At 51.4% G+C, this 286,053-nt stretch overlaps 5 long non-coding RNA genes across 11 annotated transcripts in view; 2 read left to right on the forward strand and 3 right to left on the reverse strand.

Annotated features, from left to right (window-relative positions):
• Positions 1-28,153: 28,153 nt before the first annotated feature.
• LOC134477421 (uncharacterized) lies at positions 28,154-108,015 on the forward strand. Its single transcript, XR_010049488.1, has 7 exons — positions 28,154-28,707; positions 41,394-41,555; positions 43,410-45,911; positions 67,293-67,510; positions 88,914-97,294; positions 106,815-106,927; positions 107,222-108,015. It is a non-coding gene; the product is annotated as an uncharacterized LOC134477421 (long non-coding RNA).
• On the reverse strand, positions 54,249-56,740 carry LOC134477422 (uncharacterized). Its single transcript, XR_010049489.1, has 2 exons — positions 56,557-56,740; positions 54,249-54,486 (listed from the first exon to the last, which is right to left on the reverse strand). It is a non-coding gene; the product is annotated as an uncharacterized LOC134477422 (long non-coding RNA).
• A 13,400-nt stretch (positions 108,016-121,415) lies between the features above and the next one.
• LOC134477423 (uncharacterized) lies at positions 121,416-162,783 on the forward strand. 3 transcript variants are annotated; one of them, XR_010049491.1, is made up of 2 exons: positions 121,416-121,771; positions 160,723-162,783. It is a non-coding gene; the product is annotated as an uncharacterized LOC134477423 (long non-coding RNA). The 3 variants fall into 3 exon arrangements; XR_010049490.1 differs by lacking the exon at positions 121,416-121,771 and adding an exon at positions 152,740-159,340; XR_010049492.1 differs by lacking the exon at positions 121,416-121,771 and adding an exon at positions 152,740-158,071.
• Positions 162,784-166,291: 3,508 nt separating this feature from the next.
• LOC134477424 (uncharacterized) lies at positions 166,292-172,878 on the reverse strand. Its single transcript, XR_010049493.1, has 2 exons — positions 172,665-172,878; positions 166,292-168,716 (listed from the first exon to the last, which is right to left on the reverse strand). It is a non-coding gene; the product is annotated as an uncharacterized LOC134477424 (long non-coding RNA).
• A 104,072-nt stretch (positions 172,879-276,950) lies between these two features.
• Positions 276,951-286,053, reverse strand: part of LOC134477425 (uncharacterized) — a 9,959-nt gene continuing 856 nt past the window's right edge. Inside the window, exons 1-7 of one of the 5 annotated variants that reach the window (XR_010049497.1) lie at positions 285,897-286,023; positions 285,515-285,714; positions 285,306-285,396; positions 282,156-282,281; positions 279,672-279,750; positions 277,766-278,391; positions 276,951-277,608 (exon numbers count right to left, since the gene is read on the reverse strand). This is a non-coding gene — a long non-coding RNA (uncharacterized LOC134477425). The other 4 variants (XR_010049495.1, XR_010049496.1, XR_010049498.1 and 1 more) reach the window with 4 other exon arrangements.

The following is a 286,053-nucleotide window of genomic DNA, read 5'->3' on the forward strand; positions in this document are numbered from 1 at the left end:
TGAGAGGCGGGCCAGCTTCCTGGTACCGAGGAGCAGGTGCAGGTCGATGTCTCTTTCTGGTACACCTCCTGGGGACACTGGTGCTGGTGCAGAAATCTTTGCCCCAAGCCTGAGTCTGAAACTTGACACCATCCAGGCGCAGAGCAGGGGCCAGGCATGAGCAGCCTGGTGTGAGCGAGAGGCAGGGTCGCGCTCTCCCTCCTGCAGCTGCCAGCTCGGCCCCTGGTGCAGGCCCAGTGCCCAGAGGCTTCTCTAGGCCCATCTGGCTTCTCTTCTCCCAGTGCCCTGGCTCTCAAGGGACTTGGGGCTGTGGTGTTGTCATCTGCTCTGTCTCTTTTGTTTTCCCTGTCAGAATCCAGCACACCCTGGTGTCTCTCATGTTAATATTTAAGAATATTTTTATTAGTTCATTTGCTACCTTCATTTCATTCCTGTACCCTCCACTCCACCAGGGCACAGAGGAAAACCTGAAGAAGTCACTTAGCTGTGAGCTCATGATCAGATGGGTTAGCCGAGCCGGCCTCAGTGATACCAAGCCCTGGGATTTCAGTCTCTAAGAGGCAAAGTGTCCTGAGGTCTCGAGTCCACACCACTGCGGGAGGGAGGAGCTGGCCGGGGGAGCCCACTGCAGGTGGCTGCACCTGTGATGTGCCCTTAGGACCAGCAGGGCCTGTGGTGCACCTCTGTAATCCCAGCACTACGGGAGGCTGAGGCAGGAGGATGGCAGGGTGGAACCCGGTGTGTGCAACTTTCTGACCTAGCAAGGCCTTGTCTCAAAATAAAAAAAGTGCTGGGATGTAGCTCAGGGTGAAGGTTCTGGGTTCAATCCTCACCCTGAGAAAAACAAAGGCTGCAGAAAGAGGGGAAGAAATGCAGGACCAGCTCACACCCCAGCAGCCAGCACGCAAGCTGGTGAGCAGAAGGGGCATTTTGCTCTGTGTCCTCGGCATGAGCCAAACCCCCAACAGAAGCAGAACCCTGAAATTACCTTTACATCGTAGTCTTGCTTATTTTTATATTTTTGCTGCATACACATGTAACTCCAGATGATATATTCTTTAGCTTTGCCTGTTTTTTGAACCATGTGCAGTGGTATCACGTAGACTTCTTCCATTTGATTTTTTTTTAACTCGGCCACGTTTCTGAGAGTCATACCTGACAGAGGAGGTGATGGCTTGCTTTATAGTTCATCTTCACAGCTGTGTAATATTCCACATAGAGACTACCTCATGTCATGGGTTTTTTCCCTGTTGATGACTATTCATAATAGTTGGGGCGGGAAGGAGACGCTATTTACAAAGGTGACAAAGGTCTCTGCTGCTGCTAATTTTATGTGTCAACTTCACTCAGCCTTGCTGACTAGGTTTGTGGAAAAATGGTGTATTTCAGGGAGGGTGTTTTTGCCTGGAATCACCCAGGTGGGTGAACTTTGTGGGACACCCTGTGTGGCCTGGCTGGCCTCCCGTGGTCAGCTGAAGGCTGGTCTTGACCACAGGGAATTTCCACCTCTGCTCTGGGACTTCAGCAGCGATCCTCACAGTGGCAGGCACCAGCCCGGCAGCCCTCCAAGATCAATGAGCCAATGTGTTAATATCAACACACCCATCTCTCCCACACCCTGGATCCACATCTGGAGACACTGACCCACGTGGTACTTTCTTTCTCCGGCGCAGAGCGGTGCTGGCCCCTCTGCTGTCCAGGGTTAAGACGCCTGCCGGGTAGAGCTTGCTCTATGATGCGTCTCCAGAGGACGTTTATGTGAGGAACAGCAGTTGCTGCTGTACTGACACCTTTCTGGTGGTTCACAAGCCCGAAATCAGCACTGACAAAATGTTTAGTGGGACCACGTTTCCTCCTCGGAGTTCTGAACCCAGGTCTTCTCCTGTGGACTTTCTGGTCTGAGCGCTGTTTATTCTGAGTATTTTTTTTCCTGCTAAGTTGTAAGTTGTCATTTTATGAATTTTTCTTCAGGGTCTCTTTTGATGCCAAAACTCTGAATTTTGTTCACTGGAATTTTGATACTGGCATTCTTACGTTAGCGGAGTTGAATCCATCTTCATGATTTGTATCTTGCTGGAGAAAGTCTTCCTGCTTTGGGTCATCGAGATGATCTTTCAACATTTCTGGAAAGAATTTCAATCTTCACCTTCACAATTTAACTCTTAATCAATGAAGTTAATTTAATTTTTGTTGTAGAGAGATTTTTTTTGCTGTACTCTGTGAGGCAGGGATACCTGTGTGTTTCCCATTTTATCCTTGTGGCTTATTCTTGGTGCAGGTTCTTCTGCATGCATTTTTGAGTTAGTATAGATCAAAAGAAATTAAATGCCCTGTGTAATGTTGATTGGGATTACATATAATCAATTAATCACATAAAGCTTACTTGACTTTTAAAAAATATCTTTCATTCCATAAATACGGTTACTTCTTTCACATATTTAGGGTTTGTTTAAATCAGTTAATTTTTTTACACTAAGCTTTGTTATTTCTCTCAGACGCATTAGGCTTTTCTTGCTGTTGCATATGGTGTGCGTATGTGTGCATGTGTGTGTACACTGTTACATTGTGTATGAATGTGTATTGTACATGTATACATTTTTTCTTTTAAAAAACTCATCACAGAATTGAGAAAACAAGCAAAAGTGGGTGAAACAGTAAAACAGATTGAAGACGTCAGTCGCTGCGCTGGGGAACCGTGAATACGGACTGGCCTCACGCACCTGTAAGCCCGGCCTTCCCTCCCCACCGCGGGTTAGGGAAGCAGGACCCGGGTGTGCCGGCTTCTGTCTGCAGAGTCCCCACGTCTGTAAGTTACTTTCCAGCCCTCGTGCTGGTGAGCAGACGTGGCAGTGGGCTTGGGAGGTCACGATCTCTCTCACTGGTGGCGCTGATTCCTCTGTGGGTGCCAGGGGTGCCCCACGCGGACAGTGGTGCTGCCAGCTCACACCCAGCTGGTCCCTTCCTTCCCCCCTGTGCCTTTACTTACCTCTCCGGGCGGGTCACACGGTGACCTCAGAGCGGTGTACCGGGAGGCCACGTCCTCGTCTTTGTCCTGGCTGTCACGGGCACGGTTCTGGTTCTGATTCTCACAGGCGAGGCGCTGGCTGCAGGGCTGAGGGCCCCTCTGCCAGGCTGCGCACCGCTGCTGGGCCGTCGTCCTTGTCGCTCTGGTTGTCCCACTTTGAACGAGCGCGGGCTCCACTCGCAGGCTCTGCTGTCTGCGTGGAAGGGCCGTGGCTCCGCGGGCGCCTTAGAGCTCAGCCTTAGCGTTTTCTACTGCAGACCCGCCGCTGCGGCAGGGACCGAGTCTGATCTCAGGAGCCTCACGGGGGGCTCCTGACAGCTCCGGGGTCCCCGCTGCTCTGTCCAACACCGGGGACCAACGCTTACTCCGGACACACAGGATCCGTCCTCCCCTTTGTGGACAGTGGGGAGGAGCGTCATGTGGCTCTTCCAGCTGTCCCGGGCCTGAGTCTGGCCGATTTGGCGGCCAGCCCCATCACTGGTCTCCTACCTCATTTCTTCTTCTTTTTCTTTTGTCTTGCTTTGTTCTGCTTTGTGTTTTTTCAGACAGGGTCTCACTACGTATTTCAGGCCTTCAGTTCACTATCTAGCCCAGGTCAGACCTGAACCTGTGGTGACCCTCCTGCCTCAGCCTCCCCGGGTGCTGAGATTTCAGACTGAGATCCCCCACTCGCCTCTCACTCCTGGCCCTGGGTTTCTTTCTCTGTGGGAAGGGGTGCTTTGGCTTTTGTTCCAGGGACCCCCAGGTTTAGAAGATGAATTTCTTCTTTCAGTCTAGCAGACTGCGGAATGGCACCGACGAAGTTTCTGATGTTGTTACTCTTGAGGTCCTTCGGTAGATCAGCCTGGTTACGAGGAATAAGGAATTTAAAAGTACAGAGCCCGCGCCAGTTTGCTGTTCCACATTCTGGAAGCTTCACGCTGTGTTCAGGAGCAAGGCGGTGTGCAGTTTTTCCTTTTAAAACTCTCTTTGTCCACTTGTAATGTCATTGGTATGTCAGCCTCATAAAATAGCTGTGGGGTGTTCTCTGTTTTTCCTTCCTGAGAAGGGATTCTTGAATTTGAATATCTGAATGGCTTGTTCCTTGAAAGTTTATAAAATGTACCTATAAAACCCTCTGGGCCCAGTGTTTATTTTCAGAAAGATTTATATTGCTGGCGAAGTTTAGAAGATTAGACAGGGTTTCTGTTTCTCCATGAGTTAGTCCTGGTTGCCTACTTTCTGCTAGGAATTTACATATTTTAATCAATATTCCCAGATTTATTAACATTAGATACCCACTTTGCAGCTCTGGAGTGGTTTTATCCTCTTTCATTTCTACTATTGCTTAATTGGATCAATTTTATATTGTCTTTTAAACAATATTGGCAGGCCCGGTTTCCTTGTGTCTTTAGCTTTCCCTGAAAGACACTGTCAGCTGTGCTGGCCCTGTTTGGTTCCTGTTAAATGCCGTGCTGACATTATTCTATTTGCTTTACAGTCTTCTTGACAGGTTGCTAATCTCATTGATTCTAATAATTTCTTCTTTCTTAAGGCAAGTGGTGGAGGACACACACACACAGTTCCTTCAAAATATTCTAACCCTGCACTACGTAGGTTCCGACACGTTTCGCCATTGTGATTGGGCAGTATGTGCTTTCAAACCCATTTTAGATTCTATTTTTCCCCATGAGTAATTTGTAAGTCTATTTTTTTAACTCCCAGAGTTTTTCAAATATTTAGCTTGCTACCGGTGTCTAGCTTAATCGCGGTGTGACTGGGGAACAGCTGGTATGTGGCCCTCGTTCTCCAGCATTTATTGGGACTTAGCCCCTGACACGCTGCAGGGTGGTTCTAAGGCACAGTCCAAGTGTGCTCGAGGCATATTTCCCCCAAGTGTTGGAAAGAGGTTTCTACTATGTGCTTACAGCAAAAAAGCTTGATGGATTGTTCAGATCTGTAGTTTTTAACTTTTTTAACTTATTTAAAAGGATCATTAGTAGGATGAGGGTTTTGCCAGCTTCCCTGACAGCTTTATGACTTGTGTTCCTTGACTGCATTTTATGAAATGTTTACAAGTTTAGCATTGTATCAAAAGTGGCCCAATAAACTCCGCACAGCGGTTCCCTTCCTATCCTTGTTCCTAGCAGCGTCCTTGCAGGCTGCAAGCTCGGGATTTCTGCAGCAAATCTGTCTTCTCGCCTGGCCTGGTGCTCGGGGAGCAGCTGTCAGATGAATGGGGTGGGGGTGAATCCACTTCCGCCCCGTTCACTGGCAAAGGATCACTGCCCCAAGAAACCTTAAAAAAGAAAAAGATCATGGCTGAGCTGCAGCCTGCCTCTGCCTCTGGGTTCAGTCTGAGTCCTGCCTCACCCTCAACCCTGGTCTTGCTTCGCATCCTCGTCTCCCAAAGGTCCTTGCGCCAGGATCCCGGTTGCTACGGGACTGCGGCAATGACCGTTCTGCTGGACGGACAGTGTTTCATCCTGCTGGCCCTGTCCCTTCCCAAGATGCCGCTTCGAGCAAACCCGAAGTTCGAGGTTCTTCCCTTCCGAGTCACCATCAGCTGGGGGCAGGGCGAGTCCCCTGCCCCGTTTCTGCCTGCAGAGGCTGAGATTACCTTGGCAGTTACCCAAAGGACTTTATTTAGCTTGAAAATCTTTAATGGCAATTTTGTTACTAAGAAGAGCGATGACAGGCAAGGCCCCTCCTCCCCTGGGTGCAGTCATAGGCTAGGGGGAGGGGAGGCTTCAAATCCATCAGCAAAACCTGCACCAGGCGTACAACTACACGGGATGCTTCAAGGGACAGCAGGTCTGTGGGGAAGGGGGCCCTGTTTAGGGAGCTGCAATCCAAGGAACCCCCAAACCAGCCTTGACTGGCCTCTCAGAGTGCCCTGGGCCGCAAGAGCCCCAGTAGGTGGGACAGTAAATTTTTATGTAGTGTAACTTGTGACATACAACTTTAGTCCTTATATCTTCGCTCTTCACAACTGGCCCAGGAATTACCTTTCTGAATTTAATTTTAATGACTTTATGCACACATAAATATATTTATGTAGTACTACTCATGGGTGAAGTGTGATGTTCTGATGTGTGTTTATCTGGCACATGATTAAATCAAGCTAATTAACACATTCATCACCTCTGTGCCTGGTATGAAAACATTTAAATCAATGCCTTAAGCAACTGTGAAATAGCCACTAGGCTGCTAATTACTTCAGCCACCCATGCACGCAGGGGACGGTAGACCTAATTCCTCCTGCGTAACTGACAGTCTGCCCTCTTTGATCAACATGGTTCTTTCCATCAGCTTCAGATTCTATATGCAAGGGACGTGACGTGGTATCCGCCTTTCTGACCCTGGCTTATTTCATTTAGTGTAATAAATGTCCCGTAGTTTTATCCATCTTATTGCAAATGACAGAATGTCTTCCTTTTCAAAGGCTGAATAGTACTCCATTGTGTGATTACCCTGCATGTTCTTTAGTCACTCATCGGCTGGCAAGTGCTCAGGTTAATTCTGCAGCTTGGATGTTGTGACTGAAGCTGTGTTGAACATGTGAGTACAGACATCTCTCCGGCACACGGACTTCTTTTCTTCGGACGTATACCCAGAAGTGGGGTTACCGCATCACATAGTAATTCTATTTTTAAGTTTTTGAGGAATTTACGAGTTAATGTTGATTATTCCCATTTTTCAGATTAGCAACCTGAGGTTCTGAGAGGGATTCTTTATGTCTTGACTCCAACCTGGCCAGGACTAATGAAAACGGTGAATATGTCCTAAGTGTCCACCATTCTAATAGTTTCAACGCATATGGCTCCTGCAGACAGTCCTGTGAGCATCGCTGTCATCGACCTGCTCTGTGGATGATGAAAGGGTGAGTGGGGACAGTGTGACAACTGTACCAAGCCAGCAGGTGACAGGTGGGACCCCAAGGTCACGCTCTGTGGAACGTAGAGCTTGGGCCTCAACATTCACAACAAGACTTCGCACGGCAGCCTTGGGTTTGGAACTCAAGATTATTCTGAATCCCAAATATCCTTCTGATGTCTGGCTCTGCGCCCCAGCAGCAGTGCCCCCCGGAAGCATGAGAAACCCAGAACTCGGCTCCACCCCGGTCTGCAGAGATGGATTCTTCTCTGGTTGAAGGTGGGATGCGCTGTCTTTCCGGCTTGGCCTGCCTCGCGGATGCCTGCAGCCTCAGTTTCTCTGACTGTAAGAGGGGCCCAGGCTCTGCTGGGACCGCCTCTCGGGGTTGCCCAGGAGATCAAAGGCAGGAATGTGGGAAGGCGCTGTGAGTCATGCAGTGCTTCACAAGGGTCAAAGCCAAGGGTGAAGCGGAGCATGAAAGCTTAGAGACAATTCGACAAACAGATAATGCCTTTTATCCCCGGCTTGGCTGAGCACTTATGCCAAAGATCCAGACAGAAGAAACGCCTTTTACAAGCAGTTCCTGGAAATTTCGAGCTTTATCAAGGAATTTGGTTTCTCCAGTTCACTGCCTAGTGAAACAGCAGTGCCTTAACAAGGGCCAGATGTTGACACAGCCGTTCACCTTCCCCCGGTGCAGGGATGCGTTTCATACTAAATTTCACTCAAGGAATTTTAGACTTTAAAGATAATAATCAGAAACACTGCTCACTTCCCTTTGGGATTCTTGCTGATGTGGGAGATCAAAGATGTCCCCGCACCCCAGCGACTGCAGACAAAGTCAGGTTTCCCAGGGAGATCATGGCCCCAACAATGACCATTTTAGCACTTTTATCCGAAGATCAGGCGGGCGGCTCAAAGTGGCTTTTCTTCTTATGTGGTGTTTTGACCATTTTTCCCAACTGGCCTCTGTCTCCTGCTAACATGCCCGGCTAACCTCAGCTTCTGTTTGCCATGCCATTAAACGATGCCTTGGCTGCTTCATTCCTGGCATACCTCAAAACATGCTTTCCCGGTATCTCGGCAAAGTAGAAATGTTTAAATTCCAAACACCGAGCAGCAGCGGCTCCCGGGGGCCTCAGGGTAGCATGGAGCACCGCAGGGTGGGAATCCAGCCGGAGGAAGGGCGCCCTCCGTGGTGGCCCGCTCTTTCCGGAGGCGGCGGGTTTGCCTTTTGGAGGGGCTGGGGAATAACAGGACTCCTGACTAGGGGACGGAGACCCCAGCGCTGCAGACCCGGGAGGGAGGCCCTGGCCCTGCAGACCACACGGAGCAGCAGGCTGTTTTCATTACGCCCGCTGGAATGCGCGGCTCTGCTGCAGGTCACCGTCACTGGGGATTGCACAGACCTAGAGCAGGAATGGCAGAAATTTGACTTTCAGAGCCTTCCACTCTCCATTCCTCTGCTGGGTGCCTTGTCCTCCTCTCTAAAGAGAGGGAAATAGTCTCAAGCCTGGTTTAAAGGGACAGTGAATACAGCTTTCCCCCGGAGTTTGTGGCGGGCAGCACTGTCTGTGGGTGGCCGTTTGCCTGTGGCATAGATGGCCGTTGGCATCCTGGCTTGGTCGCTTGCTGGCAGTGACACCGGATGCCCACTCACTCCAAGGACTCTTATTCCACCCTGGAAGTTCTGTTTTCTGCAGTAAAATGTAAGCATACCTCAAAAGAACCCCAGGAGCCCCTGACACGCGACAGACAGTCTGTGGATGTCTCGAGAAAGATGCTCCTTTTGCATGGGAGGCCACCACTGTCAAACGTCATTCTGAGCTGTATCTAGGGTCTGTGAAAAGGACAGTGATTTGCTGTATTAAAGGAGCAGGCGAGGTAACGGGGTAACTCATGCCTGGAGCAGGAGCTGCTTTGGCAAACCCACGGGTGCTCAGGGTCCAGCGTGGGCACGGGGATGCAGAGGGCTTTGGGGAGGTGCACCTAGTGTCTGTGACCGAGGGCAGTCACAGAACATGAGATGCAGCCACGAGAGCAAGCCCACGGGCCCTGCCCACCTGTGAGCTTCCCTGGCAGATGAAGGGCGCGGGGCCTCCTGGGAGAGGCGTGCGGGTGGGGCCAGGCCTGGGTGGCATCCTGCCCCTCCAACAGGAGTCAGAGAAATGCCTTATGCCTTCTACCATGCGAGGAAGGCATCGAAGCTGGAGTCTGATCCAGAGTGGGCACCTTGGCCTTGGCCTTCTCAGTTACGGAAGTAAATTTCTATTGTTTATGAGCCGCCTGGCAGATGACGTTTCGCCATAGCAGTGCAAACAGACCAAGGCCCCTCCCACGGAAGACCCAAGCTGGACAACAAGGAAGTCACCCCAAAGAGAAGGCGCCGCGTGGTCTCCCACACAGGGCTTGGCGCCATCAGCAAGGCCTCTCTGGAAGCGGCAGCTCATCTTCTGAAGTGTTTAATGGATTCGAGGGCTCTGGGGGTGCAGGAGCTGTGTGCCATGTCCTGGCATGCTGCGTGAGGCCGGCAGGATCCCAGGAAGCAGAGCCACATGGGTGGCGGGGCCTGGTGCGGAGCTCCCCGGAGACCAGGTCCTGAGAGTCTGTCCTCCCGTGCCCCCTGCCCCCGCGCTGTACACCTTTCTGGCTGGAAGGCCGCTCTGCCCAGCTCGGCTCACACTTGTCTTTCATGAATCGGTCAAAAGCCCTTTGGGGAATCTTGCTGGGCCGCCTCCATGGCCTCAGCCTTCCCCTGCAGGGGAGCCCCAACTGCAGCAGCGCCTGACCCTCTGCCCCTGCAGTCACCCCGTTAGCACCAGCCCGAGGGCTTCACCAGGACTCTCTCTGCCGGTGCTGTACCAGGATCCTCTGTGCCATGACCTTGCTGCCCGGCCTCCTGAGCCCCAGTGTGGTGAGGTCCGCTCCACGTGCAGTCCACCCTCGATCCCTGCCACGGTCTTACTCTTTCGCCCTTTACAGCCAAGTCTTCAGTCTGCTCGACAAGAACCTGCTGGGCTAATTTCCCTGCCGCTGGCCCTCATCTTGGTCACTTCCCATCTGCTGCTGCTCCCCCCCTGCCGTTGGCTGTGAATCCCGCCCTGTCCCTCCAGCCCCTGGAGCTGAGTGCACTCTGTCTCTTGTGTTCCAAGAGTCTTGAACAAAATTCCCCCAGGGGCAGTAAGTTTTCTGTTTCTAGGGGAAGTCCCTCTTAGGCTAAGATTCGAAGCCTCACCATGGTCTGTACCTGTCTGAGGGCTGCTGTCTGTCCAGATGCCGCGCACCACCTTGCGTGTGCTCCCCAGCCCCGAGCTGCCACACAGGCCCCCATTGTTCTTTGAGGTCCCCCCCCCATCCTCACCCGTCATCTTCCCTCTGCCAGGAACAGGGACACCCCTTGATTATGATGGGTCACATCCTGGTAGACCCACGGTAAGGTGACTATGTTGGAGTGGGGATCACTCAGTGCACACCGAGTTAATTAACAAAGGCCACAGAGCTCGCAGTGCTCCCTTCTCAGATGCGCTGACATCCGAGCAAGGGTCAGTTGCTCACTTGAGGCCACGCAGATCAGATTTTCGGATCGTCCCTCTGCTCCTCTGGCATCTTGGGAAGCTGCGGCTGTCACTAGTGTGAGGGCTGGTGGCTTTGTCCCTCTCATGCCCCCGGCAGAAACTAGAACAGAGCAACAGAGGTGCTTCCTGGCAGTGTGAAAAGCCTGCTTGACCGGAAGATGCTTCACTTAGGAAAACACAAGGACTCTTTCCTCTAGATCGACCCCCAAAATATAACCCCAGTTCCACATTCTATAGATTGAGTTTATTACTAAAAGCCCACTGCTAGCCAGCCATATACAAAGAACCCAGCAGGACGCACGAGGGGCCCCTTCTCTGAAGTTCGAGTCCCACATCCCACACGCAGAGTGCATGTGGCGTTAGCAGGTCTGGAGGTGACTCTGCCTCTCTTTAAGTCTCCCTCACCTTCCCCTCGGTGCAGACCCCCATCTGTCACCTGTCCAGGTAGACGTCCTCCTTGTGGTGACCACATAGTGAAGACGCCCTCCTCTGTTTGGTGCCTCTCTTCTCTTCCCCCGACTTTAGATTTTTGAGATCCAGCATTGGCGAAGCATTTGTTACTGAGGCTCCCTGGCTTAGTTCTTTACCCCACTCCTGTTTTTATGTGCTTTTAAAGGCGTATCTGAGCTTTAATACCGCAAACAGAGTTGGAGAACAGGGCCACCAAGAGTGATGGCATCGGCGGTGGCAGAGGTGTAATGTACGCAGGGATGGGTGTGGGCTGGTGACCCTGGTGGTGGCGATTTCGGTGATGAGTGGTTGAGTGGCAGGGGTGGCACATCTTCATCACTGATTTGTTACAGTGATGCTGCACATTCTATGGCGTTGCTTTCACACTGAATCGTTTAAAAATAATACAGTCCAAATTGTTTGCTGTTACCAGCTATGTGTTAGCCACAGTCTCGTGTGTGTCCACCAATTACTTACACATTTTTTGGAAAGTTGCCACTTAGGAGCCCTATGCTGGGCCATCGGCCTTCCAAGTTTAACATCCTGTCTCAACCTCTTCCTTCTAACGTCTCTAAGCCTCCGTTTCTTCATGTCTAATCCGGACTCAGATGAATCGTGATTGCATAGAACAAACCAAGCAATGCATGCAAAAGGCCACAGCAGTGATAAAAATCAAGCAACATTAAGCACCCGTGAAGAAGTCACAGTGCTGGTAAGCGCACTGCGTAGCTGTAATTCTGAAAACAATCCCGCAGTTGTTCTGTCTTAATTGGCTTAATTTAGTCTTAATCTGGAAAGGGGCTTCCAAGCATGAAACACCCTTAAAACACACAACAACGCAAGAACGCGGCTTGTGGACAATAGGGGAGGCAGAGAGGAGGCTGAGGCTGCCGCTCGGGCTCCTCACCTCTCGGGGGCCAGTGTGGGGCACCTGACTTTCCACCTTGGAAAGGGACCCAACCTTCCTTCAGGGGAAAGCCCGGCCAGAAGTCCTGCAGGTTACCTGAAGACACCCAGCCTCTCTGCCTTTGATGTCAGTGCTGGTCCCACCGCCTTGTGCTCTTGTTCCTCAGCTCTGGCAATGCATCAGATTTTACAGACAGGCAAAATGGCCTGATTTTAATTCGGTTTTTAGCCACAGACTCTCCCCGCCAGCTCCCACAGTACTGCAAGCGCTCGGAGGCTGCGGGAGCTTCGGGTTTAATCTCAAAGCCTGTGCCATCCTCCAAGGAGAAACGATGGAGACGCAGGAGCCTCCCCGCTGCTGCTGTGGGCCTGGGCTGCCGGGGAGGAGGCTCTGAGCTCAGCGTCCTGCACGCCTGGGCTGGAGGTCACAGCCTGGGGATGGGAGCTTCAGCCAGTAGAGAAATGGGGAACCGACGTGCACGCTCCTGGGGACAGGGAAGCCTGTGCCGGTGGGGATCTCCGTGGAAAGAGACATGCTGAACCAGGGAGCTGAGGTTCTCTTACTGATGGGCTCTGCCCGTGGGAAGCTCTGCCGGGCCAGCACTGCGCCTGCGCAAAATGGCGCTGAGCTCTGCAGCCATGCGCATCCCTCCAAAGCTGACTTCCGCGTTGTTCTTCCTGACTGAACTTTCTTCTTCTGCGCATGCGCCAGTACCCCCAATCTGCTGTTAGAACGTCATTCTGCCCGCCCCCTCACACTCCACCCCCTGTTAAACCGAATAAAAGCTCACGACTTCTTTTGTCTCCTTCAGAGGGGTCCTTGGGCTCTTCTGCAGACCTTCTATGCCCGCAATAAAGGACTTTTCTCCTTTTCTTTCTCTACTGCACCAAGGAAAAGCCCACCACTTATTGTGTTATTCTCTGCTTCATCATAAGAATCTTTTTTGTCTCTGAGTAACTACTTCGAGGATACTGATGGTGTACTAATCATGCTATTCCCTTGTTATTTTCCCATGAAATTTTATTTTTCCATTAAAAAATAGAATTTTTTCTCTGAGAAGTGACAGGATCTGCAGGGCTATTTGTCTCCCACAGGCTGAGCTGTGGAGCATGCTTTCATTTTAGCAATGATTCCTGTGCTCCTCTTCCTTAGTGCCCAGCTCCCTAAGTTCAGGACGCACTGGTTGAGAGGTGCTTGAGTAATAACGCAGAGAACGTGCTGCAGCTGCTGTGTGCCAGGCACCATCCCGGGTGCCTCCAGCATTGCCTCCTTGGTACCATGATGCTTGGGTGCGTGGGTGCTGGCGAGGCAGAGGGAGGCTGGGGACACTCGCAGTGTCACATGGCACCTGCTTAGCTTGACTAAGATTTGCAGCCCAGCCCAAGTGGTACCCAACTCACAGCTGAGACCCGGTTTGTGCAGCTTCCTCCAACACTCATGCTGCAGCTCAGGAGCCAGAGCCTCGGGTCTGGAGGTCGCTCCGCCCTGCAGAGCTGCAGACTGAGGGAAGAATGCTTCCTTTTTCGTCATGGCCCTTTCCCCTTGGAGGACAACGCTGGCTTTGAGATGAGGGCTCCACTTTCTCCTAGGAGTCTAATGCTCAGCCTGGGCTTTGGGGCCTTGGACTAGGGTTCACATCGTACCTCCACTCCGGGTTTTCTGCAGGTTGTTTTGTTTCTCAGATTCAGCTTCCAGGACTGAGGGCCAAAGAGAGTAGAGCCTTCCACAGAGAAGACCCACAAGGTCTCAGCAGGATGGTGAGCACACCATCCGATGTCCCCCTGAAATCTGGGTCTAGGCCTTGTTTATTGCTATCCCATTTGGGTTGAGACCAAACTGACTTTGGAGAGTGAGAAATGAAGTTCATAGATTTCCCTGCAAAGTGAGCGGCCTAAACTGCAGCTGGGAGACAGAGTGGTCTCGGGCCACCTAAATCCGCATCCCAGGGTTCAGGGAAAGCTTCAGCGGGGACGGATCAGAGCAAAGCAGTGGGATGAGTAGCGAGACTTTAGTAAGCTTGACTCTGAGGCATGGCAGGGACATGGGAGAGAACAGTGGGAAAGGAGAGAGAGGGGGAGGGCAAGGAACAATAGCAGAAAAGAATTAGAAAAGGCAAGAGATAGATTCCTTTCAGTTAAGGGACAGAAACCAACTCAAAGCACTTAAGTAATAAACAAAAGCAAATCAAGCAACTACAAATTAAAACCACCTTGAAGAGCCATTTCTCAGCCATTAGACTGGCAAAAATTTTAATCAGCACCATGTGCTGAAGTGAACGTGGAAATAATCCGGAATCCAAATATCCATTAGTGTCAGCCGGACTCTGCACCGCGGGCCACGTGTGCAATGGAATACTGTGTGGAGCCGGGCTAGCAGTGAACTGTGAACCCTCTGGGCTGCAGAGGGAATCTCTAAATACATTTCACAAAAATGATACAAGGTGGCCATGCTGGGACTGGGAGGAGCCAACCAACAAGCCTACCATCCAGCCTTGCTGGTAAGCTGCCCAAGCCACGAGGGCCAGGAAGGAAAAAGATCACCAGCTGCCCCCTCCCCTCCGCAAGCAACTGGCTGGTTCAAGACAGGCCGAGTTGATAGCAGCTGAGCTACAGGAGCAGCTGAATGCTTGTATTTTTGGTGGACTTTGCAGGCCTGGGGCGGGCGGTCTGAGCATCTATAGGGAGGATGACAGTATGCAATACAGCAACTGGGGCGGGGGATTTCCTTCTGTCTTGTTTTGGAGATCCAAAATTGTTCTCCCTGATCTGTTCTGTTCCAGTTGTTTTGCTTTGGTGTGATCTTGCTGTCTGATGGAATGGACAGCTATTGTGAAGACACTAAGAGTCACTATGGCAGCCATTGCTGCTTTGAAGTCCTGCTATCCTGCTTTGAAGTTCTGTACCCATTTCAATGCTTTGTTTTGACTGGCTTTATTCTGTTTTGTTTTGTTGGGCTTTTAATCTTTAAAATGAAATTTAAAAGTTAGAAAATGATACAAGAAAATATGATTCTGTTCATACAAAGTTCAAAAACAACCTAAATTAAGCAATATATTATTTAGGCATAAAAACAAAATAAAAATCTCTAGAAAATCAAGTAACTCATAAGTGAAAAACATCAAAATTGTAGTTCCTTTTGGGAGAGGATTGTGACTGATGAGGGTAGGCACCTGTGTGATTCCACATACTTATCACATCCTGTTGCTTAACTGGGATGGCCAGTCACACAGTGTTCACAATTATTCTTAATACCTGACCTCATATGCCTTTGTACAAATTCCTTCCAACATAAAAAGTCCTTAACTTTGAAAAGCAACAGAAAGAACAGTAGCTACTCAGTGGTCACGTGTGGCTCCCTATAAACCCACAGGTTCAGTGTCCCCAGCACATAGTGACTGGCATAGGTGGCCAAGCTCGAGTCCCTGGCCAGGATCAGGGTGTCCTCTTCAACCTTCAAGCTGATGGATTAAGAAAGGGTGACTGGTTTCCCAAGGAAAATCTAGATTTACTAAACCAGGGTAAAATTGACACTGGGCAGAGAAAACCAACAGATGCTCATTTACATAGGAAGGAATGGAAGGAGGGAAAGAATAGAGAGAGAAAGGGTCAGAGATGGAGGAGAGAGAGGGAGAGAGGGAGGGAGAGAGAGAGAGAGAGAGAGAGAGAGAGAGAGAGAGAGAGAGAGAGGAGAGGGAGAGGCGCGCTCACCTGGAACAGAATCCAGCACTAGGGGCGTGGTGCTCCACTTGGACCCTCACCTGGACCTGCCACACAGAGAGCTAAGGGCAGCGAAGGCCTCATGGAGCGCCCCCTGCCTCCCGGTGCCCACCGGCTCACCTGCCCCCATCTCCACTCCATTGAGACCTGGACCTCTCAGGACATCACAGGAAGTCACCGGCCAAGCTTTGGTTCAGGAGCCTAGCGGCTCCCGTCTGCTGTGTCTTCAGCATGTGGCTGTCTGAGGATGTGTCTGTCACCTTTCACACCAGAGACGGAAGCTAGAGCGTGACACGGAAAGGAAAGCAAGGAACAGCCCGGACCCATCTACCAGGTGGCGGTCCAGAGCGCGTGCGGGTCCAGCCCGGAAGATCTGCATCACACGAGACAGCAGTTGTTATCCAGGAGGGACACATCCACGGCACACGCCTCCCCATTTCTGTCTAGGATCTGAAGCAGGATCGAGGGAAGGCACAGTGAAAGTGTTGGAGACATCGGCCCCGATTGGGGTTGTGAGCAGGCTGCTTTGGTGGGGAAATGAAGGTGAAACGCCAGGGTTAGCTTGGCCCCCCTTCTTCCCAGCGCCCTCTCCCCACTCTGCTGGGCCGGGTTTTCCTTTTCGCTGGTGGGGGAGAATCTAGTGACAGCTCGGCCTCACGCATCGGTAGCTAGCCCTTTCCTGCAAGGGGAGAACTGACAGTGGAACCCTATCGGTGGGAGGCCGATCAGCGTTCTGGCTGCCAGGATGTTTATTTTGGTTACTGTTTAGTGTCCTGAATACCGACCTGGATCCCTTGACTCACAACTAAATGGGGTCAGAACCCGAAGGCGTGATGCTCATGTTGGAAACACAAAGCTCATGTGCAGGGCCGGGCCAGTGCTGCCCGCGTGTCCAGGGGAAGGGATTGGTATGTTCTGTTCTAGAATGTGTTGGGCTTTTTCCATTGAGGGTCACTGCAGCGCACAGCCCACTGGTGCTGCTACCACCCAGCGATGGTCTGGATGTCCAGATGTCCCAGAGAACAGTCCGTGTGGTCGGTCACCTACTGGGTGGACGCCAAGGTGAGAGAAGAGAAACCAAGAAGCTTATCACCCCAGACTCGTGAGCCCCAACCCTATGTATGTGACAACTTTAAGGTAAGGTTCTCTTTTTTCAATATTTATTAGTCCGTTTGCAGTACGGAATGATCACATTCATCTTGGGAAGCTGGTGTATGGACCCACCGTCCCCTGTCTCTGTGCTCTCCCTCTCTTGGTTCTCATCCCATTTGTAGAAGATAGTGAGCTCGCCTCCTCCTGTTAGTTGTCTCTTATTTTTCTCTGTGTTTGTATTTCAGGTTTCTCATGTGAGAGAAGCCATGTGATGCTGAAGTTGGTGCATCTGATTATATGATGTCTCAAGGATCGGAGGGCACTTGCTTTCCTAGAAATGATGCCAGTGTGTCTTGCACTGTGGCTCCGCAGTGCTCCGTGGTGAGTAAACACCACGTTTTCTTTGTCCATTCATCTGTTGAGGACACAGGCTGCTTCAGAGACTTAGCTGGCGTGAGCTGAGCTGCCGTGTGTACGTGTGTGCGTGGGCCGCTCTGATGTAGTCATTGGCGCTCTTGGGGAGATGCAAAGAAGGGGAACATGGGGTCAAATGGAATTTCTAATTGTAGTTTTTCAGGGAGATTTCCATACTGATTTCTATAATGCTGTACTAGTTTACATTCCAGCAAACAATGGCTCCTCCTTAAGGAAGTCTTCTTTGTGTCCCTGATATTTTTTATTATTTGCTTATTTTGGTATCAGTGATCAAACTCAAGACCTGGAATTTGTCAGGCAGAAGTTTATGCTGCTGAGCTAAATCCCCAGCCCATCCCTGGAATATGTTTAAAAGTAACCGTGTCATTGAGATGCAATTTCCGTCCCATAAAGTTTGCACCTTCCAGTGTACATTTCAGGGGTTTTTAGTGTACGTGTAGAGTTGTGCATGGATCCCCTCTAAGCACAGATGACGTTCGTTAACCTGAATAAACACCCTGCGATCACTCGCACCTGCTCCCCCTCCTCATTCTCCTCTTGCAGGTGAGGTAATCACGTTCTTTCACGTCTCTGTAGATTTGCAGACTGTAAGCATTTCATAGCGATAGAATCATACAACACATGGTCTTTCATGGCTTATTTCACAGAGCATGTTTCCAAGGTTTATCCACGTTGCGTCATGCTACAGTTTGGGTCGCACATGTCCTTGGTGTGTTAAAGGCTTGGTCCTCACCGGGGCACTGTGGTGAGGTGGAAGATGGTTTCAGAGGTGGGGCTCCCAGTCTTCCCACCTGTGCTGGGTAAGGCCTGCCCCACCACAGCTTTTAGCCTGGATGAAATAGAAAGGGATGGATGAACGGAGAAGGAAGTCTCTTTTTCTTTGCAGGAGCTCTGTTCTTTGACCTTGCTTTTGGATACTGTTTCCAGTTTCTGCAGGTTTCGAGCACAAACTCTTCAGCCTCCCAAAGCAGCCCCTTCTTGTGTAGATAGGATAGAAGCTCCGCCCTTCCACTCACTGCGGGGCCACTCCCCTCCACCCTCTTGGAGCCCTACCAGTCCAGGTCCCATCCCCCTCTGCTTACCATCTGGAGGTAGAGAAAATCCCCAAATCCCAAACCAGGACGCACGAACACCAGACCCCCCTGCATGAACTGTAGGAACTTTCTCTACCTCAAGCTCACTGAAGGTTCATGCATATGGGCTGCATCTCATGCATCCAAGTACAACAGAGTGAGTTACGGGAAAGGAGATGGACTAGACACGACTGACCTAAGTCAGCACCTGTCAATCGGATGGTCAGTCACGCTCTGGAAGACCCCATGGAGGCGCCCACAGCGGGGCAATATTTGAAATCCCTGATCACCGAGCCCTCAGCACCTGTGCTGTTCACATGGCAGGTGAAGACCACTGACTGGGCATACTACGGTCTTAATACCCTTTGGTGCCTTTCCCTTATCATCCCACACCACACCTGATTCTTTTTACATCATGCACAGGAAGCTAAGAACCTGTCCCGGACCCCACAACCTGCTGTGACACTTTGGGTTTCCAACATGGACTCTCCAGGCCTTTGGCCCTTGAGTTTCAACTGGATCCTCCAGCACACGCAGAGCCTTTACGCGTTTTTCTGTCCCTGATTCTGAAAGTGGCCATTTTAAATCCACTTAGTAAATCTTATAAAAAGCTATTATATTATTAAATGTGTTCTTCTAGAGAACCCTAGCTGATCACCAGCCCTGGGGACTTCCCCTTGGCGGGGACGTTGGGAACCCGCTCTAGTGTTCCCTCTCTCACTCACACCTGGCCCTTCATGTACGATTTTGTTGTTCAGTTACCACGTATTTTTGAATGTCCCACATTTACTTCTAATATTGATTTCTCATTTCTTCCCATTGTAAATGCTTTCCAAAGCGCTGTCATAACTAAGCATTGTCTTCTTGAATTCAGAAACATGTTCGTCTTAGCATCCTTGTGACTATTACCAGGTCCCGTGTATTAGCTGCTTTCATAAAGTTTGATGAGGATGTTAAGTTTAGGGAATAAAATATTCAACCAAACATATTAGTAATTTTACATAGGAGCATGATTCAGGGAAGAATGGAGGGGTTTCTTTTACTGATAAGACATGAATTTCATCTCCTTTTTATGAGAATACATGTTTGTCACTAATGCTTGATTGTCTTGGGGACACTGAGGCACTGTGCCCCACTGCAGTGTATCACTGGTATGCATCAAGAACCGTCTGGGAGATAAGAACCAGGTGCCAGCTCCCCAGGGCACCTGACTCAACCTCCCAGGTGCAGAGAGGAAGATCTAGGGCAGAGCAGTTTCCAGACTATGTCTATGTTGCAAAAGAATAAGACACAGTGGGATTGAGAGACAGGACCTGCTGTGATTTCAGGACTCGTTGTGATGTCTCTCCTAACACAAGGATTCCAGGGGCCATCAGGGTACACTGGTGTCACAGGTCATGTGATTTCTTTCCTCTGGTGGAAGGATAAATGGGTGGAAAGTCAGAAAAGGTCATTCCATATGAATCCTCCTGGGAGTGGGGAGGCTGGGGAGTTGGGGCTGGCCTTGAGATCACCATGCACCCCCAGGTGACCTTGAACTCATAGCCATCTTCCTGCCTTAGCCTCCCGAGTGTTGGGATCACAGACCTGTGCCACTGTGCCCAGCAACAGGACTCTTTTTAGGAAATCCCCAAACTCACATTGGCTTGAGTAAAGAATTTATTAATCCGTGTATGGAAAACCTCAGGCGTTAGTAGATTCCACAAGTGGTGAATTCCTCTTCTTCTGCTTTCCAACATGGCGATTCCACTCTGAGCTCTCCGTGGTAGCTTTTGGCATTCCAGGCTCATATACTTCTCAGATTCTCTGCAGAAGAGAGTGTGCTTCGGGTGCTTGGGGTGCAGAGCCAACTTGATTGGCTTGGGGGCTGCCCAAGAGATCATGAAGGCACACTTCCGGGTGTGTTTGGGATCATGGAGGCATGGCCTCGAGTACTCTGCATGGCCCGTGGCCTTCCTCCCCGGTGCTGTCCCCTATTCTGCTTCCTGGCCCCCATGAATTAAGCAGTTTTGCTCCGCCGGGCCCTTGCACCATGATATTTCTGCACTGGATGAAGCTGACCATGGATTGAACCCTCTGAAACTTGGAGCCAGATTAAACTCTCCTTTTTAAAGTTGTGGGTAACAGGTATTGCGTCCACGCCCTGAGAAGCTGACTAATGCAGTCTCTTCATCAGGAATCCCAGCACCAGGGCTACGGCGTTTTGGTGAATCTGCCTGGGTCAGAGGTCTACCCAGTAGCCGTGCCCAGAGCCATCCCTACAATGCCCTGAGAGCCACGCGTGGCTGTGGCAGGGCATCACCTCCACCCAAATGCATGTGAATCAAGCGGGAGCTGGGTGGCTGGGGGAGGGAAGCTAGGGTCCGCTGAAGGGGAGAGCTGGAACGGGCGTCCAGTGCCAAGAGAGACGCTCACCTCTTCCCCCTCCACGGAAAAATAAGAGCATCAAGCCCCAGAAAGCTTATCCAGGCACGTCTTCAGTGTTCCGCTGCCCAACACCATCGCTGCAGGTAGGATGACTAGAGCGCCAGGAACGCGGCCAGTTTAAGGCCAGATGCAAAACATACCTCGGGTTTAAAGACCAGGTAAGAAAAGGCAGGCATCGGATTATCGCACTAACACTTTCTTTAGTGATTCAACGTTAAATACCATCGTGAATATACCCGGGTCTATAGAGCAATCATGAAAATGAACCCCTCTGTTTCTTTCTGATTTTTGCAACGTAATTGCCTGAAAATGTGAAGCTTTGCTGAGGTGTGATGTTTCTGTGGATGGCGCTGCTGTAGGTGGTTTAGACTCATCTTTCGATCACCATTTTGGCTGGCAATTCCCTTGCGACCAGAGGGGCCATGTTTGTCACTGCTTCAGTAGCAGGCTTGTGCTGCTGTATGCTCAGGAACACTGTCCAGGGAGTGGGTGCCTTTATGCTCAACACTTTCTCACTTGCAATAGGATGAAGGCAAACATCCTTAACACCCTGAGTCTAAAGTAGCAGCCCGCGCCAGGCTGGCCCACACCTCCAGCCTGCGCTGTGCTCAGGTGGGCCTTTGTACTTTTTCTCCCCAGGTCAGCTGTTGAGGTTCGGGGTGCAGGAGGTAGAGGGGAGAGACAGGGAGAGTCCGTGCAGGAGAGACTCGCTGCATACAAAGCTGCTCATTTCTTGACATTGAAAACCACCGCTAGAGAACCTCATTCCCCAAGTGCTCCTGGCCTTTAGGCAGTGGCAGGAGCATCTCCCCGGCAGACTAGTTATCCGTCTGCACAGAACTTGGACTCCCCTGCATTTTTTCCCTGGAATTCAGGGTCTATAAATTTCCTTTGGCATAAGCGGATTCCCGTAAACTCTGGTCTTGTTCAGCACGAAGAACAGAGCCTGGGAGACAGACTGCGCCTGGCAGATGCCGAGTGCACATCCAGAGAACAAGGCAGGGCCGCTGTGAGGACTGGGGTGTCTAACAATGGGTGGACGCCGTTCTTCACACGCCATGCTGGACCCCAGAGAGAGAAATCCTGCAGGGTGACCACCCCTGAAAAGGCGCTGTCCGCTTCCTTCTCCAGGCAGCCATCCTGTGGGGGGAGGCAGCTGGGTTACAGGTTTGCGGTCACATTGTCTGGTGTGCCTGTATTTGTTCTGTGAGGTCTGAGTGTTCCCACAGTGTCCCAGGAAGCAAGGTGCACACTCATGCTTCCTGATGTCTTTTCAGGAAAGTGACTGAGAAGAGTAGAGTGTAGTTATCTGCCTCCCTGGGGCGGCAAGTACACATACGACCTGACCTGGCAGCTAATGAGCCTTATGATACGTACTTAACAGTAGTAGTCTGGAACTGCTGACTTCAGGTATGGCTGTATCCAGGTGCTTCCATGAGTTTATCGGAGAGTTGCTGCTTCCCTCGCTGTCTCTGTCTTTGGCACTGAATTTGTCCTCACGGTGGAGAGGCTTTGCCTGAGGTGACTGTGGTAGCTCTATGTTATATCCTCACAGGTGACTGACTCTACAATCAGCAGCATCACTGGATTGCTCTTCTGGGACTTGCTTTGTTTTATACCAGTGAATCATTTTATTGTTTAATGAACAACAAACAATTCAGTCAACATTCATTGCTTGCTTTCCATGTTTCAGCGGTGTCCTGGGGATGTAGCCCTGGAGTACACAAATAAAATGCCGAGTTTCCAGAAGCGGCACACGCAGACACACCCCACAGAAAAAATGGATAAGCAATAGGAAAAGATACCACGTAATGCTGAGCAGAAAACGAAACCAGGAAACTGTGATTGAAAGGAACTGGATTCCTGATTCTGCCTGGGCAGCAAAGAGAGGTCCCCAGTCACAGTGCTTGGATCTTAAGTGTCCTCCAACCGTCACATGCGAAGGGCTTGGCTGACAGCTTGTGACTCTAGGAGCTGAGACATGGCAGGACGGAGGGCGCTGTATGAGGGTTGTGTGGTGCCCGAGAGGGGGCTGGGGGTCTGCCCCTTCCTCACTGGGGGAGGGGTTCTGCTGAGCTCCCCCATGATATTTCTTCTTCACCCCAAGCCCGAAACAATGGGGCCAAGAGACCACAGACTGGGCCGAAATAAACCTTCCCTTCTCATCAGTGCATTGTCTCCGGTGCTGTGTCACAGCGACGGGAAGCTGGTGACACAGCGGGACTGAGCTGGCGGCTGCTGCGTCTCCTCAGGGACAGGTGCACATTCCCATCCGGAGGCGGGGAGAGGGCTGGGTTCCCGTGATGCCGGGTGCCGCTCCAGAGCCTGAGGAGCGGGTGCCGGGCAGGGACTGTTACGTAGAGGCCAGGAATGGAACATCACTGTGGGTGCCAGGGATCTTTTCAGCCAATATAATTTGATGAGGAGCCTGTGAATATTGAAATAAGTGAGCACGAGCAGTGTTTTCCTTGGAAGTTCTCTGTTATTACATCAAGACGGTGACATCAGGCCCTGTAACAAGACGCTTAGATGAATCTCAAAGCCACAAACTACAGTGAGGAATGAGAATCATCTCATTTTCTCTGAGGAAACCGGACACCTCGGGCTGCACCGGGCGTGAGGTCATCCCCTGCGAAAACGACTCCAGCTCCTGCCAACCTCCGCAGCCCTCAGCCCGGGGCCCCGTGCCCGTTCTTTCCCCCAAGACCTGCCCGTCTGAACTCTGACCCTTCTACAGCCACGAAGTACAGCCAAGTACTCAGTCCTCAAAGCATGAAAACTAAACAAGTAAAGTTCAGCTGAGAGCTGACGCAACCCTTGTAGAAAAGCGACATCTGTCTACCTCCGAGAGCCACGGCACCCCTAGGCGCAGCTTTAGGAGGCCGGAGCGCAGCTCAGCGAGTATGCAGCACCTCTGTGTACATCAGAGACGGGCAGGCCCCGGCATCCAGGTGCTCGGGCCCTACTTTCCGATACTGTCTCAGTTAGGATTCTCCCATGCGGGGTGTGCGGGCATGCATGCATTCGTGTGTGTGTGTGTGTGTGTGTGTGTGTGTGTGTGTGTGTGCCGTAAAGTGAGACGGTTCTCCACTTGATCGTGGAAGCAAAGCCCCACTGTTGAAAGGCGGAGAACCAGGAAGCCTGGTGCACAGTTCAGCCAGAGTCTAAGGCCCCGAACTGGGGTGACAGTTGGAAGGGAGGGGACACCAGGCCTGTCCTCTAGTGTGGAGGCCAAGAGCTCTGATGTCCAAAGGCAGAAGACTGATAGCCCAGCTGAAGGAGGACGGAGAGGGAGGAAGGGAGAGAGACAGAGAGACAGGACAGAGATAGAGATAGAGAAAGAGATGGAGAGAAAGACGGGAGAGGACAGGAAGAGACAGAGACAGAGAGATGGAGAGGACAGAGAAGAAAGAGACAGGGACAGACAGAGAGACAGAGGCAGAGACAGAGATAGAGAAAGACAGGGAGAGAGAGAGGCAGAAAGATGGAGAGGACAGAGAAGAAAGAGACAGGGACAGAGAGACAGAGAGACAGAGGCAGAGACACAGACACTCTTTTGCTGTCCGCCTGCCTTCAGGTTCTCTGTGGCCCCTCCATGGACCGGACTGTGCCCACCCACTGTGGTGAAGTCAGGTCAGCCTTATCCACTCTGCCAGTTCATCTGCTAATCTCATCCAAAACCACCTCACAGATGCCCTGGGAGTGAAGTTTAACTGCATACTTGAGTTTCCTCTGGCCTAGTCAGGTTGACACATAATCACACATTTCTGAGAGGATCATTAGTAGGGTCTTACAGTTTTCTTAACACAGCAACAGCACCAGCAGCACCAAACGCCTGGGAGCGGGCGCGTGCAGCCCAGAGGCGAGGCCGTGTCTGGGTGGATTCTCAACCCGACGTGCTCCGAGTGCCCAGGCTGCGCCCGCTGTGTCATGTTCTGTCCTCACCCGCAGCTGCTGTAGTCCTGGCTCCCGCTGGCCTAAGTGTGTGCTCTGGTGTGTTTCCGCCTCCACCCTTGTGTTGATGCTGTGACACCACCGGATTCCCTCTCTGATTCTCTCCAAATCCCATCCATCACTTGAAGGCCAAATAGAAAGTCAGCTTTGCCCCAGAAACCCTCCCGGGGCAGCTGTCGGACCTCCGTGACGGTTGCTTTCCCTCGGTGACAGGCACTTAGGTGGTGGAGAGGAAACATGAGGGGAAGGGTCCATCACCCGCCGTCATGCTTTGGGGGACAGGGTGGCTCTGACCAACACTCCTTGAGGGAGCAGGTGAGTGGACGGCTTGGCTGTGGTTTGTTCTCAGGAGCCAAGTGAGACCGGACAGTTGTTCAGCCTGAGCACAGAGAGTGGTGAGCGTGCTTTGCCTGGGGACAAGGAGGCGGAGAGGAGGAGCGCTGCAGGAAGGAATGGGTGGGGGGAGGAGGAGCCCGTGGGATCCGGCAACTCCCCTGAAGGCCTTAGACTTCTGGTGCACACTGTGGCCTTTGTGCGCGGCTGAGGTCACCCCTGTGGGCACGCACCCTGCACCTCGAGAAAAGCCTGACACCCTCACAAGAACGGGCAGGTTTCGGACAGCCCCGAACGCAGTGTCGGGTTTTGCAGAGAGCTTGGTGCAGCGGAAGGCAGGAAGCAGGAAGCTGGTCTCAGCAGCTGCACTGGGGCTGTGCAAACCTTTGGAAAGGATTTGTGGGGAGTTCTGGCCCATCGTAGTTGGACTCGGGGCTCACAGAGGGGCTCCCGAGTTATAGTCTCCACACGAGAAGCCTGCGGTAGCTTGTGCCTTCCCCCGTCCTCAGTCTCCACCCCTCCCTGCGGTGTCCCTTCTTCCTCTCCTCCTTCCCCCGACTGCCGTGTCTTCTCTCTCTCAGGATAATTTGGCCTCTGTCTTCATTCTAAGTAGAGAGAATGTCAGCACACAAACATTTGGTGATAGACCCAACAATCAAACCATCATTCCTTACAGGGCAGTGGGAGACAGGGCGGAGAAGAGGCGGGCACAGACCCTGTGGGTCAGCACACTTGAATACTCACATCACACACAGCTGCTCACACACACTGTGTATACTTAGGTCTCGTCACGTGCTAAGGTTTAAGTTCTATGAGTGTAGCCACTGTGTCTTTGTCAGGAGCACCTTTCATACCTCACCACCGGCCGGCCGGCCTGGACGCAGCCCTGACTCAGTAGATCCGGGTGGGTCTCTGGAGAGGGCCGGGAGGGCAGAACCAGCATTGCAGACTCTGTTACCTGCCAAGCAGAGCAGAAGGCACTCAAGTGAGGCATGCACGGAGTATCGGCCGCCTGCTCTGCACCGAGTACTCCCTGGAAGGCCTCTTCCTGAATTCTCAGTGCTGGGCCACCTTACTCAGTCCCAGGAGCTGTGCAAGAAGGTGGCCACGCTCCCTGCCATCTTGGGACGGGACGCAGCCATCACCAGCACCACGGCACAAACCAGACCCCGCCGTTGTCAGAACCTCAACTCTGCACAGGTCGCCTCAGGTAGAGGGGCAGACACACCCGCTCTGGGCTGTCTACTCCATGACCAACGGGCTTTTTCTTTTGCTTCACTATGAAACAGACCCATTTTAAATATCTGAAGGTGAAAAGCGAGGACCAGGAGCGAAGAAGCCTGGGCTCAGAGTGACGCTCAAGGAGAGGACATGTCTGGGGCAGCACGCGATGGGCGTTTGGGGCTGGCCCAGGCCTGACCGAGTGGGCGCTCTGAGAGTCACAGGACATTTGCAGCCTCAGGTCCTGCTCACCACCCAGGGGTCTGTCTGTGACACCCACACTCAGTGCTCAGGCCTCTCCACACGTGCTGCTCCAGGAACCCCTGTGTTCTGAGATCACTCATGACGTGGGCCCCTTCAGCTTGAGAGCCCAGTGATCCTCAGGAGTGTCGGGGTAAGAAGCCTGGGACTCGCAGCCGGCCTGGGCTGCTCCCTGGAGGGCTCCTGTGGCCTGGGGGTACTTAGATCCTTGGGGTGCTGGGGTGACACTCAAGGCAAGTGTGCTGGAGGACTCCACCTGAGAGGAAAGGGCCCTGAGGCAGACTCAGCTTCTCCACAGGTCACCTCTAACCAGAGCCTGCCCGGGCCCTCTGCCTGCTCCAGGGCAGCTCGGGATGGGCTGCAGGGGAGTGCGCATCGCCTCACCACACTAGGGTAGGAAACCTTCATTCTCCACACTGTGCTCACCAGCTGTGGCCCGGCTCCTGCGGGAGAGCAGGAGAAATCCCTGGCCCCTGAGCTGTTCCTAGAAGCACGCATGCTGTCCCCGAAGGGCTTGCAGTGAGCAGGCTGTCACCTGCCCCCATCAGGGTACAGTCCCAGTGGGCCCAGGAAGATCAATCTTGCTTATGAAAAATAACTTTGGGCTTTAATTTCCAAACACCCACAGTGACAAGGTAAAGGTGGCCCTTGAGGACAGTGGCCAGGGCAGAGAGGAGAACGGGGCAAAGGACAGGGAAGAGGGATGGAGGAGCAGTCTTCATCCATCCATACCTCCCTCCCCCCTCCATCCATTCATGCAGCCTGTGGGTGCCAGGGGCCCCGCTGTGCATGTCCCCAGCTTCTCACTGCGGCCAGGTGCCGGGCAGGCGGGGTGTGCATCGGTCTCTAGCTGAGTGTGGACGCCATGCATTCTCTTTATGGGGACTTCCTGCCACGTTCCCAGGAACGCCACAAAGCCAAGGTCACTGTCCCTCCTTCCCAGGACGCAGCGTCAGACCAGAGGCCCACAGCTGTCATGTGGTCCAGCCGGGATCTGAACACAGACTGACGACCGCCCCCCGCCTTCCGCCCTGTGCTGGGTACCAAGCCTGAGCCAGACATCGAGGCCAAAGCCAAGCCAAGCCAAGCCAAGGGACAGAGTCCCAGTGCTGGAGCCTCCGCTGCCCTGTCTGTGGGAGGACAAGGAGTGGCCATGCGGGACTGGTAAACACCGGGATTCGGGACGAGGCAGGCCCAGCTTTCACGTGGAGGGTGGAGGAGCTCTCCAGACGCAGGACAGGGGTGACACCCCATGGTCATGCAGCGTTCACGGAGGCGCTGAACACAAAGGCTGGAGAGCTGGAACTGGGCGCCAGAGGAACTGGAAACTGGCATCCATTGTTCACCTGGTCCTTCTCTCATTCAGCACGCATTCATCAGGCGCCTGCTGTGTGCCAGGAGTCCACATCCAAAGGGCTTTAAGCAAGATTTTAAGCAGGCACCCACAGAGAAAAGGAACCCGTGTGGAAATCATTCTGGGGCCCAGGTGACAGATGGCCCCAAATGACAGGGTGGTGAGCCTGGAGTGTGGGGCTTAGGTGAGAGGATGGGAGACCTCTGCAGTGGACTCAGAGTGGGTGCTGAGACACAGCCCCGTCCCTGTGAGACACGCTGTCTCTGGGGCATCCCCGCGGATGCGAGTTAGACTTTGGGTTACCCGCATGTGCCCTTTCCCACCAGGAGAACACAAGTTCATTAAGAATGGGTTCCGGGGCTGGAGGTTTAGCTCAGTGGCATAAGCACCTGCTTTGCAAGCAGGCGGTCGTGAGTTCAGTCCCCGGTACTGATAAAAAGGAAAAGACCACACACACACACAAAAGAATGGGTTCCAAACCCCAGTTATTAGATATTTAATCCAATATTAACCAAACAAATAAATACATGGAGAGAGAGAGGGAGAGGGAGAGACAGAGCGGCGTGGTGGGGAAGAAAGAGATGAGCTGTTTCTGTGAGCACTGAGTTGAAAACTTTGAAGAACCATCTGACGAGAACCACTAGAAAGGAAAAGCTATGGAACTGGGGAGGAAAGTCGTAAAATTCCCCACAGTTCTCCTTTAGGTGGCTTTACAAGGCCCTGGAGGTCTCTCCACTTCAAAGGCGCTGCGCTGGAAAGGAGCTGGTGCGTCTCGGGTGTGGCTCGCGTCAGGAAGATGACGGGGCTATGGTTAGCAGAGCTGCTAAGGAAGCTCTGGCTCCACATCAAAGACGGGGTGAACGGCACTTCTGTGTTTTCGGTTAAAATTAAACAGGTTTAAAGGGCAGGTGTGCCATTTTTTAGCTTTCAGAAAAGTCGTTATGAAGCCCAACACATGCAGGGCAAAGTGCACAGGAGCCGCACAGAGAGAGATTTTGCAAGAGAACCCGCAGCACAGCCAGCACCCAGGTCAGCACCCCACAATCTGTCCTCCTGCCTCGCTCCAGGCGCCCCCCTACCCCTCCCTGACTCAGATTTTTATCAGCCTGGTTTGCTTCTGCTCATTATATAAATTAGACCAAACTGAATGTGTTGGGCTTTTCCTTTGGGTTTGACTGGCTTTTTTTGTCTGTCGTGTTTGCAAACTGTACCTAAGTTGTTAGCATAACAGTAATGTGCTGGACCCCACTTTGTGGTATTTTACAGGCTGTGGGGTACACCAGTAAGGTCTTAGTAAATGGCAGCCAGGAGACGAGAGAGACCTCTAGCTAAATAAAGACGGCCTCAGGCAGCTGGGTGCTGTGTTCAGGGGTGCTCCAGAGACACTGAGCTCTCCGCTCTGCCCGTGCCTTCCGCTGTTAAAGGGTAGACAGGTTGTTTCTGGGGTCCGACTGTCTCAGTCACTTTCCTTGTCATGTGCACAAAATATTTGGCACCTGAAACTTAGAGGAGGAGAGGTTTATTTTGGCTCATGGTTAGAAGTCTCCGTCTTTGTGTGGTGAGCTGGTTCCAGGCAGAAGCAAGGCGGGCTGGTGCAGGGGCCTGGGCGCAGGACACGGCTCACTTCGTGGTGGACAGGAAGCAGGGTGGACAGGAGACAGAAGGGAGGAGCCAGAGAAGGAGATCCCCAGCCAGGCCACCCTCTAGTGACCCACCTCTTCCGACCAAACCCTGCCCCCCAGCAGCACTTCAGCTGCAACACATCCGTAATCCAGGCACCTTCCAAAGCCTGTGAGTGCGTGGGGCTCTGGGGGACACCCACTTCCCGTTTCCTTTTGCTTCATGACCGTGATGGGTTGAGGCAGATGGTGAGCAGCCTCTAGCGCCTCCTCCAGTCCGAGTCCGTCTGCTACTTTTGTCATGGCTGGAAGCGAGTTAAAGGCTTTTGGAGACAATGTCCCAGAGCTGAAGCGCCCTCCTCACCACGTCTGGTGGAGGACCTGGGACATCCTGTGACCTCACCGAGGCCTCGACCCTCCTGGCTGGCAAGGGGATTGTTGACTGCTCCTCCTTTTCTCTTTTCTGTAGTTTTGAGGTGAAGCCCTGAGTCTCCCGGTTCTTCAGTGGGGAGGGAGCTGGGGGAAGAGTTCTCTCTCACCTGCTGCAGGTTGGCGAGCTGCCTCTATTCTGCGGAATATTCTGCAAGGAATAATTTCTTTGTTTAACAGCAGTGTGAACTCCCATTAATTTCTTACTTTGGATTACACTTCATGACTATTTTATTGTTCAAAAATTTTCAGCTTTGACCACTGCGAGCTCTTTCAAGGTCGCTTCTATTCCCTGACTGTGCCATCATCATTTTTGATGATGATTATTTCCTGATACTGTAAGATACTCCGGGCTTGATGCTTTACAGCGATGCCTCAGTTCGTGAACACATTCTCTCCATGATTCTGGTTGCAAACCCAAAATGGATGAGCACCGAATCAAATGTCCTGGTAAGGATGACGCTGGACCTAGCCACGGACTCTGGTGCTGTTCTTGTTTCCCAGTGCACTGCCCACCTCTGTAGCTGTAGGCACCTTCCCCTGTTTGTCTCTCCCACATCCTCATTTTGTTCTTTAAACCTCTCCCCTTTCCTGAGTAGTCATGGAGAGTGAAGTCAAAGCACCTGCCCTTCCTCGGCCAGTCAGACCCACTTTCTCAGGAAGTCTGAAATTTGAACCTAGTGTTGGGAGGAATATAACCCAGCAGCTGTGGTATGTCCATTCAGGGGGCAGAGTCTGCTGCAGCTATTAAATCCCCAGAACTGTCCTGGTCTCTGCCCTGTCCTGAGAATGTATTGCCAGCTTTCTCTTTGATTTTGTGAATTATTTTTATTCCTTTCACGGGCTAACCAGCCAGAGGTGGCTTCTGCAATTTGTCAACAAAGAAATCTCACTGGTTCGCTTGCCTTCACATGCCCTGCTGGTCTACCCAGATCGTCAGTGCTGGGGGTCCTGACATGGCCCCCATGCTCTCATTCTTCAGGTGTATTTGGAGATCCCCCACCTGCTTCATTTAGATCACTCCCCCATCCCCCGAATTTTGCTTTTGTGCAGGAGTTAGCACACATTTTCTGTAAAGTGCCCAAAGTATATTGTTTTAGTCTGTCTGTGCTGCTATAATGAACTACCCAAAGCTGGGTAATTTATAAAGAATAAGAGATTCAGTTTTTATAGCTTTGAGATCCAGGAGCTCACATCTGGTGAATGTCATCTTCTGCATCATCTCATGGTAGAAGGCAGAAGGGTAAGAGAGAGTTTGTACATGTGTGTGTGTGCCTACAGGTACAAGACAGAGAGAGGGAGAGAGACACAGAGAAAGAGAGAGAGAGAGAGAGAGAGAGAGAGAGAGAGAGAGAGAGAGAGAGAGACACAGAGAGAGACAGAGAGAGAAACTGGCTTTTGTAACAAACCCACAAACCCACCGTCACCATGACCAGTACATCCTTGCAATGCTGGCATACCATCCTGTTTCTGATACATCTTGGAATAAATTTTATCCTGGTAGCTGTGTTTTACTTGGCAACTAGCTGGGTTTAATCTCATGCACACTATAATTTGTAAAAATAAATATCGAAGTCCAGGATAATGGGAAAATCGTGGCACATGCTGATGTCGCACTTTGGCTGGGTCTCCTTCTCTTGGCTTCTGAGGAGCTCAGAGCCACCAGAGCAGGACCCCTGTGCTGGCACGGAGGACTCCGGGTGTGTGCGTCCCGTGGAGCCCTATTCTGTTTCCTTTGCTGCTTCAGTCTTGATTTCTGTACGCTTAGCACACGCAGTCTTGCTGTATCATGTATATCCATGTCTTCAGCTTCTTTGCCTAAGGGCAGGAAAAGGTTTTAAACAAAGCCCTGTTTAAATGAGAACAAACGCTGAACCGGGGAAGGACTTCCAGGCGTCCTCTAAGGATTTTGAACCGGAGGAGAGCGTTGCAAGGTCCACCCCCGGGGAACATTGCTGGTGTCTTCTTGTTAGTCGCGCCAGGGTTTGGAGGCCAGGGTCACTATTAGCTCATGGACTGCACCGACCTGCACCTGGGTGAGGCTGGGCTGGACAGGATCATGGCTCAGTGCTCCTGGACCTGTGAGGTCACAAACTCCATCCTACAAGGGTGCCATTGTGCCTGGCACCTCCCTGGTGATTTCATCGCCGGACCATCTCCCTTCAAGGTTTCCTGAACCCGGGAAGGCAGCTGTAGATGGTTCTCCAGTGAGATCATCTGACCCAAACCACAGCCGTCGGCCTCGCCCTCACACCCAGGTCCCATCTGAGTGTCCCTGGGGCTGGCAGGCTGCCTTAGTCAGCTGTGGTGATGCTGGTAGCTTGTGCAGGTGGCCCTCCAAGACACCTGGCCCCTTCCGTGGAACTGGGTTAGGAGGCCACTGTCTGAGGCCAGGCCCTGGCTCTTCAGATCCTCACTGGGGCGATGTGAGCTGCAGGTGTGAACGTGGCTGCAATGGTCCTCCAGTGTCCCGCATAGACTGACTGGACCACAGAGGAGCTGATTTAGGACACGTATGTCAGCACCTGACCCCTGGAAAGGACAGTTCATTTACCCCACAAATAGACCCTGATTGGCATCCATTAACAGCCAGGGCATGGCACCAGAACCAGGGTGCCTGGTTCAAATCTTGCCTCTTGTACCAACCCGCTGTGCAATCTGCAGACTTCACCTGGCTTCCCCGAGCCTTGTGTAAAAATGGGGAGGACCGGTGCTGAATCTCTGTTGCATTCCTTTCCTTTCTTGACTTGCTCTTCCTGTGGGGAAACCAGCCAGTGTGTCCTGAAGACATGGAGTGAGGCCTCCTGCTCACAGCCGAAGGGGCACTGCCAAGCTCACTCGGGGCTCCAGTGACCACAGCCCTTGTCTGCCTCTGTGCAGTGGTGCTTCCCAAGGGACCCCAAGCTGGAGTCTCACAGTGAAATTCGTCCTGCCTCTTGATCCTCAGAAACAGCTCCAGATGGTAAATGTCTGTTGTTTGAAGCTGCCAGGCATTGGGGTGATTTGGGGTGACTTGTTATGCAGCATTCAGTAATGCACACAGAGTGTGTGTGTGTGGGTACATGCATGTGCAAGGAACGAGGGTTCTGCATCATGGAGAGAATCTAGTGGAGTTTAGACACGAATCAGCCAAAGTGTGTGGAGAGTGCTGAGGAGAGCAGAGTGGCGTGGAGAGGTGGGGTGGCTCCAGGGGACCGGGGACAGGGGTCGGGGAGGCTCCCCACCAGCACTGCATTGAAGCTGCATCTCAAAATCTGCACAGAGCCAGTCAACAGGCAAGAGGCGGCAGGAAGGCACCTTGGGGGGAGCAGCCCATGGGGACGTCTCAAGGTGACGGTGGGCAGCAGGGCCAGGGACTGGACAGGGGCAAATGATGCTGGCTTCAGCCTCCCCCATGAAGGAGTTTGGATTCTGACAGGTTTGAGGTAGGAAGAGATTGCATTTTACAAATATCCACAGAGCGGTGCCTGAACTACGGGTTTCCGTCAGTTTTGCCTGGGATGGTCTCCTGTCAGCTGCCTGCTGGAATTGTCTGACTCGTTCTGACACAGAGGAACACCCAGAGCTCAGGGCTCGCCTCGCTTTTGTGATCATGATTTAAGCTGCGATGATTTCCTCACATTACTGTTCTGAAATCTCCCAGGATGGGATCACACAGGCTCAGCCCTCTGTGTCTGCAGGTTCTGTGTTGGATTCAACCACCGAGCCGTCAAAAAACAATTTTTTAAAATTGCATCAGCGTTGAACATGTAAGGAATGTTCTTGTCATAAGCCATACAGGGCAACAGCTGGTGCGTGGTATCTCTAGTGTGTTAGGTGTCCAAGTGACGCAGACGTGACTTAAAGGCCAGGTGAGGGTTGTGCCAGTTATAGGCAAATACCATTATTTATAAGAGACTTGAGCACCTGCGGATTTTGGTATCTGAAAGCATTCCTGAGAATTCCCTTGTGGACCCTGAAAGATGATGGGCTGAATTCAGGAAATTGAATCAGTTTCCTCCCGATGGGCATTGGGCTCATGCTTTATGCTTTTGCTGGGCTATGTAGGTGGTAGCGAGGGGGTCGTGACCAGGGTCTCCCACAGCCTGGCCTGGAAGGTGCTGTAGGGACAGAAGCATGCAGTGGAGAGGGCAGATTGAGTCCCGATGGCCCAGTGCATCGGTGACATCATCGCAGGCATTTCTGAGACAGTCTCAGTGTGGAACATTCCTTCTTGCTGGGGCTCCACAGCCTGAGGTTTTGTTTGGAAAATGTTCTCAGCCCCCCAAGCACACTTCAGCAGCCAGACCCGCCATTCACAGCCGGCAGCTGCTCTGCGCCTCTGCTCACAGCACCCCTCTGCCGGGAACCGTCACCCCCTCCCTCCTGATCAGTCTCATCCCCACCCCCCTTATCATGTCCTCAGCGCTTGCTGGGCCATGCCCTCTCAGCAGGTTCCCGTAGTCTCTCTCCATCCCAGCCTGGGATGAGATCCTCTTCACCTCTGTCCTGTACCCTGCCGGCCCTTACCCTGGAACTTAGCACACTGTGTCCCCGTGATCATCTCATGGCTGTCCTGCACTCAGCCATGGGCTCCTCAGGAAAGATGATCATGAGGAACACACACACACACACACACACACACACACACACACACATGCACACATGCACGCACACACATGCACACATACGTGCACACACATACATGCACACACATGTGCACATACACATGCACACACATATGTGCACACACACATGCATACACATACGTGCACACACATATGCGCACACACACGCGCATACACAGCAACAACTCTGTTACTTTGTATGACTGGAATACTTTGGCACTGGCAGGGTAAGTGGATCAATGAATCAATGAGCTCCAGTGGGAACCAGTGAGTAGATCATCCAGAGGCTGAGATATTTCTGGACCTGGTAGTTTGGTTGGGGAAGGAAATGGACATAGAGAGTCAAAGAGGGAGACCTGGGGATCCATGCTGGACAGGCAGGAAGCGAAGCCATGGGGGCTGAGAACAGCAGCAGAGGAATCCAGGATCCGAGAGCTCTGGGTCTGAGGGACAGCGCAGTGAGTGGGACGCCAGGGCTGGATGGACAGAGAGAGGTCCTCGAACTCACCCTGCCTTGAGCACAGTGCCGGGCTTGTTCGTGGGCAGATGCCTGCGATCTTTCTCCCTCATTCCAAATCAGCATGTCTGAGTCTGAGTCGGGATCTGGGATCCGCACATGTTGCTGACACCCAGGAAGTTCTCATTCCAGAGATCTCTGCACCAGCTCTCTGCAATATGAGGCTTTGGGGAATGAATGAGCGGTCTGATTTTGAGATTTCGGAGGTAGGATCATCCCTCCTCAAGTCAGAGCCTGGGTGTGGCCACAAGAATGCGTGAACTGCAGGAAGGTGGAGGGGAGGGCCCGGGTGGGGAAGGTCAGCGGTGCACCTGTGATGGTCCCTGCAGAAGTCTTCCAGGAAGGAAGGGAGCAGCCAGAGGGGTGAAAAGTGATCCCCACGGCAGGCTGGAACTTTACAAATGAATGGCCTCAGTCCTTGAGTGTGAGTGCCTGGCTACCTGGCTGGAGCTGGAAATCTTTCTCTTATCAGTGACCCCAGAACAGCCAGCTTGGCACGGGAGGGGCAAGGGAAGCGACTGTAAAGTGCCACTGAGGCTGCCAGGGTGATTAGGGCACAGACCATAAAAATCCTCTCTGGAAGGCCACATGGGGCTGAGGTTACAGAAGAGGCTCCAGGTGTGTCTACAGGGCCACCGCCCCAGCAGTGGCATCAGCAGAAATCACCCTTGGTAAAGGATCAAGCATCTCAGCGGCCTGGCATCACTGGAGATCGGGGATACAAATTAATTTATACCATCCAAGGCAGAGATAGACACGGGTGAGAAACCAAGACTCGGACACCAACTACAGTCCACAGCTGGACTGGAGGATACGGCTTAGAGCTGAGGCTGAAATCAACATCTGTTCTCCAGGCTGGTTCCTGTCCCCAGGAGGGAGCCAGTCTACAGAGCCAGTCCTGCCCCATCAGCCGTGCCCTGGAGGACACCACCCTGGTGTCACAGGTCCAGGGGACAGTGGGGGATTGGGGCTTGGTCAGTGCAGCCCAGCACTGAAAGGCTCTGTCCATTTATCAGGGAGAAAAGAGAAGGGCAAAGAGGATACTTTCAAGTGACCCCGACACTCGAGGAGATTCCCAGCTCATGGGCCAAGCCACACGGGAGAAGACAGAAGCTCACCTGCAGCTCATGGGGATAGAGAAACGCCACAGGCACATGTGACCAGGGCCAAGGCATGGACCTCTCTGGGGTCCCTTTTGGCTAGAAGACTCTCTGAGCACCTGGCCAAAGTCTTCTTGAGTAGCTCAGCCCTCTGGAGGCCTCCCTGGGCTCCTGGGCTCCTGGGTGGGGTCAGGTGGCTTCATGCTGAGGCTCTCAGCAGGATCTGCTTCCCTTCCCCCCCTCAGGCTCCTCCCCTGATGACCCCCTCACCCTGCAATCCATCTTGGCGGCTGCTTCCTGGAGAGCCGAGACAACACCATGAGTAAAGAGAGGAGCCAGGGTGGTTCGGGACACTTGTCTTCCTCTGAGACCTGCTGTCTGGTTCCAGGAGTGTCCATCCTGACAAAATCCAGGAAAGATTACCAAGTGCTTGGTGGTGGACAGCAAGGATGGCAGAGAGCCAGGGCTTCCTTGGGGGCGACGCTGGACAGGGCTGCGCTGGTCATCTCCAGAGGCCTCTGCTTTGCACATGTGCTGGATGGAGCACCTGGACCACAACCCTGCAGCTCTGAGCGAGACTGAGATGAAATTCAGGTCCCTCTGGGCGCGGGGCAGCCGCCCTTCCCTCTGCCTCTGAGGTGGGTGGGGGTGGGCTGCTCAGGATGGCAGCTGTGGAGCTGCATTCTGGGGAGTCCCCAGTAAGCGGACGGAACCCCAGGAGTGTAGTAGAGTCAATCAATGGAATAGACCTGGGGTGTAAGGCCGTCCCCCACACGGAGCGTGCTGCGCCTGCGGCATACGGCACACACCAGCAGCGGCCAGGGAGCTCCTGCCTGCGGTGGTCCCCCAGCTTGCCCTCAGGCTTCGGAGGATGGAAAGCGGCCTCTCCTCTGTCAGGCAGTGCTGCCGGGAGGAGGCTGGGGTGGGCGAGCCGCCCCCTCAGCCCTCTCCTTGCTGCCCGAGGACTCTCAGCACCTCGCACACGCAGCCTCACCCTCCTTCCCGTGCTGCGGTTCCACACGCCTGTGTCTCTGCTGCGTTCCCTCCAGCCTTCGCTTGTCTGCCTTTTGATTTTTTGGATTTTTTAATGTGAATCAACATGGTCCTTGGTTTTCCTGGTTTGCCTGATCTTTTTTCCCTCCTTCTGTCTTTCTCTCCTGCCCTTCTTTTCTAGTGTCCTGAAGCTTGGGTGGCTTCCTCTGTCCGCCCTTCTTCTGGTATCTTTCTCTTTGTTTAGATCTCTATTTTCTCCCCACCCCACCCAAAGGTAAAATCCCTCCACCGAGGAGAGTACAAGTTTCCCGTTTGTGTTGGATTTTATAATCTGCAACCAGCCTCACACACAACAACAAGAATTTTGTTACAACTAGGGTTACGCAAAGGGTTACAACAAGAATTTTAGGTTGAGCTAAAGACCAGAGTCGAGCAAATGCTGGCCACTTGTGTGGTTAATAAGCAAAGCCTCACAATGCCAGAAAAGGGTAGGAAAGCACACACCAGCACTGATCTGAACCCAGATGTGTGTGTCTGTGGATGTGATTTCTGTCAGTGCTTTGTATAATCACTATGCATACTGCTATCAAAATGGTCTCTGAAAAGCTAGAAGAAAAGCTAAGGAAGGAAGGGGAGGTAAAGAAAGCCACACAATAGAAGAGGACAGTGTTAAGCACCAGGCGTCCCAGCACTAGGGAGGCTGAGGCGGGAGGATTGCCATGACTGCACAGCCAGCCTGAACTACACAGTGAAACCCTGTCTCAAACAGAAAAGAAAAGACAGAAACAGATGACCTTAGACCAGTGTTTAGTTCTGAAAAGGTTGTGTCCAGTGAGTCAGAAGCAGGTCCTAGGGTGACAGACCTCCCAAGGAGAAAAAGAACACCACAGAGATGGATTTCTGATGTTCTTATGAAAGGGGAGTCTCTTTCCAAACAAGAGCCACCTTCCATCCATCCTCCCTGCAAGCTAAAGATAGCAATTTGAATGGTGAGTACAGTGTAGAATTAATGTCTCTGGCAAACGAGGCACATTTTGTGACTTTTGGATGAATACACTAGGAAAATTATTGATGTTCCTGATAAATTATCTGCATTATACAATCATTTTTATGATAAAAAGGTTACTTAAGGGTTGCTTTGGAAGCTGGGGATGCATTGTGTGTGTTTCCATTATGAGAAAAATAGTCTTGTGACCAACTTGAGTTACAACCAGCCCCATGAATGATTTGAGTTTATAATTCAAGGGTCCACTGTAACTATAGATCTTACTCCTATGGTTAATGGTATCAAATGGTACTACAGTCTGCAGTGTGCATGATGATTGTTAATTGTACCACTTGAGCCAGGGGGTGACACCTGCTGTGATCAGCTGTATTTCCTTATATGACAACACTGTGAGTGACTGGGGTCGTAATCACTACCACAGTCCAGGAGCAATGGACGGCCTGGGCCAAGCAGGCAGCAGCTTCTTATCCCTGGAGGCAGATTCAAAGATCAAAAGCCTCTGAAGAATAGTCATTTCCCAGGGGGACATCAGTGCGAGTGTTAAAGTTAGTTTTGTAAGCAATTTGCAAGCATAAACGCAAAAAACAAATTTTAAAAAGTAGAGAATGACAAGACACAGAAACAAGACACAACTCCAGACCTCTGTCTGCCCTGGGCAAGTCCAGAAGAAAACCAGGTGGAAAAAAAAATCAAAAGCCACTCACCTAAATTTTCTGGACTGTTAACAGAAATAGCAAAACAGATAAATGAGGCAATAGAAAAAAATCAGATCAGAAATAATTTCTCAGGTTAAGAAAAAGAGATTATGATCACAATGAAGGACTTGGTTAGGGAATCTAGAGTGAACATAGACCAAAAAAAAGCATAGAGGAGCTTAGGAAAGTGATGGAAATCATTAATGTCCAACATAGGACAAAAACGAAATCCAGAAATAGATTCAAACAGATATAAAGGAGATTAAAAATTCCATTGAAAATACACACAGCAGAATGAGCCAATGTGAGGACAGGACTTCAGATATAGAAGACAGGATGGCAGTTAACAATCATGATAAAGATTTCCTAAAAATAAAGGATCATAAAAAAGCAATCAAACAACTGCTAGATGATGCAAAGAAAGATAATAATACAAGTTTGATCAGAGTCACTAAGAAGCAAGAGATAACTCAAGTGACATAAAAAACCTGTATGCAGAAATCATGGCAGAAAGCCTCACAGGCAGGAAAAAAGAATTTGACATACAGATAAGTTATTCACATAGATCTCCAATAAGCCATGACCAAAAGGAAAATCTACACCAAGGCAAACAATAGTCAAGATTCCAGAAATTTAACACAAGAATAGAATATTAAAAGTGATTAGAGGAAAGAAACAAATCACCTGTACAGGAAAACCCATTAGAATCACAGCAGACTTCTCAACGCAGATCTTCAAGTCAAACAGAGCTTGACGTAAAGTCCTAAAATAAAATAACCACTAACCCTGCAAAAGTATCTTTCAAAAACTGGCGGGGAAGTAGGATACTTCCGTGGTCAAGAGCACCTGAGACCACCCTCTTAGGGGACACCAACTGACGTGCAAGTGTAGACACTGTGCTGCTTCTCTGTTGTAAAGACGGAAAAGTATAAATAAGGACCGATGTGTGGGCTGGACACGGGGAAACGGGAAGCAAATTTCAAACGGGAAGGGGGCAAGGGAGGAGGGACAAGAAAGAATGGGAAAAAAGAATGGAAGGAACAATGGAAACCAAGCTTTGGTAAGTCAGGAGGGGAGGAGGGGAAGCAGGGAGGGGGATGGGTTAAAAGAAGCAGTGAGAACCCCCACGGAGGGGTGCAAAGTCCCCGCGATGAATGCATCATTATGTACAAAATGTGCCAAAAAGTGAAGAAACAAGATCGCCTCAAGGCTTGGCGGTGGATGTGGACGCAGAGAGCCCTGAAATGTCTCCTGTCACGCCGGAAGCGGGAATTCAGAGGGCCGGGAGGGACAGCCACAGACACCCTCCGGAGGCCAGGCCGGGCTGGGCTGAGGCTGTGCTCCGTGGTGCCACCCCTGTGACGTCTCACATGTCAGGTTACCTTTACGATGGCCCTACCATGCTGGCACTGCCTCAGGCTCCACCACAGAGGAGGAGCTGCGGCTCCACGGGAACGTGCCTGACAGCACAGCTGGCGATGACTGGGCTGGCTTCGAACTCTGGTCTCTGGGATTTCAAAGCTGTCATGGTGTGATCTGCACAGAACCTGGGTCCAGGGTCCAGGCCAGCGCTAAGCCTTTAGTTCACCAACAGAACCTGACCCAAAGCCCCTGCTTGTTAGCAGAGGCCACCTGGGTGTCAGCCAGGGACGCCTTCCTTTGCGCTGGGGTTCTGGTCTGTTCTCCAGGGAGCCGGCGGTGAGGCAGCTGTGTCTGCCTCTTCTGAAGTCGCTGCACCTCAGGCTGGGAAGGTTTTTCCGCTTCCTTAGAACGTACCTGCTGCCTGGGAGGACAGCTCACTGCAAACCCACTCGCTCTCTGATGTTAGCAGTAGAGCTTGGGGTTGTGCTGTGGCCCCCGACTGAGACAGAACCGGGCTGGAATCCTGGCTCTGGCTGTCCTCAGCTGGGTGACAGTGCTGCCCTTGTCCACATCACCCTGGGCAGGAAACAGCTGTTGGTCTCCCCTGGCCGGTGGTCTGCTGTGGCCATGAACTCCGAGCAGTGTCTCTCCATAGCTCCTGGGGAGGCATCTGCTGTTGGTGATATCACTAGCATCCTGCTGGGTCAAGCTAGAGGGAGGACTTCTGGCGGCCACACAGCCAGACAACCTCGGGGAGGAGGCTGGGAGGTGCCTGGGCTCTGACTCCCCAGGAAAGCTTAGGTTAATGAGGGCAAGATTAGGACCGGTCATGTTTCCTGTGTGCACCCTCTTGCTGCCGTGACATCTGAATGGCACTTCCTGTAAGGACAGTGATCGTACTGGGGAACATATGTGGCGTAAGTGGTAAGTTCCAGGCAGCATTCTGAGAACTTAGCAGCCTGACCCCAGCGGGTCTACACGGCTGCAGCCTGAAGCAGCTGTGATCATGAGCTCCATCTCAAAGATGAGTGTCAGTGGGGTGTGCATGTTGGGGACATCTTGTTGGAGACCTGGCAGAGATTCAGGACATTTGTGGGCAGCTAAGACCTTTCCAGGAGGAAAAGTGTGTTTTCACCATGGCCTAGCAAGCAACAGTCTGTGACAGATTTTCACTGCTGAGTAAGTGGTATTGATTAGGATGGCGAACGCTTCTTTGAGAGGTTTCTTTGAGAAGCCTCAAAGAAATACCTTAGCCCGTGGGCTCTTCATGGTGTCTCTGTGACCCTCTTTCTCTGTGACTGCAGTAAGAAGCTGCCATAGACGAAACAGGGGTAAGCATGCTGGGTCCCGAGAAAACCATCTATAATCCTCTCTCTTCTTTCTTTAGGTGTCGATGTTGGGGGAGGAACCCAACATTTCACACTTGCTGGGCCAGCAGTCTACCACTGAGCTACATCTGTGGCAATGAAACCATTTCTGAAGCAGGCAGCAGGACAGAGCTGGCTGTGGGCTGTCGCCTGCTCACCCCCTTGGGCTGACGCTGATGCAGGTGAGCTACTGTTTAGCAGAAGCACACACTGAGCTAGGTACTGTCGCGAAGTACTTACTGTGTTGTCTCATGAGACACAGGTGAGTGTAGAGAGTGTGTCCAGTTCTGGAAGACTAAGGACACTGATGTTCATCCAGGTGACAGAATGAATTAGTTCTAGAAGTTTAGGACTCAATGTCTGCTCCAACACATCACCTAGAGACGCAGGCTGCTCAGTCCCCACCAGAAATCTTGAACCAGAAACGAAATTCCTACTGCATTTTGGTGATTCCCACGCATATTAAAATCGAGACATGAGGGAGAAGCTCCAACCTCTCCTGTGCCAAAGCAGACCCTGCTCCGAGCCCAGAATCAACCCACTTCATGCTAGGCCTGCCGTCCATCGCCTGTGGGTGTCCACTGGCTCAAGGATCCATTTGGCTTCTTTCCCGTGCCTCAGACAGCCCTGGAGCCTCCATGCAGCTGCCCTGGCAATCAGCTCTGCACACAAAGGCCAGAGAGGAGCCACTCAGCTAAGAAGCTCCCTGCTGCCTGTCGGGGGGGGGGGGAGATGCAGGCTGAAGGGGACACAGTCAAAGAGGACTGATTTACTGAGCCAGAGCACCCCGGTCCCCAATCTCAGCCTGGCTGCTTCACACAGTGAGCATTTCCAAACAGGAGTCAGCCTATGCAGAGGAGCCCTCCTCTGCCTCTCTGCAGGGAGCCCGGGACAGTTTGCCTGAGGTAGCTCAGTCGTGGAAGCCTATAAGAAAACCACACACAGGACTCCTTCCATGCAGGGGGCTGGGAAAGGAGGATCTAGGGTTCAGCAAAAAGCCTGTGGGTGCTCACGGAAACTGTGAACCTGGGCTCCAGGGGTGCGTGGATTAAGGAGTGGGCAGAGAGCCCCATTTTCCTCTTTTTATATCATGAAAGTGCATGTTTCTGTTAGAAACCCCAGGAGCATCGGGTGTCTGGAATGTTGACAGAGATGCCAATGGGGTTCCAGGGAAGAAAAAGTCTGTGGGTTTGAAATAAAAATCCTCTCTTTGAACTGTTTCACCAAAGCCACGAGACAAATCTCCGCTCCGAACACGCACAGAATTACTTCTCACTGTTGGAATTTTAGGGGGCACCTAATAAGCAGCACCCCTCTCTCTCCTTTTCACCAGAGTTCTGACCTGACTGAGGGGTAAAAGAAGGGGTGGCCAGCATCTTCAGGGATGCAGGGAGGGCTGGGATGGAGCGCCGTCTGCGGGCTGCTGGGACCTGAAAAGACTGGATGTTTCCCAGCACAGGGCGGCTCTAGACGGGGTCTGGGGGCTGCGCTGGGAGGAGGAGCAGGGAGCAGCCAGCCTCAGACCAGGAGAAGAGAGCAGGCAGGGCTGGGCGGTATCCGAGGGACCTCTCCCCAACTCTCCTGCAGGAGACACTGGCTGGCTTTCTCCTCTGGGCAGCAGGGAGCTGGAGGGGACGAGAGAAACCAGGCAGCCCCCCCCCCCCGCAACAAGGGCAAGAGGCCGGACAGTGCTGTAGCAGGATGACCCTAGTGAGGTGGACAAGCGATACTGCACTGAGGTTTGTGCTGGGCACTGGAGCACGCGCCTTTGCATCGAGCTATGTCTCTCACCCCTACTTTATTCTTTTATTCTGAGACACAGTCTCCTCATGTTGCTAAATTGTTCAGGCTGGGCTTGAACTTGTGATCCTCCTGCTTCAGCCTCCCAGAAGGCTGGGATGTCCAGTGTGTGTCAGCAAGCCCACCTCTTAGTTCCAATTTGCTAGGTATCATTCTGCTCTGGTGCTGGGCAGAATACCCGATTTCAGTTTAACTTTGCAAATCACTGAGATAATTTTATCTTTATCTTTCTGCAGTTGATGAAAAATCAAGACATGTGAGGCTATATAACTTCTCCAAAGACACGCAGCCCTCCTGGGTGCGCACGGCTCTGACTGCCCTGCTTGTGGGGTGAGGAGGTGGACTGAGGATAACGGGCCTGGAAGGCCACCCAGCACGGGACGATCTGCACAGTGTTGCCAGCTTGGGCCGCCAGCACCCTTTTCCAGCTTGGGACTGGCCCTGTGGCCCCTCTGGCATGTCCTGTCCAGGCTAAGGGGCTCCCTGCAGGTGACGATGGCGCTGGTGAGAGGCGGGGTCAGAGTCCCGGGCCCTCCTGGCACCACCCAAGTTGGTCTTCTAGATGCAGGGGCTTGGAGTCCTCGGTCCACCTTCCTGACTTCCGGTGGCCAAGCACACCTGGCCAGGAAGGCGAGCCCTACCCGCCCTGGCTGAGAGCTGATGTGCAGATGTAATATTTTCCTGGTACCAGGGATTGAACCCGGCCCTGTCACCAGCCCTTTTACATTTTGAAACAGGGTCTTGCTAACATGCTTGGCTCGGCTTGCAGTTTTGTTGCTCCTGCCTCTGCCTCCCAGAGCGCTGGGATTACAGGCATGGACCACCATGCCCTTGTAGCCTGCAGGCTGCCCTGGGGTTGACTGGTCTCCATCTTTCCCTGGACAGCCCTGCCGCTTGTATGCAGGGTTTCTTTCCTTACCTTAAGGCTTCCAGAGCCTCTCTCGGCTTTTCAACTTTCTTTTCAGAGATCGGAACTTCCTTCTCGCTTTGTGTGGTCCCTGGGACCTGGCAGAGGCGGTGTGGAAACGGGCGCCTACTTTCCGGTCTGTCTGTTTTGTTCTGGATGGGCCATTTGCCACCCATTTGTGGAGTTTAGCTGAAAGGTTAAGAATTTCCCATTAAAACACTTGTTATCTCTGCTATCTCTTTCTGAGGCGGGGCCTCACTGTGCAGTTCAGGCTGGCCTTGACCTGTCTCTGTATCCCAGGCTGGCCTTGAATGCTCTGCAGTCCTCCTGCCTCAGCTTCGAGTGCAAAGTTGCAAGTTTCACTACCTTGCCAGTCCCTTTGGATGAGAATTCGGTGGGGAGTCTTTCTCGAAGTGGCTCAGGACTCCAGTGTCCCCTGCACACAGAGACTGTCCCCGGGAGAGCTCCCAGGGAAACGTCTGCCTCGGCTCTCCCCACCGCCTCCAGCTGTCTCTCAGAGATGGTGGTAACGGAGGACCCTCTGGTCACATGTGCAGCTCACAGAGCAGCACAGGCACAGCACTGTGAAGTGTCTGTGGGGACCCTGACCCAGCCCTCCTGCAGATCCAGGCCCTTCATATGCAGACTCCATGTTTACACTCGCTTCTCACACTGACCAGAGAATACATAGACACACTGTGGCTAGAGAAAGAAAATGGGGACCAGAGAGAGCACCTGACCTCCTGAGGACCCCATGGCCAGAAAACAGCGGAACTGGCCCCAGAGGTCCTGGTCGCTGGTCCGGCAGCCGCCTGGTCTTCCCAACCACACAGCCGTGAGCTCCTGTAACTCAAGTCAGGCTAAGCTTTTCCAGCTGAAGTCAAGGAGAGGGAACTGGGCAGAGCTTCTCTGCGGACTCCCGAAGGACACTGGCTGAGCTGGTGTTGGGACCTTCTCCTCGTTCTGAACCCATCTTTATAAAACATTCTGCTCGTGTGCAGAGGACAAGGAGTCCCCGGATGACTCCCAGAGCCACTTCAGGGTCTGCAAAACTGGAGCCATCTGAGAGCACTCCTCCCCGGCGCTGGTCTTGTGTGCTCTTGGAGGGGTTCTCATCAGGCTTCCGCCCCACCCAGAAGTCGGGAACCACGGGGCACACGGGTCCCTACCTCACACCCTGCAGAATGTGCATCATGAGGCTCAGGTTCAATTACTTTCCACATCCACGTGGCTCATCTTGGAGAGACATGGAACACAAACCTGTGGTTTCTTACTCCCAGTGTCAAATCCCACTGCTGGTAGACACGGCCACGGAGTGGGGCTGAACAGCAGTGCAGGGGTGTCTGGGGCTCTGGGCCAGCCGGCGTATAGCACACAGAGAGAAGCCGTCGGTCGGAACCTGGTATGTGGGACTGGCTCTGAGGAGGACAGTCTGGGGTTTCCACGGGTTCCCACGGTGGCCTCACCATGGCAGCAGGAAAGCAAGGCCCCAAGATGAACCCCTCAGGATGAACTCTACCGTGCCGGGCCACCCCATCACCAGCCCACCGGACGTCATACATCAGACTGGCTGGGGCCACTGGCTGGGGCTCGGGGCTGTGACATCATGGCCATGCAATTTGACTTTACAGTCTGAAAGGACCAACTTGGGAGTTTTATCATGTTTCTGCCGGCTGGGCATGAAGTCAGCTGGCCGGTGTGAGCCGGGGAGTGTTTCACTTGTAATTAGCTGGGTGCTTTTTTTAAAAAACATTTTAATTTTTTGATATTTTGCCTACACCGCAGTGAACCTTGAGCCAGCCTGCACTCACTACCCCCAGCGGAAGCCGAGGTGAGTCACCATCATAAATCTGGTGGGTCTCGGGGAGGCACAGAGTGTCGGGGAAGCATAAATCACCAAGGCTGTCTTGCAGGCAGACTCGGGTTAATCGCTGCACCTCTGCAGGCTGCAGGTGCCTCCTTCCTCAACGAGCCCAGTGCTGGTTTTAGAGGAGAGAGGCCTCTCCACTGGGCAGGGGCCTCGGAGGAGCCTGGGACTTCGGGGTGAAACTCCTGGTGCCAGCTGGAACCTGCGCGGATCTGCTCTGGAGCCCTTGGGTGTGAGAAGTGTCGTGTTTTCTTTATTTTTCTAAAGCAAATCAGTCTGGCTTTGTCCTCCACCTGCCAGCTTGGCGGGAAACCCAGCCTTAGTTGTGTCTATTGGGGAAAGATGGGGGGGGTACCTCTCTCTCTCTCTCTCTCTCTCTCTCTCTCAATCTTTCCCTGCGAATGAGGTAATTCCACAAGAGCTGGAGGCAAGCGCCTCTGGTCCCTGATGGGAAATCCTTGCTCAGGGTCTGCAAGCACCACCAGGAATCTTCCCCAAAGGGCCTCAGCAGTGGCTCCCACAGCCAGGGGCCTCAGGCCCTTTCTGGGTGCACCTTGCCTTGGCCAGGCCCTCCCTGAAGCCCGCCTCCCTCTCAGGGGTCTCCAAGCCACAGTTCCCAGCCCAGGGAATCCCTGTCACAGAGCTTCCGTCTCTCCGTCCGTGGAGCAGGTCCTCTCTCATGTGTCTCTTTAAGCCTTCTGGAAAACAGAAAGGGAGGGAGGAGCCAACCAAACAAAAACAGAAGTCACATTGTGTTTTTCCTTTGCTATTTGTTCAGAAAAGGAGAGAAATAGCTTCTTTTAGTGCTCCTTAGGCCTCTTCCAGCAAGAGCAAGATGGACTTGCTTCTCCACGAGTTTATCACCCACTGGCCGTGTGGTGTGAGCACTACCCACCCAGCTGGCCTGCCCTGAGGGTACCGCGGGCTGGGACGGCACCACCAACCCAGAGGTGGAAGGGGACGGTGCTCACGCCTGAGGACAGGGCTGCGGCTGGGCTCGGTGTTTTTAGCAGTGGTGGGCATCCAGATGTGTTTGGTTCATCCAGTAGTTTTAAGAGGCAATTGTTCAGGACGGGTAGAGAGTGCCAGGCTACCCCTACCAATTTAGCCTGTTGGGGTTAGTCCTTGGGGGTGTGTCCTTGTGTTGGGGGGGTGTCCCTGTGTCTTTGGAGGTGTGTCCTTATTAGCAGGGCTGCTCTTCTGCACTGAGGGCTCTCATGAGCAACTTGTCCTTCCTGAACCTGGTTCCTGAGGCTCTTGCTGGCTTCCTATCTGGCTGTGTGATCTCTCTGTCCCCTCTGTGTCCCACCATGACACCATCTGCCATGAGGCCTTCATCAGAGGCCAAGGCAGTGAGATCTGCTGATCTTACACTTTCAGGTCCCAAACTGTGAGCTAAATAAACCTCTTTCCTTTATAAAGTAGCTGCCTCAGGAATTTCATTATAGTAGGAAAAAACAGACAGATACAACAGACATTTGTTGTATTTACTGGAGGGCTTGTCAAACACAGCGCCCTGTGCTCCACCCCAGAGTCTTGGATTCTGGAAACCTGGTAATCAGCATTTTGTATAAGGTCCCTAATGAGGCTGCTGCTGGGCACCTAGAGAACCACAGCTGACTCTGGGGACAGGAGAAAGGTCAACCATGAGCATTTTGAAAAATAAAATAAAATACCTCCCTCTTAAATAGAGTTCACCCCTCAATTTTATGTCTACCCCGAACCTGTTCAGGAGGGCTTATTTGGAAACAGAGTGTTTGCAGATGGAATCGAATGAACCTGAGATCTTACTGGGTGTTATGGATTAAAAACTGGGGGTCAACTTAACACCAGCTGGATTACATCAGCATGGTGGTGGGCGTAGATGGTCCGCCTGAGGAAAGTTGCCAGCATAAATAGAGACCTGGAGAAGGAGAAGGAAGGCGTTAATGCATTATTGCGTTGAGGCATTGTGGGTTCTCCTACGAGTTGCTGTATGAGCTGTTGGTTCTCTTGGAGAAGGTCTGGTCCTCATATTGAGCATTGTTTGCTTCCTGGCTCCAGAGGGGAAGACGTGTGCCACTTGGTCTCTAGGATGAGCTCATCACACTAGCTTCCTGGCATGTACTTGGCTTTGCTTGTTGTTGGAGGAGCTCGGGGCCTCTATGTCATTGAGGACAGCTGAGGTGATTTTCAGGACAGCCCTGGTCTTTGATGTGAGTGTGACTTCTCGGCTCCAGCATAGAACCCTCAACCTACCAGCACAGCTCCTTCACCCTGCTGGCATAGACTTTCTGGCTTCCACTGCTGACCTTTGGGCCTTCCCAACATGGATCCATAAGAGACTGGCATGAGTCCTTCTCCTGGGCTCTAGACCTCCAGTAGGACTCGTGGGAGGCATTGTCATGAGCTCTGGGTCTTCATCTGGACTCATGCACAACATTACTGTGGGATTTAGGCCCTTTACTAAATATTCTATGTCGTTGGTGTTGTGGATAGATTTCCTGCATTTTCTTGTGTTAATTCTTGGTGACCATCATAAAACAATATTATAAACTCTATGTCCTGATTCTAATTGTTTTCTGCACAACCCCTGACTACATACTGGGGTCCTAGGTGAGTCCTAAGTTCATTCAACTGGTGTCTTTATCAGAGAAGGCAATTCTGGAACACAGACAGACACAGACAGACACAGGGGAGGGGACAGAGGTTGGAGAGGGGCATCCCCTGAATGAGAAGACCTGTGATTGCCAGGGACCCCCCAGAAGACAGGGGAGAAGCACGGAATGGGCTCTGCCAAGAGGCCCAGGGGGAACCAGTCCTGCCAACACCCTGACTTCGAGCTTCCGGCTCCCACAACTGCTCTGGAATAAGTTTCTGTTGTAAGTTGTCTTAGTTTGTGAAAATTTTGTCAACAGCCGCAATCTAAGAGGCTAATAAAGCCCTAAACCCATAAAAACTTAAACCGGAGATTTTAGCCTTTCTCTCCAGCACACTAAACAACCTTGGTGAGACCCAGAAGCCTCCTGGAGGAAGCGGAGGCTGTTCCATCCGGCCAGGGGGTCCAGGCCCATCCAAACCATTCTGCCATGGGGCCAGTTTCTGGTTCCAAGATTCTACTCTTGTCATTTGAATGTGGGTCCTGGAATTCTTAATTTTAATAAGGTTGCCACCTAATTAATGGATAACCAAAGACTTCATTTAATAAAACTGGTTGGAGGAGGTAAGGAATATACAATTGTAAAGTAGGTAAATCACATCTAAACCAAGGGTTCCAAGTTTGATTTTTTGTAACACGGATCCTTAGCAACTTGCTGAAGACCATGCACCAAGCTTAGCATAAAATGTAGCCCCTCGGAGTTGGTGCCATGCGTGGGCTGACTGGGGAGAGCCGGACACAAGCCCTTTCAGGTGTGCAGCAGGGAGACAAGAAGAGCCAGCATCCCCCTCCTCCCATGTAAGCAACCAGCTGATCTGGACAAACACAGGCTGCAATGGTAGCTAATGAGGTAAAATATGACTTACTGCTTGCAGTGTTTAGGGTTTCACTGGCTTTGCAGGTCTAGAGCTGGTGGCTTGATCGCCTGTTCAGAGGATAACAGTACGCAGTGTGGCATCTGTGGGGGTCTCCGTCTGAAGGCAGTGGCCATTGTTGATTCCCTGTTATCTTGTTTTGGGGTCCTGTGTCATTTTCATTGTTTTATTTGGTTGGGTTTTATTCTGTTTTATCTTGTTTGATTTTGTTGTATCTGATGGCATGTACAGCTATTTTGAAGATAAAAAAATATATCATGGTAGCCATTTTGGATTTACTATTATCTTGTTTTGAAGTCCTGTATTGTATTCATTGGTTCTATTCTGTTTTTGTTTGTTTGATTTTATTATGTCTGCTGGTGTGGACAGCTATTTTGAAGACAACAAGAGGCATGATGGTAACCATTGTTGATTTTCTAGTACCTTGTTTTGAAGACCCATGTCACTTACACTGTCTTGTTTTGATTGGTTATATTCTGCTTTATTTTGTTTGTGTTATTTTCAGGAGAATGCAAGGTGTTATAAAGAAAGCCAGTTACACAGAAATGCGGCAGTAAGGGTCTTTAGAAGCCCCGCGTTTCTGTGGAGTACTCTAAGTGGTTCTCACTAGCTGCATGTGACAGCAGTGGGCCGGGGTCTGATGTAATTATTGTGCCTTCCAAGTGGTGCTGCACCTTCTTAGGTGCTGCAACAACTGCAAAGTGATAAAAAGGTGTGTGTGCTTTCTGTCTAGGCACGGACACAGGACAGCTTGTATCCTGGGGTGTGCGGGCAGCATTCATGCTTGAAAACATTTAAGTTAGAACTGGCAGTTCACAGTCCCCCTGACTCTCTGCAAAATCTCTGAAAGCCCATTGTCCTTAAATTTTGAATGCCTGGAAGAAGCCCCACCTTTTCTCCTTCTGAGAAGAGAGGGTGGCCCCTGCCCCCCTGAAAGTCCATACCAAGGGAGAATGTTCCCTTGGACCTCAGCCCCATCCCCTCTGGAGGTTGCATGGGTTTTCGAGCCTGAAAACCTGTAGTTCAAGCACCGCTACTAACTGCAGGGCTCCGATCCGAGCCTCACCCACCACATTTATCGTGCAAGCTCTGTGGGGCTCTGGGGAGGATTAGAGAGGTGCAGAGAGCGCTAGGCACACCCCAGGTGCCTCTAAAGAGTCAGGGTCATTCATTCCAAGCTGTAAATTACCGCTAAAACTGTTTTACAGCATCTCTCCAGGTAGGGGCATCCGCCTCTTAAGCTGTAGGATTCCTGACCCCGGCCGGAGAAGCAGGATTGGGTGAGGGGGCTGAGAACCTCAAGTCCGGCCTGCGCAGAGCCAGGCAGGTTCATTCACTCAGCCACTTTGCAAAGGGACTGCTGAGCACGGCACCTGCACCCAGGAGCAGAGGGAGGCCAGCAGGGCCCCGGGAGTTCCCACAGCTGACACTTTGGCCTGGTGGTGACATGGCGATGGCTGGACCAGGCAGGAGGCTGACAGGACACTGGCCGAGGCTTGGTCATCCCTTGGTCATCCCAGGGTGAGCTCACAGGTGAACCCCATCATGTGGTCCCTCCGCTGTCCTAATGAAGCACTTCCATTCCGGGCCACTGGGGGAGCCGTCTGCAAAGCCACAGGACCAGCCCTCCAGTGTCCCCAGCTTCCTGTCTCTCTGAGGTCACAGCTGGCCTTGCAGGACCCTGGGGACACCTTCCCTTTGACCAAGGAACGGTGGGTTTGGAGTTTTCCCGCTGTGCACCAAGGTCTGGGAGAACAGCCTGGCTGGCTGTGACTGTCTGCACAGGAAGAGAACTGGGAGTGTCACCCCAAACCCAAGGCTCCCCAAAGTGGCTACCACTTCATCCCCACCCTGACCACGGCATCAGGGAGGGAAGCTAGGCACCGATGATCAAGGGTCCTGCTAATGTTGTGACCCTAGACAAGGGCACATCATCTCCGGGTGCCTCAGTTTCCTCGGAGGGGGACAGAGGAAGAGCAAAAATGGAAATGTGGAAATGGAGGCTTCACAGGCTTCGCCCTTCAGGCCCACAAACGCCTCCCCTACCCCCACGCGTGGGCTTCAGGCTGCAGCCCCTCACACAGGGGCTTTTTCTGCACCAAGCCAGCAGCACATCCGGGTCCCTCTGAGAGCCCTAAATAGCCCACGAGGGTGAGGTTAGCAGAGTCCACCTATGTGTGGGGCACGACTCTTGTTTTTATTCTGGTTTTAGTGTTGACGAGGGGAAGAGAGGGGGAGCTTTGCGGACACACATTGGGTCACCTTCAGGAGGCAGCAGGCACCGCAGTGTCCATGGGACCCCCAACACCCCGCTGCGAGGGGATGCCTGGGCCCCCGCCTGTCCCCTCCCAGCCCTCCCCTACCTGTGGGAAGGCTGTCCCTTGTTCCCCCCCCCCTTTGGTCTGGGCAATGTGTCCCCTTGTCTTCTGCCCCAGGTAGCAACACTTCCCCTTGTCTCTATTTTCTGGGTCAGTTCTGGTCTTCATGCTTCTCACCTACTCCAAAGAACCTCAGGACATTTTCCTCCAGAGGCCTTTCCCTCCTCGAGTGGGCCTTTGCTGTTCTTGGTGTTGTTATTCAGCAAGTCAACGGAGATAATGCAGGGCTGTCTTGGAAATGTGAGATGTGATGCCAATTCACCCCTGGGCGCCTTTTTCTGGCTGCTTTGCCAAGCCTGGGTTCCTCAGGTCCTCTGTTTATTTTGGGGCGTGGGCTCACTGTGTAGTTAGGAGGGGCTCCAGCTCCTGGGGGTCCTCCTGGTGCCTTGGCCCCCCGGGTGCTGGGGTTACAGCACCGTCACACCTGGCTTAGTTTTGAGTTTTTCATTCATTCTTTCTTTCTTACTTTCTTTTTCATTTCTCTTTTGGACTTTCCTCACATTACTGCTAAGTGTAGTGAATTCAAGCCTTGAGAAACGTGATTGTGCTAGAGGTATGGTATACAAAGCTTCTGCTCTCTCTTCTCTCTCTCTTTCTCTCTTTCTCCCTTCCTCCCTCCCTCCCTCTCTCTGGGACTTCGCACTGAGCTATACCCCAAACTTATTCTACTTTTTATTTTTCATTCTGAGACAAGGTCGTGCTAAACTGCCCAGGTTGAACTCAAAGGCGATTCTCCTGCCTCAGCCTCCCAGAGTTCTGGGTTTACAGGTATGTCCCACCATACCCAGCTGGGGTAGAATATCTGTATTCTGAAGCCTGGCTTATACAATTTAAATCCCATGCAACCTTCATGGTCCGGGCTCAGCCGGCACCCTCCCTCTGGAAGTCTTTTTGGCCTTTGTCTGAGGTGCTTGTCCTCATAGGTGCTTCTGTGGCTGTGTCATCTGCCTCCTGGCCTTTCTCCCTGGCTTCTGGAGTAGCCTCTGTCCTCAGCAGGAGCCTCATGGTCTTTTGCTTCAGCTGGCAGCTGCTCCCTTCTGTGTGGATTCTGGAGATCTGGGCTCCCTTCTGCCTGGATAAGTTTGTGTGACATAGAAGGGAAAGACCCTTGGGCACTGTGACGGATTGTGTCTTTAACCATAGAGATACCCATGCGTCACAAAGCCAAGGTGGGATGGGATGTCCTCTCTGCAGGAACAGCATGAGCAATATGCCAGGGCCAAGAGGAGGAGGGAGCACGGAGACCCCGAACCCAGGGGGCAAAGAAGAGGGGACGTCATAGTCACACAGATGGACCTCACAGGGGCAGCAGACCATGGCTTGGAAAGCATCTCCTTGGCCCGCCAGTGCCAAAGGCCAAGGAGGCACGGTAGAGCTTTGGGGGGCCCTGCAATCTTCAGGTGCACCCCAGGTTCCTCTTCCTGGAGGCCCTGCACAGTTGTATAAAATAGACCTGGAGCCTCTCAGGCCCTTGTCTCCAGATGGTCCCCAGCAGCCTTGTGGGTGGCTGGCAATGACTTCCTCCCTGCAGCGCCTCCTTGGGAACCGACAATTGACTCTGGGCAGAACAGAGCCAGGAGGGTGAGCTGCTGTCACCACGTGTGTCTCTATGGGCACACGAATGCGGGCCTGTATACCCCGAGATGCTGTGCTGCCCTCGTCCCTGACGTCAGCACACAGGCATTTCTGCGACACTCAGGGGATGGTGTGAGTCTGAGTGAGCCCTTCTTCCTGCGGCCAGACACTTGGCAGGCTCCCACAAGGCTGACCTAGCGAAGCTCTGCCCAACAGAGGGACAAGGAGATGCCTATGAAGCCTCATTAGAGAGGCCTTTCTTTGTGTTGTGAGTGACCTCTGCCTGCTTTGGAGGGGAGCTCACATGCTAAGAGGTCAGAGGGCATGGGAGTGGTGTGGGAGTGCCAGCTGAGGGGGGAGGAGCGGAGTGAGGGGACAGGGGTGCTGCTGTCGAGGCCGTTTGCAGAGGTACCAAGACATCTCGGACTAAGCCAGAGCAGATGGGAACCTTAGTCGCCATTACGGACAGGTTTTCCCAGACGCGTGGCCGCACTGATGCTGTCTTTTCTGCCCGAAAGGGCTCTTGGGGGGTACATGGCCAGTGTCCCCTCTTTCTCTTCTGATTTTGAACTGAGAAAAAGTGTCAGGCCGGTGGCACTGAATTATCATCTCTGTGACTGGAGCAAAATACTCAAAGCTGAAGCCCAGTAGGGCTGTGGCTTCCCAGACCCCTCGCTGGACTTTAGAACAACACCTCAGAGCAGACTGGGCCCTGGGGAGCCATGCATGTACCCACACAGAGAGGAAGAGAGGCAAAGTCCCCTCCTCAGGCTTTGACAAGCCAGCACCAGGCCTCAGGGAGATGGAGCCAACCGGCTCTGGTTTGCCAGCCAGGGAGAATCCAAACTGTATTTTATTCACTTTGTTCATAGATGGGACAAAATACACGACGCACACAGTTTAAAGAGGAGAGGTTCATCTTAGCTCACAGTCCATAGAGGTTTCAGCCCATGGTCAGGAGGTTCCAAGGCGGGGTGCCCTGGCAGAGGGGCCTGGTGGAGGAGAAGCCGCTCACGGTGATACAGGGGCCTGAGACTCCCGATCTACTAGATGTCCGTGTGAGTTCGTGGTCTCTAAAATGGAAGAAGGAATTTTAGGAGCAACGGAGCTTAAGAATATATTTATCGAGAAAAAGAAAGGTTCTGTCTGAGAGAGACAGAGCAGGTTGCCAGGGACTCTGTCTCTCTAAGGACTTTTATAGAGTAAAATCATGGGGTTAGACGGGTTCAAGATGGGGAACAGAACTATGGTTAGCCAGTAAGATTAACCATTCAGGTAAAATTGATTAAATGGGGGACAAATGGGGAAGGAAATCAGGTAAAAAGCAGGCATTCTTAGGGAGCAGTGACTTCCCTGGGGGGTCGGGATGGTGACTCCTGGCTTCCTCAGGGTGGCAGGGAGCTATCAGTCCTTAGGATACAGGTGCATTTGTTTGGTCTTTTGTCTTGAGGCCTGGCCCACACAGGAGACCTCTGACTCCCCCACAGTTGCAAGGTATCTGGTCTTCTGCACTGGATCCTTCAAGGACCTAGCCCTGTCTGATGGCCTATAATATTTCTAGCTAACTCGCCTGACTGCAACAATGGCATGGTGGACAGGAAGTGTGGGGGGAGAGATGAGCCCTTCCAGGTCACGCCCACAGCGGCCTGCCTGCGTCAGTCAGACCCATGTCTTAAGAGTAAGTGATCTGTCAACCGCTAAGCCCACATTTAGGATTGCATGTGGCTCTCAGTGACCTCTAGATCTCTACCACAACACTTCCTCCCCAGGGCACAGGGACAGGAGGCCCGAGAGGCCAGGTACATGCAGGGACCTCCCCTTACCGCAGGAGCAGCCAGCGAGGGGACAGCTGTCTCTCCTGGGTGATCTCTGTGCCCGTGCAGGTGGGATGCAGGACTCCCGTCACGGGAGTCAGCCCTTCAGGAAGCCGCTCTACCCATACAAACTTGGCACCTTTAGGTGCCCTCGTGGGGCTGTGGAGGGCAGGGTGACTGCACCCTTAGAAGCCAGCAGGCTGTACAGTAGTTACGGTGTCTCCCAGGGCACCTGTGCGGGAGCAGAGTGGCCCCATCTGCCGTGTCCAGCCTTGCATCATGGGCAGTGGTGTTAGCTGTCACTGCCCCGGGAGGAGACAGTGCAGCGGAGGGGCGGAGTAAGGACAGGGGGAGGGGGCCGGACCCCACTGCCCTCCACCTGGGGTCAAGGAGCAGCTCCTGGAGCGGGGCCACAGAAGAGGGCGAAGCCTCTTAGGGCTCTCGGGTCCCTCCTCCCCCGCTTCTTCCTCTTTGTCTGCTTCACAGGCACCTCCGCCCCGCCCCTCTTTGTGGCCTTTCCTGGATTAATGACCCCACCAGGACTTCCTGAGGAAAAGAACCAGGCCAGAAATCACCCTCCCTCTCCCACAGCCCAGCCCATCCCTGCACACCCCAGGCCAGAAATCACCCTCCATCTCCCACAGCCCAGCCCATCCCTGCACACCCTATCTCATGGGCAGCCACCCCCGCGTGTCACTCAGACCACTGAGCGGCTTCCTGCTCCTTCTGGGTCTGCCGGGGACCTCGTGGTCACCGCTTCCTGACAGAGTCTCGGCCTGGGGAGGGAAATGGCACCGTGGCTTCCTAGGAAGAGTGGGAGCCTGCAGACCTGAGTGCAGCTCCTGCCTTGCCACTCAGTGCCTGTGTGGTCTGCGACAGTCAATGGCCTCTTGGAGTCTTGGCTCCCTCATCCGCAGAATAAACATCTCCAAGGTGCTGGTGGCGATGTGTGGAGCTGCTGGGGACGGTAGTGACTCCACGAGTGCCCAGCCCCTGAGGCCCAGAGAGGCAGCATGGGGGAGCTCTGGGAGAGCCCATTGCAGCCCCGACGCAGAATTCATGCTGCTTTTTACTCTGACAGGCAACTAGACAAACCCAAGACGCTGAACTTACAGCAACCCTGAAGGGCTGGCCCTGCGCAAGCAGGCCCTGCTTAAAGTCTTCATTCTGCTTTCGAGTCCACTTGGCTGGCTTTCTCCCTGAGGGTGAGCACAGTACCTGATGGCTACTCATTCAGGACATCTTGAAAATCCCCTCTCAGGGCTCCCTTCCAGGCCCCTGCTCCCAAACCTGCCGGTTGCTAGTAAATGGTTTGTGTATTCAGGTTACCTGGACGTGGCAGCAGAATTTACAATGGGGACAGGCTGCAGGACGCAGGACACAGGCGTATGGACAGTCTATGACCGCAGAAATCTTAGTTATGGGTCCACTCAGCAAGCAACTCAAAGTGCCTTTGTCCTTCCAGACTCTGGAGCCTGGGTGGAGACCGGTGCAGACATAAGTCCTGCTCAGAGGTCTGATGCACCAGGGGGCGTGTCCTAGAGTGTCACAGGATCCTCCCTGGGGCTGTCATTTGGATTACTAGATGCAAGCAACAGATGGCAACAAGAAAGCACATGTGGGGGAAGATAACGAGCAGCTTTCAAATCTGATGGAAGACAGGAGAACCAAGTTTAGGAAACGCACGCATCCCAGGGAGCCAGGCCACAGCCAAAGGCCTCAGCAGGGAGTGTTTGCTAGCCTGGGTCCACCACGTCACTGCGACTGCCACTTCCTGCCCTCAGGCTGCTGGCTGAGCCTTGCTGCCACTGATGCAGGGCCCCGCTTTCCTGGAAGCCACAGCCCAGGTTGGGTACCCCGACGAGTCTTCCTAGGATGTGTCCGTAGGTTCTAGGGAGAAGACACTGGGGTTATCTTTGATTTTATAGATCCTATCACACGGAGTTCCTCCTAGATGCTCTGCTTACCTGTAAAGCTGGGATATGACCAAGAAGTACGGACTAGGACCTAACCGTTCTGATCCTGTGAAGTGGAATTAAGACAGAACCTCCACACTTCTCTCCGGGTTGCTGAGGGGACTACGTATAGTAATGTGGGAACATAGAAAATTGTACAACGGTGTACGTGGGGCAGCAGAATTTACAATGGGGACAGGCTGCAGGACGATGGGGAGTATCAAAAGGCGCAGGTACGTGAATATTTTCCCTTAATAGCCGAGAAACCACAGCAAAAATAAAATAGCACTTAAGGTAGAAGCTACTAATTTTCTGGAGTTTTCCATTGTGAGGAGAGCAGCTAAGGCACAGGAAGTGCAGTCAATGCCATGCTACAGGGTTCACCTGAGGACAGGGCTGGTCAGCAGCAGAGACAAGACCGACACTCAGGACCACCTGACTCTGAACTCTGCCTTCTTGGCAGGAAGCTTGGTTCTGATCCCCAGTGTCTGTGTGTTGACGAGAAGCCCAGGAAGGAGGATTCTGACCACGAAGGAGCTGGAAGGGGCCCAAAAGGAGAAAAACGGAGATGCATTCTTTGGCTTTTCTGGAATACGGTGTTACCACCTGAGCCTGTGAAGACGTCAGTGCCGGAAGACCCAAACGACCAGCTGGCCTTCCCTGCAAGACTGTGGACTACAGCACTGCATGGTTATCACTGTGCAGCTTTGGAAACTGAGGCTCGAAGAAGTTAAATAATTTACCTGGAGACATCCCAATAATTATGCAGGAGCTGTCACCTTGGATTCTTAGTTACAAACAGAACCCAGCACTGGTTCACTTAAATGACGTGGTGACATCCTAAGCCATATTGAGGGAGTTTGATGAGCCAGCATGGAGAGACCCCCTCTTTATCACTGAATTTGTTCAGAAGAGTGTGCTGTGGAGTATCATTGAACATGCAGTGCAGGAGTTTCCCCTGCTGGATTGTCTCCCAGGCACCGTGCTAGCAATTGAAGCTGCTAAACTCTTCCTGTGCCTGAAACCTAGCTGCAAGAGAGTACAGGAAAGTGAGCACGTGCAAATGGAAGAAACATCATCTACTTGTCAAGATGGGGAGTTCTCTAAACAAAGTGAAGTAGTCCAAGACATTGTGGGTATAAAGACTTGCTTGTCATTGGTGTAACTCCCAGCCAGTGCCAAGGAGAGTGCTCAGCATATAGAGTTGGTGTGCAGCACCTCAGGATACTGACCAAACAATTTGGTCTGATTTTAAGGTCTGTGTTCTTAACTCCTACACTCTTCCTGTGGATGGATCTTGCTGAAATCAAGCACAAACTATCTAATTGCATAGCACTGAAGTTGCCTGAATGTAAACCTGTCTTCCCGTGTGCATACTATGTATTTGTTCACAATGTGCTGCTGTGGTTTCTGACTGAGAGCTCTGAGAGGCAAAGATCCTGTCTATCTTGTTTGCTACTCTCTTGCTCATTTTTAATACAGACCCATAAAGCAAACAGTTGTTAAACAACCAAGCAGATTGATACAGATGACCCTGAAGGGGAAAGCTGTCCCAGAGTGGGGGCGGGAGATCTCTGCTTGTCCGTCTTTTGGATGGTGACCTGGCAGGCTTTGCAAGAGGGATCCTGAGTTTAGGTTTCGATTTTCTGAGTTCGTGCATCTGTGAGACATGAAAGTGGGGTGTTGAGTGGCTGCTGAATATATGAGTCTGGAACTTTGGAGCAATGTCTGGAATTGAGATATAAATTTGGGAGTTGTCAGCATTTAACTGGTAACTGAAGTTACAGGCAGAGACAGGTAATGTATGATATCTCCCACATATAGAACTATATGGGAATTTTTAAATATTTGAATATAAAAATATTTACTGATGTGGCCATGCATGTGGTAGAATTAATTATTGGCAACATTTGTGCACGGAAAATATGTGTCAGTCTAAACAGTGGGTTGCTGATTTGTGTTCAACACACATCAGGATGGCAGAGATCAGATCCTGGAGGTCAGCATGGCTTGATTCCCAAGGGAGCTGCATGCAGGTACAGTGCCGTCTTAGGATCAGTGGGACGCCTCTGTGTCAGTGACCTCCTGCGTGTCACTGGGTGTAGAGTGCTAGGTGTCCCCGATGGGCATTAGCCATGGCGCAGCTTCCCTTCCTGGCCAGGCTGAGGCGTTCAGGGGGAGGAGCACGGGGTTGGGGGTGGGAATGTTAGGCAGGGACAGGGCAGGCGTGGGCAGGGGACGCTGCAGGGGAGCTCTGTGGGACGGAGACTTACTGCTGCCCCAGGAGCCAGAGAATGGGCCAGCAAATGCCCCATATCCTTTCTCCTGCCAGGAGAGGCATTTTCAAGGCCAAGGCAGGCAGCCTTCCCAAGGCTCCCCCAGGAGTGGCCAGGGTCCCCTGTCCTCACGCTCCACAGAACAATGACTTCCAACCACTCGTTCAACACTGATCAAGACAAAGAATTACAGACTCAGATAGAGTGAAACCCTCGCTCTTCAGCTCACCCACGGAGCAGCTTAACCCAGTTCCTTAGTCTCCCCGAGCCTCAGTTTCCCCCTCTCATTGGAAACACAATGACAGTATTAGATACAGTGTGTTCACTCAGTGAACACCCCAAAAGTTCTCATTGGTGAAAAATTTGAGTCCAGCCCTGCTACCTTGTCAGAAAGATCACCATGGACAGGTTTTAGATGTGGAGGGCATAGGGGTTGCTTCACCACTGTCCTGGTGTCACAGGGCAGGTCAAAGGGGCCCCCAGAGATCCAGGCAAGTGGCTACTACCTGGTGTCGACTCAGCACATTGAAGTTGGGGTAGCGGTGAGCTGGCCCGGGGGTAGGTCTGAGTGAGGCTTTCCATGAACTGTGGTAAAGATCGGTGTTAGAAGCGAGAGTTTAGGAAAGGTTAGCCACCATCATCAGTAAAATGACTCATTCCATCCTTAACATAAGACAGTCACAAAAAGGTACCCAGACACATGGCACGGCACGCAGGTGTGCTCTTCTCCTGGATTGTCTCTGGGTTTAATAAACTGCTATACAGTGCTATCTGTGTGCTGGGTGCTCTACAATCAGTCACACCTAGGTCCTCAGAGAAGCAGAGCCAACAGAAGACACGTGAAGGTGACAGTACCAGCCAAGGTCTGCAGCCGGCAAGTGGAAGTCGAGGCTGTGGTCAGAGGCCTGAGCCCCAGGAGAGTCCGTGGGCCATGTTCTAGCCTGGCCTGAATCCGCCCCCCCCCCAGGGCAGGGGAGGACTTGTAAGATAAGCGAGAGGGGGCGGGCTTAGCTCACTGCAAGCGCCTGCCTGGCAAGCATTAAAGGAGCAAACCGGCTCCTACTTGATTTTTCTGTTCCATTCAGGCCTTGAACAGAGAGGATGAGACCAGCTCCTGTGGGAAATGACAAGCTGCCGCTCCTATTGGACAGTAATCCACCCCGAAACTATCACAGACACACCCGGCAGAGTGCTCAACCAGATATTCAGGCTCTGCATTGATTGATTTTAAATCAATGCATTCGATTAACCACCACCACATTTTACCTCCGTTCCCTTATCTGACCACACCTCTGTTATTCAAGAAAAGAAATTTAGGCCAGAGAGGTCACACAGTCAGTAGCGGGTGGAGCTTGGTTTCAGCCTCATGGGGTCTTGTTAACAGTGAACTAGAAAAAAGTTGACTCCCACAGCTCTGCTACTGGGTGGCTTCCGGCCTGGGGACAGAACAAAGCTCCCGGCCCACCCGATTCAGGTATCCCCCTGCACCCCAGGGTGGCGAGGCCAGGCTCCCCTGCTTGCAACTCTGCAGACATCTGAACTCCTGGGCTTGCACGTTCAAAGTCTCCAGGAAAATTGCTTGTAATTTCCTGGGGCCATCGTTTCACTTCGAATCAACACTGAGGAATGAAAGAACACGCTACTTGAAAAACTAGCAAATCACCTGACGGCCGAGCTGCCAAGAGCCAGGCAGTCAGAGCCAGAGCTTACAATACCAATCAGGCTGGGCGCACCCTGGAGGACACCTGGGAGGAGTCCAGGGCCAGGGGCGGTGCAGGGAGAGAGCTGGACAACAATGGCTTGGCGGTGCCCGCGACCTTCCCGTCCTCTCTAAATCAATGTCTTCCCCATCCGGCAGGTTCCCGCTGCTCCCCACCCACCCGCTTCCCTCCTTACCTCTGGGACTTGTGGCAGTGCCCCTCCCGCCCAGTGCCCCCCTCCACCCCCAGGGTCGGGTTCTCAGCTCCCGACTGGTTCATCAACTGCACTGGCTCAGCAAGGGCTACTGGGCACAGAGCCCTCGGTGGACAGTCGGCACCACTCCTGGGGGCTCAGAATTTGCTGCAAGGATGGAACTATGCCATCTGTGCCTTCCTAACCTGGCGACTGAGGGCTTGCGCAGCTCAGTAGTACAAATGAAGAACCGAAGTGTGGAATTTTATGTCATTTCAGTTAAAAGAGCCACACGTGGTTGGTGGCTGCGTGTGGGTTGCAGCAGGCGGGAGGTGAAGGACTCCTGATATGAACGGTGACACAGGGGCTGTCACTGAACTCTGAGGTCTAGGGAGGGACAGGGCCAGGCTGTCAGGCTCCTGGGAGCCAAGGCATTTAGGGGAGCAGTCGCAAGGCATCTCTAGTTCAGGTGTCCTTCCCTGTGAGCTCCGTGGGGAGTCTGGAGCTAAGCAGGGAAGAGGTGGCTTAGGGTCGGGCGAGGCTGCTGGGCTCTCGCTAGCGTGCCTCTCATCAGTGGAGCCGGGAATTACATTCTAGCTCTGTCCTTCACGGGCCGTTCCTTAATTTTTTAATAGGAATTAAAAAAAATAAGTCATTTATTTTTTTCATCTGATTATATTCTTGCTCCTTATTAAAATGATGAAAATTATACAGAAAAACCCACAGAAGTCACCTTGATGCAGGAGTTCAGGACTTTGGTGAATATTCAAATTTTTCTATAGAGAGAACTACTAACTTCTGTAAGTGGGGCCATATTGCACCTGACACACACTGGAACTGCTGGCTCAGTGAGGAATTTGCTGGGACTATCTCACTGTGTTGATGCAGAACTTCGTGGACACTTACATGACTCCACTGGGCTATCGGGGTGGGTACCTGAGTTTATCCCTCTTCGTGGCAGAGTAGTACTCCGTCTTGCACACAGACCACACATTCTTTATTCTTTCTCCTGCTGGTGGACATGGAGGCTGCTTCCAAGATCCAGAGGCCTCCAGCACAGGCCCTCTGCACATGCGTCTACTTTTCCAGGCCCTCCCTGTCACCTTGCTCAGTCCTGTGCCACCTGCAGGTCTTAGCTCACTGCACTGTGCCCTCTGTGCAGATCCCGTTGCTCTGTGCGCACCACTGGCTGCGATGACTGGGCCAGAGCCCCCTCCTCCCACCACACTGCGGCTCCTCTCTGTGAGGAGCTGATTGTGCTGTCGCCTCCACTGGATCCCTGCTGCCAGGTGGTACCCAGCAGGGTTGGATGGCACCTGTTGGATCACACACAATTGGGTGGTTCCGGGTGCTGTGCCAGGGTGGCACTCCGTGACTCTAAGATCCTGTCCACTGATCTCTCACAAACTTCCTGGTGGCGCACGGCCTCCTCTGGGTTTCCCTCCAGCCACTGGCTACGCATCCCTGGCCCCTTTTTCCACTCCAGCCCCGGTGAGGCCCCTGTTTGCAGGTTGACGGGACCCAGGGCCAGTGGCCTGCCTGAGTGTGGATCTCATCTCTAGGGGCTAGGTCACTGGCCCCGGGTGACAGCCCCTTTCCCTTGCCAACCCCTGGGATGCAGGGGCAGGGCCAGCTCCCACTGCTCCCCAGCACCTCCTGCTGTTCCTGCCTGTGTGTATTCTTGGCCTGCAGTGGTCAGCAAGCTTCAGACCACCCAGCTGCAGACATGCTTCCATTAGCCTGTCCACCTTGCTGCTGAAGGGGGCCAGATGCCTAGAAGGACCCACAGGCCAAGAAAGAAGCCAGTCTCTCTGGATTTTCTCTGCGGCCTTGACTTTCTGCTTGAGCACAGAAAGAAGCAGGAGACCAGGATGATGACAGTGTCATGTGACCTGGGGATAAAGCAGGAAGCAGTGGCCAAAGAGCCACTGGATTCTCAGGGAAGGGAAGCAACCTTGGGTGTTAAGAAACCAGACTCATCCTCTCTGGGGCAAGATGGCGATCCAAGATGGCGGCAGTGGGAGGTCCATGGAGGGCGAACTGCCCTCTGATTCCCCCAGGATGACATCTTAGAGCTACCAGCAGGGCAAACTGATACCTTAAAGCTGCCAGTTTTCCCACTGGGGAGAAACAGAATTCGCCCTGAGAGTCAAGCTGGTCTTTGGTTCAGTGAAAAGCAGCATGTGCAGAGGCTGGCTAGAATCCTGCTCTACACAGAGTCGCTGGAGACAGCAGCTCAGCAGAACAGCTCAGCTACGCTGCATAACGTGAAAAAGAGCCGCCCCTCTGGAGGGCGTTATACCTCTGAGGGGTCTGGGGACTCGGGACCTTGCTGTTGGAGGGCTGGCCTGTGCAGGCTGGGCAAGGCTGGCGTGGGCATGACAGACAGACCCGGGGCAACAACATGGTTTACGGAAGCTCTTCTGTAGCCTGTGTGAAGCAGCAATGGTTTTTTAATTGTCAGCAAGAAAATCAAGATGGCCCACAGAGGAACAGTATTCTGGAAAAACACTTAGGGAGAGCCCATAAGATTGGAGGAACGAATGTGCAGTCAAGGAGCAGACAGGCAGGAGTAGGCACAGCCCCGAAATGCAGAGTCAGGGTCCTCTGGCCCCACAGGCTCTGGGTGACCCAGGGCCTCAGCCTCCAGCCTGCTGAGCTCCAGGCTCCCAGAGGCAGAAGCTGATGGCCAGGCAGGGCAGGGACTCTACTCCTACAGGCAGTGGAGACGGGAGGCACCTGCTGGATTGCCTGGCGCAGCCAACCTGACTCAGTTTCCCTGCAGCAAATTGCCCTGCAAGTTTTGTTGAGCTACTTTCCTTCTGTTCATCATGAAAATAAGCAGCAAACAAGGTTGTTTGGAACGGTAAGGGCTCCAGAACCTTAAAACAGCCCGAACTCTTGGCCGTGTTTGCTCCTGCAGCACAAAACTAAATTCAAAACTTATTCCTAAGCTGATTCACTTTTACAGGCAGTGATGGGCGCACACGCCTTATTTCTTCTGCTAAATTTAGGGCACTCGTTTGAGCGCTGTCATCTCGTCTCCATCAATCCAGCGGTTCTCTTTACACCCTGGACGAGAAAAGCAGTTCGCAGTCCTGAGCATATTTTATCTCAAACCCACAAAGACAGCTGTTTTTACATCAGTCTGGGCTCTTCTTGGACGTAAATGGCAGAACTGAAGATTGGATCAGGCCCAGTCGGAGTTACGGACTCACAGAACTAGGAAGCACAGCCTCCTCCGGGAACTTGGCAACGCTGTCGGAATCCTTTCCTGCTCAGCTCCTGGCTCTGACTTCCTTTGGACATCAGCTTTATTGTGTAGACACTGTCTTTGCACTAATGTGTAGATTGCTGCTAAGAGGCCCGTATCCATGCACATCCTCCCACTCTTCCAGCACGGAATCCCAGAAGACAAAACAGACTTTGCTTTTCAGCACAGACACTCATGTGTGCGCACACACACACAGAGATACGCACCTACGTGTAAATCCTGGGAAGATGCTGGGTTGAATTTTATTCCCATCCCCGAACAGTCAGTTAGTGTCTATACTTGGAGAACAGATCTGGGAAAAATCTTAGAAATCATCTTGTCTGCCCCTCAGTTTTAAAAATAAGGAAACAGATCCAGTGAAGTATAGAGACTCTTCATCCATCCATCCATCCATTCATCCATTCCTTCCTGTGCTCTGCAGACACGTACGTGGCCAAGACCATCGCAGTGCTGACCTCCAGACATTTTGTTCAGTGGGCCAGGGCTGCAGAGGCCACAACACAGCACAGTAAATGCTACTGACAGAATGACAAGGGGGGTGTTTGAGAGCAATTGGAGGGGACTCTGGCCTGGCTTGAGGCCTTCTGGGAGGAGAGATATGGAAGCTTGGAACCAAAGGTTGAGAGTGGCGGCTCAGGCCTCGAAGCTGCTGAAACGAACAAACTCCACATATCAGCGCCCTGCTCTGAGTTTACGTCTCATCCACGTGTCTGCTGCTGTGACTGCTCAGGGGGTGGCCTTTGTCACCGTGACTCGGGGACCTGATGCCATTTATCCTGTGGGTCCAGTGTCTCCTGCAGCGTCGGACGGAGGCAGGGGAGAAGGTATGTGCTTCTCACCTGCAGCTCCGGGGGACTCGTGCTCACCGACTCAGGTCACACCTGGTTGTGTGACCCGCCTGGGTGCCGGGGTCTTGGCGATGGACCTGCTGACCTGGTAGCCATGGGCCAGTGAGAAACTGGCTCTTTGGGATGTGAGCTTGAAGCCTGATGCCCCCCACTCAGTGAGCGCCACGCAGTGAGCACGAAAAGGCTGCATTTTTCAGTTAAAGTCCCCGGGCAGAGGAGACTGCGGAGGGCTCCAGTGTGGGCAGCGTTGCCACGTTTATGCCAGACTGTTGATAAAAGTCTGGACCTTCCAGTCTGCTTTGAATTTCAGGTGCACAGTGAGTAACACTTAAAATGCCCCAAATATTCTACGGGGTGCATGTAGAACAAAAATTATTCATTTTCTGAAATTTATGTATCACCCAGCGTCCTGTACTTTACATCCCTCCTTGTTTTAAAGAAAGCAGCAAACGGCTCAGGAGGACCAGAGCGGAGGCTGGGGTGGGTGGGCAGGGTCACCGGGCTGCAGAGTCAGCAGAGACAGACAGAGTGGGGATCTTTCAACCCACACTGGGGACTTTGCCATGAGAGGGTTTTGAGGGGGCGAGGGTAAGAGGAGGCTCAGATCTGCATTTTAGGAAACTTGAGTGGTGGTGAAGAATGTGGATTTCGGTGGAGTGGAGAAGGGGAGGTGACCACAAGCACAGCGGCAGTGACCACCCAGGACGAAGTCCTGTGCAGGGCAGTTTCGGATTAAGGAGGTAACACCAGGCTGGGCAGACCTGGGCTGCCCTGTGGTAGGGGGCTGTCCTTAGCCCTGTCCAGGCTCTGTCCACTCTCACTTTCTCTTTACTGTGTCCTCTTCTCTTCTGCTTCAGGTCGGGCCCTGTCTGACCCTGGCCTCGAGCAGCCGCCAGCATGGTTACTATCTCAGGCTCTCGGCCCCAGCCGCCACTGCAAGCCCATCCCACTCACCTGAGCAGAGGTCAGGATCTCCACGGCTTCCCCGTACACGGCACAAACTGGGGACTGTTTGTGTTCCTTCCCGACACAGGGGCTGTCAAAAGTACAAGCGCACTGGCAGTTTACACCAAGCACTGTAAAAGGGACATCAGGGCCTCATTAGCTGCAGACCAGTTTCCCATTTTTCTCCTCTGATCAAAACTGTTTAAAAACGTGGGGTACTATCTCCTCCCAGCCTGGCATAAATTTCAGCGCTGTCAAGTGCCCTTGCTGAATTCCAATTCTTCTCCGGCCCAGGGCGCCCCGTGCGTGCCCTCCGGCTGTGGAGAGGAAGCGTCCTTTCCACCTTGGTTTCCTCCCAAAGGAGCAAAACTCTCTCACCCTGCAGCACCCGCTCAGGTGGCCAAAGTCTGGTCCTCACCACAAGGTCCTCATAGCTCGAGATTCATCAGAAACCCTGTCATCGAAAGCTTTGCTGGCCTTTCTGGTAGCCTGGGGACACCCAGGGCGGGACAGGCCCGCTGGTCATCTGTGTGCTTTGAAACTCAGCATCTCAATCCACAACGGCCACCCTCCATCCCTGCATCTCGCACTGTGTGCCAGACTCCCAGACCAGAGAGCGCCCCCTGCACCTCATCTGCTGCTCCAGTGTCCCTGTCCCTGGCCAGGGCCTGCCTCATTATCATAATGACTCCATTCTTGTCCCCTGCAGATGGGTCCACTGTGCCTGCTTCTGGAAGACAGCAGGCTGCATCCGCGAACGCAGAGCATCCTGGGAGTAACACTGGCCTGGGCGTGTTCATGGGGTCGGAATCAGGAAGTATTTTTTTCTCGTGCATCGCAAGTTCTTGTTTTTAACCATTGTTTCTGTGTGCAGAGGGTAAGGAAACAGTGTTGAAGCTGGAGAGCCCGTGCTGAGGTCTGAGATCCCGTGCTGAGGGGAGCTCCAGCAAAAGGCTCATCCTCTCCTGACCTCGGTTTCCAGAGCTCCGCTGTGGAATCCTCTCTGTCTGCACTGTGGCATCTGCCTCCTTCTTGCATCCTCCAGACCACTTCCTGGGCGGGGCAGCTGGATAAGCATTTGGAAACTCAAAGGTAACCACATCCGAATCCTCTGCAGTGTGCATCCGTGCTCCTCGAGGCACTCGGGGTGAATTCCCAGCTCTGTTCAGAGTCCAGAAGGCCCCACACAGTTCACCCTGTGTCAGGACAGGCACCTTTGTGGTGCTGGGAGAGTTAGGTCAGGACGTTCCCGTGCAGTTCTGTTGCTTGGCTTTCTGTTACTGTAACAAGACACCTGGGGATAACAGACTGACAAGGAGAAAGGTTGCTTTTGGCTCACAGTCACGGCATGTCCGATTTTAAGAGGGAACGTTTCCCTCGTTCTGTGCAAGTGAAGGCTGAAGATCACAGAACACTGTATGTAGCAAGAGCCAATTTTTTTCTGCTGTTGCTGATACAGGGAATGGAACTTGGGGCCTGGCATTTTCCCAGCAGGTGCTGAGCCACTGAGCTGTATCCCCGGCCCAGGAGCCAAATTTTCAGATATGCATGTGTGCATATTCAAGCCCCTGTGTCCCTCTGTGAGCTCAACTAACTTTAGACTGAAAAGGTTTGAAACAAAATTGCTCACTACACATGCCAGCTTCTTTTTCTTGTTGGTCCTCAAGCGATATAGTACAACCCTGGGCGTCCATGACTACACCGTCTGCATTACATGTGCTGATGTTACACACGGTGAACCAGCCTGTGAAGTATACAGGGAGGATGGGCACGGGTCGCACGCAGGTTCTGTTATTTTATGTGAGGCACTTGTGCATCCACAGATTTTTATATCTAAGGAGGTCCCAGAACCAGTGCGGTGATGACTGTGTTTATACACAGGGCCAATAGGGTGTTTGGACAGAAACAGTGCAAGGAAGCCTCACGGCGCTGAGCTGGATGGAGCACAGGAGCCGTGTCCTCCATCGCTGTATTCAGTCCGTTGTTTCTGAGTGGGCTTCCAGCGGGGACAGAGATGCAGCATAGCCTGCCTGCCTATAAGGAGGCGATTCTGGTGGGAAAGGCTCAGAAAGCTAAAACCAGAAATTCCATTCAACCCAGTGTCTTCCTGAAAGTTTCATCATATTACAGAGATCCGTGCAGAATGACTCATTACAGCTAAATCTGGAACTGTCCCGTGTGTCCATCAACAGATGATAAAGACAATGTGGTGTTTACACACTGGAGTATTACTGTGACACAAAAAAGAATAAACTTCAGTGATTTGTCGGCAAATGGATGTACCTTAAGATCATAATGTTAAGTGGCATAAATAAGACAATGTCTATCACATAACCTCTAAGAGAAACCCAGAGCACAGAGAATTTATAAAAAATACAATGGGAAACAGAAATAGATGTTTCATGAACGGAAAGGGAACCAAGTGATGGAAGGGAGCAGAGAGAGGAGAGAGTGGGAGGAAAAGAGTTAAGACGTGTTCCTACGTGTACCCACCCCTAAGACGAGGGTAGACGTTAGCTAACAGAAACTTTTATAAAGCACACACACAATTAGAGGTTGGGGGAAGACCTGCCGCCCCTGGGGGGTCCCACGAGGAAGCTTCTGGAGATGACAGCGGAAGAGAGTCATGCACAGAGCCAAGGCAGAGTCCCGATGAGGTTCCCAGAGAGAACGGGCTCAGCCCAGAACCTGTGGCGCAGAAGAGGCTTAGGGAAGCCAGGGGAGGACGGAGGAGGCGGAGACACCAGTGAGAGCTGGGCTTTCCGGGGCGAGCACGATGTTGGATGCTATCGCTGCCCACAGGTTGTGGGCTGTTTGGCTCAGCGTCACGACGCAGGAGAACCAAGGACCGAAAGCTCTAAGGTCACTGGTGAGGAGAAGCGCCCACCTGCTCCTGCACCAGGAAGTGGAGGCACAGCAGCAGAGGTGCCCAGTGGTTCACAGAGCTTGGCCTGGGGGCCGGGGCCAATACCCGCTGGGTGTGAGATCTGCTCTTCCCGAGTCCCCAGCAACACGGCCCCAGCCCAGCCCGGAGCGGTGCACCTTTAATCCAGACAAGATCCAAGCACGTTCTCCGGAAGCTGACAACCTACCCGAGGTTATAATGAGCTCATTTCTAGCTCCAGACTTCAACCTCAGAGACTCGGGGGTCAACTCCTGCACCCCACCCTTAATGCACCTGGGTGTTGGTGAAGGCATTTTGCAGGACAGTGTCCTTGGCTGGCGGGGAGTTTGAAGTGCAGTGTAAAGCAGTGAACAGGATTAGCTAAAGAGCACAGCCAAAGGTAGATCACAGGAAGCAGGGAGGTGGAGGTTCTGCAGATGGTCAGGGACCCGAGGGACGGAGCCGGAGGAAACGTGAAAGGGCTTCGGGTGTCTCGTGTCCGCGCCCTGAATCCCCTCGTGAAAATGATCATTAGCCTGGCACGTGTGGGCTAAGAGCGATGAAAATCTTTTGAAAGTTAAGCCTCGGGAAGGCGGGGCCTCAGGACCGGGGCTGCCCATCAGGCTCGGGCGCTGCCTGTAGTGTGTCACTTCCTCCCTTTTCTCTCCCTGGGAGAAAGGATGCCCATGCTTCCCACCTTTCCCCAGAGCACCTGATCAAGGGCCTGTGGGTCCTGGGCTCTCTGATCTTCCCCTGGGTAGCTGAGATGTAATCCGCATCGCAGAGGGATCGACACCTCCCTGGGGTTGGGCAGCCCTCACCGGCTCTGCACACAGCAGACTTCTGCAGAGGCCGCTGGGCAGTCGTCCGCGGCAAGGCCTTCCGGGACATTAGCGGCATGGTGCACCGTGCCCAGGTGCCCAGGAGAGGAAGCCCTCCTGTTTCTGTGCTCGCTCTTGTCCGCAGCTGGGCTTGCCTTCCGGATTGGGTTTTGTGGAAAGGCCTGGAGCTGGGTGGCAGTCACTGTAGAGTTCCCCTGCGGCCACCCGGTGGTCAGCATGTTAGTTGTTAGCTGTTGTTTTGTGTTAATGGAAAGGTCTAAACTTAGCTGCTTACTAATTACAAATTGTTACCTAATTAGGGCATTGTCATATCAAAGTCAGATCCATTGTGGATGGATAGAAAGCATTGGCTTTGCTTTAAAAATATCATATTACTCTTTGCTGAGTATACAATTTACACATGCTTATTATACATAAAAATATTTAAAGCACCAACCTAACATTGATTAGCATGTTGGTATCTTTCATTTTAATAGATATTTATGGATTTTAAAAAACATTCAAGCATATTAGCGCCACAACTTTATACATTGCTGTCTCCTCTCTTGATCATACTTCGTATATTATAGATGCCAAACAGGTATTTCTTGATGGCTTACATGAATGCTTTCCAACAGTGTAATTTATAAAGGCCCAGGAAGACTTGAGGTCTACGTTACACCGTGATTTAACCAATACCTATTGTTGGATATTTAGCATATTTCTATTACAAGTTACCTTGCTACCAGCACTCTTGCATACACATCTCTGGATACATTCAGTTATATCTTGAGTGTACAATTAATACCTTTTAAAGTGGAGTTGTTATGATGAAGAATTTCCACCTTTATATGAGAGCTTGGTTCCTTTTCTTGTTTTCCGACCTTTTAAAAGTCTACCTGGATATGAAAATCCTAATTATGCTTTCTTTAATATAATTGTGAATAAAATTGGCATAGGAGGCAGACACAGTTAAAGGCAGGCTCTGTCCATCCTTAGTAATCACGGGCATACTGGTTAGCGGTTACTAGTGTGTGTGCGTGCATGTGTGTGCATGTGTGCAGCATGCACAAGTGTGTGTCGCGCTTGTACAGATGCTGGTGGCTATGCAGGTGTTGTGCTGATTTCCTCGGGGAGACAGAGAGAAGCTCGCTGTCCTTGGTTCTGCAGCTGCTCCTTTTCAGTCTCCAAGCGCCCTGCTGCCCTGACCGTGCTGGCTGAGCTCTAGTGCATACCCCGGCTGCTGACATCTGTCTGTGTTCCCTTACTGTTTGTCCCTTTCTGGTCACTGGAACAAAATACCTGACACCCATGATTTAAAAGAGAGGACATTTATTCTGGCTCATGGTTTCAGAGGATTCCGTCCATGCAGATTTGGCTAGCGCCAAGGCAGAAATGGCCTTGTGGGAGGGAGGGGAGTTGTTCACCCCATGGAAGGAGAGAGAGACAGAGACAGAGACAGAGACAGAGACAGAGACAGAGACAGAGAGACAGAAAGACACAGAAAGCAAAAGGAAACAGAGGAAGGGAGAGGATCTGGGGCAAAGACGCCTTTTCAGGCCACACTTCCTACCAGGCCCCACCTCCAAACAGCACATTCAGCCCTGCACTTAGCAGTGAGTGAATGGGTCAGCGAGTACAGCCTCACACCCTCCAGTCTTCCTCCTGAGCCCCACCTCTGTGCACATGAGACTTAGGGGGTGCTCAGGATCTGAACCTTAGCACCCACCATGGCATCTGTATTCCCAGGGAGGCTGCGGGTGGGCAGCAGGCCCTGAGGATGACAACCCCCCTGGGCTTGACCCCACAGCCGCCGCCTCAGACCTCGGGGCTGCCCTGCTGGGCCTCTTCCTGGCCCGCTTCTTGTCCTGTTCCTTCGAGGGAATCCAGTCTCCTGGAAGTCACCAGGAGATGAACACCTTAGGTAATCTGTGCAATAAAACAGACTGTTCTGCATTCTGTGCTTATTGAAATTCACTTTTCTTCCTTTCTCCCTCCCTTCCTTGATCTCTTTCTCTTTATTCTTTTTTAAAATTTTTCTTTTCATCCTGAAGCATTTTCCAATCAAGAAAACAAAGGCTTAGATAAATGACAGGAAAGACAATATTTTTGTTGTTGTTCCAGGGATCGAGCTCACAACATTGTGTTTGCCAGAAAGGCATTTGTGCCACTGAGAAAGACAGATTCAGTAGGTCAGCCAACCAACCAACCACCCACCCAGGGGTCAAGTGACTGTGTAAAGCACCCCGACACCTGTTTTCTGGGCAGCGTAGAGGACCTGCATGTAGCCTGGGCCCCTGTCATGATGTTTGGTGGCCTACAGCAAGCAAAAGAGGGGCAGCAGCTGGAATAAGGAGACACACACGGGGCTGGAGGAGAGAGCTGGACCCTAAGCAGCCGCAGCAGCAGCAGGAGGAAGCAGGCTCCCTCATGAAGAGCCAGAGACACCCGCAGGTTATTTATTTGATCTGTAATCAGAAGAGGCCCCTCCAGCTCGGTGACTTGGAGCCTAGGGAGAGCTCTGGCTTTCTTGTAAGAAGACACGAAGAAACCCCCTCTCTTCTGACCTGGAGGCTCACTGGGAGGGGCTTTATCAAAATGTTATTTTTTTCCAAAGGGCACTCATCACTTTCAGCCAGGCCCGCTCCTGGTGTTGCAGTGAAGCCGGCCTCCAGCAGGTTAGACCAGCAGGTCTGGGGAAAAGGCTCCTCCTGACTCCTACCCAGCAGCAGTCAGTGGTTAATTAGCCTCAGCAGTCACTGGTGGTAAGAAGCACCAACGCGTTTCCCTGCTGTTTCTGCTGCTCAGGGATGGCTCAGGCATGAGTCCCATCCAAGCTTTGTCCTGTGCCTGTCATCCTCAGCCTGCAGGAGCGGCCACCCTCGTTCTGTCCTCCGGAAGTCAGCGGGCAGGTGCCGACTTACAGCCTGAGCGGTGAGGACCAGGACTGACCGGGCCTGGACTGCTTCCGCAGCCCAAGCACATTCCTTGGTGCAGCTCGGGGTTCAGTTTTCTCAGACTTAGCACAGCTCCATAAGCCCCCAAAGAAGGGTGGCCGTTACCTCTCTGCTGGCCTCTGTCTCGGTAGCCCACTGCCCTCCGGCCTTCGCTTTCCTCCTCTTCCCCAGCCGTGACTCGCTCTTTGCTGGTCTCCCCCGTGGTAAATTTTTCTTTCCTCTTTGCTCGCTCAATTCCAACACACACTGCAAGCCTGAATTTAGGTAAAGCTGTCTTTGCAAAGTCCCGCCGGCCTCCTCTGGTGAGGCACATGCCTCTGACGAGTCCACCCTCAGTGCTTTGCACACTGATCCGGACCAGAGCCCCGCAAGCCCAGGGCAGTGCTGTCTTTCTTGCCACACAGATGTAGCATCTCAGTTTGGTGCTTGGCACAGCAGAGTGAAGATGACTTACAGAAGGAGAAAAAACTTCCATCAGTTACCTCTCAGACAGAGGTAACTGTCTAGAATACATAAAGCACTCAGAAAAAATCAGAACCCCCCAAATAAAAAAATGGACAACAGAAATGACCATAAAAGGATGCATGATGTGTACAATAGGGTTCTACCTTGCAGTGAAACGGAGAAGTGAATTATACATACATGGAAATGCAAATACAACATCAAGGTGTCATCTTACCCCAGAAAGAATGGCTGTCACCAAGAAATCAGTGATGGCACATGTTAATGAGGCTTTGGAAAAGAACCCTTCCACATTGTTGGTGGGAATGTAAACCACTACAGCACTGGAGGCAGCCGTACAGAGGGGCGGGGGAAACCACGGGAGGTGAACATTGTGGGTGTGTTTTATGTTTTCTCCTGCAGTTGAGATGTCACGTGCTGCATCTGGAATCGTGGAAGGTGATATCTCATGCACATCTCCATTCTCCACCTTCCAGCATTTTCTCTGCTGGGTGCGTGTAGGAATCTCACAATATCTTGGACATTGACCTTGGAAGAAGAATCCCTTTGGGGTCCTCAATACTGATTATTAGCACTCTTAGTAGGAAGAGTGTGATTGCTACTTCTTAGGTGAGAGTGCAGCACAGAGCCTCACAATCTGCTGAAAAGGTCATAAGCGAGTTTGTGTGTTAAAAATATAACAAAAATGAGTAAGTTTTGCAGAAAAAGATAGAAATTTTGAGTCCAACAGCCGGCAGACATCGTAAGTCATCCTGTCTCAGTGCTTCTGGGCAGGGTCGGGTCTGAAAGCTGAAGGGAAGCTCGACCACCCCGGTCCTGTAAGCCTCAGCACACCAGAGTTCAGCCTTGAGTGACTAAAATCAGTGTCAGTTTTCTGTTCAGATACCACAGGCAGTAACTTGTGAAAAGTGCAGGTTTATTTGGCCGAGAGCTTTGTTAGCTTTGGTCTATGTTTGTTGGTTCTGCTGCTTTGGTCTTGTGGCACAGTAGTCATCACAGTGCAAGGGTGTGGTGGGGCAAAACCGTGCCCCTCCCAGGGAGGCCATGGAGGGAAGGAGCCTTGGTCCCCTCTCCTCGTCTGCCCCATCTCAGGGACCTAAAAGAGGCCTCCCACAAGGTCCTGTCTCTTCAAGGTTCCATCATCTCCCAGTAGCGCCTTTTTAGGACATTTAAGATTCTGCCCATAGCGATTACTCGTCAGGGAAGAGCTGCGGTAGCTGCAGAGATGTCACGGCAGCCAGAATGAACACCTGCAGGGCCAGGTTTTTGAGGCCACACAGCAGCACAACCAACAGCCACAGTGGCCAGAAACCGATGAGTCCCAGGTGTTCTCTGCCCATGTGGTGGGAAGGAGGTGATGCCCCCTGGAATCCAAATGTCCCTGGTGTTGGGCAGCGTAAATAAATGCTGAGGCCCCCAGGGAAGGTAACGGGTTTTCTGCTGGTTGGTTTGGGAGGGATTGCCCATGAATTGTCAGAAATGGGTTTTACAGGTTGGGGAACAGCATGCACAGAGGTGAGGAGGTGGGGGGTTGTGTGGGGTTGATGGGGACAAGCGTAGCTCAGCTTCATTCACAGGAAGCTCCGTGTTATGGTTTGGGTCTGGATGTCCCCTCAAAGCCTCATGCAGTCATGGAGGCAGGCTTCTAGAATTTGTGACTGATTCATGGTCCAGTGCTGGGATTATGAGTGTGTTACACTCACCCCAGGTAGGTGTGACCTACATACATTATAAGGGGCAGAAAGTCTCCTGTCTTGCTCCTCCCTTTCTGCTCTTCTGTTTTTCTTGCTGCTTTTGCTGTCTTCTGTCCACCAGGCACTGCTGCTCTCTGCCATGGTCCACTCTGACTTGGAGCCGGCTGATTAAGGACTGAAACCTCCACAAACTGTGAGCTAAATAAACCTTCCCTTCTTTACTTTTGGGTGTTGGATATTTTGTCTCAGCAATGAGGAAAGTAACCAAGACTCTGAGCTTCTTTCATTATAAGAAAGAAATCATGTGAAATCGTTGAGAAATCGGGCCTTGGAACTAAATATGTTTGAGGTCTTTTTTTCATTTGGTTAGGTGTAGGCAATTTTTAAAAACTACTCCCCCAATAGTTTTCAAAAACTGGAAACATAAAGTCATTCCTAGGTTCTACACCCTTAGAGTTTACAGCAGTTGTTTCCGTATTCTTTATCTGTCCATCCTCCATCAATTCATTTATATGCATTTCACAATAAGCTGCAGAAACCAGAACAATCTGCCCAAATCTTCTGGGTGGATTTTGTTTAAGCTCTTTTCCACTGGGGCAGTGTCCGTGTGAGGACAGCGCCATCTTCAGTGTGCTGTCCCCTGACGTGGAGGAATGCCGCGGACCCAGCACACCCCTCACTCTCACCAGCCCTGCTCTGCCCCGCACCTCGGGGGCAGCACTGCCTTCCCAGCTGGGGTTGCTTCTTCCTCCCTGGGATTTATTTAATGGGTTTGGAGTGATGGGTCGTCTTTTGTGTGTGACGTTTCTTTCACTCAATGCATTGTTTTTGAGATTTGTCCATGGTATTGTGTACCCCATCTCACTGGTGAGGTGTATTTTATGTGTTTGTGTAGACCACAGTTTGAATTTCCACACTTCTATGGATGGCTACCTCAGGTGCTTCCAGTTTTTAATTATTATGACTAGAGCTGCTATAAAAATTCTTCTAGGAGTGTTTTAGAGCTGTTTCTTATTTCTTTCAGGAAATGCCTTAGTCACTTTCTTGTCACTGAGACCATTATCTGAGCCCCCAGCTTAGAAGCTCATATAACAAATGGTTTTTAGAGGGCTAAGTCCATGGTCTGCTGCTTCAAAGCAGGAACGGCAAGGATCTGGTGCAGGAAAGATGTTCAAGCCATGGCGAGCACAAAGCAGAATGAGAAGGGAGGAGTGGGGACAAGATATCCCCGTCCAGGTCCCAGGCCCTGCGAGTCACCTCCAAGCAGGCCCCATTTCCTAGCAGCAAGTCAGCTACGCCTCCCACGATCCAGTCACCTCTAAACACACGGAGCTGAGGGACTTCCTGAGTCTAAACCATAACAGGTTCGTCAGGTGGGTGGTTGGAAGACAGTGTTGTCTCTCACATTTTCGTTCCCACGATGAGAAGATTCGCCGACACTCTACACAGTTTTCCCCAAATGCTGGCATTATGGTGTCTTGGAAAAGTTAGTGTCTGTGTCAAGCAAGGAGGCAGCTTGGTTCAGTGTGAGGTCCAGTGCAGATGATAGGATTCTTGAGTGCAAAGGGTCATGATGAAGTGACCGAACCCCATGCCAAGAACCAGGACACACACTGTGAGGTCGACACAAGGGGTTTTAATCAACGGAAGCAGAAGTGGCACTTTACCCAGCAGACCAGGGCAGGGCACCTAGGGCAGGGCTGAGCAGGGTTTTTATCAACAGTTAAAAGAGAGGGACAGGTATTGTTTTGGTCATGGACTGTGGGTGGCTCTCGTGCTTTCTGTGTAGCGTGTCTTTCTCTGGAGGAGGTTGCAGCAGGGCTCTCTGTGACAGTGGGTGTTTCCTTGTTCTTGTGGTTAGGCTCTTGCAGCATAGCAATGGACCTTTGGTCCCTATATTCGGGCTTTGACAATAGGGCCGGGGGCTGGCCACTGCTGGCCAGACCTATCAGATAGCAAACTTACTGCCTACTATAAAAGATGTAGGTTCCCTCTCCCTACAACCACAGCTCGTGCAGGTGTCACCTGGTCTCTGCCAGTCACCCTGTGGGAACTGGAGCCCTGAGAACCAGCATCGGTGGTGTCTCTGGCCACTGCTGTAGCTGTGAATAATGCACACTTGTTGGTCTCTGACTCAAGAGTCTTGCGGCCTCCCCCGGCAATTAAGAAACAGCAGTAGGCTAATTTATCAGACTGAAGCGCAGTAAAGCCTCAGACGTGGCACAGGCTTTACAGGTGCAACCAACTGGAAGGCCTTTCCGTTTATAAAGCTGTGTACCATTTTCCCTACTTGTCTCTTTTTCCAAGTTCGAGTTGGACATGGATTTCAGAATAAACTCATCAATTTATACAAAACAAACAAACCCTTAGGGTGTGATAATGCAACTGTGTAAATTCTATGGATCAATACGGGGAAAGTTGGTAACACTCTCAGGTTTCTGAAATCCATTGAATCCCAACCCAGTATGATTGGCTAATCTAGTGTCTTTATAAGCAGAAGAAATCAGGATATAGACAGACACAGAGGAAGGACTGAGTGGGGACACAGAGGACACGGTTGCCTACAGACCAAGAAGGGAAGGAAAGTACCAGGAGAAAGAACCAGGCAATACCTTGATCATGGACACAATATGAGTCTACGAAATAACGGGAACATGGAATTCTGTTCATTAACCACACAGTCCACGGGACTTATGGCAGCCCTAGAAGACTAACATGCCGTTCTTCTTAAAAAATGTATAAACTTTAAAACCAGAAGCCTTTCTCTGAGCCCCATCACAGCTGCCTGACTCAAATGTTTGCATGTTTTGTCACTCGTTTCCAATTATGTTTTCATTTCTCTTGCTGCACGATTTTTCTTCAGTGCCTGGCTTATTTGGAGCAAAGTCTCTAATTCTCAAGTGTTTGGAGCTTTTCTTTATATCTGTATTTTAATCTGCATTTTGTCCATCATTTACATGTATTTACATGTATTAAGGTTTCGTACGTGATCTATTTTGGTGGCCATAAAGACTGCACAAGGAAATCATCTGCATTCTACAGTTGTATTCATAAATAACGATTAGGTTCAGCTGGTTCTTAGTGCTGATCATATCCTCTACGTCTTTTCTTGTATTTTGCCAAGTTCCATCAATTTCTGAGAAGGATGTGTTGAAATCTTGAGTTCTGATTGTGAAATATTCCCTTTATTTATGTCCCTTCCCTCTTGGTGTACTTTGCAAGCTCTGTTAAGAGATGTACACACACTTGTGATTTTCCTGTCATCCTGACAAATGCACCAATTCCCAGTATGAAGTGTTCTTCCACTCTGTAATGAACTCTGTCCAGCCTTCTTGTACTCACTATTTGCATAACGAATAATTTCCCGCCCATTTTCTTTCAGTCCACTTGTGACTTTATATTTAAAAATTTATCTCTTGCAAGTAGCATATGGTTGGGTCTTGTATTTCAAACTTGTTCTGGTAGTCTCTGCCTTTTAACTGGAGTCTCTAACCTGCTAACGTTTAATATTTGATATAGCTGAATTTGGTACTATATTATTACTGTTTGTACATTTTGATATTTTATCTCAGTTCTTCCTTTCCTGAGCCACATTTTTTAGAACTATGTCATACTTCTTTGCCTTTCAGCAATCTCCTTGTATTATTTCTTAGTGATTTCTGTAGGAATTACAACAACAAAACCCTCCCATCCTTCATGTTACAGTCCTCAAGGATTACACCTAGGTATGCCCTGAGCCCTACTGCAGAATACTTTAGTTTTTGCTTTAAGCAACTATATGTCCCAAATAAATTAAGAAGATGAATGGTTCCCCCTAGTGTTATCTTTTTTGGCCCCCTTCATTCCTTCCTGAAGACGGAAGTGGCCCTCGAGGGTCGCGTCCCTGCAGTCTCAAGCAGGACAAGGTTCAGCTACCTGGTGGAGGGTAGCGTGAGTCTTGTAGAAATTAATCCTTTGCCTTCTTTTATTTGAAAATGTCTTTTTTTAAATTCCTGAGTTATAATTTTGGTAAATATAGAAATCCAGTAGACAAGATTGTTTAGTACTTAAACTATTTTATGACGCTGCTTTTGGTCTTTGAGAAACAGTTACTATTCATTGGGATTCTAGTTCCTTTTACGAAGGTGCCCTTTCCCCCCCTCTAACTGCTCTTAAGAATTTACTTTTGAGTTCATCAGTTGACTACGGTGTTTCTACACACGCTTCTCTGTATTTATGCTATTTCACTGAGAGTCTCAGAACTGTAATTCATCTTTCACATATTTGAGAAAATTTCATCCCCTATTTCTTTAAAAATTTCTTCTTCCCATTCTGTTGCTCAGACATCAACCATCATTGTGTTAGGCCTCTTCATGCTGTCTGATAGATCAGCCTCTCTCTCTCTCTCTCTCTCTCTCTCTCTCTCTCTCTCTCTGTCTCTCTTTCTCTCTCTCTCCCTCCCTCCCTCTCTCCTTGTTTTTAGAAAAATACTTTTCTTCTTGATTTTTCAGGCTGGGATAATTTCCGTTGGTTCAGTATTTGCTGCACTGAAAATCATTCCCAGGGAAGTTTTATTTCAGATACAGTTAGAATTTCTAGCCTTCGTATTTGATTATATTTTATGATTTTTGCTTCTTTACTAAGCCTTGCTATCTTTCTGTTCATCATGCCAAAAATTTCCTCGCAGTCTTAAGTGTAATTAAAAAGTTGCTTTCACATTTTTTTCACTATCCCTGGTATCTGGATCACCTCAGGGAATTCCTTGCTGATTCTCTTTTCGAATCTCTGTTTCTGCGCATGCTGATCGAGTAAGCGCAGGCTGCGGGGCAGGCTGCGTGGGACCCGCGTGCTGCGGAGATTCTGGTTTGGAGATTTTCCTCTGGGAAGTGGACTTCGATGCTCTCCTTGCAGGCGCTGAGCGTGGCTGGGCTCTGGCTGCAGACTTTGTCTCCCCCAACTGTAACTCAGGTCTGAGTTGGATTCTTTCACTGTGGTGCTGATTGGAGTTTGCCTCATGATTCTGAGCTCAGCCAGCGATTTGGACAGAATTATGCACAGAATTTAGGGCACGGTCTTTCAGGATTTTATCATGGCGTTTGTGCTTTATGTTCTGTACTTCGGTTGTTTAAGCCAGTAAGATGGATTTCCTATTTGAATGTCAGCCTTCCTTTATGTCAACCTCTCTCCCCCAGCATATTTTTGCATTTACTTACTCTCTAGTGCCACAAAATATTTGTGTTTAAATTTCCCACAGAGATTGGACATGGTCACACACACACACACACACACACACACACACACACACACACACCTATAATCCCAGTACTTAGGAGCTGAGGCAGGAGGACTGCCATGAGTTTAAGTCCAAACTGGGCTATGAACTACATGGTGACATCCTATGTCACAAAAAAAAAAAAAAAAAAAAAAAAAAAAATTGCTTTTCTAGAGGTTTTAGTCTTCTGCGAGAGACTTTGTCTTGTAAGAGTTTTTGGCCATGGAGTAAGCTGGACTGGAGCCTGATTCTTAGATCTGAAACTTGCCAATATTTTAAACCAATTCCTAATTTCTGAGCATCTAAGTCTAGAGAATGAGGATAATGGTTATGATGTACATCACGTGAAGTTAGTCTGGGCTGATTGGTTGAGAAGAGACAGTGTAAAGTACTTTGCCAAAAACCTTAACATGGTAAATCCTCCGTAAGCAGTGGCTGTTCTTAACAGCAATTAGTACAGGCACATAAGACAATGCAAGAGAGGGGCGCGGGTTTAGTGCAGGCAGAGAAATGTGAATTTCCCTGGAAATGGATGATAACTGCAGCAGGGCGGGTTCTCTCCTGCTGTGTCTTAGACCCACACAATCAGCTCCGAAGTGAGGGGGCTTGCTCAGTCTTGTCGTCATCTCCCCCCAGTGAACCTTTGGCAGAGATGGGGTCTTCTGGGGGTCACCCTTGCACAGCTTCTTTGGACACACAGCATTGATGCCCCCAGGCTTCCTGATCTTTCTGGGCCCATGCTGAGTAATTAGGAGACTCAGTGAGAGTTACAGACCGCAGAACACCCCAGGGCAAAGTCCCGAGTTTCCATCTTTACCCCGCGGGCGCAGGCTGGGCATCCCCTTGGGTGTGAAGCGGGAAGTCAGGGCAGGCTGGCAGCATCCGGTAGGGCACCCAACTGTCACTGTGGTGTCTTCCCCGAGTCCCTCACGCCTGTCCCCTCCTCCGTGTCTGCATCCCCATTTCTCTTGGCTTTCAGGAGCCTCTGCTGTCTCTCCCCGTGAGTCCCCTCCCCTTCATGGCCTGCAGATCACAACGGTGACACCCCCAAGAGGACACGGCCTCACCCGCAGGCCACCCAGCACCACAGGACACAGGTGTCCAGGCTCCCGGACGTGGTACCCGAGGGCCGTCCTGGTCCGGTCACCTCCTTGTCCATCGTCGGTCTGTCCACCAAGGTTCCTTCTCACAGGTGTCTCCTTGCATCACCATCACTTAAAATAATGATGCTGCCTGCCATTTTTCAACATTCTGCTGTGACATTATAGGATTAACTCGATAATAGCTTTTCAGAAAAAAAATAAGTGCTATCCCACTAACTACAGGAACCTTTTATTTATAAGGCGCATTGCCGTCCAGAATTTTGTTTCAAATGTTTGATTCAGGGTCTTGCTACTTATCTCAAGCTGACCCTGAACTCACTATGCAGCCCATGCTGGCCTGAACTCATGGTGATTCTCCGCCTCGGCCTCTTGAGTGCCGGGATTACAAGCATGCCCCACCACATCCAGCTTCTCCAGTAATAATAAAACTTGATAAAGTTGTAGGTCCAGCAGTTAAAGATGTGTCCGGAAATGATTAAAAAGCATCAAGAAAAGGGGCTCAGTACTGATTTTCTTCGGGAATTCATAGGCCTCCCTTGCAGAATTCCCAACCATGTGGCCCTGGTCTACCTGACTTTCTGGATTGCTCTTTTATGCCAAAATCAAATTTTACAGGACTGAAGAATGCATTTTGCCCAAGCTTGCTGGGCCTGCACAGAGCAAGCGGCTTTCCCCTAGGTGGACTCCCTTCTGGCGGTGTACGTGAAGGGAAAGCCACAGGTTTAAGCAGGACTGTAACAGAGCCCCCTAATATTTGCTGTCTGTTGCTTTTTTTAAAAAACTTTTTTTAATTTTAAAGATAATGAAACCCAACAAAACAAAACAGAATAAAGCCAGTCAAACCCAAGCATTGAAGTGGGTACAGAACTTCAAAGCAGGATAGCAGGAAGGCAGCAATGGCTGCCACAGTGACTCTTAGTGTCTTCACAATAGCTGTGCATTCCATCAGACAGCAAGATCACACCAAAGCAAAACAACTGGAACAGAACCGATCAGGGAGAACAATACTGGATCTCCAAAGCAAGTCAGAAGGAAAGCCCCCCAGCTGCGGTATTGCATACCGTCCTCCTCCATATAGATGCTCAGACCGCCCGCCCCTGGCCTGCAAAGTCAACCCGAAATACTACAAGCATTCAGCTGCTGTTTGTACCTCGGCTGCATCAACTCAGCCTGTCCTCCGAACACCCAATGGATGGCTTGCGGGTGTGGGGGACTTGGGGATTCTCAGCTCGCACAGGGTGGGCTATCTGACTCTTCCTGCGCCCCACCTTGGTTGCACAGCTAACCGGAAAGCTCGCTCGGCTCTTTGGCCTCCTGTCTGTTGCTTCTGCTGCTGAGCGTGCCTGGTGTTTGCATCTGGGAAAGGGGGACGGGGTGCATGGGGTGCTCACCTCTTAACATCCCAGAAGGTCAGCTGCATTTCCTACCTCGAGGTGAATCAGTCCCCTCTCTGCCTCCCAGGCTGGGGTGTCACTCGGACATTCTCCTCACCGCTCTGGCCTCTAAATATTTGACCCAGACTTTGAGTTCAGAGTCAGTTGTCACCGATCTTGATTTGATAAAGGGAAAGAAACTAAAATGGACCCAAAGAAGTGAAGCTAATTGACGTCTCCCAGTGGCTTTCTCTTTAGAGGCAAAATAAAAAGAGTCCAGGATGGGGGAGCGGTGGCTGGGGCTGGCTCTGTCTCAAGAGCTGTCACTGTGCATGCCCCCGAGACCCTTGTCCAGGCCTCTGCCCTGCCAAGCGCTCCATGCTTGGGCCAGTGCCGGGGGACCTGAGTGAGCGGGCTTTGCTGCCAGCCTCTGTCTGCATGTTAGGAGCCCCTGTGTCTGGCTCAGTGGATTCCAGGCCCTTCGCTTGGTTCACTTGGAACTAAGCCTCCTGGGGCTGTTTTCCAGCAGTAATGGCTGCAAGGTCCTTTCCAAAGGGGAAGGGATTCGGGATAGAATTTAATAAAGTTCAGTAGAAGGCTAATTCTTCGTAACACCCTGGATGCTTTTTCCCACGGTCCAGACTCTGGGATGCTGGTGGAGCTGGGGCTGCACGGCCGCCCCCTTCCTCGCTGGGGGCCGGGGACAGCGGGCTCTGCTCACCCTTGTGTAAACACGGAATACCTTCGTGACAGTTTAATGGCTTTGGGGAAAATAATTGCCTCTTTTTCTGTAAAAGTGGCGTTTCCTAGCGTGTCTCGCTATGGTGAACGGCAACAGGGGATTTGCTGGAGATAAGGTCCTTAAAAGTGAGACTAAAATAAACACAGAGATAATCGTGTTCCATTTCTGGGCTTATACCGTCTACCTAGGAGCAGCAGCTCCACAGATGAACAGGACTCCTGGGGGCAGGATGGGAGGGCGGGGAGCCGGCCAGGGGCGAAAGACCAAGTAAGCGGCTGGTGGCCACACACCGCACAGCCAGCCCCCTCCCCGGAAGCCTCCCTGCCTCAGCCTTGCTCAGACACAGGCTAGTCCAAATCCCTGGCTTATACCTCAGTTTGTATAGAATTAATGATAGATTTGATGCCAACATCCTAAGCTATTTTGCAAAAATACTGAGGTAAGGCTCTCAGCTAATTATCCAAATTGATGTCACAGTGTCAAATTCCAAGTTTCACTTCTGATATTAAGGAGAAAATCCCTTCAAAATGGAACCCTTATGGATGAGATCTGGAAAAAGTGACAAAAAATTATTGGGGAATCATGGAAAGTGAGCAAAGCCAGGCGAATACTTTCGGAAACAGAAATTTGGAGGAAATGACCAATCAGGTGTAAGATATCAATTTTTCCTTCTTTGCCACAATGCAAGGAAGACAACATTCCAACAAAAACCTTGAAATTGTTTTGGCCAGATGATCAAGAAAGTTCTAGGGGAAGAAAGAGGTGGGCCGGTGGAGAAAGAGCCAGAAACTGAGAACCTCAGTCCTGTGTGGCATCTCTGCCCTGGCCTCAGCCTGAACCTTGTGTGAACAGAGCAAATTCAACAGTCTGCACTCGCATGTGACAGAGTTTTTAGCCAGAAAAGTACCATGCTGGACACCATGCTGAAGCTTTCACTATCTTTAAGTTTAATTTCCATAACAAGTCCATACAGCCATCTGTTTCCTGAAGGAGAAAGCTTTGGAGCCTTGTTACTCAGCCCCCGGCCCAGGACCCCAGCGTTACCCACAGCCTACCGAGGGACGCTGTGTCATGACGTTTCACCGCATCCTGGCTCCCTTTGCAAGTCTGGTGCAGGTTAGCGTGGACTCCAGGAAAAGTGGGCGCACACTCCTACACGTAAAATCGCACCGCAGTTGATTGTTCTTATCCCGGACATTTTTTCCTCCACGTCTCTGTGATCCATGGAGACCCAGGGAAGCCTCCTTGCCTTCTGATTTTGTCCTCTAACGTGATCCTATAAAGGCCAAGCTCTAGCCTTAATCACGGCTTGAGTTGTCAATAACTATGCTAATTGTCTAAACTGAGCGGGTCTGGTATCTGTATGGTGGGTCTGATTAAAAGTTAAAAAAATAGCTGATCGACAGTTTGGAGTTACTTATACGACTGTAAACTGGATCGGGCCAAGCTATTGTGGTCAGAACTCTAATCCAGAAAGCAAGGCTCGGAGGAGCCCTGTGCCATGCGCTCTTCTGGCGAATTCCTGCACGTGGGCTCCCAGCCACACACACACCCGCCTGAGCTCCAGGACACAGAGCAGAGACAGCTATGATTGTGCTGAACACCCGAGGAAGAAATGCAAGCTGTTCTCTCCGCAGCGCATGAGGCCAGGACAGCAAGACTGAAACAAGAATTCTGCGAACAGGAGGCAGTTTATTAGTCTGGGAACAAAGTCAGCGTCACTCAAGTTTCCTGCAGATATGTCTCGAGCCTGCTCCTTGAGGTCTTGGGCTCTGGTGCTTGCTGGCTCTGGAGTGGGCGAGAGCCTCATTTCACTGAGTTTTACAGCGGGGAGAGAGTGGCTCGCCACGTGGTACTTTTGTACTGGGTGTATTTAAGGGGTGTCATGGCCTCCTGGCTTTCAAAAAACAAGCTCTGTCCTCCGCTTGTCCTGTCTCCATCCAAAAATGCGTGCTTGGATGGCTGAGGAGACTCAGGCACCTGACAATGATCCATTCAGACTGCCAAGCATCTTTGGTTTGGAAAGAAAAGAGACCGGACATATGAACAGTGGGCACTGGACCTGCAGCACAGGGCGATGGCACGGCAGGCCATCAGAGAGGCTGGCTCTGCTTCCTTCCCCTCGGCTGGCTCCCCTCTCCCTCCGGCCCCCTACCCTACCCCAACCCTGTTTTCTGCCCCGCTATTTTCATCCTGAGCCAGGCTCCAACTGATGGGAAATTGCCCGCCTCCTGTTTTTATTTCCATCTGTACTTTTAGCTCAGTGCCAGGCCGCAAGGGGCAGGCAGATCAGATGCGCCCACGAGGGCTGCTGGTTTCCTAGCACACGAGGTGAAGAAGACTCCTTCCTGCCCCCTGGAGAGGATGGTGATAAAGGCTGTGTGTCTTCAATGATGGAGATTCTGGTTTCATAAATTCTCCCAGGACAGAAGTGTGACAGCCCAGGTAACAGTCAGGAAAAGAATGGTCTCTGGCAGGTTTTGAACATCAGGTCAGGGTCTTACTGCAGCCTCCCCCAAGACCTGGATGAACCTTCAGCTGCCCCGGCACTGGGGGTTGCCTGGCCGTGGCCCACGCCCCTGCTTTTCAGATGATTTTGTAGGTTGGGAATTTGGAGGCAAAGACGACAGAATAAAAGCTCCAGCCGAGCTTCTCTGGCCCGTTTACGACGCCTGGCCCTCCTCCATTTGCAGAACTGCTGCCTCACATAAGCTGCACTGCGGAGCCGTCGTTGAAAGGACAGGTGTCAAACACAGGCAGACTTGGGCTCTGGATCCGTCCCTGGTCTTGCACTTACTCAAGGTCACGTTTGGTTGGAAGCAACGGGAAAGTTGAGCAGCAGTGGTATCAGTGAGGAGCTATTTTCCTGCAGAGCCAGGTGGCCAGGGCGGGCTCCGACTGCAGGCCCGGCTGTGCTCAGCTCCTTCCGGCTTCTGCCTTGCATCCTTGGGGGGCTGCCATGGGGTAAGAACTGCTAACCCCAAAGAGCCCAGTGGGATGCAGTCCAGTCACTGCTTGGGGTATCTCAGCGTTCCAAAAGGAGGTGCCCAAGCATGTTCCAGAGCAGGGCATAGTCTCTGGTCCTCTCCTGGGTGTTGTCCCCAGTGAGCACACACAGCAACATCCAGGGCATCTCCGTGCTGTCCGCTTCCCTGTGTAAGAGCCACTCGGCTCTGAGCAGAACTCAGGTGTGCACGCTTCTTCACAGGCCTGAGCCAGAGCGGTGGCAGACGGGGACAGGAGGAGGGTGGTGGTGGGAAGAGGGAAGGGGCAGTGCGTGAAGACGACTGTGTGTGGGGACAGCTGGGCAGAGTCTGGGTTCCCAGTCGCAGGTGCCAGCAGACAGAGAAAACCAAGAGGAGAAAGTGACAGGTCAGTTTGGGACGTGAGAGGCGCTGGAATCAAGCTGGAGCCCTGCAGGTGGAGACGCCGGGCTGGAGCTTGGGAGTGGGCTCAAAAATGCAGGACAGTTGGAGGACTTTGAGGAGAGGAGACGGGGTTGCTCTCAGCGTGGCTTTGCCTGAGGCCGTGTGCTAGTGTCCCGCCCTTTCTGTGACAGGGAACCCTGAGCTGAACAGAAGGAAACCGGCGATGACTTGGTAAATGCTGTCCTGTAGTCTGGTGCGGAAGTTTGAAGGTCTGAGTTCCACAGATCTGCTGGGAAAGCGGGGAATGGTGGCTGCTTCTGAGTTCACAGGAACCAATTATTTCTTGGGTTATGGAAGTTTTCAAAGCTTTTTTCACAACTGGATCTTGACCTCCCCCAGGACCCCATGAGGAATGTGGGGAAACCAGGAGGAGTGTGCGGTGCGGGGTGGCCGTGGGCCTCTGGCCAAACCTGATGGCCTCTTGGCTCTGGTCCACTGCTCACTGGCTTCCCATGGACTGACAAATGGTTCCAGGTCAGTTCACATGGGAAACAGGGCAGCCACGATTCCTGAACTATGCTAGAGGCTCCATCACAAGGTATGTGTGGGGAACACAGGAATCTGCACCCAGATGAGTCTGTTGTGGGCGGTTCCCTCTTCATTCTTCGAACCCCTGAACTAAGAGGAGAGGGTGGGGAGATGTCTAGTCCCCCTCCTGTTCCCTGTCCTGTCCCGATGAGGAGGTGTTCTCACGTGATTGCCCAGTGTCTAGAGCACCGGCTAGGCCATGTTTACTGTGGATGTGGCCACCGTGCTCCTCTCCTGGCTGCTGCTCTGATGGGACAGTGCTAGGTGAAGCCAAGATCCCCCGTGTGGCCGCCTTCGCCCTTGTCATTTGCTTTGTCTGTGTGTATTAGTAAGTGACCAGGACAACCCCAGTCCCCAGATCACATGGTCCTGCAGAACAGGATGAGACTCAGGATGTTCAGCAGGGAGGCAGGGTCCTTGTAGATGACGTAGAGTAGGTTTTAGTCTATCTGTGTCTTGCCAGAGTTCCATATTGGCCGTACTGGACACCAGTCCTGATACAAATGAAGTTGTATTTTCTATGTGGATGGAGCCTTTAAGATTAATAGCCCCTGATCTATTTCACGGACCATCACGCTCTCAAGACATATCCATTTTGTACAAAGGGTGCATGTTATTCCTCTTTGTGGCAGAGCAGTGCTCCACTGTGTGCAAATCCCACGCTTTCTTTGCCCATTCATCTGCTGACAGGTGTATAGGTGGCTTTCAAGATGCAGCTATTGTGAACTGTGCCACTGTCAACATGGGTGTGCACGGATCGCTGTGATATGATACTTTTGACTCTTTCGGGAAGACACCCAGAGGGAGACTCGCTGGGTCAAATGGAATTTCTGCTTGTTATTTTTTCTGAAATCTCTACACGGATTCACATGGTGGTGGCACTAGCTTACGTTGCCATCAACAATAAACCAGACCCACAAGCTGAGATGTCACCTGGCTTCTCTTACATCAGAAACCCAAATATAAACAAAGAGAGATGACAGGAAGTGGGGAGAGGGATCTTGCTCAAGTGGGAAGGCGACCAAGGGATGGAGGATGGGGATGAAAACAGAATTAAGATGTTGTGACGTCCACGCACCAGCTCCACAAAGGGACGGAACCGTTACGCACTGCACACACAGACTAGCAGGAATCAGATCGCCAGTCTCTACGGAGGGCTTGTTCTAAGCCCAACAGCAGTCTGTGTTAATTAACTTACTTATCTCTGTAACAATCCTGTGCCTGAATACCATGATTATTACTTTCTTTCCAGATGGAAAAAAAGTTGCCTGAAGTTTACTCAAGATGAGTGACGGGGAAGGATTTGAAACTGGGTCTTCTGACCGCAGCCTGCTCTCCTGGAACCTACTACACTTTATCCCTAGGCTCGCTCCAGGGAGAAGCTGGCCGGAGGCAGAAAGAATGCTGGTGCCCTTGTCACGGGCGCCGTTAGCATCCTCAAAGCCCTACCCGGAACCTGAGAGGCCGGTTCTCGGGAAAACAGACATCAGGACGAAAACTGTGCCTTGGCTCATTAGAACCAAAACTCTGACTTGAGTTGCAGTAACTGGATGAGACTTTCACTTGCCGGCTGCCTCTCCTGGAGGTGGGCTTGACTTACGGACCCTCCCGGCTACCTCGGCCACGTCTGTAACCTCAGCGGTTCGGGATCAACAGATGAGGAGTTTCTAACCAACCCCATGTTCTCTGAGCCGGTTGCAGGCGTGGAGCTGCTAGCCCCTGTCTCAGAACAAACTGTTAATCAGAAGGAAATGTCACACCATAAATCGACATGAATTGGGTATGACCGTCCCTGAATGGTTTTACCCTGCCAAGAGCATTCCTGGCTTTCTAACACTGGTTGACACTGGCCCTGGCCCAGCGGTTTCCAGTTTTTCTTTATGGAGGCGAATGGACTAAACTCAGCACTTTCTCGGAGCCTCACAGAGGCACACTGACATCATTTGGACGCTACAGGAACCGCATATTAGGCGGAATTCCACTCTGGGTTCCACTTCCGCTGCCCCCCCGAAATCAGAATCCCGAGAGTATGCTTAAGTGTGGGGAGCTCGGCCCGGAGCTGTGATTCTCTGCAGTTTTAATGACGCGTCCCTCATCCATTTGCCCCAGGAGGAGAGGGGGTCTGCCTGGGGGCCTTTGCTTATTGGCTCCCTTCGATGCCTGGCTCTTCTAGTACCTAACTCAAGAATTTCAAGAAGATAGTGAAGAACTGCCTTTCGACATTTTGAATGTGGAACATAGCACACGTAGTCCAAACCCTGTGGCTTAATATTCCACCACCAGCTGCAACAAAAACCCAACAACAACAAAAACAAAACGCTCAAACCACACTGCTCGAGAAGGAAAAAGCACTGGAGTCGGGGTCTTGCTGAAGGATACGACGAATGTGGCAAAAACAAATAAATAAAACCAGGAATCCGCCTTCCTTAGCCAGGGTGCTTTCCGTGCACCCAGCAGGAGAGGGAGATGACCACGGAATTTTTCTGCTGTATTGGCCAGTGGGAAGGCTCTGGTTTTTAGAGCCCAGGAGAACTGAGTCCAAGTGCGCTACTTCTTTGTGTGTGCCTAGTTTCTTAGTTTAGCTGGGTCTTAGTTTCCCAATTTGTAAAATAGAGAAGACTAATATACACCTTCTGAGGGCGTTGTGACACCACAGGAGGACTCAGGAGGTATTTGTGAACCTTGAGGCTCTTTTCCATGCGACTCCTGAGTCACGATGATAGAAACTCAAACTTGCTTGAGCGTAAAATTTGCCAGGTGGCCTGCATGGTTTGGGATAGATTTGGGTTCAAGGAGGCTCGTTCCGTAGGCATCGCGAGAAATGGTAAAGTTCTTCTGAATCAGCGGCCTTCTCAGGCCGGCTTCTTTGTGGTGTGGCACACGGCTGTCAGCAGCTCCAGGTTTCTGTCCACAATGTTCCAGAAAGAACAGTGCGGTCGGGGAGGAGGCCCAGCCAGCAGTGCTCCAAAAGCAAGGAAGAGAGTCCCTTGGGCAGAGCTTTCGGCTCTCAGGCGACCTGGGACCCCTCTGAGTGAGCCAGTGAACACCAGGGACCCACGCCCCTCCCCACAAACCAGTGTGCGTACAAAACTCACGGCTCTTAGGTCTGCAGGTGCACAAGCTGAATGCCTAATGAACAGAATGCTCACTCTGTACCGACTCTGGTGCAATCACTCCTTGGGAATTATCTCCTTTAATCCTTCCAGCAACCGGAAGAGGTACCTACTGTTACATTCCTTCATTATAAATACAAGAAAACTAAAACCAAAATGTTATGTAACCAGGAAAAGTTTTCACAAAGGTGTGCAAATAAGTCGGATTGAACCAAGCTGTCTCTGGAGGGAGAGGAAATGAATCAACCCACCACACCCCGAGGCCTCTGAAGACCCCCTTCCCTGGCATACTGTTCCCCCCTGCTTCCTGAATCCAAAGCCAAACAGACCAAGGCTGTCCCCCAGCCTGACCACGAAAGCCAAAGCCCCCCAAGTGCACACCCTCCCTGCTCGGAAGGATTCAGTTCCAGAGGTGTTACTAAAAGATGTCCAGACGCTTTGAAGTAATGAGCTGTCTCGTTCCAGTGGAAACTTCCTCTCCGCAGTCTTCCTAACCCCGAAGAATGTGCAGAAATCCCTCCTCCGCCTCAGGGTATCAGATGTAGTCACAGCCCCAGCCCTCACCCTCTCCCCCCTCCAGTTACACTACCAGTCCTCAGTAAGCCCAGGCGCAAACAACATAGGAACAGAGCCCCAGAACAGAGGCCTCCTGCTGACAGAGACAGGCAGCAGGCCACAACTAATCATGCACATTTATTGGAGAGCTGGTAAGCAAATCAATGTCATCAATGATTTATTCTCTAATTTGCTTTGAGTATGCACCTCATAAATCAATAATAGAAAATGGCATTAAGAGTTGGTGTTAACTGTCAGTAAAAGGCAGAATACTGCCTCTGTCCATTAAAGAATGTGTGTGGTGAGTATGGCCCTGTGTTATATTAGGTGTGGTACATTTTAAAATTGCTTTTTTCACGTAAGAAGCAGTGTTAGGGGTTTGAAGAGGACGAAGAGCTGTAAATCCACAGCTTCGGATGCCGGTGTTCCTGCAACGCTCAGTAATCTGACACAGAAGCCCCGTTCAGGAGGATTCGGGGAGTGGACAGATCGTTCTTTGGTTCCAGGCCAGGTTAAATGAACCCAGAACCGGTGTCATTGCTGACATCACATCAGAAAGACACAGAACACAATAACATTTGGCATTGTACTTTTTTGGGTACCAGGTAAAATGTACTCTGTCTTTTCCTGGGGGGTACCTGTAGGTTACGGAAATTAAGCAATCATCAGATCATTTCATAGATAAGAAGGTAACAAAAATTATTATTAAAAACCACACTCTTCACTTGGATGAAGACGAGAAGCCATCACAGTATAGGATGAATTTCCATTTGAGTCTCGCCTGGAAACACCGGTCATATTCAAACGCGTGGTACAAGGGGGAAATGTATGTTTACAGGAGGAAGCTGGCTCCTCGTCTTAGGAAATCGGTGGCCACAAGCCACAAAGGGTCCAGCGGGGAGAAGTTGATGTGCAAGGCTGGGGTGAGTGCAGACTTGGAGTCCAGTACATGTAGGGTGCAGTCCGGCTCCACTAACTCCCTGGTCAGTGAGCGGGGCTGACCACTGTCACATCCCAGCGTCTCTGCTTCCCTGCTGCTGCATCCATCCCCTCAGTAACAAAACAAAACAAAACAAAACAAGCCTCACTAACACCCACTCCATGAACTGCATGAAGGACTACTGAAGATATCTATCTTGAATCTGTCCAGGGACTCCTTTTATGAAACTTGCCCCCTGCATTTTATCTGTCAGGTTATTAAATTTCTCATGTTGGGACATCATGATTCTGCTGTTTAGCAACTTATCAGTTTATGGTCAGTCACTTGACCCACGCTGAGCCAATCCGAGCACTCCTCTGAAATTTAGGAACTCAGTATGATGTGTAAATCATGGGGATTGGTGGCTGTGGGTTTCTAATCACATGGCTTAGAAAAGCAGAAAAAACAGTCTGCAGAGAATGCGACTGATAAACAGACACACAGAAAGGAGTAGATGGGAGGACAGAGACTAACCCAGCACTGCAAGCTGCCAGCCTGTCCTCCTCAGCAGCTCTCCCTCAGCTGGGCTTCACGAATAATCTAACAGCACCGTCACGTGCTTTGCATGCTGGCTCGAACGGGACAGGCACCCCTTCAGTCACGTTTTCCTTCACGTAAGGATAAAGTAACACATGCAAACACTCAGTATGTAGGAGAGGCTCCATTACGTCAGGTCCTATCCCCTCCCCTCTTCTGTTGACTCCCTAGCAGGTCCTGACGAGTATTCCACAGCTCTGCTCCCTCACAGGCACGGTATTAGATCTTCCCCCTGCAGGGACAGGGTACCCCGTGCACTCAGCTTGGAGGAGCGGTTTGCTGTGGCTCATGGCTTGAAGGGTTCAGTCCACGGTCACTGGCTCCAAGGTTGAAATGTCTTGGTGGAGAACGTACTGGAAGAAGGCTGCTCACCTCGGGAAGCAGAGACGGGAAATGCTTGAGAGAGGGAGGCCTGGGGACAGGATCCACGCCAGTGACCTGCTGTCTCCAGCTGGCCGCACCTCCTAATTAGCCTGTTCACCCGTGAGCTCATCGATGGAACCGACTGGTCCTCTGATGAGCTTAGTGTCACCTCTGTAGGCTCCACCTCTGGACATTGCTGTGCCAGAGATGGAGCCCTCCACACATGTTCTGGGGAGACTTGGGGAGACCTCGTAACAGGTACCTGCAAGCACACTGTGCCCTGCTGAGGATGGCAGAGAGGGACGGTGGTACAGGAGAGGGCGCCCAGTCACTCCTCTGGGGTAAGTACTCTGCCTCCACTGGCCCCTGTTCACTTGCGCTGTCTGCCTGCATGCCCTGTAGACCTTGATCTTGCTTTCTGTGTAGAAACTGTCCCACTTTTCTCCCAGGGCCGGAGGTGAATGGCACCCTCCCCAGGAAATGGTTTATGTTTCCCTCAAGTCGATGTGGCATTTGCTGTGGTCTCATTGATGCCACTTGCCTAGGCTTCCCTCCCACCTGCCTGCTCCATGGTGAGCCTGGAGCTCGGCCCTCTCCTTGCAGGGTAGTGAACAAGAGCTCTGGAGAAGGACAGTCTGGCTCCCTCAGGCTCCAGCACGGGTGAACTGGGGCGAATGATTTAATTCCTCTCCACCTCTGTTTCCTCGCCTGCAGAATGGAGATACAGGTATCTTCAATTTGGATCAGGTGCCTGTTAATACTGCTGTAGTCTCTTCCAATTCTTTCCTTTGGGGCACATATCATAAGTTCCACTAATGGGGTGATCAATCACTTGCATATTTCTTCTCTGTTACCAGAGGAGCTCTAATGAGGCAGAGACCGCATCTACATCATGTATTGGCTCATTTCAAGTATCTAGGACTCGGTTAAATGAGTGAGTGGATGAGCCAGCGGGCGTGTTTATGCTGTGCGTGTCTTATCTTCCTGGATGGCTGTTCCTCTTGCCCATCTTCCCGCCCCACAGTGCCCAGCAGGGAGTAAGTGTTGAACACGAAGCAGACTGGAGATAAAAGGGCAATCTTGTGGTGAGCAGGCACCTGTGGGGAGCAGTGAGAATCTCCCCAGAACCCAGCCGTCTTCCTGCAGTGTTGGCCTCCGCGTCCTCTCTGTAAGAGCAGAGTAACCAGCCATAACCTGCCGCGCTCCATCACCAGACCTCGGACTGCCAGTTCCCAAACCGGGCAAACCTTGTCCAGTTCCCATGACCTCATCGAACAGAATCACGGGCCAGGTGGGCCCCACCCTGCCTTCAGCTCCCTGGTGCAGGCACCAGACAGACAGCCGCAGGCTCGATGGCGGGAGGGACTCGAAGACCGTCCTTGCTTGTCGGATGGAGTTGCAGCCCTGGCCACTTACCAAAGAAAGGTGTGTCCACATAAACCCAAGTCACGGTTTCAAGTCAGCCTGCCCCAGGCACGCTGGACCTGGGAGCCTGGATTTGAGATCTACCAGAATCAAGTGTCTGCACATAAGCTGGTGTTTATTATTGTCTTCAATAATTGGGTAAATTGTTTAAAACAACTGAGACCTGAAAGAAGTATGTGAGATCGTACATGTAGAAATATGTAAACATTTGGCTCATATAAACATTTTTATCGAATTGTGAATTCACCACCTACTCTCTCTAAAACATGGAGCTAGCTGTGACCAGGGATACATCCACAAACATAATATGAAACGGGCCAATGCCTGGTGATCTTACCGATAAATAAGGGAATGATATCGTAATAACTTGCATTGATTAAAGTCTTTTTGAATGCAGGTAACAAAAAACACCAGCTCACACTGGTTTCAGTAGTGGAGTAGCAAGCCCAGCTCTAGTTATGAAGGATTTAGAGTTGGCTGATTTTAATAATGCCGAGCACCCGGAGCCTTCCCATTTTCCCACTTGGCATTTTCAGTATTAGCTCGTTTCTCAGTTTAAGAAGCTGCTGGGTTCCTCTGTGCCAGTCCCCCATGTGACACTGCTCAAGACATTGTCCAGGGACAGCAAGAGGCTGTCTTATGCTGTCTCCTTCGCAGAATACAGGGTGCGTTTCCTCAGTCCCAGCCATTCTCCCCTCCGTTTTAGTTTTCCAGATGGGTCCCAGTCCTACCCCTACATCAAACACCAGCAAAATGGGTTGGAGACCAGAAGGATGAGGGTTTATTCCCAGGGAACTGGTGGGGTTAGTGGCCCCGAGTAAGGTGACCAACAATCCCTACTAGGATATTTAATACCAGTCAGTGATATCTATCAGAACATCTTGTGTGCACTTGGCATTGAACGGGACCCAGGTCCTTCTCTTCCATGGCATCACTTGAATCTAAACTCTGTGAACTCAGGGATCTGTGCGCTCTGTTCTGGGCTGTGCCTCAAACACACAGAGAGTGCCCGACACACAGTAGGACTCAGCGATATCTGTTGAATGAATAAAATTCTGGCTATGTGGTTGCACTTTGTTTTTCCCTTGCGGTAACAGGAATTTATGGAGATTATCTGGCCATCTAGTTATGAAGTGTTACAGAGGGAGCTGAACTTGTATCTGCCAGACTCTGAATCCAGTGCTTACATGAATCACTTTGACCTGCTGTCTTCCTTATTAGTGAATTACAGATAAGGTGTTCTGGAATTTCTGAAGACCTTGTATTAATTCTTTAAAGTTAGGAGACTTCCTAGGGAAGATGTGTATGATTCCTGTATGAGTCCTAAACATGTATGTTCTTACAGATAACAGCAAATCTGCTTCTGCTTTGGGTCTGTTACAGTCTATGCCTGCACTGGCTCTCTCTGTCCCCCACACACCCTCCCTCCTACCCTGACAGTCTGTGGATTAAGCTCAGATCACAGCCTCAGCAAAACCACTGCCCACTTCTGTGACCCCAATCAGGAAGTGCATCTCTCACAAACTGTTTTCTCATCTGTGAAATGGGAATCATCACTCTTGTCCTGACCACCACAGCATGGGGGTTTCGAGTCCCTTGAGATAACATTGCAGAGGACTTTGGAGGAAGTAAACATAGGTAAAATCTGGATCCCGAAAGGCTTTAATGGGCGACATGAACAGCAAACATGCCAAAGCTTCGGTGGTGCAGGAGCCCAGCCTGAAGGATCCGGGGGCATCGAGATGCTGCAGAGTCCTTGGCTTTCTCTGCAAGCATTGGCCAGACTCTCTGGCCAGACTTCAGGGACCACCACAGACCCGGCCCAGAACAAGCAAGAAAGGCACCGAACTCCGCTGCCCAGCTTCCCGTCTTCCTGAAGTGTTTTCACTGGAAGCTTCTTTCTTCTTCCTGTCTGGGAAAATCTGTTCTCAAGAAATTAGCTCTTAAGAAAAATCAAAAAAGAAACTCCCTTCCACCATCCTGCCTTGGAATTTCACCAGGCTGCACTTCCAATCTTGACCAGAAATGAGCCCTGACTCACAGCTCTGCTCGGGGTGAGGGGAGCTTGAGCGCCCCGTTTGTCTCCCCAGGAGCCGACATCCTGATGGTTATCAGCACACAGCGAGCTGCAGGGAGCCTTCCCTCGGAAAAAACATGGGGGAAATTCACGCCGGGGAATTCCGCTCTCGCCTCGCTGGACTTGATCGGTCTGAGAGCTTCCGTACCCTGTTCTCTACCACCTCGCCCGTGCCCAGTAGGGCACAGATCCTGCCACTCATCTCCTCACCCGAGTCACATTTTCCTTCAGGACTCACCCCGACCTCAAGTCCACTCACGCCGCCCCGGGACAGCACTGCAGCCCCTGCGGTCAGAGGCAGTGAGGGCGGCCGCATTCCGTACTGACGGCCCGGTCTGCTCTCCGCGTGGGCACACATTCCCGCCTCAGCAGCAGGGCGCAGCTGCTGCCATCTTTGTTTTAGGGACATGGAAAAACTACACCAGCGTGAGTCATTAAGCAGTGGGCCCAAGGGAACTTACAAAGGACTGGGTGGGACTGAAAGCCAGGCAGGCTGGCTCAGAGATGTGGTTTGGACCAGAACTCCACAGTCTCCTACCCTGCTCAGAGGAGGTTCTGAAGGTTCAGAAGCATAGCAGGCAGTGGTGAGTACTTAATAAACATTGTGTTAGTACTGCAAAGTACTTGTTAAGGGCTTGTATAGTTGTCTCCCCAACCCCAAAATCCTCACTTGGACATAGGTGGGGCTTCTCAGAGGTAGCTGAATCTGGTGTGTGTGATGCTGGGATTAAGGGTGTGGAATTACTAAATCAGCCCACTGACTGGTGCAGCATAGTTCTGGGTGTGGATAACGGGAAGCCCCCCCCCCAGATGTGGGCTGCACCACCTGAAAGGCTTGAAGGCATACAAGGAAGAGCAGGCTGCTGCTTGCTGCTTCTGCCCTTCCCTGCCTCGCCATGGTCGGTTTCTCCTCTTCCATGCCCCTCAGTTTCAGGACCAGTCACCTATGGACTGAAACCTCTACAAACTGTGAGCTGAAACCTTTCCTCATGTAGCTTTGAGTGTCAGGTATTTTGTTTCAGCAAGGAGAAAAGTTACTAAGACAGTCCCTTACAGGGTCTGATACCTAGCAGACCCTCAAGTTCGTGTCCGTCTCTGCCTTCATCCATCTGCCCCAGTGACTGCTAAGTCATTATTTTCAGGTGGTCCAGAACGTGCTGCCTGTGGGTTTCTTCTGAGGCAATAATGCTCTTCTGAATTACAGTGCTCGGGCTGGGGATTTAGCTCAGCGGCATAAGCACCTGCCCCAGAAGCAGGCGGTCATGAGTTCGACCTCCAGTACCGGAAAGAAAGAAAAAAAAAAAGAAGCACAATAATGAATTACAGTGCTCAATGAATTTCGTCAAAAATAGATCCTTATGAGTAACATGAGACACTGAGATGGGACCTGCCACTTTCTAGATGCTGCATTGCAGAGATGCATTAATTCATGACCCTCAGCCTTGGGCCCAGAGCCATTGGTAACACAAAGTCTCAGCTGCAAAGTCTCAGTCTCTCAGGGACTCCCCAGAGAGGAGTGCGCCTGCCTCCCGACCCCTCCCGACCCCTGTCCTTTCTCGCTTCCACCAAGGAAGGAGGAGAGGCTGACCCCTCGTGAGGCTGGGAGAAGAGCAGGCACTTCTCACACCTCTGATCTGCCCTGGGGAAAATGTGTTCTGGTCCTCCGCAGCCCAGAGAAATACACAACCCGGAGGTGGACATCAGCAGAGGGAGAAGTTACACAGGCCTGGGGCGGGGAGGGTGGGGAACTCTGTGCTTTCTGCTTCACTTGACTGTGAACCTAAAGCAGGTCTAAAAGTAATTTTAAAAGTCAAGTGTAAGACCGTGTAAACCTTTTTCTTCTGGCAAGGAAAGCAGTGAGATTTGGGATGGTGTTTGCACTGTTATCCAGGGTCCCCGATGATGTGACTGAGCTGAGCTGTGTGGAAGCTCTGGTGAACGCACAGTTCGAGAGAGAAAGTGACAGGTCAGTGCGACATTCCCTAAGGAGGCCGCCCTTGTGCCATACGTACTTACCCAAGAGGAATTAAAGCATGTGTCTGTGCAGAGACTTGCAGATAAAAGTTCATCACTATGTTATCTGTGACATCCCCAAAGTGGAAATAACCCAAAATGCCCATCAACGCGTGAGAGAATAAGCAAATATAGCCGTGCAGTGGAAACCACCAAGCGTAAAACGGACCAGCAACCGGTGCCCGAGCCGGCTGGACAGATGGCGCTGAGCGACAGAGGGCAGGTGTGGAGGGCGTCCTGCAGGGTCCCGGCACATAAAGTCCTGGCGGATGTGAACTGAGGTGCAGTAAACGGGCAGCGATTGCCGGCGAGGAGACGGGGTGAGCCACGTTACACACAGAAGCACAGCGAAGCCCACGGGGAGATGGGCGGGTTCCAGTCCATTTTGTTGTTTGTAGTGATCATTTCCAGTTATATGTAATATACAATACATAAGCTCACAGCTTACTAACTTGTATACATATGCGTGGTTTATTGTGTCAGTTGGAAGGGCACCAAGCGGGCAGCCTGGAATCCGACTTTCACACGTGCTGAGCGTACACAGTGGCCCTGGCATCACCTGGAGGAAGCCGTCCCTCTCCACTACTTTCCTGACCACGGCTTTTCCTGGCTGCAAACTTCGTTCCAAGGCTTCCTTGTCACCTGGCCACCGTGTCCTTCTCAGGCTGAGCGGTTGCACACCAGGACCATGCAAAACAAAAATGGAATTCTGACTTAGGCCGCGAGAGCCGCCATGAGAAAACACCACAAGCTGGGTGGTCTATCACCCGCAGCGATGTAGCGCTGGAGGCTGGGAATTCAGAGATCAAGGCGTGTCTTAGCCTGAGGCTGGGAACTCAGAGATCAAGCGGTATCTTAGCCTGTGCTGCTGTCCCGGAGTTTGTGAAGAGCAGAAACGTATCGGCCCACGGTTGGTTCCTGAGCTCTGGAAGTTCAATGCCAGGGTGACGGCAGCTGCCAAGGCATCTTGTCATGTCGTCCCATGCCTGGATGTGGAGGGCCAGAGACTGACGGTCGCAGCTTGCCCTTGTAGAGCAGCACGATCCCACCGGCGAGGGCTCCCCCTCACTACTGTTAAAATGACAACTAGATTTCACGGTTTGGAGAGAACAAGATGCCAGCAGATCCCCTGTCTGGTGAGGACGCACCTCCTGGCCCCGGGGGAGCTGTCTTTCCCGTCTAGCCCGCATGTGGGCAGGACTGAGGAGTCACCCACACCTCTGTGATACAAGAACCAACCTCATCCTTGAGGACAACATCTCATGACCTAATTACTGCCTAATGCCCTCACTTTGGGGGTGAAATTTGGGAAGACACAAACGTCAAGCCATAGTTGAATCCTTTGTTAGAAAATAGCAATGAGTGTAGCAAAGCATTAGACCAAGCCTGGGGTCTTGTGCACGTGGTCACATGCAGCCCCCCAGGTCACATGCCCACGATGCCAGCAGCCCTGTTTATAGTTACAGTTGTGCCAGGAAGTACCAACAGAGTCCAAAGGGGACCTCCCGGGTCCTCCATGGTCCTTCCCAATGCCAATCCTTTTAGTACCCCTTTCTTGGAGCCTAGACCATAGGAGCCCGAGTTTCCCAGCTAAGAAGTGCAGGTTGTCATTCAGGGGGTGCTTGCTCTGTCTGCTAGTGAAAGCCCACCTGTCTGGGGCCAGAATCTGTGCCCCCAAAATGAATGAGACACTCAAAGTTCCCCAGCACGTTACTGGGAGGAGTGTTGATGTGACCATGCCTGTGACCCTCCCCTGGTTGCCGGATGCTCTTCCTGTGGTGGCTTCGGTGCCATACGAAGTTCATTGCCTCACTATCCACACTGCCTCTGAGGGCGTCAGGAAAGCAGATGCTCCCCAGGTTTGCTTCAGTAGGCCATTCCAGGCCTCTGTCCTCCAGCAGCATCTCCACAGTGTGGTAGGTGATCACAGCACACCACCACATCTCCTCTGCCGTAAAGGAGGTGCCCAGGGCTTGAGGGATCTCAGGCTGAGACCAAAGCTTGGGCATAACTGTAGATGGAGGTGGTAGGTAAGGGCTTGCTAATACAAAGGCAAGTACCAAGAACATAGGTCTTCTTCTATGAGAGGAAAGCAGAGCTCTGACCACAGTAGAGGAGGCTGATCTACCCACCTGCCTCCAGGAACAGTCTGCACTGGGCTCATGCTGGTCTCCGTGCCAACAGCGTGGATCCTCAGGGAGGGCGGTCACTGCCTCAGCCTTGAGAGTTGGGAGTCTATGCGTGGGACCCACCCACGGCCTCAACTGCTCTGAGCCCCTCCATCTGTATGCGCGGGTTGTCAGAACCAAGGCGACCAGGGCAGAAGTCGCCTGACTCTGGGGTCAGTCGTCCCATCTGCTTGGTCACTTGGAGTCTCTTCTGTGGCAGATGCTTCCTGGTGGCATTCTCCTGTGACACAGAGACCTCACCCTTCACCCCAGCACCTTTCTGCATCCATATTCCTGGAGGCCAACCCTCCTCCTCCCTAGGGTTCCAATCATTTTCCTCCCAGCCTGCCTGGCAGTTTTAAATTCTTTGTAAGCCCATCTATTTCACACCCTCTGGCTGTTTCTCTTCCCACACCACGTGGGTGAGCGGAGTCACACCCAGAGCTCTGCCAATGGGAAAGTTTCTCCCCAGCCCACCGTCTTCCCAGGCCAGGTGAGGGCTCGAGGCTGCCCGGCTCCACCTTGCATGCTCCAGTCAGCATCTGGAGGCACCGTGGCCCATTGCTGGTGGAGAAAGGAGCTTCCTCAGTGCACTGAGGTGCTGGTCCTGGGGCCAGTGGTGGAGAGGGCTCCCGCAGCCCATGGAGAGGGAGTCCCAAGGTCTTCCAGGGTGGAATCTGCAGTGAAAACCTTGGTCAGCGCTGAATGTTCCCCTGAAAGAACTCTTCCTGCAGGAATGAACTCTCCTATTCGTGTTGAGAACAATCCTGAGCTGATCTAAGCAGGGCCCGCGCCGTTCACATTGCTGGGTAAACCCCACCCCCATCCTGCCTTTTTGGGCTGCAAACCACACTTTTTTATGGTTTTCTCTCCTACATTGTCTTCGTGCTGTTCCACGGACAGGTGATGAGAACAGTAGAGAAAACATCCTTCAGCAAGCACAACAATCAAAGAGGGAGCTGGGCATTCAGGCAGGTGACGACAGCCCATGGGATCAGGGTACGCACAGGGCCAAGAGATGTGTCCAGTCCTGCTTGGACAGAACGCAAAAGGCGTTAGCGTTGATGCTCAGCTCTGCACGCAGGTGCGTGTTTCTTAAGGCAGCCTCCACCCCACCTCTAATTAGAGAGGCAGAAAGAAGCCAGGGAGCGGTTTTAAACTAAGCTTATTTCTGAGTGATTTTAATCCTATGGAAAAGCTGCAGAAGTGGCCTGGAGGGGTCTCACATAGCCATCACCTAGCGTCTCTACTACATTACGTGTCCATGATACATTCACCGAGACGAAGGGAGCCAAGCCAGCTCAAGCAGGAAGCCCACAGAGGCCTTGAGACACCCCGAGGAGAGATGTCACCTACTCTCCAGACTCTCAAATCCCAAGCTGTCCCAGCCTGCTGCTGTTCAATGCCACCCACTGTCAGCCTTCTATCAAACAAGAGATTTCGAGGCTCCATGAGGGATAAGGGAATGGCAGCTGTATTTTCCAGCTACTGGGAAATTTTGGGGATTTTCAATCTGCAACAGTAGAACAATCAAATGCAACGGCAGAACCTGCGGTCTTGGTACGGTGCGGGAGCGCGTCGCCGTGTAACTCTCTCCCAGCCCTCGCACCGCTTTGCGTCTCACTCACGTGCTCCTTGAGCACCTGCTGCCTGCTGCAAGGCTTGGAGGAACAGGCGAGTACAACAGTTTCCGACCTGAGGAGCTCGCAGTCACGAAAAGGAGCAGACGGGGCGGTTTATTGGCAGCAGGGTGCATTTGGGGTGAGGGCGAGTCTGGCATGGAACGGCAAGTAAAAGCAAAAGAGCCTGAAGAAGAAGACCGAGGTCAGGTTTCCAAAATGCATTAGAGGGCCGCCAGTGCAATCCCCTCTCTTCTGGTGTAGACCTGATCGACCTTCCAGAAAGTTCCCAAGAAGACGGTACTTGCTTAACCAGTAGTCACTGGAAGGTTCCCTTGGGAATCTAGACACCCGTCTGTGGCTCAACCTGCCGGAAGGAAACTTTGGGAATGACCGGGGGTTAGCGTTCAAAAATGCTCCTCAAGTCTGTCAAAGTCTTGGCCGAGGGATTTATGAGGTTTCTATTTCTGTGGTTTGTCTTTGCTGTGCACCAGGTTGGTGGAGGAGGGAGCCGAGCGGTGTGCAGAATGAAAACGCGCATTTCCAAAGTAAACAGAGTTTAGGTGAAGGCAATCAAACAAACTCTGTGAAGGCAAGAACTCAGGCCCAGATGGAAAAATGGTGAACGCAAGGCTGAGAGGAGACTCACGTTACAGAGAGGCCGAGAGGGCCGGGAGGCTGTGCGGCTCTGGCTGTGCCTCGGACACACTCCTGCCTCGGCTGACCTGCTGCCTTTCTGTTTAACTGAGTTCTGTCTTTGGCCAGCAGAATAGTCCTGAGCAGATCTTCAGGCCTCCTCATTTGGTATCAGCTTCCAAAAAGCTGGTACTCACAAAGGTTCAGTAGCCCCCACGTAACCGGGGAACGGCGGAACCCTCAGAGGCAGGCAGCTATGCCAACCTCAGAGCCAGCGTTCTTTCCAGAAACCATGGGACCACTTCACACCTACTGCCCGGTCTCCTCACGTCTCCACCAGCCTGATTCTCCCTTTCCGCGCCCCCTCTTCCAGGGCAAGGTGGCCGACACCCTGGGAAGATGCCATGTGCGGACACCCCGATCTCCACACCTCGGGCAGCCTCATCTCTGTAGCAGATGCTGTCAGCCCTTCTCCACTTTTCTGTCTTCCTCTGACTGGACAGAGGCATTACTTTCCAGTGCCATTCAAGGCCAAGCTAGGAAGGTAATGCTGCGGTCTCACAGTAGGAAGCTGGGATTCAGAGAAGCAATCTTTGAGCCAAGGTGTTGCAACCAGCAGTGGCCAAGGTAGAATTTGAGGGGAAGTCTCTCCGGCTCCAAAACCCATGATCTCGGCAAGGGCCTGTCAGCTCGCCTGGCTCAGACTCCTTGGGAGGTTGGTAAAGCACCCTTCAGACTGAGCCTGGGGGTCCTGCGGCTGTGCCTTTGGGGTCTCTGCCTGATCCTCGGCCCCGTCCTCTCACTGGCTCTTTCCCTGAGCTCCGCTCTCTGACCACCATGAGGTGAGCAGCTTTCTTCCTCCATGCCCTTCGCCCTCAGAGACAGCTGACCGCGACCAAAACCTCAGCAACTCTGAGCCAAAACAAACTCTTCCTCTTTAAGTCATGTCTGTCAGGTGTTTTGCACCAGCAGTGTGATGCCAGCTCACACATTCCTGGAATCTCCACTGCATTACTGATGACACAACAGTGTAATAAGCCATGGGCCAGGCACTGTGCTGGCACTGACATTTATTGAACAATTTGATCTTCACGATAATGTGTTTTACTTTGAAGCTGGCAAATGCAAGTCTTCAGAGCAGGTGGCCTTTTACCTTTGCCTCCCCTTGCCCCCAGTTTGTCCCTTTTTGCGTCCTCTTGGGCTTGGGTGTCTGGGTAAGAAGTGGGGCTCTGTTCTGGGCATCTGGGTCCTCAGATAAAGATTTGCAATTTGCCTTTTTGCGCCTTTCCTGGCTCAGCGCTTCAGTCCACACCCTCCCGTCTCTCCCAGCTCCTGGCTGGGCGCCTGTTCCATCCCAGTCTCATTTCCTTGCTCCCGTCCCGTCTCCTCCTGGCCAAGACCTATCCGTCTCTTCGACAGCTGAATGCCTGCTGCCAAGAGAAATAACACCCACATGTGCAGGGTGTTCCTGAGGGGACAGGGTGGGAAGGGGCAGGGCAGGGCTTCCTGGTGGGCAGCAGGAGGGGAGCAGAGCCTCCCTGGGCACAGATGGGGCCCAGCGACCTGAAAACTAACCAGAGAAGCCAAGAGGTAGAGGAAGAAAAGAGGGCAGGGAGAGGAGAGAGATGTGAGGGCAGGCAGAATCAGCAACTGCATTTATATGGCATTCTGACTTTCAGGACTGCCCCCGGGAGTCACAAGGCTGCCCATCGTACCGAAAAGCAAGCAGAGGTTTAGTCACATGTGGGCAGATTAAAGCTTATGGGGCAGCACCCACAATGCAGCGAGGCACCCACAGCTGCCATCCCTGCCCGTTGAGGCTCTCCTCCAAAGCTGGGGCAGGAAGGAGAAATCGCCGCTCCTCCGCAGCCGAGCAAGCAGGCTCCGTTGATGCGCACATTTTGGAGTTACTGAGAAGTACTCCTTCCCAGCTGCCTCGGGGGATGGAGAGGGGTACGTGGACCAGCATAGCCTGTGTACGGCTGTCCCAAGGGCTGGGCAGCCTTTCCTGCGATCGCACAACTGTGAGAGACACACGCTGCTACACTGCCTCCTCTGGACACATAGAGAAACTGAGTCTGAGAGGGGCCGAGGTCCCAGGGCTAAGTGCAGAGTGTGGTTGGACCAAGGCAGTATGGTCCTGGAGCCTGAGATCGTGCTGGCTCTGCTCTGCGGCAGGCGGTGAAGAAAGGGGGCTTTGTTCCTGGTCATGAGTGACAGCCTCCAAAAACTGTGTGCTTGCCGCTAAGTCGGGTCCTCCAGGCTTAGCAGGAGGGGTAATGTATGTGTGTTAGACCCAGCATAGCAAAAAGGGGTCCATCGTGCGACACACACTGTGCTGAGCTGAGCAGGTGGGTCCCTGTCCCAAAGAGATAGGGCACAGCCAGATGACCGCAAGATGCCACACCAGAATTCTAACACACATGTCAAAGGAGACCCCTGAGAATCAACCTGGTCCCGAGCGCTTGGGCAGTGTGCCAGCTCCCGGGGTCCTCTGTGCATACAGGGAAGGAGGAAGCGGAAATAGTTGGAAGGCCAGGAGTGAAGCCTGGTGCAAATCTGTTTTACCTCCTGGTGGCTCAGGACCCCAGCTCCTGGCTTGGCCCTCTCGAGCCTGTATCTTGTAACGTAGCTGTGATGCAGTGCTGATGCATTTGGGGTTGATTTTAGGATTGCATGAGATTGGGGCTACACCCTACAGTGGGGTGCATGGTTAAATGCGGCATAAATATTAACACCAGGGAGAAGAGCTTAAATGCCTGCCCCAAATTAAGTATCAGAGTTAGTGTAAGTCCAGCTCTGATACTTAATCTTTGAGTGACCTCAGCAAGTTAGTCAAGGTCTCTGGACCTGGGCTCGTGTTTGTACAGTGGAGATGGCAACTTTCCCACATCGCACTGCTGGGAAGACTTGCTGGGTGCGTTCCAGGGGCTCCTGCAGACCCCCGAGTGGCTTTTCCCACCTGGCTCGCCTGCTCTCTGTTGATCTCTGAAGTTTCCATGCAGGCCAGAGCCTCCACGCTCAGCCATCACTGAGGAAGCAGTAGTCCTGGAGAAGCGCTTGGAGCCAGGGTGAAGAGGGCGTGGTCGCTCTGTAGGACATTTCGAAGGGTGGAGCCTGTAGATTTCCACCTAAGATCCCTTCGTTGGGGCTTCAGATTCAGACAGATCCTGCTTCAGAGTCTGGCTAGGCTAGTTTGTCTTCCTGATTTGCCATTTCCTTATCCGTGAAACCAACAGAATGATCTTTCCCTGCGTGACCACAGGAAAGAGCCCAGGACTTGGCTGATCGTGCAGATGAAGTGACTGATAATCCCGACTCTTGCAACAGTGCATGAAAAATCTCCCTCCCTTTTGAGAAGAAACGTTTTATCCCATGTCATTTTTATGGCACAGACACTGAATAACTGATTTCTTTTAGCAAAAACAGAGAAGAGAGGCAGGAAAAATGGATCAGGAACTACATGGGTCCCTGTTGGCCTTAGCTTCCTCTAAGCCACCCTGTCCACCCATCCTCCCTTTGCCCACCTCCTGAGACCCCATTTACACCTCCCCGCTGGGTCCTCATTTTGTGTGAACTCGCCTAGTCACGTAGTTCCTGTACAGTAGGATTAAGATTAAACTGTAACTTAATAACAACTGTATAAATACAGCAACTGATATTTACAGAGAAAGAAGAGGAAGTCCAAGCAGGAGAGCGAACTGTGGGGTGTGTTTGCCGGCTTCCCTCAGCTTTCAGAGCTGGTTTGCACAAAGCCAGCTCCTGAAGGGGTTCCACTTGGGTGAGTCAACGCAGACATTCTCGGGGCTGGGGCTGGGGCTGGGGCTGGGGCTGGGGCTGGGGCTGGCCCTCCCGGACCTCACATTCCAGGCGCAGTCCTGGGGCAGCAGTGATTTTGCCTGACTGAGCTCATGTTGCAGACATCCAATGGAATTCCGTGCCTCCTTTCTCTTCCACCCTGAAACCTTACACTCCGCTTCCCTGAGAGGAACACGATATTTCATGGTGTAATTCCCGAGCCACCCCGCTCACTCTTTTTTTTTTTTTTTTTTTTTTTTCTCCTTTTGTCTCTTAGCCCGTGCTAAGGAACTGATGCATTTCTGGTCAAGGCGGCTACGAAGACAGCTGACCTGGACCTGGCCTGGCTCCTCTGTCGTCTGTTACCCGTTTTTATCTCCTCATCTGGTCACTCCTAATCTCCTAATTAACCGGAATTCCCCACGCGTGACTGCTCTGGGCCCCAGCGGATCCACCTCTGCGAGCTCACACTGGGTTACTATTCAGCGTCTTCTGCATGTGCTTCACTGGAGAAGAAGATCTGATTTTTGGTGAAGTCCGTATTATCAGTTTTTTCTTTAGAGGGCGCGCTTTCCAATCTAAGAGCTATTTCCCCAGCCCTAAGTGGGAGGTTTTCTCTATATTTTCTTCTAAATGGTATTTTTTATGTTTTGCATTTAAACATACAATCTATTTTGAGTTAATATTTATACAAGGTCTTAAGCTTACGTCAAGTTCCATTTTTTAATAGATAAAAGACTTTATGGATACAGAGCTTCTCTAGCGCCATTTGCTGGAAAGTCGTCCCTTCCTCCGTGGAATGCAATCTGCTGAAAATCAGTAGTGGGATAAGCAGCAGGGTAGCTGTGCCTGCATGCTGGGCTCAGCGTTTCAGCAGAGTGTGGTGTCCTCCGGGCCCTGGACACGCCCTCGCTCCACGCACGGCCTCGTCCTGCTGTCTTCTGACTAACGCTGGCATCCTATGTCGCTTCCTCCCCCCTGTGTTCCCAACCCATCCATATTATTGATAGAATTTTTGGCGCGGCTACAAAGATAAGAAATATGAAATAAAAGTGGCCTTTATTTTAAGAATGCGGATAGACACTCCATGACCTCCGGGGCCGGCTTTCTCTCTGCCGGACGCGTGGTGTGGGGGACATACAGGTAGCTTAGGTTTGGGGTGGAGCCTACGGGGCATTGCCGATGCACAGGTGGCCCGTTGGGATTCATTTCTCACCACAGGTAAGCTGCCCGGGGGCGGGGAAGGTGACCTCAGATGGAGCCCTTGGTTCCGCCTCCCAGCCTCCCACCGCTGCAGCCTCCCATCCAGGGCAAAATCCTTCCAATTCTTATGTCGGAAATGAGATCCTGGAGGCAGTGCTGTTAATCTGTTTCTACCTTGTATATTTAGACCGTTTGCCTTAATGTGTGATGAATATGTTGAGGCCACTGTCATTTCTCCTGTTTTCTGTTCCTCCAGGTTTCCTCCCTTTCTTTAGTTACTTTAATACCTTATTATGTTTCCTGAGTATAGCTTTTGAGTGGGTGCTCTAGTACTGTGTTTGCACACACATGTGTGTGCTATATACAGTGCACGCACACACACACACACACACACACACACACACACACAGAAGGGGCAGATTTTGGAGCTGGAGGCTGAGGACAAGACCTTCACATTGCTGAGCTACATGCTAGTTTTTATTTTTTATGTTGAGACAGGGTCGCTCTAACTCGGTAAGTTGCTCATGCTGGGCCCAAACTTAGCAACCCCCCTGCCTCAGCCTTCTAGAATTCTGGGATTACTGAGAGAGAGGACTTTCTACCTCCCTTAGGGTCCTCCATGTATAATATATTGTCTTGCATATTTCCTGTGTATTCAGAACCACATCGAACCAATCTAATTTTTGCTTGAAGTGACAAACACAATTAAGAAAAGTTGAGAGACACTGAATTTACCCCGCTTTCCTCTTCCTGATTTTTATTCTTAGCTTGCTTCTCCTCTGATTTCCTTTCTGTTTGGAGGACTGTACCCACTCCTTTTGGGTAATTTTGTTGGTGATAATTTTTAATGATTTACTTTTTTTTTTCTCAGAAAATATCTCGATTTCGGTTGGAGATTTTCTGAGTATGTAGGATTCTAGTTCTCGTGTATTTTCTGTCACCACGTGAACAATATGGTGCCATTTCTTTTCAGCCTCTACCATAAGGGCATTGTCACTCTTTTTCCACATATAAGATATAAGATATAGGGGCTGGGGATTTAGCTCAGCGGCATAAGCGCCTGCCTTACAAGCAGGCAGTTGTGAGTTCCATCCCTGGTACCGATAAAAAAAGAAAAAGACAAAAAAAAAAGATATAAGATATAATGCATAATTCATAATCTGCATATGTCTTTCCTGAGGGCTAGGAAATTTCCAGCCACTGTTTCTTAAATGCTGTTTCAGCCAGAGCTGCTTTCTGGTCTCCTTCTGCTTCTCTTCTGACATGATTTTGCTTCATTAGCCCTGTCATTTTTCCCAACCTCCTTATCCCTTGGCTGTTCAGAACGGGTCATTTGGGGTTTTTAGCTTCCCAGTGGCAGTGGAAGTGACCTCCTTCTGTGGCCCCCACCGACACAGCTGGGGACAGGGGCTTGGTATCAGCTGGCTCCCTGCACGGCACCATGCGGCACCTGGGTCGCCTTGCGGTGGAGGCCCACTTGTCACGTGACAGCTAGTGCACCCCATGAACCACCTCCATTCCTTAAGGCAAGAACGCTAGAGAGAGCTGGGCTTTCTGAGCCCACAGGTGCTGAGGAGGAGCATCTGCCTCCAGGTGCGGTCCCCGCAATGGCCACCTGACCTTAGATCCGCCTCTGTGCAGAGGATCTGCTCTGCGACTGGATCACGCCCGATCTCTGAGCTGGTCTCTTCCTGTACATCTGGGACCTGCTCCGGACATCAGTGCTTGCAGGGGCTGCTCGGTGACAGCATATGCATCTGGCGACTCCATCTGGACCTTGGCTGTTGCAATCCAAATATCGTAATTCCCTTTTTTGTCCTCCTCATGGTCTGCTGGAACGTTAGTGAGTCCCGGCAAGTTAATTCCAACCTACCACCTCCAGAGCAACCCACCCACAGTGAGGACAAAGACACGGAGACATATTCGCAGTTACGGGCAGCCAAAGGGTCCGGAGGCCGGTCCAGGTGAGGATACATGGAACAGGGCCCTGCTCTACGGCCACACCCAGAATTTATTATCTCATGAAGAAGGGAGTGGCTTGAGGCTGAGTGACAGTGAGGATGGCAGGAATTACGTGAGCACTGTGAGCTGAGCCGGCCAGGCAGAGAGCAGACACCGCAGCAGTCTGCAGGCAGAAAGCTATGTAAAAAGACCAGTCTGCGTTCTTGATTGTGGTAGCATCTGAATGTTTAGGAGGCGGCTGCTTCAGTTTCTGATATGTAAACTTTTGTGCCCTGGGAAGTCATAGCCTCTTACCTTGTGGCTGAAACCCAGTTGACATTCCTGGAGCTATGTGGCTCTGCCATCCCACTGTGCTCAGCTGTTTATAGGGCACATGATGGAACGAAACAGCAAGCTGTCAGCTGGCCTCCAGGATCACGTATCAGTACCTCGGCCAGCCTTATTTGCATTTTTTGGAGCCAAATGAAGTGGGGACAAGCAGCATAGCTCACTCTGTACAGATCAGTACATGGAGACGGAGCTTGGCTTAACCCATGCGGAAGCAATCGCTCTGCATTTAAGAGGAGCCCCCAGGACATCTCTTACACTTGGCTGCGCACCTAACCTGCTGCCATGGTTACCAGGAGCCTCCGGCACTTCCAGCTCCCCGGAGGGTCCTCGTGGCACAATGAAGCGTAACGTTAAAAGGCTGGAGCACAGCGGGATGTGCTTGGTACTGCAGAAGCCAGTGGGAACCTTTATGTGCCAATCAGAACCCTGTTCGGGCACCACTAACTCTCACCCAGCAGCCTGTTTCCATTCTATGTCACACTGTGGAGCAACACAGCTCCCTGTGGAGAGATGGTCTACCCAGGGACACCTTCTCCTATGTAGCTCCCTGTGGAGAGATGGTCTACCCAGGGACACCTTCTCCTATGTAGCTCCCTGTGGAGGGATGGTCTACCCGGGGACACCTTCTGCTATGCAGAGCTGATGACCAGCTGGAAGAAGGAGAGATGTGTGCAGTTTTTCACAGGATTCCTTAAAAGGAAAAGCACTGTCTTTGTCTTCTTCCTTGTCCTCTTCTGAGCAGTGGAATTTGGATGTAATGACTGGTGTTACAGCAGTCCTTTAGAGTAATGGCCATGAGAGCCATACTCTAAGAATCTCAGAGTGAGCCCAAGAAGCCTGGGTGCCCAACAGATGCAGTGCTAGACCTGGATGGGTGACCCAGGACCTTTGCTTGAGGACACAGAGCCCGCTGTGTGTACAGCTTGCTGACTCTGAGTGTCTCTCTCTTGCAGTCAAGTTCAGTCCGAAGCAATGCACACACACACACAGCAGTGAAAGGTGGGCCGTGGGTCAGCCGCCTGGGTTGGGGTGAATGTCCCTGTCACCCTGCAGCCCTGGCCAGCATGTGCTGAACATCGGTGTTCGCTGGGGCTGCACCTGCCGGGATTTTTCTATCAGAGTCTTCTTAAGCCTCATCGGTGACATGACTGCATAAGAAGCAACCTGTAGAATTATTTTAATAAATGCAGCTTTTTTGGCCCCTCTTCAAACTACCGGCAAAGTGTCTGTGGAATTGAATCATGGCTCTGCATTTTTATAAGGTTCTCACCAGAGGCTCGAGGACTCCAACTTGCGAGGACCGATTTAAATTTTGATTCCCAGTCCCAATGTCGTGCAGGGTTTGCTGCTCGTCTAGAGGTGAAGCAGCGTTCTCACCTCACCTAGAGGTGAGGCACACTGAGCTGATCTACAAGCACCGCAGATGTACACAGTCAAGCTGCGCAGCCAGCTACCTCCTCCTCAGAGAAAGCAACCAGGAATTCTGCACACGGTCTTATTAAACGTTTCCTCATCTTTAACAAGAACACCGCAGAAAAACAACTCCATGTCACTTGGGAGAATTTGATAATGGAATGCGTCACACGTCATTAAATAATCCAAGTATTTTTCTCTGTGCTGCTGACAGGAGCTATCACAACAATACTGTAGAAATTTTAAAGCCCACATTCACTTACAGCCATAGTCTAGTTACAGTAATTCTAGGTGCTGTCAAAAATATAAATAACCACCCAAATCTCTGCAGAAACTCGAGGTGCATTCACTAATACACAAATTCAGGGCAGGCATTTCTGATCAGCAGAGGTGCTTCTCTGTGCTGTGACTCGGGAACCCAGGTCCTTCCTGTCCCCTGGCCCTGCTGTGTTCTGCCCACAGCTACCAAGGTGTGCTAGGTGCCACCTTCATCGCAGCCAGCGAGCCGAGAACTAGAGCACAGAGAGCCGGAAGAGCCCACGCCATCTCCCTTCACGGGGCTGCCTGGGGAATGTGCTCCTTTGTGATCCCAGGTGGAGGAAGGACTGACAGTTTTTTGGAAAAGAAGGAAGAAAATCTTAAACACAAATATGGCCGTGTGAAGGGAATGGGGCGCCGGTTGAAGAGCCTCCTAAGAGTAAAATTTGGGGTGATGCCCGTGAAAAGGATAATTGAAACTCTCATGGAGAGCTGGAGACGGGTCTGAGATGACCGCGGCCATAGGTGCTGTCTAAATCAGAAAAGGATCAAACACAAAGAAATAACCAAAGCCACGAACAGTGACCTCCTTACCCACTCCACAGACCCGTATCTGTTTGAAGGCATCAGGACGCCATCTCGGCAAGGGTGTGGGCATCGGGATCAGGCAGGGGGGAAAGGAAAGCGCAGGACACTGAGCCCTTAGATCCAGGGCTGATTTTCTGTTCAAGGACTTCGCTAACTCAGGCTGCGGGGCCACAGCAGGTGCAGCACTGAGCCTCGGGAGCCTGGTCAGCTCACAGAGCCGGAGAGACAAGACCAGGAGTCCAGAGCCGGCTGACACAGGCTCACAGATAGAAACATGACGTTTTCGGTTTAGGTTCTCTGAAAAGCTGCGCTTAGGAGCAGAGCCCAGCGGGAACAGATCGGCTCCTCTGAGCCTTCAATGCAGCTTTGATTCAGCTCAGTGTGAAGTCTGAGGCTGGCGATGCGCTGCAGTCCTAGCTCCTGGGAAAGGAGAAGGAGTCTTCCCCCAGGAGGAGTTCACCGTCCACACCTCAGGTCATGGCTAAAAGCTCTCACGCACAACGCCAGCGTTGGTTGAATGGTTGTTAGGTACAAAGAAACAAATGAACACATTGGAAAATGAAAGAGTATACAACAGGATCCTACGGGAAAATTGAGAAGAGACCCTGTTATCCAACCCGACTTGAAAATAACAGCAATTAATAAGCTCAAGAAAACAAGGAACGAGGGGGACAATTTCAGGACACAAGTGAAAGTTAGGTAAAGAGTGGTAATTTTATATCAAAACTGCCAGAAGGTAAAACTAAGAATGTACACGTTGGGTTTAGGAGTAGATTAGACTCTGCTGAAGAGATAATTAGTGAACTGAAATACATCAGGAGAAAATAACCAGAGTAAATAGTAGAGTAATTAAGGGTCAAAAGGTAGACCGATGCTTAAGAGACAAATAGGCACAGTAAAGAGGCTGATCATGTTTATAACAGATCCTCAGAAGGGAAGAAAAATTATTAAAAAATTAATCAAAAGAAATTGTGCTTTTTTTTTCTGCCAGAAGAAACAGACAAATGCCATGAAATATTGCACAAATTCAAGATGGACAAATACAGAGCATACCACATCCAAGGAAGTATGTTAAACCATTGGAAATAAAGACAAAGATAAAACCTTAACATGAGAAAGAAAAAAAATCCAACAGTTTACTTTTGAAGGAGGGTCAGTAAATCTGGACTGTTGATTTGTTTTGATTCAGGGTCTTCTGCATAGTAGTGCAGGTTGGTCTTAAACTCTCTACACACATAGGTTCTAATTTGCAATCCTCCTGTCTCAGCCTCCTCAGTGCTGGGATTAAAGGTGTGCATTTCACACCTCATTTTTTACTGTGAACGATGGTGATGAAATGTCTTCAGAAAAAGAGCAAAAGTTCTGTATTACGTGTACCCTTACACCACTTTGGTTTGTTTTGTGTTTTTCTCTTTTTCCTCTTAAATTAAAAAAAAAAAAAAAAAAAAGAGCAAACAAACAAAAGTTGGGCTTGGGGCACGTGCCTGTAATCCTAGATTCTTAGGAGCCTGGGGCAGAAGAATTGCGTATTTGAGGTCAGTCTAGATAATTCAGAGATGCTACCTCAAAATTAAAACAAAATACCGGCAGTGACATAACTCAGTGATACATGCTTGCCCAGCATGGACGAGGCCCCGCTGTGGGTTCAATCCCCAGTGTGGCAACGACAGTGACTGAAAATCTATGGCGTGCCTTGAGTATCTCTGCACCAGAAGAAATGGTGAAATGTGTTTAAGCTGGAAGGGAAATGAAGCGGGAAGACCCTGCGTGGCTGGAGAGCTTTGGGGATGGCAACTACGTGGGAAGGCGAGTAAATTACTGCTAGAAAGAAGGTTTTCTGGAATAAAACACAATGAGAAAAGCATTCATACGAAACTGATGTTACTAGGCTCGCGAAATGTCTAGGAAGCAATAAAAGCTCCAGTGTGCCCTTGACTTTGACAGATTACACGCCTGTTAGAGTCCCTCGGTGACTGCTGAGGGCGTGGTGACGGAACGGGTCGGTACACGCATACAGTGCTACACCTGAACTGCTAAGACGGTCCGGACGCTTGTAAGAATGCCGGAAGCTCAGATGTAAAATACGGAAAGGCGCACTATGGGAAGACATCAAATGCTAACCTACAGCGGACTCCGGGGCAAAAAGTGTTACTCGAGATACAGGGAGATATTTTGTAATAGTAAAATATTCATCCCACTCTAGCTTCCGGTACATTTAATGCAGAGCATAAATTGACAGAACAAGCAGGCAAAGTGAAAAGTCAGCAGTGGACCCAGCACTGACCATGGTTAGCACACTTCTCACATATGGAGCTTCGTACCTCAAAACCAAAGAACACACTTTTGGTGTCTTTCAGTGACTTTAATATTTACCATTTTATGAGCGATAAAACATGATCCAACAAATTTGAAAGAATTTGAATCAGGCAGAGGATGCTTTCTGATTTTATGTAGTAGAATTAGGCTAGAAGTTTAAGTAGATACCCAGAAGAAGCCTGTTTATATTTCCAAATACTCCGTGGTGCCAATAAAAAGTCACACTGGGGAGCAGAGAAGTCCGTGCTGCTGTCTCCTCCTCAGCAGACGTGACAGGGTGGAAACCCCACGTGAAAGCCCTCCCACGGACGTGGGGAGGGTCGCGAGACCTCGTGGGGCCACACTGGGGACCAGGGTCTTGGGGCACCGGGTGGAGGAGCTCTCCAGACTCCTCCTCTTCCTTCTCCTCCTCTCTGCCCTGGATGCTGCCGAGCAGAGAACTGAGGAAAGTTAGAGCCTTTGGTCCATAAATTATAGCAGAGAGAAAGGCCAGAAAACAACCTTCAATATCACTCATAAAGGTGAGCAAAAGAACAGCAAATAAGATCCAAAGAAAGTGATAGGAAGGAAGTAAAGATAAGGACAGAATGTCATGAAGTGGAAAATAAACTTTCAAAAGAAAGTAACTAGCAAAACCAAGATGTGTTCCCTTCAGAAGACTAATACAGGCTGGGATGTAGCTCAGCAGCACACAAAGTGCCTGGCAAGTGCAAGGTCCTGAGTCCATCCCCAGCACTGAAAAAAAAGACTAACGAAGATAACCTCAAGAAAAGACATGCAAACTAAAAGGAAAGGAAAGGGAACTAAAAGGAAAAGACGTGCAAAGCCCAAGCAGGCAGCATCAGCAAGGAAATCGACCTTAAAGAAACCGTAACGGGTTACCGTGAACTTTTCTTAGTGAGTAAGTGCAGTAAGCACAGGCAAAATGGAATATGATTCAGGACATCAATGGAAAAGAAATCAGATAATCATATTGACAGATCTGGGGAAATATTAGTAGAATTCAATATTAAGTCAAGCTATAAAAGTTCATAGCAAACTGGAAAGGGAAATTTCTTATTTAAAAAAATAATTGAAATATTGAAAATGGTGAAATATGAAAGATATTTTTCCTGGATCTGGAGTCTGAAGAATGCTAGAGATCACTACACACCACCACCGCGTCACGGCCATTCAGCCCTGTAAGGGGAACTTCACAATTGGTGCAATCAGAACTGAGAAATAAAATGGTTAAGAGTTGAAAAAGGAATCAATTTCTGTTATTCCCATTGGATTTTGTAGCTAGAAAATCCAAAATGATCTGCAACTTCTAGAATTAATAGTGAATTAGGCAAAACTACAAGACAGTAACAAGAAAAATCCAACCCGATTGAAATGCAGAGGTGTCAGCAGGCTTCTCCCGCACGCAGCCACCTGCTCAGAGGTCTTCATCACAGTCCGGTGGCTTTGATTGGAAGTTGTCAAGTCCCTTTCCACGTGTACACAGAATGACACAGAACTCAACCTCTCCCCTTGACGGCAAAGACGGTCTTGAAAGGGAAGAACAACTCGGTTCTCGTACACGACTGACTCCGAGAGTTACTGAGCTGTAGAAATGCAGAACATCGCGGTCTTCTTGGTATCAGCAGACAAAACGAGCAAACGGACCGAGGTGAAGTCCAGAACCAAAGCCGGCCCACATGAACCCGCAGGAAGGTGCTGGAGCGAGGGGAAGTGTTCCAGTCAACGGGGAAAATGGCCTTGACTCCTGCGACTCAGCATACTGGAAACAAAATAAACCAAGCAAACAGAAAGCATTTCCAGGTGGCTGTGAATCTTCATATAAAAGAAAAGACATAGTTCATAAAGATAATATACTTTGTTATGGGGTAACGAAAAGATCACTGGAAAAAAGATATAAAACCACTCAGCATTAATGGACTTGACCAAAAAGTGGGATATGTTGATTAAAATGGGGCATTTGTGACCATTCCAGGCAACCATTTACATTGTGAAAATACAGACTGCAGAGGGAGAGATGTGTGACACACATGCAACCAACCGGATTTATGTCCGGCCCTACGAAACAGTTTCTTAAAAGATAAACCAGCTGGATAATGGCCAAAAGAATTCAGCCACTCACGTCTAAGCGAGCAACAGCACGTGGTAAGTCACAAGCTAGACACCCCAAGGGAAGGGTACCCTGAAACCACGGTCTGATGCTAACACAGACGACAACGATGATTCCAAACGACGGCGAGGAGAAGCGGCCAGGGAACCTTTCTATCATGCTGGTGGCAGCGTGTTTTAGTCACATCCAGCCACTGGGGCGCAGTGCCTGATACCCTCAGTCTAAAGGAGAAAAAGTTGACTTCGGCTTGCGGATTCAGAGATTTTAGTCCCCGGTCAGCCAAAGGCAAAAACACCATTGCCAAAGGGCCGGGAAGCAAAGTGCTCACCTTGTGTGAGTCCAGAAGCAGGGAGCGAGGAGGCAGGAGGGAGCCACAGCCTGCAGAGACGAGCCCCCACGGGTCAGCCCGGGGGTCAGTACAGCCACCTTCCGATGCCCACCTCGGAACACAGAAGACTTCTGTGGGGGACAACCTCGCCCCAACCCTAGCGGGCTGTCAACAGGGACAGCCACGTGGGGAAGATGAATACCTGCACGCCCCAGGCCCCGGCGACTTCTCCTCCTGGTGTGCCCAGGTGAATGCTCGCGGGTGTAGCCCAACACACCTGCGGAGCCGACGCCAGGGAGGAATTCTGCCCAACGCCTCCAACCTGCGCCAGTCATGCTTCGAAGCCTGACTCCCAGTTTACCCGAATGGAAGGAAAAGAGAGATCACCAAGATGAATGCAGAGTGTCAGGTTCCACACACGAGGTCAAACACCTTCGCCAGGCACAAGCAAGGAGGGGAAGAGGTGAGCCGAGGGACGTTAGGGCAGAGAGAACACGTGGCCAGCGGGTCCCCACTGAGAGAAACCAGCAGTGCTGGGCATTTAAAAGTGAGTGCCACAGAGCCTGTCACTCCCTGTGAAGCAGTGAGGCAGCGCTAAGCATCGATCTCTGAATGCAGAAGCAGCTCTGCATTTACGTGGGATAAAGCAGATACGGCAAGGCGATGACCACTTGGGCCAGTGGCGGGCCCGTGGCCTGTGGCAGCCGTGGGCTTTTGTGTCCTGAACACTCTCAGAGGTTCGCCACCACCGGTTTAGACTGTGGACACTTTGCTGTTTATTGTGTTGTGGTTTCAATGTGTGTGACCATTAGAATTAAACAACAAGTTCCTGGAATCCATCCTCGAGGGAATTTTGCACCCGGCCTTCTTCAGAAGATGCCAAGGAGCTGGACTCCACTTTGTGAACATGAGAATTAGAAATTCAAGGACGGGCGATGTAGTGGGTTATGTTAGTGAGAATTCTGCAACTGCAACCAGACAACCCGAAGTCAAAGAAGATGTTTTGATGCTTTGACTCTGCCTCAAAGGTCTGGTGCAGGAATGTACATTTACAAGCTCCAGGCCAAAAGCAAAGCTCTGTGTGTGTGTGTGTGTGTGTGTGTGTGTGTGTGTGTGTATCACCTGTTTAGGATTCCTGGTCTCAGTAACATTTTTCCAATTCACCAACCAGTGACCAGTGCCTAATAGAGCTGGAAAGGGGTGTCCTCCGTGTCCCGCGCGCTGGGGAGGAGAAGCATCCAGCTAACAACAGGGTCACTGAGTGAGCGCCGAGAGCTCCTCACAGTGCCTAGCAGTGCTGCCGGGCTCCCAAGAGGCAAGGGCATATGTGGGGACCATCTTGGCCTCCAAGGGACCCTACCCCTGCGACGTGGTGGTGAGGAGCTGCTCTCTGAAGCAGACAGTGTGGGGGTAAAGCCTGGAGGCTCACATCATCACCTGACCAGTGCATCTCAAGTTACTCCTGGGCATGGGCGAGGTCCGTCGCACACAGATCCCTCATCCAGCGGTGCGGACAGTGTCTCTATCACCAGTGAACTCCCGGCTCGTGGTGTCACAGCTAAGAATGTCTGGCAAAAGGAACAGGTTAAGCACATAGGGAAGGCTCCACTTTTTCAGAGGGGGTAGCGGAGTAAGTTCTCCAAATGTGCGTACACAACCTGATTCCTATAAACAGGCTGGAACGATCTTCCTCAAAGGACGCCAGGACCATCGGCTTCGATGTCACCTCTGAAACTGTCCAGGGCGCAGGTCCTGAGCCGGGCTGCGTGCACATCACACCCGGAGCTCCGGGAACGGGCTGAAAAGCTGCATCTTAACAGTGTGAAAGTCCCTGACCACCGAGGCAACGTGTGCTGTTCACTGCTGTGCTTTTCAAACCTAGTGAAATACCCGGCACATGGAGGGGCTCAGTGAAAACTGGGCCGTGGGGTGGACAGAAGGACAGATCAACGTGCCGCTCCATGGCTTTTACAAGTAGCCAGAGTCTGATTTCGTCCTTTCTTTACACACTCTGGGTTGCTCTCTCCTCCCCACTCTCTCCTCCTCTTTCCTTCCATCTGGGTCACTGTGATCTAACGCTCTACAGGGACTTCCTGAGGCCAGCAGAAGCTGGGTTCTGAGTCCTCTCCCTGCTGGAAAACTCTCAGCCTACAAACTCGATTTATATCAAGCAGCGGTGCTCAGTCCTGGCTGTACTTCAGCGTGACCTGAAGCTTGGCCTCCACCCTGCACAAATTAAATCCGAATCGCTGGAATTTAGATCTGGTATTGGTATTTTTCAAATGTTCCCCAAGTGGTCCTGTTGCGTGGTGAAGTTGGGGACCGCTGGCAAGCAGTAATACGGACACCTCTAAAACCCCAGTGCTGGGTGCAAAAGGTGAAGAGCGATTTATGGCACGACACCGTTTGAGGATATTAAAATTTAATACAGGCACAGAGCTCTGTGCTTCTCAGGGACACTAAGACTTCTAAGGACACGGGAAGAGTCAGAATGGGAAGTAAACCTAAAAATAGGAAATACCACGAGCCGGCCTTGCTCAGAAGGCCAGCCGCCAGCGAGGAGTGCGGCTTCCAAACGCTCAGTCCTCCCGTGGTTAGTCTGCCTGGCCGAGGCGCACACACACTCGGCGTAACCGATGTACTTAGCTTCACCCCGCTAATCCAGTTATGAGACACGGGTTATTGTTTCGAGTTCTGTACAGTTTAAGACCATTAACCAGGATTGTACAACTAGAGTGGCAGCGTGGGCGTGAGTACTGTGTGCTGGGGCCGAGGCAAGGCCTTCGTTTCTCCATCTGTGGCTCCCTTGGGTGCTCTGGAGCCCCTGCTGGAGAGAAAGCTGAGTGCTTCCTTTCCTCCCAGACTGGCAAGTGGAAACCTGTGCAACGTGGCAACCCTTGCTCCCAACAGCTGTTTCTGCAACCAGTTCGGGACAGCTGGCATGAACTGTAACAACAACACACCTGCGCAGGCAGGCGCGAGCCCAAGTCCGCAAGAGCCCCAGAGGCCAGATCAAGGTTTTCCGGGGAGAAGCAGAGGCCTGGAGCAGACCCGCTGGAAAGGCAACTGTCTTCTGAGCCTGCTTGGCGCCCTCTCGTGGTGAGCCGAGTCTCTGCTGCGCTTCTCCACTCCCACTGGGACATCCAGTTTGCAGGCCCAGCTCCTCTACCTTAAAAGCCCTCTGGGGCCTCACCAATGTGTGCCGCCGCCCAGGGGTGCGCACGGCTCAGGCTGGCTCTTGGTACCTGCTGGGTATGCAGCCGCTCTGGAGCAAAGGGACCTCCTCCTCCTTTCTCGAATTTTTCCTGGGCTAACAGGCTACAGTGTCTGCAGTCACCTGATGGGTTCTGGATTCCAGGCTTTGGTTAAAATATACATCTCTAGCTGGGCAGGGTGGCACAGTCCTGTAGTCCCAGAAGTTGGGAGGCTGAGGCAGGAAAATCATTTGCAAGTTTGAGACCTACTGGGCTAGGAAGTGCGCTGAAGGCCAGTTGAACTGCATAGTGAGACTCTGTCTCAAAATACAAAACAAAGAAAAAAAGAACAACAACAAAAAACCCTACCATATATATATATATATATATATATATATATATAATATATTAGATAAATATACTCCATATATACCATATATATATATATATAAGCTTGAGGCGCGACCCGAATAGGCGAGTTGCCCACACTCTACTGCGTGGAAACCCAGCGGGAAAACTGACTGAAAAAGGCAAATTCTTGGGTCTTCATAGCGCAAAGATACCAAGCTGCAATTCCAGCCAGCGCCACAGCCCTCTGGTCTACTGGGCAGGGGAAGCTGCCCCTCCTCCCCTTCCCCTCCCCTTCCCCCTCCTCCCCTTCCCCTTCCCCTCCCCTTCCTCCTCCTCCTCGGCTCTGTCTTTGTCCATTGAGAACTGGGGCCTGGCGCCCGGGCACTGCAGGTGAGAGCACATTGCGGGGAAGGCCTGCTGGTGTCCCAGGGCCTCACACAATGTCCCTCTCAACCTCGTGGGCTTGCTCCAGGGCAAGGGCGAAAAGGGAAAAGCCACGTTGTGCATGGCGTGGTTGACCCTGTGTGAAGGTTCTCCCGCCCTGCCAGGTCCCGAGTGACATTCCGCCAGGGCGTCGCCTGAGGGCGCTCTGGGGCCCAACAGGCGCGCACTCCGCAGGAACCCGGGCGCGGGGCCGCTGCTGCTCCGCAGATTTTACTTTCCGGTTTAATCGAGCTTCTTAGGCTCCCGGAGTGTGCAGCCGCGGGTGCAGGCCAGCTCGTGCCAGGTGCGCGTGTGTGAGCTTGCGTGCACGTGCCTGAGTGCGGCCACAAGGTGAGTGCCGCTTCCCCAGGGGGCTGGGGAGCAGGCAGAGGGGAGCTGATGCAGGCCCAAAGGAGAGAGAATTAAAATAATGCGCCTGTCCAGTCTGTTTCCTTCTGTTTCAAGACGGTCAGCACGACCAGCACAACCCCAACACTCCTTCCCGAAAGCAGCCCTTCTCCCTGGGCGCTGCAGGACAGGGAGGCCCCTGGAGGAAGGTGCCCGGCTGGGGCCCAGCAGCAGCGGACACCTCACCGTGTGGCCACTCTCGGGGCAGCCTTGCAGGGTGGGGTGCGCCGGCTCTGACTGCCCGGAGATCTTGCCCGGCCCTCGGCCCTTGGGAACTGGGGACAGTCAGGCTCCACTAGCTGGCTCCCAGCAGCACAGCGGGTTCAGGCCCAGGACGAGCAGCTCCTGGTGTGGAGTCACCAGACTAACAGGGATGCAAGGCAGCCCCTGTGGCGTCTCTCCAAGTTAAGGGACCCACAGACCCACTGAGATGTGGAAGGAGCCCACTCTGAACTTGTTACAGGAGAGTTCAGGAAAGCGCGGGGTAATGCTTTTGTGTCCTACTTTCCCGGGTCCCCGCCCCCCGCCATAGGCCCCCCAGTCTCCATCTTTAATGAAAGCTTTTAATGTCCCTAACCCTCCCTGGGGTCCGTGACAAGAAACAGACCTCTGCCCCTTTGTCACCCTGCAAGGCCTCCGCAGGCTGAAGGGCCCTGGTAGAATATCTAGTCGAGGCCCCCTGGACTCTTGCGGACCCTCCCAAAAGAATGACAGCAGGTGAGTGGGGAGGGGACCCCTGCACAAGCGCGGTGGGGTCTCCACGAAGGTATTCAGCTGTCCTGCAAGCGAAGAGGCCATGGCTGCTGGGCCACTAAGGTCCGAGGGAACCTGCCCAGGAGGCCCAGGGCCGTGCTCCCAGAGGCTCACCTGCGTGTGCAGCTTGGCTCTTTCAATGTGCACCGCCCTGGGACTTCTGTGGAATTTTGCTTGTTCTCCATAAACCTTAGCAGCGGTGCATGGCTACCGTGGATTGGCCCGCACCTGCACACGGACTCCTCCCCTCGGCCTGTGGACCTCCCCTCTGTCCCTACAAAAGCCCCTAACTGGTTACCCTTCTTGGTCCCATTTTAGGCTCCAGAGAACAAAGGTCCCCAGCAAGCCCCGACTCCGTCAGCTCTCATACACAGTCTGTGCAAGCTCTTTCTTGTGCAATGGATGCTCCTTCCACACTTCCTTTAAAAACTTTTTAAAACGTGGCTGAGGCGAACAAACAGTAAGGACAGAATCTGCAGGACAAGGCCACTTTGGGTTGTTGTCTTTTCTTAGCCAGAGGTGATGGGTTTCTTCACTAGTTGTGGAAATGTGAGTTGGAAGCCAGCGGCTGGCTGGCTCCCTGCCGAGCTGGGAAATGTACACACCAGGAGGATGAGGGGCTGCACAAGGGGCGATTCACGTCTCCTGCTTCCCGAGGTGTCCTTGACAGCATAAGTAATGATGTACCAGACCGCGGCGTGGCACCGGCAGAGGAGGACACGGAATGAGGGTGTGAGGGCGCAGCAGGCGGAGGAACCTTCAGCTTGGGGCTCCCCGCCCGGCTGAGTTGGTCTCCGTGTGAGACCTTCATCCTCGGGATATGGGAGAGAGTTTGTGTTGGTTACATTTAATATTTGTTCATTTCCCCCAAAAAGGCATAAGAGAAGAGGAGAGGGATTTAATTTTCTGATATCCAGGTTCTCTTCCGGTTTGTCGCTGTGGGAGTTGGTGGACTTTAGAGCCCCTGGGAAATGTGGTTTGGGTGTTGGTTTTCAGGTCCTGCCCCACAGAGTGTGCAATGCCGCACGGGGTGCTGGGTGCAGAGGGGTGTATTTGAGCAGGCACCCCACAGCGATCCGTAAGCTTCCGGTCTTGGGGAGCTGCATCTCAAGGCAAAGAGAGGTCATATATATTCCGTTTAGGACTTTCAGGTTTTATTTTAACTCTTACACACTGCAATTAGTGCAGCTGCCGGCGGGTGGTAAACTGTCCAGCGCTGGATCCAGGGTCCAGGTGCAGTGTAAAGTCCTGGCCCGCGGCCTCAGCCTTTGAGAGGCAGAGCAGAGACCCCGGCAGACCTCTGCAGGGACGAGGACCTCCGTGCTCGCGCGTGCCCCCGGCCTGATCTCTTTCCCATCATTTCAGCTCCTGTGACAAGCTTGCTTACCCGACTCCTGGCTGACAGGACGTGGGGGAGAGTAAGGGGTGCACCCAACAGCTGTCCCTCCCTGTCCCCACCCGGGGCCCGGGACCCTTGCTCCATCTCCGTGCCAGTCTGAAGACTGTTCCGAGCCTGAGGTTCGGTCCGGTGTCCCTCTGAAGGCCAGGCTAGCTTTTCTCACCCCTGCTCAGAACTGAGCCTCGCACTGACCCAGCCGACTCCCTCCACTAAATGCCTCGCGCCCCTGTGTCCTGTGCTACCGTAGAGAGTCTGGCTGGAGCCAGCATCCTAATTCCCCCTCCTGGCTCCCTCCCGCATTCCTGGGGTCTGCACGTGGTCTCTGTGCTCCGTGGAATGGTCAGAGTTTTCAATTCGAACACGTCCTCCTTCGGATCGTATCTCTCGGTTCCTACACATCCAGTCCATCTCAGACCCTCTTGCGTGCTTTCGGCTCCCCCAGACTCCTGCAAACCCACCGCCCGTCTCCATGCCACCATGCTCCTCAGCTCCTCTGGCTACTTTCAGATTCCACCTGCTCTCATCGGGACTTCTGCTCTGATTCCATCCCATTCGGTTTCCATCCTGTAGCCGGCAGGATCTCAAATGCAAGATGACCTTGTCTCCCCGGGCTTAGGGGCTGTGTGGTTCCCTGCCTGCCGTGGTAGACGGCTCGCAGCTTGAATGACAGGCAGCATCTCTGCAGATCCCGCCTCCTTCATCTGCGTCCTCCAAGTAACTGCTTCGCTCACCTCCGATTCTGCCTGGGTTTCTCTGGCCAGGTCCGTTACATAATTTTGTGGCTCTTCCTCCAGGACCCTTCATGCAGTTAATTCGGTGCAGTTTGAATTTTACAGATGTCTTTGTGTTTTCCTGATTAATATCCATTTCTGTGGTTGTCGGCAGTGCTTGAGGGCAGGGGCCATTCTGATTGCCCCCAGCCTCGGGTCCCAGGTATTCGGCCCAATTCTTACAAGTTCCTTGCATGGTACACGCTTGTTGAATGATAGATGTCTGACAACATTAAGTGCGAGTGGAGAGTGGTATATGCGTAGGATGCTCACCTTTAACATTCGGAATCTCTCCGTCTAGTAGGAAAAAGACAAAAGTCGTTCATTTTGAAAGGGTAGCAGAGGGACAGTGACAGAATTTGGATCCAGAGGAGAAAGCAGTTAAACCTGTTCAGTGTCACAGAAGACACAGCACGTAACTGTGGCTTGACATAGAAGTATGCATTTCTGAATGGAGCAACACTCCAAAGAACAGAAAGCCTGTGCGAGGGGAAAGCTCAGGAGACTGGGCGGGGTGGCGGTTGCTAAAGTGGTGCTGGGTTGGGGTGGTGGTCATGGAGGAGGACTTGGTGGACAGCGCATTGGGTTGCAAGAAGCAGAGTCGGTAGGAGAATCACTGGGATAAATCTGAGGGTGCTGGAAACTTAAGGGAGGTCACTCAGACCGCATGAGGGGTGACGGGAGGGAAAGAAGGCACAGAGAGCAGTGCAGGGGTTCAGCTGGGAGAAAGGTGGGACCTTGTACAGAGAAGGGGGAGGGGAGCTGGGGGAGGGCAGAGAGGAAGAATCGACAGGACGGGGTGACCAGTTGGATAAAGTCCTGGGAACAGGGGGAGACGTGAGGTTAAGTTAAATAGATCTGTCAGGTGGAGGAATTGCTGACCAGGAATAGACTGGGTGGGAGAGAGGAGGCAAAAAGCACAGCTGTGACCATGCTGAGTCTTAGATGTTCGTGGGACAGCGAGGTGACATGCTACCCAATTTCAAGGTCAAACACCAGAAGGTTCCCGTGATTACCTGTCAGTTGGTGTGTCCTCTGACACTGGTGGTGATCCAAAAGAAGACATCACTCCTGCTGGTCTTTAAACATGAAGCGGCATTTGTCTCATGCCTGGAGCCAGTAGATTGTCACCATAGCAATGCATCACATAAACCATGGCTTAATTGACAAGAGTCATGGCTGCTGTCTAAATTATTGAGAAGTCCCTCTTCTTGCATTCAAATGGAGCTTGGGTTGGATGTTATCTGTCAGCAGATGCGAGCTGGCTAGGGAAAGCACAGACCGGAACTCAGTGAAGGTTTAATCTGATCATAACAGGGCGTGGTTGACACCCACAGGGAATCACTGCTCTCAGAGACTCAGACCCTGCAGAGGACTGAGACCTACAAAGATCACTGCACTTAGCGAGACACCCTGGACCAGAAGGGCTCCTCCTACCCTGTGTCCTGGGGCTGTCCTTGGGAGGGCGAGCATGTCGCCTGGACTCCTGTCCATTCATGTCATGGTTGAAGCAACTCACCTCTGAAGCTCTTGGTCAGGTGCTAAGGCATCAACCTTAGTTCTTGCTTTTAGTTAAAGACACGAGCTCATGCGCCAGGGAGATTTGTGAATCAAAGGTTGGCTTGGCTGCTTTTTTACTGTGTGATTTCAGTGGTACTTCCGTTCACAAACTCGATTCTTTCCACAATTCTGGTTGCAAAACAAGTTGGACAAGAACCGAATCAAAGTCAGTGGTCAGGTTCAATGTTGACCTTATGGGGAAATTTTTAAAAAAATTTTTTGATACTGGGGATCGAACTCAAGACTGTGCACTTGCAAGGCAGGCACTTATGCTGCTGAACTAAATCCCTGGCTCCTTATGGGGAAATTTGATTTGATTCTCATCCAGGTCGGTTTGTGATCAGAATAGTGAAGAGAACTGAGTTCATCACCCAAGGTACCCCTATAATTTTATTCTTTGTACATCAGTTTCATTTAAAGCAGAGTGTCACGGTTTATGTCGGTGGCCCCCAGGCCTCATGCATTTACATTATGCATCTGTGACTGGTTCACTGTATAGTGTTTGGATTGATGGTGTCAGTGCTACACCCACATAGGGGTGGAGCCAGGATGTGATGTAATGGCAGGAAGAAGGCGTATCTTGCTCTTTTGCCTGTTTCTACCCTGCTGTTTGCAGCCATCATGAACTTTGGCCCCGCCATGCCAGCCTGCCTTGGAGCCAACTGAGTAAGGACTGAAACCTCCAAAAACTGTAAGAAATAAACCTTTCCTTTCCTAACTTTTGGCAATCAGTAAAAAGTAACTAAGACAGAATTTGGTACCAAGAAGTGGAGTTATTTGCTGTGACTATACCTGACCATGTTTTTCGAGATGCTTTGGAAATTGGCTTGTGGGCAGTTTGGAAAGTTTCGAACACATTGCCTGGATGCACAGAGCTGGAGCAGCTTTGGCTGTTCTGTAGAGGAGATTCTGGTCAGAGTTCAGGAGACTAGAAGGCTGATAGAAAGCCTCATGGTAAAGACCAGGCTTGGGAGGTTTTTGCTGGGAAGAAGGACTGCATTGGTTGTTGGACTCCTCATGATGTGTGTTATGGCTTAGCAGAGTTTGTCTGCATTTTGCTCATGCCCAGAGACTTTGCCTGGGCTGAGACTAAGGGCAATGGACTGATTAATCTGGAAAAGGAAATTTCAAGGCAGTGGAATGTTGAGGCTGTGGCATAGCTATTGTTGGGGGCTTTTAGCCAGCTTTATGTTGCAAATCAAGAGCAAAGAGCCTAGCAGGATAATTTACAATGCTGTGAGTTTGACCAGAAGGAAAATTCCAGAAAAGCTGTGGATTGTAAAGACAGGGTAGAGACTTTGATTGCTGAGAAGAAACAGAGAAATAAGAAAGATGCCCCCAGGGCATCCCAGGAAGCATCAGGTCTCCATCCTTTGCAGCCTCAAAACTGCAAAAGTGAAAGAATTTGCTCAGAGAAGGAAGCTGCAGAGCACCATGCTCCAGAATGGCAACTGAGGCCACATGAGGTTCCAGAATGGCAACAACATAGAGAAGCTTTTCTTCACAATCAGGTTCACAGAGCCCTGTGATCCAGGCAATCGACCCTTATGGCCAAGAGAGATAAAAGCCTGGCTACTGCTCCAGCTGGCAGCAAACCTTGGTGGCATCCACATGGTGCTGATTTTAGGTGCAAGGAAAATGCACGAATTCTGAGGGTAAGACAGCTTCCACCTCGAATGCAAAGGGCCTGGGAGGCCAAGCAGTGTGCCCCTGAGAGGGCAATTTGTGAAGATGTAAAGGTGAAGCCAAAGGTGCAGTGGAGACCCCAGAAGTTTGGAAAAGCCAGGAATGTGGGTGACCCAAGGAAAGCTGCAAAAAGTGAGCAGAGAAGATTTAAGAGAAAAGCTGTGGGCATTGAAATCCCTGGAAGTGCTGTGGGGGGTGGAATCACTCAAGCCTTTTGGAGCTTGCAACCAGACTGCTTCAGATGCTGAGCATGAAACTCTAGGACTTAATGTTCACTCTGCTGGATGTTGGACTTGCTTGGTTTCCAATGCTTTGTATTCCCCTGTTTGTAACTTTTGGAATGGTAATGTTTATCTTGTGCCTTTGCATTTCAGAAATGTTTAACCTTGTTTCATTTGTACGGGGGCTTACAGTTAAGAGTTTGCCATAGATCTTGGAGGAGACTTGGGACTTGGACTTTGCAGCAGTGCTGAAACTATTAGGACTTTGGCAACTCTTGCAGATGGACTAACTGCCTTTTGCATAAAAGATGTACATGAGGTACATGAGTCCTGGGGGCCAGGGGTAGAAAGTCATGGTTTATGTTGGTGGCCTCGTGCATTTACATTATGCATCTGTGATTGGTTCATTGTCTAGAGTTTGGATTGAGGGTGTCTGCTCCACCCACACAGGGGTGCAGCCAGGATGTGATGTAATGGCAGGAAGAAGGTGTGTCTTGCTTTCTTGCTGATAGCAGCCGCCATGAACTGCAGCCCAGCCATGCCAGCCTGTCTTGGAGCAAACTGAGTGTGGACTGAAACCTCCAAAAACTGTAAGAAATAAACTTTTCCTTTCCCAACTTTTGGCATCAGGTACTTTGTCTCAGCGACCAGTAAAAAGTAACTAAGACGCAGAGACAATAGTGATGGCTATTTTACTTTGTTGTCTATGATTCGGTGGGATGAATGCTGGCATTTAGTAAATATTGGATCTTGAACTTTCAGCTTTGCAAACTGGGATATTTTCTTCCATTATCTGTGTTTTAAAAAAAAGAAACATGGGGAGCAGGTGCTACCCAGTCCTTCAGGCTCCCTTTTGCCCTCTTCCCATGCAGGTGTTTGTGTTAACCTCCTGTCCCACAGAGTTTTAAATCTGCACATCTCAAAGCAGCCCCTTTTAAGACTGTACTTCAGATCCTGGTGTAAGGCTGCGGGGGAGGATTGCTTCTTTGGGTCTTTACAAATGAAAGCAATGAATTCACACGAGGGCAGAACAAACATTTGTATGATTAGAGAAAGCTAAGAAAATCTTGGTGAGTTTTGAAAAGCTTCTGTGGAAGAATAATTCCACTGGATGGGCGCTGTGGGCCGGGGTCCCATCAGAGCAGTACAGGGTCAGCTTCAGACAGGAGTGGCCCTGTGAGCCCTCCAGACGAAGCCCCGTGGATGCCTGGCCTGGAAGGAGATGCTGTGCTGGTGGAAGTCGAGTCTTTATTCCAGCTCAGAGCAGGTCTGGAGTGAGCTGCGGTGGGCTGAATCTCGGCGCCATAAGCCAGGCAGAGGTCGGCGTCATGGGAGTCTTCTAAGGCCACTTGCTGTGGCCGTGGTTGGTCTTGGCAACCATCAGTCCTGGGGGTGAGCACAGTAGACATTCTAGGGTGTTCATCCTGATCCTTTCCCTCTGTCGTTCACATAGAACCCTAGCTGGTTTATTTTAGGAAGCAGAGCACACAGCAAAAATAAATTCATGAATGAGGCAAATTGCGTTCAATAACAAAGCCGGCGCCGAGCTGTTTTTAAACATTAATGTGGGAACTCATTACAGGTCACACAACAGACTTCAGCCGCAAGAGCGTGTGCGGCTTATTCTCGGAAACCATCCCAGCTGTTCAAGTCTATTCTGGCCCCTCCCAGAAATTCCAACCACAGGACATGTGCCCCAGATACTGCCCGGCGTGTATGGGCCCTTGTTAATCCGTGGAGAACAGGCTTGATCACATTCAGGGACAAAGCCAGCACCAAGCTGTTTTTAAATTAAACTCTCCTTACAGAAAGGGAGATTACCTGCTGCCCATGGATCTGAATTAAAAATGTCAACCTCCATCCTCTTTTGCTTGCTTGTTGCTTTTGTTTTCTTAAGCGAGCAAACTGAGACGTGGAAGGAGCGTCCTCCACCCGTCTTCCTCATACCTCCCTTCCACTTTAATGCACCAATAATCAATAGTCTACTAATGGCTGAGCCCCTGAGTTGAAGAATTTATTTTCCCATCTGGAGCTACAGCTGTGCTATCAATAACGTGGATGGTTGAACTTACTGACACAGCCCCAATAATTGTGCCACTAGTTTCCTTGCGAACCCCTTGGCTCAGGAAAGTCTTTGCTCATGCCCAGACTTAGGTGCAGCCACTTCCCATGCATACGCCCAATGCAGACATCACTAATCAATCCCACCCCTCTTTCTGAGTCCAAGCGAAATGATCCTCAAGGGAAGCGCCACTTCCATTCCTGCTCTCTGACCCCCTTTCTCCCATCGAGTTATACTTGTCTGTAGCCATTTCCCTCCGTATTGTTAAAATACCACCGTGGGACTCGTGGATTCTCATTGTTGCTGTGAACCGGGACAGTCCGTGTGCCTGTCTTTCTAGAGCTGGCCATATGTTCTTACTGCGGTAAAAGTATTAAAACTAAAACTTGAAATAGAGCGTTACACCTCCTAGACAGGCATCCCTGTTTCATTAGCCTTTCGAAGTCCAGAATTAAAGAATCTCTCTGTTCCTTGTCTTTCCTTGGACCAGATAGACCATACTAGGCCAGAAGAGTTACAGACATCAGGTGAGCAGATCCCGTCTCTCTGCAAATGTATGTATTCATTTGGTTGAGGCTTCTTTTGGCATTATATTGCTACAGACACACCATGAGAACGTCAGAAAACTTTCCTAAATTGGGGAAAGGACTTGGAGGGAAGCTGGATGGGGGACTTCATGCATCGTAAAAATAAAAAGAACCCTAAGTTCACTTTGCAGCATAAGCAGTTATTTCTGTTTCAGTCATGCAAGAGGAGATAGAGAGCCGGCTATCAAGAAAAAAAAAAAAAAAAAAAAGAAGAAGAAGAAGAAGAAGAAGAAGAAGAAGAAAAAGAAATAGACCCTAGAAGTTTAGTCTTGCAAAAAAGCACTTTTATGCATGAATGATACCTAGAGTGACAATATAACTTATTGCCTAAATTAAGACTTCTTTGAGAGTGAAAGGGGAATGATTCGTTGCATGGGGACAACAGGTGCCAGCTGGGACAGCTGATCGCCACCGCCACACCCCTCCCACTGCAGAAACCTCGGAGCATGTGTGGCTCCAAAGACAGAAAGTGAGTGGGACACATGTGACAGGAGAGCGGGGGCTGCGAACACGGCCTGTCTGAGGTTTGAGGGTCACCATGCATAAAGACAAAGGTCAGCTAGAGACACGGAATGTGTACTTTTTAAAGAAAATGATTTGCTGTTTACAATTTATTTGCATTTCAAAGTAGGCGTGAGTTGAGGGACGAAGTCACTTGTGAATTAGTTTTTCCATTTTATGAAAAGATCGTAACTCATAAGGAAGAAGAAACCCCTTCGTATCATTTTGAAGGCAGCAACGCAGCTCCAACAGTCCAGAGTTTCTGCCTGGCCCCAGAGGAGAAGTTCCACTGCCAGGTTAAGGGCACTGCAGAGTGGGGTACAAGTGTTGCTCGTCTGTCTTTTCGTCTGCTGAGATTTCCTAGAGGAAGAATCTAACGCTTCATGACATTGCATCTCACGAACATCCTGAGTGTTTCAAATGGCCTGCATGACAGACGGACACACATGGATCAGAGCTCACAAGCCTGGGGTTCTCCATCAGACTGAGACTGTGGTTTAAGTCACCTGTGTCTGGCTTTTCCCGAGGTGCCCGGAGTAAAGGAGACAAACAAAACAGCAAAGCGTGGGATGTGTTAGTTTTCCAAGTGTTTACTAAGTGGCTTCTCTGTGCCAGAGGCTGCACGTGTGTTAGGGCAGAGAGGCGCCCACCCCCGGGCCTGGGGATGCTGTGTCCTGCTGGAGGATGTTGAACAGCACACACAGTGATCATGGGGAAGAGAGAAGCTGGGACCATCAGGACGCCAACCCGGCTGCAGGGCAGCGAGAGGTCGGAGAGAGAACCAGGAGGTGGAGGGAACAGGTCCTGGCACCCGGGTGAGGACTTTGGCACCAGCAGGAGGAGAAGCCAGGGAATTTGTGTGCTGCCTGCTCGGGGCTGCCCACTGCACGTGCTTCTGTGAAACTTTAGATCACTCTGTCCTCTAGCATCATTTTCGGCTGATCCGGAGTTATGATTGGAAGAGAAACCTGTGGGACTTTGTCCCTCAGGGCTTTAGCCCCAAGAGGGAGCTAATACCAGGCATCAGCCAGGGCCAGGTTCTGGTTGCTCCCTGGCCCCTGCGTGGCTGGGTTTTGTTTTCAGGGAGGTGCTGAGGAGTTCTCTGTCCTGTTCATCCTTGTGCGGCCTGTAGACAAAGCAAGGCTGCTGTTACTCAGTGACCCAGAAGACAGACGAGGGCTCCTCGGGCCACCCCTGCACAGGGCCGGTCTGAGGCCACAGCCCCCTGCTTTCTCCTGCTTTCTGTACTCGGGAGCTGAGGATGGAGGTCACCCTTCCCACCTGGACAGTTTTGGAGACCAACGTGGCCAGCAGCATGGAGGAGGAATGGTAGAGCTCAAAGGGACATCTCTAAATCCACTCTCTAAAATACAGTGTTCCTTTTCCTTTTGAAAGAGAGGTAGATCTTCCACAGATTGGAAGAGGGCCAGGAGATGGGAGGAGACGCCCCAGGATGAATGTGATCATTGTGTACTGCAAAACACACACTAAGAAAACACAAATGATGAAGCAAAATTCTCTTTCAATAAAAATGTACCCACATGTACATTTAAACCAAGGATTTTAATCAGCTCTCCCAAAATAAAAAGACACAGAAAGGGAATATTACAAGTATTTTTGCATCCAATTTTGGAGCTGTAAAAGGCCCTTCCTGCAGACATAGTCTATCAAGCTGGACTTCACCCGCCACATCGCGGGCACTTGTGAAAAGATAATTCGATTGTTAATGAACACCTCTTGGATCCCTTTCTAGGATCTTAAGCTCAACTGTGTTGCTTCTCCTCTAGTGAAACTCCGCTAACTCAGAGTGTGCCATTCCACGCATCAGTGAGTAAGTTTGCAACTCCTATTTCTGCTCACAACAAATGTCCTTGACGTGTGAGCTGAATGGCTAAACACAAAAGGTCCCTGTGCCCTGAGATTCCACAGATGCCTGCCGAATGACCAGGATGCCTGGAGACTGAAAACACTCAGCAGAAAGAGTTTCTGCTCCCTGACACTTCTGCGCACGTGGTCCAGCCACAACTAGAAGAGGGGAAAGTGGCCTCACGTCCAGCGTCTACCTGGCTGCAATCTTTTCTGCTCCACCTCAGTGCTGTTTGCAGTGACACCAACGTGGGCACGAGGGAGGGGTGGAGATTCCTTCAGCTAATGATGAAATATCAAACCGCAAAATGATTTCATTTTTCTTCTTTTTTACAAAATGATTTCAGATGGCCCATTGCTCCATTGTGGAGCAGCCAACATCTTACATTAATTTTCAGTTGCAGGAAATATAGCTCTCACACAAAGAAATACATTCCTAACAAGGCACAGGAATTAATTTCCAGAATGTCCTTGATGCGAGGGAAGGCAAAGAGTTTCAAGTTGTTTCAGAGTTTTGGAGCGACTTTTACAGATGTGTAAAAATTACTCAACTTCTGGGCTTTTGAAAGCATTTATGTTCTTAAAAGAGGAAACCTTCCTTCACAGTAACAAGAGCTTTAATGATGCTTTCGTGTCTGCGACTGTCTGTTTAATGTCTGTCTCGTCAAGTAGATCATTCATGTTATATGGGCAGATATTTTGTCCATGTTTGGTCACCACCATACCCTCAGTACTTAGTCCAGTATGTCTTTCTGACATGTAGCAGGTGTTTAATAAATCGTGTAGCTTGCATGAGTGAATGAAATCCCAAGACTATACACAATTCTTTATATGCTGGCAATACTATGCTGTTGGCAAAAGATCAAAAGGAAGGAGATTTATCACATTCCATAAATGCTATTGTCTGTAGAATAATCTAAGTGGAAATATTTCCACATGTAGTAGTAACGATGGTAATTAGCAGCAGCAGAATTAGTGTTAGGAGTCGTAACAGACAGTGGCTGTGGCTTCCATTACTACACGCAGGTTTGGGGATTTGCTTTTTGCATGAATCGTATTTGATTTCACAGCTTCCCTGCAGAGTATTTATTATTATGCACACTTCACAGATGAGAAAATGGGAGAGTACACACAAAAATGAGTTTCCCAAGCGCACATAACCAGGAAGCGCAGAGCCGGCTCTCCGCTTCGGCCATCTGCAGCCCGGCTCTCCTCTCCTGCCCCTCCCACAGCACAGTGAGGGTAGACACTGTGACCTCCAAACATTCACCCCCACTCGCTTCCCTTTCACTTTCCCCTCCCTGGAGACTGGGACATTAGGAACTTGAATTCCCAGCATCCTTTGCATCAAGACTAACCATGTGACACCGTCTGGGGCTCGGTGTCCTTGCTGGTGGCTCTCCACTGAAATCCTCCAGATTCTTGGTCTTTAGGAGAAAGTTCATCTAAACTTCGGCATGACTCACCCTGATGATTTGTCTCTCCATGTCGTTCACCCCAACTCAGTCATGTTTTCATTTGTGCCTTCTATGTTCGGTGAGGCTCTCCGGGGCTGTGCTTCCCAGGGTCCCGACACGGGCAGTGACGGTGGCTTGGTAGTTTTCAGAGGGAAGATGGTGATCGGAGTGTACCCATGTGTGTTCACAGACTTGAAAGGGTAAAGTAATTGTGGTTGTCAGAGCGATGCCGTGATGTTCTCAAAGACCATTTTGGCTACTGTCCTGGCCAATCAGGGAGAGCGTTTTGGGCTCCTTTGTGGGTCACTGGTGACCTTTGCTGAGGTTTCACTGTCCATCTCTGTATGAGTCCATTTCTGTAATTCTCGTAGACAGATGAGGGGCTCACAAACGAGAGCGCTCATGATGACATTAGGTGGGACCTACATCTCCAAAGGATGCTATACTCATAAGCAAGGTCCGGAAATACGAATACAGATATCCTGGGACCCTGGACGTGTGCGCATGAGCTCACTTTTGCTGGCTTCCTCCCAGCAGGACGAGGGGGCTTTGGGCCTGCAGACAGGACAAAGCGTGTGCAGGAATAATCCGAATGAATTTCTGGGGTCATTATGGCCCCGGTAAATTATGTCTAGATGATTCTGACTCTGAGAAGGGTGAAGAGTGCCTAAGAGCCAGAGCTTATTACTTGCCAACATGAAAGCAGTCTTTTTATAGGTTTTGGAAGTGTAGGAACAAAAACCCAACGTTTTCACTTAGTGTTTAAACAACACCCAATGAAATAACTGAACACCTAAATCTCTCCAAGGCAATGCTGCGTGCTGGAAACCCGGTGGGGTGGCTACGTCACGGGAGACACCAAGGTCCTGCAGGGTCACACACACTGGGACTCCCAGAGGCAAAGCATGCCCACCTCCCGTGGTAGCTAAGATGATTCGTTTCTGTGCTCAAATGAATAAAAAAAAGTATCACCCGCTGAGTGAAATCTGGATGAGGCCCTGCGACCCTGCTCTGTCCAATGACACTCTGGGGCTCTTTAGCAGTGGCAGAGCATAAGGAGTTGCTCTGACTCTGTGTCTGTCTGGATCTATTGATGTGCAGAGCACGAGGGGGCTTTGGGCCTGCAGGCGGGACACACATGGGGGGCTCCTTCCATCTAGCTCCTTGTGGGAGGCTCCTGCCACTGCAGAGGACGTTCATAGTGATCTCCTGGTGCATGTGCAGGCTCGGAGGAGCCTAGAATCAACATGAGGCATTGCCGTGCACTCAGCAGAGATCACAGCCGAGCAGCCCTCATGCTGCCCACCCAGAGAGCTGGCGGCAGCAGCAGCTCTGAAGAACACGGTGGGCATTGTCTGCAGGGGAGGCGAGGTCTGTGTTGTCCCCCTCAGCCGGGTCACAGAGCGGCCCTGACCCTTTGCCTCCTGCTCTTGATTCAGGGTCAAAATGGTGAAAATCAGCCAAGTAACCATATCTGAGGGGGGTGGTCTTTTCAAGCCCTCCGTTATTAGCTGCCCAGTGAGTAATGCAGGCATTCTGCTGTTTGGCACCAGCATCTGCTGGCTCTTGAGGAGGAATGTGCTCTGGCAGTTCTTTTTTCAAATGAAGGATGAGAAATAAATGCTTTCCATAAGTCTAAAGTACCCTTTGGAAACATTTGCTTTAAGTGGCTTCCTCAAGTGGATCATCTCAACAGTACACGCTTCAGTTTCAGAATGCCGTGGCTTTTACCGTGGAGGGAGGATTAGGTAAGGTACTGGGATTACTTAAGAAAACCAAAGCAGAACAAACACTTCCATTGCTAGGAGTTTGACTCATCCAGTCCTTGATGATTTTCTTGACTTGTTGAAGGAACTCGTTTATGATATATTGCTGGCCGAACTTCCAAACCACACGCAAATGCTCCAGCACACCACGAAGAAATAATTTTGAGAAGCAAAGGCAACAAAACGGGTCCATGAAGAATTCGCTGACCAACATCTTCCAAGTGGAAAGTGCCCAGCTTTAGCGTTTGGATAGCATATGTCCATTAAACAGACATCCAGAGCTATTGAATGTCTGGTGCCCTCCCCAACCACATTTCTCTGTGTTCAGACATGTAAACAAACATGAAGAAACACACATATTCTCTCATTCTTTTTATTAACAGAAAGCGATGCTAAGTCATTTTTATCTGAAACTAATTTGCTATTACTTAAAAATGCAGCATGGGTAACTCTCCAATTCAATAGACTCAACTTTATTTAGAGCCCTCTAATTCTGTAAATAAAATGATAGAAAGTAAACTAGCTGAGTGTGGAGCATGCCTCACATGAAGAACAACTGTAAATGGATGTTTTTGTTCACACAACACAGCTCTGTTTGGGAGTTTCATGTAGTAAAATGTGAGCTATGCCATTTTAAGTTACTCAAGTATACTGATGGACAATGAGCTCAAATACCTAAAAAGTGGACTTAGATAAGTTTTGGTCTATAAATTTACCTGTAAAACTGTCACCACAATCAAAATACTGTGGACCCTCAAGTTAGAACCAGCCTAACATACGAGCAACTTGTGTTATGAACAGAACTTACAACCGAAGTCTTGAGCTGTGACCTGCATGCTGACTGCATGTGCATCCAGATGGTCTCAAGCACAGATTTAACCCTCAGAGAGTTCTGGAAGGAGCCTGACAGCATCCCTTCCTGTATGGGTTGATAGAGAAACCCTGGGCCAGTGTCTCTCTGAGGACACTGAGAGCTGCCTGTGTCCAGCAGAGAGACTTGGAGGCTGCGTGAGGAGCCCGAGCCTTCAGCTGACCGCCTGAGCTGCCACCGGCCCTCAGGACACACTGAGTTGGCGAACTGTAATGAATTTGTGTCCCCCAGTAAGTCTCTCATGCTCCTGACAACTCTGTCCCTTCAGCACCTGGGTCCTCTACCTCTGGGAAACTACTGAGTTGCTGTCTGGGTAGACTGCTTTACATTTTCTAGATTTTGATGTATTTAGAATCATAGGATATTCTCTGTTGGTCTGGAGTTTCTCGGTGTCATTATCTTGCGTTGTGAATATCTTCTCATTGTTGAGAAGTGTTTTTTTTTATGCATACATCACATATTTTATCAGTCATCTGCTGATGGGCACTTGAGTTGGGCTTTAGAGTAATTGCAAATAAAATTGCTATGAACCAGTCCCCAAAGTAGCCGCACAATTTCACATCTGCAGTGGCAGCTTACGAGAGCTCCGTCATATTGTCATTAAAACTGGGGGGATCAGTTCTGAATTTTAACGGTTCTCACTGGCACCTGTTTATGTGTTCTTTCTTCTCACAGCTATCCCCCACCATGTCTTCAGAAGACTATTTCTTTCTCCACTGAATTGTCTTTGTGTCTTTTTCAAAAGCCATTTCTCATGTCCTCTGGTCCCGTTTCTGAACTCTGTTCTGTGCTGTTGACCTTCACATTCATCCGTTCGCATCAGCACCACACTGTCTCGATAGCATTAGCTTTATAAAAATCTAGAAGTCAGGTCGTGTTAGTCTTGAACATTTAGTGGACTTTTCCCAAAGTCCTTCTATGGTCTAGGTTCTTTGCATTTTCCACTAGTAAATTTTTACCCAAGATAATCCTGAGGTTTTCTTTGTGAGATTTTTTTATTCAGGTTTGATTTCTTTCATAATTGTCAGGCCGTTCTTGTGTCAGCTTTTGTAACTCATGCTTTTGAAATAGTCTTTCCATGTAGTTATCATTTCCAATGGTTTTAATTCCATTACAAAACAGTTTCCATTTGATACATTTTTGTCTCATGTTAAGGGTCTTTTTGGTGATGAACTTTTTCACCCTTTATATGACTGAAAGTTTTTATTTTCCCTTCACATTGAAAGACATTTTTACCTAGTATAAAATGTTGCCTTTTGTTTTCAGTTGTTCAAACGTGTCATTCCAATGTCTATTTGTTTGAATTGTCCCTGTTCCTGAGATTGTAATGTTTCTTTTCTCTGGATGCTTAAAAATTTTCTCTTTATCACTGATCTCAAGCAATTTTTATTTTTATTCATAATTTCATGTATTCAGAGTTTTTAAAGCTTCTTAGATCTGCAAATGTACAGTTTTCAAGAGACTGGAAAAACCTTGGCTATCATTTGCCATGCCGTCTACCTCCCTGTAATACACAATCTCTAGTCTTGAAGTTGTCCATAGTTTGGTCGCACATCTGTTTAGAAAGGCTTCTAAAGTCTTAGTGCTTCATATTAATGGCTTCTATTGCATGTCATCAGGTTCACTGGGCTTTCTTTCTGACTTGGGCCACGTGTTGCTAATTAAAATCTACGTATTCCTGTCTTGGTCACTGTGGATTTTACCTCTAGGAGCTCAGTTTGGATCTTTTTAGAGCTTCCCATCATCACTTTATGATGTTCAGTTGTTCCCCAGCACATAATACAGATAGAGATACATTATAATTAAAATAACTTTCAGTGTCTTTGTATCTCTGTCCACTTGGAGTTTGTTGCAATGTTTTTGATTTTTCTCTTTCTTTTGAACTTATTTTCCTGCTTTTTATATCATCACTGATAGTTTTAAACTGGTGCCAGGCATTGTAAAGCTTAGCTTTTTGCGTACTATATATTTTGTTTTTCCCATAAGTATTTTTTAATTTTATGAAAAAGTAAAACAAAATTTCATGACAAAATAATAGGAGAATCACAATGGTTTATGCAATGCATATTGTTATCTTCAAAGTAGTTTTTCTTTCATTGCACTTAAGCTCCTTGGAAACCATTTGATCTTCCTGGATTCTGCTTTTAAGATTTGTTTCCTGTGGGCAGAACAACATTTAATCTAGGAAAAAGAGCTTCACAGTCCTGAGGCGAGCCCCTCTGAGAACCGCAGTGAATAACCTATGCGCTGTGAGTCGTCTAGTCTTGTAGAATATTCCCAGGCTTCAGTGAATACAGGTTTCAGACCCTCAAATATATTCTGCATCCAACCTTGAGTCCTTTCCTTGCACGTGCATGTGGATAACTAATTTGTTCAAACTTTAAGGGACAAAAGCCTGTAGTTTTTCCTCTGTGCAGCTTTCTCTGCTCCAGGTCTCACCCTGTGAGCTCAAGCGTCTCTAGCCTTCCAGAACTGCAGCTATGTCTCTTCAACTCATGTAGCATTCCAGGCTCTTCCTGGGCTCCTCTCCCTACGTCGGTATCTAGAAACATTCAAGGAAGTAAGTAAATGTGTAGCTGAGTTGTTTTGTTTTCTCAGTAAGCACTGTTCTTCATCGCTTGATTTCAGCATTTTAAAATTATTTCATGCAATTTATCTTAGTTATGTCAGATGAGAAGGTAAAACCAGTCTCTCTCATTCCATGTTGTTTGGAAATCGAAGTGCATAACCTAATACAAACCTTTGCCTGGGTCCTGAGTTCCCATTACCTGGTCAGGGGTTGCCAGTATTTTGGGAAGCTCAACCTTTGAACAAAAGCTTAGAGAATAAATATAAATTTTCCAGAAATATGAGACCTTCAGCAGATAAAACTAGGAAGTGAGCACTGTAGATATAGTTCAGTGGCACAGGGCCTGCCTGGCAAGCACGAGGTCTGGAGTTCAATTCCTAGTACCAAAAGCAAAACAAAACAAAACAAAACAAAGCAGAACAAAAAAACTAGTCAGCGAGTGGGGAAGCCAAGTCAGCCTAGGCAGAAAGACAAATCACGTGAAGGAGCTCCCAAGGATTCCGACAAGGAACGTCTCCAGGAGTCCCTGTGTTGGAAGAGACGCCAGAGGCACCGAGTCCCTTGCTGGGACTTACCTCACTTTGCTCCACAGAAGCAGAATGCACGCTCTAAATTCGTTAAGCAACTGAGCACTTTTTTAATGCTCTAAAATGAAAATCCACTTCATCCTGCATTCGAAGGAAATGTAGGGTTTCTTGAAGGTTTCATAGGAATCACAGAGAGGGCATTTCTGATGCTCAGCATGTGTGCCGCGTTTCCTGATTTCTTTCTGCTTCCTGGTCATTCGTCTTTCAGGAGGACACTGCGTCTCCTCCCTTTGCTCTCCAGTCCACTCCTTGACCCAGAGCCCTTGTCCTCTGGTGCTCGCACGTCCCCTGGGGCCCTTCCATCTCCTCTTTATTTTTAGGCAACACAATTTAGCTACTCTTTCCTGGCATCCATTCTGAAGATTGCATAACTCTGCTGAATATTTAATCCTGCTTTCAATATGTCATGACATGGAGGATAAAAACAAAAGCTTCTCCAGTTGCCAGAATCCAGCTTCCCTAGGAAAAGAAAAAAGTTGTTTTTTCCTTTGCTGTAAATGCGGTTGATAGCGTGTGAACAGCAGCATGCTTGAGACTTGAGGAAGAGTTAAAAGGAACAACACTGTGATTGCTTTTTAGATTTATTGTTTGTGGATTGAGGTAGAATCTGGTCCCAGCATTGTTTATTTTCAAGCTGGGCTGCAACTGTATCTGTAGTTCAGTGACCATCACCTGCATACCTGCATGAAGGGAGAAACAGAATCTGAACAGAACCTGAACTGCAGGGAAACCAGTGCAGGGGAAACGATGCACGGCCAGCTCAGGAAGAGAGAGAGGTGCATTCGGTGGCGAATGCGAAATACTCAAGTTAAATCCATCTTGAGGTTCCCACTAAGAATTGGTCACAGCTGGATTTTGCTTGTTCGCTCCCAGCTGCAGGTGAGGCTCTCATCTGTTCCCAACATCTTATTCAGAGACCAGGAGCCACATAAAGTGCCAGCAGGTTCCAGGAAGGGCGCAGGAGGCCAGGTCCAGTCACACGGGCTCATTTGAATCTTATTCCACCATATTCCATTGGCCAGAACAAGTCACGTGGCAAAGCTCAATATCAAAGCTGCAGGAGGTGGATTCGCCTTTAATGGCAGACGTTGGCCTGGTTACATAGCTGGTGCCTCCTTCTTTACCTGAGAGGAGAGAGCCAGGAGGAATCACCCAGGGGCCATGAATAGGCACCTGGAAAGCTGGAGCTGGACTTCAGCGGTGAGGAGGTCACATTCGATTGTGGAAGCTGTCGGTGCGTTTGACAGCAGGCAGAAGGGACTGGGTGCCGGATGGCACGGCTAACACTGGGAACTCACACTGTGCCTTCTGGAGTGGGCACAGGGTGAGGAGGGTGAGAGGAGCACTTAGGAGCTGGGCATCAAAAATGCGAAGGACAGTGTTGTCAGAAGTCCTGTTTCAAACAACCAAAACCCTTACAAAACATTTAATGGCTCTCACCATAGGAATTTCACGGTTTCTACCTGTCATCCTTGGCCTTCTGCTTCCTTTCCTAGGGACGTGGGAGAGCCCAGTTCTCCGCTGAGGGCTCTGCCTCCGTTTTCTACCACTTGATTCCTGTTAGAACCAAAATAAGGACAATCAGGGTCAGCACAGAGTCCACTCCATCTCCCTTTTGAGCCTTGAACGCACACATACAGGCTATTCCCTGTTCCACAAGCCCTTGTAGGTACAAGCACACATCTGGATTTAGTGCCTACTTGCCAGGAAGGATCTAAGACTCCTACAGAATGCATCGCAGGGTCAGTCTAATGGGCCAGTGCGAGCGAGCACATTTTCTGTGACTCATTACTGCAGGAGCACTTGGCGGACCTGACCACAGCTGCACAGAGACTTCCATAACAAACCGTTAATGTCCCTGCACAAATTGCCTTTTTTAGGTTTGGGGTTTCATTGCAATTGGGAACATTGGATGAATTTCCTTGAGGCTTGGCTTGACGCATGCCCCATCCCGAATCTGGAACACAGCTTCAGATAGAAATAGAACTTGGAAGACGCTCTGGGTTCAGTGACCAGCAGCAGCACTGTTTGTGTGCCGTCACCTCCGCAGAGAGTTTCTCATGGATAGAGCTACTTTGGACCTGTATTGGGAAGACAAGGCGATGGCTCGGTTAACATCGCTTAGCATCTAGTTCTGGCACCTTCTTTCTCCAGAAAAGTCTGGGCTTCTGTCGTGGAGTGTCAGCTCTCAATTTATGACCTCTGATTTCCCCTGCGCCACACTTAGGTAGTTTTAATCTGCTGGTTGGACCCAAGGTGCTATGTACAGTATTTGGGGGTCATGGTGGATGAACCCCAGCTTCCCTTGTGTCACCTCCCGCCCGTCCTCCCCTCAGCTTTGACTCCAGTCTTACCGTCCCTCCCGGCTGGCCTGGTCACGCTGTCCCTTTCACCTCCCCTTCTTTAGGCTCTTACTGTACTTTTTGTGATCAGGTCCCACAGCTCAGAAAGGAATCACTGCTTCTGGCCCGGTGGATGCTGACTGGGCCAAGTGTCTTTCCTAACAGCCTAACTTTTAGGAACCAACAGTTAGAATTCACCATTCTGCACTGAGATGGCTCCTTCTTCCCGTGACATCGGCTTCTGGAGGGTACAAAGCTCTACCTTCCGCACCGCCACCTCACTCCTGGTGGTCCGGGCACTTGCACCCGGGGTACCTCATACATGTTTATTGAACAAATGCCTGCTTGAACAGGCACCTGTCTGTAGGGAGAGGACACTGCTATGGAAGGTTGGCTTGCAGAACATTAACCGCATTTCAGATTTTGCCTGAGGAGGTCAGACCAACGGTGATGGAGAGGCAACGATCAAGCTGGTCTTTGAAGACTTTGACGAGACAGATAGGAACTGAGGGTGGAGGGAACAGAGGAAACAGAGAGAGAGAAAGCCCGATTCATGGGCTCCTCTGGACGTGTGAAAATAAATTTCAGTGTCAGCCTGGGCAGGTGCAACGAGAGGCTGAACCGTGACAAAGATGTGGGAGCAAAGGATTTGCAGCTAGCCGCTGGAAGGCTTGGCGTGTATGCAGGAGCTGTGGTTGTGAACATCAGTGTCTCCTGGAGACATGCAAGAAATGCAGATGCTTGGGGTCCACCCTGGTCCCCCTCATTGGATTCCAATGCATTCCCGGCTCTGGGCGCTCTTTCTGGGGTAAGACTTCACTTTCCTAACTGAAGCCATCTTTTGCTGCATGTGTGTTTAGTATAGAGCGTCTTCCCCAGATCTCCTGAGAGATGCTGTACTGCGAGGTTAATCTGCCCAGAGAGATAACATGGAGTTGGTTTTGCTGGCTTCTGGATCACGCATCAGTTATCTTCAGAGAGGTCTAACCTAAAACATCAGCCCAGGGTGCAACTGGTGCCTTAGCGCCTCCCAGCCTCTCTTCTGCTCCCTGCTAACCCTTCCTGGCAGAGGTTGTCTGGGGAGCTGCCCTGCCGGGGCCTTCCTGGGCTCTCGGGAATACTTGATATTTTCCACTTTGGGGGTAAAAGCAGAGACATCGATTCTTCCCAAATGCGTTCTCTACTATTCAGCAGTGCTTATGCCAGTGCTCACAGGTTCCTCTGGAGGAAGCGGTCGTCTGGTGCAGAAGGCAGAGGCTGCCCATTCCTCCTCCCCTGCTCCGGAGAAGCAAAAGATTCAGTCTGGGGACAGGTCCACTTTCTTGCAGGGCGTACCTGGTTTATTTTTGCTATAGAAATTGGATTTGTTAAGTAACCCAAATGCGTTTTCCTCTCTCATGATGTTATTTCCTTCTTTCCACCTCTATCTTATCAAAAAAGTCTCTTTACTACTCAGTTATGTGCTCTCCTAAGACTGAAACTCTACCCTTGAATCGCACCTCATTCATACAGTGATTTAACGCATCTCTGATCTAACCGCTGCTACGTCACGCTTTACAGCAGCATCTGGAACATGGCCAGTGCCCAGTTACTATTTTATTCTAGTTCTGTTTTAGGGTTTATAGGGGTTCACTTCTTAGCAGCCCCAGTGCCCTAGGAAACCATGACTGATACCTTGGAAGGCAGGTACCGCTCCCACTCTGCAGATCTATCTTCCTTCTGAATCCAGATCTACCAAAGCCCTAGGGCCTTTTCAGGACCCCGTCACAGTCACAGTGTGAGACCACCTGGCTGCATTTCCCAGGGGCACTGGGTCACGTGGTCTGCGGTGTGAGTGGCACTGGGGGCCGGGGTGCAGCGTGAAGACCCCTCCCAGCTCTAATGTCTCCTCCGTCCTTCCTGGGTGTGCACTGTCCTGCCCATGGGACAGTGCCTTGTGTCGCACCCAACCTAAAACAGTATCCGGCTCACAACAGGGAGAGGATAAACAGCTGCTAATGCACGACTGAGCTGCTCAGTCGTAAGAGCCATCTGTCTGTGGTCTTTGACACTTTGTCTTTGTTCCTTGCCGGGCAGCTTTCTGGTGGGGATGATGTTGGTAAATTTAGCTGTAATTACGACCCAGCTTCCAGGGACTCTGGAATTTGACTGTTCGTTTTTTTTGGTCTGGAATGTGAGGGCTGAAAGCCTGTCATTATGAGACCGGAGGCCTCTGCCTCTTCTCCACCCAGGTGGATCAGCGTCCACAGAAAGATGTGGAAAGTGTGCACACCCATGTTTTAATGGCCCCGGCGTTTTGCTTCAGGGTGTGGTACTTGCTGTGTAGCCACAAACCACGGCTTCGGGGAAGTGCTGTTCTGCAGGAACTTGGGCAGGACGGGGAATCAGCTGTCGTGGAAGACATAATACCCAGAGCCCACAGCCCGCTTCCAAGTGAGGCTCCACTGCCCGCCAGACCCTGCTGGCTGGAATTGCACAGAAGGAGGGGTTTCTGTGTCCCGCAGGGTGGGAGAGCAGAGGCACTGTGTCACTGCTTAGGTGACCAGCCTGCGTCCCATTTGCAACAGGACGTCTGCTGCATGTGACTTCATGTTCTGTACATGCAGAGGCCTCGGGGCCATTTGTCTTTCTGCGTGATCTGGAGAGCACAGGGAGGCGTCTCGCCACGTCAGACAGACCTCTCATGACCAGATATTCATGCCAGTGGTGCCCTGTGAAAATGGCCAAGTCATCTTTCAGTGCAAGACTTAGGATTGTGTCAACGACCCACACCTACATCTGGACTGTCTTAGTTACTTTCTTTATCTCTGGAGCATGATACTTAAGGCCAGCAATTTAAGGGAGAAAACGTTTACTTTGCACTCACACTTTGTAGAGGTTTTAGTCCATAGTCGGCTGGCTCTAAGGCAGGCTGATGAAGCAGAGGGGCCTGGCGGAAGAGAGATGCTCACAGCTAGGCGGACAGGAAGCAGAGAGAGAAGGGAGGAGCTGACCGGGTCACTCCGGGTAGCCCACCTCTTCCAGGCAGCCCTCACCTCCTACCAGCAAGTCAGCTCTGAGCCCTGTAACCTGGTCACCTTCCAAAAGCCCTGTCATCGAGCACATGAGGCTCTCAAGGGCCATATAGGCATAAACAAAACGGGACTTTCAATGGCAAGGATGATAGGTCAGTGTGTTTGAAGCGAGGGGACCATGGTTTTAGGGTACCATGGGAATATATCTTTTACTATGAATATATCTTTTACATTTTAAAAAATTTAAACATCAGCTGCATATTTTGGCCATCCGTTGTGTCTGTCTCTATACTTTCCTCTCTTTTGCAGGCCTTAAATACTCACATAAAACCACACTGATGTGACTGTTATGTGCTGACCACCGTGGTTGCTATGAGCCCTTCTGCTGGCCTGGCAAGTGATCTTTCTCAGCTTCTCTATCAGAGAAATTCAAATTCCTCTGGGCTCCAGGGTTTACTAATGACAGTTTCTCTGAGTTAAATCTTCAAGTAAGCTTTTAAGGTCAAGACTTGGTCAGTACAGATAAAGCACACAAATACCTTCAATGTGTTACATATGTTTTTAAATGGGGGGAAGTGTTGGGGGAGGCTGGGGAATGGGGTTGCGTCAAGCTAAGTGCTTGATCACAGGGTACTGATTAAGCTAATTATGAAATTACCACCGTGTGGAAAGGTGATGTAGTCTGAAAAAAAACAAAAGTTTGCCAGAGAATATTTAATGATCCTGAACGCTCAGTATGCTTCTTAAGGAGGAACAAAACGCAAGTTATATCACCCAGTGTATTCCCTCATGCGGTAAGCATTTTATCGAGCACTGTTCTAGGTTGTTAGGAGTCAGTGCTGAGCAAACAAATTCAGCCCCTTCGTGGCTGAAATCCTGGGGAGCCCACAGCGTGCTCTTGCAGGAGGGGGAAACAGCACCGAGAAGAGAACGGCAAGGAGCTGCAGCTCTTCTGGCTGGGGTGGTCTGGAGGGCCTCCCGGAGCTGGTAACCTTCCGTTAACGTGAGCACGCTGGCTGCCGGATGGAGGGGTGGCGCAGGGACCCCGCCTAAGGAGAAAACTTGCGGTGTGGAGGCCTGGCGGGAAGCATCCTGCAGAGCTTGGAGACTTCTAAGGCTCCTGTGGTGGAGTGGAGGGAAGCAGAGGTCGGTGTGGGATGGACAACTGGACTTCAGCCCTGTGGCAGCAAACTGCACATGCAGAGAAAGGGCGACACGGAAAAGGAGGTGAAGCAGGATGATGACACTGCGGGTCACCTTTATTCCCTGCCGCTGGGTAACACCCTCAGTGTTCTCGGCCATGTGTGTATCACTTGAGGAAGGCAGCGGGCACAAAGCGGAGCTTCAGTCCTGTCCCCAGCTCCCCGGCCCTCCAGAGCTGAGTCTGGACAGCCACTGGCTGTGCCTCCTGGGGAACACAGAGGACACTCCAAAGGCAGAGGAGGTGTCTTCTCAGATGCTCTGGATACCGCCCCCCAGCCCCTGATTCACAGTGAGCTGGAGATGTTAATGTCCCCGCTCCCTGTCTGTGCATGAGTCTCCTGAGGCCTAACTGGCAACAGAGATGGGAACAGATGTCTCACCTAGTAAAAAGCCTTTGTGTCCACGGGCTAGCCCATTCTGGGCTTAGCTGGGCTTCAGCAGCTGAGTGTGAGCCCCACGAGCGGTTGTCATTAATCAGACCTGTTCCTTGATTACTGTTTGCCGTGTCACCCTGTCTCCTGGAGAAGCCTGGACCCACAGAGCACGCTCACGGGGTGTCCCCTGGACCTTGGCCTTGACTCCCATCTCTCATAAACACACGCGCACTGGAATCCAGGGCCTCCACTCGTTTCCACTGGCCGCTGGTGGCTCTGCATTGGGCCCTCCCTTCCCCAGGTTCAAGTCCCTGGAGAGACGCTGGTGTTTTTGATCTCTCTTTAACAACCGGGCTGTGTGGTGTGAAGGCAACTGGCCCGGGGTTCCATCGCTGGGTAGAAATGCAAACACAGACTTCCTGTGTGGGAAGGGCAGGGAGGAAGAGGCTCTGGGATGGAGAGGCCATTTCCAGCTCCTGAAAGGCCCCCTCCAGGGGAGGTCATGGAGATGGTTATCGGCCTGCGAAGGTGCGGTGTTCTGTCTTCCAGGGTTCTGGATGAACTCATTAGGCGATGAACAGAATCCGCTGTCGTGAGAACTCTCTCCTTAGGGGCAGCAGGCCATCGGGGAGGAGGTGCGTTCCCTTAAGCTGCCAGGCTGCAGGGCAGCGTTCAGAACCCACGCAGGCCATTTCCCTGGGCTTGGTATTTTGATCCCAGTTCTAAAGTCACTAATGAAGAAAGGAAACAAGGTCCGCTGTCACGCGGGCCTGATGAGGTCAGGCAGATGTGCAAACTTACTTTCCGTCAGGACACTTTTGGTGCCTTCTGGGCAGAATGTAATCAGTGGGAGTGAATTACTTTGAGTCACAAGAGAATTGCCGGGGGTAGAAGACCGCAGATCTTTATGGGGAATCTTTTTTCCCCATATCTTTTTTCTAATGTTTGGGGTTTAGTTTTTAAAAATTTTTAATAAAGGGAAAAGGTGGGTTTCTTTCAGGCTCTCGCTGGCCTCCCCAGTCACAGGGTGGAGTCCTGAGCCAGGTCTTGGTGCTCTGGATCAGGGGACAGGGCGAGGGTGCTGAGGTGGAATGGGAAAGCTGTCCAGCGGCTCCCTGCTTCCCGCCCCTATCTGTTTCTATTATTGGGCGATTCTGGCCCATTTCCTGTTATTATTACACTTATTGTTGTCAGAGGAAGCCAATTCGTTTTAATATTAGCCTGAACAAAACATAATTAGGAAGAGAATCTGCTGCCCGAAAGGAAACTGAAGTGTTGCTTCATGTTCCAAGCACAGGTCTCAGATAAACAAAACAAAAAACAAGACAGAAAAGACCAAAACAACGCCCCCGCTGTGCACACCGGTACACATATATACGCACGCATGTGCACACACATGCACACACACAGAGGAATCCTCTCTCCACACATCCTGCAGAGCCTATAAAAAAAGTCAGTGACTCCAAGGAAAAATAGCCTGAAAAATGAGACGATTGATCAGGCTTTTCACTACTTCTGCTTTTCTTTTGGAAGAGGAGAGAAAAGCGGATGGACGGGAACAGCTTGGAGCCCCAGTGTCCCCACTGTGTCCCCGCTGTGCTGTGGCCTTCCGTCTGGGGACCCTTCCTCCTGCACACAGCCTCAGAGGCCCGGGGTCCGTCTCGAGCCAAGGCTCCTTCTCCTTCCCTGCCTCCTCAGCTCCCGCCCTCTCACGGGGTGACGCCCACCCACTCTGAGCGGTGCTGGGGCAGAAGGAGGAGGAGGCAACAGGCCCGAGAGGCGCAGCACCGAGGCTGTGCCAGGCCCTGGCACAGGGCTTTACTCAGCACCCCGATGTCATGGAGGCAGGGGTGCAATCACTTTGTTCTTCAGGGGAGGAAACTGAGGCACAGAGAGGCTGTAAATCCTGCCCAGGTTACAGTTAGAGGGTCGTGGCGATGGGATCTGGACACGGGCTGAGGCGCTGACGCCCGGGCCAGCGTTTTAACTGCAGTCCTAATGTGCCTCATTTCGCTTCCGTAAGCCTCGCGGTTCTTATTCACGAACCAGAGATTCTCTCTGCTCCTGCTCCTGTCTCCCCTGCACTTCACCCTCACACAGCATCCAGAGAGATTGCACGAGCTGGGCTCAGGCTCGGCTGGCGGGAGCAGGGATATATATAAATAATGTCCGGAGTAGCATTAATGGGCTGTGTGGCTCTGCCCCGAAGCCCTTGGGCTCTGGAGATTTTTTAGTCACTGGTGTCTCATTCAGAGGAGTGGTTCTTGCCCTCATGGGCCCTCATGGGCCAAAAAAGGCAGCAGAAGCATTATTCATCACATCGGAATTCCAGGCTGAGGATGAAGGAGAAAATGAAAAGGATCCAAAGCTGCAGAGTGCCTGTCTCCTAGGGGTGACTTGAGAAAATGCCCGCTACTGGTTCCTGCTCGTTGTCCATTGACTGGACTAGCTGGACGTAGCCCTGGGGCTTTTATATGCAGCACATCCCCGCAGGAGAGGCTGGAGGCCGTGCATCCAGTCCAAGTGTGGCTTTGTGTGATGGCAGGAGGAGCAAATGGACCCTGGGACAGAGCACGGAGTCTTCTGCAGCAGCCCCTTCGAAACTTGGATCTGTTGGTGCTGAAAGCCACGGTGGTTGGCACACTGGTGCCGGGGCTCCAGGCCGAGTGGAGCCTCCCCAGGGCGCTGGTGCCCCTCACCTGGCTCCGTCCTTCTCCCGCTCTGTTCCCACCCCCACCCCCAGCTTATTGCCTTTTCCTCCCATTGGAACAGAAGCCCTGTGAGATCAGGGAGCCTTCTGTTTCCCGTGAACAGTTCACAGTGTGGCGCTCCACACGGTGCCAGGCACGCCCTGGGCATCCGATCAGCAAAAGTCAAATAAACAAAGCACAGCTTGAATAAATTCCCACTTTGTCCATCTTCCTAAAACTTGGGAGAGAATGAATCACCGTGTGCAAACAGCAACAACTGTGCTGACGGGCTTTGATGCCCGCCGTGTGCAGAGCGGCTCTGCCGGCCTGGGGGGCAGCCAGTGCTGCTGGCTGTGATGGCTCAAGGCTGCGCTCGGTGGGGGGATTTCCAGTCATTGCACCCCAAGCGCCAGAGCTACCTATCCTCAGCCCATCCCTTCCTGCCTCTGGTGTCCTGTGGACCCCTCACTGTTCGCACAGCTCCCTAGAACGTCTCCCTGTGGTTCATGGCAGCGTGGGGAGTGTGGCATTGGGTCCGAGGCTCTATCAGGTTGCTTTCCGGCCTTCGTCTCCTCCCTTTGTGCCATCACGGTGGAGGATCCAAGTTCAACCAGGAGACCAGATGACCAGAAAGAAAGGAATTTGGATCTGGGTTTAGGAGGAGACAAACTGGGGGGGGCATCGTTTTTTGTGTAAAATCAGAACGTTCAGCAGCGGGTCTGTTGCCGGATGCCAGGGTGCCCAGCAGCACTCGGTGAGGTGGGGCTTCCTTTGTGTTAGTGTCCAGGGACTTTCTGCCCAAGCTTCAGAACTCCACGGGAGTGCTGCGCTGACTTTAATTACATTCAGATTTTCACTTCCAGAGACAGCGAGCACTGATTCATGTTAAATAGACAGTAAGAAAAGTGATCAGGAGATAAAGAAGTTGATTTGGGCTTTTGCCTTTAGCAGGCAATTTTAGGAAGAGAGCAAACGAAATCCACGGTGGGAGGAGACAGGACAGAAGGACCCGGGGAGCCATGGGGGAAGCCACTTTAAAGAAGCACGTTACTTCCTGGCACAGGCATGGCAGCTGTGCCACGGGGGACCGGGAGGTGGCATCAGACCAAAGGGCACCGGGTATGCACGGAAGTAGAAGCCAGGAAATCAGGAGGGACAGGGAGCAGGCATCCAGCAAGGAAGGCGGCCACGCAGGACGAGTGTCTTTGAGGTGGGGATGAATGGAAGACACTCTAGGAACATACCACCAAGCAGGAAGAGCTGAGCGCTATGTCCTCCGACTCCCGAGACTGGCAGCCCCTGATCTGAATATGTCTCTTGCTGTGCTGCAGGAAACAGCTGCACTCCGGCTGGGAGGGGGCCCCAGTGATGTGAACATCGGACAGCTTAACAGAAGGAGCCCCAGGACCGGCTGACCTCGCTCAGCCGAGCCTTTCCAGTTTCATTCTGATTGTCTGGGCCATGGCTTGGGGACGAGGTCAACAGTATGACTGTGAAGCACAAAGATGCTAGCTATGTCCCCTTCCTGTCCCTGCTCACATTTGAGCATTCTAAGTAGGTGGCATCGGGTGGCCGGAGAAGAGGACTGTGGCTGGGAAGTGGAAAGCCAAATTGTGATGCCCAGCCCTCCCTGGGCCCGGCCAGCCCAGTCCTCCCGGCTGCCTTGGGGCATCAGTCTTGGACTGGGCTGGGTGTGGAGAGAGAGACCGCAGGAAGAAGCAGACATGAGGGAGTCTTCTGATGTAAAACGGGAGACAGGACAGAGGCAGAGAAGTGAACCTGTGCACACGTGCTCCCAGGCACACCCTAACTGGGTGTGCAAACCCATAGGCACGGCTTGGGGTGCTGTTGGAAGCTTCTGGAAGCAAATCCCTGGGGATTTAGAGACCAGGTACACTGATCCCCCAGACAGGAGGGGGGATGCGCGGATGCGGGCGGAAGGATGCATTTGCTGCGGAGAGGAATTTGGGGTTGCATTTTGAGCAGCCGTGGTCAGCAGAGAAGCTGCAGAGCCTGAGGAGACTTCCCTGGGGTGGTGTTTTCGCCTGGATGATGAGACCGTTTCAGACCCTTGTATCTGGGATCTAGAGATGCAGCTCCCTGGAAACACTTGTCCTTATTGTCATTGGCTTTCTTGTCCATAACTTGCTCAGTCTGTTAAGTTGTGAATGGTTAGCACTCCTGTAAATGCCACCTGAGTCTTGGAATCCCCCCAAATCCGGTGACACTGCATAGGCGGAAAAGCCAGTAGTTCTTTGCCTTTGACCCAGAGCTGTCGCTGCCTGCACTGTTTGGGCTCAAAAGTTCCATTTTCTGATCTGACACGAGGAGAAAAGCTAGTATGAGAAATTCGTGTTTAAAAACAGTAAGAACATGTGAGCCCCAGGACCTAGAGTTACAGGAATTCCGAAAAGTGAAATAATTCTGCAAACAAAAAGAAGACAATCTACTCTCTGATCCTGCGCATGACTCTTTTTTCAATAAAAAATTATCATTATTTTATTTTATTTTTTTGCAGTACTGGGGATTGAACGCACAACCTTGCACTTGCCAGGCAGGCACTTATGCCACTGAGCTAAATCTCCGGCCCCCAAAAAAATTATTTTATAAGGCCAAAAAAACCCCCCAAAATTATAGTTTGACAAAGTACTGAATACTGAGTTCAAGACCGAAATTGGGAGAGATTCGCGCTGGCTGGATGTTAACTACAAGTCGAGCAGAGAACTGAGTCCACCCATGTGTGGCTCAGTTTCCTCTGGGCTTGCGTTGCCCAGACTGGAGTCATGGCAGAGTCACCGGAAAGAAAGCACACTCCAAGGGTCCCTGAGCTCTTGCGTTTTCCTCATGGCTACAATCGAGGCCTGTGTGTGCCATGGTGGAAACTTCAGAGGAAAGATCGGAAACTGAATCTTGGGAGTCAAAGAGAAAGAAGCCTGCGCTGTGCCCTTGTTTCAGGAGCTCCCGCGAGGCATCCTCCTCTTGCTGTTGACTCCGTCTGGCACCTGGGTGTTCCATGGCTGTGTTGTCCTGAACGATGAAAAATTGTCAAGATTGCAAGAAATTCCAAGTCGCACCAAACTAGGGGAAACTGGAGCCTTTGCCCCCCGTCACCAGCACATTCTCATCGATTCCTTAGCAGATGTCGCCAGTGCTCACCCGTGCCCCTGTCCCTTGTTCGTGGGTGCCCCCAGGAGACTTCTAACAGTGTCCAGCAATCTGTACCTGTGGGATAGCTCCTAGCAAGCTGAGCACGTGGGGCTCCCTGCTCTGAGGGAAGTTCCTTATAAAAGCCTTGCTCTCCCTCATGGGCGAGGTTCCCCAAGCAACATTTCCAGTCCATGTTCCAGCAGTCTCATGGGACTGAGCTCCAGGGCCCCGGTGCTGACTGGCCTGCTTGGTCACCTCCCCTTCTCCACACCCATCCCCGCCCCCTGTATTTCCTGCACCTCCCAAGCGAACCACCTTCGCCACCTCCTCACCTTGGTGTCTGCTTCTGGGGAGCCCCAACCCCTACTGTGCACAAGGCACTGTGCCAGGAATTCATTGTCTGAAGACCCATTGCATTCCCAGGCCTCAGACACCGGCGACAGGCTGGCGGGCAGACGTTTGTTGGGAGTTTGGGCGTCTAGTCTTAACAACTTACCTCATAGAATTAGTGTGAGGTTTAGGCTTGTAAAACTCTTAAAATAGTGCCTGGCATATAGTAGCAGCGAAGTAATTATTAGCTATTATATTTATTATTCTGATGAGCTAAGGCCTTGAGTGTTTAGTAGCTCTTGTTAAAATATCAATTCCAAGCAAAGGGCGCATGCTTGGCTCTGACGGAGGAAGACAGTCTTTGTGGCCTGACCTTGAGGGAGTGAGACAAAGCAAGGTGAGCCTTACGGGTGGCAGAGGAGGGAAGGGATGATTGGCAGGAGGATGGGAGCCCCAGAACAGCCCAGTGGGGCCTCCCCAGAGACCAGGACTCCCTGTCCTGGGGCTCCAGGCTGCCTGGGTGGAGGGGGCCATACTAAAGCAGGTGCACCCAAACTTCTGAGTCCAAAGCCTACCCGAGTACAGTGGGAGTGCGGAGGATCAAACTCACTCGTTTACCCAATTTTATCACTTTAATGCATTTATTTAGCACATTTTAATTCAAATCAGAGTTGCAAAGGTCATGGAGGAGTCCTAGTAGGAGCCCGTGTGTCTGTAAGCAGTGGTGGGAGATCAGTCATTGAAAGTGCTTGGGAAGAACATGTGTGTGTATCAGACACTGGCGATGGCTCCTTCTGCCCTGGGAGCCAGGAGAGAGAGGAAGGAGGGACAGCCAGGCCGTGTTTTAACAGACAGCGGACTTTACAGACCACGCTGTCTTCACTTTACCCTGTTTGTTCAGTCTGGTTCAGACCTGGATGTCCCTGAAGGCCCCAGCTGCTCACGGGCAGGGATTTCGGAAGGTTATTGAATCGTATGGTTGATATAGCTGCTAGGGGATAAGGTCTGATGGGGAGAGAAGAGACCCTGGGGCGTAGCCTTGGAGGGTTTGTCTGCCTGTCTGCTGCTGCTTTCTCTCTCTGCTTTCTGATGGGAATGACCGACCTCCCTCCACACCCTCCCATCATGCATGGAGCGGGCTATGACTGAAACTTCTAAAAACCGTGAGCCAACAGAAACCTCCCTCCTTTAGGCTGTATATGTGGGCATGATGTCCCATTGACAAAGGTAGACTGCTGTGCCAGGGGAGGGGAGACATTGCTACAGCTACCTGATCATGTGATTTCAGAAGACTTTAGAGGTGGTTCCTGGGAGGAATTTGATAGGTTTGGAAATGCTGACTGGAGAATCTTAGAATTCAAGCTTGATGGGAGATTCAGGTCAGACCTCAAAAGACCAGAATGCAGATTTTTGAAAATAGATGATAAAGATCAGGCTCAGGATGCTTCAGTAGGAAACAGACTCTGCTGGCCATTGGATTCCAGGCCATGTGTTTTCTGTTCAGGCAGAAAAATTTGTCTACATTTGTTCAAGTTTCCGAGTCTTTGTGGGAGACTGAGACTGAGCACAGTGGGCTGGTGAAGGAATGTTCAGGGGAGCCCAGTGTTTAAGTTTGGCATGGGTACATTTGGAAGTTTTTAGTCAGATCTTTGGTAAGAAGCAGTATCAACAAACAGAGGTAAATAATTGAATGTTTTTCCTGGTGGCTGGGAAGGAAGCATTTGCAAAGATGGGGGTCTGTAAATTCGGGACCTGTAAAGTATAAGTTAAAGAGAGCTTGGTTGCTAAAATGATTCACATTAGGCAAAAGTACTTAACATCAGGATAGTAGGAAGGATATCTTGAGGACCTCATCTTCCTCAAGCTCAAGAGTCCAAAAGCAAAAGACTTTGCTTTAAGAAGAGGGCCTAAGGGAACCCAGCTCATCCAGTGCCAGCTGAAGAAGGGTTTCTATGAGCTCAGGCATCCAAGCACTCATAAAGTTCTGTATCTGTGGGTCTGGTTACTACTCAAGCTGACAACAGACGTTGCTGTCATCCACGTGGCGCTGGCTTAATAGACATGCAAAATGTAAGAATTGTGGGGTCAAGGAGGCTTCCACCAGGATTTTAAAAGGCCTTTCAGGCTAAGGCACCAAGCTCCGAGAAGGAGGTAAGGCTCTGAGAGTGAAGCCCAAAGTGCAGAGGAGGCCCCAGGAGATTAGAAAAGCCCAGAGCATGGAGTGTTCGCTGAGAGACACTACAGGGCATGAGCAAGGCCTCCCTGTGAGAGGCCATGAGGGCTGTATCTGGCAATATCATAGGTGCAGGGCTGCCCAAGCCCTTTGGGTCATATCTCACCCCAGCTTGCCCCGGTGCTGGATATGGAGCTACAGGGTTCAGTGTTTGTCCTGCTGGGATCAGTCTTGCTTTGGTCCCATTCCTTCTGTATCCCCTGTGCCTCCCTTTTTGCAATGAAAATGTTTGCCTTGTGCCCCTGTATGTCAGGATTGTTTAACTTGCTTAATTTTTATAGGCACTCACAGCTGAAAATTTGCCTTGAGACTCAATAGAGACTTTGGGCTTGGACTTTTCATCACTGCTGGAACTGTTAAGATCTGGTGATTCTCAGAGATGGATAAAGTGCATTTTGCATAAAGAGGTATGCACATCAGGGAAGAATCTCACGGTTTAGGCTAAGCATGCCCCCAGGGCCTCTTGCACTCATGGGCAGGGTCTTTGGAAGGTGCTTGGATTGTGCAAATGACATAGCCAACCTGCTGTTAGGATGTGGGGCCTGGTGGGATTAGGCAGCTTACTATGGGTGAACCCTCAAAGGGTTCATCTCCCTTCCCAGCTTTGCCCTTCTCTTCTGTTTCCTGGTTGCCATGATGAGAGCAGTTTTCTTCCGCCCAGGCCCTTTTCCATGCCACTGTTGCCTGGCGCTGTCTGTCTATGGAGTGACATCTGCAAATTGTGAACGTCTCCTGTGAGTTGTGGGTGCTGGGTTTCCTGTCCCAGTGACGAGGAAAGTGGCCAAGGCACCCCCGAGTGCTGGGATGAGGTTGAGCCATTTCATCTCTTTGGACTTCATTTGGGTTCTTTACCTGGAGCTTGAGCTCGTGTCCCTAAACTCACAAGGCTGCAGAGGGGTGGCTGGGGATGCGTCCCGCAGCAGCTCCTCACATGGCAATTTCTTTCCTTCCCACTGAAAGTCTAGCCTGAAATGAGCAAGAGATAACTAAGCAAACAGCGCCTCAGCATAAGGACCACGGGGTTTATTAACACACAGTTCCCATGACGTACCAGCCACCCTGGCAGAGGGACCCCAGCACAGGCCACGCGAGAACATCACCCGGAGGCACGGAGGGTGCTGGGGTGAGCACTGGAGCCGGTGGCCTGGTCCGAACCTCGGCTTCATTCCTTCTTCAGCACGTGACCTTGGGCAAGTTCCTGAAGGAGCCTCTGCCACGTGGCACCAAAGATTAAGTGATAATCTTACCAGTTCTCACTTCCTAGGGCGGTTTTAAGGATGATGTGAGCTCATAGAGGTGCTTGGCATACTGTGAATGGCTTCAGGCGTGGTGATTCTCTCACCCCGGGCAGGGGAGTTATCTGACTTGCTTCCTAACTTCTGCATCTGAATAGCTATCACTGAGAAGTCTGGGGTGGGTCCCAGATGGTCAACAGCTTAGTCTCGGGGAGTCTTGTGTTCTGACTCACGGGAGACACCTGGACTCTGCTCCGTGTTTGGAAGGTTGCTTACTCCGTACACCTGCTGTCACCTGGCTGGGAGGATGGAAAGTCACCCTGCACATCTGACTGCCGAGCCCGAGTGTGTCCTTGCCAATGACAGAATGAGTTTAAGGATGGGTGCTCTGACTTCCACGTCCCTTGCTGGGGCGCAATTCTGGGCTGTTAGCACAGTGACCCCAGCGGGCCGTCTCACTTCCCCGTGCCGTAACTAGCTGAACAACGCACTCCTCCCCACTTCCCTTTCCCCCTTCTCCGTCTCATGCTCCTATTTCCCTGCCAGCACGCTGCAGGATTGCCTGAGATCCTTCATTCTGGGTCTCTGTCTGGGGGACCCTCAGACGCTCGTGGACGCGTGCCTCTCTGCAAGTCCAACAGAAGCCAAATGAAGTGCAAGGTCACACGCTACCTGTGTGCAGTCGCAGCCGTCTAGACAGCCACGCAGGTCCAAGCACATTTTTGCTTGCCTGAATTATTTGGGTTGGCTTCCCCAGGCAGTGCTGGACTCCCTCCAAGATTCTTCCAGCCCCCGCTTTCCTTTCGTCTTGGAGACTTAACCTCCGAAGCTGGCAGCCTCACATGGGAACAGCACGGGGTTCTGCGAAGGCCGAACATGGACTGTGGCTGTGAATGAACTCAGGGTGGAGAAGCAGCTTTCTCTCTTTCTCTCGCCAAAACAGCGAGGCCGTCCATCACCTCTGAGCCCAGCGGTGAGGCACTCACTCTTATTTTCGTGGAATCAAGGCCATTGTCACAGGTGAGCTGTGGACACAGGGTGCGTGTCTGTACCTCACAGAAGGGCTCCAAGTTATTCCCGTGCTCAGCAGAGCTGCTGTGATTTTTGTGTGCATGTGATGCCCCATCATTGGGAGGAGTCTGTCGGGCAAGCAGATGGAGGTCAATAACACGGATCTCAAGATCAGAGGTGGGAGGTTGATTCCACAACAGGAGCCCCTCCCGCCTCTCTGGTCCCGTCAACAAGAGAGGAAGGGATAGGAGCCTGCAGCTCAGCACTGCAAAAAAAAAAATGAGAGAGGCTGGATTTCAGGAGAGGAAGAAGCCGATGGCATAGGAAATAAAGGAGAGCGAGGACCCAGGGCTTGACTCACACCAAGGACTGAGCTGAACAAGCGCAGGATCACACCACATGTCTCCCTCTCTCTCTATCTCCCTCTCTCCCTCTCTGCCTCTCTTCTCTCTGGCAGATGAGATTTGGCCCAAGCTAATCTGACTCCCAACTTTGATCTTGCCCATTTAGAAAGCCAGGCTCAGAACAACCACGAACTGTAACCTTTCTGATCGCCCTGTGCTGTGTCCAGCAGTGAGCATCTGTTGTGACCCTGCCACGCTCAGAGGCGCATGATGGATCGCCGAGCAGGCGGCCTCCTGCCTGCGTGCACTGCGACTGTTTTGCCTGCCTGTGTTTTGACTCGCCACATTCAGTGTTTCAGCACGTGTCTTCTGCAGAGTTTCTGCTTCCCGTTGACCTCCCTCGTCCCTGCGTCCTCCGGCTGGTGACACAGTCGCAGCCTCCCAGCTGGCCTCTCTGCCTGTGGGTCACTGGAATAAGCTTTGAAACGTGACTTCCACGATGGCATCTCTGAGGCAAAAGTTGGTGCCAAGTGTTTCTGCCATCACTAAGAAGCAGAGAGAGAGGACAGGGAGGAGAGAAGGAGACCCCAAATCTGAGCCCTGTCCTGCCACAGTCCACTGGGGGATGCTGGGCAAGTCACCTCTCTCTTTGAGCCTCAGGTTCTGATTTGTAAAATGGAAGAATGCGATGGGGGCTGAGGGCCCCGGAAGTGGCTCCCCACAGGACCATTACCCAGTCATTAATGCTGTCATGGTTCCAAGCGCTGGGGAGAGAGCCTCGGATAAAAACAAGTGTGGCTGTCACTGAGCTCACTTTCCAACATGGGGACCTGACGCTAAACCCACACGTCGGGCAGGCAGGTGCCAAGCACAAAGGGTAGATGGGGAAGAAGAGTGGCACTCTATTAACTGTGCGACCAGAGAGGGACTCCAGGTGAGCTGCAAAAGTGGGTCCCAGGGAAGGGAGGGAGAGCCCTGGGGACATGTGGGGTAGAGCCCTGCTGGCCGAGGGGCAGCCTGAGCATGGACCTTGGCCTGAGAGCCAGCTTGGCATGTAGGCTGGCAAGGCTGGAGGGGACTCAGCTAGAAAGAGACGACGGTGGGTGGTGACAGCCTGGTGGCACTGAGGGACAGACGCCCCACAAGCTCCTCAGGCCTTCCTGCTGCCTGTGTCTGTGAGGTCAGCAAGCGTGGAAGGCCCACGCTGTGCAGGCTGAGCTGGCCGTGGACCGGAGGCCTCAGATGGGGCAGGAAGGCAGAACAGAGAAGCTCCCTCTCTCTGGCTCTTCCTTCCACACCGTGGTGCTTTTCTCCTGTGGCTGCCCTTAGATGTCAGGCCCAGGTTCTTTGGCCTTTGCCTCCAAGATTCACACCTCTGGTCCTCCCAGGGCTCCCGGGCCCTTGGCTTTGGATAGGAGGCTTCCAGCCCTGAGCCAGGGCACCAACTTCTCTTTCTCCAGAGTGCAGGCAGCCTCTGTGATTGTGTGACCCAGAGCTCTGACAGATGAACCTCCATCCATCATCCATCCATCCATCCCATTGGTTCTGTTTTATGGAGAATCTTGAGTAACACACGAATCAGGGAGATCCATTAGGAAACTTCAGCGAAGTCTGATCAGACCTGGTGTCAGCTGGGATCAGGGTGGAGCTACGACGGGAAAGGACCAGATGTGAGGTAACACAGACAGGGTTTCCTCACAGATTCAGAGTGGGGAGAGGAACACTCAAGGCAAAGGCCGAAAAACATTCGCTGTCACCTACAGAGGCTTGGAATCACGGGGAGGAGAAGGGTCACGGGTTCGGGAGGGTCCAGCAGCCTGTGGAGGCACAGTGCACAGCTCTGAACTTAGTGCAGAGTGAAGGGAGGAGGACTGGGCTGGAGACACCGCCGGTGACCCCCAGAACTCCTGTGGGGACAGCGGACAGGACAGGGCCTGGCGCACCAGCCTTCATGAGAGGAGAGAAGGGAAGACTCCAGAAAGGAAGGGCAACCTGCAAGAGGGGAGGAGGGCCGAGAAACAGGCTTCCCGGCATGGGAAGGGGTGGGGGCCTATAAGAAGGAAGCGATTAGCAGGGTTTAGCAGGGGAAATGACCACTGGGACTGGCACTGTGGGGACACCTGGTCACCTTTGTCAGAGGCTCCAGTGGAGTGGGTTGTGGAGGAGGTGAAGGGCTTGGGAGCCTTTGGTGCCCTCCAACCACAATTTAGACACACACACGTGCACACACACATGCTCTCATGAGTGGCGCCCAGAGCTATAGAGAAAAGATACTATAAAGTCGTCTTCCTCGTTTTTTGTTTCTGTACTTTATAGGAATCTGTGGCTTTTCCTCTAATCAGTCAAAACAATTCATCTTGCTTCACGAAGTACTGAAAATGTTACAGCAGCCACTGAAAGTGAGACAACTCAAAGTTTAGCTTTAAGAGGTCAAAATCCACACCACAAACACTAATACAGAAAGCAGAAGACTTGGATCTGGAAAGCCCAGATTTACCAAAAGCAAACCGAGCTTTGATCACGAGGGAACGGAGAGCAGAATGGAGACTCTGTGTGAGAATCCGAGCTGCAGGGCAAAGAGGAGCCCAGGACTGATGGTCACCACACTCGGAGGACAGGGTGAGGGCAGCGTCCCCTGCAGCTGCCTCTTCTATGAGCATCGGGCACCAGCATCAGGCGGGGAAGCCCATGTCTGAGGAGGTTCCAGCACTGTCCTCTGTCCCTCCACTTCCGCGGGGCTCTCCAGCTAGAAAGACGGCACTCACGCACCAACACTGTGCGGAGTCCCAGTGTCTCTGCCCTACGGGGGCGTGTGTACTGCTTTTAACAACCAAGGAGCCTTTCAAGGGTCTCCTGAAATAGATCACCAATGAGGACGGGATGTCCTCGATACTCCGGAAGGAAATGTCTGTAGGTCTCGGGCAGATCTGAGACTCATCCATCCCCATTACAAAGATGTCCTCTGAATAAACCTTTCTGCCCCTAAAGTGCTTGGGAAGACTTCTGGCTTCACACGCAAAGCAGCAAAGACTAGAAATTTTCACTCTAATCTTTCAAGTAATAAAATATTGAGCAAACGGAAGAGGAAAGACTTTTCTTAGACGCATCAGAGAGCTGAAATATGGAGAGCTCCTTGGGGATCCCAAAGACAGCCACATGAAGAGCAGTGGATTAGAGGGATGGGAGTCAAGCATCTGTGGCCCTAGGGATGGACGTCCAGTTCAGTCTGCCCTGTCCATCTTCCCACAGAGGCCTGGGTACCTTCCATCCTGTTACCTATTCCAACATACCCAACTTTCTACAAAAAGTTACAAAGCATGCTAAAAAGGCAAGAAAAAAGCTCATTACATTAAAAGTCACATTAAGCATCTTAGGTACAAAAACCCAAAATTTTGGAAGTTACCAACAAGGTGATTGAAGTCACTTCTGCGGTGCTGAATCTTGAAATCGTGTGACCTTGGAAACCTGCAGGAAGCTGCCCTTCACTGCTGTGTTCTTTCACCCAGAGACACACGACCCGAGTCCAATTTGAGGGAAACGTCCTCTGTGACCATCCCGGGGGAAAGGCTACACCTGACCAAGATTCTTCAAAACTACCAAGGTCCCCCAAAACAAGAAAATCTGAGATACTGGGTGAGAGCATTAGGGTTGCTGCGTTGGGTCAGCCTGAGAAGTCTAGACGCTGAGCTGGCTCAGCAGTCCTATCTGGGGTGTAGAGGACGGCCCTCACCACCGCCGGACGCTGTTCATTGTGTCCACTGGAGACGTTTAGACGGTCAGTAGGCAGAGGGACATGGTCCTCACTTGGTAAACATGCTGGCCTGTGCCAGAGGGGGGCACACAGACGGTGTGGACGGTACCCGCAGACCGTAACAGGGAGGGAAAGGCTCGTTCCCCACCTTGGGCTCCTGCTGCTTTGCTGTCTTCCGCCTCCCTGAACAGTTTCCCTGTACCACCCCGCCCTGCCTTGCGCCAGCTGATTAGGGACTGAAACCTCCCCAACCTGTGAGCTAAATGAACTTTTCCTGCCTTAAGTTTGGGTGCTGGATGTCCCAGCGACAAGAGAAAAGTAGCCAAGACGAAGAGGGACAGGGAGATGTGACTATTAGATTAATGTGGTGCTGTCAATTAATGGGATCCTGGGACAGAAAAAAGACATTAGGTGAAAACTGGAAATCTGAAAAAAACAATGAGCTTTAGTTAGTAATTATTTATGAACACTGGTTCATTGTTAACAAGAATACCAGGCAAATGTCTAAATGTTAATAATATGGGAAACTGGGTGTAGGGTTTATGAGAACTCTTGGTACTATATTTACAATTTTCCTGTAAATCCAAAGCTGTTCTAAAAATAAGGTAAAAAAATATTTGACAACGTCTGGGCCACTGATCACTGGAGTATTTTTAGCTTTAATAAAACTCGTGTTTTGTTTTGACTGTTCCATCTAGGAAACCCAGAGGCCCAACTTCTCCACGATCCACTCCAAGAACCCCGGAGTGAAACAGGACCACAGGGCATGCACCCTGGTGCCACCCACGGAATTCCAAAGGCGGGCACTGTCACTTATTAGCTGCGTGACCATCAGCAGGTTCCTGCATGGCTCCAGGTCCCAGTTTTTCACCTGTACAATGTATAGATTAAAAATAAGAATATCTGGCTTATAATTAACTGATCAGAATTACATGGATCAGTCCCTGTGCAGTGCTTGTAACGGAGTGTGGGGGGCCGTGAGAACCACACAGGGAAACAAGTCGAAGACAGTCACCTGAAATCGGTCAGCCAGGGGCAGCAGCAGGGAGGTGGACAGCGTATGGCAGTTTGTCAGCTGTTTTTCCAAACAAAACAAAACATAAATCCCCACAGTTTTGCTGAACATTTAATACCAACTGAGCAAATTTTATTTGTCTGGGTTTGTGCCAATGACTTCATGTGTATTTAATACATGTAGTCACAGCGTCTTTTTATTTTTATTTATTTATTTTTGTGCTGCTGGGTGTCAAACCTAGGGCTGTGCGCATACAGGCAAAGGCTCTACTGCTGACCCACATCCCCAGCCCTAGGTCACAGTTTCTGATGCTTCCCCTTCTTTTATTTTAACAAGCATGAAAGTCTGTGCAGCCCATACTGAATCTCCCTGGACCACCCCTGAACCCAGGCTGCTTCAAAATGCCCCTGTTTCCCTGATGTGAGCGGGTCTTACCTCTGAATTAAAGGACAATGGTCTTCAGCCTGGTTCTGCTGTGAACCAGCCTGAGCACCACGTGGAAAGCTGTTTCCACATTCCGCTGGCCTTCTCTGGTCTCCCTGAGCTGCTTTTGCTGATCACTTCCTAGGAATGAAGTGTCACCTCCAGGGATGTGGTCCTGATCCTACTCTGATGATGTGGCTCGAAGGAAGTGTAAAGTGGAGAGCCAGGAAAGACTGGCTCCCCACCACTGCATCCCTCCCTCTGGGACAAGGCTGCACCCCCTTCCTAGCCGTAAACCTCAGCTGAGGGTCCTCCGTCCTCACATCCCACTCTGCTAGTCTCGGTGTCTGGAAAGCAATTCAGATGTGTGCACTGTTTAAAGCTGCCCAGAGGGAAAATAAAAAGTCACCATCAAGTGTGGAGACTAGACTACAGGGTGTCTCATATCCTGGTTTCAAACGCAGATGTCCAAGATTCAGAAAATATGGCAACAAAAGCATCACTGTTGGAGTAAGTGACAGTGACCATGGTGACTGTCCCACCAACACTCCTGTTGGCACCTGATCCCCAGTGTCACCTGTGAGTGGTGTTTGGAAATGGGGCCACTGAGGAATGATTAGGAAGATGACGTCATGCAGGTAAAGCCCTCCCGATGGGGCTTATAAGACGCTGGGCATGGTGACCATGCCTGGAATCCGAGTGCTCTGGGAGGCTGAGGCAGGAAGATCAAATGTTAAAGCCCAGTCTGGGCAACTAGGTGACTGCATAAAAAAATGAAATAAATGAAGAAGGGACTGAAGAAGTCACTCGGTGTGAACACCACAGTTTCCAGTCCCACTGGAAGCTTTAATAACTGAGCTCCGTTCTTGCAACTTGGTCATATGCGGCATACAGATGATAATATTCAGGACCAACTTCATGGCTTTGCATTTATTTTTGGATACCGGGAATCGAACTCAGGACCTTACAATGGCTGGGCAGGTGCTGTGCAGCTGAGCTAAATCCCCAGCCCTGTGACTTTACTGTTGCAGGCATAACTCTTACCTGCAGTCCTGTAATCTGTAAGAGAACATAAAACTGCAGAACTGTACTGTGAGGACAGTCAGCAACAAGTACAGTGCTATGTAAACAAGGTGTGCTGTGCATGAAAGACACCGAGGCTCTACACTGGAGCACAGGAGCGCTCAGAAAGCAAGGAAAAGCCCCGTAATGCATCCAAGCTGTGGGTGTAAGTCCAGTCATTAAACAGGCTGGTCGTTAAGCAAGGTGAAAATATACTGTCCAAAAGCAGAAGAAAAAGGAGGAAGAGGGAGAGGAGAAGGAGAAGGAGGAGGAGAAAGAGGAGGAGAAGGCTTCCCGCAAGCCAGGAGAGGCCAGGTGAGCTCTGGTGGGGGAGGCACCACCTCCCGGAGACCCGGTGGGCAGGAGAACGGAGCTGGGTGAGGCCTGGCTGATGGCCTGACTGCATTTTGATGTGAATGAGAGATGGAGGAGGAAACGGTGATGCAAACAGTGTGCCCGAATGATCCAACCTTAGAACTGGGTCAGAAATCGGCACCAGGTTCCTGTCGGGTGGAATCTATCGGACGAACGCCAGTGCTGTGACTCCATGCTAGAAATGCTGTGTAATGCAGAATATTCTAGGAGATGTTTTGCAATACAGTAATAATGAAATACCAGTAAAACATTCTGTATGCATCCATAATGACACTCAAAAACACATTGTCATGACACCTCGCCATCTTCATGGCAGAACCTTAATCATTCTAACCGCCAGAATCTAAAGGATTTACAGAGACATGACAGAAAAGTGACCCTGAGATTTTTATAATAATGTCATTCAAGAGATTTGGTTTCCTTCAAAATTGCCTACATTGTGACGGCAAAAAAAGACTTGCCAAGAAACAAATCCAACAATTTGATGCTGTTCACTCATTTGTTGAAAACTTTGTTCCAAACCATCAAGAAATTTGCACACCGTCTGACTCCATGACAACTGACCAACGGCTCACATCCTTTCACAGGTGACAGAGCCTTCGGCGATGGGTGCCAGGTAAACCTTCCAAACAAGCTATAAAATAAATGCCCTGGTAGATGCGGAGACAGCTTACACCTTGAATTTAGAAATTTATGCCAGAACTCAGCCACCAGGTCTTTATGCGTGCAGTAATAAACCATATGACATTGTGAACAGACACTGACCAACTTCAAAAACTAATCCCAATGTCACCTTGTTACCCACGAGTTACCCACTGTGTTACACTTGCTAAAAGAACACCGCTCACCAGCACAGGAACTGTTCCTAAGAACAAAGCCAAGATTCCTGAAACAGCGTCGCAGGAGCACAGTACAATCTTGGCATTTCAGAAAGACATAACATTGGCCTCTCGAGTGGTGAAGAAAAACAAAAATCACTGTTGGTACTGTGATTGACTGTGAGGCTGGGTGTGGTGGTGTAATCTCAACATGCGGGAGGCTGAGGCAGGAGGATCCTGTGAGTTTAAAGTCAGTCTGTGCTACATAGTTCAAGGCTCATGTGTATCAAGACCCTGTCTCAAAACAAACAAAACTGATAACGAGTCTTCAACAAAAATGAAGCCAGCATGGTCACATTTTACAGCAAAACAAAAGATAAAACAGATGTTGTTGACAAGTTATGCACTGACCTTGACGTCACCTAAAGACAAAGCATTGACCTGGCTTTGGTTGTGTTTTATTCATCCCAAGCGTGTCAGGCATAAATTGTTTCACAGTTTACAAAGAAAATAACAAGCAGAAAACATCACGGAGAAATTTTCTTACTTGGTGGCTGGAATTGGGGAAGGAGGAGGAACGGTATGCCTCTCCCCAAAGAGCTCTGTAAAGAGCTCCAGAGCTGGAGCCGAGCGTGGGCAGCCGGGGGCAGCACCACCAGGACCCCTCAGAGAACGGGAAGGCCTCAGGAGGTCGGGAGTGTCCCCAAGGAGGACAGGGAAACAAGGCACGTGCGGGCAGCGCAAGGAGACCTGTGCAGGACGGCGTCCTTGGCACTGTGGAGGCTGCCTCAGGGGTGACGGTCGAGGCACGACTGTTTCTGTGCCAGAGCGCACTGGCATCTTCGCTGTGGTTCACACAGATTTGCTTCCGCTGTTATTTTTCAGGTCTTGTGAGCAGGAAAGCAGGTGGTGTTGGAGATGTTGCTGTGTGTTCTTAGCACTCATTACATATAAAAATGGGGCATCTTGTGCCGCTGACATTTTGCTTTTCTCTCAAGTACACATTGTTTAATACCATAAAACTCATAAAAGGTAAAATTAATAATTCATCAGTAGAAATACTCCTAAAAAATAAATGTGGGTGTGATCCGCCCTTCATAACGTGCTTTTCCAAACCTGCAGTGGTGCCCGCAGGGCTGCGAGCCGGGTGCGCCTGTGCACACACAGGGCATTGGGGGAGCGCTCCCAGCCCCGCAGTACCTGTGGGTGACAGATGTTATTGGAAGTTGCACCCAGTACACACTCGGAGTATGGATGTTGGCTTTTATAGGCTCTGAGTTCTCCGGCCCGCTGGAGTTGCCCTGTCCTGAGAAATGTAAGTGACACCTCCAGGAACACCATTCCACACAGTATGAGATCCCCAGTGCTTCCTCCAGCCCCTGAGATGCCCAGGGGCTCCCTGGGTATTTAGGATTCTCTGGACTGAGGGCCTTGACTGCATGCTTGACTGCTTGCTGAGTCTTCCCCGAGCTGCACCCTGCTCTCTTACAACTCTGTGGGTACCAAGGTGACCGTTTCCAAGTGTGCCAGAGCCCCGCCTCCACCAGGAGATCCCGGGGAGTAGGCGACTTCTGGGGGTGAGGGCCTTGGGCTTGCGGGGTGGGGCTCCACCACCGGAAGTGGTGGGAAGGTGAGTGGCTACTGCTAAAATCGCCCTGGCCCACACAGCCCTGCTGGTCCACTGAGGACCCCATGGCACCCAGAGAAGAGCACACCTTCCTGGGGATCTTTATCATCAGCTGCTGAGAAGCTGTGAAAGTGACTGTGAACAAGGCGCTGCCTCTCTCCCTGGAGTCACACAGCGTGTGACAGGTGGTGGCTGCCCATCTACCAGGGAGCATCTCTCTGGTCACCTCTTCTCCTCGGGCTCAGCCTTGCTAGATCTGAATGTCAGAGTCTCTGTCACCCCTGTCGCTTTCTTCCACTGACCTCTCTGTGTCCTCTGTCCCCATCCTTTCATTCCCTTCCTTTCGTGATTCCTTGGAGAGCTTTATAGTCTCACTGTCTTACACAGAACTCTGCATTTCCCGGTTCTCTCTCCTGCACAACCCACCCGCACCGGTACAAATTTACCCTTCCTCAACGGAAGTGGCCCATCCTGGTAGTTTCCCTTGATTTCCTGAAGGTTTTTCCTTCGTGGGACCTGTGGAGCTCATGGTCCTGAGAAATCGCTCCAGGATCCAGGGCGCTTTAGTTCCTTGGGTCCTCCTGGCTGCTGAGCCCATTCACAGGATGCAGTGGCTCAGAATGAGGAGTCTCCGTTTTTCCACAAGGCGTGAGCTTCTGTGCCTGGAAATAGAGCACTATAACCTCGCATGTCTCCCCACGGGATGGTGCTAAACACATCTGTGCTTTAAAAACCAGCACACAAACAAGACAAGTAAAACACATGACTCAATCCCACAGCAAGCCTTCAGCCTGGACCCGGTCATCCAGGGAGCATCAATCCCACAGCAAGCCTTCAGCCTGGACCCGGTCATCCAGGGAGCATCAATCCCACAGCAAGCCTTCAGCCTGGACCCCGGTCATCCAGGGAGCATCAATCCCACAGCAAGCCTTCAGCCTGGACCCGGTCATCCAGGGAGCATCAATCCCACAGCAAGCCTTCAGCCTGGACCCGGTCATCCAGGGAGCATCAATCCCACAGCAAGCCTTCAGCCTGGACCCCGGTCATCCAGGGAGCATCAATCCCACAGCAAGCCTTCAGCCTGGACCGGGTCATCGACGGAGCAACAGGTCGGGCTTTGAAAGCAACCTCAGGGAAACACGGCCGAAGTCCTCTCCATGAGCTAAGTATGCTGAATCCGGGGAGGGAGTGAAATCTTTTCCCAGGTTTCCCAGGAGAGAAAACCAGAAGACTGAGAGCCTGTGAGAAATAACAGATACTTTATCAAGCGTTTGATGGGGAATAGAGGCGTGATGGGGGTAGAAGGGTTTTAAAAACTAATAAAAATATTAAGGCATTTGGATTGGTTTTTGAACCATAGCAGTCTAGGGCTACAATGGACCAGGAAAAGCTCCTAAAACTCCCCCACTTCAGAAACAGTATTTGCAGTCACAGGCAGGATATCGTTCATTGTGCCTGGTGCAAAGTTAAACCTGGGGGCTCCCTGTCCAAATACTACTGAGAATTTAAGACGGAAAGAGCAGACCACGGAACACATATGGGACATTTGCAAGCACGGGGCTTGATGGGGCTGCTGGGTCCTACACTAAGGAAGCCTCCCTGGCCAGCCCTCCGATCTACACTCCACGTGTGATGTACGCAGCCTCTGCACGGGAAATCAAACTTGAGTTTCACAATAGCCCCGGGAGTGGCATGAGTGTGGTCTTTATTTTAAAACATTCCCACACAGGGATGAGTTATCAGCCGTGACACTGATGGAATCAAGTGCCCTCTGCGTCATTGCTGTTTCATATCATGGCACTTGGTCATCTATTACAGCAGGCGCGACCGGGCTAATTTGCTCATGGATTTTTCATTTAGTGACTCCTGCAGGCCGAGCACTTTGGTGAGCATTTAGATAGACATGGACTGTGAGTTCATGAATCAGCACACTGAGAATCAGGAAAGCGAAGGCAGACTTTGGAGCCGGCTGTGCTGTAGGGCTCATCACTGACTGACCGCTCGATGGGCCTGCTAGTCCTGGAGACTGGACGCATGGCAATTTTTTTGAGACGGGATCTTGCTAAGTTGCTAAGTCTCACGGACTCCATCCTGACCCCCTCCTGCTGCAGCCCCCAGAACGCCGGGGCTGCAGGTGTGTGGCGGCACACCTGCTTGTGATGCTTTTAAAAACTACCATCGCCTTTGATATGAGCTACAAATTAAACCTCAAATTGTCTGTCAAGTTACCGAAAGGCAAACTGACAAGCAAGTCACTAGATCACGGCACTTCCTTTCCTGTCCTCTCCTCATCGCCTCTGCTGCAGCGCCCTCCCCATGGCAGGGGCCTGGCCACTCACTGGACTCCCCGAGTTCTCCCCGCCTGGCCTGCTGTGCAGATGGCCCAGGCCATGGACCGAATACAAGACTACAGAGTAGCCTATCCCAGGCAGGGCAGGGAAAGTTCCTTCCTGACTCTGCCTTTTCCAGCGACTTCAGAAGCCTCGTGCGGGGCACCCGAATCGCAAGGTGGATGGAGCACAGGGACTCCCCGAGTCTCTAAGAGGGGAGTCTCCCTGGAGAGAAACGGGACTTCAGGGGGACTTGAACAAAATGGGCTTCCTCGTAAAAGCCGCTGATCTGGTGCTGGCCACCGAAGCTGATCCTAGCACTGCCCCAATAAGCCTGCTCCACGCACGCATCCCCGCTCATGCGTGCCTGGTCCGCTTTCGTCTTCTGACCCTCGGGAATGGTAATGTGATTCAGACTTACGAAGCCTTCAAAATTCTTCCTGCTTCTCCGGAAAGCTTCTGATTGCTGGCTGAATTCTGTTTTCACCACCATTTGATTTTATTTTAAAGACAGACAGGTCTGAACTTAAATCCTGAAGAATTAACAACAGTCAGGAGCTCTGATTGTCACTAGATCTTTCTCAGATAAAAGAATTCAAGGGGAAAAGTGGGTAAACACTACAGTGATAAGTAGGGGTTGTCTATCTCACTAACCAGGCACCTGCTTGGGAGGAAATTGTAACAGCGAAAATGTTTTAGCAACTTGTTTTCTTTAGTCGTTGATGAACACGAAAAGCTGAGACTCCCAAGCGTAACCATAAATCTAACATCTGAACAGCAAAGTAAATTTTACTTTAAAAAAAAAAATAATAACAAAATATGATCATTTCCTAGTCCTGATGTTGACAGCATACGGGAAGGATGGATTTTCCCCAGGCAGGGATCCTCCTCGAAGGCCACGCACGGGGCCAAAGAGGTCCTCCCGGCGGCTGGCCTCTTCACGTCCCTTCATCTGTGTGTCAGTAGGGGCACAGTTTGTGTGGCAAAATACCACCAATTGAGAGGTTCAAACCACCGAGATTTATTTTCTCACAGTTTGGGAAGCTATAAGTTTACGGTTAGGTCAACATGGAGAGAGCGCCCTTCTTGTACGTGGCCACCAACCATGCTTATTACACAGCCTCTTCTCTGTGCAGAGAGACAGACAGACAGACAGAGACAGAGACAAGAAGAAGGAGGAGAAGGATCTCACTGCTGGAAACTACAGTCACCACAGTGGTGGGGCTGCAAGGTGGTGAGCTGGTATTTACATCAGTGACTTCCGGGGGGCTCCCAAGGGGGGTCGCCTTGTTCCCATCACAATGATGGGGCAGCAAGATGGTGACTGAAGGGTGCTCTGTCTTCCCCAGCAGTGACACGCATCACTCCAACAAGATTTCATTGGCCAGGCAAACCAGGTCAGGGAAGTGTAACCCTCTCCTGTGCCCAGAAGGAGGAGCACTGGAAATATTCGTGTGCATGTGTGTGTGCATGTGTGTGCATATGTGTGTGTGATACCCAGAGCCATATGAAGGTCCTCAGAAAAACCAGTCATTCCCCGAGGAGATGGGGCCTTTGAAAAAGGAAACTTCATTAGTCAGCTTCCTGTCCCTGGGACGTCTCCCCAGCACCCATACCTCAGAGGCAGAGGATTTGATTTGGGTCCTGGCTTCAGGGGATTCAGTCCATGGTCAGCTGGCCTCCAAACATGAGCAGCACAGCAGAAGATTACAGCAGAGCAGAGGTGCTGAGCTCATGGCATCTTATCGGCAGAGCAGAAAACATCAGAGAGGGTCAGCGCCAGGGGCCAGATACAGACCCCAGGGTTGTACCTCCATGACCCACCCAGGTACACCAAAAGCATGCTCCACAATCGGTCACCAGGCCACTCCCAAGCCACACCAGTCGACACAGCCCAGTTTAACCATCACAGAAGCTACCACCATGCTTCCCTACCTCCACTAGCAAAGGTCTGTTCAGTGCCTACGAATGTGTGGGGAGCAGGGACTGTCCTAACCTCCACACTCCAGTGCCAGCAGAATCTCTCAGTCAGTGTGATGAGAAAAATAGCACAGAGGTCCAGTCTGAAGCAGGTAAAAGTATGGTAGAAAACTCTTTCTTGTTGGCTTTAATGGTGGAGGATTTAAAAAACCATGCTGGTTTTGGAGAGAAGAATTCATCTTTCAGCAGCTGTGGTGCGGGAAGCATCTGGGGACCAAGGAAAGACAGTGAGTCTCTCTCCTGCTCCCCAGATGAGTCCTGGAATGCTCACAGCAAGGCCATCCTCAGAGCTGCTGGGAACCTCAGAAAACCACACACCCACCTGGCTTGTTTTTCAGGCAAATAATCAGGACCTTGGGCAGGGAAAATACAAAGGTGCCCCCTTCTCCATCACCTTAATGACACCACCCTCTGTCTTAGCATGGGCTCAGTAGAATAAACTGGGTGATTTACAAACAGCAGACATTTATTTCTCAGCTCTAGAAGTTGATCAGAGTGCCAACATTCTGGCACTCAGAGGAAGAGGATTTAATTTCAGTCTTGGCAGGTGACCATGTTCTGATTTAATACATGATGGAAAGACAGCGAGATGGAAAAGAGCGCTCTGGGGTCCTTTCTTGAGGGCACTAATCCCAGTGGTGGGGCCCCACCCTCCTAACTCAATCACCTCCCAAAGGCCCAGCCCCTAGTGTCACCACAGCATAGTTTGGGGCTCCTATGTGAAGCTGCTGAGGGGGTCGTAAACCTTCAATCCATTGTTTCCTTCCTCCAGCACGGACCCCCACATCTCCTACTCTACACCTGCCTCTCCTCCACTTTGGATCTGGTTGGAAGAGGAAGGGGGAGGGGAGGGGAGCAGAGGGTGAAAAGCACTTACAGAAAGGGAAGGTCAAAACTCCAGAAGTGGTTCTGTTAGATGTACGAATTTGAGCCACTGAAGAAAGACCTGTAGGACAGCAGACTTCTGGACTGGTCCAAGCAGGAACCGGACGAACAACTCCCCTGGGAAGCCCCCCAGAAGTCAGTGATGGAAACACCAAGCAGTACTATCACTATTCATAGATACAGAGTACAGAAGTAGCAGCCCAAGAGTTTGGCGAAACTACAGGAGAATGAAGGCAGGAAATGGAATTTTAAGCATCAACAGAACTGTTGGTTTCCTCTTCCCCTTTTAAAATGATGAGATGGGTTTTTCAAAGGATGAGAAAGTCCTTACTTTGCCAGAGCGGTTAGGTTCTCCAGATGTCAGATCACCTGCTCCGGCATTTCAGTCACGACTTACAAATTCATCTCATCTAAATCCTCACTGAGGCTCGAAAGCCTTGGTCCCTGTGTCAGAATTGAAAGCTATAAAATCACTCGGTGGTTCCCCTCCCGGGCCGGAGACGGTGCTGCAGGTCTCGGCAACATTCAGAGGAAATGCGCTCTGCTTCGGAGCTGCCTCAGAATTTCCATAAAGGAGCTGGAGATGTGATCCCTCGGTGCCATCGGGCTCATTTCTGTGGAGCATTTTAGGGGGCACACTGGGGAGTCTGGGGGGGTCTCACTCTTGACTGTGTCATCTGGTGTGTGGACATCTGGGTTTCCCTCTGCATGGATGAGCTCAAGGTTGGGGACAGCTGAGCTGGGGAGCCTCAGCCTCCTCTGCCACTCCCCGGGCAGGCACACCTGCAGCTCAGGAAGGAAGCACCACCGTGGGAGGTGCACGTCCTCGATGGACAAGGTTCATCCCTCTTGTGTGCAGCTGCAGCCAGCCAGTGTGTCAAGAGAGATGTGTGCCATGGGAGAGAGACGGCTTGTTTTGTTTGAGGACATCTTGTTCCGATTTTGGCCTAACTTCATTCCTGTGCCCAAATGGATCATCTTGGGGTGACAACCAAAAGAGTCATGGAGAAGCTGGCTCTGCTTGGAAGATTTTGTCTGAGAAAATGGGAAGACAACAAAATCCAGGGTGCCCCGGTTCATGAACTTGATTCTTTCCACAGTTCTAGTTGAAAACTGAATCAAAGGTTCAGTGTTGACTTCATGGGGAATTCGATTTGCATCTCGTCCTGTTTATTTTACGACCAGAATTGTGGAAGGAATTAAGTTCATGAATCGAGGTGGCAGTGTATTCACCTCCTTGTTTAACCCACTATTGGGTAGGCGCATCCCTGGTCAGAAGTGTTTCTGACCAGTAAACCTGCCTTCTGTGTAAGTAAGAGCGTCATGCACTTTTCAAACTGTCTGCTAGGGTGGTCTTTAAATGTCCCTCCAAAGGGGGCGGGCCTTTGCAAGGCAGCTGAGTCAAGCGTTTGTGATTGGTTGGTTGTCTAGCGCCGGGATTGGCGGTGTGAGCATTGCGCCCGCCCAGGGGCGGAGCCAGCACACTATATAAGGGGGGGGGAGGTGGCGGAGGCTTGCTCCTCCCTTTCCACCCTTTACCCTTTTGCAGCTTGGTGCCGCCATGAACAGCTGCCCCTCAGCCTGCCTTGCAGCCAGCTGAGTATGGACTGAAACCTCCAGGAACTGTAAGCTAAATAAACCTTTCCTTCCTTCATGGTGGGCATGGGGCATTTTACAACCAAGGCACTGTCCTTTTCCTAAGAAGTAGGGAGCGGAATGAAGCATTATTTTAATTCTGGGAATTCCGATGGACTCAGTTTTATTTACTTATGTATTTATTTCTTGGACTCATTTTTTAAAATTCCTGTGATGCTGAGCTCGGGGCAGCCTGGTGGCTACTGTATTTGAGGAGTCAACATTCATGTGGTTTCTGTTTACTAAAGCATTAGCAGAAACTTATACTGAAATATATACCACCATATAATCCATCCCAGATGTGTGATTTTATTTTCAGAGGAGGAAAAAAGATATTTGGAGGCATAAGTAGCCAAATAGCATTTTCTGTCCATCTGATTGAGCTTGGTGGTAATTCAGCAAAGGAAAACCATCAGCCTGCAATTAAAATGCACTGGGATTAAGACCTGGCTCACTTTGTATAAATCTAACAAGCGACCCTTGAGTCTTGCTCAGGACAGGATTACCCCATCTCCTCCTGGTTACCCCCCAAAAGACAAAGGCAGGGAATGACAGCCTCAGGGGTTTCGGACCCAAGACAGTGAAACTGGGATCCAGTCTGGGCTTGTTTTATTGTCCACATGATTGTCGCTTTCAAGTATTCCTAAAGCAGTTAAACTGCCTGTAAACAGAGCCTGAAAAGCGTTACTTTTCAAAAGCAAAAGCTGCTCTGCAGCAGAGAAGAGCCTGCTCCCAAATGGGTTCCCTGAGTGAATCGACAGTGATAAATGAACACGGCCGGTGGATGGGTTCAGACTCCCCGCCGTCATCACCCAGAAAGACCTCTGCTTCCTGCCAGCCGGGCATCGGGCAGCATGGTTGATGTGTCTCTCAGGGAAATAAATAAAAGTAGGAATCTTATCAACTTAGGGAGGAAAACACTCACTGGGAAAATAGGTGTGAAGCTAAGGTGGTTGTCCTTGGTTTGGGGTCCCGTTCTGAATGTTTGAGATCACCTGTGAGTCCACTGCCACATGACCGGGTGAGCAGGGACAGAAGCAAGTGTCCAACCATAGCTGTCCCATCAACTCGTCCTTCAAACCCTGCAGGGTGGATTGAGTGGCTCTGTGACCTTCAGGTCCTGCTGGAGGGGCAGCCAGAAATGGGGTGCGAGGGGGTAACTCAAACTTTCAGGTGGACACCAGCAAGCCTGTGCCCCGATGGACTGTTTCCTCTTTGTGATGCTCCTGCGGAGCTCTGGGCTGGGGGTGAGTACTGTCCTTTCTGTGCACTTCATTTCTGAGCAGGTAGAGAGTCACGGCTGGCAACACCCATGAGAGCTGGAGATGCTTAAACCTACTGCAAGTCAAGGAGGCCCAGCCCCCTCCTGGGGATGGCGGTCCGCAGAAGGAAGTCCAGGCAGTTAGGTCTTACTCTGCACGAGGTGTTTAAAACACCCTGCAGCTCCCACGAAAGCACACTATAAATGACTTTCATCTGCATGGGTCTGAGCCTGACACAGCCTGAAGTTGTTTTTTAGCAACATGGGAGATGAAGGAGAATTGAATCTACTCTCCACTGTGGAAGATATTAGCTCTGGTCCAAAAGTCAGGCCTTGGGAGACCTCAGAAATTACACTACAGCCACTTTATCCGTGCTAGGGGCTGTCCATGTGGAGACTGCCCAGCGGAAGGGGAGCGGAGGGAGAGGCTCAGCCTTCCCTCGGGAGCCAGAACGAGGAAGCCCAAGACTCACCCTGAAGCCACAGCACCGGATCCAGGGTCAGGGAAGGGTAAGAGGGCAGGGTCCTATGGGGCTGGCGGGCAGCTGGATGCCATCAGCACCCATCTGAGAGCCTGAGGGAGTGTTTACACTGCAGCTAATCGTGTGGGGCTGCTCAGGGGCTGCGAGTGAAGAGTGAGAATTCAGGGCTCCCCTTGAGAAGTCCCCACTCTCTTTAGCCACCAGGAGAGCGGCAGGGAACTCACAGGAGCTGAGCTCCTGGTCACCCTCCTGAGTCCAGCTGCCCCGGGGAAAGCCGCTGCTCACCAGAGGAACTAGCATACCTACCGCCCGTTGGCGCCCACTCCTTGGCAAGCCCACCTGTGATCGGTAAAGTGTGGCTGGCAGCACTGTCCACTGGGAGCAACGCTACTCACCAACTGCGAGGCCATGTCACATGCACACGATCCTGCTGTCCCCGGAGCTCCTCGGAGTGACCAGAGGTCTTGATTCCCATTTTCAAATGAGGAGCAAAGACTAAAGCAACCCACACAAGGGTGTGTGGTCATTAATGGCAGAGCAAGAATTTAAGCTCATCCTTGGGTTGGAGGTGTGGAAGCACACTGCCCCCACGTCGGGAGAGAGTGGGCTTTGGGAGTGGCCTCCGTTAGACCCTCCAGAAAGAACCAAGTCACCAGTCCTCTCCCGTCCCTGTCTCTCTCTCTCTGTCTCTGTCTCTCTCTTCCTTCATATGTATATGAAATATCTACCTGGTAGATCGATGTCTACAGAGGTTTATTGTAGCTGGCTCCCATGGTGGTTACAGAGGTGGAAATGTCCCAGTGTCTGCAGGCAGCAGTCTGGACCCAGGAGAGATGGGACAGATGATAAGATGACCTCCGTCCATTCTGAGTCCACATCTGAAGCTGGGGACGCTGACGGCCTAACTCAAGATAGGCAGACAGAGAGAATAAAGCTGTCATGCCGGTCTGATAACGGGAGTCGGGGGATTCAGTGAGGCCGGCTTACATGATGGGGACAACGTGCTCATTCAGATGTGGACCTCCACGGCCACAGGCCCTCTCTGGGTAGTTTACCCAGATGTCTGGCACCCCAGGCCAGCCAGGTCAGTGCCTCGAATTAACCATGCCTTACTCCAAGTGCAGGCAGCCCTCTTCACTCTGAGGGAGAGCTGGCGTCCCGGGTGCCCCGCCGCTGGTGGAGCCTCTGGCTCCTCCTCTGCTTCTGTGTGCTGCTCATCAGGAGAGCGGGCCCCAGACGACCTCTGTTTTCTGTGTGCTGATTGTCCTTTTTCCGCGTTCTCTCACTGTCCTCTCCCTGGCAACATCGAGAGCTGCGTGGGACGCGGCACTGACTCCCTAAAGCTGCGACCTGGGCTGCCCCTGACGGAGTGGCTCGGCCCTGAAACTGTCGCCTGTCTTTGAACGTCTCTGTTCACCCACATGCTGCTGTCTTGGATCTGACTGCGAAGAGCATGCGGAAGAGTATAGAAGCTCTTCGTGGGCACTGATCCCTCTGCCATGACAGTATCAGAGTAAAGGACCAGCCCTGGAGGAGCAGGTGAGGGAAAGCGCCGGTGACCACGAGCCCCACATGGGCCCAGCGTGTGTGCTGGAGGGGTGCAGGGAGGGGCGGGGAAACAGATCCTGCAGCCTGCAGGATTCCGGACAACCTGAGGCCGTGCTGGAAGAGGACAGAGGATGATCGGGGACCAGCAGCTGGGATGACACGGGTCTCACCCACTGGAGCAGGGTGGCAAAGAATGGACATCCAGGGGCTGCCTCGCCTCGAGATCACGGGAGTGACAACCAGGTCTTCCCTGCTGGCCGGAGCCCCCGACTGGGCAAAACTTTCTGAGAGGAGCGGACTTTAGCAAGACCAAGATGACAGTGACGAGGAACGGAGGAGACCGGCCAGACAGAAATCTAGGAGGGGAAGAAGATTTCAGAAGGAAACCCTCATGCTTTCGACACCCCGAGGAAACAACAGAAGGAGCTCTGTGAGGGTACGTGGTGTGGGAAGAGATCCACCCTCGAGAACTGGGCAGGGTCAGTTTCCAATTAAAATGGTCCCCAGAAAAACAATGGTGTTAATCCCTCAAAAAGTTATCTTAGGGAAATAAGAGCAAGTGGATAAAACACTCCTACTGATGCTGGGAATGCCAGGAAGACCTTCCACAAAGCAGACCACAAATATTATTCTCAAGCAGTTAAAAGGTGTTGCATAGACACACAAGCACAAAACAGTCAGAATTAGAAGACTTCAGAACTATAACTCAAGAAATAATTCAGAAGAAGAGAACAAACTATTTGAGAAATGAAGACACTGCACTGTACATAAAAGATGATAAGTCAAACTAACAAAGGATGCCTCCAAAGAACTAGAAGGCAAAAAGGGGAAACTTTAAAATCAAAAACAGATGAAGAGACGGTAGCAGCGCTGGACACAGGAGAGGAGAACCGATGTGCGGACAGAAACTGCCCCAGCAGGAAACGCAAACCAGGAGCAGGAGAGCAAATTCTAAGACTGTGACTGAGGAAAACTTCCCTGGAATCAAAAGACACTGGAGACGGACGCCAGCTTCCACCCCGTGCGCTCCTGTGAGAGAGTGTGAGGTGCTTCCCGGATACTGCCCACTTGCCCGGAGGAGCGAGCCTCTGCCCACGTCAGCCCCCAGGTCCCTCTGTCAGGTGCAGGAGGGAAAGAGCAGTGAGGGCACGCAGACCCTGCCTCTGCCGGGGCTCCCAGAAGCCCTGCGTGGTCCCCTTAGTCCACGCTGACGCTTCGGTTGTTCTTCCCAACTTCCGTGGCTCCTCCTTCCCTCCACGCTCTGCCACAGGCCGACCACGTCCTGCGCCCCACATCTTCTCAGAGGGCTTATGGAGCTCTGGGAGTCAGTCTCCTGGAGTGTTGAGACCGCAGACCTCTAACGGACTGAAGCTGCTTGGACTCTGTGTTTCATGTGAACATGGGGTAACATGGGGTAAGCCGTGTTCTCTCACGGCTCCGTACGTTGCAAGCCAGGAGGAAACTCCAGTTTTTAAAGCTGTTTTCAGTGGCAATGTTGGTACCTTCTGACTAATTGTGTGTGCGTGTGTAGTATGGGATAATACAAATATGCAATAATGAGCTAATACTTGGTTCTGAGGTCCAAAAATTACATGTATAGATTCATTTTTCCAGGACTTTAATGAATTTCACAATGATTTCTTTAATGCTATTGTGTTTCTCACAGTCGTCTTTAGCTATGGCTACATTTTGTGAAAATAAAGCACACACACACAAAAAAAGCACAACAAATATTTGAATGCACTCACGCAAGTACTGTGTGTTGTCTAGGCCAGAGCAACGCTCAGATCAAAGCATCACCCACTGTGTCCGCGCCGAGATGTGATGGGTGATGCACTCCCAGCCCGTGAAGCCTTTTTCAGGTCAGATTTCCAGTTCAACTATTGAGCAAAGTCCTGAATGCCAGTCAGATTTTTTCTGAACTTTGCTATTCGAGTAGTGGGAAGTTCAAGCTTGGAGCTGTTGGACAGCTGAGGAGGCACTAGATATTCTCCTACGGCTCTGAGCTGGAGTGGGGAACAGTACCTCAGACTTACTGGTTCTGTTTATTAGAAATGTTCAGATTCAGTGTCTCATCTGGGTAAGAGTCTGTAATTCCCGTACTGTGATCTTTCAATATCATTTCTTACCATGAGAAACCACAGTTTATCAGAGAAATCACTGATTCCACCTGTGGAGCAGGAAATGCAAGACGAATACAGAACATTTGTCCCACCAAGAAGAATAATACAATCAGCCCCTGCTAGGGTCCCATCGAGAGGTCTCAGTTGCCAAACTTAAGAGCCACCCCTGGCCAAAGAGGAAACACCTTGAATTCAATGAGGCAAGAAACGCAAAGTATTGATACCCATTAAATATGTTTACATTCATGGCTTGATGATTTCATTTTTCAAATCTAATTGGTCACTCAGAACAATATAGGAAACCAGTTCATTATCTTGAAAATAGGCAAATAAGGGGGAGAAACCAAACATTTGTTCCACCTAGCTGAGCCACCAGACGGTACACCAGGAATGCACGCCTTTGTGCGTTACTGTACCTCACCCAAACATATGCAGTCCAGTGAACGAGTCTGGCCTCGATGGCCCTCTTCACGGCTGCCTGGATCCAGCTGCCGATCTGCAGATAACACGAGCACACAGGAACCGTTACACAGCACCATGAGAACCCGAATAGGCTGGACGCCAGCAATCTTCAGCACATAAATTGTAAACAACCCCAGAGGAAGAAAGAAAACCAGTAGATTAAAAGGGAAATTTTTAAAACCATTGATTTTTAGAAAGCAAACAAGAATAGACTGTAGGGCTAAGGATGTACACTTAGATAAGGAAATCATAAGACGTAAGCGGGGCTGTAAGTCAAGGTAACGGTTTTATAGCATGTGTTATGGGGTACACGGCCAATTTCCACTTCTTGAATGTAGAAGGTATAAGCCTTATTTATAATCTATAGTGATGTTTCGTATGATTTTATCTGTGTTTTATCTCACAATAAAAGATTTTTTTAAAATTGTCTGAATTCAAACCAGCACCTGGACCTCCAACCTCCAGACAGTGAATTGTGTATTTCTGTGAATGAAAATAAAACACAACATAAATGTTTTTAAAAAGAATAACTGGAAAGAATGGACATATTTTAGATTGAGCTATACTTCCCTGAGTGCTTCTGTTATACCCAGTTTACAAAATATTTATACTGCCTTACAAAATCCTTTCAGAAGATTCTGTGCATCTTTAGCTGAACAGCTAAAAAGAATTTCCTCTTCAAAAGGAACATGCCATTCTTCGTGTATTTAAAAAGTCGTACATAATACCAAGGGAGCATTCTCCCCAGCCCCTTTGGAGGAAGCGGGTGTGTAAATGCGCTCACACTGACGGAGGCGGGGCTGGTGCTTCTGTGTAAACACAATGCAGGTTCAGCAGGAGACCTCGTGAAACAGATATTGACAGCAAGAGTGAGAGGACAGAAGTTTTACCATGCTTTAAACACCTCCCAAGGAGTTCACTTGCCCTCTGAGCTGGGATTTCAAAGGCCAAATTCGAAGCCATGTCAGGAATTTACTGTCTTGAAAAGAGGAGCCCAGGCCTTTCTGAGGCTTTGAAGTTCCGTGTGACTTGTGCTCAGCTGTCCCCGAATAACCAGCCCATTGATGTGGGTGCTGTCTGGTGCAGTGAACTCGGGCCTTTGCTCACAGCCCCGTGTCCAGCTGGAGACCGGGAGGCTTGGCCCCAGGGACAGGGCCGGCAGCTCCGGAAGTTCTCAGATGTACAGTGATGTGAACTGTGGCCCGGTAGGACGTCAGGCCCCTGGGACCTTTTCAGCTTCAAAGGCCGGGGGCATCCATGCCCGGTGACCTGTGTGGCCTGCCTGACACATCTCTTTCCCGTGGGGCAGCGAGGGTTGAAGGGCCTGCCCAGCGAGCTTTGCGACTTGAGAGCCGCAGCCTGTGCAGGACCCACGCATTCAGATGCTCAGTACCAGCTTGCACGGTGCCCTCAAGTCCTCTGCTTTAGAAAGCTTGACCACACTGCTGCTGGTGACATTCGTGCCTGGTAGGAGGTGGCTCACACGTGCATACCGTTCTCATTCAAACCACCACGCCAGGTAGCTAAGTATGCTTATCTGCATATTATAGATGGGGCTCCTGGGTCTGCCCTACGGTGCCTGCAGCGGAGAGTTCACATCCACAGACGTGAACATAACGGGGCACTGGCGGTCACAGAGGCCACTGATCGAGCCCTGCCCCAGGCCAGGCCCTAGACCAAACTTTGCAAAGCACCTCTTTGTGAGTGGGCAGATATAGACACGGATAGCTCTATCACATGTAGCAACCTAGCGAGGGCAACCGGCCTCCAGTCAGATGGCCTGCATTTACTCATTTATTTAAATTTCAAAACATAGCAGTCAGGGAGCAACGTGTATGGTTCATTGTCATCCCCAAATCATTCAATCATCTGCACTCAATTGTCTGAACAACAGCAGCACAAATCTTTCTCTTCAGCAAACTCAGAGAAATCAGTAGTGTAACTATCTTAACTGGTTTTATAGACATATACACTCACAGCTACCTATGTGGTTTCTTTCAGCTTCTCACACTAATGAAACAATATGATGTTTACACGTGTCAGGTTGCCTGCATTTAATCCCAGCTCCACATCAGCTGTGAGACCTTAAACAAGTAACCCAGCATCCCCAGCCCTCGATCTCCTCATGCAAAAACACCCTCTGGCCTCACAGCAAGGATTAAATGGAATAATCCACACAAGGCATGTGTGGCTCCTGCCACAGGATAGGCGTCCCTTAAATTAGACCTTGCTGCTGTTCATGGTGATATGTGAAGTATTACATCACGTGTTACGATGTCACGTTATATAGAGAGCCCTCCTGGACCTCGTCTCCATCCGGGAAGTTTATATTTGCAATCCCATGGGACAGTTACTGGACTCCTAGGGAGTTCATTTCACTGTAGTCCTTCCAGTGCAGCCCACAGTGAAAATAAAAGCACTGAGGCAGATTTACAGTGTGGGGAGCCCAGGAGGTCCTGAGTCCAGCCCAGACAGTGGTCCACCGGAACAAAAGCCTCGACCCAGAGTCCAGCTCAGAGTTGATTAATTTGTGCGGGGAGTGGCTTGAGGATGAGTGACCGTGAGAAGGGCGGGAATTCATGAGTGCTGTACCACGAGGTGAAGTCACCTCCGCAGTATGCGGGAGGAGGGTGTGCAGAAAGATCAATCTGCAAACACAACGGCGGTAGCGTTTAATGTTTAGGTGGCTGGTGCTTTAGCTCTGACGTGCAAACTTTCCTGTCATAGCTCTGATCTCAAGGCCCCATCCCAGGTGACAGCCCTGGAGCCATGGCTCTGCATCCGGCCTGGATCAACCACGTTTTTCTGGGTGTTACAGGGTGGGGAAACAGTCACCTGGCTTCAAAGATTATGCACCAGCACCTCAGCCGGCCCTGTTTACACTGCTCAGAGCCAACTGAAGAGAAAAAGGAAAGGCCCTGGCCAGCTCTGTGCACATCAGTGCATGGAGACCCGGCCAGGTTTAGCCAAAGCGGAGGTGACTGCTCCTTGTTCAGGGAGAACAGTCCAGGTGGTCCTGCACAAATTAATATTATCATTAGCACTGTGATGTAGACATGCAGGGTCTACTCTCTAAAACAGCTGACACAACATGATAAAAAAAAGAACAGCCTTCTCCAAAAATCCAAGGTCAAAGATCAAGAAGTGAGGGGACTGGAGGTTTAGCTCAGAGGCATAAGCGCCTGCCTTGCAAGCAGGCAGTCGTGAGTTCGATCCCCGGTACCGATAAAAAGGAAAAAGACAAAAAAAAAAAAAAAAAAAAAAGATCAAGAAGCGACTTTCGCTGAGCTGTGTGCTTCCCCGCGGAGACCACTGTTTCAAACATGAAGCACCCGAGCTGACTGACGAGGCTGCCCCTGGGAAATGACCCTGGACACACGGCCCAGGGCTCAGCACCCATGCTGTCAGAGGTGCTGCTTTGAGCACAGTGGTGACTGCTACTCCCCACAGAGGTCAGTGATGGTCAGCTCAGTTGATGATGTCTGCGTGAGGACATGCAAAGGCCAGTGGCCCACCCAGCACAGTCCCCCTTCACTGCTCACTGCATAGCCGCCTGGCACCAGTCCTTTGGCAGACAGGTCTCTTTCTGTCTTCACACAGCCTTTGGCTCCGATTCCCTTTCGTATGTGTGCAGATCGGGTCCCCGTGCAGCGTGGATGTAACAGAAGCATGATGCAGAGCTGGTGCGTGGAGCAGGTGAGTGTTAGATGCTGCACCCGCACCTTCTGCTCGATGCCCCTGGCTCACACAGCAGCACTGAGCCACAATCAGGTCCCTGGTCTTCGGGGAGCAGAGGAGTCCTGCAGCCGAGCTTCACCCACCTCCAAGGCTCCATTATTACTTCCTCTGTTCTAAGTTGTCCGGGTTCATTTCCAAATTCTTCTGCATTTATCTCTCCCTTAGCCACCATTCCCAGGCTGCCTAAGGGGGACGTCCTTCCGAGGACTTAAACACGGCTTGTTTTCCTCTCTGTGATCACCCTCAGCTCTCAGCACCTAACTTCGTGTGGCAGGAGCTGAAGAAGGGCTCTGTCCATGCCCAGGCCACCCCTCTAGGAAGATAAGAACCATGACACGCTTCTGATTGTCCTCGCCCTTAGCGAGGTTCACACCACAGACGCGGTTCCCTGTCCGGTGTCCTCCCTCTCCCAAGCTGAAGTCCCAACTTTGTCTCAGATTCTTAAACACCCCAAAACACACGAGGGACTGAAGCCCTCAGCACCGTGTCATATGCATAGGTGGTGCACAGAAAGTGTCACAGAGTGAAGCAGGAAAGACGCCACTTGTTTGAACAGCAGCATAAGTCAGTTAAACACGATTGGACCCCAGGTTCGCAATCTGTCCAGCGGGAGACCCGTGTCACACTCATCCAAGGCTCCAGCAGTGGCTTTGATGGATCAGAGCCAGCATCAGCCTACGCTGCAGGGAGCTACAGCTGGTGACAGGGCCGTCTTGTCCCCGTCAGGCCACAGCAGATGACTTTATTATGGACAGAATAGGAGACTGTCAGGTTCCAGTCTGAAAAATGATTTGGGAGAAATATCATTTTAATCCCATACGCTTGTGTGATGGTCACTGTTTCGTTTTGTTTGCCTAAGACACTACTTGGGAGCCCCTGCCAGCGAGAAGAGGGCTCTTTGTTATGAGATTTTCTACATCGCTGGGGCTTGATTTCACTTCCTTCCAGCTCTTTCTGGCTCTCTTTCTCGCCCACTAACTTCATACCTTCTCCGTATTTATCAGTGTTAGCAAACCATCAGAGGTCAGAAATGAAACCAAACAAATTGAATGCGGCTTATTTTATTGACTACAGACAAAGCATGAATATATTGCTATTCCGTGCCGTGATTTTACCTCCTCGTGGTGTATTTAACATATCCAGGCCTAAAATCCTGCCTGGAAAGAGGCAGAGGATGAAGGTATCAAACAGGAAATAAAACAGGATATTGTAACGACTGCCAGTGCTGCTCCCTGCGCACTGGGAGCTGAATGACAGAGAGGGCGACCTTAGTGTTTCTGGGTCTCGCGGGAGCTGGCCACCAAGCGCTCACTCTGAGGGGGAGGAAGAGCAGGGTGGGCACAGGGAGAAACGGGAAGGAAGCATGGAAGGCAGAGGGTGGGGCACAGAGGGTGAAGGCCAGAGGTGAGTTACCACTGGCTGATCCCGCCGGTGGAGCCAGCACACAGACCTCAGTCCTCTGGTCTGAGTCACTTGGTGCCCAGAAGCGATGGACGGCCAGAGAGGCCATCGCTGTTTGCCCAGGAAGCGGGCGGCTCTGCTGGATTCAGCTTTAACGATGAACTGAGCCGTAACTACAGTTTAGAAGACAAACGCTCACCACCGGCCCTGAGAAACATCATTTTGCTCCTGTGTCTCCTGGGCTGTACATCTGAGAAAGTCCCCCCGCCAAAAAAGTCAAAATCTCTGCCGTTTGAAAAACATCTTTCTTACGTTCTTTTCTAACAGCAAACAAACTCACTGTGAAAACTTAGAGGCCAAAGTATATCAAAGTAACGGCGCAAAGCCTGCTTTTACCTAAGAGACAACCACTGGGAGCACTTTTAACTATTTCCTCCTGGTTTCATTGGCTTTCAAACACGTGGACTGGATCTGTGTGGCCTTCTGTGTACTCAGTCTGGTGTCCATTTTAACACAGTATGACCCTGTCTTAAGAAATGGCCTCCAAATTTTTATTTTTTAAATATTTGCATGATGTTACATTTATGAAAATGCCTTTATGTAATCCACTGTTGAATCTTTAGATAGCTTCCAAGCGTCCTAGCGGAAAAACGTTCTAGACTTTGGCTAAGCTTCTCCAACTGCAAGAAACTCAAGTCCTAGATATCATGCAAGCATGGATAAGAGAATCAGAAGCCGGGTGTGAACCCAAGGAAGTGGGGTGAAAGGCACGGTGGGGGCTTCAAGAGACCACAGGGGATTTAGGACAGTTCTGCGGTGGAGAACAGGGCTGGCTTTGTGTGGACTGGACATCCTGGGAGGTTAGATGTGGCCACAGGATGTGCTTCAGTGGATGAAACGTGCACACAGAAGCACTTGGAGGCGCTGCGGCACCCCAGTAAGAGGCATCACGGCTGCCTGGCGGAGCGGGCGGAGGGCCAGACACCATCAGTGAGTTCTTCGAGGTCCACAGCATCGCTAACTCACCTGCTCGGTCTTGCCTTGCTTCCCTGTATTCCCCCTTCTCCCGAGAGAATTCCTGGGCACCTCATTTTCACAGATTTCCCATCTCACTCTCTGCTTCTGGGGCCCTCCCTAAGACGCCCCCGGCTGACAGTGCAGTGCTGCGATGTCCTTCGGAGGGCAGCCAGCGCCATGAGGAGTAGCCGGGACCCTCTGTGGACAAGGGTGGATGGACAGCAAGCCGGGCCTGGGAAGGCTGGAGACCTGGGATCTGAGAGTCACTCCGAGGTAGCTGAGCGCCAGAGAAAGACCTCCGGAGTGCGCTTCCTAGATCTTCCTGGGGCTCATGTGGCCCAGCTGTGCTCGCCTTGGCTTCTGTCTGACTGTCCTCACGTCACCCACGACACACCAGCACCTCTTCCTCTTCTGCACCCTGTACCTCAAGTTTAATTCCACTGTGGCTGCCCCTAAGAGCCCACCTGATCAGGGCTCCTTATCCATTCTCATCTACCTTCTAGATGCTGTTTTTCTTAATTACTTTTCTCATTGCTGTGACAAAATATCCAGTGCCCAAACTGAAGGGAGAAAAGGTTGATTTAGCTCACAGTTTGCAGAGGTTTCGGTCCACAGTTGGCTGGCTCCAAAGCAGAGCGGCTCGGCAGAGGAGAATACTTCGTGACAGACAGAATGTAGCCAAGCAACAGGGACCTTAGCACCTTTCTGTCCCTTTTATGTTATGTATGGGCGGGTATGTGTTAGGGTCAGAGCAATGCCAAGCCCATCAGTGGGCTCGTTTAGTGACCACACACTCTTAACCCGAGCATCACATACTCCAGATCCAGCCACCTCTGGAAAAGCCCCACCTCTGACCACGAGTCTTAGGGACATCTAGACCCAAACCCTAACACTATTATTGTGTCCCCTCTACTCCGCTGGAGCAAGACCTTCTCTGTACTTGCACATTTGAACTCACCAAAACGGGAAATTGATTGGCCAACGTCATCCCCCGTCCTTTGGCTACTGCTCTCTCTGGCTAACTTTGGGTGGAGTCAGCCACAGCTGGACCATGAGTCACGTGACATGGCTGTTAAGTATTATCCCAGATGGCTCTGACCCAGATATGCTAATGGACTGGTGACCGGAAGTGACTGACAGGAAGTGAGAGAGGGTAGTGGAAAAAATGGCTGCTACAGGTCTCTGAACAGCTGGCTGGGTGGAGGTGTTATTCACCAAGATTACAGCAGGGCACTGTTACTGCTTTCATATTAGCTCACAAGTGGCCGACTCGGATTACACGGCCAGTGAGCCGGGGAGCTCGGTCTCACATCCGAGTCCCCCTCATGGATGTTAAAACTCAATTTTCCCCTCCGTCCCAGAGCCCTTTTGGAAGAAAGGCTGGAACTCTGTATGCAGAAAGATTAAATAGCGACACTGGGAACCCATTCAGAGGAGTGACCCAAGTATCCTGCTATGGGCTGAGGTGGCCACATCTGAATCCAAACCCAGGTCATGCAGCCCTCAGGACATCCAAGTCCGGCGGTCAGCCACGAGTCACAGAGTTTCTGGCCAGCATAGCTCTGTCTGTCAGAAGTTCACTGTGGACTAAAAACCACTGGGTTAGAACAGTGATCCCAAATGTGGCCCCTGGGTCACTGTGTCTGCATCATTTGGGGACTTGATAGAAGCATGCGTTCTCAGGTGCCATCCCAGACCTACTGACCAGGGAGTCTGGGGTGAGCGCAGCGGTCTGCACATGAAGAAGCCTTCCCGAGACTCTGATGCACACTCACGTCTGAAAACCCCTCAACGAGAGCACCTGGTGTCCCCGGCTCTAACATTTGTCTCTGAGCGCCCCTCGTCGGTGGGGTGGAGCACAATCCCAGCAACTGGCGGGATTTGAACCAGAGGGGAAGTTACTGCTGCTGCCGCTGGCTGGAGACCCGTGTTTACCCCGTGTCTTATTCTCTTACATGCTTCCCTGTCCAAAAAGGAAATAGCCCTTTTTATTCTTCTAAAAGCTGTTGTTGTGTGGTGAAAGGAATGTTCTGCTAATTTTAGGGATACAGTTTTGGCGACGAACAGGAAGCCTTGAGCGGGGGAAACATGGGCTTGAAATTTTTAAAATGTGTTCTTTTATTTTTATTCCTTGGAAAAGGAAAGGAAACACTATTAGCAGCAGCGCAGCTGTCTGCAGAGGCCCCAAAGCCCATGCATGAGAAGAGCTCTTGGGAGGAAGGACCCACCACAGCCCCAGACACGGGCAAATAAACAGGGAAGACCTGGCCCCAGCATTCTGCTTTGGACAGAGGACTTTTGTCACACACATCGGCTTTAGGATGAAGCAGAGCATCCTGGATAGGCCGGTCCTTGGGGTACCGCATCCCTGCCGCTGCTGTGCCTTGGACTGGACCCCTCGGGGTACGGTCCTGGTAACCAAGAGATTGAGAATACAGCAGGCCGGAAGTCTGCAAAATGTGTTCCATTCCTGACAAGCATGGAAGACTGTATTATTCCATTTCGCAAGTGAGAAGCCTGAGACTTTCCTGGTAGCAACCTGAGCCTCAGATGAATACGGATGGGGAATCGAGGTACCCCTAGATACGTTGTCTGAGTCCTTGAAGTGAGACACTGTTGTGTTTTCATTTCACAGTTGAGGGAACTTAGGCCGTGAAGGTTGAAATACAGCCCAGGCCAGAGACAAGTACATATTCCACGCGGTCATCATGGACCACACAGTCACCTCTAGGAAAATGGACATTTAAACACAGTGCTTGGTTAGGAATGATTGATCCCAATGTGTTAGGATTTTCCAGAGAAGCAGAAGCCATGGGACACACAAAGTGATCGTGGGGCTTGCCGCAGGGGAGTTTGGAGACTGAGGAGTCCCCGTGTGCCGTCTACAAGCTGTGGACCCGGGAGAGCCCATGGAGCGACTCTCAGTTCAAGACGGAAGCTGAGGACCCCCTAAGCTGACGGAACAAGTCTAGGGCAGGAGCAGATGGGTGTCCAGCTCAAGCAGAGCAGGCCAACTCACCCTTCCTGTGTGTTTGCTCCTTCTGGGCCCTCGGTGGACAGTGGGCTGCCCCTCCATTCAACGTGTTTCACCAGGTTGATGGACTTGGCGCCACACTCTTTTCTAGACAAGGACTGTCACCCTCTTGGCTCCTGGAAAACTCCAACCCCAAGCACGAGAGGTGTGAAAGAAAAGGCCTCTTCCCCTCTGCCACAGAACCCTGCTGTCCCCTCCACCACAGAGGTGAGTCTCCAGGGTGGCCTCACAGGTGGCCACCAGGCCTGGGAGAAGGTCACTGCCCACAGAGATGGCCATCCTCTGGTCCAGGGGGACAGGTCCACCCAAAAGATCTTCACAGGGATGCAATCCTCTGTCCTGTGCAGGCACCTTGATTACTGGGACTTCCTGTCCGATGTCCCTCTGGTGACTCATCAGGGTCCACAGGGCAGCCATCGCCTTCTGCCTGACCGTACCCCACAGCCATCAGGAGGGCGATGCAAATAGAAAGGAAACAGGAAATTTTGAAATTTAATACTAGCAGAAAAGTTACCTTTCAACTGTCAGTCTATGATTGGTTGAAAATCCTTCTATTCCTAAAACCGATGATAAGGAGGAAAATGAAAGACAAAAACCAATTTAATAAAGCAACACTGCCCTGGCATGAAAGTAGCTTTTACCAGGAACCTTCGTGGATTTTTTAGGTTTCAAGGAAAAACGCGTATTTTAATTTTGAAGTTGGGTCTGAGTCAGTCGCCATTGCCGTCTCAGTCCTTGGGCTTGGCCCAGAGATGGACACCAGTCTGAATCAGGTGGACGCGAGCGGAAGGACGGTGTCACTGCGCCTCCTGGGAAGATAAACGCTTTGCGGCTAAGGCGGCCACAGAAAGCGCCTGGGCCCGGGGGTTGCTGCGGAGGACGGAGGGAGTCCTTCTCCTCCTTGCTGGGCCACAGAGGGACAAAGTCTAGTCAGTTGCAAAGAGATGACCAAGTCCAGTGAGACTGTCCCCACCCTCAGGGGAGAGGCTGCCTGTGCAGGCAGGAGCTCCTGGAGCCCGGGGGGCAGCGTGCATGGCACAGAGCCCGCCACTGTGAAGAGGAAGAGACGACACTGACCAGGAAAGCTGACCCTGGCTGGACGGCCAGTTTAGCCTGGTGCAGGTCATCTGCTTCCCAGGCTGAAATTCAAGGATGTAGACACACCGTTGGGATGAAGCAATGTGGGCAGCACTCGGGGAAGGAGAGCAGAGGTGTTTGCAGCAGGGCCAGCTCCTCAGTGCAGAGCTCCCGGGAGACTCACGTGCCGGCCACTGTCCCCACCACAGACCCAGGCTTCCCTCGCGGGCTGCGCATGCCCAGCCAGGGAGGCGCTGGCCGGGTGTCTGGGGGAAGCATTAGACCTTTATTAGCTTAAGTGCTTTACCAGAGGCTCCATTACATCCAAACGTGGAAGTTTTCAACAGCCGAAGCGCTGAGGTCTCCAACAGCCCGAGGCTTGCTGAGGCCACAGTCAGGAGGCAGCCGTGCCAGTTAAAGCTGAGAACCAGAAAACAAGCGTGGAGATTTGGAAACTTGTACTGGATGAGATTTTTCATGCCTTTCTGCTAAGCAGTCATCCAGCAGTGCTGTAGAGATGGATCAAATCCACCCCGCAGGGAGCCTGGCTCTTTCCGAATTAGCCGCAGCTTTGTCCCTTGTCCCGAAGGAACTTCAAGGTCCAGTCGGGAAAGCACACTGGGCCGGACTCAGCTGGGGCACTCCCTGCACTGGGCCCAACTCACACTTGCTTGGCTGCAGGCCCAACGGGGAGGTAAAGTCAGGGGTGGACTCAGAGCAACACCAACGCCCTTTGGATTGAGAAGGGTCGTTATGCGGAAAGAAAATTCCAGCACTGAGGAGAAGGAGAAAAGTTTAGAACCTAGGATAGGGGACAACTTTGAGTCCCAGCTCTGCCACTCACTAAATGCACCACCTCCGTCACACGCCACCCGGCTGTGAATCTATTTCATTATCTACAAAACAGCAAATGGAGCCTATGTTAAGGGAATTTTGGAAGGAGTCAGTCAGAGAGTGAGCTGATGCAGGCAGAAGAGCTGGCACCAAATGGTAAAAAAAAAAAATAAATGCAACAAGTATTTCTCGAGTGTACACTAAGTGTCACGTACTGTGCCAGCTTCCAGAAATACAGTCGTGAGCAAAGCGCCACCTCTGCTTCATGGAGTAGACAGGAAGCCGTAGGATGGCCTCACCAAGGTGTAAGTCACAGGAGAGGGGTCTACACGGACAGTGACGGGCAGCGGTGACACAGGGGGAAGGCTGAACACGCCACCAAAGCCACCGCTCACCTAGAGAGCTCATCACCCCATCACCCCTCCCGCAGGGTTAATGGTCAGGCCCCCGGGGTCTCAGGGCGCTGGGCTGGGCCCTCTTGCAGGCCGTGCGTGCAGGGAACCGTGCCCGCTCGGGAGTGGGAGGCAGGTCTTGGATGGCTCCTTTCTGCTGAAAGCACACTTCGCCGCCCAGCCCCGCCTGCCACGGTCATAACCTCAGAGCTACCTACGAAGAATGAGGGCTTCCTGCCCAGTCCGACACCCACCTGGCGCCAGGCAGACTCGGGGCCCCCGAGGGCCGGCAACTGGTGCTGAGCAGGTGGAGGAGCCAGGAAGGGGAGAAACCTCGCTCCAGGAGCGAGAGGGTTGACCTCGGTCGGCAGGCAGAGCCGGGCACTGGGATCCTGGTCAGGTGCCTCTGACGTCTGCATCTTTATGGCCTCACTCGCAGGTGAGAAGAACCAGAGTTTGGCCCTCGCACCGTGTACAATTTTCACCCACAGCATGCAATATCAACTTCCTTTCTGTTCTTCCAAATCCACCGCTACCCACGATCGTATCCAAATATCCCAATATCTCCAGGTCCGGACTACTGCAACGCCCCGCTGAGTCTCTCCCTTCAGTCTCATTCAGTCTCGCAATTCTTTCTAACCCAGTTTTATCGCTTCCAAGTTGCAAATATCCGTGAAAGCCTTTTGATTAAGATGTTTGATGACACCTGTGGCCTTCAGGATGAAGTCTGAGGTCTCAGGCAGGACATTTGCGGCACATAGGGTGAGACGCCCACCTCCAGCTTCTCCCTCCTCTTCCACACCAGCAGGACCCAACGTGCCCAACCTAAAGGGTTAAGCTGAGACTGTCCCAGTCCAGCCCCAATGGTCCCATTCTCTTTGGGTTAAGGGTGAGCACATGACCTAATTTTAGACACTGGAAATCTAGTGGGGCTTCAAGGAAAGACTTTATTTTTGGTACTGGGACTCGAACTCAGGACCTTGAGCTTGCCAGGCAGGCGCTGATGCCAACTGAGCTAACCCAGCCCCAACTTTTTCTTCTTGATAAGAGAAACATGTGAGGCCAGACACAGTGGTGCACACCTGTTATCCCAGCACTCTGAGACACACTGAGGGAGGAGGATTGCAAACTTAGCCTGGACAATTCAATGACTTATCAAGACTGCCTCAAAACAGTTATAAAGAGGGGGGCTAGGGGCGGAGCTCAGTGTGGAGGCCTGGGGTTTAATCCACAGCACCTCAGGAGTAAAAAATTGAGGAAAGTCTGTGGAAAGGATTGTTTTCCGTGCGGTGCTTGGGGCCGTGGCAGCCGTCTTGCAGCTATGTGGCGAGAATCAAAGGAGGCTGAATCATTCCAGTTTGCCTGGGATTTCCGCACTTTGAGCACGGGGCGCTCTGCATTGTGGTATTAGTCTCTTGGTCTCGGGATGACTGGGGAGACACTACCCACGGACACTGCTGTGACTTGGATCTGAGTGGCCCCCAGGGACCCCCACGTGAAAGGTTTGTTCCTGAGCTTGGGGCTGCTGGAAAGTGATGGAGACCTCAAAGAGTGGACATCACAGGAGGCGCTGGGTCCTGGGGTGTGCGCCCTCAGAGGGACTGCGGGCTGCCAGCCTCTCCCTCCTCCCGGCCTGAGCTGACCAGCTCTGCCCCCCAGGTTTTCCTGCCATGACCTTGCCAGTGCTTCAAAGTCACAGAGCCGACCAAGCGTGACTGGACCCTCCCTGCTCGTGAGCCAAACAGACTGCCCTCCATGGGGACCACTTCAGGCAGGGGCTCAGTAGTCAGGGCAACCGCCGGTGACACTGCTGGCACACGGAGTGAGCGTCCTGAGGACCACCGCTGATGGCGCCCATCCCGGCGGCTGCCTGCCGAGCTTCTGGCCCGGCTGCTCCCGCATGGTGTGACCCAAATCGCCAGCGTCCCTGATTAATGCTGCACTCGGGGCCTTGACTTGTGTGGCCCAGAACCTCGGCCTTTGCAGGCCGCTCTCCCCTCCTGTGGCCCATGCTGTTCATGCCCGAAGTGAGTTACTCTCTGCTCGCCGAGAGTACCAGCATCCCTCCGTGTTGTGCCTTTGATAACTCCATTTCCTGTCCCCTGAAATTCATTTTTTCCTTACATCACTGAAGAACTCCTAAACAGCCTTCAAGGCCCAGCCTGCTGAGTTCTCTCCTTTTGCATATATTCCCTTCTCTCCACCCCCCACTCTCTGCTCCTGGGGTTTTAGCAAGCAGAGAAGTCTTGGTGACTGTGTCTCTCCTTATTCTTGGAGCATCTGGGGACAGGGGACTGTGTCTTACTCATTTTGTGTCTGAAACCTTTCCTCCCCTAGCTACAAGAATCCTCCTTGAGTGTTTATAGAATGAATAATGATATTTAAGGATGAATAATTACATAGAACAAATATATTAGTTCTGAAAAATCATTCTCATAAAAAATGCAAGGCATTGCTTTTCTCTTTTTATGGGCTTTTCCTGGTGCTTTTATTCAGCGATTTTTCTTTTTCAGAATTTGCTGGTGACCCACAGTCGTGGGGCCCACACCACACCCTCAAATCCTCCCCATCCTAGAGGTCACAGAGGTCCTAAAATACTGCTGGCAATTGTGGACCCTTGTTCCTACACGGCTCCTATTTCCCTCATATACTAGGAAGGAAAGCGGCCTCACTGACCACGAGGGTCACCTGGTCCCGGGTCAGGTGCTCCGGGTGAAGCGCGGGCACTGGAGATGTTGCCTGGACACACACAGTCAGCATCCCATTCCGGGAGCACATCCAGGGGAGCGGGAATCTGCGGATGTGGGGAACAGCTGCCTGCTTCTGAGGGTGGCCCTGCTGTGGCCCCCCTCTGACCTCCTGCTTCCCTGGCCACACCTTCCGCCCAGGTTATCTGCCTCTGTGTGTCTCGGTTTCTGAGCTACTCTATAGGAAGATGGACTTGGACTTCCTCTAAGGAAAAATGAACTGTTAGCGATGGGAATATTTCAAAGAGTAGAACAGCTTTGCAAAGTGGTAGCGGGTTTCCCCAGTACCGGAGACGCTGGAGGAGAAGGAGGAGGAAACCGGAGGGGAGCGCCCGGCCTGCAGACGCGCTGAGGGCCTCTCCTCCCAGCCCTAAAATGCACGAATCTGTGAACAGCTCATAGTGAGCACAAAGCAGGCCTTGTTCGGGGGTTGGGGAGTGGCAGGAAGAAGCCTGGCAGCCCCAAGAAAACAACTGGCGGTGATTTCAAGGCTGGATCCAAAGCGATCTGTATGGATGGGGAAACCAAGGCCCAGAGAAACGAAGTCGCCAACACTCAGCAGACAAGCAGCTGTCAGGGCCTCCGCATCCAGCCCTCTGCAGTTCTTGTTTCTTACTTTTCCAACTTTATCTCAAGGCAGCCAGTGAGAGTCATAAAGCCAAAGAGAACCTTCAGGGTGTGGGTGTCATCAGCCATGCACCTGGTCCCATGCCTGCTCAGAGCCTCCGTGGGTCAGCCAGGCAGGACCAGGCAATGCCGGAGTCCGCTGATTGTCCCATCTGCTCTCTCAGATCTTCCTTCTCCAACAAAAGCCTGATTCTTCCGACTCGAGAGTGGACAGGTGCTCACCGTCGTCCCCAGAGAGGCCTCTCGTGGAGCTGAAGACGGTTATTAAGCCGACCCTCCATCTTCTTCACCTCCAAACAAAACAATTGACTTAACCTTTCCCCCCAGATGGCAAAAACCCTCTTGAGAATCGAACACCCTTTTCATGTAAACAGGGCATTGCTGAGAGGACCACTTCACAAACCCGCTTCATTCTAAGCTCCCCTTTCCAAGAGCAGGGGGGACTTTAGCTTGTGAGCTCCTCAAGTGGCTCATTAACCTTGTGAAGGGATCAGCAAGAAATACGATCAGACCTTCGACTGCAGACCTGAGCGCGGGCCGTGAGGAGCAGACAGGGGCCAGGCCCTGAAGGCAGCTGGCCGTGCAGCTCACTGCCCTTGCAGGCCCCAGTCCCGACTGTAGAAAGAGGTACTCAGGGGACCCCTTCCACTCTGTCATCCGACGGTTTAACACCCCGAAGTCCGCTGCTGGGGATGCCTCAGAAGTCACATGGACTAGGCCAGAATTCTTGGAGCACAAGTTCCCTGCTTTTCCCCCAACAAAAGGACCCACGCCATGCTTTCCTCTGGTCTGGCTAAGCTCCAAGGTTACCTAAGTTTCTGCTCCCTTCAGCATGAAAGGGAGGAGATGGTCCTGTGCCTGCGAGTGGTGCTGGTGAGACTCCCCAGAGCGAAGGCTGAGGAGCCCTCCGCAAGGCACCAAGTGTTCGGGAATGCACAGGAATACCGACCTTGGCACCTGGGCCGCTCTTAGGAAGTGGCTTTTAGCTAGGCTGATACCCAATGGGCAGAGACAGTCTCAGGGGATCTGGCCCAACCAGCCCTGGAGGCAGGGCCAGGTGGCCAGGCCCAGGGGACAGCACCCTGCACGCTGCTGCCTTGTATTCTCCAACACCTGTGTCTCAGGTGTCAGGCGCTCGGGTGAATGAGCCTCTCCCGGGACGGCTTTTACCAGCGCACCTGTGGGTCCAGCTCGCTCTCTGGGGTCAGAGCCGGGGCCCTGGTGCTGCTCCAGCAGGAAGGCGCAGGGAAGCCTGTCCTCGGGCCGTTGCTTCTGCTCTGAGGCATCCCTGGGGTCCGGGTCCCCATAATCCGGCCTCTGCCGAGTCCCTCCCATCTCACGCCTTCTCCAAGTTGGCGATCTGACGTCCGACCCTGACCGACCGTGTCATCACTGTTAACTGCTGGGCTGGAATTGGGTGTGTCCCTCTGTGAAATACTTAGGCAGGACTCGAAAAGGATTTATAGCAGAACGTTCATAATAGAAAAGACAGCTCCTCATTCATGAGACAGAAGGGCACACACAGGCATCGCTGTCAGTACAGACAGAAATACATTTAACATTAAAAAAGAACAATTATTCTGTACTACACAGAGATACTAATAAAATAAAATTTAAAAATAAATTTCTTATTCTGAAAACAGAAAAACAACTGTAAGAAATGTGTAAAGCCTTTTGTTATAGAACGTTACAGAGCCCATAAAAATCTTTTTAAAAAGAGAGGAAATATCAGGCACTATCTCCTTCCTGAGAAATTAATATCCAGGAATATTTTGACATTTATATTGCTTCAAAAACCGAAAGGGTTCATAACACCTAAGCTTAAAAATAATAGCAATTAATTTTGAAGGAAAATATCAATAATTCAATACCAATAGATTTGAGGGAGCCAAATGTCATATGTCCGCATGTTTAAAGAGGCTGTTACAAAACAAAGATCATGAGAAGTGAGAGAAAATATTTGCATCATGTGTGACAAAAGCCTTCACACCTTTGGAGCATAAGCATTTCACATACAGGGGTAAGAAGACGTGACCCTGAAATCTAGACAGCCATCATATCAGAACAAAACGTGGCAGAAGACATGTGTGACTCATAAAGGACACGTGGGGACTGGCCAAGCGTACAGTCCAGTGATGATGCTGAAGGTGGACGGCGGCAGGTGGACGCTTCCACAGCTGGTAAGACAGCGGCATGCACCCCTTAGAAAGGCGTTTGGCTCGGCTGTCTTGCAACACGCACAGAGCTGCCCCGGTCATTTGACCCGCTGGTTTCCATTTGAGAGTGCGCAGTACTCCTAAAGTGCAGAAAAAGCAACTTGCTTGATGGTTCAACAGTGAGAGAATTTTAGGTAGAATTCGATATTCACAAAGAGAATAGCATGCAGTTCCTAGAAGAGGAAGCGCGAGGCATTTCAACAGCTTAACTAAACACGCTGAGTGTGAAGGAAACAAGCAAAGGCCACCAAATCACTTATACGATGTACTATGAATTACGTACAACAAAATTCTGGAAAGTGACACTCTGTGGTTTTGTGGCATTCAGGTATTTTCTTCAGAGCGGACTTTTCTTAAGGAAATGTGGACTGAACAAAAAATGAAAAGACGTTATAAACAGCTCGTATTTGTGTTGTGCAAAACCAGGAGACTCTTGGGTGGGGACGGGAAGGTTCCCAGGATTTCAGAGCTTGCTAGCAGTTCAGGGAAGAGATGGCTGGTCCAAAGGGCCAGGGGTGCAGGCTCTTTGCAGGGCTTGGTGAGTCCTCCACACCTTCGTTGTGGATCACACCCTGCGTGACACCATGTGCAGAGGGAGCAAGGGAAGGCAGGTCCTGGAAGACCCCAAGTCCATGCCTTGACCCCATCTCCTACCAGCTCTGCCATCCTTGGAAACTCACTGAACCTCTCTGAGCCCTGGTTTTCTTCGTTTTCCATGGAGCAGTGGTATCACACATCTGTAGAAGGACTGACTGACCTACCACCGAGGCAGTGTTGGGCCTGATGTTGCACGGTAGGCACTGCATGAATCCTAGTCTCACCTTCCATCTGCTACACTTGGGATGTTCAATCTCTTCAAATGTTCACGTGTTAAAGGCTTCATCTCCAGGTTGGTGTAACGGGGAGGCTAGGAGCCCTTTAAGGGGCGGAGCCTAATGGAACTCCTTTAGGTCTTTGGGGGCGTGTCCTCAAAGGGATTGTGGGACCACCATCTTTTTTTTTTCTCTGTTGCTTCCTAGTGATAAAATGAGTGATTTTGCTCCCATCAAGATGCCTGGCCTCACCACATGCCCAGAACTCAGGACCAGTTGATCACAGTCAGGAGGTTGAGAGCTGTGAGCCAGAACAACCCTTTTCTCTTCCTGAGTCGTTTGTCTCGGGTATTTTGTCAGAGAGCCAGAGAGCTGCTCTTCTGTTGTTCTGTAACTCCATCCTTAATTCTTAATTCTTTCCACCTGTTGCTTTATGAAGTTTGGTCCAGGTCTAAGTTGTGATTTCCTCTGGATCAGGGCTGTGTCTTCCACTGTACTGATATTTTTATTCATTTAACACATAGTTTGCCCACAGCTGAGATTATGGGCTTGAGCACTTGCTAGAAATGATGAATACCAAATGTTTAATTGTTTTTTAAAAGATCCTTTTCAGGCAGTCTGCGTGTGAGGTTGTGTCAGATTCAGTTTAGACATCTGAAGAATGTTGCTGGAAAGGCTACTGAGCGTGTGGCACTGTCAAACACAGGATCATCGCACTGGTGTTCAAAGGCATGGCCCGGAGGATTTCCCTCTCCTTCCTCGGGTCATGCTGCCTTGACCTCACCCAGGCATCCGTCAGCCTTGCCTCATCTGCATTTTTGAGGAGCAGGGTTTCATAGACCAGCTTCTCATTTCTAAAATAAAATATTTCTAGTCATCACAGCAATTATTCACATCCATTTCCAAAAATGTTTTAATAAAAAGGAGCAAAAGCAGAGATCTACTGCACTGCACACATTTCTGTCTCTACCTCCTAGAGTACTTGCTGCACATACCTGGGTATAAATCCACACGGACTTTTATAGAATGAGCAGACGGATGTGATGAATGCCCCGAATAGGACATGTGACAATACCAATTTCTCTTTCTCTGTTGTCATTTCCACTCGGGATTCCCTGGGTTTCTGTTTAGTTCACCAAATTAAAAAAAGAATTAAAATAGAAGAAGAGTTCAAGTGAAGCCAAGGATGGCCGTGTTTACGTGATCTGAACTCTTGGCTAAGACTTGTGTCAGCAGGTGTCAGACCTCGTGCGCAGACACAAGGTTCCAGAGGAGGCTGCGGTGCAGACTGCTGTGCTCTCGCACCCCGGCCAGGCTGCTCTCTCTCTCCCTGTCCCTCCTGCTCACCCCACTCTCCTCTTTCACAGCCCCTGGCGAGTTTCGAGGACATTAGCGGCATCACCTCAACAGGAGGTCACGTCTGTGGAGAGCCGGGTCCTGCCAGGGCTTCACTGCGGCCCCGGAGCCGACCCGGGGCGGCCTGCAGCAGGGGCGGCCTGCGGTGGATGGCACGCGGCAGAGTCGGGGAGCTCCGCCAAGGACATCGCGTCCCACTAAGTGGCCAATTCTTCAATTCAACAGTTTGAGGAGGATGCTTGTTTAAAAAGAACTCCAGCTGCTGAAACTCAAGGTCTGAAGAAACTCAGTCTAATAATACTCTGGCCCAAGCCCCAGGGTCCTTGTGCTGGGCACGGGACCAGTTGCCATGCGCTTCGGGCCGCCTGGCAAGGGTCCCTCAAAGCCTTTGCCGCCGCCCAGGTCCCTTGATGAATCGAGCAGCCCTGCCATGTGCCTGGAGGACGCATCTGCAGAGTGGACACCGGGTCTGCAGAGTGGACTCCGCAAGGAGCCTTTCGTCTTTCTGAGTGGTTTGGCCTCTTGTGTCTGTAACCTGATATTTCTCTCTCCTGTCCGCTGACACCCCCCCCCACTTCTTTTAACTTGCAAGCTGTTTGTAAAAGGAGGTTCTCAGAAGAAGTCCATCCCCCCCACTTGTCACTTGTGCCAACGTGGAATTTCCTCTGGTGACATTCAGCCACACTGCTGCTGTATTTTCAGGGTGCTCAGTAGCATTTTCCTAATCCCCTGAGTCACTTAATTTCCCAGAGCGCATTGCAAGTTCCAGACCACTTTACTGCTCAGTTCTATTCGCTGTAGTCAGCGGGGGTTTCAGAGATGCCTTCCACAGGCCGGGCACCCTGCCAGGCACCTGGGGTGCAAGAGGGGGTGATGACATCCCAGTCCCATGGGCGGAAGTGGGGCCTGGCCAAGAGCTCCCTACCTCCCTCCAGGCTGCGTGCCCCACCACACCTGTACTGGTCTCCGGGTGATCATCCTGCTACGGCCTGCTCCAAGGGGCACCTCAGGCCACAGCAGCACGACCCTAGGCAGCCCAGCAGCTGTTGCAAACTGAGGCCCAGAAGGGAGAAGCGGGACCCAGATGACAAGTGACAGCCAGTTTGAATGGGAGTGAATTAATGCCCAAGCCACGCTCTCTGTCACTCTAGTCCAGGAGGGATGGGTTAGGGGGGCACGAAGACTCTGTGTGTGTGTGTGTGTGTGTGTGAGAGAGAGAGAGAGAGAGAGAGAGAGAGAGAGAGAGAGAGAGAGACCTGGGATTCTGAGAAGCAGAATGAAGTTTAGTTTTCTAAGGTCCTACCTGTCCCTCTGCAGGGACTGACACTCAGCCTCGGGTCAGCAGTTCCCTGGCCCTGTCTGGGCCGTGTCTGGGCCAGGCACGGATCCTGGGAGGCTGCTGTCCTCTAGAAGTCCCTTCAGGCTGGCTGCCCTGCTTCTGGCTTCTGAAAGGACCACACACGTGGCCTCACCTCCACCGAGAGCCCTGCCTGTCACGGGGCTGATGACCTGCTTTCCATTGCGTACCCACTGCACACATGAGATGCCAGGGGCCCGAGCCTTGCAGGCTGGGTCTTACTAGGAGGTCAGAATGGGGCCTGCGGTGAACATTCACTGTCTCTGTTACACGCATTTCAGCAACACAGGATTACACGGATGAGGAGACCCCACACCCAGGGCTCATCTTGAAAGGCCCAGGGTCAAGTCCAGCCCAGCACTGGTCCCCATCAGTTATGTCTGTGTCCCCGAATGAGCCTGCAAGGGGTGACAAGGACTCTCCAAGGGAGAACCATAAAGCCTGGTGCACTTGGTCTCCTAGGAGACACATGACCAATTTGACTACCATCACAGGTGAGGTTAGGGACATTTTAAAATAGTAACAGGGGTTGGTCTTTCAGGGCGGGAGGCGCTGGCCACCAGAGCCCCCCACTGCTGGCCAGGGTGGGAAATGAAAGCCAAAAGGGACCCCGAGGGCCCGTCTCTGCCTCACTTTCTCCCCACTTCTCCTCGTTCTCCGGAAACCTTGACAGCTGAAATACTGGGAACGGGAAGGAGACAGAGGCGGGGGGCGCGCAGGGGCCCGAGTTGAAAGGAGGAATGTTAATGGAAGGGGCGCTGGGCCGGCCTGCAGACAGAGCGTGTTTTGATGAACTCACACAAGCTGCGAAGTCAGCTGGCAGAGAACCTGGCGGCTGCGGGACGGGGCTTTCCTGGGGCGACTTCCGCTGCTGCAGCGGCGGGACTGCTAAAAATGGAAAGTGGCCCAGCGTTCACCCCGGCCGGCCAGCCGGCCAGCAGCCTCCTCGTCTGCCCTTCGTCCTTCTGGAGGTGCCACGGGGCAGAAACCTAGTCAGATGGCTGCGTTTCGAAATCTGCTCGGCAGTGATAAAAATAAACGCCGAGGGTCCACATATTTGATCAATTTACTTTTATCCTTTAATCGAATAAGGCTCTACCCTGCAATCAGAAAGGAAAACATTTTGCTAAGCATTTCATTTCTCTAGTGATTCATCTAGCAGTGGGCTCCAGGTTGACAGGACAGGAGTAAGGTATTTAAAGCTGGAATAATTTTCAGGACCACATCACAGGAGGCTGGAATGGCTTTTAAGATGCTTCATATCTTTAATCACAAACACACATAAGGCGAACATCCCTCCAGAACTTTGGAGAAGCCTGACTCGGAATGTCAGAATCCTAATATCATCCACAAACCCAAGGCCAGGAACGAGCGGAAACGTTCTCCTCCCCTTCCCCGCTCGGGCCCCACCTGCCCCTGCGACTCTGGGCTTCATCAATGAGACCGCGTTGTCACCTAGACCAGCCGGCTGGCTGCCTGTTTCGCTGGCCCTTGAACACATTTTACAAGTCACATGAAAATCAGGAGTCACTGGAAAACAGAGCAAACACGCTTGTATCTGTGCTTTCTGTGGCATGTATTATTTATCTCCAACTTCCTGAAATGCCTCTGACTCAGCGTCAGACAGGATTAATGTGGCCCGTTCAACCCGGAGCTGGGTGAAGCAGGGGAATTTACAGAGGGCACCCTAAAACATCGCAAGTGCAGGCACTGCTGGGTACCAGGACTAACATCCTGGGAAGGCTGTCCAAGGACTACGGATTGGAAGGTTACCCTAAGGCGGCCTCTGCGGCATTCTCTTTTTCTACAGTTTTCTTAGGGAAAGTCAGAGCTCCAGCAGATGTGGACCCTGCTGTTCACAGCAGAGCTGTGCTCATGAGTCTCTGCCTTCTGCTGCTCTCCTCCTGCTCAGTCTCAGACTAGAGGCTCTTCAGTGGGTGGTTAGTATGGACTAGAAGTGCATAGACCCACTTGGTCACAAATGACCCATGTCCCCTACTTGTCTGTTTCCTCAGAGGTGAAGCAGACAGGCAGTCATGCCAGACTGTACCAGGTCCCAGCCCTGCCACTTCCCAGCTTGGTGACTCCAGGTAAGTAGCTTAGCAGGTGCCCCACACCCCGGAGATTTATGGGTAACAACATTCAGAACACAGCAGGTCCCAACTATTAACCGTGATCAGCACTGAACTCTAAAACCTGCCCATCCACAGATTTTCATTCTTATACTACAGATCTCTAGAGCAGCCATCAAGGACCTGCCATGTGAAGGGTCCCTGAGCTCATGCGTAGCATCACTACCCTCCACTCCATGCCTCCAGAGGACCCCTACATGGCACCCCTCCTGGACTGGTTCACCTGCCTCTGCCTTTATTCATGTTTTTCCTTTAGAGAGAATAAAACCAAACCAAACCAAACAGAATAAAGATAATCAGAATAGAACAATGAAAGCAATACAGGATTTCAAAACAAGATAATAGGAAATCAACAATGGCTACCATAATGTCTTTTGTTTTCTTCAAAATAGCTGTCCATACCATCAGACACAATAAAATCAAGCAAAACAAAACAGGATAAACCCTATCAAAACCAAAGAATGAAAGTATTTTAAAGACAATAAAATCAAAGAAAATAAAACAGAATAAATCCAATCAAAATGAAACAGTGAAAGTGATACAGGATTTGAAAACAGAATAATAGGAAATCAACAATGGCTACCATAATGCCTCTTTTTATCTTCAAAATTGCTGCCCATACCATCAGATATAGTAAAATCAAACAAAACAGAGCAGAATAAAACCAGTCAGAACATTATATAAAACAAAACAGTGAGAACAATGTTGGATTTCAAAAACAAGACAGGAGACCCCCCATATTTGCTATATTGCATACTGTTATCCTCCTGATAAAGGCTCAGACCGCTGGTCTTAGACCTGCAAAACCAATCAAACAATACAATTATTAAGTTGTTTTGGTGCCTCAGTTGCTATCAACTCAGCCTGTCCTCTGAATCAGTCAGTTGCTTGACGGGGAAAGGCGATGCTCTTGTCTCCGAGCCTGCACACTGACTGGCTCATGGGAAGGGTGAAATTGACTTCCTGTTACTCCTCCCAAGTCCCAGATGGCTCTTGCCGGCTCCCTGAAGGGGCGAATTGGCTTTCTGCCTCTTCCTCTAAACCAGGAGCTACTCCAGGGCAACGACTTGGCCTTGATCAGGTCATGTGCCCACCTCATCAGCACAGACTGTGCTCCCTGAGCGTTCCTGGGAAAAGTAGATGAAAAATAATTTCCCTGACCTACAGAACAGAGGCAAGTAGGGAACTAACATTTTTCAGATGCCAAACAAGTGCTGGGCATTTGGCTGCTTTAACTTATTTTTTGAACCAGTGATATTTTAGTGACTTAAAGTAGTAGAGGTGCACACAGTGCCAGGTCTTTTTAAATAGATCACATGTAAGTGATTTGCTTTTATTAAAAGTCACTAAATACAAAGAGAAAGTACTTAGGAGGAGGGGCTTGTTGTCAATGAGTTGAGGGTTCTTTCACTCAACTCAGATAGAAATCATGACTCTGCAAGAGCAGATCTGCAGTGGCTCCAGGCTTTGAGTGCCAGGGGCCCCAGCCCTTAGCCTTGCACCCAGTAGCCCTAACCACAGCCTGTAGACAGACAGTCTGGCCTCACAGTCCAGCTCCACGCTGGCTGTGTGATGTAGGATGAGGTGCTCAACCTCTCCACACCTCCATTTTCCTCCTGTTATATGGAGAGGATGACAGGATGGTGAGATTTAAATTATGTGCTCAGTCAAAACCCATAGAGAGCTGGTAACAGTGAAGAGTACGTGACGGATGATCGATGCATGGTAACTATCATTATTACAGCATCTGGCCTTTTTACACAATAATGTATGTACTGTAATGGATTTTAATAAGTCAGATGTGTAGCTGGCTGTATCTGGTAGGTCAGGGAGCACGTGCGCTGTTAAACACCTAACCCTTGCACAGAGAGAGAAGTGACAATAATTCGATGGCAGAATATTGATCTTGGGGTAAGAAAACTTGGTCTCCAGGTCCCATCTGATCACATACACCCTGGCACGTCCGCATCCTCTCTGGCCACCCCTCTCCTAGCTAAAGGAGTGGAGCTGAAGGGGACATTGCCTCTGGAGATGAGGGAATTAATAAAGGTCCCATCGCACAGGGACACTGAAGACACCTAATGAACCTAAGGTAATGGTGTTTGTTACATCTTTCTCTCCTTTTAATTTTTCCAAAAACATTCACTCTGTGACATATAAATTGGGGAAAGCACTTAAAAATAAACACCTGTCTTGTGGGATTGGCAAGGGCTCCCTGGACCACGGGCTGATTGATTTGTAAGAGCGATGGGAAGGGCTGGGCGTGGGCAGTGAGTGTGGGCCAACATCCTCAACCCAAATAAACAGCTTCTTTGTCCAGGGGATGGAAGGAAGGAGCTCTCTCGGCCTCCAGGGGACTCACCCGATCAGCCACATCATAACGAGAAGGGATCTTTGTGACAGGGCTCTTCCAGACAGTCCGAAGAAAGTGAGGTGCTGGTGGATGAAGCCAAGAAGAAAGTGATCACTGCCCAGCATCCACCATCACTGAGGGCACGGTGCTGGGATCCGTCTTTCAGCTAACCCACGTGAAAGGCCCAGGCTTGGCGTCGGCAGGTGTACGGATGTTGGGAGTGAGGAGTGGTCTGAGGGGTCAATCAAAGCTCTGTGCTGAGCAGATTCCAGCTCTTGATGCACAGAGAATCCCACAGCCTGGCTTTCGCTGAAGGCAGAGTCTGGGAAGAGGTGGCCTGCATTGTGTAGGCGCTGTGGGCTCAGAGAGAGCTCCTCTCCTTCTGGTACTGACACTTCAGGCTGCCAGCCGGCTCCCCTGTCTTTCCTGCAGGTCACGCTTGCTATCTTAAGTACAAAGAGTTCCACTCCAAAAAGAGCCCACGGCCAGGCTTAGGGGATGCTGGAGAAGTCGGCGGGGACATGGAGGAGGCTGTGCCTGTGTCCCCCAGGCAGATCTCTCCCTGGGCTGTTGGGCTGGCTACTTCCTGCATGCACACTGGGGATATCCCAGCAGCAGAAGGGCAGCTGCCTGAGCCAGGGGATACAGAGCTCAAACTTAGGAAGAGGGCAGAGAATTAGCTGCCTGCTGTGTGTCCATCAGCTCAGGCAACAGCCCAAGGGGAGGCGCCCGCTGCTTCTCAAACACCCTGATGCAGCCAGAAGAGCACCGGCGTGGGAGTCGGGAGACCTGGGAGGGTCCTGAATCTGCCCTCAGCCTCCTTGGTGATGGTGCTTCTCTGGTTCTCACCTCTTCTGACAAATGAGAATTGTTCACTGCGTGTCCTCCCGTTAAATCAATAGAAAGATGTAAGAACATCTCATTTGCTTCTGAAATGATAAGGAAGAAAGATCTCGGGCCTTGGGGTCAGAGAGGCCTGAGTTCAATGCAGTGTCAGACCCTGACAAGTTTGGGGGTGCTGGTTCAAATCCCTCGCCTCGGTTTCCCCATCCATTCAGTCTGTCACTCATTCACTTAACAGATGTGTCAAGGTGGCCCAGTGTGAGTCGGGTTCTATACGCAGGTGCGAGTTCACCCGCACAGAACCTTTTCATCTGTTCCAGGAGAAAGTGGGTTGCCAAGCGAGAAATTAAATAAGGTGAACTATCTGTAGTACTTGGCCAAGTAAGGTGTATAAGGGAGGCTCAGTAAAAGTTAATTCCCCAGCCAAAAGCAAAATGATCCTCATTCATACAGGAAATTTCATTTGGTCAAGACTTATCAAGAAAAAAGTATTGATAATGATTACAGAAAAGAGTTATTTATTTTTCACAGATTAAAAATTGCTTTGGGTTTAGCATTCAGCCATGGCAGGTAGAGTGGAGCTTAGATGAATTTGGAGATTTAAGTGAGGTTAAAATTAACTAGAGCAGGCAGCCTGGGTCCACTCAAAGCAAGTCCGCTTGGGCACTGAGATACTGTCACTGTTAGAGGGCATCTGGGGGCACACATGGGGCATCCACGCCAGGACCACCCTGCCTTCAGTATTGTTCTCCTTCTCTTCTTCGTCTCTTAACACACACAGGTATAGACACATGCGTGTGCCACACACGTGTACACGCCTACACCTGCACCGTGGCTGTGCACACAGACACACAGTGGCACTGCCTGGGAGGCTAGCAGGCCTCTTTATAAAGAAGGCTGCGTGTTCAGGAGTCTTCATTTCTGCTACTCCAATAGATGCTTATTGAAAGAAGCAACAGAGGAAGGAACAAATTAGCTGTGTCTGGGCCAAGCACTAGCGCTAACGCATGCTTTAAAAAAATACACTCAAGAGTAGTTCGCTCAGGTTAATCTGGGGACACAGCTCTCAGTAATCACGGCGCACAAGAGCAATAGCAGGGCTGGGGAGCTTCTGGAAGACAGCAGGTCAGAGCTGTCACCCTAGAGAAGTCGGGACCGACGTGACTGAGGAACGCTCGTCTTCAAACTTGTTTGCTCACTGGTGCTGCACACCCACTAATCCCACAAAGCCCATCATTCGGAGAAGCTGGGCAGAGTGTGCTAGCATGCGGGTGGGTGGCAAAGCCACTCCAGGCTTCAGCTGTGACTGTGCAGTGCCCAGTGTCCCCGTGTCTCTGTGTCCGGTATGTCTGCAGGTCAGTGAGGCCCCCTCCAGCCAGGTGAGCAGCACGCCTGCGCTGTATGAGAAGCACAGAGCACATCTCAGTGAACTGGGCCGGGGTGCACAGGGACCTCAGAAGAACTAGACCAGGGATGTGAAGGGTCCGGTCCTCCGTCCCATCCCCATCCTCTGTGCTTTGTCCCTTCCTTCTGTGTCTGTGCACTGTCTCCCTCTGATGCTCCAGATCACAGCCTCCGCCCACTACAAAGCCTCCATCCACCGTTCGGCCCTAGAGTCATGCCAGCCTGACCCAGTTATCTGTGGACATGGGCAGAGTCACACCCGGAAGTGGTTTCCGGGTCTCTTTGTCCCTCAGGGAACTGAACAGCTAGATCCTGGACAGCCATGCCATTGGGAGTCCTGATGGTCTCTAACATGCTTGGGTTGTTTGTGCTTCTAAACTCTCGCCATGTCTTAGAATGCAGGAAACGCCAGGAAACACTTGCAAAATATCTATGTGGGCCACCCTAACGGTGAGGGTCCCAGAAAGCTGTGTGTCATGACAGTGTCTTGGGCATGGCCAGCGGCTGCTCTGGAATCACGCAGGTATCGTGACTCCTGGAGCATTTCATGGCCTTGAGAGTGCGAGAGCTCGGTCCTCCCGCTCTGCCTTTCCTCCACCTAGGGACTATTTCCTGCCTCCCAGGGCCCAGGTTTGATGCTGTGTCCCTGGCTCTCCCTTCCAAGTAAAAGCCTTGAGTTTTTCCTTTATTCTCCCACTGAGCTTTCCTGGCAACAGTACAAAATTAATCTTTTGTAATCCTCAGATGGTAAAAGAAGGGGTTTTTTGGGTTAAAAAAAATTCTTATTGGAAAAGTTATATATGCTCGTGTGTATTTGGAAAATACCAATAACTAAGAAAAGAAGGAAATCTTAATTTCTCCCAATTGTAAATAGCCACGGTTCAGGTGGGTCCGCTTTCCTCTAACCTTTCTTCCCGAGGGGTCACGTGTGTATCTTTTTCATAGTGAAGTCACGAATAATTTTGTACCCTGCTTGTCTTCAGCTGGGATTGTATTGCAAACATGTTTCTATTGCATTGTTCCTTCGCAAGTCTGCTATTAAATGGCTGTGTGACATCTCACTGGAAAATGTGCCCCTTCCTTGGCTCCTTCCCCACTATTTGGACATGGTTATTTTATTCCACTTTCATTTTTGCTTTTTAAAACCAGTGAAGTGTGCCGGATAGTTTCCGTTGGTCTCTCCAGAGCCACCGTCTGCTCCGGGCCATCTGGGCTGTGTCAGGGGCCTGGCGGGACTCAGGACAGAACGTGCTGGGGAGGCCAGCGCTGGCAGCTGCACACGTGGGCACCGAGGGAGACCGGAGGCCCTCTCCACAGCCCTCTCTCCAGGCTCTGGAGCCACTGCTCCCTGCTCTCCAGCAGTGAGGTGTCACTGGACACTTTCTCTTGCTGTCCCCAGAGTCTGCATGTCTCTGCATTCTCTCCAACCCTGACTCTGAGCCATATGTGTTTTTAATAGATCCGTCCTCAGATTGCTCTGCTGAGCGTGCCGGTCCCTAACAGGACTCTGGCAGGTGCACATCGAAGTTGGCATCTGCACCTGAGCTTTGACTCTACTCGATTTACCCCCAGATGTTCCAGACAAGCGTGAACAGTGGGTCAACAGGTTCAAACAAAAACCAAAACAAAGCAAGACAACCTTGTTTACAGTGTGTTTTTTATCCTTCCACGTTGCTTGCCAAAATTCCATTATGCTTCCTGTTTGTAGTGCCTGAGGACATGAATATTTATCATTTTGAATCTTAGCAATGTTGGTAAGCAAGAGGTGGTGCATGTTTTAATTTATACTCCATTGATTACTGGTGAGAATGAACACTCTGTTCACTGTATTTAATTCCTCTTTCATGGATGGCCACACCTAATGTCACCATCTGTCCCTTATACCTACCTACTTACCAAGTTGATCTTAAAATTTGTAATATTATCATTATTACCAATTTGGGCAGCTACAGGGATGGTTTAATTGATAGACAAGCCAGAGACTAAATCCGAGCACAAGGCATCACTGTGTTTGTTGTGTGAGTATTCAGGATCTGTGTGTGTTTGGTCAGTGGTATTAAACGGATTGAGTATCTCTTATTTGAAACGCTTGGGAACTGAAATGTTTCCAGTTTCAGACTTTTTTTCGGATTCTTGAATAGCTGCAGATACATAATGAAATGTCTTGGGGCAGGAACCCAATCTAAATACAAATTTCATTTAGGTTTATATAGCACACTTGCAGGTAACTCCATGCAGTATAGTTAGCACACCTGTGTCCTGCTGTGACTGTCACCTGAGACCAGCTGTGGCATTTTCATGTCTGTGTTCTGAAAGTTTTGCATTTGGGAACACTTTGAGTTTTGAAGCCAGAGGTGCTCATGCTATCATTATAATTATTAAAGCAGTAGTCAATAGTTATTCAATTTCTATCATTTTCTAGGTACGTGACAAGTGATTTGCATATATTACTTAACGAATGTGCTGATTGGTCACTACCTCCAACCAACATTGAACCATTTGTGAAACCTGACCCTACCCCAGGTACTGAAAGGGTATGAAACCCAATGTTTCTCTCCAAAATAGATTTGTCCAGCAACGTGAGCTCCAACTGAATCTTGCTTTATTGATGCTGTAACACCTCTGACATTTGATTCCAAAATTAAGCAAAAAATGGAAAAATTGAAATTCCAGCAGGCAGACAAACTTGTCCTTGGATATTCCCAACTCACTTGGATAAACACGGGGGTCTGGAAGGTTATTGGCTGTTATAAACAGCCTGGCCACAGTGGGGCCTTTGGCGGCAAGCAGCAAAGTGTTTGAGCTTCATCTGTTAGAGAAAAAGAGAGTTTAGAAAACCACTACATGAAAATCTCCTAATAAGTTCTACTTGGGAGTAAAAGAAAGAATTTCCTGGTCAAAACACGGCCAGTTTTGAGGTCCAGCAGCTGGGGTCCCCTGCGATGGGCCGTGCTGCCTGAGCAGCCTGGGCCACAGCCGCTGGCAGACGGCACCCTCCTGAGTTTCTCCTCACCCCTGTTGTATGGCTTCGTGCTTCTCCATTCTGAGGGACCCGCAGCAAGACGGCAGAGTTCTCTCTGGGGTTGGATCTGGCAGAGAGGGAGAAACTATTTTTGCAGAATGAAATGCTGTTTCTGAGCTCTGGGGCTTTGCAGAGAGTTTTATTTTTGTAAGAGGCTGTGTTTTCTGTATTATAGTCTTAGGTTTCTGCTTGTAGCAGGCACAGCCAAGCCTGCGTTTTAATTTCACATTTCTCGGGCTGGTAATGACAATTCTGGAAGAGGAAAGCAGACTCAGGAAGAGTTCTCCCTTCCATTCCTGTTCCGATTGCCCCGGTGCATTTCCAGAAAGAGCTAAATTTTAAAAAATAAGACGAAGACAGGAAAGCAGTGACCCAGTGCCAGCTGATAGCAGCTCCCTTATCAGGCATGGTCATCCAGATGTTAGGGCCTCCAGATGTGCGGCCTCCTCCTCCTCACCTGTGCTGGGAGACACTGACGTGTGACAGGTCAGGCTGCCCACCTTCAGGTCGCTCTACAAAGTAAGACTTTCGATTTTCGACACTGAACGTTCTAAGTGCAGCCCCAGCAGGTCTGCGGGTCATTCAGGCCTTGGGCTCGCAGAGGAAGGAGGGCTTCACTTGTCCGAGGAAAAGTCTGCAATCCGTGTTAAGTGGGCTGTGAGGGCCCTCTCACTTGCTGGCTGAAACATGAAACGGAAAACATGTGCAGGGAGCCCGGGGCCCCAGGCCCTGCTCCTTCCCAGGAAATGGAGCAAGGAGGGGCCGCGCAGACACGTGAACTCTGGCGGCCGGCGTGCCTGGGTGTTTCACAATGCAAAAAGCATCTGTGGGGCAGAAACCCTGGGCATGGGGGCTGGAATTTACAGAGACAGACGGACTTCCAGTCTCTCGCGGGGATCCCGTTCGCACTTCTGTGGGGATAGACTTTTCCACTGAGCCAGGCACAGGCCACCCCCATTCAACTTGGTGTTTACCTAGATGTGAGCGCATGCTCACCAAATGCCAAAGTCTGAGTGCATCAGGGGCTGAGGTTTCAGGATGCAGAGGCCCGATTATTCCCTCAAGGAAGAGAAAGAGAAGGGGCAGTGTGTCCGGAGAGCGGCGTCCCAGGGTCTGGGAGCACAGCGATTCCTGCGCTGTTAGTACTGCACGCTTTTGTTTTCCTCTTGATAAATTATTTCGGTTTTTACTCTTTCACACCCAGATGGCTGTGTCCCCAGCTCAGGGGTGGTGCGGATTCGATGAAGTCAACCATCATGTCTCAAGTCCCTCGGAGCAGAGTCATGGGGCAGGGCGTGTTGTCCAGCTCCACGCAGTGTGACTCAGCCAGCGCTGCTGGAGGCTTAAAGGACAGAGGCTATGGCTGCTGGAAGAGAGCCACTGAGGAGACCCCCTCACTGCTGGGCCCGGGGGCTATGTCCCCCGGGAGTCTGTGCTGCGAGGTGAGAGGAGTCTTGGAGAAAACCCCACAGAGGGCTCGGTGCTCGCCCTGAGCCATGGCATGCACTGCCTGAAGCCCAAGGCACCACCTAGGAGCTCTTCTGCTCCACAGGCTGAGAAACCTTCTTTCCTGCTTAGGCCTCTGTGGGTGGAACTTTCCAATATTTGTGCCCAAGATGGAAAAATTTGCACTAATTACAATAGCTGACAGCTGTTGAGCACTTCCCAGGGGCCAGGCACTCTGCTAAACACTGTGGGTTTGATTGTCTAACCCTCACAGCAATCCTCGGAGGCAGGGTATTTCTAACTCCAGTATAGAGAAAGTCAAGGGTTAGAAAGCTTAAATAGCTTGCCCACGAGCATGTAGAATAAACTCGAGTATTGTGAGGAGGTCAGGTCAAGTGGAGATCCAAAAATGTCCACTGGGTTGAGCAACAGGAGGTGCACAGAGACGAGCAGAGGAAACATCTTACCACGCTGGACTGCGAGGGCTCAAGGTGGACAGAGCCAGGCTGAGGACCAGCGAACTCCCAGGAAGCAGAGATGTCTCCTGTATGGCAGCAGTTTGAAGAAGCTGAGCACAGGTCGGGTCCTCTATATCTGCCAGAACACTTTGGGCCACACATCACAAAAACTCATATTGCCAATGTTCTTACACAACATCTTCCTCATACAATAGGTGCCCAGAGACATGGAAGACAGCACATCGGTCAGTAGCTAAACAATGTCATGAAGGACCAGGGTCTTCTAAGTCTTGTTCCGGTCTTTGCTGGCCCACGGTTTCACTCTAGTACAATTGCCTGTAGGTTTCTTAATATGTTTGTAGCCCGGCTTGGATTTACTGAGCTTCGTGCATCTATGTCTTTATGTCTCTCATAAACTCTGGACAATTGTTACCCAATATTACAAGAACCATGGAAAATTTCTGGGCACTGTAAGACAGTACAGCATTTTTATGAGTAAACTGAGCCTTTATTCCTTAGTCATAAAAGGAGGATAAACTCAAGTTTGGATCTCAGCTCTCCAAAGCCCAATTTCATCATCTGTATCATAGGACAGATCACTACAGCCCCAGCCCCCTGGGATAGAGAGAGCTTAGTCTGACAGCATTCACGGTACCTATCGAGGGCCACGCCAGTGTGCACAACAGCCTTCAATACTGGAAGGCTCTCACTGACCGTGAACACTCGGTCCAACTCCAGCCACACATCCTCTGCAAACTGTGACACTAACAAGGTCAGAAAGCCTCTCAGCTTTCCACTGTAGTCACTAGGTTTTCCCAAGGGCTTTTGTCTCCACTAGTGTTCAGGAGTGTTTGTGATCCGACAGATGAGCGAAGGGACCCTTGAAGGAGGCACTTCCTGATTTTCTTCTTTATGAAGGAGACACGGAGGTCACATCTACTTTAAATCGGATCCTTGCCACGTTGAATGAGATGATTAGATTCTGAGCAGGCCACCTCAAAAGTTTCTCCTTGCCTTCCGGTTCCCCTTAGTGTGACCTATTCTGCTCCGTTACCCACTTCCATTTCATTCCCCAACTGGCCTGAATCTATCTGCTTCTCTCTAAATATACCAACCAGTCCCTTTCACCTGGATTAACACAACGGCATCTCTTATAGTTTGGATCTAAAGACATCCCCTCCCAAATCTTTTGTGTGTTCAGATCTGTGCAACTGGACAATGGGCAGATATGCAGTATATACAGACTCTTTGTCCATCCTGTGACTTTATATCCAGTCAGGGCACGGAAAGTTTGAGCTGGAGATGAAAACCACACCGTGTGGGAACCATTCCACCCCCTCCCAAGTTCGTGGCAGGCATGGCTAATCTATCACAGCACACTTTCCTGCTGAGTTCAAGTAAGGACTCTGAGTTTTTCCTGCATGTTTCCCACGACCAATTAACTAATTAACATATGATCTGAAATTTATCTATTAACCTCTTATGGTTTAAATATGAAGTGTCCTCCGAAGACATAAGTACTTGAGAGTCAGTGCAGCAGACTTCAGAAATGGGGCCTGGAGAGGGCATGCTTTGGGGGCACTGATCTTTTCGGTGGATTGACCCATGGATGAGCTCACGGCTGAATGTGTTATCAGGAGTGGACCCCGGCTGGAGAAAGCAGGTCAGTGGGCATGTGCCCTTGGGGACTACACTTTCTCCCCTCCCTGACCCTTCCCTCATGGGCTTTTTCTCTCTGCTTCCTAGCTGCTTTGAGGCAGAAAGTAATAATATATGAAAATACAAAATGCCCTCTATAATATCACAAAACAGTATAATTCTGTCACCTACTCTGAACATAGTAAAAGGCTTTTTTCTAAACCAGACTTGGGGACTGCAGAATCTCTCTAAAGCTAAACCTCCAAGCCTGACATACATTATCTTTTTGCCTATTCAAATTTTTGTCTGCTGAGGAACCAGAACAGGAAAGGCATCTCCGAACAGCATATGTGACGCATAGCTTTGATCACATCATAATTCCACTCTCATCCGAAAATCAAACCAGGCTCAGACAGAGGTGCTCGGTTTCACCCCAACCTAAGTCAATCAGTGAAGCCAAGGGGCCAGAAGCTGCCATTCAGCCCTAGCACGAAGCAGCCCCGTCTAGAGATGCCCGTGGTTTTCTCTGCCCCCCTGGATCCACCTGGGTCCATGTCACACATGGACTTCTGCACGCCTAGGCTCTGCGTGGCCTTGGGAACTCCAGAGAGCAGTGAGCTCCTTACTTCCGACAGTGCAAGGAAACACAATCCAGGCAGGGCTGGGCGTCATAATTTCCCTGAAGAGTGTTGGGAAACTCCGAGATCCTGGGGGCGGGGGTCACACTCCACCCAAGAGCAGGTGGACTTCTGCCAGGGACCTGGGTGTGCGCAGGGTGGGAAGAAGTCGGGTGGCCTGTATGGAGCGCTTTCCACAAGCAACGCTGGACCAGATGCAGCTCTGGCTCCCGGGAAAGGAGGGTCAACCCGCTACACTCACATCCCGAGGCCCGCCCGGCCTGCCCAGGGGACACCACTGGACCCGGGGTGTGATGGTAGGAGCCAAATCCTAAGTGTGCTGAGCCCACTCCGGTTCCACAGTTGTGGGAAAATGTGGGGCGCTGCTGACTGAGGGAGAGGGCAGGCTCTCCGGTTCCTTTCCCCGTGGACATAGGTGTGACCAGGGCACACTTCCGACCCAGGGCAGGTGTCACCGAATCTGCTGCTCTCTGGAAATCCTGGACGCTTAGGAGTTCCCTCCAGGGTCACCACTGGTCACTTGACTTCCTTTCTGTCCCCTCAGCAAAGCCAGTGGCCTCCCATCTTCCCATCTCTAGTGCAGGAGTTACACACACTTGCTGGGCTGCTGGGCTGCATCTGTTCATGTGTCTTAGAAATAAATCCCTTCCTTGCCACAAGCAGAGCCCACCTCCCAGCAGCTCTTTTCTTTCTGGTCTTAGGTAGAAGGTCCACGTGATTGTCCAAGCCCCAGCTTCAAGTTTGGGGCCAAATGGGACACGGTTACTATTTATGCCAGGACGATAGGGGTGACCTGGAACCTTCCTGGCAAAGCAAGCCTTAGGGTGAAGACTTGGGTTTCCTGGGGGCTAACAGGAAGGGTCCCAATGCCTCCCTTCAGAGTAACTGGTATTCAAAGGCACTTGTATTATCCCCCTCTGTAAGAACCTGAAGCCAAGCACGGGACTGAGATTGAGCCACAACCATATGACTGCAGGGGCTGTTAGAGACTGCCAGTGCTTCCAGGGTCCATGCTGTGTTCTGATAACTAAGAAAAAGAAGTCATTAGAACATTTAGGACTGTGAAAGTTCCGCAGAAGGACACGAGATGAGCCGCAGGAATGGGAAACAGAGCTGTGGTTCTGTTTGCTCTGCAGCAGCTTAAATGCAAAGATCTCATGCAGCAGCGCAGTGTGGTACTGGTGGACGCCAAACTTTGGTCTGCATCCGGGGTTGAGCTGGTTATGTCCAGTCTTCTGGGAACTGCATTAAATATCAAATTCCTCAGCCTCACCTCACAATCTCCAAAGAGGCCTGTGGCATTTGCCTTCTAGAAAGCTCTGGAAGCATTTTCTGTGGTGAGATAAGTTTGGGACTCATCAATACAATGTCTTAGAGGACACCTCGTGTGCCATGCACCCAGTCACTCTGAAAATATGTACTGAACACGTTATGTACTAGGCACAGAGTAAGCACAGGAGAATCAGCACACACACGCGTGCGCACACACATATGTCTATACAAAGGCATAAAAGTCAAGCAGACTTGAGGCCCAGGGCTGTCTGACCGCACCAGCTTGTGACTCAGCTTCCTGATGTCTTCCCTACCTACCCCGCTTCCGAGGGCCACGGTGATATTTAAGTAACATTTCCACCACTGTGACGAAACACCTGGGGAAAACAATCTCAAGCAGGAAAGGTGTATTTTGCCTCAGTGTCAGGAGTTTCAGTCTACAAGCAGCTGGCTTCAGCGCTGTCAGGCTTGCGGTGAGAGAACATGGAGGTGGGAGGGCGTGGGTGCAGAAAGCAGGTCACTCGTGGCGGCCAGGAAGCAAGGACAGAGAGAGGAGGGAAGGAGCAAGACGGGAGGGAGGCAGGAACAGAGAGAGAGAGAGAGAGAGAGAGAGAGAGAGAGAGAGAGAGAGAGAGAGAGAGAAAGAGAGAGCAGCCACAGCCCCCGGGCGCAGCCCTATGATCCACCCTTTCCATCACCTCCCAGTAACACCCTCACATCCTGGCTTCCTCTGAGGCTTGTCCAGGAGGGAGTTGGTGCCTTAGATCCAGCCCCTCCCTGAAGCCCCACCAGCATCAGGCCTCCAACACTATAACCCCTGGAGGACGGATGTTAAATGACAGCCACAGCAGAACCTGTGCAAAGTGCTTGCCTTGGTGGCTAGAATCCTGGGTAAATGCTGGGTATGAGGACCAGATCACGGTGGTGACAAGCATGATATTAAAAACAAAAACATTACAGCTAGACACGGGAGCAAAGGCCATGAGCTCCATCACACACAGACACTGAAGACCAGGTACCCTCACGTCCATGTTCAGGCTCCTGGGTGGCACCGTGGTCTTGAGGGTCTTTCTTCACATTCCTTGGTCTTGAGTATAAAACGAAGGTCCTGAACATCATGATAAATACAGATTCCATCAAACTGGGGCTCTGTGAACCCCAGTTTACTCAAACATGACACACACACACACACACACACACACACACACACACACACGTACACACACAAAGCCAGCATCCCAGCAGCAGGCCACACAGCTGGCTTTCTTCTAGATTGTTCTAGATGCTCGTGCTCACCGTGAGACGAGGCCTCAGAATCGGACACATCGCTCTAGGCAAGACCTGAACTCAGATCCATACACTAGAAGGAACTCAAATGGAAAAGAGGTGACTATTGCTTCTGCCATTCTATTATTGTACTTAGGCCAACCTCAGCCCAGGCCTCTGTCCCTAGCAACTGAGATAAGGCAGGAGGAAGCTGGACACAGAGGGGAATGGGCCTGTAGGCCGAGACCACCAGGAGTCAGGCAGGGCCGTGGAGGGGGAGGCAGCGGCTTCGAGGCTCCCTGTTTTTGCAGGCAGCAGCTTTTGCGGCTCCAAGGAGGTCAGCAGAGATTGCGGTGAGAACATCTTGGCTAAGGCCACAATTCACGGTCCAAAACGGGGCTGGGTGCTTGCACTGGGAGACTTTCAGCATTGTTCATGCTGTTCCCAAACCCTGCTCCCCCGCTTAAGCGTGTCAGTCAAAGTTTGTGACAGGAAGGCTCCCACGGCTCTCTGTTCAGATGTCCTCGAGGGCCCGAGGCTTGGAAAGACAGCTGGTTCTGAGAGAATTAGCGAGACAGCTCCTGGCGGGGAAGGATCAGCTCTCCCTGTTCACACAAGCTTGGTTCGGAGCCCTGAGGAAAAGCAAACACTCATCTGTGATGGGACAACATGAATTTGGAAGAAGGAGCAGATTCCAGGAGGCCGCTGGCTGGCCACAGCGCTACCATGCACAACTGTGTGGTCCGCAGGCCGCCCAGGTCCCAAGGCCACCATTGGTGCCGAGCAGGGATGCGCAGGCCGACTCCACAAAGGCCAGGTTCTGTGGTCTCTGCAGCAACTACTGGATTCTGCAGTTATAATAGCGTTGTCAGATAAGATGCAGGGCCATGTGTGTTTGCTTGCTAACCCTGGCAATGCTGTTTGTGGCCGGAGGCGAATGGGCATGGCTCCCCTAAAATTCCCCTTCCAAAAGCAGGCGTGACTAGCTGGATGGCGTTAGGCACGGCAAGCCCTGTGACTCTGCAAGCAGCATCCTTGCCAGCCCTCCGTACCAACGGGGTGGCCCAGTCTGACCCACACTAGGGCGAGCAGCAGTTTTAGGCCCCACCCACAGTGATACGCACATTTGATACCAAAGTTAAGCTTCACAAAAGCAGGCTCAGCCTCTCGGAGCGCGACCCCCTGTCATCGGCTGCACCCCGTATCCCGGCCAAATCTCTTCAGATACCAGGCACGACTAAGACAACGAACTCCTCCGTCTTCTGATGAGTTTTCTGGACAGAGGCAGGAGATCCGAGTTTGTCTTTGGTCCAGCCTGCAACTTATCCTTAAACACATCGTCCGATGTGGGATGGGGATCATTGCTGTATTCGTAGAAGAAACGTGAAATAATTTAGGCCTACAAACTGTGGAACAGTGACCTCGGCAGTAACCGAGACAGTCTTAGGTAGTGCACAGGTGGACAGTATATATGCTGAATTCCTTATGAAGCCATGCAAATTACATCAAATGTGTGTTCCTGTCACATAAAGCTTCCTTTACAAACGTGTCTCTTGGGGAAAGCAGTTTGGTTCCCGTAATGGATGAATATTAAGCAAATAACAGCACGAGTCACAAACAAATGTGGCACACGTGAGGAAGTGAAATTCGGGGAGCCGGGAGGGGACGCATGAGCAAGTGCAGCCTGAGATGGCATTTATGACACACCGATCCCTGTGGAAATCTGAGCTCAATGCCTGAATTCCCGCCAACTCCCCACCACTTCACAGTGTATTGGTTCAACACAGAGCTCAGTACAGCTTAGGACAGACAGAGGGAAGAATGGGGAGCGGGTGGGTTGACAGATAGACGACCAATGGATGGATGTGGGGAACCGCAGAGATGATTCTCCTTGACTGTCCTTGAAAAGAAGAGCAACTCTCTCCATTCTGGATAAACCTGGCCCGTCTCCGTGTACTGCTATGTACAGAGCTGGCCGGGTTGTTTCTTTGTCCCTTCACTGGCTTTAAGAAGTGTAAACTGGGCTGGCTGCGGAGCTGATGTGTCATCTCTGCAGCAAGGGACAGGTCAGTGTCACTCCAACCAGTGACTCCTCCAATCCGTGGCTGAGCTGGGAGGGATGGAGAGCCATGTTCCACCTGTTGGCTGGGGCACAACCTGGAGAAAGAGGCTGTGACCTCCCAGGGCAGACAGGACCCTGCATCAGAGCTGAAGCACCGACCCCAGACTGCTAGAGCCCACCTCAGTTGCTGTGCAGATCGCTCTCTCTGCATTTCTCACCCTCTGCTTATCGCAGAGGGGACCCCAGGCCTCCTACCCAGCCCAGCTCAGGAATTTCCGGCCACTCTCACTGTCACTCATCCCCGAGCCCCTCCCTTCATGGAGAATTAATAAAACCTGGGTCGGGCTCTGGGCCATGGCCTGAGTTCAGGTGAGCACCATCTTGGGTGGATTGAGGACCCTTTGGCTCCCCACAACTGTGGACATGTCTTAATGTCTTTATTCTAGCTGTGGGCTGCACTGGAAGAGGTAGATTGGAATTAACTCACTAGAACTCCAACAACTCCTTGCCATTGCAAATATAAACTTCCTAGACCGAGATGAGGATGGGAAAGGGTTCTCTATAGATGGATATATGGGTGGATCAACGGATGACGGATGGATGGGTGGATGGATGGATGACGGAGAACGGTATGAGTAGATGATGGATGGAACAATGGATGGTTGGAAGGATGGACAAATAGAAGGATGGACAGATGGCTGGATGGCTGGAATGATGGATGGATGAAGAAATATGTGAAATAAACCATTTGGAGTCAGAAGGACTTGTTTTAGAATCATGAAGGATGGAGCATGCTGTCAAAAGTGTCTGACTTCAGGGCCTGGGGGCAGGAAGGGGGGCAGAGATTCTTTCTCTGAGACATCATCTGGGTGCTAAACCTTCCCACGATGCCACAATTAGCACTGAGCAATGAAACACTAGGCTGACACGGGAAGCACTGAGCTGAGCTCAGCTCTGCCGCCTGTGCAAAGCAGAAAATAACATCAATACAGAGAGCACCCGTGGCACCGTCTGGAGCTCTGTGTTTGGAAATGCTGACTCGTGTAAGTGTGAACCTGCAGCCATGTGCTGATGAGAAAAGCAACTGCAGGTGCAGCCCCAGAGAGGGTACAGAGTCCAGCACGCCACACGTCAGGAGGACCAGGAACGGCAAGTGTATGGGTGCTCTGTCCAGCTGGGAGCTCCCACTGCATCATGGTCCAGCTCTGCAGAGGGGAGTTTGCCGGGCAGAAGGGAACGATCTCTGGCACAGAATGACAGCCCCTGTCATTCAAACATGGTCTCCTTCACTAACGGCGAATATTCTTAAGCTATGCGCCATGTGTTTTGCAGCCTCAGGTGGACCTTTCTGCCTTCCCCGGCAGTTTCCTGTTGCAGGAGTTGAAGTGAGACCGCATTCATTCCCTCCACCCTGAGAAGCCTCTTGACTCACCAGTTCAGGAAGGAACAGCTTTTGGCAGCAGAAAGGCTCCACCGAAGGGCAGCAAAGGTCCGGCCTCTGTACTCACATCCTGGTCCCCACTGGCCAGCGTGTCCCTCCATCAGCCTATGCCTCAGATTCTCTATCTGCAGAGCTCCTGTGGAGGTGAAACCAGCCCGTCAGGGCAAAGCACTGAAGAGAGGGCTGAGACCCAGTAAGCACTCCCTGAACCCGGCCTACCAGTGCTCCGTGTGTGTCCCTGCACCAGAAACTCCCAACACAAGGCTCTTATTTATCCCTTGGGGAAAAGAAGGATTATTCCTAGTTTTCAGACCAAGGGTTAAGGAAGGGACTTCAGGAAGTCTAGTACACAGTAGAGGCATGACATAGCCCAGGTGCGATGCCAACTTCCTTACCATCTTGCCCATAGGTGCTAACTTCACTGGCCCGTGAAAAGCTATTTGGGGGTAGTAAGAATTTAACTAGGATTAAATTTAAAAATTTTGCCTTTTACCGTATTTGTTTATTGGAGGAGGAGGAAGAGAGAGGGGAAGGGAAATAGGGGGGAGAGAGAGAGAGAGAGAGAGAGAGAGAGAGAGAGAGAGAGAGAGAGAGATAGGGAGAGAGGTTTGAAGTGGAGAAGATGTGCTAAAATCTGACACAGATGGTTTTGGTGGCCCCTGCCTGCCTGCAGCAGGCCCCTGCTGTCCTGTAAAGGCCTGGAAATCCCAGTTGCCAGCCTCTTCAAAGCCCAGCATGTCAGTGTGGCAAATATTCTGGCCCCTGCCCAGACCCTGCCTCTGAGTGATTATAGGGTAGGGCAGGGATGGCCAGACATGAAGCTATGTCTGATGGGGAAGGCAAAAGGAGGATTGTGGCAGTTTCCCCAAAGGCTTGAGATTTTTTTCCCCAAGAAAGAAAGCACGGGAGGTGGGAACTTCAGATGGAATAGGCGTAAGCTGACTGGGCAGGAAGGGAAATGCCAGGAGACCCCGAGGGGCATTCACTGGGGGAGCAAGAAAGATGCCTCGTTTTTTTTAATCCCAAATCTGTCTTTCTTAGAAAGGCACCTTCAGTTCTTCAAACACCAGGCTGTGCCCTTCAGGGCCTCTTGAGTGGTGAGTTCACTCTGCACTGTGTGGACTCATCCATCAGGTAACGCCATATCAAATAAGCATGATGTACCCCCAAGTACCCTGGGCTCTGAGGACACAGTGGTGGTGGAGACAGATGAAGTCCCTGCTTAGGTGGAACTCAAGTTCTGACCAGGGAGATGGACCTTAGCACACTAGCCTGGGTGCCCATAAGCAAGGGGCAGGGGGCCAGACAGGATCCTTAAAGGAGTTGGTGTCCAGGGCAGGCAGACTGACAAGGTGTGGGTCCTATTTTGCATCCACCTGTGTGCCCGATGGGCTCCTGTCCTGCAAGGTCCAAGTGACACACTGCGGAGGTTAAAGTGACATCTGCAACCTCATGGCCGGTGCTGCCTCTGGGCTCAAGGACCGGTCACCGTGCTTGAGAGGCGCCTGGGGTGAGGGTTAGGCCAGCTCAGGCATTTTCCCCTGAGACAGACTCACCACCCACCCAGCTGGCTAACATCGAGGTCCCTGGCTGTTCCAGAAACTGATGAATGGAAGCCCGGGCTCCACCCCAGGCCTCCTCTATCAGAAGCCCAGCGGGCAGGGAGGATTCTAGTCAAGGCCCAGCTTTGCTCCCCAGTCCACATGGAGCCTGCCAATCCTACAAAGCTCCACCCGGCCTCTGGGGCCCCACAAAATCCCGGTCACACCAAGCACTGACCCAGTGCAAATGTGTGTCCCTGTGTGGATACAGACTCCACCAATCATTGCTCTTCTGCTCCACTTCTCAGCCCTGGGCTCCTAGGAGAGCAAGCCGCCCACTTGTCAATATTTACCCCGTCTGCTGCCCTCCACAGAAGAGAGTAAAACTGTTTTCCCTGTCAAAACCTGTGTTTACATAAAGGACTGGCAGGCTTTCTCAGAGCCATGGAAAATCCATCACTCCAGTCACCCCCAACCCTAATGAGTTGGTAGCTTTCCTCCCAGCAGCCCATCCATCAGGGTGACGATAGGTGGCTGGTCAATGGGTAAGAATTCAGGCTTCAAATTATTTTACCCAGAAACCTAGGGGGCCAGTTGCTTGCAGTTTAACCACTCTCGGAGGGTGTGGCCTGCCTGCCCTGCCAGTGTTGGAAGGCATCCTGGGGATCCATCCAGCACCCAGCTGCGTGAGACCAGCCAATGCCCAGCATGTATAGGAAGCCAACGTTCCGCTGTGCTAAGAAAGCTTACCAGGCCTCCCATGAGTTCAGATTATCAGGAGTCTGCACACCGTGACGCTTCCAAGGGGGAGATCCACTGCTGCCTCCTCAAAAAGCCTTGAGACTCAAATTGGGGGAAGCAAACGTTCCTCAGAAAGTGAGCATTCCCGAGACATGGCTGAGCCGTTCTCCCAGAGGCAAGAAGCTTACAGCTAGAACACCAGCCCGCCCTAAGGGACTTCGGTCCTCCCTCACACGGCCACCCGGCTTCTGATCTCTGAGCCTCTTGGAAGAGACACACGGAAAAGCCATTGCAGAGCACAGGAGGGAAAACAAAGCTGATCACTGCCCGGGGCCTAAAGAGCCCTTGGAGCTGGGGGCCAATCTAAGGGCCCCCAAAGCAAGCCAGGTCTAAGGAGGGACTGCAGGACCATGGCCCCGGGACCCTGGGGGCCACCCACACCTACTGCTCCAGCTCCCAGCATGGGTCCGGCGCTTAGCAGGATAAGAAAGAAACCAAGACCACAACACAGCAGGAAACTCACAGGGCACTTGTGGCAGCCTTGGGGGATGGACTCCTCCCAGGGAGGTAAGAGTCTGGAGGACGCTAGCTCTCAACCGGAGAAGAGATGAATACCAATATAACAACAATGACCATAATAGATCCCACTTATTGTGAACCTTTCTGTGTGCCAGTAAGATATTTACAAATTGCAGCTCTCTCCCCCCGGTTCAACCTTCTAGGCCAGACCTGTAGTTTTTAAAAAGGGACAATGCTAGCATCCACACCAGAGGGCTGTGGATTAGAATCTCGATAAAACAGTATCTGGAATGTGCTGAGAACAGTCCCGGGGCGGGGTAGCTGCCTACTGGATGTTAGTTACAGCAGTGTTACTACGGCTACACTGTGACTTTATTAGCCCCATTTTACAGATGAGGAGAATAAGACTTGGAGAAGATATGGGCTTAGCCAGAGGTCCCCCAGGCAGTGAGCCTTAAATCACAGGTGTCGGGTAATTTGTCCCAGCAACAGAAAAGCTGACTGATACACCTACTGGGGCCTCTCATCCTTTACTCTCCAAAGAGCGCAAGGGTGAGGCATTAGCTTTCTCGTTGCTGCTATCCAAATCATCATAGATACATCGCCTTAAAATGGCACAAATTACTCCTAGTACTTCTAGACACCCAAAGTCCAAAATGAGTATTCCAGGGCTAAAAGGAGCCTTCCGAGGCTGGTTCCCGCCGGAGCTCCCGGAAGGAATGTGGCTGTCACCTCCTCCAGCTCCCAGACACTGACTGCACTCTGTGGGCCCAGTCTCTGCCCCCACCGCCCCACACCCTCTAACTCTGCTCCTCCTGTCTCGCTCTTGTAAAGAGCCCCGAACTGCATGGGAACCACTCAGATAATCCAGGAGCATCTCTGCCTCAAGATCTTTCACTTGACCACATCTGCATTGTCCTTTTCCCCTCGTGAGGGGACACACGGCAGGTCCCCACTTTCCAGTGTGGCACCTTTGGAGCCCCTACTCAGCCTACTTACAGCTTAGGCCTTCTGTGCCTTTCCTGCGTCGTGTCCCCCCACTCCAGCCAGGCCTGGGCACTGCTCCTGTGGCCTGATGACAGCTGGACCTGCTCACGTACACGCCCCCATGCGCATTAGCTTCTGGAGACACAGATGACACTATGGGGAGTCCGCCTCGGTTCCTAGCCCATCATCACTGCATCTGTGAAATGCCAGGTTCCACTGAGAGCAGCGTAAGTGTGTGCTTGGCACGGGTGTGCACGGCAAGTGTACGAGGAGGCGAGGGGCACCAGAGCCCTGCAGGGCCCCTGGCACAATGCTGCTGTGGCATCTGGGAGTCGTTGTTCCTCCAGGACAACATCAACCTGAGCGAGCCTCTGCCAGCTCACGGCCCGCACGGGTTTGTGCGAAGCCTCTCCCTCACAGTTTGACCCACCAGAACCACACGTAGTCTGAGGGTCACACTTTTCTCTGAGACTGCGTTTCCTTCCCGATCTGCCTTCCTCCTTGTCCAGATTAAAGAGGATTCATCAGAGCCATTGACGCGATTGGCAGATTTGTTCCCTTGGAGGACATATTTTTATTTTTGTAATTTCATCCGTGCAAGAAGTGAAGCATTCCAAAAAACTGACTAAAAAGACATCAAAAATAAAATAAGATAAAATAAAAGACTTATGGCCCAGATGGAAAATAAACGTCTAACATTTGAATACAGCTCCTGAAGGTTACTTAGATAGAGCATTGCAGATGGTATGATGCTGGCTAATGCTGCCCCTCGGGGGTTATTCAAACTTCAGAAGCAGTTTTTGGCTCAAAGAAGTTTAATTTGCTTTAAAAGCTATTTGGCTACACTGCTGCCTTTAAAATATCCACCACACTGACTGTGCTGAGGTCAGCTGATGGCCAGGGAACCAGGATGTCTGATGGGCACCATGATGGCACACTGGAAAATCTCTGCCACGCTGCTGTTGGCTGTGTGATTTTACTGCTGGGTGAAAGTCAGGCTTGCTCTTCCATGGAGGCAGGGGCCACGCCAAACCTGTGGTCATCAGGACTCTGCCAGCGAGCCCCATGTGCATTTCAAAATCAGAGAACATGGTTTTCCCCCATGCATAAATGCTTATACAAAAAATATGTGGATGTATATTTTAACAACACTATACAAAGATCTTAATCTTTTTATTAATAAATATTAATATATAAAAGAAATGTAATACATTCATACCAACATGCTATACAAAGATACTGTTATATTTAATGCAAATATTAATTAACTATGATTTTTGTTAGCACCACCAGTCAGTATGGAAAATTAACTATGTTTACTGTATGTATTTGCCACTAAGGTGTGAAGGAGTACTTTTTATGATTGTATACAAACTAGGCTAACAAAGCTCATTTAAAGCTTTCCAGCTCCAGCTTGGAGTCATCCGCAGAGGTTTTGCTAGAGGACTTTGCAGCTAATGCAGAGGTGACCTGAACACCAACGGAGACTGAAGGAATCTGTGTCTGAAAACAGTTTCTTTCTTAGTAGCTTAAACACTCCCCGCAGCATTCTCCAGCTCTGAGCAACCCAAAGCCATGATTTCTTACACGAAGTTGAATTTTAAGCAAGGCCCTGCTTGAATTACCAGGAAGACCAAGTGTCTAGAGCAAAAATCGTCTTACCTGGCATTTGGGAAGAGATGCCTCGTGCCCTTTCTCTGGGTTCCTGCGTGGGGATCTCCTGTCCCCTCTGAGTGGCAGAAGCAGAGCTCCACGGGCAGGCCGGGAAAGTACCCTGCCCAAGGTCAAACGAGGAGCAGGCGCTGCCCAGATGGTCTGCTCTCAGGGCACTGGACACTGGTGCTGCCCAGATGGTCTGCTCTCAGGGCACTGGACACTGCTCCCCAGTTCTTTAGGGGCACTGTGCTGCCCTCTGCTTGCACTGTGAGTGACACTATTCTAAGTGCCCAGTGTGAGGCAGAAGCCACCCCCCGTGGAGTCCGTAGTTCTAGGGTGGGAACTGGGAGGAATCTGAAAAGCCAGCTGGCAGGCGCATAGCATGACCCTCCTTAGTGCCGCACAAGAAGCACGCCCTGGGGAAGACGGGAAATGAATGGCCCTAGTAAATGGGGACCTTGTGGCACACCTCACTTTAGAGAATCACACCTCAGCTAGGAGAACACTCCCGGAGCGCAGAGTTGGGGTATAAGAGCTGTCGCTTGGTTCCAGGCATCCCAAGGAGGTCACTACGGTTGGAGCTTGGGGATCTGGGATGTGGATGTCCGAGGGGGCCCGTGTACAGTCCTTCTGCTGACAATGTCAACGTCCCCTGGGACCAGGTGGTCGCGCACAAGCTCAGGCCCCTGCACACCTGCAAACAGGGACACTCTGGGGTGGAGCGTGGCAGGGTGCATGTGTGTGCACTTAATTTTGAAATGATTTTCAGGTTGACAAGAGAGCTGTAAAGACAGTACAGAGCTGTCCCCCACACCAGCTTCCCCTGATGTCCGCCTCTTACCGACCCGTGGCCCATCTTCACACTTCAGAGACGGACCTCCCTACGCTAGCCAAGCAGCCTGCGAATCGGGATTCTGACCGTGCCGGCAGTCTGCTTGGACGGTGGTGCCTGCAGACTGATTTGACGCCTGCTGAAGTGAGGACCCCTGGCCCAGGAGGCAAGTACCAGGGGGTGACATCCGGGAGGTGGTGAGGGGACATCTCGAGCCCATGTGGCCTCTGCAATGCCTCTGGCTTTCTCCTGAATGCAATGGAAACTGCTGAAGGATCTGAGTCAGATGATCCTTTTTAACGCGGTCTGACTTGACTTCCCCCTCTGAGAGCTGGGGTGGCTCCTCCTAACCTCGTACCGGCCATCACACCTGCTTCCTCCCTCACTCTGCGTTGTCTCCAACCTCTGCTTCCAGCCCCGTTCTGTTATCCATGTGATCCCCTGGCCCCACTGCTGGCACCAGGGCTGGGGCCCTCCTTAGTTCCTGGGTGCACTCTCAGCACCTAGAACAGAGCCCCACATGCGATGAGGGCTTCGTAAAGTTCTCAAATGAAGAAAAAACTCAACACAAAGATAAAGCAGGGAAACAGGAAGCATTTTCACATTTACTTTAAAGGCTCATTGTAGCCAGCAGATAAAGCAAAGAGCAGCGAAAGTGAGGCGGAGGGAAGGTGGACAAGGACAGAGTGAGCTCAGCTTACGGCTCTGTGACGGTCGGCAGAAGCAGGAGGGGCCGCGGCACTGCCTGGGCTTACGTGGGGTTGTGTCCCACACGTGTGGGACAGACCGACATTCACCCGAAGGTCATCCGAGAAAGACTGTTTAAGGAGCGCTCCAGAGAGTAACTTTTGAAGATAAATCAATTTCTTATTTTAAGAATGAAAAATAAACTCCTAATATTTAGTTATTTTGAAAGAATTTCCTGTGCACGTGCAAAATGCCCAGCTTTTATTCTCTATTAAGACATGCAGAGTCTATTATTACAGCCTTGATGTTTAACTTACCATCAAAGGGCGCAGGCCAGGAAGGCCGGCCCCAGTTCAGGAATGTTAAACACCGCTCGCCATATGCCCCAGCCCCGAGATGTTTTCTGGAATGCTGAGCAGTGCGGTTCCCAAAGGATGCACTCTTTCTCCTTCTAGGGATGGAGGGGAACTCAGCAACGCGGCATCCCAGAGCTAGGACACCACGGAGGGGACCATGAGGTGATGGAAGGTCTGAAGTGCACCCCCGGTTTCTAACCCAGTTCCGCCTTGTGCGAGTTGTGTGGTCTTGGACAGGTTACTTGGTCGCTCTGGGCCCCAGTGTCTACACCTTATTTTCATTAATAAGGGCGCCTGAGCTCTGCATGTTTATTAGTGTGCAGAACGTTACAATCTTCCTCTGAGCAGGGGAGGTTGCTAGCGCACTGCCAATGGCCTCTATCTCTAACAGGGAAGATAGCAAGTCATGTTCCAGGAACTCGCTTCATTCTTGGAAGAGGTTTTCAGAGATGCCTTTAGTAATGTAGACGGAGAAGGAGAAAAGCCCCGCTGCCCTGGAGGAACGGCTCGAGAGGACAGTTTCTTGGCTAAGGAAACTCTTCTCTTCCAATCCTACACAAGGCCAAAGGAGACCACGGGAGGAGGCCGGAGTGGCAGAGACCACTTCTACAGGCTCTCCGTGGTTGCAGGGGGCTTCACTGAGGTCAGCGGCAGAAGGGATCTTTCCAGAGCCCAGGCAGGGGAAAAGGACATGCGGGTCACATTCATGCACACCAACGACTCTTCACAGCCTGCGAGGCATCCTCATGGAAGACAGCACAACTCCAGGGTCTGACCTGCCTCCTGGATGAGGCTCCCCTTTGCCTCCCCACCAGGACACCTCAGAAGTTTCCTGGGATCCCACACAAGAAATGCCCAGGGGTTCAGATGTGAGCTCCCCAGGCTCCCTCCCCTCATCTCACCCTGGATTCATCTTCTCACTCTGTGCCCTCAACGTCTGCTTATTCTCTGTCCTGAGCTGTAATCCTGCCTGTGTCCAATCAACTTTATGCTCACTTTTCTCCTAACTTGTGATGTCCTGATCTGCTTCATCACTGCCTGTGGCTGGATGACTGCACAGACCCAGGGTGCCCATGTGCCAGGTCGCAACCTGACAGCTCACGCTGCCTGCACCACTGTCACAGCTAAGGACGGGATCCATGTTCCAGCCGTGTGATCCACTGATCGGAACAGGAGCTCTCTCAGTTAGCACATAAGAGGGTTTCCCAAGTTCATCCTTATCTCCTGGGGTGGTACCCCACCCTTCTGCCAGTCAGGGCCAAGCTGTTCTTTTCAGGCCGGTCAGGAGAGCAGCAGTAATGTGGCTGTTCACTCTCCCAAATGAGAGCCATCACACCAGGGGCCATGGCTGTCTGAAAGGTCAGCAAGAAGGCTGAGCAGAAGAAATGGCCTCGGGGGCCCAGAATCTGCCAAACAGCTGACCAGTGAAATCTAAATTGGCAACACGACCCAGACCTCATTTCAAAGGGGAAATTAAAACCAGGCTTTGTGGGAGGGCAGGTCCCCAGGCAGAAGGGAGGTGATGCTTGTAGCCATAGCAACATGCAAACACGAACTTTTCCTTTCTCCTCCCCAGTGGCCCACTTCCAAACACTTTCGTGTGGTGGGAGAGGTGTCAAGAGAGGAGGAAGAATCTGACCACTCCCTGAGAAAACCCAAAAGGATTAAGACGCTCCCACCAAAAGAAAAGAAAACAATACCAAAAGAGAAGGAAAAGAAAGAAGGAAAGAAAACTGCCAGCTTACTCAGTCAGCAAAGTACACAGTAATCTAGGAGACCATGTAAGTCTTTCTAGGATGCAGCTACAAAGATCCTTTCTACAAAATCCAAAATAACATTATTTAAAAATAGCCAGTGAGATCTGACATTTTATTAGAGTGCTACGACTTGCAGATATTATTCTGGGGACGAGACCAAGGGGAATAAAATAAAGTAAACTGTTTGACTCATCCAAGAGGCACCAAGCCTCTAAGAGGGCCAGGTTTGTCAATGCTCATTAAGTGAATGAACACAGACCGTGCCGGAACTGACCTTGAGCTAAAAGAGTTTTCCAGCCCAGGCTCAGCTGCCAGCTGCCCTGCTTCATCTGCCTGGGCAGAGCTCCAGAAGGAGAGTCCTTCTTCTGCTCCTTAATTCTGCAGACTTTCACGGAGACCCCACTGTGCCAGTCTGCGTGCCAGGCTCAAAAGGACAGAGATCATTTCAGATTGTGACACATGCCCTCAAGAATCATAGCGTGAAAATTCAGGGAGTAACCAGGCAAAAGTGTGCGGGGTAACATATGAGCCTCAGAGGAGCCGCTGCTGAGTGTGGTGATCATGCCTATGGTAACGTCCTGCTAACTAGCATTTCTGGCTGTTAGCAGCTTCAGTGTTAGAGGACTTAGTTTTCTGTAAAAAAAAAAAAATACTACTTGGATGGAAATTTTTAACCAAGAGTGTGCATTCCCCAGCTTTTTAAAGCATGCTAGTAACATAGACACCAGTGCTGAGCTTTGTGGTCACATTAAATGATGATTTGATGATCATTTTTGTGTCTGTCAACTCTTATTCCTTAGTAAAACAGCGTGAATAGGGCTGCCTTAATATTTCTAGTTCCCTCTGAGCTACAGTCTAGAAAGAACGAACTGCCAATGCATTAAAGTCTTGGCTAAAACTGTTTTCAATTAGTCCCACAGGGAAGGAGGGTGCAGTGAAGGGGAAACAGCAGAAGCAAATCTTCTATTTCCCGAGCAAATTAATTAAGAGCATCCAACTAGTTAATAACAGAACCAAGCCTAGAACCCATCATATCAACCAAGTTCAGGGCTTTTCTATTATCGACCACAAGAATTTGCTTGGTCTCACTCAGCTGGGCACAGGGAAGCACAAATACACCCCGGCACTCTGGGGGACCCAGGCAGGGGGACTTCCAGTTCAAGTCCAGCCTGAACAGCATAGTGACTGAGTGAGATTTTGCCTCAAAATTTAAAAGAAAAACCTTTAAAGAAAAAAAGAAAGAAACAGAAAAAAGGCTGAGAGGGCCAGGGATATAGCTCAGCAGCATAAGCACCTGCCTGGCAAGCTCAGTTTTGAGCTCAATACTGAGCTCGATTCCTGGCACAAAACAAACAAACCAGCAAAGGCTGAGGATGTAGTTCTGTGTGAAGGCCTTGGGTTCAATCTCCAGTACTGAGAGAAAAGAAAATCAGTTCAGTCTCATTAGTCTCCAAGCTCATCCATAAAAAGAAGAATTTTCCTAAAAGATCTGTGTTCTTTCTAGCTTTAAACGTCTAGGGTGGAAATTTTCACTTCTAGCCACTGTGAGAAACCGTGGCCCTGTCTTTTCTATCAAGGGACTCAAAGAGGGGGCATCTACATCTTGGACTCTCGTCCACCTGAGCAGGCCCCTCTCCAGCACCCCGAGATTACAGAAGCCAGCTGAGGTCAAATCGTGGGGACAGAGCTCCAGACCAGGAGAGCAAATCAGCCACCAGGACCTTCCGCTCCGCCCTCTCCTGACCATAGCAACCCGCCTGGCAACTACTCAGGCCCGCCCTCCATGCTGCTTACCCTAGCCAATCAGGATAGACTGAACCTTCAACCCAGCCAATGGGGAAAAGGTCAGCCGCTTCCCCGCCAGGTTTAAAACCCACTTCCTGTGCCGGCTGCCTCATTTCAGAGCTGGCTGGTGCCCGTTCGCAGAAGTAACCAAGCCTTATGTCTTACTGTCTGAGGGCATTCTTTCTGGCACCAATAATTTGAGTCTAGGGGCTTATTTCCAACACCACGATGCAGTAACAGGAACCAATCCACTCTCCTATTAGGAAAAATGATCCGGCAAAATGTGAACAATACTCTTCAAATCAACAGGGATCCATCAAGGAAGAATAAAGCGAAACCGAAGGTGAGGCAGTGATTCTGCTGGCTGCCATGTCCAGACCTGGGGTAGGACAGGAAACCCAGCCAGTTTCCTTGGCTGAAGAGACGCTAAGAATTCAGTGGCCTCAAGAACCTAGAGCTCATGAAACAGAGTTACACTGAAGAAGAACCCCCACATCTGCGTGGTGCTGCCCGCTAAGTACCCAGGAGTGTGGAGGCCTGTGTAAGCCTGTGAGCAAGCTCCCTGGGCCAGGCACTGGGAATGGCATGCGTTTCTGAGAGTCATCCTGGAAAACGGGAAACCACAGTGCGCAGTGCAGAGAGCTTAGAAGGTCCTGGTGTTAAAAGTCAGCTCTCAAGACTGTTTCCAAGTGACCTAACTGCGTCCCACAGTAAAACTCAGGAATATTTAGGCTCAAGGACATAAAAATACGGAGCAACTGAAAAATTCACAATGCCTGGAATTTAATAAAACATTACCAGGCCTGCAAAGAAGCAGGAAAATTTGATACGGAAGGAGCAAACAGTCAGTTCACTGGCATCGGTCTGGAGCTGACACTGATATTAGAAGAAACAGCTAACATTAAAACTGCTCATTTAGATCACATTCTATATCATGAATTGTAATCATCTTCCCAATTAAACAGAGGCAAAGAGTTATAGGAACCGTCAAACCAGGCTTTGCCAGATGGAAAGTGCAGAGCCTGGAGTGAACGGATGCACTGGAGAAATTGAAAACTAGATCACACAAATCAGAAAGCAGGAGCAGCGAGCCTGAAGGTCCTGCCATAAAACACCCTGATGCACAGCAAAGCGATTTAAGGAACTTTAGCAATCTGTGGGATGACTTTAAAACAGTAGAGATAAAGATGATAGAGATGATGGAGACGGAGACGGAGACGGAGATAGAGACAGAGACAGAGACAGAGGAGGTGACGCGAGGAACAGGAAATGATATGTGAAGAAATAATAGCAAAACAATACTCTAAATATGATGAAAATTATAAATTCACAGATCCAAAGAGTTCGATGCATCCTCAACACAAGAAATATATATTGAGAACACCTCAAGACACATTCTATCCTAATTGTCAAAACCAAAGGAAGATATAAAACATCAACGCTGGGCAGAGAGAACGCTGCGCACAGAGCAGCAAAGACAAGGGCAGCGCTGGGTGTGACTTCAGAAACAATCTGAGTGAGCAGACAGCAGAGCGGCACAGTCGAAATGTGGGGATTCCCGCCAGGGATATCTATCTCTCAAAACCAAGGGTGAGCACAAAGGAATATTATTAGGCGATGAACAGTAACAAAAGGCTTGGGGTACAGCGCAAGGAGGGAATCCTGCCCTGCACTGCACTGTCCTGCCCGACCCGACCCTGACATATCCTACCCGATCCTGTACTACATATACTTACTGTGTGCAGAACCCGAAGTACAGTCTCCAACACCACACCAATGGTGTGTGTAGTACAAATACCTACTACAATGTGGGTGAAACTTTAAAATGTTATTCTAAGTTTAAAGTGTCCATTACAAAAGATCACATATTGTATGGTTTCATGATATGAAATGCTCAGATTAGGCAAATCTAAGGATAGAAACAGGAGACTCAGGGGCTGCCGAGGCCGAGGCCCGGCTGCGGGGAGGAAAGAACGAGAAGGACCGCCTTGGCTCGGCTCCCTTTTGGGGGCCTGAGAACCTGCCCTGCACTTCAATTCTGGCTAAACAACCCTGAAAATACTAAACAGCCGCTGAACTATCGCACTGAGTAAAATGTGCGATGTATGGATAATATCCCGACTGCTTTTTATTTTAAAGCAAAATAAACCTTTTAAAAGATGAAAAGACTTTACCAACAGAGCTGCAGTACAACAAATGTTAAAGAGAGTCCTCTGCAGATGGAGGGAAATGCCACGGGACGGAAGGGTGGCCCGCCGGAATGCAGCAGCGCGGTGGGAACTACGTGGAAGTGGACGCTGGGCCATGCCCCGCGCTGGCCATCTTCTGCAGATGAGTATCCGTCCCCGGCAGAGCTCTCCGACCTAAGCGTCCACCACCATCGTCGCCCAAGTGAGGAGCTGAGGTTGTGGGGGACGGACAACCGGAGACGTGCAGGCAGCGATGGGCTGCGAGAGAAATGGCTCTCTTCTGTCTCGTGGGCCATGAGGCAGGGGACAGCAGGGGTAGAAAAAGCAGAATGTGGTCAGCTCTTTCTGGCTGGATTCAAGTGGGAAAAAAAAAAAACTATCCACAGCTTGCAAGGAGTTTCCTGGGCAAAGCTAACCTGAGGTCTTAAAGTCAGGAATAAACTGAAAAGCGTCTGCCTGCTCAAGGCTGCGGATAAAGTCGGATGTGATCTAAGTAGTAATTTAGAGCGTTCCAGTCAGTGAAGGATCTCATCAGACCGAAGCAGTTGCATACCTTTCGGAGGAAAAGCGGCTGCCGGGGTTAGCACGACCGCTAATGAGACCCGATGAGCTCACGCACCACCCGACATAACGCAAGCAGCAAAGCACCGTATTTCTGTAAAATTCTCACCCAAAGGAGTGACTTCAATGTAATTATGAGAACGTATCAGACGAGCTCAAATTGAGAGGCAGACTGAAAAATCACTGAGCTGGCACCGTGGGGGCCGAGGAAGAGCTGAGCTGCGACCTGCTGGGGCGGGTGAAGGCGATCGGTGGCCCAGCGGGTGAGGGGACCGCGACTGTGGTCCTAAAAGAGAAAGCAAAGCTCTGGGGAAAACCAGTCAGATCTGCACCAGGGCTGAGGCTCAGTCCTGCTGCTGCAGTGCCAGTTTCTTGCTTTTGATCACTGCGCTGTGGATGTAAGACGTTGAGCAGGAGAAACTGGAAACAGCCCATATTAGCTTTGCAAATTTTGTCTAACAGAGAAGAGAATTTCTCCGGAGAAAGTTTTTAAAAACGATACTATTTATCAAGCAACCAGACAGTCCATGTGGGACAGAGCAGATGTCCTGAGTTAAGAGGAAGAAGTCCAGAGGCCAGAAAATTAGTGCTGGCCACCCCAGGCAGTGATGAGCATACCCACAGAGGCGGTGTCTGGTCCAGCATCAGGAGCAGAGCGGGGCTATCACCGCTTGCGCTAAGTTCTCAGTCACTGGTCAGTGGCCTTCTCTTGCAGGTGGCCCTTCCCAAAGGACATGAGAGTCAGGTGCATCGGGAAGTGTAACTTCTTCCTCACTTCTTAAGCCTTTCAGCAGGTGTTTACAGAGCAACTACTCCTGACCGCAGCCCAGATCTCATAAGGGTGTTTGCATCCAGTTCTTCTGAACTAAGAGTTGACAAATTGGCCCTGCAAGGAGCTGGAAAGTAAATGTTTTGGGCTTTGCAGCCCGTGGAGTCTTTGGTCACCCACACAGTCCTGCTGTTCCAGCACAAGCATAGCAATAAAAAAAGAAAAAAGTGGGCAGGGCTGGGTACAAATAAAATTTATGCACTTTTTTAAAAAGATGTTTGCCTATGGATTGTAGTTTGCTGGGCCCTGTCCCAAACAGTCAGGAAATATGTGACAATTTCTATTTATCCAGTGTCAATGAGATGACCCAAAAACTTCAAAACAAGCTTGTCCAAAATAAAATAAAAATAATTTTGTTTCCAAACTAGGCCCGCTGTTTTATGACAGGCGTGTGCTTCAGAATTTCACATTTTCAGATGATTGCTTGCCATTAGGAGTGTCTTTTGACAGAGAAGTGTAGTACGTTGACCTCAACTGCCTAGCAGAGGAATGTGAGCCCCCAGAAGCCAGCCTCCCTCCCTTGAGGGCCCCGAACTCCGACCTTTCGCTGGGCTGCAATTTGCCCAAGAGACCAGGCTTCGTTCTTAGACCCTGCACTTTGAATGCCGGAGTTCAGGAAAGCCACAATTACAGAGCCCAAATGCTCACGGCCAGCGTTGCTTTGGTGACGGCTGTTTCAGGGAGTGTCCCTGCCCCCAAATGTCCCTCCTGTGGAGATGCATGGAGAAGGCCACACGTGGCGACCTGATGTCTGCACTTCGTTGCTCAGGGGAGAAGAGCCGCTTGGGAACCCACACACCATGGAGCACCATCAGCACTCCTGGCCGGAGCTCCCCACCCGGGAGTCTGCCGCGCCCCTGTGTCATAAACATGGGACTGCCTTCCTCTGCCAGAGCCAGGGTGCTGCGGGTGGAAGCCAGGCTCTGACGCCCCTTGCCTCCTCCTTCTCTAAGGAACTCAGCCCCGGCAGTTCCCTCCCAGCTCCTCAGGGCCGCCCCCAGCTTTTGGCCATAGTTGCTTAGTCAAGGAAGCGTAGCTGCCTCCCTAAAGACTGACACAAGTGTGACCCTAAGGGCCGCGGAGCCCTCTCCGAGTGAGGTTACACGCCTCGCTCTCTGGACGTGGATCTGTAGGTGCTCATGTTGGCACCTGTGTTCTCTTTACGCTGAATATGCGCTTCGAGATGGTGTTTTAAGTATCTGAATTTTCCAAATCAGTGTTCCTTGACAAGCAATTAATTTATCACTTTATAAATTTTTTTCTTTGCTTTAAAGCCATCCATTAAATAGGAGAGGCAACTCAGGGTACAGTGAGATAAGCAGCCTGGAAAAGCAATGGTTTGCTGAAGCGTGTCCTCCAAGGGTGCTCTGAAAGCTGAGGCGCCCTCCTGTCTGTGGTTTAGGACTAGAGACTTCCAGAGCAAAGGAAACGCCACACCACGCTACAAGCACACTGCGCAGCTGTCTACTTTCTGTTACCCAAAAGCAAAGAGCTTCTCCCCAGGCTGACCGTCAAGTTTAGATTGACACACACCCGAAAGAAGACCAAGGCCAGGCTTTCCCACTGTGACACATTCTGCAGTTCCGTGGAGGAGTGGTGCAATGCTCTTGACTACATTCCACAAATGTCCACCTGAGTGGCCTTCATTACTACTCCTTTGGACAAGAACCCCAAGGCGGCAGGAACACAGGACAGTACACCCCAGTTCGCCCAGCCACCGCAGACCCAAGGTCCTTCTTTCGTCTTCCCCCACTTAGCCTGATTCAGCTGCTGGAGCACCGGGCCTCGCATGCATATTCCAAGCAAGAAGAAAGAGACTAAAGAAAACTTCCTGAAATGGCACTTTCCCTTTATCAAGGAGAACTACCCTGCAGGTCTCCCGGTGCCCACACGCCCCACGCACACTTGTCTCCCAGCAAACATTCAAGCGTCTGTGGCTTCCCCATGGTCAGCAGTAAGAAGCCTGGGGAAGTGCGTATGTTAGATTTTCAGCCACTGCAGCACAGTGCAGCAAAGAACAGAGGGCTGCGGGAGGGTGTCAGGTCAGCAAACCCAGTTTCTCTCCCCGTTGGACTGTATGTGTTTTTTGTTGATCTATTTATGTATGTTCTAGCACCAACAAGAACAGGATTTCTTGTATTATAAAACAGAATAATTCTAAAAACGTTGTGATGCCTGGAATCAAGTCATTTCCTCTACCCTAGGGTTGAGATAAATGCCACTAGTTTGTAGACTATGGCCACAGACCAAATCGGCCCGCCAGCCTCCGTCAGTTTGAATGGGGACACAGCTGTGCCTTTTCCCTTGCTGTGTCCACGCCTGCTTTGAGGCTGCTTCCGCACAATTAAGAAGAGACCATCTGGCCTTCTTCTTCTCTCAGATCTTGATTTTCTGGCCCTTTGTAGAAAATGGCTGCCACTCCTGATGGCCAGGCTGTGCCCGGGTCAAGCCGGGGCACCCTGCAGACTCTCCAGGTCTCCCTCGTGTCCTTGGGGCTGGTTGGAATATTTCTGATGAAGACCACATCCCCACCATGGTCTTGGTGACGCCCACTTTGCCAGCTGCAGAGACGTTTATGACTCTGGTATCTTCTGCACCGGGATCCCCCACTTTCCTTGCCTCTCAGTCAGCTTGTTCTGGAGCCCCGTGCAGGTCACAACCGCAGGCGCAGGCTCCCTCTGTGGACAGGAGTGTCACAGAGCCGGACAGTGGCCCTTTTGTGTCTGATTCTTCAAAATACCCGAAGCAATCGCTCACTGACTCAGAGTTCACCACAGTGGCTGAGCAATCATAAATCTTCTTGTTTTTATAGACTTGGCAAATAAAAACCTCCCAAGAAAAAATAAATTTCTTCCAAATCAAACTGCAAAGGACACAACCAAATGCCACCTCCATCTCCTTCAAGAGCAGGACCCAGCCCCTCCAGGCCGGCAGGAACGTATCCTGACAGCCTCTGGTCGCATGAATGCTGACCCTTCCCTAACGGACCAGTTAATCTTGCAACTATTAGCCGAGGCTTATCTCAAATGCTGGCCCTGGATAAATGAAAAAAATCCAGTGGGTCTGGACATGGAATTGCAGACTGCTCTGCTGCCTAACACCCGGGGGAAGGTCCGGGGAGCCCCATCCTCTGGTTCCTGCGCTCCCCGGCCCCAGCCATGGTGCCTGCTGCCGGCTCCCGGCTCAGAGCTGTGACCACAGCGCAGGCTTCACGGTGGTCAGCAGATTGGTTCCTGCGCTCCCCGGCCCCAGCCATGGTGCCTGCTGCCGGCTCCCGGCTCAGAGCTGTGACCACAGCGCAGGCTTCACGGTGGTCAGCAGATGTGACCAGCTCAGCGGTCGGTGCTACTAATTACATGAGCCTTGAAAGTGTTGGCCCTTTTGGGCTACTCTGTATGAATTTAATTCTTCAAAGTAACCCAGTGTGTGAAGTTTAAAAGCAAACCCTACTTGTGCTTCTCTTTGTTGCTTGCCTGGTGTTTTGCAGACAGCATTTCAGGTTCTGCCTCCTCGTTTATTTTACTAATGAGAAACCTGCAAGGTAAAGTGGCTCGTTGGATGCCCTGGAGCTATGTGGCTCACTCCAGCTTGTGTGCAGGCCTGACTCACCCTGAGGCCACCCTGGGACCCCAAAATTACAAACACAGGACAGAGAGCTCACCTGTTCAAAAGCAGATGCTGCAAAGGGCTTGGTCCTCGACAGGAAACCGGGCAGAACGACCTCTGCCTACGGCGTGCTGCTTCTTGGTGTACCAGAAAAGCAACGCGCTGTTTACGAAGCACTTGGAGTGAGGGTGCTGCTGCTCCTAGCTGGATGCACCCCCAGCTGATACGGTGCCTCTGGACAGGCACAAATGATCCCCCGCTTTAGAAATGTCCCCAGAGTCACCCTGACCTGGACATCCCTCGTAAGCTCCCAGACGCAGCTTAGAGGTCAATCCCGCCGTCAGCGGGCCTTGAGGTCTCTTGGCCTACACTGGGCTTCCCTGTCTGGCACTCTGTGACACTTGGTGTTTGTCTTTCTCCCAGCAGCCTGCAGACAGTTCCTGCCCCCAGCTCTGCAGCAGGAGCCCCATAAAATGTGAGAGAGAAGAGGAGAGCGGGAGAAAGGAGTAGGGAACAAAGGGAAGGACAGAGATGGACGGAGGGACCCCGGGAGGGACAAAAGGACAGACGTGGCCGGTTTGGTGGTTAGAAGACCGCCCTAGGAGCCTCACGTTCCGGGCTGGAACACCTGTCACCGCTTTTGACTTCCGCAGCCTGGATGAGTCCTATGGCCCAGGTGATCGGGTGGGTAATGTCATGTCCAAGCCGGCACACATAGAGCATGAACATGCAGGGCCAGATGGCAGGCTGGGGTGACAGGCTTGGGCGATCCAGGACACAGGTCCCCTCTGCCCAACTCCCCAGACCTCACTTTTCCACCGACACCATGAGATAGCGACCACTGGAGAGGGTGGCTGAGGCTCAGGTCAGCACTGCATGTGCGGCTCTCGGGGCCCCGCCCAGGGCAGAGCGGGCACCAGTGAGGCTGCACTGTCATTACCAAGGGCGATGCACCTGGGGATAGGGAAGGTTAAGGAATTTGCCCCAAGCATGCTCTGCTGGCCAGTGATGGTCGCATGTCAAGTTCCAGTCCGCAACGCAGCCAGCCCGGGTCTCGGGCTCTCTCTGTACCTGAGGATGGAGATTGTCCCTGCTCTGAGCACACCACAGCACGCAAAGCAGGGACAGGGCTGCCACCGCCCCTTCTATCCCAGACCAGATGCTCTTTGTCCCCAGAAGCCAGTACCAGACAGGAAAGAGAGCTGTCCTCAAATTGGCTCCCAGCCCAGTGTCCGTCCCTGGGTCTGGTCTCTGCTGTGACCCTGAGCCTTTTGGCTGTCCGGCTTTGTGGCCTGGGCCTCCATCTGCTGAAGCCCCACACTGACCAAGCCACCAGCACCCACCCCACGATGCTGTTCTGATGCGGTGGGGCGGGGGGCCCCCTGAACTGCCTCTAAGCCGGCCTGACTCCACCCTTCAGCCTCAGAATCCCCAAGACAAGCACAGCGGCCTCTCGGGGTCCTTTCTAGCTGCAAAATGGGGATGGAAATTCTCTTGCACCCCTCAGGGGAAGGCAGGGTAAGCAGTCGAGTCCTCTGAACCCTGGCTGGCGGGGAGGAAGTGAAAGCCCATACATTTCAGCTACTGTTGGTCTCATGGTTCCTGCTGAACCTGTCAGAATGGCTTCCTAATATCGGGTGACTGGATATTAGGCTCTGTGGGCCCTGGCCCCTCAGCAGCCCAGTCAGCTTCTGCAAGAGCCTGGAAGGCCAGGGTTCCAGAGAAACAGACAGACAGACACAGAGACAGAGACAGGAACAGACACAGTCAGAGACAGAGAGAGAGAGACAGGCGCAGAGACAGAGACAGAGACAGACAGACAGGACTCAAGAACACAGAGCCGTGAAAGGTTAAAGCCACTGTCAGACAGGCAGAGGTGGACACAGCTGGAGCTCAGGCCTCGCCCCCTGTGGAGGCGATGTGCACCCCAGTTTACCTGGGAGTCGCCCCACCCTCAGAGCCGCGTTCTCAGCAGCCGCCCCATCACTTGTAAGGCTGTCATCTGAAGCTCTGACTGTCTGGACACGGCTGGTCCCTCATCCTGCCCTCCTGCTAGGGGTTGGATGTGGTTTGAAGGTGTCCCAGGGCCTCATGGTGGTCCCCTGGTGTAGGCCCGCTGCGAGGCCTTGGACCCTTCTAGGACGTGGGACCTGCTGGGAAGTGAGCCAATTGTTAGAGCTACTGCCGTCAGAAAAGTGCTTTCAGGAGCAAACCGCCATACAGGGCTGGGGTGAGCTGCTCCCTGAATCCCTTGGCTTGCGGCCTCACCTGTGACCCCTGCCACACACCCTCCCACGGCTGGAAACCCACAGCCATGAGCCCTCCCAGTGGCCTTCACAGGGAGCCCCACTCCTACCCCGTCTTAATTTTCAGCCTCCCAGTCCCTGAGCAGAATAAGCCTCTTTTCTTTATATATAATCCAGCCTCAGGATTTTTGTTCTCACTACAGAAAACACACCAACAGGCTTCTCAGACCAGCCTTGTTTTCATTCTGTGTGTCTCCCCCGGCTTCCATGGCCTTGACTTCGCAATTTTTTGCCTATAACACCTCCAAAGAAACAGTCTTGGACCAGTGAACCGCTTGTCCCTTCGCGCCGAGGGCTGGGGTTAAATCCTCCTCCCAGAGAAGCCTGTGCCCTGCAGCCGACTGGCACAGGCCTGGGAACGCCCAGCTCCCTCGGCCCAAAGTGGGACCAACTCCAGAGACAGAACCCGCTCTGGAGCACCCCCAGACCGGGCTGAGGTTGGAACTCAGCCTGAGCTGCACCACCCTCCTTCCCCACCCTGGCCTCTTTGGTCCTCTCTTCACAGCTTCTCCCGGGAGCAGGACGTCCACGTGCCCAGCACACGGGCTGTCATTTCAGGGCCAGCCTCTGACGAACGCTTGGCGAGCCCGCGGCTTGCGGGTTACTGCCTGTGGCCGTGTCCTCGCCTCTCCCGCGCTCCCGCTGGGCCTCCTCCGCTCCTGTCCCGGCCCCTCTCCTGGTCCCTCCTCATTCTCTCCCTTTGTGTTTGCTGCTTGTCTGTGACAAAGAAGGAAGAGGCGCATAAAGAGGAGGAGCAGGAGGGGAAGAAGAAGAAAGGGAGGAGGAAAAGGAGGAGAAGAAAGAAAAAGAGGAGGAGGAGGAAGAAAAGGGGAGGAAAGGAGTCACATATTTACTATGACAGAAGCCAGAATCCAAACCAGCTCTTTCTGATGCTCAGCTCCCCTTGGGCTGCTCACCCCTTGAGTCCACTGAGTGGCTCACCTCGGGGGTCCTGGCCCCGCAGCACTGCTCAGAATCTCACTGGGATTCTCCTCCCGGAATTCCTGGGCTCAGACCCACCCCCCAGCCCCCTGATTTGCCCCTGCAGACGATTTAGAGCCTCGTGCTTAGCCCCGTAATCTTGGAGCCCTCTGCTGCCAGTGCATTCCCTACAGAGACACACAGTTACTGAACTGAGCGGGGAAGAGAAGCACACTGAAAGTTCTCGCTCTCTTTTCTGACTTTCATTTTCTTTTTGCTTCCTTTCTCCACGCTCTACCAAAGGTTAACACCAGTGTAACAGAGCTGGGCACGTCGCTCGGGGATGGAGCCCTCACCTCGCACGCTCAAGGCCCTGGCTTAATCCTCACACCATAAAACAGAAACAAAACAGAACAAAAAACTGTGCAACGTATAAACAAGAGCTTTGGAAGGCATGGAAGGAAATCAAGTTTAAAAATTCTCGAGCAAAATACTGTGTGAAGTTGGCCAGATCTGTGAGAGGTGACTCCACCGCAGGGAATTCCAGCCCAGATGCGTCCCGGAGACATGTGACAATGTCTATAAGCACATTTTGGCTACAGCAGCTGGGGAATGATGTCCTGCTCCCGTGGGTAGATGTATCACAGTTTTCGTCAGGCTGCACCCCCAAAGCCTCACGTGCTCAGAGACAGGGCTTAGAGAAGGTGACTGGACTGTGAGGTCACCATAGCTGACTCGTGCTGGGACGCTGGCCCTGACCAGAGGGCGCAGGTCATGGAGGGTAACCCGGAGCATTTATCTCCCTGGTGGCTCCTTCCTGTCTCTCTGCTTCCTGTGCACCATGACCCGAGCAGCTCACCTCCGCCAGGCCCCTCCGCCCTGCCTTCCTACCTGGGAGCCTGCTGACTACAGACCAAAAACGTGAGCCAAAATTAACCTCTCCTTCCTTAAAGTAAAGGTGCCAATCACTGTGTCCCAGCAACACGGGGGTAAGGAAGACCCCAGGGATGCCGCTAAGCCTCTGCCGCTCCTGCGGCCCCGCCCCAGCATACAACTATTTGCCTAAAATCAAGTTGAGAAACTCTGCCTGGTGGTAACAATGCCACAGTCACAAGACCGAGGTAGAAGCGTGCGAGGCAAGATGAAAACCCTTACACCGTACCCGAGACCCGCACCGCCTGCTCCTGTGGGCCAGGGAAGGGGGTCTGAGGTGGGACCCTGCTGGGAAACGTGAGACCCGGGCTCACACGCCTCCTCTCCCTGGCAGTCATCTACATGCACAAAGCTACTTTCCTCACTTCAAAGGAAGCCCTGTGTTCTCCTTGCAGTGACAGAGATTAAACGGGTGCCGATCATCGAGCACATGTGGGGTGCCAGGCTTTTGTTCTTGTCTTCAGAAGATGGAAGCCACAGAAAGATCACATAGAAAGCGTGATGGTAACCAGATTTCAGCCTGGGCCGTACCGAGAAGAAACACTGCAGGCCTTGTTGCATGAAGCCAGCAGGACCGAGCCCAGGGCCGCCGGGTCCGGCCCCGCGCCCTCCTCCAGCCTCACCTCCCGATGCAGCACAACCTGTCTGGACAGGGAAGTTGAGGCATGGACTCGGCGCTCCTGATGACGGCTCAGTTCAGCACCCGTCCTGCACCGTCCGACAGGATAGACGTTAGCCACAAAGGGCTGCTGAAGCGTATGTGATTATGGGCTGGGAGCAGAGCTCAGTAACACGGCCTGTGCCTACTACTTGCAAGGCCCTAGCTTTGTTCCTCAGCAGGCACGTGCGCGCAGACACACACAGAGTTAATTACCGTGTTATAAAAGTTACAGGCCAGTGTCTCAATCGCACTAACCACGTCTCCAACACTCAGGGCCCCCTGGGGCTCTGGACCAGCAACCGCTCAACAGAAAGGCACAGACGCTCATCCCTGCGGAAGGCTGGAGTGGGCGCAGACGGTGATGCAAGCAGCAGCCCCTGACCTACCCGCCCCCTCGTCCCTCCAGTGGGAAGTGGGAACCGCATCTCCTTCCTGGAACTGCCCGGAAAGTGAACTAAAGCAGCGCTTGCTGTGTAAAGGTGTAAAACAGTGTGCAAAGCCAAGGTCTGTGAAAGAGCCTGCATCATCTGCACACCGAGGATGACAGACCCAGCTTCCCCGCCAGGAGAAGCGGGCAGGCTTTCCGCTGGACCTCGGCTCCCCGAGCTGACCACCTCCTGCCCGGGTGAATGTCGTGCAGGTGAGGGTGTTTTAGGGGCATCCTCTGCCCCTCTACCCAGAGTCTCTGCTGCATATCCCCTAAATCCCTCAGTCCAGGAAAAGAATTTCACAGCTCATAAATTTTCCCTTTGTCCACTTAAATTCTTACTTTTGCAATTTTTTTCTTCCAAAAAAACTCAGTGCAGATCCTGAACCCCAATGGAACATTCTAGCAAACTCAGCATCTGAGCTTGACAGTCTTTGCATTTTTCTTACATGGTCTTTTCCAAATCAAACAGAAGGAACGGTTCCTGTTAAGCCCCAAGCAATCTCGGTGTCAGCTCTGCTCTCAGCGGGGACCACATCCACCAGAAGAACAAATCTCTACCTCCCGTAGACTTGTCTTCATCTGCTGTACGTTATAACTGGATGAAAGCTTCACACCACAGTGAGAGGATGCATGCCGAGCAATGGGCTGAATTACACCTGAGAGGGCTCTGTGCATGCCAGAGGTGCCCACGGGCCACACTGAGGGCCCACCGCCTGGAGAGGCCGCTCAAGTCCCAGCCCCTGTGTTTGTCTGAAAGGGCTGCTCGGCCTTGATACTGTGGGTCAGAAACCGATGGCTGGGTACTGCCTGGCTGCTGTGTGTGCTATGGGAAGCCAGGCAGGTGCACGCTCTGCCCTCAGGAAATAGTGAGGAGAGGAGAGGAATAGTGAGCAGAGGAGAGGAGAGGAGAGGAGAGGAGAGGAGAGGAGAGGAGAGGAGAGGAGAGGAGGGGGGGGAGAGGAGAGGAGATGGGAACCAACAATGAACCCACAGAATGGAGCAATGGGCGAGAAATGCTGGAGACAGGAGGGGTGGTGACATTTCTCAGGAGTGGACAGAAAGGCCTCCCTGAGTGACATTTCATCAGGAACCTGCAGGAAATGATGCCAGCCCCAAGGAAATGCTCCTGGTGCAGAGGAAACTGGCAAGTGCAAAGGTCCTGAGACAGACGTGCCTTTGAAAAGCAGCAGCCTGCTGCAGTAATAGCAGTAGAGCGAGCACAGGGAACAGTACAGTAGTGGGAGGGGAGGTCACAGGGCGGGTGGACAGGGCCTGCTTAGAAGGTTCTGAGAAGAGGAGAGACACTCTGACTTTGGTTATTAAAGACTCTGACTGGACACTGTGAAAGGCTAGGAGTAGGGTAGGAGAGGAAAAAGAAAAGCAAGAATGGAAGCAGGCTGTGGCACCCCAACATCGAGGCTCCCCTCTCCCCAGTCCCCATCAGCTCTTCCCACACCTCCCTGACACATTCACCCTTTGCCCACCGCCGCTGTTGTTATGGTTTGTACCGAGGGGTCCCCGTGAGGCCTCGTGTGCTCTGACCAGGCCTTTTAAAAGGTAACTGAGCCATAAGAGCTCACAGCTGCCTTGCTGTTGGGTAGGGGGCTTGGCCGGAAGGGGCAGTCACTGGGCGAGGCCTGGAAGGTCCCTCTCCCCCCCAGCTCCTCCCTCCTCGCTGCTTCCTGCCCGCCATGCCCTGAGCACCACTCCTCCCCCAGGCCCCTCTGCCATGCCGCCTGCCTCGGGGCCAGCGGACAGCGGGCTGACAACATGAGCCAAGCTACACCTGTCCTCCTCTAAACTGCGGGTGTCAGGTGTCGCATCCCCCTGATGTGCGTGACTACAGCGTCCGCATTCTCCTCACAAGGGGCCTCGTGCTGACCGCAGTCAACTGTGACAGAGACTTGGTCCATCCGTGCAGCTCCACCCCAGCCCCAGGAAGCTAGAGATCGTCACTGTTGGAAAGAACCTGGGGGATTACCTGGCTCCATCACTCATTTTTAAAAGGTGGTCGCATGTACAGAACGATTTTATATTAATTATACAGCAAGCACCTGTATAGCTATATTCAGGGTAATCACAAGAATCACCACAGATCCCTTCCAGTCTACACCCCTACCCCACCCCAGAAAGCATGCACCCCACTTCTAATGTAAAACACACCCCAACTTTTCATTCTGGTCTCCCTCCTGCACATAAGGAGCCAAGCAATGCTGAGTCCTGGGAATAAGGCAGCAGCATAAACCCCACCCTAGAGGCCCTACGGGAAGTTGGGCTGAGCAGAGTCCCTGGTCCTGGTCTGGCCCGAGCTTTCTCGATGGCTTCCAAGAGCCCTACAGGGAAAGTTAGCCAGCAAGGTCACAGGAGAGCCCTCAGATGCCTGAGCCCGCTCTGGAGACACCATGCTTGTCTGGCAAGGATGGTGTGTGTGCCGAGAACTGGACAGACAGAAGGGATGCCTGGGAGTGGGGGCTGCTCTGAACTTCCATGGTCTGCGTCCATCGCTCAGGACTAGGTCACACTGGGACATTTCTGTGGACACAGTGAATGTCGTCAGCTTTCCCGGGCAGCAGGGAGTGGAAGAGGACAGAGCTCCCTGGGCACCAGGTTAGGACGAGCCAGCTGGACTCAGCTAGGAGTGCGGTGCCGACAGCCCACAGCGGCTCCATGTCCGCTGAGGTCAGTCGCCTTTCAGATGCAGACACCGCCACCAGCCTGTGACAGGGACGCCGGCCCCCTCTCCTCCGTCAGCCCTGAGCTGCATCCGGCCTTCATCTCTCTCAACTGATGCTCCCTTTCACATCCTCCAGCAGGGTTTGGAGAAAATTTCAAGGACTGGAGTACCTGAAAATGCCTTTGTGCTACCCTGAGTGTGGCGAATAATTTTACTTTGAATAATTTTACATTGCGGGCTGTATATTATTGACTGGTAGCATTTTTGAAGACGCTGCCATTGAAAAACCTGACACCTTTACTGCACTGGCCTCTGCGTGCACCCTGCTGCTTTCGCCCCCAGAATCTTTCTGGTTTTGTCTTCAGAAATCTCAGGATCGTCCTAGAGCAGAAGGCCACTCTCAGTTCACCCCGTCCTTCTGTCCTAGAGATTTCTTACACCAGCCCTAAAAACACTGCTTAGACATCTTTCTCGGTTTTTATTTCTAACTTTTTGATCATTTGGTGACTCTTCACACTTACCTTCCAGTCCTCACAGAGATTTCCATTTCTGTGTCTCATTTTTAATTCCCAATACCTCTTCTCCTCCCATCCCGTTAGGGGGTCTACTCCTAATTTTCACTGATTCTCTTATGTCTCTTAAGAAGATCAGGGAAAGCTATTTCAACAGTTCTCCTGCGAATCTGGATTTCCTGAGTTCCATTCCTTCCACTCGTTTGTTGTGATCTTTGTAGGTCATGTTAGAACCTCGCTTAAGATCTGGTAACCACTGCTGTTTGTTGTTAATGAAAATGAGGAGGCAGAAATCTCAGTTAGGACGGCTTCATCAGGCTCCGTGGTAAGAGACCCCAGTGCCGGGTGTTGGTCTTCTTTGTCACTGGAGGTTAGAGTCCGAGAGAAGTTCTTCGCACCTCTGGCCTAGAAGATGAAACTCTTGAGCAATCTCACAGTCAGCGTGGGGAAGCAGCCTGGCGATCTCAGCACACAGTGAGTGCTGTGTCCACAGTCACCCGGGTCCTTGTGTCCGATCTGATGTCTACACAGGAAGCCAGCGACCCTCCACAAAATAAGCTCCCAGACTTATAAGCTGCATAACCATCTGAGAGAAGTCACACTACATGCAGTGAAACAAATTCCCAAACCTCAGTGGCGTGATGTGATTTTAAAAAGAAACTACATGAATGTTTAAATTAAAAAATTTAAATTTATTACAGGAAAAGACGCCTGCCCACGGACCCCCTTAAACGCTCCCGAGCTCCAGCCCCCGCCTCCCAGCGTTCCTGCCACTTTCTGGAGCAGTTGGAGAGTCCTCTTTCCTGAGTGTCTTTTCACACTGCCGCGATGCTCTGAATCAATTCAAAATGCATGTGGTGATTTCTTTCAAATAAAAACAGTGTGCACTGCCCTCGCCCACCTTACCCTCCAGGCCTGGCACCGTGGGACTTCCGGCTCTTCCCCAGAGGCAAAACGACCATGAGAGGGAAACATTTTGAATCATTCAGGACATCAAGGCAGCCACAACAATGCAACTGGAGATCCGAAAGATGGCTTCACCATTGTTAACCCTGAACGTTCGCAGCGGCTCTGGTCGCGCCCCTTAGATGTTCCTGCTCAGGAAACGGCCCCCCGGGGAGTGGTGGGGTGCTACTTCCACCTTGCACCCCACCAGGAGTCGTAGGAATTGCTCTGTTTACCTCCTACCTGGAGAAATGAGAACGCCCTGTCACCGTGAGCACCTTGGGAACGGAATGGTAACACAGCCACTCAGCCACATCTGGCCACGAAGAAGTCCGGGAAGTGCATGGAGCGACTTTCCCGGAAGAAAAAGGAACTAAATAGACTCTGGCGATCACAGCGTCTGCCCCTTCCAGGACCCCGGCAGATCGCTTTACCCAGAGCCTCCAACCCGTAGAAGGGCTGAATTGTAGCAACTCGGCCTGTCTCACGGCGTTACAGGGAGGGTTACATTCATGAAGTGCTTGGTCTGGCGCCAGGCACGCCATGCACCCTTAGGGAATAATTGCTGTTAGTAGTAGTATGTTTTCCGTTCCCATCACTAGTTTATTTTACTAACACTAGAGATCCATTGGGAAAAAATCAAATTTTTATCTCTCCAGGAAGGAATTGAAGGAACGCGGAACAGTGTGAGGAGGAGAGAGCTTACACGGCAACATCACTTCTCCCTCACTTGCATATCCTGTGTTTCTGAACAGCTGTTCCACTCCGGCCGCATGTTAGAGACCCAGAGATACGGAGATGGGGGAGATAAAGCCCCTGCACTTGAAGTGTCACCGTCTGGCTGGAAATCAAAAGACAACGTTGTCATCCCTTTGAACGCTCTGGGCCAGCTTCCAGAGGACAGTCGAGAGCTGGCCCTGATAGTAAAATAAGATGATTTTCCTGAGATGATTTTCCATTCGGGTGGTGAAATCCCGGATTAGTCCACCGTATCCATCACCTCCGCACTGCTTCACCTGCTAGTTCGCTCCCCAGCGCATCCTGCTTGGCTCGAGGCTGCTCGGGACCTCGCCCTTGGACCTCCACGCGGCTTTCCAGGACGGCACAGTCCTGGCCGAGCTTCGGCTTCCCCGGATGCTCCGTCCGCACCTGTTCTCCTCCAGCCCTTCTTCTGCCTTTTCATAGTGGAGGGTCCCAGGTTCACGCACTGCACCTCCTCCCGTGTACATCTTCTCCCCGAACAATCCTGTCCTGGCTGTATCTTTCAGTATGGTCTGTAAACAAACACCCCCACCCATAGCATGTTCTACTCAGGCCTCTCCCAAGCTCTGGAATCATAAGTCCAACCGTCTACTCATTTGATGCTCAAAGAGACCTTGTAGGTTGTAACATTCCAGGCCTATTTCACGTTCAGCCCATCTGTCAACACCGTGGACACCACTGTCAAATCTGCTCGGAATCCAGATGCTCTAGCAGGGTCCTGTTTAATCTGCTCTCTTATCTCACTGGATGGAGCTTCCCACTTGTCCCTAGGTTTTGCTATGCCTCTGATCACCATTACCATCATTATAAACACGTGTGCACATGCATGCACGCGTGCACACACACACACACACATACACACACACACACACATATGCTGTCCCTGTCACTAGAATGGAAGCAGCAAGCGAACACTCCTCTCCACTGTTGTGCTTCCAGTAGTGAAAACTGTCTGACACTTTGTAGGTGCAGGAACAAGCAGGTTTTGCATGTAGTTTTCTGACCTCCTAAGCCGTGTGGGAGTGGTCTAGGAAGTGGTCCAGTGGTCCATGGAGCACACACTTCCTCACCAGCAGATAGCCCTGGCAGCCCAGCTGCCTGGACCTCTCGCTTCCCGAGGAAATACATCTCCTGTTCCAGACTCAATGATCCTCCTTCATCCTGCTTAAGAGGGTGTCCTGCAGATCACTCGGCCGGCTCCACTGCTGCCTCTGTCTCCCGTGAGGAGCGACCAGGGCACCTCGGCTCCAGCACAGGACGGGTGTGGCCATTTGTTTTGCAGCAGCTGCCAGGAGGAACCTACTGGCCAGAGGCCCACACCTACCGGGAGGCCAGTGGTGCTCTTTTCCTCCATGTGTGAGGAATATATGATCTGGTTCTCGGCTACGGTGTTTTCCTTGGCAGCCCCAAAACCAAGATGCAGTGGGCAGAATCAATTGAACCCCTGCCCCTGATAATTGGCAGCAGATGCTGTTGCCCAACGGGACGTATCCGATCTATTTGGAATAAACGAGGAAAGGAATGTGGGCTGTGTCCTCCACTGATCTGGTGAGGCTGAGGGCGGGCCCCTTGCACCCCGAAAGAAGTCAAAGAGCAGGCTTCACAGGCTGCGAGCCCTTCTGCAGCCCCCGTTCTTTTTGGGTTTGATCACATTTACAGGAGCTGGGGCTGGCTCCACGCAAGAGGGGGCTCTCAGAAACCGCGGGCTGCATTCCTGCGCCCCGGGCACGCAGCATCGCCCGCTGCTGTCTGAAAAACAACACCGGCACAGGGCTCCCCCCTGCCATGCAGACTAGCCTTCCCCCGCCGAGGACAGCAGCCACCCCGCCTGGCAGTCTCTGGTTTTTCCTGAGTTCAACTGTCAGTCTTACTCCTCTGCCCATTCCCAGCAACCGGGGAGACTGGCCAACTCGTCCAGCGTTAGTGGATGCTGTCCTAGCTTCAAAATTAAGAGATCTGCCTCTGTGAGCCCTCAGTCCCGGGCAACCCAAAAGGCAGCCGCTGCCTAGCTGGCACCGCACCTGTCGCCTAGGAAGGCACAGGAGAGGAGTGCTGGGCATGTCAGTCATTTGCACACATCCATTCCGCTCTAACCGTGGACGGCAAGTGTCGGGACCCATCTTCTGTTGCTGTAACTGAACCCCTGAGACTAGGTAACTGGAAAGAAGTTTATGTTCCACGTTTGTGATGAGCAGAAGCAGTTACCGGCATGTCCGGGGAGGTGTTCTTCCTGTAGGACTACGTGGCGTGACAGAACAGGAAAATTACCCTCCCCCGCGATGAACCCACTGGTGTCCCCTTGTGGCGCCACCCTCATCACCAATTCTAATTCTCTCCCAAGGGCCCCCCTCCAGACACCCTGACAGGTGCTGGGGCACCTAGTGTCCCAGATGGGGGTGTCTCCTTTCTGTAGGAATGTGACCTGTCTGAGACTCACTCAAGCCATGTAACACGTTTCCGGATGTGTGTCAGGGAACTCTGGCTCCACGTAGCATCCCTAAGGGCCATCGCTATTGCAGGCCGAGGCACAGTAAGGGCTAAGCTTTTCCCCGGGCTTGGATAGAGTGTTGCCATGGTGCATGTGATTCCTCTAACTGTTGGAAATCATAGTTATGAAGACACGGATATTGGATAATTGCTGCTGAGGGGGAGATGCTACCCACTGCATGTAAAGGTCTCGAGCAGCGGCAGAGGTTGGTATTTGTGGGAGTTGTGGACCCCATGTCCGTGCACCCCAAGGCTGACTGTAAGCTGATGAGAAGGGCAGCACCACTGCTCAGAAGTCTAACAAAGGTGATTCTCTGCAGGCCTGGCCGCTGCTGAGAGTCTCCGAGGAGCAGTGGGGTGGCAAAGATCAGGAGGCAGAAATGAAGTACAGAAACCGTGCAAATTTAACTGCAGAGATGTTCGGCAAGGTTGAAGCAGAAACCAGGGAGGCTGAGCTTCAGGGGTGCCCGGAGGTGTCCTGAGGAGCACGAGTCTAAGGGCAAGATCGGTGGAAAACCAGCAAAGGGATTGTGCAGTACACGCAGCAGCTCGGAAACGGCAAGCCGGGGGATCAGAGCTCCGGAGGCAGCCACCCCCCTGAAGAGGCACGATTCCACGTGAGTTTCCAGACCTGCGACGGCTCTCTGAACTACAGTCTGTCCATTAGAGAGAGAGACTGGATCCAGGGGAGAACTTGCAGCGATGCTCCCCTAAGCACTTGCCTGAGTGATCCATGGCGCTTTGCAGGGGAAAGCTAGAGCAGGGGAAAATATTCCCCGAGATATTTACTCAGTGGACGTACTTAGCAGGTAGAAAGACTCACACATTTATTCCTTGCTTTAGTGTGTCTGTTGTAATGGGGGAAATAGAAAACCCTGAGTTATCGGTAACCCTGGTGTGTAAGGAAGGGAAAGGTGACACTGCGGGCTGACGCCATGGCTTATCTCTACTGCATTCGCCAGCCGGGACCGCAAACAGTCCACATGGGCCAGGATGCATCTCGATGGAAGCCTACCACAGAGCTGAGCCAAGGCACAGTCCCCGCCACAGCTGCGGTGTCAGAGGCGGTGTCTTCGCTAGACCAGAATCGGTCTCTGATGTAGCTCGTGACTGTCAGACTGCCTGGTGCACTCTTTTCAATACCCACAAAGAGAGGGGCTCGGTGCAGCTCTTACGTACACAGGATTGATCATGGCATGGTGGCGGGGACTTCCCCTGGGGATCCCTCGTGGCCGTTCTGTCACAACTCGGTACGAGTCATCTGGACCTTGTGCAGAAGACCAGAGGGGTGTGCTGTCTTCATCACACCCCACTAACTGCTTCTGATGGGCCAGACGTGGCAAGTGCTCTGAGAAGGCACATGTGCTCCCAAGAGTGAGAGAGAAACTAAGAAACGGTAGGGAAGTTTCAAGGCCGCCCCTGCTCTCCGACTTCCTGTGCCGTCCGCCCAAGCACAGTCCAATGAACTGCATCTGTGCCTTCTAACACCGAGGACAAAGCACACTTGGTTGGCCCTTTGAGCTTTCAAGGTAGCGTTGTTACTGTTTTATTAGAATATTTCTCTGCTGCATTACAGAGGAGATGCTGCAGGAAATGTATCTGCAACCGGTCAGCCTTCAAAATAAACGCCTTAGTGAGGTGCCGTGTGACCACTAGATCCCCAGACGTTGCAGTTATTTTGGTAGACAAAGAGCCAGAGGGAGCAGAGCAAGGCTGCACTGCGGCTGCAGGGGGCTGCGGCAAACCATGCCATCTGCGGCATGGGGTGATTCCTGGCACCAGTGCCAGGCCCTGATAGTGCCACAGGCGCTGCTCCTGGGACAGCAAGTGACCATGCGGTCAAAGCCCGTTGTCACGAGCCAGCCACTGTCAACTCCACCAGGTCACAAGGCCCAGCGGACGCAGAGCTCTCCACTGTTGAGATCATAAGATGTGATATCGGGCAGCAGCAGTCCGGAGGGCAGCAGTGTCCGCACATACCAGCAGTGGGTCTAGCGGTCAGCCACCCTCACTCCCCTCCTCCCTTTCAGCTCAGACCCATGGCCTTGCGGCCTCTCTTTAAGACCGGCTAGTACAGGTCAGGAGAACACTCACGCCGGATCACGGACAGGTGTGCTCAGTGTGCTGGTGCTGTGACTGCCCATCCTGCCCACTGGCCCCACTCATGGATGCCCCTGAGAGGTCATGAGGAGAGGTGAAGCCACTCTCCCTGGACACACGCTTTGTGTGGGGAGAGACATGAGCCAAGATTGCAGTGTACACAGACTCAGGCGAGGCAGATGCCTCAGCTGACTGGTCAGAAGCCAAGGAGGAAGAAAATGGAAATAATGGGAGACCCAGAAGCCTGTGGAGAGTGCATTTGCATGTATCTGTGGGAGCTCACAGTTGGGGGGCTCATGTGTCCCATGGGTAGCAGGGAGTTCCTATCATTGAATAAAGAACTGCTGGCGAGCAGCTGGACAGAGAGGCCATTCAGAAATGACCTAGCAGGCCGTGACCAGAGCAGGCGTGGTGGCACAGATGAAGGCTGTGCAGATTCAGACGTGCGGCCTCCTGCTCCCTGAGGCCGATCTGCTGTTCCCAGCTGGATTCCGGCGTTGCCAGCAGCAGCGCACAAGGACAGATTCTCAGAGGCCCTGGCCAACAGGCCCTCCCTGCCCCTGCTTGTCCGTCTCAGAAAGACCACAGACTGTACCGAGAATGCAATGTTCTGAGATGATGAGGAATATTCTGGAATATTCTGTCTAGGCGAGGTCCTCCCTCCTCCCAGCACCATAGGAAGGGCAGTCATCCTATGACTGGGATGGACACGGGTCCTCGGTGTGCGTTTGCCTTCCCCTCTCTGTATGAGGGTGCAGAGGTCGTCTGAGTCACTGACATGAGACCCTGCACCGACTCTGCCTCAGCACAGGGTCCTTTCACAACAGAAGAGGAGGAGCGGTGAGCACTTGGCCTTGGGATCTTCTGATTCAACCACATTCTGGAGCTTCTGGCCTTGTTCACTGTGGAGGGGAACCCAAGAAGCTCCACCGAGCGACAGCTGTTCCATGGCGCTGTCCTCCGTGGTTACATCCGTGGTCCTAGAGAGGAGGTGGGGGTGAGCCCAGCCTTGGGAACCAAGCTGGGAGTCCGTGCGTCTCATTCCCACCACGATAGGCTCTGCGGGTCAGGACGTTCTGTCCACCCAGGAGAGAGAGTCCAGTCCCTTAAAATGTCAGCCTCCTGATAGCTTTGAGCTTTATGGGAGGAACCCAGCAAGAACGCAATTCTGATCACAGGGAGGAGAGAGGGAAGGAAGAATAAGCTTCGTGCTCGGATGCATGCGCTGTGTCCTGTGTTCAGTTTGCCTGCAAAGCGGAAAGAACCCTGCCCTGCTAAAGGCAAGCTGGCTGTGCGGCAAGGCCCTCCAGAGATGAAGTCTTGACCATCCACTACGAAATGCCAGTCAAAGCAGCCGCCTTTATACTGAGCGGCAGGGGAGGGACTTTAGGAGCATCAGTCGTGGCTTTACCTGTCTCTATTGTGTCCTTTGTGTGACCAAAAAGAATCTTGGAGAAGCTGTGCTTAAATAGACGGGCATGGCATGAAAGTCGCCTGTGCTGGCCCCCTGCAAGACTCCCTCCTCCAGGCGAAGGTGCCTGCTCCGCCATTGCCTGAGTTAGCTGCCAAGAGCTCGTAGCTATGTTCATCTCCGGAGAATCGCTCTTAAATGAGCAGAACCTTCCCCTCCCCGGCCCCTGGAAACTGGCTTGGAGTGAGAAGCTGGCTGATGAATGCATGCAGAAGCCCAAATCCTTTGCCACGAGGAGAGGCAAGGCCGTGGTGTTGTTACACCCCAGCTCTCCCAGCCCGCCCCAGGATCTGGCTGGAGCTACGTGTCAGGTGAAATGTCACCTCTGCTTTTCCTCCTCTCCTCTCCTTCCTCCCTTTCCTCGGTGCAGGTTTCTCTTGAGAGTTGACCGGAGTCAGTCACTTGCTTGGGAACTCATCCATCTTGGTTTCTGCCTTTAGTAATCTGACCTAAGACATAGGGGGATTGTGAGATTGTGTTTTGTCCCAACTATGCATTCTCCTCAAGGATATTACAACCTTCTTAACTGTATTCCTGTGACCTGTCCATGCACATGGGGGAAGCGACTGTTCTCCCTCATTAACTCAGGGTTTTACATTTCTAGCATCTGCTATGAACACAGCAGCCCTCACACACGGGCGTCTCCTGCAAGGTCTCAAAGACTCCTGGAGCAGCCTGCATCCTCCTGAACCAAGCCGAGCCTCAAAACCCACAGCCTATAAACAGATCTATGATAAAAAAAAACTTTGCATATTTTTCTGAACTACTGAGATGTTCATGGGTTGTTACTGCAGCAAGAAGCTGACCCATACACATGTTCAAATAAGTTTATAAAATTTTAAATGGATTCTTTCATTGTGACATTGTTCAAATACTGTGATAGGCTCTGACGCGATGTGATTCTCTAAGACACGGACCATAAACTCACTGGCCAAGAAAATTCTGGTTTTGAAGACCCCTGTGAGATTAATGTTTTATAACACAATGATGCTACATACCTCACTTTCCAGAGTATCTTGAATATACTGATGTATGAATTGCTCCATAGTAAGGCCCTATAAACTCACGGAGCTGCCCAGAGGCTCACAGTATGCTTCTGTCCTTTGCCTCTTGCAGGAAAACAAAGAAAGCATTGGTCTACTAATGAGAACACACCTGCAAATAGAGTGGTCAGACCTCAAACTCAGCACAAGGGCAGCACCTGCAAGATTCACATACTCACACCAATGGTGCAAGAAAAATAAAGTTGGAGAACGGAACAATGCATTGAAAAAGAAAAGAGTCACTCATGAAACTGGCCTAATTTAAACAGTGGGGCCAAGCACGCAAGGTAAAACTTACTTTAGCTTACATTCACCACTCAAGTAAGTCCTTGTGATTTGTTAACATTCCAGAAGATAAACGGCAATAAACAGCTGCTTTGAGGGCGCGACCCTATTGTCAAGGTACCGTGCTCCAGGGACTCGAGCTGGGCACGATGCAGTCAACGGCACACAACAAGCTTTGTCCCCTGGTCCAACTGCCTGCGGGATCAGATCAACAGAAAGGCTCCAACCACCAGGGTAGGTAAACTCCCTTCAATCAGTAGGCAAATTAGAAAGGGAATAAATCCAACATCAGCATTAGCTGCAGAAGAAAGACACTCATTTTTCAATCGCTGATGGTTTTCTGCCTCGGGCCTTTGCTGTTCAGACGCCTCGGAAACAATGTCCACTCTGTTCCCTCAAAGACGCCTCTCTCACTCCGCCTCCAGCTCCTGCTCGCTGGCCACCCTGACTCACACTTGGAAAGGCCGCCTGCTTCTCTCCAGCCTCGCTCTTAGCTCTTACCCGAAGCACACTTTTCATCAGTTTCCTGCAAGAGACTCTAATTGGTCACCTAACCAGCTTGCTTGTCATCGGTGCTCTCCCTTGCATAACAGCCTCTCCTGGCTTCTCTTGTTCAAAAACCACCAGCAATGTAGGGTGCCATGACTCCACAAAGCCTTGCTCAGACACATGCAAGGAGACCCCAGACAGCGAGGATATTGCAAACTTCCGAGTCACACAGACCTAATCCCACGCTGCCATTCCCTGCCTGGCCGTCTCGGGAAAGTGGGTCCCTTGTGTGGGTCTTCACTGCCTAGACTGAAAGTGCAAATCAGCCTGGCTGTGTGTAGGACTCAGCTGTTTCCTGCATAATACGCCTCCCTCTCGCCTCACCCTCCCTTGGGCAGCTCTCCTGCTCCGACCCAGGTCTCTCAGCAGAGTGAGCGGCCGCGGGACACAGAGCTTCACCTCACCCCCGAGTTTCTCTCTCCATGGCAGCATCACCAGTTGATAGCAGCCATCATGGACTCTGAATTCGGAACAGTGACAATGCATTTGTTTTTAACCACCATGATTGATTGGCCCAGAGAGCGAGCTGGGAGGAGAGAGGGAGACTCATTTCCCTTTCCACACGACACTGCCCCAGGCACCAGCACTTTCCTGACCTGTTTAGACCAGAACTTTGGTACCTGGCTCTGAAACCACATTTGCATAAAAACTGCCTTGATTTTGCTTAGATTACAAGGGTGTTTACACGTAATTCCCAGGGATGGTGCAGATGGCGAAAGAACTTTCCCCTGCCACCTCCCTGAGAAGCAGGAATCTTAGGCAGCAGTGGGAACCACAGAGCTGAGCGCCACTCAGCAGTGCGACTTCTCCTGAACACTCACTGTTTAATAAACAAAGGAAACAAAGTGACACATGCCACATCTTCCTAAAAAACCTGTGCACAAAACAACAAATTATTATCACATTTCTATTAGAATGGCCACAAAACCAAAGCAGCAAACAAACATTAAGACAAAAACAAACTCACAACATCAACTTCTGGTAAAGGCCCAAAGCAACCGGAACGCTGTTCACTCCTGGCAGGGATTCGGAATGATACGGCAGCTTTGGGAGAGACTGGGAACTTCCACTTTTAACCGAGAAAATTTAAAAATATAAATAATGGATATTTATAACCTGATGCTTTGCTGTATGCATACACTGTGGAGTGACTAGTCAAGCCAAACTCGGTTTTGCTCTATGATTCAACAATCACACATCCAAAAGACTTAAAAATGTTCACCGGTTAAAGCACCTGCAGGTGAATGTCTCTGGGAGACTTAGCCACTGTAAGCCAAGCTGGGAATAACTGAAGGGTCCTTCCAGGGTCAGCGGGTGAACCAACTGGCAGATCTGTACAACAAAATTTTATTGGACTATAAAAAAGGAGCAAATGTTAGACCACACACACTTGTAGGAATCTGAACCTCATGTGGCTAAGTGAGAGAATCCAGTCTGAAGCGACTGCATACTGGATGATTCCTTTATCAGGCCGTCTGGAAAAAGCAAAGCACTAGCAAACCAAGAGACGGTTGCCGGGAGTCCAGGGCAGAGGAAAGATGGATGAGGAACAGGTTTCTCTAGGTGGTGACTCCTTCCTATGTGACACTCTAGCAGTGGAAGGATGGTGCCACCTGTTTCTTGCAGTCCACAGAATATTTTAGCACACAAAGTAAATCTTATTATATAAATACTTTAAAGGTAATTGGAAGATTAAGATGGAATGCAAGATGCAATAAAATCATCTCCATGTATTTCAGTACAATACATAACCTCACTGAAGGAGGTAGAGAACAGGATCTCAGCAAGTAACTGGAAGTTAGCAGCTGCTACGACTAAAGGCAAAAGGCACCGTGGGTGAGGGTCTGTGGGTACAAAGCTGCCCGTGGGGTGCAGGTCTGCAGCTCGGAAACCACTGCCCGCCACACTGGACCGAGCCACGGAGCAGATGGGTGGGACACGGCGGGGTGTAGGGTATTCCCTTTTGGGGTAGGGGCGACAGAAGGGCACGGAAAGTAGCCCAGGGTGAGCCATGAACCAACAGGTTAGACTGGACTCACCAGTACTGACTCACGTTTTTCTTACTATTGTTAAAGGTTATTACGAATAAAAGTATTTATGGATTTTTCCTTGCTCTGGGTCAGGGACAACAGAAGCAACAACACCAAGCACAGGAAGTCAGGTTGGCAGCGGGGCCCTTCATAGGATACAGTGAGATAGGGGTCCCCGCCCAGACACTTCACCACAGCCTCAGCATGAGACCGACCGCACTGAGGCTCTTGCTACAAAATTCTGACCAGCATCCTCGAATCTGTTCAAGTCGTCAGAAACCGAGAGACCTGAGAAATTCGTTAAGGCTAAGAGAGCAATAAAGGGACCTGACAACTAAATATAACTTGGTGTCTTGGATGAGATTCTGTAGTAGGCAAAAAAAAGGCATTAGTTAAATATCAAGGAAATCCTAATAGGCTACGAGCTTTAGTTAACACTAAGGTTTCAGTACTGTCCACTAATTATATAAAAGTTTCATAATCATGGAAAGGTTTGCAACAGGCGGACAAAGGTCAGTGTAGTACATGTGGGAATTTACAATTCTTCTGTAAGTCTCAAGCGGTTCTAAAATAAAATCAAATTAAAGAAACAAAGCCAACGAGTACCTGCAGAGAATAAAGATGACACATTAAAAATAACACATTTAAAAAGAAATACAACAAACCCAAAAGTAGTTCATGAGGGAAAAGAATGAGGATGAAACGCGCACACTAGAAATGAACGAACTGGTGAAGGAACACAGTCTTCAGTGAGTGGACACGGATGGCCCCTGCGGCCCTGCGCCACCTCTGCATCTTCAGTGAGCGGACACGGGTGGGCCCTACACCCTGCGCCACGTCTGCATCTTCAGTGAGCGGACACGGGTGGCCCCTGCGCCCTGCGCCACCTCTGCATCTTCAGTGAGCGGACAAGGGTGGGCCCTGCACCCTGCGCCACCTCTGCATCTTCAGTGAGCGGACACGGGTGGGCCCTGCACCCTGCGCCACCTCTGCGTCTTCAGTGAGCGGACACGGGTGGCCCCTGCGGCCCTGCGCCACCTCTGCATCTTCAGTGAGCGGACACGGGTGGCCCTGCGCCCTGCGCCACCTCTGCATCTTCAGTGAGCGGACACGGGTGGGCCCTGCGCCCTGCGCCACCTCTGCATCTTCAGTGAGCGGACACGGGTGGCCCCTGCGCCCTGCGCCACCTCTGCATCTTCAGTGAGCAGACACGGGTGGCCCCTGCGCCCTGCGCCACCTCTGCATCTTCAGTGAGCGGACACGGGTGGGCCCTGTGCCCTGCGCCACCTCTGCATCTTCAGTGAGCGGACACGGGTGGCCCCTGCGCCCTGCGCCACCTCTGCATCTTCAGTGAGCGGACACGGGTGGGCCCTGAGGCCCTGCGCCACCTCTGCCTCTTCAGTGAGCGGACACGGGTGGGCCCTGCGGCCCTGCGCCACCTCTGCATCTTCAGTGAGCGGACACGGGTGGGCCCTGCGGCCCTGCGCCACCTCTGCATCTTCAGTGAGCGGACACGGGTGGGCCCTGTGCCCTGCGCCACCTCTGCATCTTCAGTGAGCGGACACGGGTGGCCCCTGCGCCCTGCGCCACCTCTGCATCTTCAGTGAGCGGACACGGGTGGGCCCTGAGGCCCTGCGCCACCTCTGCCTCTTCAGTGAGCGGACACGGGTGGGCCCTGCGGCCCTGCGCCACCTCTGCATCTTCAGTGAGCGGACACGGGTGGGCCCTGCGCCCTGCGCCACCTCTGCATCTTCAGTGAGCGGACACGGGTGGGCCCTGCGCCCTGCGCCACCTCTGCATCTTCAGTGAGCGGACACGGGTGGGCCCTGCGGCCCTGCGCCACCTCTGCATCTTCAGTGAGCGGACACGGGTGGGCCCTACACCACCTCTGCATCTTCAGTGAGCGGACACGGGTGGCCCCTGCGCCCTGCGCCACCTCTGCATCTTCAGTGAGCGGACACGGGTGGGCCCTGCACCCTGCGCCACCTCTGCATCTTCAGTGAGCGGACACGGGTGGCCCCTGCGCCCTGCGCCACCTCTGCATCTTCAGTGAGCGGACACGGGTGGGCCCTGAGGCCCTGCGCCACCTCTGCATCTTCAGTGAGCGGACACGGGTGGGCCCTGCGACCCTGCGCCACCTCTGCATCTTCAGTGAGCGGACACGGGTGGGCCCTGCGCCCTGCGCCACCTCTGCATCTTCAGTGAGCGGACACGGGTGGCCCCTGCGGCCCTGCGCCACCTCTGCATCTTCAGTGAGCGGACACGGGTGGGCCCTGCGGCCCTGCGCCACCTCTGCATCTTCAGTGAGTGGACACGGGTGGGCCCTGCGCCCTGTGCCACCTCTGCATCTTCAGTGAGCGGACACGGGTGGGCCCTGCGGCCCTGCGCCACCTCTGCATCTTCAGTGAGCGGACACGGGTGGGCCCTGCGGCCCTGAGCCACCTCTGCATCTTCAGTGAGCGGACACGGGTGGCCCCTGCGGCCCTGAGCCACCTCTGCATCTTCAGTGAGAGGACACGGGTGGGCCCTGTGGCCCTGCGCCACCTCTGCATCTTCAGTGAGTGGACACGGGTGGGCCCTGCGGCCCTGCGTCACCTCTGCATCTTCAGTGAGCGGACACGGGTGGCCCCTGCGGCCCTGAGCCACCTCTGCATCTTCAGTGAGAGGACACTGGTGGGCCCTGTGGCCCTGCGCCACCTCTGCATCTTCAGTGAGCGGACACGGGTGGGCCCTGCGGCCCTGCGCCACCTCTGCATCTTCAGTGAGCGGACACGGGTGGGCCCTGCGGCCCTGCGCCACCTCTGCATCTTCAGTGAGCAGACACGGGTGGGCCCTGCGCCCTGTGCCACCTCTGCATCTTCAGTGAGTGGACACGGATGGGCCCTGCGGCCCTGCGCCACCTCTGCATCTTCAGTGAGCGGACACGGATGGGCCCTGCGCCCTGTGCCACCTCTGCATCTTCAGTGAGCGGACACGGGTGGGCCCTGCGGCCCTGCGCCACCTCTGCATCTTCAGTGAGCGGACACGGGTGGCCCCTGCGGCCCTGCGCCACCTCTGCATCTTCAGTGAGCGGACACGGGTGGGCCCTGCGGCCCTGCGCCACCTCTGCATCTTCAGTGAGTGGACACGGGTGGGCCCTGCGCCCTGTGCCACCTCTGCATCTTCAGTGAGCGGACACGGGTGGGCCCTGCACCCTGCGCCACCTCTGCATCTTCAGTGAGCGGACACGGGTGGCCCCTGCGCCCTGCGCCACCTCTGCATCTTCAGTGAGCGGACACGGGTGGGCCCTGAGGCCCTGCGCCACCTCTGCATCTTCAGTGAGCGGACACGGGTGGGCCCTGCGACCCTGCGCCACCTCTGCATCTTCAGTGAGCGGACACGGGTGGGCCCTGCGCCCTGCGCCACCTCTGCATCTTCAGTGAGCGGACACGGGTGGCCCCTGCGGCCCTGCGCCACCTCTGCATCTTCAGTGAGCGGACACGGGTGGGCCCTGCGGCCCTGCGCCACCTCTGCATCTTCAGTGAGCGGACACGGGTGGGCCCTGCGCCCTGCGCCACCTCTGCATCTTCAGTGAGCGGACACGGGTGGGCCCTGCGGCCCTGCGCCACCTCTGCATCTTCAGTGAGCGGACACGGGTGGGCCCCTGCGGCCCTGCGCCACCTCTGCATCACATCTGCTTATGACTCCTTCTTTTGAAAAAATCTCTGCACCCGTGACTTGCGGTGCTTGCCTTCCGCACCACACCCAAGGGTGCTGCTCACGTCACATAAGGACCCGGACAAAGGCTGTGTGGTGTCCTTGCACACCGAGAACGTTGTTCACGACCCACCATGTGCACTAAACGCTGACCGCAGTCCTCCTAAACTCCTCTATTTGCGTTTCCTTGCTTTTTTTGTAGTCTTTATGATTTTAGGTGGAGGGACATTGGCAGAAATTAGAAATAAAACTCATTGCTTTTGAATCAATAACATCCAAGTTCTGATCCAGAGGAGCAGGGTTACACTGGACCTGAGTGTCCGGATCTGAGACGATGACTGACGTTTTCAGTGTTTTCTCCGCCTCCCCTCTGTGTAAAGCGTGACGGTGACGGTTCCTCACACACATGCAAAAAGGCTCTTCAGCCTCAGCGCACTCCTGCACCCTACAAGGCTACTTTAGACACTGAGAAAACCGATGCTCTCCTGCTGGGAACAGGGAAAGCTCCTGCCTGATAGGATCACAGGCTTTGCTGGTTTCGCAGGTGTGGTCTCCTTTGGCACTTGGTTATCTCAAGTGAAGATTATCTTTCCTGAAGGCGATTTGGGATCTGCAAACAAGGTACTAATCCTGGTTTCGTCACTTGCTGTCTCTGTGACCTGGTTACACTCATCTCTTCTCTGTGCCCCAGTTTTTCCTTCTCCTAAGTGTCTTCCTAGTTGGCCCTGTGAGGGACCCTCTCAGTGAAGCAGGTCCAAGTTGTCTGTGTTTGGAGGAACGCTCACTTGTGGGTGCAAAGCTGTGCCCCTCCCGGAGATTTGGACCCCATGCCGGTGAGAGCTGCTGTAGCCCTTTGTACCTTTGAATCTGTGCCCTTGACTTAATTTGCAGGAAGCCCGACCGCTGTGGAGCCTACTGAGGCTGGAGGCCTCACTGCCAAGCTTTCTTCCTGTTGCTACTTTCCACATTTTATTGGAATATGAGTATTTCTGCAGATGACTTCCAAATCACTAGAGACAAAATTACAGGTGAAAGTGTCTTCCAAAATGAAATAAAACACCTCACATGAGTCTGAAGGCAAAAAGAGTCCTCAAGACAAAACCATTTTTAAGAGTTCTCCAAATAGGTATTTCATATTTAATAGGAGGGGTCAAGGCCGTTCAATTCCAGAAATTTCTACTAAATATGCACCATGAGCCAGACCCCATTCCCAGTCACAGAGGTACCAGGGGAGCATTTGTAGGCTTGAAAGGGACTTAAAAGGCCAGGTTTGCTTTTGAGGTGCACACTGAGGGGGATGGAGCCAGTGGGAAAGGAGGGGATGTGGGGAGACAGAGGAATTTGGAGTCCTACTGAAGAAGCCCAGGTGAAATCCCCTGGTGGTCTGTCTGGACCAGGTGACACTGATGCCGGTGAGAGGAAACTCAAGCTGGAGAGATTTTCAGTAGGAAAAGTGATCCGACCTCGATGGCTTGGTTCAGGGAGATGAACATCGGTTTTCCGTGTCCCTGTGCGTGCAAGCATGTTTGTGATGTGAAGCGTTGGGAGGGGGCTGGAACTCGGACCACTGGATGCCTCATGTCAGGAGCAGGTCTCAGCGCTAGGAGCGGCTGGGGTGCAGGGATTTTCCATGAATCCTCCTCACAAATCTGGGCAGGAGAAAACAAGAGGCCAGGCAAGAAGACGCATGTCTGCGGTAAAAGGAAAAACATGTTTGATCCTAATAAGGTTGTGGTGAGGAGCGGAGAGGAGACGAGTTGTTCCGGGGCGATCTGCCCAGAGGTGAGGACCAGCCCGCCGCAGGGCAGGGAGATGTTAACAGGGGCTATCAGCGGCCCGGGTAGAGGCGGGAACATACTGCAAGGCGCTCCAGCACAGCCCCACATGTGTGTGTGCACGTGTGTGGGTGCACGTGCCCCAGAAGTACCAGGTTCCCTGTCTGCAGACAGCATCGCAGAACAAACTTGTGAACACCAATCACACAGACAGACCCCTCTGACGGCGTCTGGCAGTTCTCAGCGGGGATCATCTGCGTAGAGCTGTCTTCCTCTTTTCCGTCTCTGGCAGGAAGAGGCCCCTTTGAGACCCAAAGGGAAGCCCCCTTCCACAAAAGTAATGACCAGGCCTAAACAAATCCACACCCAGACAGGCCCGCGGGCAGTCCCGGGCCTTCAAGATCCTCCAGCTCCACCTTTCCTGACCACTGGCCTGGGGTCTGTGTCACATCCCGCAGGGGAAGACGCTTAGTGCACCGGAGCGATTGCTCAGCAGGCGTAGGGGGCAGTGCTTGAACCTCAGCACCACAAGCAATGAACAAACATATTTACACACCCAACCTGTATTTAAGCACCTTCCTCTTGAATGGACTCTGCCCCTAAATAGCCCAGAGCAAGATGGCTAAGGGATAGAGGCCCAGAAACACGGCTCAAAGGGTATCTTAGCTCATGTGCTGTTGCTCTAACAGAACACCAGAGGTCCGTAATTTACAAAGGCAGGAAGGTTGTTTATCTGGTGGTCCTGGAGGCAGGGAAGCTCATGGTGGCAGAGACGCTCACGGTGAGGTGGTTGCACCTGGCAAGGGCTTCACGCTGTGTGTCATAACACGGTAGATAACGTCACACAGCTGGTGCACACAGACGAGAGGAGACAAAGTAGTCATCCAAGAGGGAGCACCTTCCCGTGAGAATTGAGCCAGTCCCAGAAGAAGGACTTTAGTCCCCCGCCGAGGTGCCACCTCCCAGCGCCAGTCTTTTGGTAACCAGACTTCCCGTGAATTGTAGCAGTGTCAGTCACATCTAAACCACAGCCGACACCATTGTAAGAGGGGCCAGGGACCCCCTCCATATATCAGTGACCTGGAGAATAACTCAGCTTCTAGAGATCTTAACATCAAGGACAGAACAAGCCCCAAGTTGTCAATTAGCTAGACTTGGCCCCAGCCCCACCCTGCCACTGACCAGGGACCTGAGACTTGCTCCATCCCCCGTTCTCCTCTGTCACCCAGGAATAATAACTCCGACAGGCACTAGCATCATCTTCGCTTACCGACGGAGGAAGCTGAGACACGGGGGTTACGTAGTTGATTCTAGATGAAGCAGCCAGTGAATGGCAGAGTTTAAATTTGAACCTGCTCCCTTCCTGCTCATAACCACTGTAAGCCTGAGATACTGGCACAGAATTCCTTCTCTGCTAATGGGAACTTAGTTCCTCCATTCCCTAAACCTCAGTTGCCTTAAGAGAAAATAGAGTTTCGTTATTGTTATGGAGGATGTTAGGGGAAGAAATAAGCCACACAGCCATGGAATCAACAGAGTACCTGTGCTGCCCTGGCCATGGTAATGCCCCTCCCGCCCTGCAGTGGGAACGCTGATCGCGCCCGTGGTGCTCAGAATTATTTGTTAATGTTTGTGAGTTCCTTGAACTCCGTGTTCCATGAGCAAAGAAACTGTGTCTTTCTTATTTGCATTTGGCAACCCAACCCCAAAGGAACATTCTCAGGAACACACTCTGTCTCTAATGGTGCTTATTGCTGAGGCATAAATGGCTTTCTATTGGCTCACCTGCTCTGGAACTGCTGTAAGGCTTAGGTGAGACAATGTATATGAAATGGCTGGTTCCATGTTTGCTTGAGAATTCCACTCAATTAACACCTGTCCTTTCCCTCTCACAACAGAACACACTGAGACAACACCCTGGAATCACATGGGCCAGCAATTAAAGAAAAAAAAAGGATGCCTGGACTCCTCCAAGAGACACAGACTTCCCAGGCACACCCATGTGATTGGGGCACATGAGCCACAGGGAGCACAAGCTGGAATCTACAGCAGCGGGCACCACTTGCCAGCACCCCAAGGAACCAAGCAGCAGCGTGTCTGGAGTCTCCAGAGCAGAGAAAGGAAGGCACTCGATGTACCGATCGATTCAGCTGCTAATGAGGTCCACGCCTGGTACACACGCTAGCAGCTCTCACACTCTGGGGCAACAAAGAAGAGTCTGGCAGAGAAGCACAAAGCCACAGCCAGCCCATCCGTTCCTAAGCCAGCACGCTGCGTCTAGAAAGGGGGTGCGGCACTGAGCCCGTTTGGAACACCTCGAGGATGGCATTTGCAAACTCTAGGCAGAAAGAGTTGTTCAAAAACTCTAAATAGAAATATAATGGACAAAAAAAATCCCTTTCTTGCTTGAAACCAAGTCCAGGCAGTGGGCAGTGGGAAAAACATGGGTTTAGGCAAGGAACAGACTTCCCTTCCAGTCTCGGATCCGCCAACTGTGACCCGAGATGCCACCGGACACTTCTGAGCTTCCATTTCTTTACCTGCAAAACAGGAAATACCCACTTGGGTAGATGTGGGTGCTTACACAGCAAGCGCTCCTCAGAGACTGCGAATATTAGATCGCTGCTGTCATCAGCAGTGCCACCCCCTGAAAGTAGCTGTCTCCATGTGGTGATTAAAGGCCCACACCAGTCGGAATCAGCGCGTCCCCGCCCCCCCTTCCCAAGTGGCCCTGGAGTTGTTCGATCGCATGGCACTGTATGAGTCACCCAGACTTGTGACAGGACAAGTGACGAATAAGGCCTCTGAGATGCAGGGGACCTGGATCATCCTCAAATAAGCCAAGCCATTCCACAAATAAGACCAGGCTGCTGGTAAGTTGGGGAATCCTTGGACTCTGCAAGTCCAAGTTACTAATTATGCAAATATACCAGGAATTGCAGACATAACACTGCTTAGGTTCTTTGAGACCTAAGAACTGGCATGGACCCAGGAAGCTGGGAGAAGGCGAAATCAGAAAAAAAGGAAAAGGGAGCAGTGATGGTCAGCACTGGCTCAAAGTGGCTGAGAGGCAACTGAGCGATGCAGCAACATCCATCTCAGTGACTTTTGGGGTGAGAAGATTTTACTCGTCTGAAGGTAAAGTCAGACCAATGGCAGAAACAGCAGCCAATAAGCAGCAGCTGAGGCAGAGACAGCAGCCAATGAGGGGAGTCGAAGGTGTATTAACAGAAACAGGAGCCAGTGAGAGGCGGGCAGATCACACCTAAGTCCTGGAAGGTTCCTGGAAGCGAAAGACTGGACATGGGGCTGGTGGAGCTGGGTACTGGGGTCTCTATGTACCCTCTGTGCGGTGAGTGGGAGCAGTACACACCAGCTCTTGTGAAGTTTAACCTCAGATCTTCTAGACTGCGTTTCTAACCCTTGATGTAATTTTCAAGTTTTAACTGAGCCTTAAAAGTCTTGTGTCTGGTATTCCGGGTATATCTGCATAATAATAACTTGCTGATTTCAGAGCCCAATAATAATTTGTTGTCAGTGCTCTTTGGAGACAGAATACTTTCTGTGACTCTGTTAGTGTTGTTTTTATTCATGTTTGGTTGACGTATTTGTCATACTTTTCTGTCATTGCTGAGACAAAAGACACTCAAAGGAGGAATGGTTGATTTAGCTCACAATTTGTAGAGATTTCAGTGCATAATCAGCTGGCTCCAAGGCTGTGTGGCATCACAGGAGAGAAACAGCTCATGGTGGGCGGAAGACAGCAAAGCAACCAGGACAACCACAGCTCTCTCTATCCCTTACATGTTATCCAGGGTGCTTAGGGCAGCAGCACTCACACCCTTAATCCTAGTGCTTGTGATCCTAGCATTGAACCATCTACTCTAGATCCAACCACCTCTGAAACCCACCCATGACTGCATCAGACTTTGGGGGACATTTAGATACAAACTATAATACTGTTAATCTTTTTCTCTGGTTCTTCCCTCTTTTTACAGAACATCAATTCTAATGCAGTCCAGGAGTATAGCTAAAAGAAATTTTAATCCCTTCTCTTAACTTTTTATTTTTAATATATTTAAGCAGTATTAAAAGTCTTAAATTTCTACTATCCAAGATGGTAATAGCATGTGGTATATGACATGAACAAGAGTAGGGATTTAGTTTTCCTCATTTAAAACTACAAATTATATTTTTAGCCAAACTTTATTGAAAAATACAAGCAATTGCCCTTACATTTTGGCATTAATTTTTGCTTTCCATTACTTTTTAAAACTGTTACGGAAATCACAATACATTTCTATTAAGCATTGGCCTCAAGACAAAATGAGATCTAATTTTTCTAAGGTATACTCGATATATTTAAATGAAGGTCTTAAATTATACTTTTGGATACTACTTGGAGCATGAAAATGTACTGATGCTGTTGAATAGCTGAAATGCTGAAATGTTGATGTTGGAATCATCAACCAAGCAAGAAAAATAAAAATATAGCCAATAGCAAGTTATACGAGACAAAATCAGGCTTAACTACACACTTACAGTATCAAAAACAATAGAAATGTGTTAGTTTCTTGATTTATTATAGGCCTGTGCATACAATAAATATTATTTATGAAGTATAAAGTAAAATTTACCGTTTGTAAGTCATTATATATTTTCCTGTCCCTTCCTTCCTCCACTCTTTCTTTTCCAAAAGAGATATTTAATTATTGGTCAAACCTGAGCTACCCAAGATAAACACAGAGTTTTTTATTTTAATTTCTATGTTATTAGTACATCTTTGTAGCACATGAAGTTTACATTCATCCTGGGGAGCGGGTACATGTGCGTAACACTGTGGGGCGTGGCTGCAGCTGGAGACAGATCACATGTGCAGGGCTGGAGCAAGGCCAGTCCCGAGAGCAGAGACTGGGGGGCGAGCCGAGTGTAACAGGCTGCTCCAGTCCAGAGAACACCAAGCTCGGAGTCTACCATGCAGGCGGGTTGCTGGGAAGAAGGCTGTCACGTGACACCAACCTGCTGAGTGCATAAATAAACGCACTGCAGGGTTGAGCAGTTCCTTTCCTCCCATTCAGGAGAGGGCTCCACCGACCTCAGCTTTGTGTGTTCTGACTCTTAGCTTTGTTCCTCCATTCTCCCACTGTCATTCCTCCAGAGAACTCCGAGGGCTGTGTAGATGCAGCATAACAGAGCTTGTTGCTTTTTTAACTCCTCTTTCCTCCCCCAACCCTCTCCTTTGATTTGTAATTTAAAATCTAAATCCCCTTTGCTCGTTTTCATTCTTGTTACTGTAATTCTTAGCTTGAGTTTATGACATATAATGTTTATATGACATATAATGCCACATAATTATATGACACATAAAGCTTATAACGTTCCTGGTGGGTATTTTGTACCCACATGTGGAATATCTTAAACCTTTCTTCCCCTTCCTCCCCTCATCTCGCGCTGCTGTCAGTCTCCTAGACCCTTTCCCATTTGGAAGAGATCGATGCCCTGTTTCCTTCTATCCATCCTTTATTGTGCTTTTTGTTTGCACTTTGCCTTACTCAAATGAGAACTACCAAATGGTATTTAAGCTTGTGTGTCTGATTTATTTCACTCAACATCTTATTTCCGGGATGCATTCATTTTCTGACAAATGTCTTGAGTTTATCTTTCTTCATCGTAGTATCCCTGAGTAGTGTTCCATTATGTATAGGTTTTTATTTCTGGCTGAAGTGAGGCCATTTCTGCTTTTGCCTCTGATTGATGTTAAACAAGAGTCTGTATCATCACATGTGGAGGAAGATGAAGCCTGCAGCCAAAGGCAGAAGACTGCTCCAGGTGAAGCACAGACCCCAAAGGTGCTGAGCACTAAACCTCATCCTGAGTGTGTTACACGACTGCACCTTCCAAACTCTTCCTGTCCTCTCAACGTCAGCTTCTCAGGGCAAGCAGAAGGCTGGAAGCGCGATTACTTGCTGTCACTCGCATGCAGCTCCCCTGTTCTCCCAAGACCAAGCAGAGGTGGAATTGTGTCAGGGTTTCCTTTCTCCAAGGATTTCCTTACTTGAAGTCAAAACCTTCTTTGCCAGGCCTTGCGGAGATTGTGTCCCTGGTCCCTGTGGTAACTGACGTCTTCCAGAGACCACACCAAGCCTTCAAAGGTCTCAGCCAACCTGGTGCACTGTCTTCTTCAAAGCAGGCCTGTCCTTCACCTCTCTGCCCAGACACCTCTTGAGGATGTTCCTTTGCCTGATTTATTTATGCAGCAGGAGATTTTGTGTGCTCTTTGTCGAGTTTCACAGTTTTTAAGCATTCTCCAGGAAACTGCTGTTGGTTTTTTGCCCACTTTTGTAGCATCATCAGGATTCACGCCGTCCTCCCAGGTTGCTGGAATCAGCAACTTTCTGAACAAAGCAGTATATTATAACAGCAGGGTGTTTTTAAGGAAGGGTAAGAGTCTCCTGGCATTAAATGCCAATGAGCTACTACCACTGCCAATGCCAATACATTTCCTCCAAGCCAGGCTTTGTTTCTAAACAGAAACACAAAACCTACACATAGATGGCTTTTCTTTGTTTGTGGCAGAGAAGTTTGCCTTTACTTTTACCACTTCACAAGTCATATAAACGCCGTCCAGTGACACGCATTGTTGACTCGGCAGACTGGACAGAGGGGCTATTGTCTCTCAGATTATTACACAAACCCTCCCGCACCGCCCGTCGTCTCACCGATGAGTTGACTGTTCCCATGGCTTGAAAGCAGAACCTCTGCAGTTTCGCCTCCTACATCTTTCCTGATCATTGCACTCACTGTGATTTTACTAGCATTACTGGGCTTTCAACCACCAGGAGACTCTCTCTTCCTCTGCCAGGAGGCCACATGCTGGGCCACCCCCAACAAGGAAGGCTTCTCCAAGTAACACTTTGCTAAAGATTGATCCTGTTTAGAGATCCCAATAGCCATTTGAAACCACTGACACCTTTTCATGTCAATTGGCTGTGATTTGTAGTTAAAAGTCACAATTCGCAGCTGGGGGTGCATCTGCGAGTTGCTCGCCACAGACCTGCACAGTGGGACAGTCTGGGAGGGTCACCAGCTGTGCACACTCATTGAGGAGCCACCTTCCTCACCAAGAGGGGCTCTCGTGGTGGGCCACGGTTACAGCCATGCAGCCAAGTGACTGCGCAGATTGCAATTCTTCATCACTGGTTTTTTCAGGATCACCCACACCTAGGGAACTAGGAAAGCTCACAGGGAAAACAATGTGGAGGTATGGCTGGAGACATTACAAAAAACTTTCAAGAGGAGCTAATAGACACTGAAGCATCCTATACAGCCCGTATAAGGAAGCAACACATTATTAACACATGACTCAGCAAGTGGACCAACAGAAAAGCATAGGAATTCAAGCAAATGCTCAAGGACGTGTGAGCTTCCACATCTAGGGGCTCGCATCCTCAGAGTCAACCAGCTGTGCACTGAAAATATTTGAAAAAATTGTACGTGTACTGCACATGATCAGATTTTTAAGTATTCGTTAAACAACAGATGTGGCAAGTTTGCATAGCATGTACCTCGTATTAAGTGTTAGAAGCAGCCTGGAGATGATCTAAAGCAGCAGTGTTCTGCACCCAGGACAGGGAAGTCTCATGGAGGACAGTTCTTCCATGCACAGGAGGTGGGGAATGAATTCAGGATGCTCTGAGAGAGTGCACGAACTGGATCCCTGACATGCACAGTTCACGGTAGGGTTGGCGCTCCTGTGAGTATCTAAGGCCATTGCTGATCCGCCAGGAGGTGAAGCTCAGGCTGTAACGTGAAAGATGGAGAGAGGCTGTCCACTCTCCACTCCTGTTCTGCGGGCTGGGTCCTAACAGGCCAGGACTGGTACTCCTCCTGGGACTGAGGATCCGGGTACAGGATACTGGTAGTTTGCAAAGTCCCAGCACTAACATAACAATAGAGAACGTACTAAGGTGACTTGAAGCTGAGCTTAAGGGGACCACCAATGTGAGGCACTGCACGTAAGCTTAGTCAGCGTGCATCACCCTACAACTACACCAGGGGAAGGAGGAAGGGCAAATCAAGACGCAGGAGGGACACGAGACCACGGCCTCTTCACTGTTCTCAATAGGAAGCCAAGAACCTTCCAACAGTGCACGGTCAGAAGCGCCAGCACAGTCCTAATACTTGGGAATAGCACAGTGACACAGCAAAGGGACTAGAGGAGAGAAGGCAGGTGAAGGAGTTTGCTTGGCCTCATAGAGAGGCCTTAAAGCTGTATTGCTTTTTAAATTATGACCATATATTTGGCCTACATTTTTAACAAGTTAAACCATACCAGAGAGAAAAAGACAGAAGCTAAGGTTGTATTGGCAGCTTGGAAAGATGAATTCAATATTATAAGGGTGTTTCTTACTTGGAAAGTGAAAAAGAGAACTATTATTTTGGTAATAAAAATTCCTCAAAGCAAAAACAAAGTGACATATGCACACGGTTGCACCCTGTTTCTGGGTATCCTTGGAATCTCCAATGTGACGCTGTCCTTGGCACACCGAGGAGATGACGGATGCCTAGGTGACTGCAAGGAGATGGCTGGGTACAGGGACGAATCTCTCCAGCCCCTCCTTCTCTTCCCAGGTAAGAGAGCAGAGCTGAAGGCTGTGTAGTTTGCCAATAACAAGCAATTTAGCCAATCACGCTTCCGTCAGGAAACTTTCCACAGAAGTCGGGAAGGGCTAAGTTCAGGTGAGCCTCCGGGTTGAGGGGTTGGCTTGAGGGGGCTCCTGGGCATGGAGCTTCCTCCTGCTTCCTCACCACGAGGGTACCTTTGCTGGGCTGTTCTCTATCCTTCGCGCAGCCTTTATGATGAGTAAACGTGAGGCAAGTGGTTCCCTGAGTCTCATGGGCCTCTCTGACAAAGTCTCCAGACCTTAAGTGGAGGTCACAGGAGCCCCGACTCACAGCCAGTGGGTCAGAAGGACAGGTAACAACCTACTCCGTGTGCCTGGTATCAGAAAGGCAGGTGGTTTTGTGGGACTGAACCCTCAAGCTCTGGGATCTGATTCTACCCCAAGTACAGAGGGTCGGGGTTGAACTGAATTACAAGGACCCAGCCAGTACCCACTGGTTGGTGTATAGGAGGGGAAATCCTGCACATTTGGTGCCAGAAAAATTGAAGTATTGTAATGAAAGACTTTGAGTAGACTGGAGGAAGAACTCTTGGTACTCACGGTGTTTCGTTTTGTTTTTCCGTCTGTCCAGGAGATGGAAAATCCTACTTGCTCTTGAGTATAGACAGACACGATCCTCAATTCTGGGTTCCATGACGGCAGATTCAGTATCTGGTTTATTACTCAATTAAGTCCATATTTTATGAACTACTAAATGAAGAATGATTGATCAGAAGAACTCGCAACAGAAAAAGCAGCCGGGTCTGGGTGTGGAACCACACACCTGTGATCCCAGCACTCAGGTAGGCTGAGGCAGGCGGACCAAAATTTCAAGCCCAGTCTGGAAGCTTAGCAACTTAGTGAAATCTTGTGTCAAAATAAAAAATTAAAAAGAGCTGGAGACATAACTTAGTGCAAAGGCCCTGGGTTCCAAGTCCCATACCACGAAACCACAGAAAGAGCTCCAAGCTCCGTGTCTCCATTACAAAGAATCTTGAAAACTCAGAAAGTAAAACCATGTCCATTCTGCACTTGAATTGCTCAAGTGGCCAGTTTCAAGTGGGTGACCGGTACAGAGAACCTTTTCCCATCCTGGTTTCCGTCCAGGAGGTTTCTATTTGTAATCCCAAGGAGAAGTTATTGGAAGTCTAGCAAGTTAACTCTAAACTTCCAGTGCAGCCCACGGTGAGAATAAAGACATGGAGACATGTGCACAGTCCTGGGGAGCCGGGGTCCTAAGCCCAGCTAAAGTGGTGTTCACTAGGGCAAAGGCCACAACTTAAAGCCCGACCCAGGTTTTACTAATTCTCCATGAGGGGAGAGGCTCGGGGGTGAGTGACAGTGAGAGTGGCTGGAAATTCCTGAGCTGGGCTGGGTAGGAGGCCTGGGGTCCCCTCTGCAATAAGCAGAGGGTGAGAAATGCAGAGAGAGCGATCTGCACAGCAACTGAGGTGGGCTCTATCAGTCTGGGGTCGGTGCTTCAGCTCTGATGCAGGGTCCTGTCCGCCCTGGGAGGTCACAGCCTCTTTCTCCAGGCTCTGTCCCAGCCAACAGGTGCAACATGGCTCTCCATCCCTCCCAGCTCAGCCACGGATTTGAGGAGTCGCTGGTTGGGGTGACACTGACCTGTCCCTTGCTTCAGAGATGACACATCAGCTCCGCAGCCAGCCCGGTTTACACTGAATTAAGCCAGTGAAGGGACCAAGAAACAGCCCGGCCAGCTCTGTACATAACAATACACGGACACAGGGCCAGGTTTATCCAGAATGGAGATGGTTGCTCTTCATTCAAGGAGACTCATCTCTGTGGCTCCCTTTGGACCGCATGCTGACAATGGTACCCCAGAGTCAGCAGGTTTCGGTCACAGGGAATGAACAGTGTGGCCCCTAAGTAGCAGGGCCTTGAGGGTGGGGAGTCTGTGTCCTTCGGAGTCTCCAAGGCTGACTGAGCACTTGTGAGGCGAAGGAAACAGAAAGGACAGCACGGAAGAGGACCCAGGCCGCCCACGAGCCAGAGACAGTGAATGTCCTTGGGGAGGGAGTAGACGTGTGGGAGGGCACAAGGCCGCCAGCCTGCAGCGGGGACAGACACCGAGGCAGCCACTGGGTGAGTTCTGCATATTAGCTGGCACTTACCTGGCAGTTCCTTCTGCCCTACCTCCTGGGGACTAGGGCTGGATTTTAAGGAAGCCCATCTGGTCTCAGAGTGGAGGGCCACCGAGAACAAGAAGGGGGTGGGCATGAGTCACGGGGACCGTGCTGCAGGAGATGTGGGTGCAGCCTACATAGCTCGCAGTGTGGCTGCGTGGTGCCCAGGCTTAGGCCGAGCTGCGTGGTCTCCTGAATATCACCGGAGAGGTGGGGCGCTGCACCCCGAGTGCACTGCCGTGGATGCTGGAGCACAGGGGCGGGGTCATGAGAGGAGGCAGCTGCCCCACCCATGAAGCGGCCTCGTGCCAGCAGGTGTGATCACCTGGCAGAACAGGACACATCGGGCAGGAACGCGGGCAGCTCCTGACAGGTGTGCATGACGCGTGTCAGGGGGAAGCGGCCAATGCCCGAATACGGGCACTGAGCGCAGCCCGGCAGCCTGAAGGCAGAAGACACCTGACCAGGCCCTGACATCCACCTCCCAAGTCCTGTCCACGCCAGTCCCGCTGACTTCATGTCCCCTTGGAGCGCTGTCAGCCCTGCCTCTCCCCAGCCAGCTTCGGGCCAGCACCCTGGCACCACCCAGGGCGCACCACACGTTCAGTGCTGGCTGCTTCTTCCCAGAACCCCATCCCCTCAGCCTGGACGGCCGCTCTCTAAGTTTAGGAACCCACCCGTCTGCCAGCGCCTTCTTCCAGTTTCAGTCCCGGTCTCATGGATCCACCAGGAAGAATCTCAGTGCCACTGGGTTCTTACTGTCCTTCTCCACGCTCGGTCACCAAGACTTTCATGAGTGCATCTCTGACACCCTCAACTCCTGCTCTCCTCCTCTGATCACTTCTTCTGGAGACGCCTTAGGGCCAGTCCAGCCTGCAGCCCTGTCCATGCTTAGGCAGCCCACGGCCTCTGGGATGGGGTGGATCGTGGGTCCTAGGCAATAAAGCCCTTAGCTATCATCGAGACCTTATGTGGAAATGGGGTCTCCGCAGATGGCCGCGTTGAGACGCAGTCAGGAGGGTGGACCCTAACCCAGCATGGCTGCTTCCCTATCCGTGGGTGCAGACAGCCATGCACGTCTCTGCCGCGTGTGCCTGCAGGAGGAGATGGACACCAGCTAAGGAAAGCCACGGATTCCCACCAAACCAGCAGAAGTCGCTGCACAGGTCTGGGAGTCCTCGGAGGGAGCCAGCCCTGGCGCTCCGTTAGGAGACCCCATCCAACCGCTGGCTCCTAAGCCTAAAGCGAACATCTGGCCACACTAACCTCTGCCTAAAATCCCTCCACAGTGACACTGTTTACTGAGCACCAGCTCTGCTTCTAATCGTCTCTGTACCCTTCGAAGGAGGTGTCACTGCTCCTTAGTTAGCAGCTGGGAAAAACCTTCTAATAGGCTAAGTCCATGGCCCAGCACACCTAGGTGGTCAGCAGAAATACTAACTTCTACTCTTGGTCCCTCTGTGTCTCCAGGTTGGCCAGCTGGCAGTGCCTGGCAGGCTCTCTGCACAGCTGGAGATTGGCTGTCTTTGGCTCTGCAGGCCTGTGGTCCCTGGGCAGAGGACTAAGCCCTGCCATGGTCATGCAAAAACAGCCACAGGCGAAGGCAAATGGGGTGTGGACCAGTTCCACCAGATCTTCACCCAGAAAAACAGACCGCAGGTCAGAAGTTTGCCATCCCTGCCCCACTACATTACCCGTAGGGTCCGAGCTGTGCTTCAGGCTGTGGTAATTAACTGACACACAGTGAGTTCGAGTATGTTAGGACCTGTTCATGTGCTCATTAATTGACCTGTCACTACTGCTGCCACAGATTTCAGGGGTCATCAGCTTGCCAAGGTCACAATAGTGGCAAAACCAGGATTCAAAGCTGTGTGGTCAAGAAGCCCAAAGCCATCATCTGACCCACTGACCACAGTATCCCACCATGTTCCTTCCAGCCCCAGTTCATTTCCTCCCCGACATCCCGAACATCTTCAGCAGCCTGCCTGCTCTGGGATCCGCAATGCCCAAGCCAAAGCCCTGGGTTCCAGTGTCCTCTCTGTCATGGGGATGAGAAGTGGAGATCAGAGGGAAGAACTGTCCAACTCAGGAGCTTGGGGTGGGGAGGGGTTAGGAGGGGCGGCACTCGTGTTCCACCCCCATTTCCCGGGGAGATTAAACCCAGGCACTGAGGGGAAGGCACCAGTGGCTCGGCAGAGCGGCCGGACTTGTTTACAGATGCATTCAGTACGCGGCCGGACTTGTTTACAGATGCATTCAGTACCCAGCACACCCAGCTGGCACCGCAGCTGCGTGCAGCAACCATTCTCCCCTTTCCCCTCACGAACAGAACCAAATTTGAGCTGGAATCGTCAGCTGGTGGTGGCCGTGTGATGCCATCCTGACGAGACCTTCAGCAGACGTGTGCTGGGGTAGCAGGGAAAGGCCTGTTGTTCTAACATAAGGGAGTGTGGCTCTTCCTTGGTCGCTCCTCCTCCTCCTCCTCCTCCTCCACCTCCTCCTCTCCCTCCCCCTCCCCCTCCCCCTCCTCCTCCTCCTCTTCCTCTTCCTCTTCCACCTCTACCTCCTCTTTCCCCTCTTCTTTTTCCTCTTCTTCTTCCCTCTCCTTCTTTCTTTCTGGAATGTGGCTGAAGAATTGGAAGTGGAGCAGCCATCTGGTAACAACAAGGATGAAACTTCTTCACCGAAACTGAGGCAGGAAAATAGAAGGCGCCTGGCCAGAGGGAGCTGGGGAGGCGCCACGGCCGCCTTGCGCCCCTGCCCCGAACTGCTGCGTATGGGGGAACCCCCTCCTCGGGCTGAGCCAGTGTAGCTTGGGTTTCTGATGCACTCGGACCGAAGCAGGCCTAACTCAAGGCTTGGTCAGCACCAGGGCCCACCCTCCGCAGAAGACTCGGCTCCTGGAATGTGAGGGACACTCAGGAAGGTTGTGCTGACCACAGAAGGAGCGGCTGCTGTGGGGGAGGACAGTCGCCGTGGCTACCCCTCCCTCGCCCAGCACTTCCTCTGCGCCCTCATCATGAGAGGTCGGCATTGTCATTTCCAAGTCTCGAACAAAGGTCGAGAGAGTGGCAGCTGTCGCAGTGGGGCCAGGACTCGAAGCCAGGCCTGGGCGACGCGGGAGTCCATGTCCCTGCTTAGACGGAGCTGCTGCCGGAATCAACCACTCACGGGCCTCTTGGACCTGGGCTAAAGGAAGAGGGGAGAAACTGAGGCTGGGCACGAGCCCCCAACTCAGGCCCAGTGAGCTGGACAGTGTTTCCGCACTGTCCTGGTTTATTACTTGTACAGAGGACAGCAGCAGGCTGTGGTCAGGGTGCCGTGCTTATACTAAGCGGTTAGCAGATCCAGCACAGCTGGAAAATAGCACCCAGCAGCAGCCTCACCATCGCCACCCCCAGAACCCCTGCAAGAATCTAGGACAGCAGCGGCTGTCCCTGAATAGAAAGCACAGATGAGGCACCGGGGCGAGCTGCTGCTGGAGCCTGGGGTGCGGGGAGCCTCACTTTGGAGACCCCGCTTGCCTTCCGCAGCTGCAGCCCTTGGCACCCCTTTGCCACCCAGATGCCCGTGGGTCTCAGAGGTGCCGTGCCGACTTCTCATCTGAACTTGGAGTTCTGCTCATCACCAAATTTATTGTCACACATGGCTGCGGGGCACGAAGACGCGCCCCTTAATCCCCCACAGGTGTCAGACAAAGCCCCATGGGCGGAGAACACTGTGCTCAGGCTGCCTGGCTCCCCACCCATCCCGCCTCACTGGGGAGCAGCCTGGGAGTCTGAGGCGAGGTGCGGGGGTGGATTTGAATCTGAGATGCTAATCGGCCCAACTGAAGGTTTCGCCTCTGTCTCGGCCAGCACACACATGCACACACACACAGGCACACACACATGCATGCATGCACATACACGGGATCAAGGGTACAGTCAGTCACAGCTCTGAGCAGGTGGGGAGGGTCCTGGGGTGCTGAAGACTGGCAGGGCTGGACACCTCCCCAGCAGGGCAGGCCTGGCCTGGCAGGCTCACGAGACGTTGGGGACCATCAGAGGTTTACCGTGGGAGGAGAGAGGCTCAGGAAATTATAGAAAGCCAGGTCTCAGCAACCAGAGCCCTGGGTGAACCCCGGGTCTTAGGGTTATAAATTGTGTGACTCAAAGTACGAGTGTCACCATCTTAGGTCCTACTTCCTCATCTGCAAAGTGGGAAAGGCAGTCGTGCCCGCAGGCGGAGGGAGCCTTAGAGGAGCTAATTTGAGTGGAGTGCTTAATACAGATTAGCTGTGATGATTACATCAGCTTCACCAAAGCCTGAGCCCCGTCGGGTGCTATTCTGTGCCAGGCTACGCCGGCTCGCGGCTGCGTTTCATTCTTCCTTGCTCTTCCTTTGCCCCTGTGGCGCTAAGATGTGCAGGTGTGGTGTTACCCTGTGACACAAACACTGCCGCTTCCTGAAGTACAATCAGTACTTACCAGCGCTGTCTCCGCTCAGCACTGCCAGGAGATGAACAAATCAAAGCACGCGCTGGTCTCTGCTGTCACAAGTTTTCCACTCCGAACAGAGAAACGGCATAAATGGAAATAAGTTATACAGAGGTACAAGCAGCCTAAGTTAGCTCTAGGAGAAATGCCGGGGTGCGTGGCAGTGACCATAATCCTGCAAAAACTCCAAGAAGGGAGAAAGCCAGGAGGAGCAGCGATCACTGCCTTGGGCCTGGCCTGTCCCTCCCCAGGGCCTGGGGCGAGGGCCCTTGATGAGGAAGAGCAACACTACGAGCCCACTATGGACCGGTCACAGCACCAAGCTCAGTGCACGGTCAGAACGCAGCACTCGGCTGGCTCTATCCACTGCCTGACGTATTATGTGATCAGGGGCAGAGAGGGAAAGTAACTTAGCCTGGGCCACACAGCCGGGGAGCGGAAGGCCTAGGCTGTGAGTTTAGTTCTATTCCCAAGGCTTCTGTAAACCACCATGCTGTACTTCCTGTTCGAAAGAAGGAGCAGAGGGTGCTGGCCCGGGGTAAATGACCGCACGCGCTGGAGCAGACGCCCCCGAGCCCCACAGCAGGACGCAGTGGAGGTCACCACCGTCACACACGTGCGAGATCCACAGACACCCTTCTGCGTGGCGAAACCCAGGCCCTTCCTAGCGCGGACCCACAGCTCGCCAGGGCCCAGAGCTCTGTTCTTCACCTTCCCTGGAGGGTCAGTGGGTTTCTTAAGGCCTCGCCTGGAAGCGGAGCCCCTTGTCCCCACTCCATTCATTACTCGTAGTCGCACAGCCATTCCCAAGGGCACAGAGGCTGGAAGGTGGGGTCCAGCTGCGCTCCACAAGGATGTGGATGCTGATGACCAGTGACTCTCACAGCCTCTGCTAAATGAAACAAGGCTCTGACCTTTCGTCCAGACCCTTAGCTCCAAGGCTGACCCCAGGTGGACAGCTGTGGATCCGTGCCCAGAGAAAGACAGCAGCTTCAGTGCTGAGTTCACAAGGGCCTGTGGGTCTCCACAGAGTCACCTGTGCAGAGGGACACAGCATCTGAAGCAGAGAACCCTGGGCCGTGACTCAGTACACAAGAGCACCACACCCGTATGCTTTCCCCTCTGCCCCACAAGAAACCAACCTGACCGCATGCAGCAGGTGTTTGCCAGAAAGCCAAGAGCAGGGCCCCGGGGTGGAGGCTGATGAGCACGGCCCAGCGGGTTTGACTCTGGGAAGGTTGGCTCAGACAGAAAGAGGGTGACGAGGAGAAAGAACAGAACCCCCAAATAGTGCTGCGCTCACCCAGGATGGCAGCCTGCAGCGTAGCAGCCTGGAGAAGCAGGCAGGAAGGGAGGCTGAGGGGACTGAGCTCCTTGAACTCAGAAGACCCCGGATAACCCTGCCTTCCACGTCCAGGGGAGATGCTTTGCCACCTGCTACCTGCTACCTGCCCGAGTCAGGTCCCTGTGTCACCCCAATTCTCCACTCGGCCTCCTGGAGCTTGGTATCATCGCTCCGATGCCCTCCAACCCTCACCGTGCCTGGGTGCAGTCCCCACCTGCTCCCCAAGGTGAACAGCTCTCCAGCCTGACCCCTGCCCCCTTCCTGCGTCCCCTGAGTCCTCCGGCAGACGCCTTTGAACATTACGGAGAACGCAGGGCATTTGCACTGCCAGGATTCTTCCTCTCCCTCTTCCTTAGCGCTTGAATCCCAGTTTGTTTCAGAAAGTGTTGTGCACCGTGAGCGCATCTCATCTCCCAGGCTTCCCTGGAACAGGAGGCAGCCAGAGGCAGGTGTTCCCTTGAGCAGGGGTGGCCAGCTGTGTTCCTCAGCTGTGACCTCTCCCACCACTTCAGAAGGGACTCGGGCTTAGGAAGTTGCTGCTTGTGGGTTTGTGGCTGTCTCGTTTGCTGATTGCCTGTGTTCATTTCCTCAACTGACAATTTTTGATCACTGCAAACACACTGTTCCAACCTCTGCTTCCATCACCCCTCACCTCCTCTCTGCCTCCTTCTTGTAAGGACCTGGAGTGTGCAGCCAGCCACACGAGGGAGGATACATCAGAGCCCTCAAGATAATCTCCCCACCTCGAGATCCTTAACTTAATCCCATCTGCAAAGTCCCTTTTACCACACAAGATAACGTGATCTCCAACTACTGGGCTTAAGACTCGGACATTTTTGAGGATCATGATTCAGCCTAAGCTGTAGTAAACCGCTTTGCAGCTGATGCTGCCACCTGCTAGGTCCTAGGCATGGGGCTTGGCCCTGGAGGCCCTACGTATCCCTCGCAAGAGCCTGTCCTGCTGTGTGTGTGACTATTTATTTGCTTCCTAGCTTGTCCTGGGAAAGTGTGGAGGCGGGAAGGCAGGAAATGTGTAGCATTCTCTTTGCTGCCAGCCCAGGACCAGCCCAGGGACTCACGTGGTGTAGTGGCCAAATACGTTCACTAAGTGAAGCAAAAACTCAGCTCACCTCGGCTACTGAGTCCTGCATGCAGAAGCCCGAGTTCATTCCATACATCATCAAAAGGACAGCGGAGATGGTTGATGAACAAACCCTCTGCCCCAAGGGTCCCCAAGACATCCCACGGGACAGACACTGCATGAAAACGAAAGGGGAGGGAGGGTGCCATGAAACGAGGAGGATGACCGCACCCACATGGGCCAGCTTCTGAAAACCACCCTCTGGGGAGTTCTGTACCAGAGAAATCTGTGTAACTCAGCAATGCCTTACCAAGATGCACGCACCCTTCCATGGACCCAGAGGTCCCTGAATGTCCTTTAGGAAGCAGAGCCTGACCCTTCCTTGGGCTGGCCCTTGAACAAGGACAGCCCAGGGCCAGCAGTGGACTCTGCAGTTGGTTGAGGTAAGACCAGGCTATTATTGGAGCAGCTACCATGTCAGGAGGCCCTTGGGCTAGAGCTGGACTTCCAAGGCCAGATGACATTGGTCTTGGCAGAGGGGGAACATTCTCCACTCACGCCAAAGGCTGTCTGATTTGTGCCAAACAGCAGAGCACAATTTATGCACTCAGAGGACAAGCAGTAACCAGGCCCACCAGAGGCATTTCTCTGGAATGTCCTTGGAGAGCCAGCCATGCCCTGGTTCCTGCCAGCCCCCCATTTCCTGTTACGTCCAGCCATACGGTAGCCAGAGAGTGAACATTTAATCTCCTCCACAAGGTCCACTGCTGTGTCACAGGAGGCCACCTGATGCTCTGGCCCCTCTGCATTTGGCTCCGTCCTCCCTAAGACAGTGTCTGTCCCTGCATCCACCTAGAATCCAGGGCTGACCAGGTTCCTGGAAGGCCCCTCCTCAGCCCTGAACCTCTCCTGGTCTCCTGCCACAGTGCTTTGTATCTACTATGTGACATTTGTCTATGCAATGACAAAGCTCAGTGTGAGTTGAAGATCCTCCTCTGTGGTTTCCAAGGTGAGATCTGTGGGGACGTGGGGTTTGCTAGGGTGGCCGGGGGATGCTGACACAGACTTGGGGCAGATTTTGCCTTCTATGCACCGAGTTCCGCAAATGCACGGTCACCTCAGTGAAAGAATCCACTTGTATCCTGTATAAATGTTTCTTTTACAGATTTGAACCACATCTGTTTTGTCATGGTCTTTAGATAAAAACAGGGGAAACTGAGGACCAGAGAAGGAAAATAAGTTCCCAAGAGTGCAGGACAAAATAAATGCATATTTAGGGATGACGTCTTGGCCCCACTGAAACGTGGTTTCCATCTCCCTGCACAGCTCCCCAAGGGACGGCACCAAGCAAGGGTTAAAGCATTTGAGGTAACACGCTTGTGTGCCGCGTTCCCCCAGATTATACACCACTGAGGAGGGATTTGTCTTTATAGGACATAAAAATGGTAGAAAATGGGCTTTTAAAAATAAAATTGGGCTGGGCATGATGGCACACACCTATAATCCCAGCACTTGGGAGGCTGAGACAGGAGGATGGTTGCAAGTTCAAGACCAGCCTGGGCTACAAAGTGAGCTCAAGGCCAGCCTGAACTGCACAGCGAGACCCTGTCTCAAAAAGACAAAAAAAAAAAAAAAAAAAAATTGGATTATAATGAGGGCATAGTCTTAAAGGAACTCCAAAGGGGTTAAACTCAATAAATGAACCCCTCTTACTGTTCTCCTCCGAAGGTCCTGCTGACCATCAGTGAGTTTTTGTCTGGCCCCCTAACCCCATCCACTCTCCCTTTTCACCAGCTCCCTCCCTCCCCTTTTTCTAGCAATTCCTAAAAATCCAAGGAAAAGAAATGGTTCTCAGCACTGAAAAGGCCCAGGACAGCCCTGTGCATAAAGAGGCCGACCATGCAGGCAGGACCCACCCCACAGAGAGCAGACCCCGGCCCGTTACTCCCTAACCCCCTCCTCTTTCCCACCAGCATCCCCACGTGAGCAAATCAGCCCAAAGACCTGCTTTACTTTCCAGAGTACACAGTGAAGAGAACGTGACCCCCAATGAAGTTTAAGACCCACAGATCCTAGGTTTACCAGTGCGAGGGTTTGTGTCAGAAAAGCTTCGTGAAGCTAGGTGGGATGTGGGGGCTCCCTGGGGTTCAGTACAGCACCCTGCTGTTCCTCCCTAAATCAACGAAGCATAAATTAAGTGCTTGCCCACAGGGCAGTACCCACTCAGTGACACTGGTGCAACAGCCATTATTCAAAAATGAGGATCTGATGCTCAAAAATAGTGAGGTTCAGTGCCACACAGTGAGTGAACCCTAAAGTCTAAACTCAGACCCTGGCTTCAGACTCCGGCGCTCGAGCTTTCTCCACTGGGGCCTTAAGCCACAAAACATGTACGTTAAAAGCACTGACACATACCACACCTGTGCTGGGCACAGTGCAAAACTGTGTCTCTGCAAAGCTTTAGACACATTTCAGCAAGGAACAGCTTTAGGGCTGTTCTCTCTGTCTCTCTGTCTCTCTGTCTCTCTGTCTCTGTCTCTCTCTCTCTCTCTCTGCCACATCAGATACAAGTGAAAAAGGACTGTCCGTCTCCAGAACTCATAATTGAAAGAAACAGATTGGTGGACCCAGATAACTGATTGAGTGACCATCTGTACAGCCCAACCCATTGCATTTGGGGCACAGATGAGATCCCCTTAATTCTTCAGATGTTTCTCAGTATTGTCCCCTCCCATGCTCCTGCCAGGTGACAGAAATAAATAGCAATATTGCATCTACATCACCTGTCTGAACGGTGAGCGTGGGCTGCACAGTGATTATTATCTGCTGCCCGTGGCAGTCTCTGTGCAGACATCTTAGGAGCACTCTGAATGTGGCCTCTCCCCTGGTAGCCACCGTAGTGGCCTGCGAAGCCCCACAGGGACCCTGTGGAGACCCCACAGTCTGCCCACTGAGTGAACGGAGCCTTGTGTTCCCAACACTCAGCATCCAGCTTGAACCTGAGCCTGGCCTGGAATTGCTCAAGTGCTGGCCCTTCCAGCGAGCCGGTTTCCCCGTCCCTGAGCTCACAGTGAGGCAGGAACCCCCTCCCCATCTAAGAGACTGGTTTCAGGAACCAAAGATCCCCAAGACTGACGTGCTCTCTGTGTCTTGTAAGCCAGGACCTACTTAGTCACTGGTGCCTGAGGGAGAGACATACCTGTGTGTGGATTCCAGAAGAATCGGATTCCCAGTGGGTGATAAACATCACAACTTTCCAAACTGGGCCTGCCAGGGCATTGTCTCCCCCTCTGCAGATGTGAGAACAAGACAAAAGGTAGCCTCGTGCAGAAGAACGGTGGGGAGCCTCAGACCCCCAGATCTGTCCGCTAAGATAGTTCACGCCCCCACCCCCTGCTACCATCGTACCAAGGATGCCAGCCGCCATTCCAAGTCCAGCTCTGCCCAGGGGCATGCGTCCTCAGTGTGTTCGCGGTAGAGGCTCACGGGAGCTGGCCCGGAGGGAAGGGGTTAACACAGTCCCGCCGACCTGAGCCCCGATGGCATCTGCAGGTTCATCTCATTGGAGGACTTTAACCACAGGTGACACGGTCATCCATGGGACAGTCCTGCAGAGAGCAACAGAGGTCTAAGCTGCCCCACTATGAACACACTAAATAAGGCCAAGACAAGCTGAGGACAAGGATGAGTGAATCAGAGGAGCTGAGGAGGAGAAGCACCTTCGGCATCTCTCAGGCCCATCCTGCTATGGAAGGTTCTAGAACTTTGTCCCCCTCCGCTGTCTTTTTACCACTCCTGGAGCTCCTAGGGGATCTCGAGGACAAACCCTCCATGCTCTTCACTTGTGCTCCATCCTTACTCAAGGCCCGTAACGCCACCTCTAGACCCCAGTGCCTGTCACCAGCAGCCGTAGTCTCCCACCAGTGTCAGAAACAACTTCCTCTTTA

The sequence above is a fragment of the Cavia porcellus genome, unplaced genomic scaffold, assembly GCF_034190915.1.
Source record: "Cavia porcellus strain 051 isolate PalLab524CR breed Dunkin Hartley unplaced genomic scaffold, mCavPor4.1 scaffold_8, whole genome shotgun sequence".
In the NCBI taxonomy this organism is placed as follows: Eukaryota; Metazoa; Chordata; class Mammalia; order Rodentia; family Caviidae; genus Cavia; species Cavia porcellus.